Source organism: Crinia signifera, chromosome 9 (genome assembly GCF_055691185.1).
Source record: "Crinia signifera chromosome 9, ASM5569118v1, whole genome shotgun sequence".
NCBI lineage: Eukaryota > Metazoa > Chordata > Amphibia > Anura > Myobatrachidae > Crinia > Crinia signifera.
Genome location: NC_139225.1, coordinates 157,886,359 through 158,174,716, shown reverse-complemented (window position 1 = coordinate 158,174,716; position 288,358 = coordinate 157,886,359). Strand labels below are relative to the sequence as shown.

General features: G+C 46.8%; 2 protein-coding genes across 6 annotated transcripts; one reads left to right on the top strand and one right to left on the bottom strand.

Moving 5' to 3' along the window:
• The first annotated feature begins 15,392 nt into the window (after window positions 1-15,392).
• ZDHHC9 (zDHHC palmitoyltransferase 9) lies at window positions 15,393-54,423 on the top strand. 4 transcript variants are annotated; one of them, XR_014460812.1, is made up of 11 exons: window positions 15,393-15,587; window positions 35,476-35,766; window positions 40,519-40,679; window positions 44,681-44,839; window positions 45,007-45,144; window positions 46,494-46,542; window positions 47,140-47,242; window positions 47,891-47,994; window positions 50,687-50,774; window positions 51,492-51,665; window positions 51,835-51,969. XR_014460812.1 is itself a non-coding variant. In XM_083160333.1 (11 exons), the coding sequence occupies exons 2-10, from the start codon at window positions 35,600-35,602 to the stop codon at window positions 51,561-51,563; spliced, it is 1,041 nt and encodes a 346-aa protein (XP_083016459.1). In that variant the 5' UTR covers window positions 15,393-15,587; window positions 35,476-35,599; the 3' UTR covers window positions 51,564-51,580; window positions 51,835-51,972. The 4 variants fall into 4 exon arrangements, 3 of the variants coding, with proteins under 3 accessions (XP_083016459.1, XP_083016458.1, XP_083016457.1); XM_083160333.1 differs by having other exon boundaries at window positions 51,492-51,580; window positions 51,835-51,972; XM_083160332.1 differs by lacking the exon at window positions 51,492-51,665 and adding an exon at window positions 31,063-31,184 and having other exon boundaries at window positions 15,404-15,587; window positions 51,835-54,423.
• A 12,480-nt stretch (window positions 54,424-66,903) lies between these two features.
• Window positions 66,904-199,037, bottom strand: XPNPEP2 (X-prolyl aminopeptidase 2). Of its 2 annotated transcripts, XM_083160338.1 has the most exons (29): window positions 198,822-198,910; window positions 198,478-198,542; window positions 194,217-194,281; window positions 191,244-191,311; window positions 190,308-190,418; window positions 187,228-187,291; window positions 177,843-177,947; window positions 169,084-169,170; window positions 167,482-167,628; window positions 165,022-165,123; window positions 163,517-163,598; window positions 155,103-155,295; window positions 154,832-154,921; window positions 150,652-150,761; window positions 150,271-150,348; window positions 149,856-149,927; window positions 146,973-147,033; window positions 145,862-145,931; window positions 139,368-139,472; window positions 137,533-137,592; window positions 135,533-135,609; window positions 121,545-121,643; window positions 94,502-94,597; window positions 74,927-75,079; window positions 74,399-74,516; window positions 73,792-73,949; window positions 72,957-73,163; window positions 71,124-71,274; window positions 66,904-69,206 (listed from the first exon to the last, which is right to left on the bottom strand). In XM_083160338.1, exons 2-29 carry the CDS (start codon window positions 198,510-198,512, stop codon window positions 69,013-69,015), a joined length of 2,958 nt encoding a protein of 985 aa, XP_083016464.1. In that variant the 5' UTR covers window positions 198,513-198,542; window positions 198,822-198,910; the 3' UTR covers window positions 66,904-69,012. The 2 variants fall into 2 exon arrangements, with proteins under 2 accessions (XP_083016464.1, XP_083016465.1); XM_083160339.1 differs by lacking the exons at window positions 191,244-191,311; window positions 194,217-194,281; window positions 198,478-198,542 and having other exon boundaries at window positions 198,822-199,037.
• Window positions 199,038-288,358: the final 89,321 nt, after the last annotated feature.

Genomic DNA, 288,358 nt, shown 5'->3' with positions numbered 1-288,358 from the left:
GGCAGCCAGCAACAAAACTCCTTATTTAAAGTTACTCCTGTGGTACTTCTGGTCTAGATAGATAGATGGATGGATGGATGGATGGATGGATAGATAGATAGATGGATAGATGGATAGATAGATAGATGGATAGATAGATGGATAGATAGAGATAGATGGATAGATAGATGGATAGATAGATAGATAGATAGATAGATAGATAGATAGATAGATAGACAGTAATTAATATAATCTCATGATTGTACAAATAGATTATCTTCCAGACTTTTAATAAGCAGTAAGAGGCTTACGTGAGTATCTGTCTCCAAAGGCTAATGTGCTGCCTCGCAGAACAACCCTGTAACGTAGCCTCAAACGGCCGTTCGAAGTGAAGATAAATCAGTCGCACACCTAAGATCTTTCTAAAATAGAATGGGATTTTATTAAATCCTCAATAAAAACTTGTACAAAATAATTGAATTATATATTTATCCGATGAATAATCAAACAGTGATTCTGTATCCTGGCACCAGAACATCTGTGCGCACATCTTGGCTGTCCCGGCTGCAGCAAATCAGATGGAGACAAATGAACAGACATAGGCCACCAACGCGTTTCGTATCCAATACTTCATCAGGGTTGTGACGATGGGGCATGCTCACAATACAGAGGTCATGGGCCCGCCTGGTGCTAATCTCAGGCGCCATCTGCAAATGCTGAAAAATGTGTGGCTTCGATTTCTCCGCCCCCAATGTTCCTGACTACTGTACAGTTCTGTCATTATGGCCAGTGAATACATATGTATTTTACTGCTCACTGTTGGAGAGGCATCAAGCTTGGAAGGAATTCAATTGAGGGTGAAGAGTGCATTGCAAACACTTGTGCAATAGTGGCAGCATATTCAGCCGGGTGCATGGCTTTACCCTTAATTGAAAACCCCCATTGGAGTGGCCAAAGCAAGGTTACGCCGCAGAGCCAAGCATCACCTGGAAATACCCCTGTCCTCCTGAGTCAGCACCTTTTAAATGCTAAGCTCCACCCAAACTACATCCTAATTGGCTGAGTAAACCCATGTTTCCCTGTCCCATAGGTTTTCTGCTTCCCTGTTAAGCTGGCTAGCCCAAGTGTTCCATGCCAACCTGCTGGCAATAACAGCGGAATTCCTTCCAAAGGCACTCGGGAAGTCCTTCACTTTTCCACAGTAGACCCATTTAGAGTTTGGGACCTGAGCCACTGCTTCATATACCCTACAGCTGCAATGTTAAGGTTCCTGAGAAGACGGAGCTGGGAACGCACCCAAGTTCCTTTAAATTGCACCTCTAAGGTGTGTGGTACAGATATACACATACTGTACCCAAATAAAGCTGGCCATATACTGGGGCAATTTGGTCACCTTTTGTACAATTTTGGTGATAAATCGCATAAAAAGTGTTCAAATGGCACGTACAGTATTTGATGCACCGGAGACTCCGAATCACACCAGTTGGAGAAGTGACCTGTTGGATTGCAACTCCACCGGGCAGGCATGTGATATATCATATGAAAAATGACTGCATACATCACATGTGATCCTGCAAGGGGGATCTGCGTGCAATGTCTCCGAGGGGAGAAGTCTCAGTGGGATAACAATGACCCAAGTGGTGCTTAGGGGAGCCGGTGCTGTGGGAGCAAATGACCTCTGCATATTCCAATGGGTCTGGCCATCCATATGGAATCTCCTGAAAATGACCACTGCCTTAGAAAAGACAGATGCTTGAGATCCTACTGGACAGATAGATAGATCCTCCATATTACCAGCATGTGGAAGTAGACTGTCCCTGCCACAATATAAGGGTTTCCAGGGCAGAGTCACCTTGCTCTCGATGGTGCATTAGCCACCCAAGCAATAGGCCGGGGTGTGTGGGCTAATGCTAGGAATCATTGGAGCCTTGAAAGAGTCTGTTATGCTAAGAGAGCCTGTATGCTACTGCCTGGAATACTGACTGCATGTGGATTTAACCTGTTATGCTGTGACCTGCTGTTCAAAATAAACAACAAAGTCTTCCCCTAAAGTCCCGTGTTTGTGATCCTTGTCGAGAGAGAGAGAGAGAGAGAGAGAGAGAGAGAGAGAGAGAGAGAGAGAGAGAGAGAGAATGTAACCCATTGGTAACAAGCAAAAAAACACGGACAATGCATAAGTAACATAAGAAACCCTTGACTAATAGCATGTAACCCCTGGAAATTAGCATAAAACACTGGCAATAATTTTTTTTTTGGCAGGAGGAGGCCAAATACGCCACTGAGAAGTCGCACAAGTGCATGGCCTGCTTTGCATACACCCCACCCTCAGGCTGAGTACAGGATTCTTCACAGAAAATCCATATTGTTTTGTTGCATTAAAAATATGTGCAAAATGTATCTGTATCACCCAAGGGAACGGCAGCTGACAGTTGGAAAGTGCTGCACCCATTTCACAAGGCGCCCATAGAACTGATGTGTGAATGCCACCAAGAAACTCCTTCACAGCCAATGCATAAACGAAATTCAGCCAATGTTTCGTATCCTGGACAGACGGCAAGTGAAGGTTGTTGGCGGTGAGTTTCTGGTACAATTTAGTGTCCTTGAAAGTGCCACCATCCGGAGCACACCCATTCCTGTCAACATTTAGGAAGATGTACTTGTAGTTTGCATTAACCACCGCCATCAGTACAACACTAAAATAGCCCTTATAGTTGCAGTAGTAGGAACCACTGTTGATAGGCTGCGCTATGCAGACATGTTTCCCGTCAATTACTCTTCGACAATTCGGGAAGTTCCAACGCTGGTCAAACTCCTCTGCAATGGCTTTCCTTTCATTTACACTGGTAGGGAACTGAAATAAAAACACCACGCTAAGAAAATGTGCCACAATGGGGAAAAAAAAAGAAGCAGCAGAGGACAACTTTCTGATGCGGGCTGAGCAGGTCCTACGAAGGCCCCATGACAGATACGATGCCTTTGCAACATACTTGGTAGACCATTTATGCCAGCTGTCTCCAAACCAACAACTGGCATTCAAAAGATTAACCAGCGAGCTGTTGTATATTATTTAGGGCGCCTGAAAATTGACAGCCAAATATTTGGACTTGCTCCTTTACCCGAAACTCCAGAGCCTACTCCCCCAGCACCCTTACCAGGAAGCCGCTTCCTCATGTCCATTTTCTCCACCACCCATTCCAGCACCCTCCTCACAATCGCCTCAACAATCCAGCTTCAGCCACCTGTATACTGTACATCATTACTGGACAGGGACGTGCCTCCCCTGTCATTAATGATTAAAACGATACAAAGAAGATTCTTATGACACATATTCTGTGTCATAAGTATCTTCTTTATATTAATCTAAACATTATCAATGCCAAATAATGTTTAAAGTGATTTCGGAGGCATCGGAATCGATGCCTCCAGCTATCTAGTACAAAATGCTTGGAGCAGAGGGCGGGCAGGGGGCGAGCACAAGAAGATGGCTGTAAAAGCCCATTAAAAAACCTATTGGAAGCGGCACCGTTACAGGTGCCGCGGTGACAGGGACGTGCTTTCAGCCACTATAACAGCACGTCCCTGTCACTGAAACCAATGCGATTGGGCACAGGCAGGACTGACAGGGCATCCGGCTGTCCAGTGACAGAACCCCAGCTCCTCTCAGACCCTCCACGATCACTGACAGCAGCACACTTATCCCCGTCCCTATCCCGTTCCTGCTGTCATTTTTTTTTTTTTCTTACCGGATTGACGCTGCCCCGTGCAAGAAGTCCCAGCCATGGCCCGTGCAAGAAAAAAGCTGCCCGCGCCGGGTGCAGCAGGCAAACACAACGGCTCCTGCACGCGAGTCACAGTGCAGGAGAACAGCAGTGGCAGACAGTAGTGAAACCCTGCACATGGAGCCCAGCACTATGGGCTCAGCAGAGCTCGGCAGCAGCAGTGACCCGGTCGGCGCACATGAGACAGCCAGTCTGCGCACACAAGATACCCGTCCAGCGCCGCATCAGAGCCTCCTAACCCCCCAGGAGACCCGGCGCATATGAGACACAGCGCACACAAGATACCCGTCCAGCGCCGCATCAGAGCCTCCTAACCCCCCAGGAGACCCGGCGCATATGAGACACAGCGCACACAAGATACCCGTCCAGCGCCGCATCAGAGCCTCCTAACCCCCCAGGAGACCCGGCGCATATGAGACACAGCGCACACAAGATACCCATCCAGCGCCGCATCAGAGCCTCCTAACCCCCCAGGAGACCCAGCGCACATGAGACACAGCCAGCACCTGGAGCTGCACAGGAGTGGAGTGGAGACACGGCACTGGCTGCTGGTGAGTGGCCACTATCAGATATATACAGCGCAGTTTGTTCTGGGGGATAATAAAAGACAAATTGATGCCTCTCAAACCCCTTGCTCTTTACCCTTTCCCCTCAACCACCCCCATTGCTACCCCTCTCGCGTCCTGGCTTTCTCAATCACCCTCTCTTACTCACCTCACTTCCTTCATTCTCTCAACGTGCGGGGAGGAAGATCACTGCGGAGGCTACTGAGGACTGGGAGTGAAGGAGCCCAGATTAGCAGTGCTTTGGGGGTCAAAGAAAGGAGTGACTGTCATTTGGTAGGGGGAATTGGAGGGGGTGAAATGAGCCTGGATGTGGAGGAGCGGTGCTATTGGGGGCTAGTGGGGTAATCGTTAAGCAGGTTGAAAAACAGTGTTGGGTGGGTGTTGAACATAGGAGTCTTATTGTGGGGTGTAACTTGTAAGGGTCATTTTTGGTGTTTTGGACATAAAATGGTGTCAGCGGCATAACTGGGTGTGGCACAATGTGTAATGGGCATTATGTTGTGTGGCGTCATATGTAATGGGCAAATTACGGTGTGTGGCGTCATGTGTAATGGGCATTACAGTGTGTGGTGTTGGCTGGATGCCTCACCAGCCACTAACCTCACTGCACGTCACTGTTACTGGAGGACGACCAGGAGTCTCCTTTTTTTCTGAAGACCTATAAGCAAGTATTGCACATTTTTTCCTTTCCCAATAGGTATGGAGCTGTGAGATGGTGTCTCTGGCACAGATATAATGTGAAGGCTCATGCACACACATCAATGGCGCCAGGCCCATTGAACTTGTATCACGCGTGCCAGCGCCTTTACATATCTGCGTCCAAAGAACCATCTGTCATACTATACAATGCCTATTGGGGAATTTTGCAAAGTGGGTGATACAAAATGTTGTCAGAGTTTGTTGTTGTATTTAGGTACCTGTTTTATTTGCTGCTACCTGTATATGGCATTACCGGAGGCAGACCGGGAGTCTCCTCAATCTGGAGAGCTATAGCCAAGTATTGCACATTTTTTGCATTCCCAATAGGTATGGTACGGTGTGACAGATGGTGTCTCTGGCGCAGATATGTAAAGGGGCATGCCCACGTGGTGCATTACACACATCAATGAGGCTGGGCCCATTGAGTTTGCACCTTGCACCACGTGTGCCTGAGCCTTGGAATATCTGCGTCCAAACCACCCTCTGTCACACTGTACCATACCTATTGGGAAAGTTAAAACTCGGTGATACAAAATGTTTATATACTGTATTTTGTTTTATTTTTTACCATTTTTATCTTTTGTAAAGCAAAAATAAATTCTAAATGGTTAAAGTGGATTATACAAAATGTTAATATATTTTGCTATACTTTTGCACATTTTTGATATTTTAAAGGCCTAAAAAACCTTTAAGTTTCTGTCCTATGCCTAATTATTAATAAAACAGTTTTTGTATACACAATAAAGTGTACAGTGTATTTTTCCTCCTTACCTTGCAATACTGTTACTGCAGCACCTTCACAATGACTTTGCAGGTCTCAGGGATGATGAGGCCCAAAGCTTGTGGGGAGATGAGGGATCCAAACTTCAGGTCAGCCAGAGATCGTCCTGTCGCCAGAAACCTCAGGGTTATCACTCAGCAGGGATAGCCATGCAATACTTGGTATCCTGCTTCTCAATGTGGGAGTCACCAAACGCAGCAATTCCTGGAAGGTGGCATCATCCATCTGCAGGAAATTCCTGTAATCATCTGGGTTATTCTCCCTAATCTTCCTGAGCAGTGGGATGTGAGACCGAGTCTGACAACTCAGCAGCCACTGCTTGGTCCACAAAGATCTGGCTTTCCTACGCTGGTCCCTGTCACGCCTCATCTTCAGCACAGAAGGTACTCTTGCTGGTAACGACCCATCACTGGAGATTCCATAATTGACACTGTAATGTAGGGTTAAATCACACTTTGTAATGGCAGCCAAAACAAAGTAATGCAAAATACTGTAGCGTACATAGCAGGTATACACCAAGCCTCACTAGCAGGGTTGCCTACCCTCCTGCAAATGACACGGAGGCTCCCGAAAATTGGGTCCCCCTCCCGGCCCCCCAGAAAAAAAGGCAACCCTCTGGGATACCATCAGCACCCCCCAAATCACTCTGGACACCGGTAAATTACCACGATTCACAGCTTTTTGGGGGGAGGGGCGGGGCTAAAGATGCAAATCATGAAGACCCGCAAATTGCGGGATTTGCAGTACTGGGGGCGGGACTGGATGTCTACATCAGGCCTCACCCCCCAAAGTGCCGCTGACAGTCTCCTTTCCAGGTTTCTCGCAGAGAGGAGACTTTAAAAGTAGGCGAATATGCTCACTCGTCACAAAGCAGAAACGCACATGTTTAAAATGGCTGCTGCTATTTATATCACAGCTAGTCCAGCCCCTTATTTAAATTTCAAAGGCTAAACTGCAGAATAAATTGATTGTCTTTGTCTTAGTTTTATTAATGGGCCAGGTGGGAGCCGCAGAGATGACCCTGAGTGCGGGGTCAGGTTGTGGGGATACTAAAGCTGCCAGGAGTGTGGGGACAGGGGGGAGACAGAGGTGCTGGGAGCGGAGAGGAGCCAGGTGGGAGCCGCTGACAGGAGCGGAGTGCGGGCCAGGAGGGTTGTATGGACAGACAGATCTGCCTGCCTATAATTGAGTGGCGGCACAGGGAGCTGCCAGGGGCCATGAAACAGAGCTGCGGCTGCCGAGAGCCTGGTCCCAGAGTGAGCTGCTGGCAGCACAGAGGTGATGTACAGTAGCAGGGAGAGGCAGCGACTGTGGGGGACTAGGCAGAAAACAGAATCAGGTTAGTGCCCCCATGGTCTGCCATTGTCCCCACCATTACTTATCCCCCATCCAAGTGTCCCCCTTATCCTGAACCCCTAGTCCCCACCTGTACAATCAATACTGAATTAACAATGGGTCAGATGGAACAGATTCCCCATGGCAGTGAGCATTTAACTCCCCCTGACATCAAGCATGTAATCCCCTGTTGCCACAAGCATTTAGCCCCCCCCCCCCCCCCCCCCCCCCCCTGATAATGACCATGTAGTCACACATAGCAAAGAGCATTTAACTCCCCCTGGCATTGAGCATGTAGTCCCTCATGGAAACGAGCATGTACCTCCTGGCAATGAGCATGTAGGTAAGTGGCACTTATATAACATAGTATGTAATAGGCATTACGGTGAGTGGTATAATGTGTAATGAGCATTACAGTGTGTGCCGTAATATGTCACGGGCATTATGGTGTGCAGCATAATATGGAATGGGTACTACAATGTGCGGTATAATGTTTAATTTGCATTACAGTGTGTACAATGTGTAGCATAATATGTCAAGGGCCCAACGGTGTGCGGTATAATATGTAATGGGCACTACAGTGTGCGCTATAATATGTAATGGGCACTACAGTGTGTAATGGGCTTTAATTCTGAAGTAAACACTATGATTTTTTGTGTGTGTTTGGGGTCCCAAACCATATTTTTTGCACCTGGGCCCACAACTCGCTTGTTCCACCTCTGGGATGCTGTTGCCCGTCCCGAACCCTGCTGGGAGACTGGAGCCCACGTGGGGTGTACCGGATCTCTTCCTGCTGATGCTGCTGGGCACCCGAGTGGGAAGAGCATGGCTGTTCCTGCCACCGAACGGCACTCTGTTGGGTTGCACCAGGGGATCTAAATGGGGTGTGCTGGAGCCCTGCCAAAGTGTGCCCAGTGAATCTACATGATTCAAGTCTGGTAAGCTTTAATACTAAACCTGCGCCTTCCCGAAAGTACTCCCCACCCTGCGTCCCCCCTCCCACCCTGTGTCTCCGTTTTCCCTCTCCCTGCGTCCCCCTGGTCATTGTCCCTGCACCCCCCCCCCCCCCCGTTCCCTGTCTCCTCGCGGTCCCTGTCCTTGACTCCCCACAGTACCTGCATCCCCGCAGTCCCTGTCCCTGCGTCTCCAAATTTTGGCTCAATCTGTGTGACATTTTGTAAAGTTTGGCTCAATCCGTGTGGCAAGACGTGAATTTTATTTCTCAATCTGGGTGGCATAACATGAATTTTTGCTCAATCTGGGTGGCATGATGTGAATTTTGGCTCAGTCTAAGTAACAGGATGGGAATTTTGGCTCAGTCTGGGTACCAGGATGTGAATTTTGGCATAGTCTGGGTACCAGGATGTGAATTTTGGCACTTTAATTTTGGCATAAAGGTGCCCATACACAGAGTTATCCTTTTTTGCGAGGCGATGAGTGGTATGTGCTGCACATACTTTTTTAACTAGATCACATTGCCTCTATTTTAAAAGACCCGCTGCTTTAGCACATCGCATACATTTTTAGCTAGATGCAATGCGATCTAATTTAACGTAAGTAAGTAAGTAAGTAAGATTTATATAGCGCACTTTCTCCAGCAGGACTCAAGGCGCTTACAGACATTAAAAAAAACAATGCACATAATACAGAGGATGTTGGAGGTACAGTAACAGACATGTCACAGACAAAAGCCCCTGAGCACACAGTAAGCATAATGCAGGAGTGGTGCAGCATTTTGGATAATAACTTCCATGGGTTGTGTACTCCACCCTGACAAGGTACCAAGTGCGGCAGCCATTTTAGGCGCTCTGCGTAGGATTACCCAGGGTGAAATAGATTACCCCTAAAAGAAACTACCCAAAATGGATGATTTCAATGTATACTCAGGTCCATGTATTTTTCATCCCATTCACAAGTGCACCAGATGAGGCAGCCATGGTGGGCGCACTACGAAGGTTACACTGTAAGGGGCGAGCCATACAAGGACCCAATGCATATATTGGAAAGCAAATACTTCTGTAGTAGTATGATAAACCCTGCACAGAAACATCCACGTGATCCACATCCTGTCCGCGGAGATACCATCTGAGGCAACCAGCTTGGTGCACTGCATAGGTCAGCGCTGGCAGGGTGTGCAATCTGCGGAGGTACACAATACAGGAAAAAGCACATGGTGGGGTTGATGTGTGCTGCAGGAGAGGAGGGGGGGGGGGGGGGGGAGAAAAGACATGAACACACATTTGCAGTGGACTGACACTTTTACAAGGGATTGATGGGTGAAGTGTTGGTGCATAGGCTGACCCTGCTGCTTCCCCTCACAGCTCCATGCTCACCATGAGGGGTAGGGCTGGGGTAGTCCAGGTGTTCTCAGCCGTAGGGGTGGTGGGCCTGGTCCACTCATGGCAAAGGTGAGTTGAGGCCACATGATATTCCTGAGTTTTTTGGGTATAATGCAGTCCTTCAGCAGTAATGATGGTTTGTTCTTTGCCTTCTGGTTTCCTTCGGGTTAACGCGGGTATAACGCTGCTATTAATTTTAAGATGACCCTTTATAACTAGACCCTTCAGATACTAGACCCCTAACGTCCTAAAGGAACTGACGTCCCAAACTATACTCAATATATAAGCCTAAAACAAACATATGTCCATCCTGAATTAGCTGCCCCTCCCAATACACCTCCCCCACCAGCAAAAGGTGCTAATCAGACCAAACCAATGTAAGAGCAGTAGCACTATCCCAATATTTCTAAGTTCTTCACATAGCACAGATAAAACCACAATAGCAGCTTTTACCGATTTAAAGCGATGTTCTGCAGTAGAAATCTGAAATAGGTTTACCCCGTTTAAATCAGTGCAAACAGCTGCGATGTTCTGCAGTAGAAATCTGAAATAGGTTTACCCCGTTTAAATCAGTGCAAACAGCTGCGATGTTCTGCAGTAGAAATCTGAAATAGGTTTACCCCGTTTAAATCAGTGCAAACAGCTGCGATGTTCTGCAGTAGAAATCTGAAATAGGTTTACCCCGTTTAAATCAGTGCAAACAGCTGCGATGTTCTGCAGTAGAAATCTGAAATAGGTTTACCCCGTTTAAATCAGTGCAAACAGCTGCGATGTTCTGCAGTAGAAATCTGAAATAGGTTTACCCCGTTTAAATCAGTGCAAACAGCTGCGATGTTCTGCAGTAGAAATCTGAAATAGGTTTACCCCGTTTAAATCAGTGCAAACAGCTGCGATGTTCTGCAGTAGAAATCTGAAATAGGTTTACCCCGTTTAAATCAGTGCAAACAGCTGCGATGTTCTGCAGTAGAAATCTGAAATAGGTTTACCCCGTTTAAATCAGTGCAAACAGCTGCGATGTTCTGCAGTAGAAATCTGAAATAGGTTTACCCCGTTTAAATCAGTGCAAACAGCTGCGATGTTCTGCAGTAGAAATCTGAAATAGGTTTACCTGTTGATGGAATATAGAGAGGAGTCAATTCACAATCGATATCCAAGGAAGTTATAGATAATATAACGCGGGTATAACGCTGCTATTAATTTTAAGATGACCCTTTATAACTAGACCCTTCAGATACTAGACCCCTAACGTCCTAAAGGACTGACGTCCCAAACTATACTCAATATATAAGCCTAAAACAAACATATGTCCATCCTGAATTAGCTGCCCCTCCCAATACACCTCCCCCACCAGCAAAAGGTGCTAATCAGACCAAACCAATGTAAGAGCAGTAGCACTATCCCAATATTTCTAAGTTCTTCACATAGCACAGATAAAACCACAATAGCAGCTTTAACCGATTTAAAGCGATGTTCTGCAGTAGAAATCTGAAATAGGTTTACCCCGTTTAAATCAGTGCAAACAGCTGCGATGTTCTGCAGTAGAAATCTGAAATAGGTTTACCCCGTTTAAATCAGTGCAAACAGCTGCGATGTTCTGCAGTAGAAATCTGAAATAGGTTTACCCCGTTTAAATCAGTGCAAACAGCTGCGATGTTCTGCAGTAGAAATCTGAAATAGGTTTACCCCGTTTAAATCAGTGCAAACAGCTGCGATGTTCTGCAGTAGAAATCTGAAATAGGTTTACCCCGTTTAAATCAGTGCAAACAGCTGCGATGTTCTGCAGTAGAAATCTGAAATAGGTTTACCCCGTTTAAATCAGTGCAAACAGCTGCGATGTTCTGCAGTAGAAATCTGAAATAGGTTTACCCCGTTTAAATCAGTGCAAACAGCTGCGATGTTCTGCAGTAGAAATCTGAAATAGGTTTACCCCGTTTAAATCAGTGCAAACAGCTGCGATGTTCTGCAGTAGAAATCTGAAATAGGTTTACCCCGTTTAAATCAGTGCAAACAGCTGCGATGTTCTGCAGTAGAAATCTGAAATAGGTTTACCCCGTTTTAAATCAGTGCAAACAGCTGCGATGTTCTGCAGTAGAAATCTGAAATAGGTTTACCCCGTTTAAATCAGTGCAAACAGCTGCGATGTTCTGCAGTAGAAATCTGAAATAGGTTTACCTGTTGATGGAATATAGAGAGGAGTCAATTCACAATCGATATCCAAGGAAGTTATAGATAATATAACGCGGGTATAACGCTGCTATTAATTTTAAGATGACCCTTTATAACTAGACCCTTCAGATACTAGACCCCTAACGTCCTAAAGGACTGACGTCCCAAACTATACTCAATATATAAGCCTAAAACAAACATATGTCCATCCTGAATTAGCTGCCCCTCCCAATACACCTCCCCCACCAGCAAAAGGTGCTAATCAGACCAAACCAATGTAAGAGCAGTAGCACTATCCCAATATTTCTAAGTTCTTCACATAGCACAGATAAAACCACAATAGCAGCTTTTACCGATTTAAAGCGATGTTCTGCAGTAGAAATCTGAAATAGGTTTACCCCGTTTAAATCAGTGCAAACAGCTGCGATGTTCTGCAGTAGAAATCTGAAATAGGTTTACCCCGTTTAAATCAGTGCAAACAGCTGCGATGTTCTGCAGTAGAAATCTGAAATAGGTTTACCCCGTTTAAATCAGTGCAAACAGCTGCGATGTTCTGCAGTAGAAATCTGAAATAGGTTTACCCCGTTTAAATCAGTGCAAACAGCTGCGATGTTCTGCAGTAGAAATCTGAAATAGGTTTACCCCGTTTAAATCAGTGCAAACAGCTGCGATGTTCTGCAGTAGAAATCTGAAATAGGTTTACCCCGTTTAAATCAGTGCAAACAGCTGCGATGTTCTGCAGTAGAAATCTGAAATAGGTTTACCCCGTTTAAATCAGTGCAAACAGCTGCGATGTTCTGCAGTAGAAATCTGAAATAGGTTACCCCGTTTAAATCAGTGCAAACAGCTGCGATGTTCTGCAGTAGAAATCTGAAATAGGTTTACCCCGTTTAAATCAGTGCAAACAGCTGCGATGTTCTGCAGTAGAAATCTGAAATAGGTTTACCCCGTTTAAATCAGTGCAAACAGCTGCGATGTTCTGCAGTAGAAATCTGAAATAGGTTTACCCCGTTTAAATCAGTGCAAACAGCTGCGATGTTCTGCAGTAGAAATCTGAAATAGGTTTACCTGTTGATGGAATATAGAGAGGAGTCAATTCACAATCGATATCCAAGGAAGTTATAGATAATATAACGCGGTATAACGCTGCTATTAATTTTAAGATGACCCTTTATAACTAGACCCTTCAGATACTAGACCCCTAACGTCCTAAAGGACTGACGTCCAAACTATACTCAATATATAAGCCTAAAACAAACATATGTCCATCCTGAATTAGCTGCCCCTCCCAATACACCTCCCCCACCAGCAAAAGGTGCTAATCAGACCAAACCAATGTAAGAGCAGTAGCACTATCCCAATATTTCTAAGTTCTTCACATAGCACAGATAAAACCACAATAGCAGCTTTTACCGATTTAAAGCGATGTTCTGCAGTAGAAATCTGAAATAGGTTTACCCCGTTTAAATCAGTGCAAACAGCTGCGATGTTCTGCAGTAGAAATCTGAAATAGGTTTACCCCGTTTAAATCAGTGCAAACAGCTGCGATGTTCTGCAGTAGAAATCTGAAATAGGTTTACCCCGTTTAAATCAGTGCAAACAGCTGCGATGTTCTGCAGTAGAAATCTGAAATAGGTTTACCCCGTTTAAATCAGTGCAAACAGCTGCGATGTTCTGCAGTAGAAATCTGAAATAGGTTTACCCCGTTTAATCAGTGCAAACAGCTGCGATGTTCTGCAGTAGAAATCTGAAATAGGTTTACCCCGTTTAAATCAGTGCAAACAGCTGCGATGTTCTGCAGTAGAAATCTGAAATAGGTTTACCCCGTTTAAATCAGTGCAAACAGCTGCGATGTTCTGCAGTAGAAATCTGAAATAGGTTTACCCCGTTTAAATCAGTGCAAACAGCTGCGATGTTCTGCAGTAGAAATCTGAAATAGGTTTACCCCGTTTAAATCAGTGCAAACAGCTGCGATGTTCTGCAGTAGAAATCTGAAATAGGTTTACCCCGTTTAAATCAGTGCAAACAGCTGCGATGTTCTGCAGTAGAAATCTGAAATAGGTTTACCTGTTGATGGAATATAGAGAGGAGTCAATTCACAATCGATATCCAAGGAAGTTATAGATAATATAACGCGGGTATAACGCTGCTATTAATTTTAAGATGACCCTTTATAACTAGACCCTTCAGATACTAGACCCCTAACGTCCTAAAGGACTGACGTCCCAAACTATACTCAATCTATGCTCCATCCAGGTGGTATAATGTGATTTTTTTTCTCATTCCATTTGAATTTTGGCTCATTGTGTGTCACCATAATGAGAATTTTGTCTCATTCCCTGTGTCAAAATGTTTAAGGGGCAAGTATAAGGGGGTCGTCTATTGTGTTGCATAATGTATATGAGGTATATGGCATGGCACACTACACTAATTACAATAACAATAATAATAGCACAGCAATAATAGTAATAATAATATCTGGGCACTTGTTTCCTAGCACGGCACCACCGATTTTAATTGTATTGATCGGGGCCGCAAAAATTGCGTCGATCGCATCGCATGCCAACCAAATCGCATGCGATGCGATCGACGCGATCGACCCGATTTTTACATTGGAAACAATGTAAAATGTTCCCTGAGACCCCAATTTTACATTTAGGTAGGAAACCCCCCCTGATGGGTGAAATGTCCTCCATTGTTAACGACACACCACTACTGATGCCAACTGAAGCGTAGCAAGCACAGCGAGCCCGCGAGGGGCGGCGGTACGCGTCATCCGACCTTTTCAAACCCCCACTATCCACGTCGGCGAGCCACCGAGCCCGAACCCTGGCGAGCTCAGCGAGCCCCGCGAGGGGAAACGCATAACTTCACAGGTAAACGCGGCCCCTCGCCACGCTTCGGGCTCGGTGGCTCGCTGCGCTTGCCACACTATATAAATTCAACTCCACACCGACGTGGATAGTGGGGGTATGAAAAGGTCGGAGGACACGTACTGCCGCCCCTTGCGGGCTCGCTGCGCTCGCCATGCTTCGGGTTAGCGTCAATAGTGGGGTGGCGTTAACAATGGGGGGGGCATTAACCATACTTTATAACCATATACAATGAGAAATTGGCCATATTGGCCCATTTCCCATTGTTCCCTATGTAAAATTGGGGTTCCCTATGTAAAATCGGGTTGATCGCGTCGATCACATCAAGTAACATCACATCTCAGGGACCATTTAACATTGATTCCAATGTAAAAATCGGGGTTGATCGCGTCACCGCATGCGATGCGATCCGATTTGAAATGAAATCGGATCGGATAGCATCGTATGCCATCGTACATCATCGAGTACCGAATCCGATGCGATGCGATTTCATTACGGTGCCGTACGTAGAAAACCTGGGCGCCCAGATAGGAAACAAGTACCAAATAATAACAATAATAATATCAGTAATAATAATTATAATAATAATAATAATTATTATTATTATTATTATTATAGTTTCAGCAGCAATGTCTGCCTCTGCTTTCCTGGATAATCTTGCTGTAAGCAGATGACCTCTCAGCCAGCGGCAGGGGGCGCTGCATACGCTGGAACACATAAAGGGGAGGGAAGTACAGTGGAGTGTAAGCTCTTCTGCCAATACACTACTAGCTTCGATGGGCAGAGCTCGCTGCCGGCGCTAGGACCCGGGTGAGCAGCAGGGCCGAGCGACTGGCACAAACCTCCGCCAATCAGCGCGCAGGATGAGGGTGGGGGGCGGACCCATGGGTGAGACGTCGTTCCCGGACTCGTGACGTCAAAGGGGAGAAATTAAAGAAGCGGCCGAGATTGCCCGGAGCCCGGAGCCCGGGGAGAGGCGGCGGCGGTGGCCAGGACAGAGCGGGCGGAGAGCGGCGGCGGGATGGTCCTCGGTGCGGCATAGGCTGGAGGGATCCGCCTGGAGGCTGCAGGTAGCGGGACAATGGGATGATGGGATCCATGCGGCTCCGTGGCCCGCTCCCTGCCCATCAGGAGGCTCTGGCCGGGGTCATTGCTGGCCTGGGGTCTCGGGGCCTCATACATGTGCCAGACATGGTCTACATGTGTCACATACATGGTCTGTAGGTCACATACATGTACATGGGATGCCTGTCACATGTAGTATGTGCATTGGCTGCATGGCACATATATGGTTTGCAGAACACATACATGAACCATACATAGGCAAAATATTACATACATGTTGTATAGGTCACATGTCTGGGCAACATTTATCACACACAGGAACATAGACAGTCATACATGGGCTATGTATCACTTGTATGGTCGGCAAGTCACATATATGGGCTACATATCACATACATGAACCAGGAGTCACACATGGACGGCTTATTTCATGGGATAAATGGACTATAGGTCACTATACTGTTCTTGGGCTGCAGATGACATGTCGCATACATGGGCTATGGCTTACATGTACATGGGCTGCATATGACATACATTTACAGTACATCACGTACATGGGCTGCAAATGACATACGTGGACAATATGTCACATACATGGGCTGCCAATGATATGCATGTGCTAGTAGTAAGGCATAGGTGCTGGGCACGCTACATTGTGCTGTGCAGTGTGACAAAGGGATCGGGGTGGGACATCTCCTCCCCACCCCCTAGAGCACGTTATCTGTCTGGCTACTGTGAGGCTGATGCAGGGATGGGCCCTGTCTCCTGTAGCCGGGGACCTCTCCCACCCGGGGTACAGCAGGGAGCTGGGGTCTGGCATCTGATGTACTGTGGAGGATGGGCCCTGTCTCCTGTAGCCGGGAACCTCTCCCACCCAGGGTACAGCAGGGAGCAGGCATCTGATGTGCTGTGGAGGATGGGCCCTGTCTCTTGTAGCCGGGCACCTCTCCCACCCAGGGTACAGCAGGGAGCAGGGGTCTGGCATCTGATGTGCTGTGGAGGATAGGCCCTGTCTCCTGTAGCCGGGGACCTCTCCCACCCAGGGTACAGCAGGGAGCTGGCATCTGATGTACTGTGGAGGATGGGCCCTGTCTCCTGTAGCCGGGGACCTCTCCCACCCAGGGTACAGCAGGGAGCAGGGCAGGTATCTGATGTATGGTGGAGATGGGCCCTGTCTCTTGTAGCCGGGCACCTCTCCCACCCGGGGTACAGCAGGGAGCAGGGGTCTGGCATCTGATGTACTGTGGAGGATGGGCCCTGTAGCCGGGAACCTCTCCCTCCCGGGGTACAGCAGGGAGCAGGGGTCTGGCATCTGATGTACTGTGGAGGATGGGCCCTGTCTCCTGTAGCCGGGAACCTCTCCCACCCGGGGTACAGCAGGAAGCAGGGGTCTGGCATCTGATGTGCTGTGGAGAATGGACCCTGTCTCCTGTAGCCGGGAACCTCTCCCACCCAGGGTACAGCAGGGAGCTGGGGTCTGGTATCTGATGTGCTGTGGAGGATGGGCCCTGTCTCCTGTACCCGGGGACCTCTCCCACCCAGGGTACAGCAGGGAGCAGGGGTCTGGCATCTGATGTGCTGTGGAGGATGGGCCCTGTCTCTTGTAGCCGGGGACCTCTCCCACCCAGGGTACAGCAGGGAGCTGGCATCTGATGTGCTGTGGAGGGTGGGCCCTGTCTCTTGTAGCTGGGGACCTCTCCCACCCAGGGTACAGCAGGGAGCAGGGGTCTGATGTGCTGTGGAGGATGGGCCCTGTCTCTTGTAGCCTGGGACCTCTCCCACCCGGGGTACAGCAGGGAGCAGGGCAGGTATCTGATGTATGGTGGAGATGGGCCCGGTCTCCTGTAGCCGGGGACCTCTCCCACCCAGGGTACAGCAGGGGTCTGGCATCTGATGTGCTGTGGAGGATGGGCCCTGTCTCCTGTAGCCGGGGACCTCTTCCACCTGGGGTACAGCAGGGGTCTGGCATCTGATGTACTGTGGAGGATGGGCCCTGTCTCCTGTAGCCGGGGACCTCTCCCACCCGGGGTACAGCAGGGAGCAGGGCAGGTATCTGATGTATGGTGGAGATGGGCCCGGTCTCCTGTAGCCGGGGACCTCTCCCACCCAGGGTACAGCAGGGGTCTGGCATCTGATGTGCTGTGGAGGATGGGCCCTGTCTCCTGTAGCCGGGGACCTCTTCCACCTGGGGTACAGCAGGGGTCTGGCATCTGATGTACTGTGGAGGATGGGCCCTGTCTCCTGTAGCCGGGGACCTCTCCCACCCGGGGTACAGCAGGGAGCAGGGCAGGTATCTGATGTATGGTGGAGGATGGGCCCTGTCTCCTGTAGCCGGGGACCTCTCCCACCCGGGGTACAACAGGGCAGGTATCTGGCATAGTTATACAGGGAAGGTACCTGGCATTGGTATAGAGGGGCTGCCATCTGATGTGCTGCAGAGCTCTGCCCCCTCATACAGGAGACAGTGGTCTGACACGTTACTGGGGGCTCTGGTGCCTCCCTGCCCCCCTTACAATGCCATAGAGATCATTATCCTGTGCACAGATGCTGGGAGCAGGCTGCCGTGTCTATATGACCGGAGAGAACGGCACAGATTAGTCCCCGTCACAGAGACTGGGCACATATTATGTTACGTATCCGTGTCCCTGGAGATGTCCCTGGCCAGGACTTTGGACTTTTGTGCTTCGCTTTTACATTTTGAAAGCACCGCATTGGCCGCTTCCTGCAATGTTAATGCTCTTCCACTGACTGAGAAAATATATATATATATATATATATATATATATATATATATATATATATATATATATATATATATATATATATATATATATATATTGCGTGCGGTGTGCGCACTTCTTACTATTACAGGCGTCCATGTTTCGGTTAGCCTACAGCCACACAGTGATTTTTGCCCATTTTCTAAGCAATTTGACTAGATTGCTTAGAAAATGATCCTACTTTGCTGTGTGCGTAGGGGCAGTGATAGCAGTGCGCGGCGCTATCGCCGGTATAATGAGGAATGAGCAGGGACCATAGATATCGTCATTGTACGTGATCTCCCACCAGAGAACACTGACAGCACGCTCAGTACACAGCATTACACATCGCTGTGTGCACCCCTAAAAGGCCCATACACACTAGATGATAGGGGGTCACCGATATACGGTAATTCCTTAATGTTCAGCAGATATCAAACATTGTTAACTGTGTTGTGCTTCCAGCACAGGACTCATCTGTATATCAGTGCTGAAATACAGACCACACTGTGCTAGACACACCACAGCATAGTGTGTCAACCCAGGCAGGGAAGAGGAACTGCGTGGATTTTGAAAGATGTCTATCTTAAGGTCCATACACACTGGGCGTGTATGGACAGCGATGACCGCTTGGGGGAAAGCCGCTCAGTGCACACACACTGAGCAGCTTTCCCCCTGCCCGGTGCTGTCAGCAGGGGGGCGATCTAGTTTTTTGAATAGCGAAGTGCTATGGAAAGCAGTCTTCAAAGCCGCTAATCTGCTGGTAATACCAGCAGATGAATAGATTTCCCGGCGATGATGCGGGAGCGCGCAGCAGCGCTTATGGCCGGGTCGTAAACTTGGTATTTTGAGCAGCGTTCAGCTCAAAATCGTCCAGTGTGTATGGGCCTTTAGACTGAACACTAGGAGTGTGTATGAATGGGATACAGGGGCAAGTATTCAATGCCGGTGCGAGTGGCCGGCGAGGGGGTTAAACTGCGAGGATCACAGAAAACCAGTGATCCTCGCAGTTTAACCCCCGCGCCGGCCGCTCGCACTATGCAACGTTCCGGGGGAATCCTCGCAGTCACAGAACTGCGAGGATTCCCCTAAACTGCGAGAGCCGAGGCTAGTGCAGCAAACTCGCTGTAATTAGCCTCGATTCTTGCAGTTTTTGGAGCCACATTCGCAAATTCCCCCTCGCTCAAAAAACGGAGCAAGGGGGAATATGCGAATGAGGGGGGTCAGTTGAATACTGACAGGGTGAGCGGTGACTGCGAGCAAAAAGTCCTGCTCGCAGTCACCGCTCGCCCACGGCATTGAATATATGCCAATGTGTCATAAATTAAAAATGATGTAAGTATATATAATAAGAAAAATTGATGAATAGTGTTATGCTGCCCATACACTTATGCGATGGGATTCGATGTGACGTATGATGTCCATCGAATCCGATCACATTTTTGTGTGCAAAAGTCATCTGGAAGAGGGTGGGCAGGGGGTGGCTGAGTAGTGTAGCGCTAGAAGAAGCACTTGCGGGAGTCAGCAGTGGCAGAAGATTTGTTTAAAACACTGGGCTGCCCTGTGATTGGCTGAGCTCTCTCAACCAATCACAGGGCAGCCCAGTATTTTAAACTATTCTCCTGACTGACTCCCGCCGCCTGCAAGCGCTACTGCTAACGCTACACTATGCCGCCGCCCTGATACGAGACGCAGGTACATCGCCAGCGGTCCCTAGGGCCAAACCCCACAACGCTGAATGCGTCCCCTCCGCCCCCAACCCCCGGATTGTATTTGAGCAATCGCATGTGGTTAAAAAACACATGCGACTGCTCCTACAATTCTATAGATATTGTAGGAGCAACGCGACATTCGATGGCGTGCCTGCGCATCGCGTCGAAAAGTCCCTTAAAAATGCATACAATCATTCGATTTATCAGCCAGAATTGGTCGAAATCGAATGATTGTATACAATATCTGTGTATGGGCAGCATTAGCCTGTGGCCCCTCCCCACTGTTTGCCTGTTACCCAGCCTTGCTAAATTACAGTGTTGCTAATTGTAAATCTGTGTGGAATATCCCGGGACTATAGAAGTAAACATTAATAAATAGAAATAATTCCTATTTTTGGACTCCAGGCGAGCTGTAGTGATTGGTTCAGCGACAGCTGGGATTGCCCAATTCAGAGGTGAAATATTTTTGAGATGACGCTGATGTAATTGGCAGGTTCAAAAGTAACTTGAACGCTCCAAATTCCTGTACTGAGAAACAGAAACCTTAACTGTGTGTTTATGGGAACGAACGCATCATTGACCTGATCCGTCCGATTCATAAACTTGCTAAAGATTTAACTGTGTCCGCCGCAGTGTCTGTTCCTAACCCCTCGCACCCCTCCTGTCCTGTTGGAAAAATCCGTCCAGCGCAACACTTGGCCGGTGAGGGACGAGCCGTGAAGGGTTCGCCCTGTGCTGAGTCAGGACCGTCGCCTGTGATCCTGTTTGTCAGCAGAATGCGTTTCCAAGTTTGCATATTCCAACTGAATGCAGGCGTGAGATTTGCCAAGAGCCTTTGTTTACCTCTGCCAGCTAGATGTTGTAACCCTCGCCGTGTGCTCGTGAGTGTGGTTCGGTGGAATGCCACCTGTGTAACGATGATCCGTGTCATCGTGATGTGTATCTCGCCTGCACGACAGGTTCCTGTGTATACCTGCCAAGTACAAGGTGCTACATAAATAGCATTGTGTGGGACAGATCTCCTGGTACAGGGTACTACCCTGTGTGCATAGGACCCGCTCACAGGTGTATTGGACGGGGTGCGGTCATTTGGTCTACAGCATTATGGTCGACATGGGTCTAGGTCGACAGGTCATTAGTTTTGACAGTCAAAAGGTTGACATGGGGTTTTTCACTGTTTTTTTGAGCGGACATGTGCCGACAGGCGGTATTTCATGCCCTACCATCCGCTAGTGTATGGAGAGAGACTAAAATAGTGTGCCCGAAGCATAGCCAGCGATGCGAGGGGATACAGTGCACTTTAAACTGTGTCCATGTCGACTGTGACATTTGGGTAAAAAAAAAGTGAAAAACACCATGTCGTCCTTTTGAATGTCGAGCTAATGACCTGTCGAACAGATGATCTTTGGAACTAATGACCTTTCGACCTTTTCCCATGTCGATCTAGACCCATGTCGACCTTATGGTGTCGACCATCATGCTGTAGACCAAGTGATCCCAAGCCTATTGGACCTGGTACAGGAGATTACCGTGTGTGTATAGGACCCACTCACCAGCTTTGTAAACTGGTCCTTTCTGTGTCTGCCCGTGAATCCTGTCTGGCAGCAAATGGGCATCTGTCAACCTTTCCATTGTCCACCTAGGGCTTGTGTCGACTTTCCAACCCTTCCGTGGTCGACCTAAACTAGTTACTTTTTCCTAATTACAATTGAATTATTTGGAACTAAGGCTTGGTTTCTCTTGCCTTCATCTTAGGGGAATTCTTACCATGGGCGAGGGAGGGATTGAGGTGCCAGCACTTAATAATTTAACTCTTTGAGAGTATCTAAGCCACACCCCCTCCAACCCTTCCTCCCTTTTCCATTGGAAGAGCCGGTTGAGCACTGAGCATCAAAGTCATTGTATTATGGCATAACTAACAAGTAACGCGTTATTACTGACATTGGGTGGCATCTGTCAATAGGTCCATTTGGTTGACGTGCATGAAGTTGACACAAGCAAATGATTGACGTGTCCATGGTTGACACATGAGTTTTTCACATTTATTTATATACAGTTTTGTTTTTTTTAACTTTTTCATGTGAACTCAGTTTGGGAAGGTTACAGTAATTGGGGGGGGGGGCTCAGGTGTCAACATTGACACCAAAAAACCCTGAAAAAAACTCATGTTGACATTTTCTCTATTAACCTTGTAAATTTTAACCTTTTGATGTCCTCATTGACCATCGACCCCATGACCCTAGAAGTCATTTGTATTGCACGAGACCCTAACCTCCACTTTGCCATGTGCTGATTGGCTGCTGGTGATATCTTGCGTGCATTGTAATTATCTGTATGGCAACTTTTTCTGTTACTTGTTAGAATGTAATGGAATGAGAATAATTGTGGTTGTTCTTAAAATACTCAAAGGAAAAGGCCCTGTTCTGGGGAGGAAATGAGACGCTCCTGGTCTTATTGGTAATTAGCCAGCGTAACCTGGCCGTTCCCAGCGGGTCTTGGGTGACTGTGATTCCCTGTGTATTTGCATATTCCTGCCATCCTGTATACCAGACATGGTGGTCAGTAGCTGCCGGTACAGGTGACAGTGTTAGGGGTGTCCATGGTTGGCCACAGGTGACTTAAATTAGAACTTCAGTAAATTTAGGCCATGGATATTATTAAAACCTAGTCCTCATAAAGATACCACATTTGAGGGTGCTCAATGCATGCCTAGGTTACTGTATCGCTGTGGTAGGGATCTTTAAATCCCTCTCCAGTAGACCAGTCTGTGTGGCTGCACATGTGAAGATACCAGGTCACCTCCCAGAGGAGAAGTCCCTTGCGGTGCCCACTTTGTGTTTTACCCCTTACACAGAACCTAAATATCGGCCTTGGGTACTGTTGGTGATCACAACTTCGCCTGCACCAGACTTGTAACAACAATGAATAAAGTAATGAGATCTTACAATGACTGACTAAACTAACAGAAGAAGGAACCTACATTTATGACCGGTAGTTAAAGGGATATCTTATCCTTTCTATCTGTGATCCGCTGAAAGTATTTCCCATGTGATCTATAATACAGGCCATATGTGAGGGGTTACATGCGGGAAACAGAGTACAAAGCACCCGTAGAATTGTCCAGTCTTTGTGTATTTCATCATATCCTAGAACAAAATGAGCAAGAGTGTGGGATGAAAACAAAACTGAGGGAGTAGTGGAGGCTCTTGACGCCATGTTGCTGTAGGGCACACTGAGGGCGTTGCTAGGCAACACAGCTTTTAGGGATAGGTAGTAGGATCCCATTATTACAGAATTTCATGCTTTATATGACCTGCTCAAAATGCAGCTTTAAGGCCAGAGGCTGCATAGTTTGCAGAGTGGTTAGCATTGCCATCTCACTGCACCACTCACTGCACGTTCCTCCAGTATCTTAGGATCCAGCTGTTGCCACTCCTCTGCGTGACACAGGATACTCCCACAGGCATGGCCTGGCACACCCATTGACCTGGAGCAGGACACACCCCTGAGGAAAAGCAGGCACCTATTGGTCTCTCATCAGCATTGCTGTTGTGAGTCTTTACCCTTATGGATTATTACTGGCTGTGAGAATACGAATGTTGTTGCTTACACGACTTTGCTACATTTTATTTGTGGGTTTATTTTTTTGGATTATAAATATTCCCTAATTGCTTTCTACTGTATGTAATGGATGGCGCTCGCCCTGTGTACTTTTCAATTTTAAAGTCGATTTGCTCGACTTGAAACCTGAATCCAAATACTGCTCATAGTTTCCATGGAGTAGATAAATATTTAGTCAGGGAAAGATAATGCTACCGCATTGTGTGTGTGTGTCAATAAATGAGTTTTGTGCTGAACAGTGATAACTGCAGGTTGCATACTAGGCGCCTTTACAATATGGATTATTTAAAGGTACAGTAACCCTTTTATTCTGTTCCCTTTGTATCTATCGGTTGTAAACGTTCAGGAACCAAATATGTTCCTTTAAGACTTTCCTTAGTTTCTATGGTGGTGCTAGTGTGTAGAGCTCAGATGTACCATTGTTTGCATTCTCTTCCCCATCATTTCTTTAGTTCCATTGACAGTCTTACTGACATGTAATATTAATCTCCCATTATGATGGTGACATTGCATAGTGGCAAAGAATATGATGATTATTAATCTTTAATATCTTATCTTTTTGACGTATTTCTGGGGGGTTTTTTTATTTGACAACTGTAGGTTTGCCGAGGTGACCGTAGTCCTGGTTCTTGTCCTTGTTATATTTGCTTTTTTTTAAATGATGCTTCCTCCGCCTGCCTTCTGTTTTCATCTTTGTTGGATCACATTGTGGGGTGTAATATAGAAGATGTACCAAGATGTAGGCATGGCCAAACTGTGGCCTCCCAGCATGCCTTGCCACAGTTTTGCTCTGTCGACCTGGTTAATAGGTAAAAGGTCGGCAAAAGTTTTTTCCGGTGTCCTTTTGTACCAAAGCGAAGCCCAGTCAGTGGAAATGTGGACTTCGCTCACCGCCGGTTACTGTTCTCAGTCATCCTGAATGTGGATGCAAAATGAAAAATAACGTTAAAAAAATGACTGTTGACTTTTTGACTGTCAAACTTTTTTTTACCAGTCTCCCTTCTGACATTGTTGACCCAATGCATGTCGACTGTATTGGGTCGACCTACACATTTAGTGTTCATTCTAGCACACTGCATTTTCCAAAACCCCTGCAGTTACTCTACCCTGCCTGAGGTCTCTCCCTCTAGCACAATGTGGTCTGTATTTCAGCACTAATAGGGAGACCATACTTGTGTGGAAGATACAGGGTTTAATTTGACCCAGTCGGTGAACGGTAACAATGTATAAAGATGAAGGGGACAATGTTATCTCTGAATGATGGAAAAGTGGGTCGGACCTGATGGCGGAGGTCTTACATGCCATCAGCTGATCAAAATCTATGTACAGGGTCTTCTAAATATAGAAGGCACCCAGGAGTTCGGTGACCTACTTGAGACCCCTCTAAAGACTTGACTTTGTTCTTTGTGTCATTCATTTCGTTAAAGGGCCAGTGACGTGTTGTACTGTGATTATTGCAATAAGCCGCGGTCTCTGTTATTGCTTTGTGTCATTGACATTTACAAAGCTGGAGAACCCACTACTCGGAATGTGAGTGGATTTCTCTTTTGTGATCTCATATTACTCTATATTGTCTGTGTACTGTGATGGTCATTTTTCTATGTGTTTTACAGAATACTTGTATGTATAGAGTATAACCCAGGGGGCTACATAGAGAATATCTCCTGCGTCTTTCAAAACCTGTGCAGTTTCTTTTCCCTATGTGGGCTGGTTCTCTAGCACAGTCTGGTCTATATTTCAGCAGTTTTACTGACCAGACCTGTCTAGAAGCACCACAGCAGGCGGCGACATCCTATATCTATAACTTCTATAAGAAAATGTTTTAATCCCCGAATACTACAGATACATAGTATACGCCAAATGAGGACTACACCGAGGTGACGCCGTACCTCTAAAGAATAAGATTTTATTAACTTCACTAATTACTCCCTATAGGATCACGCAGGAAACTGATGCGTCGTCTGTACATAGAGATCATTAAAGACAGAACACAGGTCCCAGGTGGGGAAATAGTTTCCCAAATTGTCCTGTAGCCAGGAACGCCCGGGAGCCTATAAATACACAGCGTGACTTCTATTCACATTAAATCTAGTACCTGGTGATTACTGTATTCTGATGTTGTCGTCATGTCGTCCTGCGCAGAGCCGACGCTGCAGATCTGCCTGCTGTTATTACTGTGTGCGCACGCAACTATTTTGCAAGCTTCGATGGGTATGGGTCATTGGGTGGACCCATATTGGCTTGGGTCGACACGGGAAAGCGGTCGACTTTGGAAGGTCAACACAAGCATTTTATCAACAATGGGAAGAATGACAGTCAAAATGTCGACATGAGCGCTTCAGGCACGGTGCCTCGCTGCGCTCAGCGGACTCATTTATTCTCCCGCCATGCCGTAGTGGATGGTAGGGACTAAAATATCACATGTCGGCTTATAAAAAATAGTCAAAAACTCATGTCGACCTTTTGACTGTCAACATTCCCATTGACCTAACGCTTGTGTCGACTTTTCAACGTTGTCACCCTTCAGTATTCGACACAACTCAATGACCATATCCCGCTCAGATTTTCGGATTCAGTATTAAATCCCGGCGGTCGGGATCCCAGCGTTCAGAATCCTGACGCTGGAATCCCGATCGCCGAAATCCCGACAAGGGGGTGACGTGGATCGCCCCCTATTGCGGGCTCGCTGTGCTCGCCACGCAGTGGGCCCGGTGCCTCGCTACGCTCGGCACGCTAATTTATTCTTCCTCCGGGGGTGTCATGGACACCCCCGGAGGGAGAAAGTGTCGGTATTCCAGCGTCGGGATTCTGAACGCCGGGATCCCGACCGTCGGGATTTACACTGCATCCCAGATTTTCAAATTAAATTATATAGGGTTCATCCTCTTCCCTGCCTGTACTGTCTCTCTCTGCTGTGGTGCTCCTCCTTGCACAACTCTGGCCTGCATATCGGTGCTGAAATACAGACCACACTGTGCTAGCAGTATAGCAGCAGCACTACACCCCAGGCACGGAATAAGAACTACACAGGGTGCTAGGATGAACACTATTATATCTCTACTTCCATTTCAGACCTATACCAAACAGAAGCAGTTTGGTACAGGATATAAGTCCAGCCACCGTATAGAACATAAATGCGTACATCTTGGTTCTCTAGCATATTCTGCTTTAATACCAAACCTGATCTCTCCTCCTGTACTGCCCCCATCGCCGCTGCTGCTGTTTGATGTGATCTATTCTCAGAGATGTAGGATTCGTATAGAGAAGCGTTTGAGGTTTAGCTGAGCCAGGAGCCGTGGAGAGGGAAAGAGAATGAAGCTAATGTAAGAATGTCCTGCTGGCTCTGTGTGCAGCCCAGAACCGCAGGCCCCGTGTCAAGTGCAAGATGTGAGGGCGTTTTATGTTGTTGGGAAGAATAACGGAAATGGAATTGAAATAAATGTCGTGCATTCAAATTGTTTTCCAAACCAGCTGGATGCGCAAGAGGCGGGGCTAGAGTTTTGGTTGTTAGGGGCAGTTAAGCCTTAAGGCCTACTGCAGCCACCAGATGTAATCCGCGTATGGCGTTAACAATTAGCGGTGGTTCTAACCTGTGACAATGTTACAGCAAGGATTTTTTTTCTTTAATGTTTTTCTATATTTTTTTTTACAAATGAGGTAAAAAGATTCTTCCACAAAGCAATAGCCAGACGTTGATCTAGTCTGACATTTCTAGCGCGCATAGATTTAGCGCGGTGCTTAGTGCGTTATACACAAGGCTGAGTGACGATATTGGATGAAAGTGGAGCTCACCTTTCGGGTTGATCCAATAACGCCGAGCAAATCGCCCAGGGATTAGCTGTGATCAGTTTATCCCTGTTAGGCTGATGAAAGCCAATACCGCTCAGGCTTGTATATCAGTCGCTGCTTCCTGGAGGCTGCCGTAATGGAGTAACCGACCTCAGAGCCTGGTGGGAATGAGCTTTGGTGGTACAGGCCCTTTCACGGTGGCGCGTGACGTCGCCTCTAGTGGACGGCAGACAGTAGGTTGACACCCAGTGGTCGACATGAACAAGGTGGATATAGACAAAAGGCCAAATGTAATAGGGTGTGAGGATCAGAAAGTGATAGGTTCCCAGTTTTCTTAAAGCGGCAATCAATTACATGGTAAAATCAGCCTGGTTTTTCCCGTGTAAATGGTCGCCGCTTTAAGAAAAGGGGGAACTCTCCCCAAATCTATCACTTCTCTGATTCTCACACCTTATTACATTTCACCCTAAAAGTCGGGGAAAAGCGACAAATTAGCACAGAAATGGTTGACGTGTTTTTTTTTTTTGTGGCTTTCTCCGCTTGTCATGTTTTGGACCCAGTACCTGCTACTAATGCCCTCTGGGAACTTTAACGTGTCCAATCAGAGGGCACCTGGATGGTAAAGGTCACCTATCACCCTGCACTATGTAAGATTCCCATTTTGCGCAGGTGGCGATCCGTGCGCGGTTACGAGGCGACGGCAGGACTACTCATTCTGACAATCATTGCATCCTAGAAAATGATGGACCGAATCAGATTGGTTGCCATGGACGACATCACTGATTTTCATTTTGGAAGCTTTAGCAAATTTACCTAAACTTCTATTATAAATGTATGTTCTATTGCTAAATGTTGCTATAGAACAATGGTTCTCAAACTCTGACCTCAGGACCCCACACCGTTCACGCTTTCCAGTTCACCAGACAGGTGCAGTCATTACTGACTGACACATTTTAAAAGATCCACAGGTGGAGCCAATTATTTCACTTGTGATTCTGTGAGGAGACCTGGAAAACATGCACTGTGTTCGGGTCCTGAGTACCGAGTTTGAGAACCTGTGCTATAGAATCGAAACAAACTTCAATATTGTTGCCTTGGTAACGAAGGCCAGCAATACAATTCATACTCCCTACCAATACTGTGCAGCACTGACGCAGTTGTCCATTGGCTGATATGCTGATCACTCCAATTAGAGCTGCAGGTAGACTCCTCCCAGCCACTCCGCCGCATCCAGTAACTGTCTTCTGGTTACCTGGTAACACAGGCCCTTATTCTGATTGAGTCGTATGGCTCTGAATGTGAGCGGACGGCCAATGGTTGGTGTTTGCGCATGTGCAGAGGCGTATTTGCGCATGTGCGAAATACGGCGTGAATTCTGTACAGAAAACGATCGGTTGGAACAATCCGAACAGGAGTTGGAGAGGGGCGTGGCCTTATGTATGGTGGAGAGGGGCTGGGCGTACGTATGGTAATCTGGCCGTGACACACGTGTGGGGGGCGGACATATGACATAGCCGGATGCCAGCTGTCTGCCCATATCTCTGCTTTCTTACGGAAAAATGTCCGAGTGGTCTGGAGCACTCGGTGCTGTCTGACCGCTCGGTCCATCATTCGATGGTCGGTGACCATCGGAGGATGGGGGAGGTTCCCACAGATAGAGGAGGTGTTCACATGAAACATCCACTCGCGGTCCGTTCGGTCGGCGTCTTACCGCATTCGGCCGGTGTGTGAGCGATTCATACGGAAGGCGGGGCTAAGAACACTCGGTGCCTGTCCGAAAATACGCATCTGACTGATTCAACTAGAATAAGGGCCACTGTAAGATAATTTATTTTATTTATTACCAGTTATGTATATAGCGCACACATTCCACAGCGCTTTACAGAGATTATTTGAACATTCGCATCAGTCCCTGCCCCAGTGGAGCTTACAATCTATATTCCCTACCACACGCAGACATTCTAGGGTTAATTTTTGTTGGAAGCCAATTAACCTACCGGTATATTTTTGGATTGTGGGAGGAAACTGGAGTAAGCCCACGCAAGTACGGGGAAAATATGCAAACTCCACACAGTTGGGGCCATGGTGGGAATCAAACCCATGACCTCAGCACTAATACATATTTGTTATACCAGGGCTCAACAAAGACCAGATTCTGCTTCCCGGCGACCAGATTTCCAAGGTGCACCCATGCCGCCCAGCATTGCCCTGGCTGGGCAGAGTGGTGCTCGAAGGGTTAACAAGTCAAGCAAGGGTTCAAATATTGTTTAGTGCTTTTGTTTGTTGTTTGACAAATTGCATATTTTAATTAAAGCTCGACAACACCCCCCAGTCCTTAAAAATAAATATTTGTTTACATATGTTTTCTTAAAATAAACTCACTTTGTGGCTCATCGGAAGTCACCCAGGTCTCCGTTACCGGTTGGAAATGGCCATTTTGAATACGTCTGTCCTCTTGGGAGTTCCGTATAACTTGACTGAAACAGACTTTTCATAAAATAGGAAGTTTTGGGCGTGAACGAGGCAGTCCAATTGCATGTAGCTTTGAACCGTTCTGAGTTCTGTACGGGGAAGAGAAGCCGGGTTGTGACTTGTCTCTTGCACTGGGCATTTTCTAGTGCAGACGTGAATGGCGGATGGCATAAAATGAGAGGTTGGCACGAGTTTCCGTTGAATGGATATTAGTGTAAGGTAGTAAATCAGACTAGAGGTCCATATCTATGTTGATTTTTAGGGTTTTTTGAGAAACTATTAGGACGGGGTAAATAAACACCCCTACATCTGATGTTGAACTACACATCCCAGCATGCCCTAATAGCAAAACTAAAGCAGAACATTCTGGGATTTGTAGTCCCACAGCAGTTTGAGGGCTGCTTATTGTATGCTGTTGGATTTGGGGGTATATAAAGCAACTGTTTTACAAAGCTGCCAATTAGAAGCGTTGTAGAGGACTAGAATTAAAAGGGCAGCTTTAACGCATGCAAAATCGGGCCGGATTTACATCTTCTACTATCGCCCTTTTTAAATTCAGAGCTCAAAGTTAAGAATCATCTGCTTTGGAAAATCTACCCCTTGCCCCTCATATTCTTCACTGATTTGGTCATTTCTATCTGTATATTGCTCCTTGTTATATACCACTATATGGTAGTAATTTTACATATATAGTACATTAATTGACCACAATCCTACTGCAATCCGTTACGTTTTCATCTTCCCTGGGCTTTTACACTGTAGTCTGAGCCAGATATTGTTATACAGATATTAGAGGTTTGTGGGTGTAGTAATTTCCGAAAATTCCTGTAATATTATAATTATTTGCTGTAATCAAGATCTACATATTGGTTTTGGCTTTTAACCAGATTGGAATCTGATGTTTTAGCTTATTATTTTGTGCTTAAAAATCAATACTTGTGTTCTGTACTCAACGGTGTTCTAGCCTCCTTAAAGGAAAGGTACTTTCCTGATTTAACCTTAATTAAGGCGACGCGGACAACTGGTTTTTAGGTGCTTTTACCAGTTCTGTCCTCATTACCTTGTTTTAGGTCATTGGCTGAACAGGAACAATTCTGCCAGATTTAATGTAATCTGATTGGTTGAAGGGACCGCGGCGTAGAAGCTAGATGGGCGAGCAGCGCCTGTTTCTGGAGCAATGGTTTTCCTCCCATTCATGTTTCCTCTCAGCCAATGGCTGCACAAGACTTCAAACCTGCCCATCCTATAGGTAGGTCATAGTCCAGTGGTCAGGACCAACCTCTTCCACTACAAATCTATAATGGTAACCTTTTTTTTTGGCAGACCCCTATTAGTGTAGGGTGCAATGTGTTCTGCTGGCCCTTAGCTGTGTGGGGCTGTGGATGGCTGAACACGTCAAAACACATTCCAAAACACGTACACTTTTGCAGCCACACGTGGCATAGATCAACGCTCCCCAATGAACCCAAACCCAACCACTTTGAAGGCCTAGCTGTATCTAGTGACACCTCCAGAGCTGGCCCTACGCATGGGCCATATAGGCAAATTCATACGGCACCATTGCTTCAGGAGGGGGCAACCGGTGCGGTGGCCTGACGCACCGCCAGCTAAAACATTGCCTGGGGCACCAAATCCACCCCTTGGCGCCATCACACAATGCCAACAATAGGTGTTGGCCAACGATTTGTCGGAAAACGACTTTGGTCGGCAGCGGAGTGTAACAGACATAATAGAGTGCAGCTATTCTGTAAAAGCCGACTTGAGGACTCTACCCCCTTTGTCGCCTACAGAAAGATAGTTCAATCCCATCCCGCTGACTTTCAGCCTTTGCAATCTTCAAAGGTTGAAAGAACCCTGCGAACAAGCTGTGTCTAATGGTTTATTGCGGTCCGTTCAATGTCTGACGACGATGTTTGTTTCCAGTGTCATGTTTCATATTACTTATTAAACTGATTGCTATATGTGCACGGTAATTACTGCGCATCCCGCGTATACTGCACTCTGGTGACCTTCGCGCTGGACCCCGGTTAGCACAATCTTGCAGAATAATAACCTCTGGCGTTCCTGAAAGGAGAAGGGGTGGGTGGCTCTTGGCAAAGGCGGCGAGCTAAAGAAAGATCTCTGTATTCCTCTAGCTCCGTGTGCTGCCGTGTGACCTATTTTCCATGCCCGCTGCGGTTCTGGAAGGAGATTGTAGACTAAGTTATTAAAGTAAAAATAACCGACCGGGTGCATCTTTCATTTAGCCGAATGCTGGAGTTGAGTTGATCAGCTGATAAGAATGTTTTTTATTGAGCTATTTAAGCGAAACGATAATGACTGTTTGTTTTAAGAGGAATTGACGTTGACAATGGCGCTTTTATACTGGTGCCCGGAAGGTACGTTCTCCTCGTACGGTGGCTGCTCTGTAAATAGAATATCTTGTCCTAGAAAAATACAGGCTGCTATAATTTGGTCTCTGACATCTTCCTTAATAGGATATCTATTCTAAAGTTGTTTATTCTAAGCAGGGAAAGGTCTATAGAGGGAAAAATTTGCCGGCAAAAAAGACACCGCCATTGCGCAGTCTGATACTTAGGAACGTGTCGTTTATTGGTGATAGAATATGCAAATGTGCCGGAAGTTTTAAGCCCCATACACCCTGATTTTGTCCTTTCTGAGTGATATTGCTTATAATATCTCTAAGTGTGTAGGCTCGGTATCGTTAATGATGTGCACTTCTGCAGGTGACCTCATCTCTTATATATTTGGCTACATCTGTCACTCAATGTGTGAGTGTGTCTATAACGCTGGGTGAAGCCTCTGCCTCCCCATGCTGCCAGGCAAAGACACTGCCTGCACCCCCCACCCCGGAAACCCGTGATTCTCGCCCCCCTCCCACGATTCACGCCACCCCCCCTCCCATGATTCTACCCCCCCCTCCCGCAATTTTCAGTTGCCTCCCCCCGCAATTTTCAGTTGCCTCCAATTGCGACCCAGCTACCGCATTTCAAGTACCCCCCGTGAGAATGGGGGACCCTGTACTGCCACAAGCAGGTGCCGCACCTAGGTGGGATCTCCGGCCCTAGCTGCCGTGCTGTAGGTTCCCCCACTGCCAGAAGTGACCCCACGGTCCTCTGCACCAGAGCCACAACTTTTATCAAGGTCTTGCCCACATACCACTATTATACAGCCTCCTGCTCTCATGCACCCTCACTCCCTCCCAGTGGGAGGAGACGCTCACCCACTGCCGGGAGCTGCATACTGTCCCCCACCCTCCTCCAGTTCTAGGGATGCCCATCAACCATCAATGATTTTAAATCATCGATGGTTTATGGACGATGTTGAATACTTTTTGCTATCGATGTGGGAGGACCAGATGGTTTCCCTACATCGATGGCAAAGGAGAACCGATCAAGTTTCAATTTTTTTTATGGTGCCGGGACAGGGAGCATAGCTCCGCCCCCCCACACCCTGAAGTCCTGCCACCAAGTTCTGATTGTCCCACGGCCTATTCATCAATAGCTACAACAATCGATGGTTATCCAAGTAATATGTTACTACTATCGATGGCAGGGTGCAAAATCGCCATCATTGCCAACCATGGATGGCGTCTGCAGAATGCCCATCCCTACTCTGCAACAGGCAAAAAACTTTACTACCCCTCATGCCCACACACCTCTATCACTGCCCTGCCTCCTGTTCTCCTGCCCCGTAACTTCCGCCAGTGGGGACCTGCTCACCCTGTGTTACCCACATTCCCCTATCATGCTTGACCACCCAGCCTCCTGCTCTCATGCACCCTAACTCCCACCCAGTAGGAGGAGACACTGACTCAGGGCCACCGCCCTGTACTCCTGTGCTGCCACGCTGGAGCCTCACCCACTGGCAGAAGCTGCACAGTGTCCCGCACCCTCCTCCTTAGTCACCCGTATACCAACACACCCCTATCACTACCCAGCTTCCTGCTCTACTGAACCGTAACTTCCACCACTGGGGAGTTGCTGACGCTGTGTTGCCCACATACCCCTATCATGCTTCATAGCCCAGCCTCCTGCTCTCATGCACCCTAACTCCCACCCAGTAGGAAGAGACACTGACTAAGGGCCACCGTCCTGTACTCCTGTGCTGCCACGCTGGAGCCTCACCCACTGGCAGAAGCTGCACAGTGTCCCTCACCCTCCTCTTTAGTCCCCCTTATGCCCACACACCCCTATCACTACCCAGCCTCCTGTTTTCCTGTGTCGTGACCTCCGCCAGTGGGGAGCCACTGACTCAAAAACACCCTACTATACTATTGCTCACACACACCTTAACAACACGCACGCACACCCCCCCCCCACACACACACAAATGTCACTGTACCCTCCACACTAGCAATGTACATCTTTCTCTGTAACCGCTTTTTAATTAAACAAAACACACCCCCTTCCACATCATATGCTCTCTATTTAACACATTTCGCCTATAACTCAAGTTGCAATATAGGCATCTTTCATACAATTCTAACCATATTTCACACAATACAAACATTTAATTAAGGGGGCGCAGCCCCTTACAACGGTGTGAAGAGCGCCCGTAGGGCACGATGAATCACATAGTTGAACAATATTGTTCAGTGCAGATGCGTTGCGTCAGTAATCCAGGAAGACCTTCAATGATGATATCATCGCTGGGGGAGCGTAGTGTTTAGTGTGTATGGGGCTTAGGTTCTGTAGGGCCTTTGAACTGCTGTGCGTTGTACGTCTTTTTGAAATATGTAAGTTCTCCTATTGAGTTTTATTTTGGTTCAAAAATCTGTGCTGAAACCCACTCATTTTTGTGGTGGAACGGAGCAGGAGGCTCTGTCAACATTCACTGAACAAACAAGTGTCTATGCCGTAAGTCTGGCGAGAGATAAAGTTCTGACCAACCATTTTGTGTCATTTTTCAAACACAGCCTGTAACAGGGCTGTTAGGTTTTGATTGGTTGGTACTTTATCTCTCTCTAAGACTTCAGACCTGATCGCTGGGCTGTTAGCGTTCTTGATAAACGCCGCCCTGCAGTGAAATCCCGCCCATGTGCCCTGATGCAATCGCAGCCGTGCAAATAGGGGGAAATTCATTTGACTATCGATTTAATTCCCCCCTCCCCCCTTGTGAACAGCATTTTCAGGGACACTCCCAGAAAATGCAGATGTTGTGCCTGTCGATCACTAGCCATCACTGGCTTTGTTCGCAAGGATGGCTCGCACTTGTGCACTGTATACTGTGCGCATGTGTAGTCATAGCCTTAGTACATAGACCCTGAAGTCGCTTAAATGTACAATCACCACCTTTTTTTAGAAGATATTTTTGGCACGAATTATTGAATAATAGAATGTAATTGTGTAACCCAAGGCTATTTAAGCTGAGATAAAGTACTACGGATGACTTGCCCCAGCCTAGGTGAAATGGGATGACTCTTTTGAACCACCGGTCTGTCACTCAAGCAGTAGTTTATCGATCTTGGGACCGGTTTCCAGTTTTCTTCTGATTGTTCCCGTAATTGTCTGAACGTTTTTCTTCTGTGTCGTTTGCAGGTCTTCCATTGGTTCTAATATGATGCCCTGCTCGGCTTGGCCAGCGTGGAAGAGCCTCGGGTAGCATCCCCAAGGAGCAAACTGAGAGGTCTACTGGGGAGATCCCAGCACTACTAGTGCCACCATGTCTGCCATGATGGTGAGGAAGAAGGTGACTCGGAAATGGGAGAAGCTTCCAGGGAAGAACACGTTCTGTTGCGACGGCCGTGTGATGATGGCCAGGCAGAAAGGGATCTTCTACCTGACACTCATACTCATCTTGGGCACATGCTCCCTCTTTTTTGCTTTCGAGTGAGTTTTTTTGTAATTTTTTTTTTATTTACGTTTTATCTACAGAAATTCTTTTGTGTATCTGATGCGCTTCCCGTAACTTGTATTATGTGCTAGTGAAAAAGTGTCTGCGCTGTTGCTCCAACACTATTTTATAATCGAACAATTTTGGGTCATATGTTGATGTATTTCCATATTAAGAGCTAACTCACCTGGAGGCACCCATGGGTTATCCAATATGGCCGGTATAAGAATCGGATAATCCTCCAGCTCCTGTGATGGGGCAATGAATTGATTGCTCAACTTCCATCCTGTGTATCAATTATGTACTCGTGATTCTAGTGCCCACTGTGCAGTAGAGTTTCCATTGTTTAATTCTTTCATTGGACTCTCATCCAAGAGCTCTGCTGTGAATTATACATTAAGATTTGGTCTTGTAATCAGGGGGCAATAGATGTGATGTGGGGGTCGGAGGGATATCTGTGCCCTGTCTGTGCAGACCACGAAAGCAAATCATACAAACGCAGCATAATCACACCCGCTTTACCACCACAGCGACTGTACGGCCAGACCTCGAGTACAAGTCTAGCATTCTAAAAAACCCTACACACACTGCCCCCATAGCCGCATATACAGTATGTGCCTATGCACATCCTTGCTGGCGGGTCGCCAGAACGTACGCGCTGGCGACCCGCCAGCGAGGAGACTGAGACGCGCGTGCGTCTCACGCGCGTCTCAGTCTCCGTCGCTAGCGTGGCGGAAACCCTGTCCGTCTCCGCCTCAGGGAGACGGACGGGGTTAGGGGGGATGCGGGCAGGCGGCGGGGACCCCGGGTTACCGCCGGCAAGCCGGCGGGGACCCGGGGAAACGTTTGGAACCGCCGTCAGAAGGGGGCGCGCGCGCCTCTCGTGCGCGCGCGTCCCCTTCTCACGATCGCCATGGCGCTGGCGGGGGATGGCGGCTGGCGACGACAGCGCCATCCCCTGCAAAGATGGGAACAGACCCATCTGTATATACACACACACTGCCCCCATAGCCGCCTATACACACACTGCCCCCATAGCCGCATACACACACTGCCCCGATAGCCACATATACACACACTGCCCCCATAGCCGCATATATACACACACACACACACACACACACTGCCCCCATAGCCGCATATATACACACACACACACACTGCCCCCATAGCCGCATATACACACACTGCCCCCATAGCCGCATATACACACACTGCCCCCATAGCCGCATATACACACACTGCCCCCATAGCCGCATATACACACACACACTGCCCCCATAGCCGCATATACACACACACACTGCCCCCATAGCCGCATATACACACACACACTGCCCCCATAGCTGCATATACATACACACACACTGCCCCCATAGCTGCATATACATACACACACACACACACACTGCCCCCATAGCCGCATATACACACACACTGCCCCCATAGCTGCATATACACACACACACACACACTGCCCCCATAGCTGCATATACACACACACTGCCCCCATAGCTGCATATACACACACACACACACTGCCCCCATAGCCGCATATACAGACACACACACACACACACACTGCCCCCATAGCCGCATATACAGACACACACACACACACACTGCCCCCATAGCCGCATAGACACACACACTGCCCCCATAGCCGCATACACACACACACACACTGCCCCCATAGCCACATATACAGACACACACACACACACACACACACACACTGCCCCCATAGCCGCATATATATACACACACTGCCCCCATAGCCGCATATACAGACACACACACATACACTGCCCCCATAGCCGCATATACAGACACACACACACTCACACACACACTGCCCCCATAGCCGCATATACAGACACACACACACTGCCCCCATAGCCGCATATACAGACACACACACACACACACACTGCCCCCATAGCCACATAGACACACACACACACACACTGCCCCCATAGCCGCATAGACACACACACACACTGCCCCCATAGCCGCATATACAGACACACACACACGCTGCCCCCATAGCCGCATATACAGACACACACACACACAGCCCCCATAGCCACACACACACACACTGCCCCCATAGCCGCATATACACACACACTGCCCCCATAGCCGCACACACACACACACTGCCCCCATAGCTGCATAGACACACACTGCCCCCATAGCTGCATAGACACACACTGCCACCATAGCCGCATATACACACACACACACACACTGCCCCCATAGCCGCATATACACACACTGCCCCCATAGCCGCATATACAGACACACACACGCACACACACACTGCCCCCATAGCCGCATAGACACACACACTGCCCCCATAGCCGCACACACACACACACACACTGCCCCCATAGCCGCACACACACACTGCCCCCATAGCCGCATATACACACACACTGCCCCCATAGCCGCATACACACACTGCCCCCATAGCCGCATATACACACACTGCCCCCATAGCCGCATATACACACACACACACACACACACACACACACACTGCCCCCATAGCCGCATAGACACACACACTGCCCACATAGCCGCATAGACACACACACTGCCCCCATAGCCGCATATACACACACACACACACTGCCCCCCATAGCCGCATATACACACACACACTGCCCCCATAGCCGCATATACAGACACACACACACACACACACACACTGCCCCCATAGCCGCACACACACACACACACACACACTGCCCCCATAGCCACACACACACACACACACACACACACTGCCCCCATAGCCGCATATACACACACACTGCCCCCATAGCTGCATAGACACACACACTGCCCCCATAGCTGCATAGACACACACACTGCCCCCATAGTCGCATACACACACACACTGCCCCCATAGTCGCATACACACACACACTGCCCCCATAGCCGCATACACACACACTGCCCCCATAGCCGCATAGACACACACACTGCCCCCATAGCCGCATAGACACACACACTGCCCCCATAGCCGCATATACACACACTGCCCCCATAGCCGCATATACAGACACACACACACACACACACACACACACACACACTGCCCCATAGCTGCATAGACACACACACTGCCCCCATAGCCGCATATACACACACACTGCCCCCATAGCCGCATATACACACACACACACACACTGCCCCCATAGCCGCATATACAGACACACACACACACACACACACTGCCCCCATAGCCGCATATACATACACACACTGCCCCCATATACATACACACACACACACACACACACACACACACACACACACACTTCCCCATAGCCACATATACACACATACACACACAGCCGCATATATGAACACACACTGCCCCCATAGCCACATACACACACACACACACACACACTCACTGCCCCCATGCACACACACACACACACACACACACACACTGCCCCCATAGCCACATACACACACACACGCACACACACTGCCCCCATACACACACACACACACACTGCCCCCATAGCCACATATACATACACACACACACACTGCCCCCATAGCCACATATACATACATACACACACACACACTGCCCCCATAGCAACATACATACACACACACTCTGCCCCCATAGCCACATACATACACACACACACACACACACACTCTGCCCCCATAGCCACATATACATACACACACACACTGCCCCCTTAGCCACATACACACACACACACACACTGCCCTCATAGCCACATATACATATACATACACACACACTGCCCCCATAGCCACATACATACACACACACACACACTGCCCCCATAGCCGCATACACACACACACACACACACACACACACACACACACACACACACACACACACACACACACACACACACACTGATCACTTGCTTCCTAATACTGTCCAGTATATCCCAGCTATGATAGTTGCCATTGTAACGAGATAATCAGGGTTATTACTAGGGCTGATTGCTGGATGCATCTCAATGACCTTGTTCTGTGTCGGACAGGAAATCTTACCGTAAGCTTATGTAATGATACAAGTGTTCTCATTGTTTAGTGTATAAATAATAATTCACACGTTGTGCGAATCCGCCCCTGAGCAGGAGTCACACCCAGGGTGGATGCAGGTATGCCGTCTGTCTGGTAGGATAAGTGCTGAAAGATCATTTTATAAACACAATAATTCTATTTTTAGGCCGAACTTGCTTGTAAATGTCTAATTTGATTAGTAAATCAGAGCGGCATTTTCTTTTCAATCGGGGAGATTTCATACATATGTGTCCACATACGTCTGTCCTCAATGCATTGTAAGTCGCATTATATATGACTTGTGGCAGTCACACTAAATATAGCATATTTTAATCGCCAGATGCTGCTTGTGTGTCCTGTTCGCTCCGTTTTGCAAAAAAAGATGCTATTTAATGGAAAAAGTTGCAAAACTGACGCCTGGGGCTACATAGTCGCACATTTGGTCTGTTTATTGCGAAAGGAGGCAACATGTACAAGAAAGCATCTGTATTCTGTTTAATGGGAATATTTCTGTTTATATAAAATCCTGCCGGTTACCAATATAATATCGCCGGGGTTGATGCTACCAATACCATCTGGCAGCAGTAAGTCAGTCTGGGACACCCCACCACATGTGTAACCCGGCTTTGCCTCCCTACATGCCGCAATACTAATGTCCTTTATTTCCCGCGCAGATGCCGTTACTTGGCTGTACAGCTCTCCCCCGCCATCCCAGTATTTGCAGTGGTCCTCTTCCTCTTCTCTATAGCCACTCTGCTGCGGACAAGCTTCAGTGACCCTGGCGTTATCCCGCGGGCGTTGCCGGATGAGGCAGCTTTCATTGAAATGGAAATTGGTAAGTGCAACATTGAGGGACTAAGTGGCAAAATGTATTACTGGATCGGGGGGAAAATACGTAAATCTGAAATGAATCTTCTCCCGCGGTGATGGACGTTTTATAGGGAGAATGTTTTAGTCACTTTTTGCAGTGATTAAAGTGAGAGGGCTGTAAGGGAATTTGGTGAGTACCCCCCCCCCCCCCTCCATGAGGGTCAGGGAGAACCTGCTGCCAGGAAGAATGTGATGTTACAGACCCTGGTGTGTCCTAGCGCTGGTCGCGGAATGAAAGGAATCTGCTTTTGTTCCTCCAACCGGAAATTGTGCATTTTAGTTACATAACCTGAATTTCAGCCTATTCCAGAACTGCCCGGAAATGCTGCAGGTCTTCCTTACATGATAATATCAGCGTGATGACAGGTTTATATTATTCAGAGTGATTGGAAGTGGATATGGGGTGGCTGGGTGATGTCAGCTGGGTGATGTCATCAGCACATTGTGTAATGCTCATTACCAGTGTAAGGCTCAGGCTGACGCTGGTCCTATGGTGATAACGTCCTTTATTCTCCTTCATGAGATATGATCCTGAAAGTGGGAGTGGGGTGACATGCAGAGGTACATGGTGCTGCAGAGGAATAGCAAATGGGGTGACATGCAGAGCAGGCAGAGGTACGTGGTGCTGCAGAGGAATAGCAAATGGGGTGACATGCAGAGCGGGCAGAGGTACGTGGTGCTGCAGAGGAATAGCAAATGGGGTGACATGCAGAGCGGGCAGAGGTACATGGTGCTGCAGAGGAATAGCAAATGGGGTGACATGCAGAGCGGGCAGAGGTACATGGCTGGGACTGATGGGTAGAGATCTGGCTGGGGACTGATGGATGTGGTCCTCCTATGGGGGGATAGAGAGCTGACTGGGGACTGATGGATTTGGTCCTCCTATGGGGGGATAGAGAGCTGACTGGGGACTGATGGATGTGGTCCTCCTATGGGGGGATAGAGAGCTGACTGGGGACTGATGGATGTGGTCCTCCTATGGGGGGATAGAGAGCTGGCTCAGGACTGATGGATGTGGTCCTATGGGGGGGATAGTGAGCTGGCTGGGGACTGATGGATGTGGTCCTCCTATGGGGGGGATAGAGAGCTGGCTGGGGACTGATGGATGTGGTCCTCCTATGGGGGGGGGGGGGGGGGGGGATAGAGAGCTGGCTGGGGACTGATGGATGTGGTCCTCCTATGGGGGGGGATAGAGATCTGGCTGGGGACTGATGGATGTGGTCCTCCTATGGGGGGGGATAGAGATCTGGCTGGGGACTGATGGATGTGCTCCTCCTATGGGGGGATAGAGAGCTGACTGGGGACTGATGGATTTGGTCCTCCTATGGGGGGGATAGTGTGCTGGCTGGGGACTGATGGATGTGCTCCTCCTATGGGGGGATAGAGAGCTGGCTGGGGACTGATTGATCTGGTCCTCCTATGGGGGGATAGAGAGCTGGCTGGGGACTGATGGATGTGGTCCTCCTATGGCGGGATAGAGAGCTGACTGGGGACTGATGGATGTGGTCCTCCTATGGGGGGATAGTGAGCTGGCTGGGGACTGATGGATGTGGTCCTCCTATGGGGGGGATAGAGAGCTGGCTGGGGACTGATGGATGTGCTCCTCCTATGGGGGGATAGAGATCTGGCTGTGGACTGATGGATGTGGTCCTCCTATGGGGGGATAGAGAGCTGGCTGGGGACTGATGGATGTGGTTCTCCTATGAGGGGATAGAGAGCTGGCTGGGGACTGATGGATGTGGTCCTATGGGGGGGGGATAGTGAGCTGGCTGGTGACTGATGGATGTGGTCCTATGGGGGGGGATAGTGAGCTGGCTGGGGACTGATGGATGTGGTCCTATGGGGGGGATAGAGATCTGGCTGGGGACTGATGGATGTGGTCCTCCTATGGGGGGATAGAGAGCTGGCTGGGAACTGATGGATGTGCTCCTCCTATGAGGGGATAGTGAGCTGGCTGGGGACTGATGGATGTGCTCCTCCTATGGGGGGATAGAGAGCTGACTGGGGACTGATGGGTGTGGTCCTCCTATGGGGGGATAGAGAGCTGGCTGGGGACTGATGGATGTGGTCCTCCTATGGGGGGATAGAGAGCTGGCTGGGGACTGATGGATGTGGTCCTCCTATGGGGGGATAGAGAGCTGGCTGGGGACTGATGGGTGTGGTCCTCCTATGGGGGGATAGAGAGCTGGCTGGGGACTGATGGACGTGGTCCTCCTATGGAGGGGGGGGGGGGTAGAGAGCTGGCTGGGGACTGTTGGATGTGGTCTTCCTATAGCAGCGGTATCGGGGACCGTATCCTTGTTAGTCTCCATATAACAGAACTATGCTGCATCATTCTTAGTACACGTGTGTGGTAAGTCGCAGTATCAGTAGTGTGTACTACACTGCCGATACTGCGACTATGCGTCATGGCTGTGCTGATTAGGTGATGTGTTCAGTGACTTCAATCAGCCACCATTAACCTACCACAGCTTGGAGTAATAGTCAGATAGAACAGCTTACCATGTAGTATAGCCTGTGCTAATCTCCGCCAGACTCTGGTAATCACAATGTATGAATAACTGCATCTGTATTAAGAAATATATATATATATATATATATATATATATATATATATATATATATATATATATATATATATATATATATATATATATATATATATATATATATATATATATATATATATATATATATATATATATATATATACACATATTATCCCTGCAGGAAAAGGCGGTGTAATACTAGCAACGTGACCATAAAATCACCATTACAATAGACGTGATTGTAGTACGGTTTGTATTTTTCAAAGATTGTAGTTACTGCAATCTTTGAAAAACCGGTACTTGTTTCCTAGCACGGCCACAATCTTGTGGATCGTGTACCTTTAAGTTAAGGTACACGATCCACACGATGGACCCGATTTCCTTTGAAATCAGGTCCATTTTGCCGGCTAAGGCACAATATCGGGGGCATCGCGTCGGTCGGGACCATTAACATTGGTCCCGACGCGACCGACGCGATGCCCCCGATTTTTCCATAGGCTTCAATGTTAAAATATTTTTTAACATTGAAATCGTGAGAAAATGTGAAAAATGTGAAATGGGCCAATATGACCCATTTCACATTATAGATGTCCCCGTCATCACCCCACGATAGACGCCAACCCGAAGCGTGGCGAGCGCAGCGAGCCCGCGAGGGGCGGCGGTGCGCGTCCTCCGACCTTTTCATTCCCCTACTATCCACGTCGGCATGGAGTTGAGAATAGAATAGTGTGGCGAGCGCAGCGAGCCACCGAGCCCGAAGCGTGGCGAGCGCAGCGAGCCCCGCGAGGGGACGCGTATAACTTCACAGGTATACGCGTCCCCTTGCGGGGCTCGCCACGCTTCGGGCTCGCTGCGCTCGCCACACTATTCTATTCTCAACTCCACGCCGACAGGGATAGTAGGGGAATGAAAAGGTCGGAGGACGCGCACCGTCGCCCCTCGCGGGCTCGCTGCGCTCGCCACGCTTCGGGTTGGCGTCTATCGTGGGGTGGGGTTTACGCCGTTAAATTTGGGGGGGTTGGGAATATTTTACGTTGAATCCAATGTAAAATCGGGTCCCAGGGACCCGATTTACATTTCATTCAATCAAAAAATCGGGTCGATCGCATGCGACCAAATCGCATGCGATGCGATCGACGCGATTTTTCCGACACGACCACCCCGATGTAAATCGGTGTGGCCGTGCTAGGAAACAAGTACCGAAAAACCTTGTTGCAGCTTTATGCCCAAATTTTGACCAAATTTTTTATGCTCCTGAAACATTGGATTTAATCGTGTCCTTGCAGCTATGACTTGTGATTTATTTGCCCATTGCTGGCTTTGGTTAGATCTGCAGGATGGAAATGTATATTTGTATGTATGTACCTTTATCCAGATAGTCAGAACGCTCTTTGCACTGTCTAATTTTGTATTTCAGAGGCAGCCAATGGAAACGTGCCACAAGGACAGCGGCCGCCTCCCCGCATTAAAAATGTCCAAATCAACAACCAGATCGTGAAGCTGAAATACTGCTACACCTGCAAAATCTTCCGTCCGCCCCGTGCGTCTCACTGCAGTATCTGTGATAACTGTGTGGGTGAGTGAGCCGCCACTGCGTGTGTCATAACGGTGTCACCCCGTAGGGGGCAGTATAATGCGTGCACTACATGTTCCTTATGTACGTTGCTTGTGTAAAATGGTTCTGTGTCCCTCTTCTGAGAGGTAACCTGTAGTAACAGAAACCTATCGCCCTCCTTTTTACAGAGCGCTTCGACCATCACTGTCCGTGGGTGGGGAACTGTGTTGGGAAGAGGAATTACAGATACTTCTACCTCTTCATCCTCTCCTTATCCCTCCTGACCATCTACATCTTCACCTTCAACATCGTCTATGTAGCCCTCAGTGAGTTACTCTTTTCATTCTGCGGAAGTGTTTTAAAGAGACTGTCATAGGCGCTCGGCAACGTGGCCATCTTGTGGGCTTGGTCGATGTGCTTGTGACTGCAGCAGCCAATAGGCATAAAGGGGCGGGCAAAAATAAAAAGCCCTTTTTTTTACAGCTGTACGTTTTATTGCTGTGAAAGCTCTAGATCTGTGCACATGCAGCTGTGAAAAATGTGCAGACCATAGTCTATATTTTTTAATGGGACACATTTTGCCCCTTCATGTTGCCCATTAGGCAGAGAAGTGCGCTATGAGCAATGCCATAAATGTAGGTCTGCGCTGTCCCCTGATTATTTGAGCCATATGTTCCAATCTGAGCAGATTTCTAGGAGAAAGCCAAATTTAATAATTGATTTCAGACTAAAGCAAAAGTTTGATTTTTTTTTTATGCAGATTTTGCACCGTGCATCAGGTAGAAATGTTCACCACGCTGTGAGCCGATCAGCACTTTTAATTTGCACAGGCGTCTCCAAAACTTTCAGCATAGGAGCACGCGATGAGAAATATCAAAGGTGCTGGGTTCTGCGCAGTTTTCATTGCAGGAGCCAAGCCGACGCTGCTTATCTCAGTCTTCTGCCCTGTGTTCTCTCCTGTCCCAATCTCTTCCACCACTGCCAGAGGAGAATGGCCTACTGCAGCTGTGCAGCCTGCCACCTGGTGGTGGTGGAGGGAGTAGCAACTTATATGGGCCTGTAGGTGGGGCATGGTGTATTACACTGTAATAGTGTGTACACACGGTTCGATGTTCTGTGCGATCCGATGTACGATTCGATGTTTTGTCCGATTTTTACATTTCCCTTTTTTTTTTTTTTTTCTCTCTACTCCTTAAGATATGCCTTAAGATATGCTTAAGATTTTCACTTTTTACCATACAATTTGCTATGCGATTTCCTATTTGATTTACTATGCGATTTCCTATGTGGCTTAAGATTTGCTTGAGATTTTGACTATGCGATTTTGACTTATGTGTATATATGACTGACAGGGCCCTGGAAATCGCATAGCACATCGCATCTTAAGCATATCGCAAGGCACATACGATGCATGCGATATGCTTGCGATTTGTGCTAGCTAGAGTGTGCTGCCCTCTCTATCTCCCCTCCGATCTGTCCTTAAACGGGAGCGCGCATCGGGCTAGGAAGCCCTTACAATGCATACAATCAGTATGTGATATGGCTTCCGATGTTGACGATATCGTCAACATCGGAAGCCATATCGAACCGTGTGTACACACTATAACTCTGTTCCGCTGACAGACCGTAGTGATGCATCATACAAATCTAATGCAAAATTTTGTTTCTTCTACAGACTCCTTAAAAATCGGTTTCCTGAACACATTGAAAGAAAGTCCGGGAACATATCCTTTTATTGTCTACTTATGTATTGTGGATGTTCTTTGGCTGGCCAGAGTTTAGTGTTAGGTGTGTGTGTGTGTGGTCTGATCCAGATTGGTACCATGTTCAGATCCTGGGTCGGACAGGAATTTTGGTGTGGAAGGGGCTGTAACTTTCCCGCACCCTTCCACCCCTCCAGAAGCATGAACACCGGTGAGTGACTGAACCAATCTAAAGCTGTGATCTCTTGTTCACTACTTTGGATTGGTCATTCCAGGTACACCCCATATATTTGTGTGTGTGACTTTGAGGGGCACAGGGGTCCTGGAAAAATTGGTGTAACAGCCCTCCCTCGATATTCCTGCTAGCCTTGACTTTGTTCTGGGTTTGATGTACATTAGGATGAGTTACAATCATAATACACATGTTAGATAATCAGATTGCACAACTCCTACTGACCAATCAGCAGTTACCTTTATTGGACCTATTGCACAATGAGCTCACACTTCTGATTGGTTCCCTGGGCTTTTTATGCTTGTTATTGCTTTGGTTCTTTCATGGCTATGAGTTTTTAGAACAAAGCTGATCCTCTGGATTTGTCTCCTTAACCCCTCGCTCACTGTTCTAGAGGTCTTCATCTGCTTCTTCACCCTCTGGTCCGTAGTGGGTTTAACTGGATTCCACACATTTCTGGTGTCTCTCAACCAGACAACCAATGAAGATGTAAGTACATACAGATTGTTTTCACGTTCCCTTCTGTTTTCTGTCCAGTTGTCGTTTAATGGTTGTGTTGATGGTCACCATGCGCTCCTTCTGGTTTTACAATCTTTCTGGCTTTCCTCCCCTCCCCTCCATATAGAACAGACGTCTGCTCCCGGCACTGGATACAGAGCATTTCCATGTTCTATCCAAGGGCAGCAAAACTAAACCATGCTGATTGTAGAGGCCTCCATGGCTGGCTGAGGCTTCTCCTATTGTTCACTGCAAACGTAGAATCAGCCCCAATGTGTAATGACTTTCTCAGTGTTGGGAGCAAAACAAAATAAGCCAGTAACTCTGCACCTGGGTAAGACAATGCTGCGTTGCAGATGGGGCAGATACAGTATGTGCAAAGATAATGAGGTGTGTCCGAACTCAGATCTAAATTGCAGTGCAAGAATAAAACTGTCCAGCATTTTGTAGGCTACATGGATAAGTTGCCGGTATTTACCCTGCATGCAAACAGCAAACTTTGCAGCATGTTGTTTTAGGTACGAAGTCACAGGTTTATTTTGCCGCTCGTCCATTTCCGAATCAGCCCCCCGAGTGGGAGGATATTTTATTTCTGTTTGTAAGTGGTCCATGCTATTGAAAATGCCTTTTCTTTGACAGATTAAAGGATCCTGGACTGGTAAGAACCGCGTACAGAACCCCTACAGTCACGGCAATCTTGCAAAGAACTGCTGCGAGGTGCTATGTGGACCGGTCCAGCCGAGGTACTGTATACTACCTCCCACCAGAGGCACCCTAGGGTTAAGGTCATGTCTACAGCAGGGGTTCTTATACCTAGCCCTCAGGAGCCCACAGTTCAAGTTTTACAGGTCACCTGGCAGGCGCACAGGTGCACTCATTACTCTGACAAATTTCAAAAGATCCACAGGCGGAACAAATTATTTTACTTGTGATTCTGTGAGGAAACCAGCAAGACATGCACTGTGTTGGGTTCTGAGGACCACGTTTGAGAACTTGTGGTCTGCAGGAATCTGGCAGCGATTTGTTTATTTTAAACTGAGGTCTACGGTATGTTTTCAGTGTCCCGTAAACCCTTCAAAGTGAACGGTATTGACCTCCACTCTATACAACCACTTTAGAATGCCTCTGCTTTCTTTATTTTCTTGAGACATTGTTGCATTATAAATTCGCAAATCATGGTTTAAATATGGTATACGTAATCTGTACGTATGGCGAATACACTAGTGGGGTGTAAAAGTGAGAGAGGCTGTATTTGATTGCTCCTGATACCCAGTCTTCAAGAAAAAAGTCTGGGCAAGGAATGTTTGTTTGGATGATTTAAATGGCGCCTTGTCTCACTGGACAAATCAAGAAATCTGTTAATTCCGCACCTAATTACCTTACAGTCTGTTTTGCATTAAAATATTTAGTCAAATTTAAAATCACCGATCTTAATAACCAGTAGGATCTGTTATCCTATTACTTAGATTTATTTAAATAAGTTTTTCTGCCACTATCAGGTCTTCCCCGGACATACACAGCCTATCTACAGGCAATGTTGGTTATAAACGGCAGTCTTCACGGACTATGTCCTCCTGACTCAAACCCAGACTCTATCTCCCATCGTTTGAGTCTTCATGGTAGCATAATCTCCTAATCTGAGACCCTCCGGTGAGACCCACAGGATTACCTCCCAATATTATTTTAAATGGCCAAAATTTGAATTGTATGTAGTTTTCAGTCCTACAGTTTCCTTTACCGAGATAAATTCCCCAATATTTTTGGTAGGTTTAAAGCTGCTCTCCTTTTCTGGATCCCTCTAATAATCTCCATGCAGGGCTGGATCACAGCTGTTTAAAATGGTCGTCCTGGACAAACTTCTCTACCTATTCCAAACCCTCCCTGTCTGAATCACCACCTTGTCTATTCCTGTTGTGACTTCGGATACCTTGCCATATCATACTGATTTAAAAAACGGGCTGGTATGATGACTTATGACGATGGTCATTATTGCAGCAACTCATTTTTGGATGCTTTTGTCGTTCGGAAAGGGACAATCGAGAACGCAAGTCATCCAGGACAAATTCCAAATCCCATGTGTCCTCCACTCTGACTGTTGCTTATCGAGGACTAATAACCCGAAGCATAATGCCTGTAACAGCCAGTATCTGGGGTAATTGGCTAGCCTCCACTGCTAATAGAATAACCGCCCCCCCCTGCCAAGTTCTAATTCTGAGACAAATAAACACTTAAGTACAAGGGGAAGATCTAATTTTATGGTGATGCCGTCTGTCTGGTAATGCTGACTGCAGCCTGAGTGACAAACATTCCAATAATCCACCCTAATCATTAATGACACTGACAATATTGTTACCGTAACCTTGGTGAAGTTATAGATTTATTTTCTGTATAAACATCGAAGTGCTTACATCAATGCCGCGGCTCTGCTGGACAGCAAAACCCATTTGCTCTGTTTTGTGTAATGGATTGTCCTTGCCGATCAGGCTGATAGCAGTTTGCAGGATTTCAGAAGTGTCTGGCCTATGTCCAGCTAGAACCTGTATTGTGTATACACAGATCAGTCCCCTGTCTTCTGTACATGTCTAAATTACCGTCTTTATACTCCAACAGTGACGAAACCTCATTGATAAGTCTGAACCCAAAGTAATTTTAATTAATTTTAGATTCCGTTGAATAATCAATAAGTACAGGTCTGTATTCCCAGCAGGAAGCTGTTCTGTTGCTTAAACTCAGATCCTTTGTTTCGGTCTCCTTTAATGAACAGGCGATTCTGCATTGAGGTTCAGTTGCACTGAGGCTGACTGAAACATGTTCCAACATTGAGGTGTGTCGTGTGATCAGATCTCTGCTGTAGACAGAGGCACATCAGTAGCGCAAACATCACCATCTTGCCAAGGTTTACGGCGATGACGTCATGTCACCGTCAACCTCAATGTTTGACCATGTTTCCGCCAGCCCTGCTATCTTACAACTGTTGTTGGGACACGATGACTGATACTGGGGGTACAGATGGTGTAATAGGGATCATTACTGCCTCACAGCACTGAGGTCATAGGTTCAATTCCCACCTTGTCCCTAACTGTGTGGAGTTGCTCAGTTACGTGGGTCCAAATCCGCTTGCTACCCTGATTAGATTGATGAATAAGCCAAGTCAGGTTTTTTTAAGGAATCCTTTAGATTGAGTATAATTGAACCACCCTCGTGGATTACGGACCAGTTAATATTGAAGGCTAAAAACTTGCAGAAAATACCCTGTCCCAAATGACAAACCATTCCCATCCAGTTGTGCAGAGCCTTGCTGTGAAACTCTACCAGGGAAACAAGAGAGACCAGCTGCCATTGGTGTCAGCCATACAAATTTCTGTATCCTAAAGCGGTCATGTGGCTAAAACGGGAACGATGCATGGACTTATTCTATTACCTTCCTCATTGCAGTGTGCTTGACAGAAGAGGTATTCTTCAGGAGCCAGTGAATCTTCCAGGCCAACCTGTGCAAGAAAACAGTATCACACAGCAAGATTCTGTGAGTATAATTAGACTTTCTTTCACATTGATAACCTATTAAACATATAGATCAATCTACTTATCACTTATGGATGTGTTTGTATTTTAGGGGAGTAATTGTTTATAATATTTCATATGGGATTCACAATTACTTCCACAAAATTACAGTGTTAATGTATTGTGCATTCTGTTGTAAACTATTGGCTTTGTACTTGTTAATTTGATCTGTTATAAACTATTCTAAACTCTTACAACTTTTAAATATTTGAAGTGAGCAGAGTGGCTCAGATGAATTGCCATATTTAAAATTAGGTTATTGGTGGCAGCGGTGGGATCAACTGCTATACTAATTGAGAGTGGTTGTGTCTTCCTCATGTGGTTTTCCACTTGCTATAAACCTTTTTTATTATTTCTTTTTGTGATTGGAATGTGTGTGACTGTAAAGTGGTCGTTTAATACGCCTTTTCATGATCACTAAGGGCATTAGGGGTCAGCCAGACTAAATCAATGCAAGAAAAAGCAGATTTTCAAAGGACTTGTTGTATGTATATTTGCACTGGTTTAGAATAAAGTACACGACCGTGTTTATCTGCCCCCCCCCCCCCGCACTCCTCTGCTCTTTTGACCGGTTACTTTGTTGCAAGGCCCTCCTCCCATCACTCCATGCCATTATAGAGCCTCACTCCTCTACCTCCCGTACTTACCTTGTTCCTGACGGTAAGCCCTCCTGTTCCAGGTCAGTCCCGTCTCCCCGGTAGAGAGAGCCGTTGGGGTGTGCGTCCAGTCTTCCACTGCATGCGTATTGTGATGGCGGGACATCTGGTGGTAAAATGAAAGCAAAAATTTCTAACATTCTTATCACATGTCTCCTAATATGTGAAAGTCTTATTGTTGACTGGAAATAGAATAGGTATGGATTGCTTACATACTATATACATTTTTGTACGATGTGTAAGGTCTTTATAAAGTTTAAAACCTTCATATATCCTTCCTAATTTTGGTCTGAAAGGGTTCAATGTTTTCTGGAATATTATTTACCTTGTGTCAAATAATGAATACATTTTTGTTTTCATTGAAAGGTGGCCGCTGCCCCACTAATGCCTAACGAATCTTCTGAAAAGCCCACGGCTCCAGCTGACAACAAGGAAACAAATGCCCTAGAAATGTCCGTTCAGGTCCCCAAAGAACCAGAGGGAAGACCGGATACAGAAAAGTAGATGTGATTGTACAGTTTTGCCATACAAAGAGGCTATTGTGACAAATTTATGGAATGACGGACTCTGGACAAAGGGCCCGATATGCCGTATTTCTTTAGTATTTGCTTGTGTTAATTATGAAGGTGGTGTCTTGTGCGATGGAGATTCATCAACATGGATAAGTGCTCGATGAAAGACTTCAGGTGCTAGTCAAGTATGCCAATAACGGAACCTGGGAGAGTAATAAGTCGGCCTTTCTGGTCTTGTTTGTTTCTTTTTGGGAGCTGGTTCTTCAAATTGTGTCTACAATCGTATTCTGCCTCCCTCTGGTGAACCGTGAAAGCAGACAATCTCTCTCTAGATCAAGCAGCTTTAGAAGGACCTGAATGGGGCCTGTGGCTAAGGGCAACTGTGTCCTTTGACTGGCACCTTAATTGAAAATATGCATTGCTTTTTATCTTACTTGCCATGCCTATAAGCAATTGGCTGAAAGGACAAAGCTTCTGGCCTTCAAATCTGTCTGCACTTCTTCCCCAAGGCCAAGAATTAATGAACAAATCAATTACAATGTGGACTACTTATAATTATCGCTCTGCCAACAAATGATTATCTGTATTATCTGGCTCTTTCAAAAATTTAGCTCACATTCCTACTTTTTACTTCATTTATCAAATAATCATGAAGTAGATTATCATTCACGTGGCCTGGGGTCATTAATTATTATTTTTTGTTCATACCCAACGCTGTCATTCTCCAGATGTAGACTGTGGTCTTGTAATTGATAATAGGTAGCAGTAGGCTCTGTAGAGGCCGCTCAAGTGTCTTGTCTGTTTTTTTGTTTTGTTTTTTTTGTACGTTCCTATTTTTAATTTAGAGAGCGTTCGGACTGTCTTCTGAAGTGCAGAAAAGTTGTTGCTGCTGCTGTTCTACATAACTTTTAAGAGTATACAGAGTGTTAAAAAAAAATTGAAGTTTTTATATATAATTTATTACTTGTTCATAAAGTGTTTTTTTGTTGTTCTTTTTTTTTCTCGTCATAATGCCCTGTGGTATAGATATACGGACACTCTAAAAGTGTTTCTAAACTGTATTGCTTGCACATTGATATTTTTATTTAATTTTTTTCCTTGGATTGAAAAATAAAAATTTTTGTGGCTTTATAAATTTGGGAGAAGAAAATTCTCCCTGAAATCTTCATGTAAAATAGAATTTCCGACTTTCCAAACCTGTCTTCAAGGATGGATATATATATATGGCCATGAGCCGTTACATTCCTGACATACTGTAGATGTAATTATATGGAAAATAAATGAATTCAAAATACCCTTTTGTGGGTCATCTTTGTCGCTTCCAGACTAACCAGACAGGGTTACCCACATTATGTTGGATCTTTCCCCTGGTATGTTCGTTCCTTGAAGACTTGTTTAAAACTTCCCCCATAATCTATTTATCACAACAGTGGATATTTTACTCATTCTATTCTAGACAACATGTAAACTAGATTGAAGACCACCTAGATTATCTACCTAATCTTGAGGTCAACTTTTGTATTATCATTATGGGAAACATTTTTTTTGCATTAATGATCGATCATACATCTGTTTTTTTTTTTTTTTCATGAAATCACCAAAACCCATTTCATTTCTGGGTCAAGATTGTTTGTTTTTGAAGTTGTAAACCTATGGAATCCCATTTTACAACCTTCTGTATGGTGAGTCATTCGGGTTATCAGTCATTGCAATAATAAAACCATCTAGTCATTGGAGGTACCGCCATTTGTGTGGCCTCCATGAAGCTGGATCTTTTTGTAATTAGATGTGGCACCTCATTTAAAGCTTGGATCATTCCCATCAAGGCCAGTAGACTCAAGCTAGTTTCAACTCATCGTTATGGACAGTTGGTGGCTGGAGTACCATTATTCTCCAACTGGTGATGGAAAATGAAGGGTTGTTCAATACATCATGGTATGAGTTTGTTGTTTCTGTATTCAATAAATAGGAGATGCTCCTTTTTTATAGTATAAATCTTTGAAATGATTGCAAAATGCATAAACCTTCCTAGATCTATATAAGGTTTAAACAAGAGACTTCATGGTTCTCAAAGTCTTGCAATTCCTGAAACTGGGAAGCATTACTTTTGTTCTTTCTCAGGTATTATGTTCCGTGAGTTATTAAAACGCTTACTGTATGGAACACTTTTGTTGTAATTCAGGTTTATACCCAGACATCCAGGGGTGAGTTGACGGTACGTCATGAGCTGCATTAAATGCTTCCTACATATTATCCCTGTTCATTGGACTCCTCATGACCTGAAAGTAAAGGGCTTTGTACAACTATCAATCTTGTGCGTTCTTATAATCACCCATTGCAAAAACTGCTACTGGCCGTAATTATCCTACGTTTTAAACGAGCATACAATAATGAAAAAAAATGCTATTTTACTGACTGAATAAAGAAAATAGCCATAAATAAATGTGATGTCTAAGTGACTCCTTTATTTTTTTTTATTTTTTTTCAGAATGAATTCTCCCATTCCCAGTAATTGTTAAACAATGGTATTCCTGCCGGATTCGAATTTTTTTTTTTATTGATCCACTTAGATAGCCAATCTCAAACTGCAAATGTCAGGGTTTTGTTTTGTTTTTTTTTTGGGGGGGGGGGGGGGGGGTGTTGGAATAATAGTGGAGAGAAAGGAAAGGTAAAAAAATTTTGTAGTTTTTTTTTTTTTAGAACAAATAAGAAAAAAAAAAATGAAATTTATTCGGACGTGTCCAGGACGTGTCCAGGTTTAATTCAACCTACTTTGAATACGATCAGCACTCTAACATGGTCAAATCTGTTCAACTTTGCTGCTATTTTATGTACACTACCCCGGTTGTGGTTCCAAAATTTATGAAATCTGTTTTTTAGTTTACAAACAACTCATTTTAATGGTTCAAGAATCAATACCTAGTCCATTCAAGCATCTGGACAAAGTATATAAAACTCACGTACAGTTTCAACTGTATGGAACGTCTAGTTCGAAGGCACAAAAAAATATGATGTTGGTAATTTTTGGTACTTGTTTCCTAGCAGGGCTCCCAGATTTATTACGTACGCAAACGTACTGAAATCACATCGCATCACCTATAGTAGTAGCATGCGATTTTCCTGTTCCCCTCCCTGTCATGCTCATTAATCAAATTATTTCAGTAAATTAGTTAATAGTTAACACATGTCGTCATTACTGTGTCAGCTGTATGAATTTGCATGTGTGAATGTGTTCCGAAAACACCAGCACTAGCCACGCCACACCCCCCGAAGCGTGGCACACGGTGGCATAACGCGTCCTCTGACCTTTTCATACCCCCACTATCCACATCGGCGTGGAGTCGATTTTATGTAGTGTGGCGAGCGGACACGGATTACTTTACATGTATTCCGCGTCCCCTCGCAAAACAATGCCATAGGTGCTTACAATTGTAAGCACCCATCAAATGTAACACTATGCACAAATCACATCTCATTGCATTACACGTCATAGTAAGCACCCATCACATCTCATGGCATGGGTGCTTGTACAAATTGTACATCGCATCGCATTTGGTGCCATGCAATATTTCACGGCACTATACACTGTACGTGATGCGCTGCTATTTTCCTATGCAGAATAGCCCACTAAGCTATTTGCTTTGTGGGCGCCGTACTAGGAAACCAGTACCTAATTTTTATAAATGTAATAATGGTAACCCTTTTGTTATAGAAGCAAATGTAATGTACATACTGTATGTTTCTGCACAGATATTTCACAAATGCCATTTACTTTATATATGTCATGAGATATAACCTATTCTGCTGTACATTTGTAACTGATTATGGAAGTGATAGACGTTGCACATACAGATTTAGTGTTTGCAGAATGGCTTAAGGATTGTTCTGATGTGTAAAATGAGGTCTCTAATTTTACATTTTTCTGAAAGTGCAATGTAGCAAGCTTCAAAATTTCACCAGTTTTAATGCTGACCCCTTCTGTTACTCTTAATGTCAGTCAGATGACTTTGCCAGTCTTGCAAACAAGTGTCTTTTTAATTCTGTATTCCAACATTATGACCCAAATTGACTAGCCTGCGGCGATATTTTGGTGGGGATTTGAAAAAAGCAAATTTTTTTTTTTTTTTTTGCATTTTACCAAAAATATTAAATTTTTTCCATCCACGTTGTCGAAGTCTATCCACTGCAATCAACTCACAAGCTATTGCTTTTGGCCATGTTCCTCCCAAACTTGATATTGCTATGCTCTCATTGAAAGACTGGTGTAAAAATGTGAGTGAATTCGATGGAAAATAATAACTTTGGAAAAAGATCATTCTTTTTAATTCTAAGTTAAGTGTTTTGGAACTTTTTTTGAGGTTTTTATTTTTTATTATTTCTCTATTACTATGGCACTTTTTTTTTTTTTTAATACAGAGTTTATAATATATTTGGGATTGGTACACTCAAACCCAGAACAGCAGTGTATGTATATGCTTTTTTAAATATTTTATTTAGAAGTTTGAAAGTAATATATGTAACGGCCTATAGTTCCGTTTAGAAAATGTGCTGAATCCTTCCTTACTGTCATATGTAATGGACCATATTGATCATGTAATCAGACTTGCCCACAATTCTATAGTTTTGTGTATTTTGAAATGATTATTGTGGATTTTTATTTATTTTTTTGCGTAAACTAGGCCTGTACGTAAAATAATGTCATCTCCTCGTTCATTTTCACAAATATGATAACTTCTTATGTGAACAGAAGTCCTTGTCCTTTTTTGGATATATGAAATTTGTGGGGAAAAATGTAGAGGCCATTACACGTGCTCCTGAATCTGTCGGCATCCTCTGACAATGGCCTCTCTCTTCTCTTGCAAATGCTACAATTTCTCAGTGTCCAGGACACTTTCCGTTCTGGTTCTCATCCTACATCTGTGTTTGTGCATCTCTGGATTCACCATTTCCTTAATCATTTGGAGACTCTTTTATATACTACCCCTTGAGCTTGCTTGTATCTGGATGATGGGTTGACACATGAAAAGGTCCACGTGAGTTATTCACAATTGCTCTTTTTTTTTATATTTTTGGCCTTTTTCATGCCTTTACAATTTTTTGGGACTACGATTCGTAACGGTAAAATGTACCATGTAAAAGGCATGGTGATAGTAAGCCGGGCACTAGATAAGGGGCCATGTTAACATTGACACCAAAATGGAACAACCTCATGTTGAGCCTTTTGCCAATGTTGATCTTGCGCCGGTCAACCCTTTAATTCACGCCCAGCTCACTGCATATGTCTTTCTGGGCTCAAATTCATTTTTATTCCAATCTGTATCCAGGTGGCTGATATTTTGTCTAGTTTGACAGTCAATAGCTTGAAGCTTATTTTTAGGGATTTTTTTTTTTTTTTTTTTTTTGAAGGTGTTCATGCTTTTAGCCTGACACATGGTGAGATAGTGATTGGGGGAGCCAATGACTGTCGACCTAGACATTGTCTGTTAAGGGATATGGTCATTGGGTCCCCACCAAGTAAGTTGACATGACTTAAAGGTTGAGCCGACAGCCGGTTTTTCATGACCTACCATCCACTAGGGCAGGGCTGGGCAACACCGGCCCTCCAGATGTTAATGAACTACACATCCCAGGATGCTTTGCATTAGTTTTGCTATGTGGCCATGCTGAAACTGATGCAAGGCATGCTGGGATGTGTAGTTCATCAACATCTGGAGGGCCGGTGTTGCCCAGCCCTGCACTAAGGCATGGTGGGAGAATAAAATAGTGTGCCTGAAGCATGGTGAGCACAGTGAGCCATGGGGGGTGGGGTGGGGGGTGTGTGACGCTTTGGTACATTTCTGTGTGCATGTCGAAACATGTGCCGACAGGCGGTATTTCATGCCCTACCATCCACTGGGAGAATAAAATAGTTATAGTGCCCGAAGCATGGTAGTATGTTTTAGTGTTTATGTTGACTGTGTGGACCTAAGGGTAAAATAATTTATAAAAAACCATGTTGACTTTTTCACTGTCGACCTAATGACCCATGTCGGCCTAAATGCATTTTGACCAACTTGCTGGTGACCAACTGATCCACACCCATCTGTGAACTGTACCACGCTCCTTGTTAATTAAATCTACTTTTTTTTTCCCCCACCGAATCCACAAGTGATTGATTAATAATGCACACCCAAGGGTTAATATGGGAGTTCTATTGAACATGGTATGTTGCCCATCGCAACTAATCAGATTCTAGTTATTTAGCGCCTTCTAGTATCTGATTTGGTTACTATGGGCAAATCTCCTCTTCACTAGAACTCCCATTTTTGTAATTTTACTCCCTAATTTTCTAGCATTCTTTATTGGATTTCCCTCCTTACTCGTCTAACCCAATCAGGTCTGTCTCCCCTCAAAGTTATTTTGAATGTGGCTGCTGGCCAGTCTGTTACTTCTCTCAGCCCCCTCTAATGATTTTACTAACATAGTTGCATAAACCAGATTGTCCCTTCACTTGTTTCAAACAATCTTCCAACAGAACCCCCCCCCCCCCTCTGCTCTCCATAAGACTCATCTCTTGTCCACACTCATCGCTTTTTCCCAATTCCACTTCTTTTTTTTTTTGTTAAGTGTTCATGCAACGAGTTGAATGCACAAAAAGATCTTTCTGCCACACAACTTTCAAACGTTACCTGAAAACGCACCTCTTCAGAAATCTACCTTCTCACATGCCCTAAGCTGCGTTATCCTATTACAAGTCACCTGCTGAGTGTAATTCATGTACCACGGTCATGTGTTCTGTCTATGCTGAAACTATCCACTGACCCCCAGACCAACACTGCCGTGTGACTGGATATATAGCCCTGCCGATCACTTTTTGCCATTACAATTGTGCTTGCTCAATAATGCAATATGTGGTATCTGTATCACACTAATTCCCCTATTGATTGTAAGCCTGCGAGCAGGGCCCTCTTACCCAGTCTTGTTTTATTACAATGTTTGTTCCAAATTGTAAAGCACTACATCATATGCTGGTGCTATATAAATAAATAAGTGTTAAAAAAATTGAGAGTTGAAGACTTTGGGTTGATAAAGTAGGGACTATCCAGTGACAGACTGCAGGTTTTTTCTATTTTTTTTATTTTATTTTAAATGCAGTAATGACCTATACTGTAAATGTGCAGTCCATAGACCAGGTATTCCCAACCACGGTCCTCAAGGCACACCAACAGTACATGTTTTAGTGATATCCAGGCTTCAGCACAGATGGTTTAATCAGAATCCCTCAGATACTAATTAAGTCACCAGTGATGAAGCCTGGATATCTACAAAACCTGCACTGTTGGTGTGCCTTGAGGACCGTGGTTGGGAATGCCTGCCATAGACCATAGCCAAAAACAACTTTCTGTGATAGGAAACAGAAGTAAAAACGGTACTTGTTTCTTAGTACGGCCACAATTGCGGGCATCTTGTACCTTAAAGTTAAGGTACACGATGGCCGCGATGGACCCGATTTCCTTTGAAATCAGGTCCATTTTGCCGGCAAAGGCAAAATCACTGCCATCGCGTCGGTCGCGGCCATTAACATTGCCCCCGACGTGACTGACGCGATGCCCGCGATTTTGGCTTAGGCTTCAATGTTAAAATATTTTTTAACATTGAAATCGGGAGTATCGCGTCGGTCTTGTGCCATTATTATGGCACAAGATGAGATGGACTTGATTAAGTCCATCTCACATAGGTAACAATGTAAAATGGGCCAATATGACCTAATTTACATTGTATATGGCCCCGTCGTCACCCCACGATTGACGCGAACCCGAAGCGTGGCGAGCGGCGGCGGTGCGCGTCTTCCGACATTTTCATTCCCCTACTATCCACGTCGGCGTGGAGTTGAGAATATAAAGTGTGGTGAGCCACCGAGCCCGAAGCGTGGCTAGTGGACGCGTATACCTGTAAAGTAATACGCGGGGCTCGCTGCGCTCGCCATACTTTATTTTCTGAACTCCACGCCGACGTGGATAGTAGGGGAATGAAAAGGTCGGAGGACGTGCACCTCCGCCCCTCGCGGGCTCGCCCCGATTCGGGTTCGCATCAATCGTGGGGTGGCGTTGAGGGTGTCAAATTGGGGGTGTAGGGAATATTTTACATTGAATCTAATGTAAAATCGGGTCCCAGGGACCCTATTCACATTTGATTCAATTAAAAGATCGCATTGGTTGTATCGCATGCGATGCAACCGACGCGATTTTTCCGACACGACCACCCCGATGGAAATCGGTGCGGTCGTGCTAGGAAACAAGTACTGTAAAAGATGCTTCTGCTCAAATGAGTTTGCAACTAAAGTAGAGGTGTAAGGAATAATGTGGTCATCGCGTGGAAGAATAATATTTGTGGATAGGGAAGTTTTTTGCTTAAAGCAAAATTCTACTTTGAAGGAATGAGTCTTCAACTGTTTCATATGTATTTATTTCTAGAACTGGGTCAGACTATTCCATGAAGGACAAGCGCTGTTTGAGTTTTCATACAAGGTGTTGAGGCTATGAGAAGCTAGACCAATGATTCCCAACCTCTGTCTTCAAGGACCCCAGCAGTGCACGTTTTCTAGGTCTCCACAAAAAATCATTAGTGCAATAATTAGCGTCACCCATGGATCTTTTGGTACTTGTTTCCTAGCACGGCGCAAATCACATCGCAGACCATAAGGCATACGATGGTATGCAATGCGATGTCAGCAGATGTTATACAATTTTAAATTGTATGGCATATACAATGGTATACAATTTAAAATTGTATATGCACCCTAATGGGTGTTTTCAATGTTAAATGTGCCCCCTATAAGATAATTAACTGTAATGGGTGCTTAGTATGTTAAAAGCACCCCCAAACGACACCCCCACTATCAACGCCAACCCGAAGCGTGGTGAGCGCAGCGGTATGCGTCCTCCGACCTTTTCATACCCCCACTATCCACATCGGCATGGAGTTGATTTTATATAGTGTGGCGAGAATACATGTAAAGTAATACGCGTCCCCTCGCGGGGCTCACTGCGCTAGCCACGCTTTGGGCTTGCTGCGCTCGCCACACTATATAAAATCAACTTCATGCCGACGTGGATAGTGGGGGTATGAAAAGGTTGGAGGATACGTACCGCCGCCTCTCGCGGGCTTGCCACGCTTTGGGTTGGCGTTGATAGTGGGGGTGCATTTAACATTGTAAGCACCTATTAAGGTGCTTATACAATTAAAAATCATATGGGGCTTATACAACTTTAAATCGCATCGGGTGTATGGCATACGATGTGATGCAATTTTATGTCGTATAACTTAATATCGTGGGTGCTATGCTAGGAAACAAGTACCGATCTTTTAAATGCCTTGTGAATGTTGAGTGTACTTGCCTGGTGACCCCTGGAAAAAGTGAACAGTTGGGGGTCCGTGGTGCGTACTACTGGTCTAGAAGTAGGATGTTTACTGGAGCAGTGGAAGTCTATGGCTTAGGCTGGGAAAGAAGAAGGAACAGGAGCACTCTGCAGGAACGTGCAAACAGGAGGTGGGACAGGAACATTCTGTAGGAAAGTCTTCAATGAAGACCTTGGTAGTGAGCTTCAAAGGAGGAAGGCCTGGGGGGGGGGGGGGGGGGGATGGGGGCATGGAGGAATCTTGAAGCAGCATTTTGGATTTATTGTGCTAGGATAGGCTGAAGGCAAATGTGGTAGTCTGAGATGGGAAAATGGATAGTGGTCATAATCCTGGAGGTACATTTTGGGGATGTTTAACAAATAAGGCTGCAATGGGGAACTTCGCCAATTGTTTGTTTTAGAATCTACCACTTGGAGTATGTCTGGTAATGAAGAAAGTCAAGTTGGAGGAATCATGTAAAGCTGTATGTTACAGTCTGCATTCCGAACGTTACCTGAAAATGATACACATGCATGAAAAAGTAAGTTTACCTTGCATATGTCCAGCTAGATGCATCTTGCAATGCATTCATAAATACAAGGTGGACACAGCATAGCCTCAGGATCAACAAGTTTAAGGGAAGCTGCTGTACCTGCACTTGTGTCTGTATTTACCGGAAAGGGAGTAAGCCTCATTTTATTGAGTCCATGGAAGATAAACACAAAAATAATGTAACTGGGGTTAGGATCGGTAAATCTTGGTGGATCTTCCAGCCTAATTTTGTGTTTTGAAATACAATAAACCACCTATGTCAAACTATATTGAATATTCATATAAAAGTAATGATATAGAAATACATGCAGATGTAGACATGCAGATCATTTCTGCAGTTGCACCATCCTAGTTGCACCATAAGAATTGCATGTTAAGGCAAAGTAATGCATAAGGATTCAAAAGCATGTAATTTCACTGCTGGATGGCTATTGCTCCACTAATGAAAACTACACTACAGTGTTCAGTAGCAATGGATGGCTATGGCACTACAGAATACAATGCACAGGTACTGTAGCAAGGAGTGACAAGAAGCCCAGTGCATTTTCTGCCTGCCTTACAAATATAATCCAGGATAGCTTTATAAATGAATGGCTCAAACTTTAAAGCTGGTGTATGTAACAGAGGGATTCAGTATGAAATCCCAGCGGTCGGTATCTGAGGAAGGGACTTAGGTCCTGAAAACGTTAATACCGTTACTGCAATACAGATTTGTTGTCTTGAATGAAAAGTCTCCAGAGTGCTCGTTTTTTGGATCTACTATATATATATATATATATATATATATATATATATATATATATATATATATATATATATATATATATATATATATATATATATATATATATATAGCATCCGTGAGAATCGGCACTCCTGGTGGCTCTATTAAAGTCTATGGCTCCGGTGCCGTGCCTAGTTGCCTAAAAGGCAATGTAATATCCGTCGGTGAGGGAGGCACTCAGAGGCTTCTTCAAAAAAACGTGAAGTGATTTATTGAGGCGACGTTTCGGGGACGGAGCCCCTTTCTCAAGCCGTGTTGTTTTTCACGGCTTGAGAAAGGGGCTCCGTCCCCGAAACGTCGCCTCAATAAATCACTTCACGTTTTTTTGAAGAAGCCTCTGAGTGCCTCCCTCACCGACGGATATATATATATATATATATATATATATATATTATCGTGTCACATAATATATTATTTATATATATAAATAATGTATTTTTTTGGAAGAGACTCGCAAAGCATTTCACAGTGAGCTCAGTTCAGGTTTAATCATATTCTGCTACCCTGATGAACTCTCTCCATACTATCACAAGCTACTGTAGGTACCTCTGCTCATGCTTTGACTTTTACAATTACAGTACTTTATGCTATTGTATGTTCCCAAACTACATTTGATGCTAATCTGCCTGATTGGAAAGTGGTAAAGAAGACTCTTTTTTTGCGTAAACGACACTCGCAAAGCATTTCACACAATGATCTCAATTCAGCACATGTTCAGCGCGTCTCCCCAGCATCGCTCATTCCTGTTCAGTCCCACTGCGCCTGTGCTTACTGCATACCTTCCACCTTCTCCCTCTGTCAGCCACTTGACTTCATTGCTGCTAGTAAGCCCAATACACAAATTGTAGTGTAATGTACACTGACACTCAGCTGCATCAGGTATACATAACCCAACATACTTCTGTTACAGCAGGCGGTGTGCCCTAGCGGTTAAGACGTGCAGAGCCTGTGGTTCTGTTCCAAATGATTAAGTTTTCTTATTTCCACATTAAAATGTATAAATATTTTTTAATTGTAAATCTGCAACCTAATCGCTCAGTCAGCACCAGAGACACAACATGTAAATCTATGCTGCATTAGTTCCATGAGGGTGAGTTTCCTCATGATTTTTAGTCAAGACCCACCACCATTTTGTAAACCTTGCTAGTTGCTGAGTCAACCCCAAGGGCAGAGTGTTTAATTTTATGCCATCTTTAACTCCACAGGGGTGGGCTCCCTGGAGAGTTTATAATGGTGCCAAGTGTGCTGCCTTCAGCCAGACAGATTGATTTCTCTGGTTAGGAATGTACAGTATGTGCAGTGGTTTATAATATTTTATTGTGTGTTAAATCTTTCCTTATACTATGTCTTTCTGTTTTTAAGTAGGATAATCAAGGTTTGACATTGGTGCTAAATCATGTGCTCCTCAATGGCACAGACTGGCTGCATCAGTTCCTCAAGTTGACCAGGGGTAGCCAACTCCAGTCCTTGAGAGCTACCAACAGTTCACGTTTTCCAACTCACCTCACAGGTGCACTCATTACTGACTGACACATTTTAAAAGAGCCACAGGTGGAGCTAATTACTTCACTTGTGATTCTGTGAGGAGACCTGGAAAACATTAACTGTTGGCAGCTCTCGAGGACTGGAGTTGGCTACCCCTGCCCTAGACAAAGCGGGACCGAATTCTGGCTATAGCGCTTATTGTCTACTTTCAGAATTGTAGAAGAACATTTGTGGTACAAGTACTTTAGGAATCCCACAATTATTTTATTTGGGAAGTGTTGCTGAGACTTGTATTCATTAGCATGTTTCTATTCATTTATGTTAAACTACGGGTGCTCTTCACGCTGTTGTAAGGGGCTCCACCTCCTTAACCTGTGAACACTTTTATTGTGTGAAATATGGTTTGTATTTTATCAAGGATGCACTGTATTGCAACATTAGTTAGTTATTAGGGAGTGACAGGTGCGTATTTGTTGCATGCGGGGGAGCGTGTGCGGTGGTGGTGTGAGATGGGCAGGTGTGGGTGTGGTGTTGGTGGAAGAGTAGGAGGTGTGGATGTTCCGCATATGAGTGGTGGGGTGTTGCAGTTGGGTTTGGTATGTTTGGGTGCAGAGGTGGAAGTGGCGTTGTTGAGTGTAGTGGGTGGTTGGAGCAGGTGAGGTATGGACTGAGATTGTTGTGGATGGGTGTGTGGTTGGTGTGTCATGCGTAGGGGAGAGGTAGGGATGTGTGCGGTGGTGTTGCCGGTGTTTGTGGCGGTGGCATGGGTGGGTGAGGATATTGTGTGTGAGTAGTTTGGGGAGGGTGTGTGCGGTTATATTGTGTGTGGTGGATCTACACGTAAGGATGCAGGGCGTGTGGATGCTATCGGATGGTGGGGTGCACGGGGTGTGTGTTGGAAAGTAGCTGTGGGGATGGTGGTGTTTTGGGTGTTGGAGGGATGGGTGTGTGGGTACCGGGGGTGTGAGATGAGTGGTTGCAGTGCGGAAGTTTGGTCTGAAGATACTGCAATGCAGCAGGGGGGTGACAGTGTGCAATATACACAGCTCCCACCCGCATTCCCAAGATCCCTGGTCATACATCCCATAGGTGACTACACAGGAAGTCAGGTTCACAGAGTGTAGCAACTGTAGTAGGTGCAGGCTGAAAACCTACCTGTGGGTGCTATAGCGGGTCTCCTGGGATGCAGTTCAGCAGGACAGGGGTCAGCACTGGTGTGAGTGCCCAGCGTTGAGTCCCTTCTCTCCTGGAAGGCCAGCGGCGGCTGTAGAAGCAGTGCAGGAGGAAATAAAGTGCTGGATTGTTATGGAATGCAGGATAGGGGGCAGTGCTGCTGTTGGTGTCCTGCGTGGAGTCCCTTCCCTCCTCTAGCAGCAGTGTTGGCTGGACTTGCTGCGCAGGAGGAGAAAAAGGCGGGACGAGAGAAGCATGGCCATCAGTAAATGGCTCCTCCCACTGCCAGCATTGGTGGGGTGGTTGGGGCCACGCCTCTAATTATTGAGTGGGCAGGTCTCTATACAGTGAGGTCCCGGACCTCCGTGTGGCTATCCAGTGGGAGTAAAGTTGTGACGCAGGAGGAGAGGAGGGTGGGCAAGACTCTGCGTCTGCTCCCACTGGCAGATCTTCCAGCGGTGCAGGAGAGGACGGTGGGCGAGAGTCAGCATCTCCTCCCACTGAATGGAGCCATCATCAGGGTGTGTGGGCTTTACTTGGAGGCACGCCCCTGATGGTTGAGAGGACATGCCTCCATCTGGTTACTTCACGGGACATCCGCACGACTTGCCCGGGGGTTATGTATATATGCACTGTCAAATCTTAATTTTGACACCCTTTTTGTGGCACCCTGCTCTTATGACCCGTTCTCTGGCGCCCTGCACCAGGCTCACTCTGTGACTGTGTGTATGACTCCGCCCAGCGTTACACACACACACACACACACACACACACACACACACACACACACACACACACACACACACACACACACACACACACACACACACACAATGACAGTTCTGGGCTATTATATAAGAGACTATTCCTGAGGAAAAGTGTGAACAAACCCTGATTGGGCAGATCTAGTCACATGATTTCCTTGATCTAGCCCTTGTGAATCCTATGGTGAAACCCTTTTTTGGATAAGTGTACACAGACTTTGTTTCATTCAAAAATAAAATATATTTGTGTGTATTTCATGTGTTTTATGTGTTGATACAACAAAAATGCATTTTGTGTTCACAAATGGGTCCCATCCACAAGATACAAATATTCCGAAATACAGAATAATCCGTTTTCCGAAATGCTTCTGGTCCTGAGCAATTTGGATAAGGGATACTCAACCTGGATTCAGTACTGAATCCCGGCGGTCGGGATCCCGGCGTTCAGAAGCCCGACGCCGGAATCCCGACAGCCAAAATCCCGACAAGGGGGGGACGTGGATCGCCCCCCCCCCCCCTTGCGGGCTCGCTGCGCTCGCCACGCAGCGGGCCCGGTGCCTCGCTACGCTCGGCACACTAATTTATTCTCCCTCCAGGGGTGTCGTGGACACCCACGGAGGGAGAATGTGTCGGGATTCCGGCGTCGGGATTCTGAATGCCGGGATCCCGACCGCCGGGATTTTAACTGCATCCCACTCAACCTGTATTGCAGTTTTAGGAGGGTGTCTGATTGGCACTGACCTCTATTCAATTATTATGGACAGAACAAACTATAAAACTATTGAAATAAATAGAATAGAATCAACTTTATTGGCCATGTGTGCTTGCGCACACTAGGATTTTTTTGTGGATTACAGTGCAGCATCAAGCAGGGATGAAAAAGGGGGAGGGGACGGACATTACATACATTCCATAGAGACATTATACACATTACATTGAGAGCATTTAGACATCACTTGCGGGGATCACATGCCCGCCGAGCTGCACAGCGCCTAGGCAGCCATCAATGGCGCCACTGGTAATTGCAGCAGTCGGGTAGGTAATAATACAAGCAGAGACAGTACACATCACACAGGGAACACAAACCCGCCAAGCTGCACAGCGCCTAGGCAGCCATACACGGCGCCACTGGTCATTGCAGTAGCCGGGCAGGTGACAGCAAGACAGCACAGTTGTAGCAGGGACAGTACAGTTATCACACAGGAGACACGGGATACATATTGCTGAGTGCACAGATCCTAGGCAGCCATTTGCGACGCCATCTTGAAGGCCTCACCAGGCCATCCTCCTGTAGGGAGACTCCGCGTGGACAGCACAGGCAGCGGCCGGGGGAGAGAGAGAGAGAGTCCATGAGGCTGGGGGGCTGGGGAAGAGTCAGTGAGAACAGGAATCTGGGGCCTGGGATAGACAGTGACGCCTGTGGCCAAAGCTTGGCCCTCTCTCTGGAGCCATACCTTCTCCCGGGCAGCCAAGTTCATCTAGAGATCCGTGGGGCCGGACGGGCTTCCCACTCCATCCTAGGTGTCCCAGCCAGGGTCTGCCTGGAGTCACCGCCGCAGTGCCAGGCCGCGATCATCCACTGCAGGCAAGGGTCCTCTGTAGGCCCGGATCCTCCACTGGGGCTGGGACTCCATTTCTGCTGCTGCGGCCGGGGGTCCCGCTGGCACGAGGGACCGGCAGCGGGTCCTCATGCTGGCGGCATAGCAGCATCGGTCGTCATCTGGGCGCCATCCGTCTCCCCCTCCTTGCTCTCCAGCAGGGGAACACCGCGACCAGCACTGGGGGAACACATCGCCCAGGGAACTCAGCGCTCTACATTCTCTCCGTCTCCCCTGTTCCCCCGCCGCTCCCCGCCATCACCCGCACCTTCTCCAAGAAACATTACTGATTATGGGTATCATATTAGCTGATGTGTCCTGTTTCAACCAGGCAAAGGGTTGCTGGTTGGAACATTTGACTCCTTTTCTCCTCCTCAGGAGTCGTAAATCCCAGCTGGTTGCTGCAAATAACTGTCACAGTTTTCAGACCACTCAGCAGGTGCACAGGAAGAGTTCACCAACTGCCACATTTTTAAAGCTGATGCATTGTGATTGGCTGGCGGATGTTTTGCCACTTAAAGAAGCAACAAAGTACGCCAACATAATTCTGCAAATTTATGGACCAAGAGCTTTAATTTGGTACATGATGTGCCCTGCTCAGACCACAACATAGAAATGTCACTCGTAAAATACAAAAAATATATACAGTAGATAGCTCCAGCATGTTTCACTGTGTTTTGCAATTGGGAAAGCTGGGCCTCTTGCTTTGCGTTATCATCGCCAATGTGTATTACTGTAACTGCGCTCTCAAAACCACAACTGTCGCAATATGTTCTTTTGGGATAAACCTGACAGTACGTATGTGTCATAGTTGGCAAAGTTCCACCTGGATATTTGTAATACTGGTACATTGTGTTATTTGGCATCAACACATTTATGTCACACAAGAAGCTCTGAAAACAGTTCTTTGTCCCTCATGATGAAGCACAGCAAGTACTCCTAAGTCATCACGCATCCGAAGTCCATTCTCTTTACAGACATTCATCATCTGTTACAAGATGTGTACTATGTATCCTCTATATACTGTAAGTCACATGAGGATTGTGAAGTTGTATTTGCTACACTATAATCCAAAAACCGCAACTAAAAGACTACAACAATGAAAAAAATAAGTTGATAATACTGTGTAATATTATTACAAACGTAACTGGTCTTTAAATCCAGGAATCGTGCTATGTCAGAAACATCATTTTTTTTTTGTTTGTTTGCTTGATGGGTTTTCGATTTCCCATGTTCCCGTATGTCACCTATTCGTTCTTCAGTTTTACAATCCCGAGGGTACGGTTGTCGCCCATCCTTTAGCTGTTATAAGACTGATTCTGTATAGCGGAGTCTTCTAAGGATAAGTTTTGGAACTTCTCTACACTGGTCTTGTCTGTCTCATCCCGACTGTTCTCAAAATTCTCCGATCCTTCATAACAGCCCGAGTCTCGGGGAAGGTGACAGTTCAGGTTGGAAGATGTCTCGGTCGTTTCCTCTGATTCGCTGCCGGCTGCAATAATAACAAAATATTGATTGCTGTCATTGGATTTCTGCAAATGTACCATCTCCCTGTCACATTGAGAACTGCTACCATAAACACTAAATATACAGGTTAATAATATTAAAAGGAAATTCAATTAAAATGTGAGTGAAATAGCTTTGGGTTGCAGTGTTGAATCATTTTGCAACACTGCACTATACGTAATCCAATTCCTCTGCAAGTGTTTCAAGTTTACATAAACCGCAAATAACTCAAAATTAATACAATTTACAATTAGGCCCATAGACACAGAATGCGGGCAGTCAGAATAAAGACGCGGGCAACACTGATGAGGCTGCTTACGCCATAATCCTGACTGCCGGCATCCGATCGTAAGTATGCTGGGCGGGTTAGCATTAGGCTGGGGGGGGCGGAGGGTTATTCTGCCCATACATATGTGAGATATCAAATGCAATCAATCGATTGGCCGATAAATCAAATGATTGCATGCATTTTTAAGCTGACATTCAACGCGATGTGCAGGCACGCATCGAATGTCGCATCGATAGATATTATGAGCTGCACATAATATTTATCGAATTGCATGAGCAATCAGTGGCGGGTTCGGGGAGCGGAGCCTTGATGGGTACCGGAGCGCTGGCGGGGAGCCGGTTCCTTAATGCTGGGGACCGGAGGGACTCGGCAACAGCAGGAGAGGCATGGCGGTTATGTAGCGTGGAGCTTTCTGGCGGCGGGACGCGGCAGCAGATGAGAGAGAGTTCTCTCAGCCAATCAGCGGCCGCCTGAATGTGAGGCCACTGATTGGCTGAGAGAGCGCTCTCTCAGTGGCCTCAGCCAACCAGAGGGCCGTCCCAGTGTTTCAAAGTCAACTGCTGCCGCTGACAAGTCCCGCCGTCTGAAAGCTCCACTGCTATGGTCCCCAGCTCCGGTCCCGCCTACACAGCCGACAGACCACCCCTCCAGCACCCGATGTCAATCGCAGGATGGCATGCGACTTCGGGTGCTGCACTAGGCGCCACTTGATGCGATCAGATGCGATGGGACATCGCATTGCTATGTCCCATTGCATCTGATCGCAGATATGTATGGGCAGCATTAGCTTTAGGCCCTAGTGGGATACTTAGGTAATATGGAGTGGTCCGTTAAATGCAGGAGTGTCATAGCCATTCAGACTGTGGTTTCTGGGTGTGCATAAATTAGCGGTTGCGATTCTCGGAGAGCAGGGCAGCCATAGAGGCACTCCATTTACCAATTTGGGACAATGTTACAGATGATGCCACAGCAGTGGGCGACCCTATGCTCAGGTTAACTTCTGCCTATATTAACATTTCATCGTAACTGCAAGAAGGCAAAGGACAGCAACAGCAACATATTTAAATGGTCGCTTCACATGTCAGGTTATTTTGTAAGATATATATATTCTGTCATCACAGAGGAGCTATGGTGACATACACACACACACAGACATACACACACATGGCCATAACTAGGGTAGAGCTGACGGTGCCTTGCACATAGCACAGTTTGACTGCCTGGCGTAATATGTATAAGGGGCTCCAACTGGCGTTATGTGTATAAAGGGCATTACTGTGTGATGTATGGTGAACAACAGACACTACTGTATGGTTTAATGTGAATTGCTACTTTTCTGTGACCACGCCCCTTCCCCAGGAAGCCACGCCTTTGGCACGCACATTCTCACGCACAGGCCAACAAAATGTATAGTTATGGCTCTACGCACACACACACACACACACACACACAAACTTCTCTGCCAGACTGTGTAGCCGTGATGATTAATTCAGCGCACAAGATGGCCGCTACATTCAGCGCAAGTAGAGTCCGTGCCATTTTTAGCGACAGAAGCAGATAAAGGAAACCTCTACAATGTTCTGCTTGTGTGTATCAGTGACTGAGGTTCCTTACTGCCATAATCCAGCAGGAACTCGGCCGCAGTCAGGAGCTTGACAACGTGTTGCGGGTCAGTGATATTTAGTTCCAGCAGGTGGCTCTCCGTCAGGTCTTTAAAGTCTTCGATCGTCTGGTAACCGTTCAGCATTAGGGTTGCAATATGTTCCTGTGGATAATGAATAGGAAACTATGACATCATGACCCCACTCAGGGCTGGATTAAGGCTTGGGAGAGGGGGGTGTATATTAGTTTGTGCATAGGGGCTTCAATTCAAATAGGGAGCCCGACACCTACTTCCAGTGAGTCAGTTTGGAGTGGCAGTTGGTGTGGCTCCACAATTTGAATTTTGAACTGTCTTGCAGCCCCTCGTGAGCCTCCTGTGCATACCTCTTGGCATGACCCATTCCAGGAGGGACAAAATGCTCTCTACCCAGACCTCTAAATATATGATTGGAATCATTCAATGGGTAATAAAGGAATTTCAACACATGTTATAGCAATCATATAGTAAGAGGGAAGTCCAGGTATAGAGCATCTAGTCCCTCCTGGAATGGGTCATGTAGGGAGGGATGGATTGTGTATATTACATGTAACCACTGGAGAATATTAGGTTTATACTAATAGTGTAATAATACCTGGGCACTGGTTATAGTTCCACCTATCTGAAAGAGAACTAGTTCATAAAGTTTTCTTGTAGTGGAACAAAGACATAAAGAACCTTAAAACAGAATAATAGAGTCTACTGTATCGCATGCAGCAGCCTCCGTTGTACACACTGATACAGGGATCAGGAGAGCTAGTGATGTCACTGTGCGTAGGTCGGGGGGGGGGGGGCTGACAAGGGGGGCCTGGGGTACAGTATCCCCTGTGCCCTCCCCTTTATCTGGCTATGACCCCACCCTTGCCTCATGTGTACCAGTTAGGACAGGCTGACTATGGGATCCCCAATATCGGTACACCTGTGATGTACATTAATAGGATCAGTGAGGAGATATGTAACAGGGTATAATACTATCACAATGTACAATGTATGTATAATGTACTTACTATAAGACATGAGCTGCTGCATTGTATACTCTGCCTTACAGAAGCATTGTTACTCTTCAGAGAGAGATTGTCTTGGGTAATTTTGGATGCGGGGTCCAGGTCCTGTAGGTCACTAAGCACCTCATATCTATCACTAGGGAATAAGTCCATCCCACTTCACACTCCTTTCAGCCAATCCGCTACACTGACGCCCACCAGCCCTCTTCCAGCACCCGGTGGCATGCGACATCGGGTGCTGGAAAAAACACTTAAGATGCGATCGGATGCAATGGGAAATCGCATTGCGATGTCACATTGCATCCAATCGCACAAGTGTATCAGGGGGAGATGTTTGAAACCTTTGAAATAGATAAATGGAGAAGGGGCCATACCAACCAGTCTTTGCAAATGTTAGGGGCGGAGCTATCTCCGTGTCCTGCCACCTTGTAAACAAAATTAAAATATCAGGGATTTTCATGCCAACGAAACCACCTGGTTATCCCACATTGATGGTAAAAGTATTCACCTTCGGGCGTAGGCAGTGCTTGATGGCCACCCGAATCATTTCGTTTTAGCCTTTACTTGCTCCAGTTACTGACATGTGCGGCAGCTGACATGGTTACATAGTCAAAGCCCAGTTTAGCCATTTAATGTTTGCACAATTAGGGGCCAGATTCTCTAAGCTTCAAAAGTGATCAAATGGAGAGTGATAAACAGCCAGCCAATCAGCTCCTACCTGCCATGTCACAGTCTGTGTTTGAAAAATGTCAGACAGGAGCTGATTGGCTGGCTGAGAATCTGGCCCTTAGTCTCCTACTGTACCTGCATATTGATTCGCTCCAGAAGTTCCTGCAGACTCTTGGGCTGGGATTTTTTGCTCCGTCCATGTGTTCTGGCTTTTTTCGGGGCCTCTGTCTCCTCGGGTATAATATTAACATAGATAAACTTGAAAGACCCGACCTTGCTGTTGAGCATTCCCGTCCATGTGCCAACTGGTGGCTTTTCAATGATGTCAATGATATCACCGACCTGAGGGTAATAAAAGGAACAGTTTTATCTTCCGTAAGATACGTAAGGGGGGAAAGAGGGGGCAGCACAGTGAGAGGCATTTTCTACTTTCAGTTGAGGGTTTTAGCAAACATTTCCTCTCTTGGACAATCGTATGAAATATCCAGTATAAATAAATCCTCTACTATTTATGTGTTTAAGTTTAATTGTGAACAAATAGGGATGTTCCTTGTTGGATTTACTATCGATGGTCTCCATCTATTATGCGATCTGTGGGTTGCATCAATGGCAGGAAACTATCCGTGGGGAAACTAGATATTTTACACTTTCCAGGGCCATCTATGCAGCGGCTTCAGCTCTGTGTGGTGGCGGGACCTTGCGGACCAATCATGGAAGGAGGTGGGGAAATGTTGGGCATATTGGCAGTTTCCATTAGTTTTCAGCTATCGATGGCAAAACCATCTACCATCTTGGCCAACCACTAATGGTCCCCAAGATGAGGCGGATGTTACAGAGCCGATGAGGTAAGAGCAATGTCTAATTAGTTCACTATATATATATATATATATATATATATATATATATATATATATATATATATATATATAGAGAGAGAGTGAGAGAGAGAGAGCGAGAGGATAATTCTTACTGTAAGTTTGAGCGAATCCTTTTCATAAGGGCTCGGTGTGAAGTCAGTATGGACCTTGGCTTTCCCACAAAACGGGCCCGTGTACAGAGGTGAAGGACTTTCCACATTCATGCTGTCTCTGTTACTGAACATGTATGAAGGACTGCACAGATCACTGCCTGTATGGGGAGGAGACAGTGTCGGAATACAGCACAAGCTCATTTATACAGAATGTTTGCAGACGGTCGACGTGGGCACATGTGATGTGTCAGCTCCCACAAATGTGTAAATATCTAAATTTCTCCTGTTGACCTATCGTCCATATTGATGGTCAGACGGTCAACATTCTAAATGTCGTCTTTTCATACCACGGACATGCTAATAAAAAAATAAAGAATTTTATAAAAAAAAAAAAACTGTGTTCCTGATTGGATTCTATGGATTATGCCCCATTGTCCCCTGCAGACACTGGAGGTCTTACCGGGCATGCCAGGTGTTCAAGAAGGGCAAAGGGAGCCCTGCCTATTTGTCAGTCCTGGGCCCCACAATTTCTGATAACAGCCCTGCCCCCAAGGCCCTCCGTCCCTGCCTGCCCCATCTTAGCATCCCTGTTGTTACATGAACTCACCACTAGAGGTCTGTCTGCTGACTGTCATGTGTTCACTATCCTCGTAGTCTGACAGTTTGCAGGAGAAGCTCCCATCAGGAGATACTGGGGATGAGGATCCTTGTTCTCCTGGTTCTTCCTACAGAAAACATGGAAACAGGGATTTTTACAATTCAGTGAGAAGTAATAGTTACGGTGCCGTCATTCACAGGCCATTAAAATGCTACCTTGGTTAAGGTCCCATGGGGGAGTGGCCAGCCACCACAATGGGTCTTTGTGACCCATTAAAGAGGACATGCAAAGAACGGGACCACCCACTGTCATTGGCATGAGGGCCAAGCTTGCATAGAAACAAACCAAGCAACCAACTTTATCCATGATCCTGTTCCACCAAGAGTAGGGGGTGGGATTGTCAAGCAGTGAGGCCCACCAGGGATTTTCCCAGTGTACCTATGGGCCAGTCCAACCCTGGCTTCTAATACATGTTATTATTAAACCTATAACTTCACATGTTGGATAAAATAAAGAAATCTGGAAACCTGTTCTCACCATTTCATCGGCCATGGCCTTCAGCATGGTCTTTCCTGATTTTCTGTTCATGGTCCGAGATATTACGGCCCGCCACTTTTTGCTGAACTTGCTTCCGCCGTGCTTAACTTCTTCTGTTCCTTTGCTTCCTGACAAGGCATCGTCTTCGAGGATCTGCGAATACAATGGAATCTACGTCACCCATAGAGTAAGGCATGCCGATTTCATTCAAAGTGTCTCTTGGGATGCCGGATAGACTCCTCACATGACTTCGATTTGACACCTTATCAGTCAATAAACACATACTACACAGATTAAGTCAATTTACCAACAATCAAAACGGTCAAAATACCAACAGCCATTGCCCAACAGTCAAAATACCGACACGTTCGAAATGCCGACATTCATTATGCCAACATGGTCCAAATGCCGACACAGTGCAAATTCTGACACTTAAATTGTCGGAAATTAAATTAGTTTTTCATGATTTTTTCTTTGAAGCTGACTTATTCTTACTTCACGATCCAAGTGGGCATAGAGTTAGATTATAATCGTGCGCCGGGCGCTATACAATGTCCATGTCAACCTATGTCAACACAGACCCAAAAAACATGTCTCTGCATTTGGACCGTGTCACAATTTTGACCATGTCGGCATTATGAATGTCAGCATTTTTCAACATGTCGTTATTTTGCTTGTTGGTAATTTGACCGTTGGTATTTTTAATGACGGGAAATAATACTGAACCCGTACCTCACTGGCAAATCAAAAAGCAAACTGTAACATTTTTCAGATTCCCTTGAGAAAAAGCCTGAATTTGTTGAAACGCGCCAGCTGGAGCAGAGGAGGACTTTCCACAATGCAACCTAGGCACCTGCCTAGGGCCCAATAGGTCCTAAGGGGCCCCATAAAGATATCCAAAATGTTCCCATTGCGTGACTACCACGTGATGTCATGGAGCTGCTCACATACTAAGACAGAAATAGCCTTCAAGGTGTGTTACCTGCTGAGAGGGCCCGTCGAAGTACCAGCCCCTGCAGCATCTGATCAGTTGCATAGCACTCCCAGCCTGGACCCTCTCTGGGATATGAGACATGTACAGTACACATTTAATTCAACTTTTAATGACATTGATACGTATCTTCATGTGTAGTATTAGGTATCAGGAAGGGCTGCCCTTCCTGATACCTAATACTATCTAATGCTGCCGCTCTACGCGGTATATATAATGAACACAAGACACTATTATGGTTTTAAGCCATCAGCCAGTATCAAACATAGCACCGGATGACTTCCGCCCTTCCCTAAAAGATCTATACCAATCGGTATCGCCGCTTGATATAGCGTGCGTCACTTCCGCCAACCAGCACAATCAAACCCCGCCAACCAGATATGATGTCACTTCCGCCGCTGGGCAGAGACACCACAGCGTACGGAAATAAACACCAGCCTTCATATACATTGGTGGCAACTGCGATACAGCGCATAACATTAGCGCTTACAATGGGATCCCCTCCTTATATATCCTATCTCTATGTACCACTCCTAGATCATTCAGAGAACCAGTATAATATAATATGCACATTAGATTAGTCACGTGATTTGTCCCGATCACGTGACCATACAACTTTATTGAACACACCTTCTCTGAACAAACATACATTCTTTTGCTTATCTTATACGGTTTGGTTAATTAGATATGTACAAACACTTTCTCCTGTGTTTCCTTTGATGACCCTGTATTTTAACGTTATTACATGTTGAATTTATCTATATTTCTTTGTTTTAACAATATGGTCACATGACCTCCACAAACACTCCCCCAATTGACCCAGGGGGTATATATACAGCTTCCTGCTACATCCTGTTATCACTGCTCCTGATGAAGATGTCCTGAAGACGTCGAAACGCGTTGAGATGAGCCTTATTCAAGACCCTGATATCCATCCCAGTCCATTCCTCCACTTGGACTTCTATCTGGAGCCTGAACCACTTTGCACCAGGCTCGACCACAGCGAACCCATTCCGGACCAGCTTTTATCACTTTGGGCCATTGGTTCCCACCTCCCTCAGCAGTGATCTACGGTGGTGGCATCTCCATCTTCCACCCACCATTCCTGCTTCAATTTATCTGAGGCTCAGGTCCATACCTCCAAGGCAGAGACTCACAGCGGTGGCCACTCCAACCTCCACCCACTATTCCTGCTTCAAAAAACATCTGAGGTATATTGGACCGACAAGCTGGGAATTAACCGGTACCACCTCCAGGTCCCCAGATGAGATTCTGACGTTCCAATCAACTGGTGGTAAATATAACCAAATTTTGGCACACGAACTGTCCTCATCATTTTTTTCTTGGAGCCGAGTGCATGCAGCAAACTCCCCTCCCTACTTACCCCCCTTTTTTTCATCAATCCCCCCCCCCTTTTTTTATCCATTGCGCAATTTTTTAATTACATGTATTTTTCATATTTATTCTCAGAGAGTACTCTCTTTAATTGTTAATTGTACAATAAATGTATTTGTATTTTCCTATACCAAGTGTGTAGTGGTCATCATTCAGAACTACCCAGCGCTGTATACTCTCTTTTTTGTCCTTGTTTCACACGGGGAGCCTTACACACTCCCATATACAGCAGCTTTAATTGGTTTCGAGGTTCACTCTTTTCTTTCTAATCTTTGGGAAGGACACCTAACCTTCCAGCCTGGGCTTATGTGTGTCCACCTCATAGACTCCTGCACTATTATTTGATGTTCTGCTAAGACGATTTTTGCTTTGTGAGAGAGATCTGAACTCTTCAGCTTCTACATAACAACAAAGGGTTAACCCAGCAACGACTCTATCCGGATCTTTGATCTAACCCATAACACCTACATCTGGGCTCGTTTGCAGCGAGCTAGGAATCTGAGACTAAAAAGCAGCTGAAATAATGATGTTATCACCTTTTTTCAGCAGAATTTAAGCTTTGAAGGATTTTCTGGTAACAGTATCTGTGATGTTTGTGTAATAACGTATGCAGCAGAGCGTTGCGCAATCATCTGAGCGATAACGCACAATGTATGAACAGGTCTATCTGCAGGGCTGCCACCAGGAATATTGGGGCCTGGGACTGATTTCCAGTCCCCCCCCCCCCCCCGCCCCCCTTCACTTACTGCCCGGCTCCCCCATGCTGCGTTGCCAGCGCTGTTCAGTGGCTGAATGAAGCCCTGCTCCCGGACATCAGATTCAGGATGCTGGTGGCCAATTAACATGCGGCACCGGCTGGTGAGCCAATCATAGCTTGCCTATTTATTTGTGTCTTGCAATGGGCAACATATAAACTAAAACAAACTTTTGTTCTTTAAATACGGCACCCATCGCATGCCGTATTTAATGGTGTGCGATGCGATGCTTCCGTGAAATTAACAGGAGTACTTGTACATTGAAATATCGCATAGCATCGCATGCCAGCAAACGGCATGCGATGCGATGCAATTTTTTATTGTACAAGCACCCTGATGGGTGCTTACAATGTTAAATGCACCCCCATTGTCAACGGCACCCTCACTATCAACACCAACCCGAAGTGTGGCGAGCGCAGCGAGCCCGTGTGGGGCGGCGGTACGTGTCCTCCGACCTTTTCATACCCCCACTATCCACCGAGCCCGAAGCGTGGCGAGAGCAGCGAGCCCTGCGAGCTGACAGTGAATACGAGCCCAAAGTGTGTCGAGCGCAGCGAGCCCCACGAGGGGGCGTGGAATACATGTAAATTAATCCTTGTCCGCTCGCCACGCTTCGGGCTCGGTGCCTCGCTATGCTCGCCACGCCATCTACAATCAACTCCACACCGACGTGGATATTGGGGGTATGAAAAGGTCGGAGGACGGCGCTCGCCATGCTTGAGGTTGGCATTGATAGTGGGGGTGCCGTTAAAAATGGGGGTGCATTTAACCCTGATGGGACGTGGAATACATGTAAATTAATCCGTGTCCCCTCGCGGGGCTCGCTGCGCTCGCCAAGCTTCGGGGTCGGTGGCTCGCTACGCTCGCCACGCTATCTGCAATCAACTCCACACCGACGTGGATATTGGGGGTATGAAAAGGTCGGAGGACGGCGCTCGCCATGCTTCGGGTTGGCATTGATAGTGGGGGTGCCGTTGACGAAGAGGGTGCATTTAACATTGTAAGCACCCATTAGGGTGCCTGTACAGTTAAAAATCGAATCGCATCGCATCGCAGGCCGCTATATGGCATGTGATGCAATGTGATTGCATAAGAAGCACTACGATCAAAATCGTGGGCGCTGTGCTAGGAAACAAGTACCAAAAAAAACTTTAAAGAGAAAACAAAAACATCATGCCAGCATTTGCAGTGGAATATTCATTGGGTGGAAATTATCTTTTCTTTATGTCATCGAGATTGGTAAAAATGAAACATTAGAATTAGGAGAGATGTAACATTTGCAGGCATAAATTATAATTCTGTGTTGGCATACATATTTGGCATAAAATGACACTTTTATCGGAACTATTTTTACATAAATATGTTTGTTGTATGTTACATATGAATATATTTGTAAACATAATCTATATTAAACCATTATAAGTCATTTAAACCCTTTGAGTGCCAACACCTCTGTGAGAGGTGCAAATTATCTGCTAAAAATGCCAGCGTCACTCACATTTGTTATATAAATTCAAATTAAAATAATGTGTAAAGAGGGGCGTGACCTGACTGGGGAGGCAGCAGGACGTGTGTTTGCTGAGCTTCTGCTGCTGACCCCCTAAACAGCCATAACATCGGCTCCTGGAGGCACCCCCACTCCAAATTTCCCTGCCTTTACACCACAACAATCCGGGCTGTGTGCTGCGGAGCCGGGAGGTCACCCGGTGACCTCTGCGGGTTGCGGCCTAGCCCACACTCTGAAGCCGCGGCCTAAATTTCAGACCCGATCCGCCGGAGGTGGTGACCGGAGGAGAGAGGAAGAGGGAAGAAAAATAAGCCGGGAGAGAGAGGACGGCAGACAGCACCCGCCAGACGCCGACCCCCCTCGCCTCCCCACACCAACCTTGCAGACGCTGCGCTGCTCCTGATCCCGGGGCTGAGATGTGGCGCACTGCTGACCAGGCGCTATCTTGGAGGCTGCGTCCCCACCGACTCCGCCAGCCCTGCGCCGGGACCTGACGCCGCGGAGTAAGCGGGGACACAGAATACACCCGCCTGTCATCGCCCACCCTCACCTCCTCACATTAGCTCCAGCCGGGGATGAGACGCGGCTGCCGGGGCTGAGACGCCATACTGCTGGCCGGGCGCCATCTTGAGAGCTGCGCCCCCGCACGGTGCTCCCGGCCCAGCGCCGCTGAGAAGGTAAGCGGGAGACCCATACCATACCCGCCCGATGCTACCCACCCCCACCCCCCATGCCACCTGTATAGGCCTGAAGCGGCAGAACACAGAGCACAGCGCTGGATGGGCGCCATCTTCCTTACTGACTGCACACCCGTCTGCTCTGCCAGAGCCTGCAGGGGAGAAAGACCAGCACCTGGGACACACTGCTGTACCCCTAAGACCTGCTGCCACACTACAGACTAGCCTCCCCATATCTCCAATAACCCCACAATAACCTTACCTGGCTGGCAGTGCCTCTGAGGCCACATTCACCACAAATATCAGCCTGAGCCAGACACCCCAGGAAATGGAAATCCTGCATGCTCCCTACTAGACCCAGCCAACACTGCCATAAAACCACTCAGCACCTGGGCACACGTGCCGACCGGCACTCACCCCCCAGACTACTTATCCTACAGCACAGTACATAGTATACCCCTCTGTGCTTAGAGAGAGAGACTTGTGCACCCGATATACACTGCTTCACTGCTGCCCTCAACACACTACATGCTGCAGAAATATCCTGGCAGATAGGAAAAGAAGCGACAGCTCTTGTTTAATGATGTAACTAATGGACTGATTCTCACAGTCGTGGCCCACCTATAATCCATGCTACGCCGTGTCTCATAGCACATACTTGATCCTAAAGCCTATCTCTTCAACCATATGAAAAGATTCCTGGTCTCTTCATCCATGACCCCCACTGGCTCTTCTACACGAGATAGCACCCAGGGAGGCAACTCTTCAGATTCAGGAGAATCCTCCACTCGCTCCGGGTCCAGACGTAGGCGCAAATCTACATCTACCACCCGCCCACCGAAAATGAAACCCTCAGACATCGCCGCGGTGCTGGGCCTGCTGGATGAAAAGCTGGCCGACATCAAAGAGGCCATAGACTCCACACTAACACAGCTAACCCAACACTCTAGCCGCATAGAAGAGCTAGAACAGAGAGTCTCTAATCTAGAAGATGATCTACATACAACTCAAGAAACAATCGAGACTCAACACGCGGACATCACCAACCTCACCGACAAACTTGATGATCTCGAAAACCGTGGCCGAAGAAATAACCTGTGAGTGATCGGCATCCCAGAGTCGATAAAAGGTCACAAACTACTTGACCTCCTTTCCAACTGTATCCCGGAACAACTAGCTATGAATATGAGGGGCGTACCTCTGGCCATTGAACGGGCGCATCGTATTGGCCCGGATCGGAAAAACACCTCTGGACGCCCACGGCCCGTCATCATGAGAATCCTGAACTATGCAGATAAATCAGCGCTCGTAGATCACTATCGCAAGATGGCCAACTTATCTTACAAGGGTGAACGCTTACTTATATTCCAGGACTTCTCCAACCAGGTTGCAGCCAAACGTAAAGAATTCACCCCTATCTGCAAGCAGCTATTTGAAAGCAAGACCAAGTTCTCTTTGTTATATCCTGCCCGCCTGCGAATCTTTGAGAATGGAAAACCGATCTTTTTCGAAGACCCAGCCGCTGCGCAAGCTCATCTTTCCCGCCCTGACACTTGAACTGGCTTGAGGCGCTGCTGTTTGTCATTATCTTACCCTGCACAGTGGGCCACACTGTGAGTATGTCTCGGCATACCGTGTATGTTCACACAATGTACCCTGAGTATATTTTTTCCTTTTTTTTCCTTTCCTCTCCTAATTTTTTCCTTTTTTGTAATTGTATTTGTTAGTGTTATGTTTGCCTGCCTAGCTCTGGAGCTTAGATCTACCCCGGGGTGCTCTCTCTCTGCTCGCTGGGACGGAGAGAGGCCCTGCTTTAATACCTTCTCCACCTTTACTGTGATGCTATCCACTGGCATAGGTTAATATAACAGACCATAACAATCCCCACCAAGACTCTATAGGGAATGCCCCATTACTAGCATATAATTTAATATCCTGGAATGTAGAGGGATTAATACCCCAGTGAAACGAAAGAAAGTGCTATCCCACCTTAATCGCTTTAAACCCATATTTTATTCCTCCAGGAAACAAACTGGACCGTAGACCCTAGAAATTCTCTAAAAGCCCCCTGGATCGGAGAATGCATATCCGCTCCCTACACTAATAAAACCAGAGGTGTAGCCATAATATTCCAGAAAAACTTACAATACATATGCAAGAAGAAATTCATAGACCCAGAGGGAAGATATATCTTATTAGAAGCATCCATCGACAATGTAGATTACCTGTTGGTTAATGTATATGCAGTGGTGCAAGTAGAAAAAATGGCTTAGTGGTACTGTGCTGCGCGCCGAAGGCGCGCGTTGAAAATGGGTGTGGTCAGGGCGTGGTCAGGGGCGTGGTCATGACACAATGGGGAGTGGCTACAAGACAAATATGTGCCAGATATGCCCCCATAATGCCACACATATGCCCCCACAGCGCTAGATATGCCTCCACAATGCCACACATGCCCCCCCCACAGTGCTAGTTATGCCCCCCAGTGCCAGATATGCCCCCACAGTGCTAGTTATGCCCCCCACAGTGCCACACATATGCCCCCACAGTGCTAGTTATGCCCCCAGTGCCAGATATGCCCCCACAGTGCCACACGTATGCCCCCACAGTGCTAGTTATGCCCCCAGTGCCAGATATGCCCCCACAGTGCCACACATATGCCCCCACAGTGCTAGTTATGCCCCCAGTACCAGATATGCCCCCACAGTGCTAGTTATGCCCTCAGTGCCACACATATGCCCCCACAGTGCTAGTTATGCCTCCCACAGTGCCAGAATATATGCTCCCCACAGTGCTAGAATATATGCCCCCTACAGTGCCAGAATATATGCCCCCCACAGTGTCAGAATATATGCTCCCCACAGTGCCAGAATATATGCCCCCCACAGTGCCAGAATATATGCCCCCCACAGTGCCAGAATATATGCCCCCCACAGTGCCAGAATATATGCTCCCCCACAGTGCCAGAATATATGCCCCCCCACAGTGCCAGTATATATGCTCCCCCACAGTGCCAGAATATATGCCCCCCACAGTGCCAGTATATATGCTCCCCCACAGTGCCAGAATATATGCCCCCCACAGTGCCAGAATATATGCCCCCCAGTGTCAGAATATATGCCCCCCAGTGTCAGAATATATGCCCCCCACAGTGCCAGAATATATGCCCCCCAGTGTCAGAATATATACCCCCCAGTGTCAGAATATATGCCCCCCACAGTGCCAGAATATATGCCCCCCACAGTGCCAGAATATATGCCCCCCACAATGCCAGAATATATGCCCCCCCCCCCACAGTGCCAGAATATATGCCCCCCACAGTACCAGAATATATGCCCCCCCCCCCCCACAGGCTGCTCCCCTTGTGTAACAGGACCCCACAGGCTGCTCACTGCTCCCCCTGTATTACTACCCCAATGATCTACGTACCTGGTCTTGCAGTCAGGTGTGTCCATCGAGGCGGCTCCGTCCTTCCACACGATGGCTCCAGCGAGACTCCGGCTCCATCCAGACTCCAGCGCCGTCCATTCCATCCTGGGACACCTGGCGTGTGGTGAGGCGGGACGTCGGTGCCTGGGTCTGCGGGGGATGCTGGGCATCATGCGGCGCCGGAGCCATGGCGTCACAACATCATGGCGCAAACCGGCGCATGCGCATTGGACAGCGCTCGCCGGGTTTTTATGGCTGTATGGGGTACCGGCACTATTTGTTATAGCGGTACGCCGTACCACCCCGTACCGCCATACTTTCACCCCTGTGTATATGCCCGAACACTCCTAACAAAACTTTCTATTCAGTACTTCTACAGAAAATCCTTTCCTAGGGAAACAAGAATCTGATTCTGGGAGGAGATTTCAACTCAGTCGTCGATCCATCCATAGACAGGTCCAAGGTAAGCTCACATGCCACTGGCACTGACAGCAGTACTCTTCTCTCCTTCTGCTCCCAACTAACTCTTGTAGATCCCTGGAGAATACACCACCCACTACATAGAGAATTCTCCTTCTTTTCACACCCGCATTCAACGCACTTACGAATAGATTACATATTTACTTCCCAGTATTTGCTCCCTAAGATCACCCACACTTCTATCAAAGATATCATTATCTCTGATCACGCTCCCATATCTTTAACCCTTCACCTTACGCTGCCTCAATACTTTTCAAAGAGCTGGAGATTCCCCGCCTATCTCACACACTCCGAAGACTTTCTTCTACACTTAAAACAGAACTGGTGTAGTTATACGACAGATAACTCAGTGCATGAAGATGACCCTTCGTTGTTCTGGGGGGCCTCGAAAGCTGTCCTTAGAGTACACATAATGTCATATATTCACTCTAAACGTAAAAAATTCTCAACCCAACTCCATAGTCTAAGCTCCGAGCTCACATCGGCCTATAGAGCCTACAAACTACATGATGATCCCACCCACAGGGAGGCTTACCTCACAGCAAAAAAAAATTATGACACCTATCTTACGGAGCAGGCTCAAACTCAACACAATTATCAAAGAAATAAATATCATCGCTGGGGTAACAAATCCGGTAGGCTGTTGGCGAACCTCGCCAAGGGCTCACAGCCCAGGACTTGGGTTAGCGCCATCAATAGCTCAGACAGGATTATCACCAACCCTACTGCTATATGTGAAGAATTTATGCACTACTACAAAACCTTATATACAGCTGACCCAGACAACGAGGCGGAGGGATCCCCTTTCTTAAAATAAGCCAATTTACCAACACTAACACAGGAAGAGAAAGATCTTCTGGATAGTCCCATCACCGAGGCAGAAACTATGGCAACAATTAAATCATTGCCCAATGGCAAGAGCCCTGGCCCAGACGGTTTTGGCCCGGAATTTTACAAAATGCTCAGTAGCGAAATAGCCCCCACGTTGACTAAATTATACAATCACATCCTATCCTCTGGGGCCGCCCCAATTAGGTTCAATGAAGCAAGAATCATAGTGATAGCTAAGCCAGGAAAAGACCCCTCGCTCACAAGTTCCTATCGCCCAATATCACTCTTAAACCAAGACCTTAAAATTCTGACTAAACTTATGGCCAATAGACTACAAGACCCATTAGCTCGCCTAATCTCACCCGCTCAGTTGGGATTTCTTAAAGGTAGGCAGTCAGTACAGGGAATCCGCGCAGCCATAGCTGCGATCACACACACTTGTTCCCAACAGATGCAAAATAACATCTTAATTAATCTTGATGCCGAAAAGGCCTTTGACAAGATTGCATGGCCCCACCTAACCAGAGTACTCCATTATCAAGGCTTTGGGGAAACTTTTTGCAGGCTGGTCTCTACCCTTTACACCAATCCCACAGCACAAGTATTAGTCAACAACATGCTATCCTCGTCTTTCTGTCTGGAGAGAGGAACACGGCAGGGATGCCCCCTATCCCCACTACTTTTTAACCTAGCATTAGACCCGTTCATTAGGTACATCACACAGTTGCGAGGCTATTCTGGGATAACTATAGGTAACAGAGAATTACGAATTATAGCTTTTGCAGATGACTTATTGATTTTTATGTCTAACCCAAACCGAGACGTTCCCCAGCTAACCTCAGCCATTAGCAGGTTCTCAACTTTTGCTGGCTTCTCGATCAACTTTGCAAAATCGGAAGCACTAGCCATGTTCGGGCGAGCAAGGTTCTCCCAGACCACCCCTTTTCCCTTTAAATGGGCGACGAATAACATCACCTTCCTAGGCATAGCCCTTACACCGCACACCCGGGATCTTTACTCCCATAATATCACCCCTGTCATACGCAAAATACAAACTGAACTTAACCTTTGGCAGGATTTGCCATTGAACTTGTTGGGTCGTTGTAACTTGGTCAAGTTACAACGACCCAACAAGTTCAATGACAAAGATGGCTAGTTTCCCCAAGCTCCTCTATATCCTACAAATGACCCCTCTTCTAGTAACCAAATCAGACCTCACAACATTGAACACTGCCATCTCCCGTTTCATCTGGAACAAAAAACGGCCGAGAATTAGTTACAAGAAAATGACACAAACGGTCAATAGGGGAGGAACTAACCTACCCAATATTAAACAATACAACTTGGCCTGCCTTCTACGCTTCGCGATAGATTGGATCAAGACATCTAACATATACACAGACGTAACACTAGAGTCTCAACTATGTACTCCTCTCTCCCTCACTTACCTGCTACACGCCAAGCCCTCTATCCTGCGCTCCCGAACGCAAGATAATCTATTATTGACTACAACTGTGCGGGCCTGGCAGATATCTAGGAAAACATTAAAACTCCTACACCGCCATTCCTTATCCTTCCCTTGGTAGGCAACTTAGATTTCCAAAAAGGCTTGGCTACGACACCTTTCACAGAGTGGAGACCTGCAGGCATTATGACCCTACGGGACTTGCTGAACACTTCTAACAAACCACTGACATTCGCGGAGGCCTCACAGAAATATAACCTACAACCCCAGCATAACTTTGCATATTTTCAGGCATCCCATTATCTGCGTTCTGTCTTGTCTGTGCTGCAGAACCAAGATTTTACAAATCCTCTAGACTCTCTACACCGCACCACATTCTATTCCACCTCTATTATATACTCACGGATACGTACGGAACTTGACCCAGAGACGGAACTCCTAGAGATAACCAAATGGACAACCCAAATCCCGTCCCTCTCCCCCAAGACCCTCATGAAAACTTTCAATATTAATTTAAAACTTATCCCAGCAAGCTTTTACCAAGAAATGGCATACAAAATGCTCCATAGAGCATACCTATCACCTAAAAAACGACATTTAATGGGTATCGCAGAAGGGACAAAATGCCCCAAATGTTCCATAGACGATGAAGACATTTTACACTGCTTCTGGGACTGCCACCATATACAGAAGTTTTGGAACGACCTCTGTCACTACAGCGCCACAACCCTGAACATATCGTTTAACTGTACTATCTCTTGGGCACTCTTTGGATGCCTAACCGACCAACCCCAAATTCCAAAATATAGCAAAAAACTTGTGATCATCCTGTCCGCAGTAGGCAGGAAAGCTATACTACAACAGTGGATACATGTCCACATGGCAACATGGCAACCAATAGGCTTCTATTTCTGTTCACTATGGACTGGCTAGAAACGACTTTACATAAAGAAAAACTAACACCCTTCCTTTTTCAATGCTGGGAAAAATACATACAGACTCTCCCCCCAAACACCCCCCCCCCCCCACACACACTAAAACAGCAATACAAAACTGTTTCCAACACACTACATGGTACTCTTACCAACTCCTTGCTAATCATAATCCTATCTCCTCTGGACTGACCACCCTGACTTTCCCTATACCTTCACCTGACCTTAACTAGATGGATACTCTGTGGATGGATCAATGGCTCCTGGACGTGGGTAGGCAATAGGTTATAGTAGTAGTAGATGATTGTTGTTATTAGTTTAAAATTAAACTAGAAAAAACCTGTTAGACATAAGCTCTAATTTTGTTGCATTTTGACACATGATTGTTCTGAATGTAGCTAACAGACAGCGTATGCCAGAGGCGGAACTAGCGAGTTGTGGGCCCAGGTGCAAAAATATGCTTCGGGCCCCCCCCACTGCAGAACCCATTACACATTATGCTGCACACTGTAGTGGCCATTACACATTTTCCTGCACACCGTCATGCCCATTACACATTGCAACACACTGTAATGCCCATTAAACATTGCTGCACACTGTATTGCCTATTAACATTATGCCACACACCGTAATGCCCATTACATTATGCCACACACCATAATGTCCATTACACCTTATGCCACACATGTAATTCCCATTAAATATTATGTCCCCAGTAATGTTTACACATAATCCCCCCCAGTAGTGCCCCTTAAACATTGCTCACATTAGTGCCATATAAGATGGGAGTAGAGAGCTCACCTGTGTGGTGTGTGCTCTGCTCCTATGCTGCTGACCGGCTCATACAATCGCTGATGGTCATTTGAAATATGGCACAGGGTAGTGAGCCAATTAGAGCTGACGGTTCGGCAGAGGTCCGCTAACTGCGGCTTCCGGTCCGTGAGCTCTGATAGGCTGGTGGGCAGGAGCCATTTTTCAAATGTCTGTCGGTGCTGGCTTGAGCCCCTCAGCAGCCAAGGAGCTGAAAGTACACCACAAAGAGCCATGGCTATGGGCAGTGAGTGGCCATGTGCTGCTCCCCCCCAGGACCCAGCACTCTAGGCTGCAGCCTGCCTGATCATCCTAATGGTTTATCAGGCCCTGGACCCCTCCCTGTAGTATAATTATTATATATCAGCCCCCTCCCTGTAGTATAATCAACAGCCCCCTCCCCCATAGTATTATTAATAGTAACAGCCCCCATGTCCTCTATTTAAAATGTCTGCCCCCCCTCTCTTACTTTATATATACATACTTACAGATAGCACCAGGTGGCAGACCATGTCAAGGTGTTTTCACTGACAGGTACACACAGCAGCCAGTCGTCATCAGAAGCAGCTCCAGACCAGTACCCAGAGTGATTACAGGCAGCCAGACAGGGGGAGTGAGAGGATATGGAACCTGAACCCCGCAGCTGGAGGAGCAGGGAGGATGCAGCATGGGACCTCAGAGCCAGCTAGGGTTACCACCTTTTTGTTGAGAGATTCCCGGACATTGGCCCGCCCCTTGACACACCCACTGACCCGCCCCAGCCCCGCCCTTTGACCCGCCTTATGTTGATTTTTTTTTTAACCTTTGCTTCAATTTCATTCTTGATTTTTCACACCATAATGCCAGTTACATGTTAGTTAACACATTAATGGGCATTACAAGTTATGCCACACACCGTGATGCCCAATACACATTATGCCAGGGCTCAACAATTTTTTTTGAAACGAGGGACAACATGGACAATGCGCGCCGAAGGCGCGCGTCAAAATTTTCAACATAATGCCGACACACCACACACCCATTACATAGTATACCACATGCCATAATGGCCATTACAAGTTATGCCACACACCGTGATGCCCAATACACATTATGCCAGGGCTCAACAATCTTTTTTGAAACGAGGGACAACATGGACAGTGCGCGCCGAAGGCGCGCGTCAAAATTTTCAACATAATGCCGACACACCACACACCCATTACATAGTATACCACATGCCATAATGGCCATTACAAGTTATGCCACACACCGTGATGCCCAATACACATTATGCCAGGGCTCAACAATCTTTTTTGAAACGAGGGACAACATGGACAATGCGCGCCGTAGGCGCACGTCAAAATTTTCAACATAATGCCGACACACCACACACCCATTACATAGTATACCACATGCCATAATGGCCATTACATGTTATGCCACACACCATGATGCCCATTATATATTATGCCCATTACTCGTTATGGCAGGACTCAAATATTTTGTAAAGTAGGGACAAAACGGACAGTGGGCGCCGAAGGCGGGCACCAAAAAGCTCACTGTAATGCCGATTACGTCACACACCCATTACATAGTATACCACATGCAATAATGCCCATTAGATGTTATGCCATACACTGTGATGCCCATTACACATTATGCCAGGACTGACATGTTTTCTAAAGTAGGGACAACATAGTCAGTGCGCGCCACAAAAAAAATCACTGTAATGCCGATTAAATGTCACACACCCATTACATAGTATACCACATTCCATAATGCCCATTACGTTATGCCACACACCATAATGCCCATTACACATTATAGCAAACACCATAATGCGTAATGGGCATTTAGTACACTATGGCAAGTATTCAATGCCGGTGCGAGCGGCCGGCGAGGGGGTTAAACTGCGAGGATCACAGAAAACCAGTGATCCTCGCAGTTTAACCCCCGCGCCGGCCGCTCGCACTATGCAACGTTCCGGGGGAATCCTCGCAGTCACAGAACGGCGAGGATTCCCCTAAACTGCGAGAGCCGAGGCTAGTGCAGCAAACTCGCAGTAATTAGCCTCGATTCTCGCAGCTTTTGGAGGCACATTCGCAAATTCCCCCTCGCTCAAAAAACGGAGCGAGGGGGAATTTGCGAATGAGAGGTGTCCGTTGAATACTGACAGGGTGAGCGGTGACTGCGAGCAAAAAGTCCTGCTCGCAGTCACCGCTCGCCCACGGCATTGAATATATGCCTAAATGTATTAACAAAACGTATTCACAAATTAGGTAAAACCAAAAAAAGGGGATAATATATCTCCAGTGGGGCTGATGGAGAACTTAGTCCCACTTTGATGTATAAAGTACCGGGCTGTTGTGTGATAAAGCCAGGGGGTGTGTTGCAGGTAGCTGGCGTCCCTACTCCCTGCAGTGACACCCCTGGTTTACCTTTTGACAGGACTGTTCCCTGCATCCCACGTAGGTGATGAATGCTGTGCCCTCCTCAGTCTGGGGTGCGGGGGCTGGCAGTAAGCTTTCTCCGGAGTTACTGTATATAGATTGCCATGCTGTCACCGGAGCATTGCACCGACTGCCAGAAGCAACCCGGCAACAGTGGACCACACACGAGGAACACCCCTTCTTAGCACTGCGGCGGGTGGACTACTGGCTGCCTGGAAAGATAACTATAATTTTGATCCGGCACTGGGACTGGCTCACGCTGGGGTGCGCCCGCTGTCACGCAGCGCCGCAGGAGGAGAAGCCAGAAAGCATGAAGAAGTCAGAAAGCCGGAAAGCACATAATGAGTGACATACAGTCTCTCCCTCCTCCGTGCCGCCGGCAGAGTGTAAAAGTGAGTGAGACGGAGCGTCCTCATGTCAGGTGGCAGCAATTCCCGGACATTGTATAGTCCGGGACAGCCACCCGCCCGGACTCCGGACGCCGGTCTCAATTACCGGACTGTCCGGAGTAATCCCGGACGGGTGGTAACCCTAGAGCCAGCATATGCCCTCCACCAGCAGTGTGAAGACACACAGGGGCCCGGGCTCCCTTCCTCTGACATGTAACAGCGGGGATCGGGCGGCTCTCTGCACAGCAATCCGCAGCAGCTCCAGATCCCCAGGCGCACCCACATCAGCAATCCGCGGCAGCAGCTCCAGATCCCCGGGCGCACCAACATCAGCAATCAGCGGCAGCAGCTCCAGATCCCCGGGCGCACCCACATCAGCAATCCGCGGCAGCAGCTCCAGATCCCTGTGCGCACCCATGTCAGCAATCCGGGGCATCAGCTCCAGATCCCCGTGCGCACCCACATCAGCATCTGCGGCAATCAGCCTTAGATGCTGTTGTGGGTGCATCTGGCATGGAATCTGTTGCCGCGGATTGCTGATGTGGGTGCACCCGGGGATCTGGAGCTGCTGCGGATTGCTGTGCATTAAGCCGCCCGATCCCCGCTGTTACATGTCAGAGGAAGGGAGCCCTCTGTGCGTTCACACTTCTGCTGGCACCTGCTGATGCTAGGAGACGAGCATCCCCCACCCTGTCAATGGGCTTGGTGCTGCGGATTGGATCCACAACAGAGATCCGATCCGTCACACCTCCTCTGCCCGCACAACATTCTATACGTCCGCCGTCGCGTTTCCCCCTGTGGGCCCCCGCACCCACGCTGCTAAACTTTAAGTAAAAAAAATTATGGAAATGACAGCATGCGGTGCAGGGGGCACGGGCCCATGAACTACTTGGGCCCCGGTGCACTGCACCGTCTGCACCGGCAGTAGTTCCGCCCCTGGCGTATGCTACCTTGCGCACATCAGGCCGACAGGCCGACCGCCGGATGGAAACATACTGTATACGTAGCATATGTTGACTGTCCCTCTTTCTTCGTCTAAGCTCTCAATTTCCCTTTCTTTTTAGTTACGTAAAACTTCAAGGTTACTGATATCATTGGACGTGTTGTATTCTTATGGTTGTACTGTAGTTTAAGTTGAAACTTTCACACCAATGACTTGCATCACCGAATTACTACAATCCTTACTGTGATGCCTGAAAATGATTCAGTTTGTATTGAACGCATTGGGCGGTATTCAATGAGCCTGATTCACTAGGTTTTTATGGCGAATTTGTGCTGTTTGGCGAATTTTTGACAAAAACGGTGAATCACCCTATTCAATGACCAGATGGCGAATACATTTCAAGGTTTTTTTCGCCATGATTCACCGAGTAGCAATCGCTATTTTTTTCTGGTGAAGTGGAATGTGAACTTCTAAAATAAAGTGTTTTGTTTTTTACATTTGGTGTCAAAAAATCAGGAATTTTATTCTGAGGAGGGGCATGCTATTTTTATTCATGTGCTGTAAGCACATGAATATATATTTAATTTAAATATATATATTTTTTTACACTGACCAGCCAGCAGGGGGCGCCGGAGCCGAGCCGCTCATTAGATATTCATATATTCACTGCACCCGATCGTTACATATGCATGATCGGGTGTAGTGAATATACCCGGTCCCCTGCTGGCACCCCCGGGGGGCAGCCTGTGCTGCCTGGCACCCGAGGAGCCCACCTCCCCCCCACATACGCTCTGGGGCAGGCAGAGAGACTTCCATTTCCCTGCCTGCCACCGTCCTCAGGCTCTCTGCGGCATTCGCCGCAGGAGCTCATATTCGCCGGTCAGGGGCAGCGAGCCCCTGACTCATTGAATACCGGAGCCGGCGAGGCTCCGGAACGTGGCGAATGAGCAGCGAATCCTAAACAGGATTCGCTGCACCTCGCCGGTATTCACATTGAATACCGCCCATTGTGTTTAATGTGCAAAGTTCTCAATAAAACACATATTGAAAAAAAAAAAATAATGTGTAAAAAAAAGATTATGTGGGGTGATTCAGGTTGGTTTGCTGATGGACAAAACCATGCTGCACTGCAGGTGAGGCTGACATGTGCAGAAAGAGTTAGATTTGGGTGGGGGGTGTACTTCAAACTGATATCTATTATTACAGCGTTTAAATAAAGACCCCAGTATTTACCCTGCACGGAAACAAAATAACTCCACCAAGGGTAAACAAGTTACATCTGCCAAGTTACATCTGCCCCACCTGCAGTGCACATGGTTTTGTCCATCAGCAAACCAAATGTGCTTTGCAAACCAACCCGAATCACCCCTATAATTCCTATGTAAGGTAGACATTATGTTTCATTATTATGAATACAAAATTTCCTTGGCAATTTTTACACTTAATTTGACAAAATCTCTTGGGTTAAAACAAAAACAAAATCAAAATTAAAGCAAAATCAAAGGGTTAAAACAAAAACAAACTATTTACATACATTGATACTTTTTGAAGTTTGAAAAAAAAAAACAATTCTGTGACTTTCTCTCCACGGTTGGATGACATGTCTGACAGACCGTGTTTGGCTTCCTTTCCATATATTTATATCCTTTTGTGCTACTTCTGTTTTTTTTTTTCTTACATTCTTGAGTCATGTTAATGTCAGAAACCAAATGATGGTAAATGAAGTTTAACCCTTTCAGTGCCCAAGGGAATTTGTCAAAATCGGTGTGAAAATTGCCGAGCAAACATTGTTTTTATTAACCCTTTGAGTGACAATGTTGCTTTTCAAGATCCTCAAATTGTCCGCTAAAAATGGCAGCGCCTGTTCTGTTTTTGGGTGTAATATTGAACTAAACTTAAACTGGCCGTATTTGTATTTATTTATACTAAAAGAACAGCTGCTGTGAGCGGCGCCGGCATTTTTAGCACATTCATAGTAATGAGATGTAATGTGATTACTATATGGCGCATTAGACCACAGGTTCTCAAAGTCGGTCCTCGGGACCCCACACAGTGCAGGTCTCCTCACAGAATCACAAGTGAAGTAATTAGCTCCACCTGTGGATCTTTAAAAATGTGTCAATGAGTAATGAGTGCACCTGTGCACCTGCCGGGTAACCTGGAAACCGTAAACTGTGTGGGGTCCTGAGAACCGAGTTTGAGAACCCCAGCATTAGACAATATGCTTTATGAACGATTTTGCTTGAAGTTACCGGAGTTTCAGGACAAATACATTGTAAGTTGCTGCAACCAGCAGTATAACTGTAGTTGACAATATAGTCAGGATTTTACTGTATGTACAGATGACAGAGGGGGTCATTTACGACCAGCAGGAGCATGCTTCGTTATCAATATAGTGTGTAGACGCTAGACGATATGCACGAAAATATCTTTAGTGATATTGTTATAATTGTGCATTTCATTAAAATATCTCATCTCATCTGTACCCAGCTTCACATTGCATCTGCATCAGTGCACTACTATCTTTTATAGCTCCTGGACTCACTTCATTCTCCAAGCTGAACTCCTTCTCGCACCCGACGGGGGATAGTGCCTTCGGTTTTCCAAAATCCTTGAAACTGCTGGATCGTTGCAAAGAGAGCTGGAGAAAAGTAAAACACAGCGTAAGTGACAGTGGAACCGGAACCGTATTCCCGTAATCAGGGATCACAATACAGTGGTGTTCTAACCAGGGATCACAATACAGTGGTGTTCTAACCAGGGATCACAATACAGTGGTGTTCTAACCAGGGATCACAATACAGTGGTGTTCTAACCAGGGATCACAATACAGTGGTGGTCTAACCAGGGATCACAATACAGTGGTGTTCTAACCAGGGATCACAATACAGTGGTGTTCTAACCAGGGATCACAATACAGTGGTGTTCTAACCAGGGATCACAATACAGTGGTGTTCTAACCAGGGATCACAATACAGTGGTGTTCTAACCAGGGATCACAATACAGTGGTGTTCTAACCAGGGACCACAATACAGTGGTGTTCTAACAGGGATCACAATACAGTGGTGTTCTAACCAGGGATCACAATACAGTGGTGTTCTAACCAGGGATCACAATACAGTGGTGTTCTAACCCGGGATCATAATACAGTGGTGTTCTAACCAGTAATAACAATACAGTGGTGTTCTAATTCCAAGCCGCGTGCCATGGAGATGAACCCATTCGCTCCTTACTTTGGGGGGGGGGGGGGTAAGTTGTAACACGTGCGGAGATATTTAGATTTGGATGAGGTATTTTGTTTCTGTGCAGGGCAAATACTGACTGCTTTATTTTTACACTGCAATAGAAATCTCACTGTGAAGTAAAACCCCACCCAAATCTAATCTCTGCACATGTTACATCTGCCCCACCTGCATTGCACATGGTTTTGTACAGTTGAGAGTGAACCAGAATAAGGGCCTTTATTCAAGCACCTTCCACACAGACCCGTTCACACTGCCGAAAAACCTGTGTTTAAAGGCAAATTCCCGGGTAGAACTTCTTCACCCGGGAATTTGCCTTGCAGTGAGAACGGGGGTCCAGCGCGGCAGTCCCCGGCATTTTAATGCCGGGTAAAAGCCGTGTCTTTCTCACTCGCAGTGAGAACCCGGCATTAATTAACACTATAGATTGTCTGTATTGTGGTATTTATTAAACGTATTTAATCTAAATAAGGAACATTAAACATTCCATACTTATTGAATACCCAAACATTATAGAACCAGTACTGCACTTTCTAGTAGATTCTGGGCAACTGGAAACCCCCTGCATTTGCCTATACATAATCAAACAGCAGATACATGAGCCCTCATAGTAATTTGGGTTCCTGTGACCCATTTCCCTCAACCCCCCCCCCCCCTGATAGGGATTTCCCTTGTACCCTTGTGAGGAGTAAATTAACAGGTTGACAGTGGCTAGGTTCACAAGTCAATAGGTTGACCCCAAAAGCTCGATAGGTAGGTACAAGATCGACATGGACAAAAAGTAGACAGGAAACAGCTAGACAAAATTATTATTATTATTGTTTATTTATATGGCGCCACAAAGGTTCTGCAGCGCCTAGCAATACACAAATGAACAAAAACAATTACCGAATTACATCACAAGACAATTTAGGACAAGAACATGGTAAATATGGATAGTTACATCAGGGGACAGGACACTGCAGCAATCATCAGGGTGGCAGAGGTTTATATATTCTAAGAAAGGCACATGAGGAGAGAGGGCCCTGCTCGTGAGAGCTTACATTCTAAAGGGGAGGGTTAGAGAGACAGGGGTGACACAGTAGGGGTAGCAGAGAGCATAAATAGAAGGTTACAACATGAGTTTTTCACAGTTTTTTTGTGTCAATGTCTACACCTGTCGACATGGACCCTTAATAAGTGTAGCGAGTACCCTTGGTTCAGGCACTTTTTTGTACCCAATTGCAGTCGATGTGGATTATAAAGCATATAAATGACAAAAGGAAAAAATGTTGAAAACCCCATGTCAACACTTTTCACTTGTCGACCATTGTCATATTGATCTTTTGCTTGTTTCATCCTTTTGTCAATATCAGCCTAGTGCATATCAACCTTTTGTCAACATCAATCTAGTGCATGACTGTCGACATAGAGATTGTTGACATATCATCCAGATATGATCCCTGAGGGCCAGTGCAACTGCTCCCCTTATGGGCCCACACATTGGTTATGAGCAGCCTACTCTCTGAGCAGGTTGTGTCAGGAGAACTGATCACACTATGATAACACATTGTTACAAAGTTACAGTTGTATATAATACACTAGAGATTGTTTCCACCGGTGTCTGTGCGGTTCACACATCTTGGCAGAATGCTGAAACCTCAAGTTCTCTTTATGTCACTGCGGCTGGGGATATGTGACATTAACCCTTCATGTCCTGCCCCGGCTACGCAGCCCCACAGGAAGCGCGCTCACACCTGAGAGCTGACGGGAAACTGAGCAGAGTTTCCCCTATCAGACAAACAAATGAGGGTCCTGCTGACAGGTTTCTGTTGCTGCTTTATTAAAGTTGGAGCCGGTTTCTCTGTCTGCAGTGTACTGTACAGGGCATTGGTGGAGACCACCATGTACAGGGCATTGGTGAAGACCACCATGTACAGGGCATTGGTGGAGACCACCATGTACAGGGCATTGGTGGAGAGCACCATGTACAGGGCATTGGTGGAGACCACCATGTACAGGGCATTGGTGGAGACCACCATGTACAGGGCATTGGTGGAGACCACCATGTACAGGGCATTGGTGGAGACCACCATGTACAGGGCATTGGTGGAGATCACCATGCACAGGGCATTGGTGGAGATCACCATGCACAGGGCATTGGTGGAGATCACCATGTACAGGGCATTGGTGGAGACCACCATGTACAGGGCATTGGTGGAGACCACCATGAACAGGGCATTGGTGGAGACCACCATGTACAGGGCATTGGTGGAGACCACCATGTACAGGGCATTGGTGGAGACCACCATGTTCAAAACATTGGTGGACATCACCATGTACAGGGCATTGGTGGAGATCACCATGTACAGGGCATTGGTGGAGATCAGTACGTACAGGGCATTGGTGGAGACCACCACGTGCAGGGCATTGGTGGAGACCACCATGTACAGGGCATTAGTGGAGATCACCATGTACAGGGCATTGGTGGAGATCAGCGTTTCCCAACCTGGGTCCCCAAGACACACTCCAGATTGCAGTTCTGTTGAAGAGAGTTTTTTTCATAGCAATCAATCAAATTCTAATTCTTATTTATTTAGCAACTTCTAGAAGATAATAGATCTGATTGGTTGCTATGGGCAACAGCCCATCTTCAGTAGAACTCCCATCTTAGTACCTCTAATAGTCCAGACTTGAGGGCGGATGCTATAATCAAAATAACTTTGACACTAATTAAAGGTTATGTTTCATTAGGTTGACCCCAAAAGGTCAACTTGCACAGGGTAGACATTACAAAAGGGTCGACATAAGAAAGAGGTTGACTTGGCGCATGAAAAATTTGACTTACATTTTTGATGTTTTTGGGGGTGTCAGTACTTAACTTTTAGTATATGGACCTCCAATTAGTGCACTGTGTCCCATCGCATGGCACGCGTCACTCACCATGCCACAGACCAGGATACCGTTTCCAATCATAGTCCATGGTCAGTGGGTAGTTTCCCAGCAGGCATGTGAGGCCACATGCCTAGGGGCAGCACTGGTGGGGGGGGGGGGGCAACTTGAATGCTGGTGTTGGTAAAGTCAGTCTGAAATGTATCAGTTAAGCTGGGTACACATATGTACAATTTCCTTTTTCTTGCGACCGTTCGATCGACCGAATACACGTTCGGCCGTCCAAAACATACGACCGTTCTGCGCGTACACATATGTACAATTTTACTTGCGACGTCCGATGTACTCCCGTCCAAACAATCGCAAGAAGAAGTATATGAGAGACCCTGTAACCCTTTGCCTGCTGTTTTAACTAATGTGTCTTTAATGCCTCACTGCTCAACACTTTAGACGCATCACTTTAAGACATTAATCAATGTTGAAGTTTTAATAGTGTGTTATGGTGCCCAGAAAAGAGCTTCCAGCCCACTCTATTAAAACTTCAACATTGATTAATGTCTTAAAGTGATGCGTCTAAAGTGTTGAGCAGTGAGGCATTAAAACACATTAGTTAAAACAGCAGGCAAAGGGTTACAGGGTCTCTCATAATGCAGCATACCACCGTGCTTTGTCAAACTGTCAAGCATATCGATCGAACGTGCGTACACACTTCACTTTTGTTCCGATATGGAGCCGTCCTGTCGGATGAAATATTAAGCAGCAAAGAACCTTCGACCGACCGACCGTGGACGGCCAAGAGCGTTTTTGGCCGTTTATCGGTCGCACAGCAGCAATTGGGACAGCGTACACACCTATACAATCAAACGGCCGTTTGCCCCCAGATTGGAAGAACGGCCCGACGATTGTATATATGTGTACCCAGCTTTAGTGTAAGGCAGTGGTGTCAAACTCGGGTTGGAATCATTTGGTCTACAGCATTATGGTCGACAGTCATTAGGTCAACACCATTAGGTTGACATGAAAAAAGGGTCGACATATGTCTAGGTCGACATGGGAATTGGTCGACATGGTTCTAGGTCGAAAGGTCATTAGTTCGACAGGTCGTTAGTTCGACACGTCATTAGTTCCACATTGTCTAGGTCGACAGTCAAAAGGTCGACATCCGGTTTTTCACAGTTTTTTTACCTGAATGTCAACATAGTCAACATGGACTCAGTTAAAAGTGCACCGCATCCCCTCGCATCGCTCGCCATGCGTCGGGCACAGTACCTCGCTACGCTCGGCACACTATTTTATTCTCCCACCACGCTCTAGTGGATGGTAGGGCATGAAATCATGCCTGTCGGCACATGTTGGCTAAAAAAACAGTGACAAACTCCATGTCGACCTTTTGACTGTCGACCTAGACAATGTCCAACTAATGACCTGTCGAACTAACGACTCGTCGAACTAATGACCTTTCGACCAAGAAACCATGCCGACCTATTCCCATGTCGACCTAGACCCATGTCGACCTTTTCCCATGTCAACCTAATGACTGTCGACCATAATGCTGTAGACCAAATGACCGCATCCCTCAAACTCATCGCCCTCTAGCTGTTGTGGATCTACATGTCCCAGCATGCTCTGCCACAGTTTTACCAATCCATTATATTAAATCTGCCGCAAGGCATGCTGGGATATGTAGTTCCACAACAGCTGGAGGGCCATGAGTTTGACACCACTGGTGTAAGATATTTCCACTGAACCATGAACTATCTTGAATGCAGTGTAAGAGGGGCTCGGGTCTGCGGGCAGCTCCAGTACAATGTGGGATTGCCCAGCGTTTCATGGTAATGGGCGTTCTCATGGTAATGAGGCTGTGATGCGGGTGCCAATCATCTATTCGCAGCCTGTGCGTGTGAACACACGCTGCGAGGGGGGGGGGGTCATTCCCCGGGGTGGGGTTTGGTGGACTCGCAAGGCTGCAAATTCGCAGCCTTGGGAATCAACCAAAATAATCCCCCTGGTCTCCCGTGGGGTAGGTATATGACTCTGATTCCCAAGTTTGTCTCCCGCATGTGTGGGCAAATTGAATATGAATGCCCAATGCCAAATGCCGTACATATTTCCATGTTGTGTCTATGTTCAGGGCAAGAGAGCGTGATGGGAGAAACTTCCTGCGAATCTGCATGCATCATAAGAGATGAGTAATAATGGAAGTGCCACATACAGTACTAAGCCATCTGCAGAACGTGGGCTAAAAATACCACAAATGCCACAGATCATTTTAGTCTCTTTACTGGTTTTTTTTTTGTTTTTTTTTACTAAAACATAGACAATTAAATCACTTTTAACCCTTCAAGTGCCGACATTTCTGTGAGAGATGTGCAAAATATCCACTGAAAATGCCAATGTCTCTCTCATTTGTTATATTAATTACAATTAAAAAATGTTGTGTAAGAAAAAGATATTTCCTATATAAGGTAACATTACAGGTCATTATGAAGGATACACTTTTGCTTGCCAATTTTCACACCGATTTTGACAAATTCACTTGGTACTCAGAGGGTTATACCCATTTTACACCACTGCTAAATCTGGGTTTTTGACCTGGGTCAGCGGCGGTGGAAATGGGGTACCTGAAAAACAAAACAAAAAAAAAACAGGTCCATTTTCCTGGGAATCCTACCCAGGTCCTGACCAGGGTGGAACCCGGAGAGGACCCTGGCGGTGGGGCATTGTAAATGGGTATGCCTGGTCATTTGACCCGGTTCCTGTTTACATCTGCGGTCAGTATGGAGGTTGGGAGGGGGGGAGGGGTGCACACAGCCTCTGCTGCTGTCTACTGTACTGTGCAGACAGCAGCGGCGCCGAGGAGGAGGTGAATGGATGCCTGTGTCAGGCATCCATGTATCTTGCGGACAGGGGCTGGGGGGGTGCACAGGGGGCAGCTCAACAGCTTACCTTGGTGCTGGGCTCACCCCCAGCGCAACGATCGGCAGTCCCAACGGGGTGATCACCAGTCCCGGCACTTGGTGATGATGTCATCTCCAAGCGCCGCCCCCATTTACACTGCAGGTAGGCACAAACGGTGCAAATCCCGGATCCGGCCTGGCTTGGATCCGTGTTCCTAATGCAGGATCGGATCCGGGATTTGGGTATAAAAGGGGTATTAGTAAATGTACCCCTATCTCACTGTGTACCTGGCTGGAGGCAGCGGTGGATATTGGTAGCACTGGGTGAACAGGAGAGCATATATTACCTGCTACACATCTAGGCCCAATGCGGTGGCGGTGAGAAGTCTCCGCCAACCTGGAAAATTAAACATCCATAGACACAAAGCAGCTGCTTTCACTCTCTGGGTGGCCATTGGACGTTGGCTGAGTGGCGGCATTGCAAAGCCATGTTTGCCAACCTTTGGCTTCCGATAGCCGTCCCATTCACCCATCTCCTGTCCGCAGGCCTTTCCATAATCCTGATGAATGAACTCCCAAGTCCTCCTGCCTCCGGCAATCATCGCCAGCCAGTGGTGACATGGACATACAGTAGGTGTCTCAGAGGGGTGGTTGGAGGAGAACCCTTATAGCAGACCATTCTCTGTGTAACCTATAGATTTGTACTTCCCTAAACATTCTAGACCCATTTCCTGCATTCTTACTCCTCTTCCTCTATAATGACACAAATAAGAAGACTCTGTTGCTATATGTACAATTATTTGCACCAATACAATTACATTATTTGGGGTCCCCAATCCTCCAACACAATGGAGACATGTACTTTGCAGGTCATGTGTGCAGTATACTAGTACACTAGTCTTCTACAAGTCATGCACACCTGAGCTGCTCACGTCCATGCGTGGGGACCCCCCCCCCCCCCCTTTGTGTACCTCACCTTTTTCTTCTGAGCGGGGTCCTTGTCCGAGACGTTGGAGGGTTTCCGCCGCAGCATCCCTGATTGATCTGTGGGACTCTGAGATACAAAGTATCACACTCAGCTGCTCAGAACAAGACTTGTGCTACTTTTTTTTTCTGTGCAAAGGGATTGAGAATATTACAGGAAACAAGGTCACATGATCTGCAAAAAGGGCACTTCTCACTCGGAGTGTTGCAGCAGAATGAGACCAGAAGGGACCTGTGAATCAGGAAGGAAACCGCAGCAGCATCACCCAGCAGCTGGGCTGAACCCAGAGCTTCTGGGGCAGCCCGAGACACTGTCAGGGTCAGGGCCATCTTACTGGGCAGCTGTCCTAGGGCCCCACAATTCTAGGGAGCCTTCGAGCAGGGGTGTGCTGGTGCCTCTGGGGTCACTGTGTGAGGCTAGTAGAGATTGTGCCCGGCTGCTTTGGTTGTGATTTACACAGAATCAGGGCTGCTGGGAAACATTCTCTACCGGCTGCAGCCAAACCGTTACTGGCTGTAAGCATACTAATGGCTGGATGGGTGATAGCAGGTGGAGAGTCACTGCAGGGGCCCCAGTACATCACTTTGTTGAGGGCCCACAATGTCGTTAAGACAGCCCTGGTCAAAGTGATCGCCCACACCACCCCATTGCACCAGTAATATACTAAACACGCCAGTAGCTGCTGAGGACACTGTCAGTGTTTAACAGGATCAAAGGGCAAATAGTACCAGGAATGGGACAGTGTTACACCGGGCCCTGTGGGTGCCTGAGAAAGGCCTCAGACCCGCTCTGGGACGGGGCCCTATAGCAGGACCATCTCTATACCTCCCAACTGTCCCAATTTTCACAGGGCAGTCTCGATGGGGAATGTCCTGTGTCGCACCCAGGGCTGGCAGTGTCACACAGTGTAAGGGGGGGGGGGGGGGGGATTTCTCCCGATTCCAGCAGATCTGTCTGAGAAATCAGATGAAATTGGACCAAATAGCACGTTTCTGACGTCCGATCCAATGTTTAGCCCTGTGCGCATCAAATCGGACCTGGAGATCATATGTTCTGCACATGTGATATCCAGGTCGGACCCCCTCACGGCGGCAGGGTGCAATGATTGCATGTCGTCTGGGAGGGTCCTGAGTGGCTCAAGGGGAATTGGATGCGACTTCTCCCATAGTAGAAGTCGCAGAGTGTATGGGGGCCTTTACCTTTCTATTGCCTTCTTTCTTCTGATTTCTTCTCTTCTGTCTCCTGTCTTGTCCGCCACAGCAATGCCTCCTCTCACGATGCTCCTCACTGGTAATGGCAGGTTTATATGACGCCACGTCAGCTATTTAGTGCCTTCACTGGAGGAGAACTGCCAGCCATTACTGGCCAGCGCTAACGTTATTGCCATAAGCAACTATATATTTTTGATTTGCCCTGCCTTCGGCTGCGCTGGGGCCCCTATGCTTGTGGGGCCCCTAGTGAGTAGCCTACCCAGCGCAGTGGGAAAGATAACCTTTCCCTGTAGCATTGCCATATTTTACCCCATGGACGTTCCACCACTACCTGGGGCTAATTTTTATTATAGCTGAACACAGATGAAGTCATCTCAGTCTCCGGCCTTTGCACCATTTCAGGTTTTAGTATTGTAGGGAAAGTCGGCCATGTTTTGTTTCTTATTTTTTGTTTACTTATGTACATTGTTATATTACATGTAACAAGGGCTCTTGGGAATCAACCGTCTGCAGAGAAGTGAATTTTCATTTGCGTTGTGGACAATTTGCTAAAAAAAATTTATAGACACCAAAGTGACAAATGTGACAATAAGCGTATAAGTTGTTATTGCCACTTTCATACCAAAAATAATAATTTTTTTTGAGTGACATTGTGCCCTTCTGTGAGGAGCAGATCAATGAGCTCAATCAATCCCCCACTAACAGCCAGTGAAGATTCCCTACACCAACAGCATGCAAACAATTAGTTATTGCAGAATGCTGGAACAACATCTGAGACAGGAGGTCTCTCCCAATGGAGCTAAGTGGAAGATTACTGTCTTCCACTATGGAACTCTAACACAATCTCAACGGAAGATGACTCTGCATGTGCTCGGTAGTAGCCTTGACGGCCATCTTGGTGCAGGGAATGAAGCTTCCTTGGAGGACTAGCAACATGGAGTCACAGTCACAGAAGCGCACTCCACTTCCAGCACAATGTGCATGTGCCAGATAGAAAGAGAACCCCAATCTGTTATTTTCAGAGGTCCCGCAGCAGTTGCTGTATGTTTTGCATATACATCCATTCGCAGCCTTGCATGCAAAGGGACAAAATCATCCGATGGTACGTGAAGCGGGCGGGCAGCTGACATCCACTGCCCGCCCCCTGCCCCCTTGCGTCGTTTTCATGGGAACGCACATGAACTGCTGGGCGTTCCCATGGGCGCGTCCCTATGCTGCCACCCCACCCCCAACCCCCACTGCTAGGTCCTATAGGGACAGTGAATAAGCAGTTCACCATGCCCGCTCGCACCAATCGGCTGCACATGCACATAATGGTGTATATACGCAGGCGTAGTCGCTCACCATCGTTCCCCTGAGCAAAGGAGCGATTGGACCAGAATAAGGTCCCATATCTGGAATATGTGTCCCTTGACTATAAAGAATTATTTATGCCACAATAAAAATGAAAAAAATGGAAACAGGTGCAAAATGTTGGGCCCTGAAGTGACATTTGCGCATTTATACTGGGGGAAGGCAGCTCACAAATGTGCATCTGGAAATACGCCTGGCGTTAAGTCACTAAGCGGGTATTCAATCCCGCCACTACCGACAGCATTGAAGGCAGTTTCGGCCGAAACAGATCCGACTTTTAAAAAAGTCTGTTTGTTGAACTCACGGACGGTTTTCGACAGTTTCTGACACTTTACAGCGGGAACATTGAATTCTGGTTGTCAAGTTACAGTCGAACGGAATGAAAACCGCCCGGGACTCCGACTATCGGGGCGTCCCAGATTGAATAACGCGCCAAATCGTCCTTAGATTGATAAATCACTTTCATGGTCTGGACACAGCGGCACAGAATAACTCTGTTTTCTTTCGCTGCCCAGTAGTGGGAAGTGAGCGGTGTTAGCCGCAACCTACGGCTTCCTAATTACCAACTACTTCAACAGTGGTCACCAAAGTTAGTGCCGGACTCTTCTGAACAATTTTAACTTCTGCATAATCGTTTCCAGAAAATAAGTCTTTTAAAATAGATAGATACGTATTTATAGAGCACATGTACTTACTTACAGAACACTCCCAAGAAAATGAATTATGACACTACTACCCCTTTCACACCAGAACTAATTTGGGGGTTACATTTTCAAACCGGGAATTTGCTGAAAATCACAGGTTTTTCTTTGGTGTGATGAGGTCAACACGGGTCTTAAATCCCAGCACTCCGACCCTGCTCTTGAGTTGACCAGGGTCGGTGAGCCAGGATTTGAGACCCGTGTTGACCCTTTCACACAACAGAAAAACCCGGGTTTTTCAGAAAATTCCCGGGTTGAAAAGCTTTAACCTGTTGAATTGGGGCAGGCTGCACCCGGCAAAATAACCCGGCACTAAAAAATGCCAGGTAACTGCCAGGTGGCCGTTGGGAATAGGGTATAATCTTTACCGTAATTTATGTGCTTCATTTGACAGCTCTTTGTCAATTATTTACACTACACTTTATTTTAAATCACATATTTCTTAGCAGTCATACCCAGGACCTCTAGTCGCATCCTCCTTAAAAGCACACATTTTAAAATCCTGTCATACCCAGGATTCAAACCTATGACCTTTCATAATGCAGTCAGACTATTTACTCAAATCGTATGAGTAATGAATTCTTGAAATACATGTGCGACTGAAGGTGCTTAGAGACTTGAGGGGGAAATTGGGGCGGCCAGGTGATGCCGGGGATTATAAAAGGATGAAGTTGTGAGTAATATTGTGTAAAACAGAGAGGGGGCTGCAGAATAAATTACGCACCATCATAGTTACAAAATACCACAAACTGTGACACGGAATACTCCCCTTATCCCACAGAATGCAGAATTTAGTTCTCACACATGGAATTTGGCCTTCGAGTTTTGTGTGTGCTCTTTTTCTTCTATGGTATTTTCTCCACCTAAACACTGTACCATTTTACCCGTGGTGACACCACAAAGCACAATATTGACCAGCATTATAACTAGATATTTCAGGGTGTTTCATGCTTGCTGCCAGGGGGTAGGTGTTCACATCTAGCCAGCACTCCTGGAATCCGTATATTCTGGGTAGTGCTTTAAGTGCTGCGCTCTCCTGACAGACGCTGCAGTAGGACCTCTAGCATATGTCTCATCCAAGGCGGCGGCCATTTTTAGTGGGCCATTTTTAAGCAGATTCCATGCGGGCGGTTAAAATGGAATTTGCAGATAGAGACCCTGCGATCCCACGGTGCCGTTTCCCCCCCACCAGCGCTTTAGCTGCAGTGGCATTATTAAGATACTGGTATTACTATAATTCTAATGAAATGCTGACTTTAAGTTATTTTTATCCTTATTATTTTCTTATATATATATATATAATATATATATTATATTACGCAATGTAGCAGATTATGGGAGGTACAAATGGAGTAGCTCCCGCTGGAGCAGCTCCTGGTGATACAATCGCCATCCGCTAGCCTTTGCCAGCCGACAGAAGGGGCACGCGTGCACAAGACACTCACGTGCCCAGTTTCGTCTGAACCCTCCGCCGCCCTCTGCAGCTCAACCTCAGCCCCACCCCCTCCAGCTTCCCCCAGCTCCCCCCCGAACCCGGCCCATCTGCCTGAAGCGGAGACAGGCAGCCTGCACCAGCTGAGGGATTCTGGTGATTTCCAGCGCTGGCTGAGAGGCGCGCCGTCTGTATGATACTAATAAGTAACACGCACAGTAACATAAATCAAAATGTAAATATTAACCTTGGCTTGGACATTGCGCTTGCAATCTAAGAAGTGTAGGGAAACAGAGATACATAAATAAGGTAGAGAAATATGTTGTAGCCACCAGCGGGGTAAGTCTGTGGCTCAGGGAAGGCAGTGTCAGTGCCCCTCTGTGCTGCATGCCCATCATCTAGCAGTCATCTGCCAGCTATAGCTGTACCCTAGGGTCTGGTCTGTGGTAACAGGCCCATTGCTGGACGCAGAGTCAGAACGTGTTTGCAGAAGTTGTGGTCAGTGGCAGCTGCTGTGACACAGCTGCTCCGGCATTTACACCAGTGATGTGCAGCCCAGGCAGAGCGTCAGCAGCCATACTGCAGTATACACCAGTGACGTGCAGTCAGGGTCGGCAGCCCAGGCAGAGCGTCAGCAGCCATACGGCAGTATACACCAGTGACGTGCAGTCAGGGTCGGCAGCCCAGGCAGAGCGTCAGCAGCCATACTGCAGTATACACCAGTGACGTGTAGTCAGGGTCAGCAGGCCAGGCAGAGCGTCAGCAGCCATACTGCAGTATACACCAGTGATGTGTAGTCAGGGTCAGCAGGCCAGGCAGAGCGTCAGCAGCCATACTGCAGTATACACCAGTGATGTGTAGTCAGGTTCGGCAGCCATACTGCAGTATACACCAGTGACGTGCAGGCCAGGCAGAGCGTCAGCAGCCATACGGCAGTATACACCAGTGATGTGTAGTCAGGGTCGGCAGCCATACTGCAGTATACACCAGTGATGTGTAGTCAGGTTCGGCAGCCATACTGCAGTATACACCAGTGACGTGCATCATGGTCAGCAGCCATACAGCAGTACACACCAGTGACGTGCAGTCAGGGTCGGCAGCCATACTGCAGTATACACCAGTGACGTGCAGTCAGGGTCCGCAGCCATAAGGCTGTATACACCAGTGACGTGCATCATGGTCGGCAGCCATACGGCAGTATACACCAGTGACGTGCAGTCAGGGTCGGCAGCCATACGGCAGTATACACCAGGGACGTGCAGTCAGGGTCGGCAGCCATACAGCAGTATACACCAGTGACGTGCAGTCAGGGTCGGCAGCCATACAGCAGTATACACCAGTGACGTGCAGTCAGGGTCAGCAGCCATACGGCAGTATACACCAGTGACGTGCAGTCAGGGTCGGCAGCCATACAGCAGTATACACCAGTGACGTGCAGTCAGGGTCGGCAGCCATACAGCAGTATACACCAGTGACGTGCAGTCAGGGTCAGCAGCCATACGGCAGTACACACCAGTGACGTGCAGTCAGGGTCGGCAGCCATACGGCAGTATACACCAGGGACGTGCAGTCAGGGTCAGCAGCCATACGGCAGTATACACCAGTGACGTGCAGTCAGGGTCGGCAGCCATACAGCAGTATACACCAGTGACGTGCAGTCAGGGTCGGCAGCCATACTGCAGTATACACCAGTGACGTGCAGTCAGGGTCGGCAGCCATACTGCAGTATACACCAGTGACATGCAGTCAGGGTCGGCAGGCCAGGCAGAGTGTCGGCAGGCATACGGCAGTATACACCAGTGACGTGCAGTCAGGGTCAGCAGCCATATGGCAGTATACACCAGTGACGTGCAGTCAGGGTCAGCAGCCATATGGCAGTATACACCAGTGACGTGCAGTCAGGGTCAGCAGCCATACGGCAGTATACACCAGTGACGTGCAATCAGGGTCAGCAGCCATACGGCAGTATACACCAGTGACGTGCAGTCAGGGTCGGCAGGCCAGGCAGAGTGTCGGCAGGCATACGGCAGTATACACCAGTGACGTGCAGTCAGGGTCGGCAGCCATACTGCAGTATACACCAGTGACGTGCAGTCAGGGTCAGCAGCCATACGGCAGTATACACCAGTGACGTGCAATCAGGGTCAGCAGCCATACGGCAGTATACACCAGTGACGTGCAGTCAGGGTCGGCAGGCCAGGCAGAGTGTCGGCAGGCATACGGCAGTATACACCAGTGACGTGCAGTCAGGGTCGGCAGGCCAGGCAGAGCGTCAGCAGCCATACGGCAGTATACACCAGTGACGTGCAGTCAGGGTCGGCAGCCATACTGCAGTATACACCAGTGACGTGCAGTCAGGGTCAGCAGCCATACGGCAGTATACACCAGTGACGTGCAATCAGGGTCAGCAGCCATACGGCAGTATACACCAGTGACGTGCAGTCAGGGTCGGCAGGCCAGGCAGAGTGTCGGCAGGCATACTGCAGTATACACCAGTGACGTGCAGTCAGGGTCGGCAGGCCAGGCAGAGCGTCAGCAGCCATACGGCAGTATACACCAGTGACGTGCAGTCAGGGTCGGCAGGCCAGGCAGAGCGTCAGCAGCCATACGGCAGTATACACCAGTGACGTGCAGTCAGGGTCGGCAGGCCAGGCAGAGCGTCAGCAGCCATATGGCAGTATACACCAGTGACGTGCAGTCAGGGTCAGCAGCCATACGGCAGTATACACACAGGATCCAGCAGCAAATCTGAGATTGCAGTACTGTTATATCAGCCAGGCACATCAATGGGTACCAAAGCACAGAGTATATTTACTAACCCACTGCCTCCTGCTTACCCCATCTGTGTCACCCCGGTCTGTCTGCCCCTCCCCTTTAGAATATAAGCTCTCATGAGCAGGGCCCTCTCTCCTCCTGCTTATTCTATTATCTACTCCATTAAGTTCCCCTTTGGTTTCGGCTTATTTCAGTGTCATCTAAAATGATGCAGGGATGTTTATATTCCATGTACTTGTCCTACATTGTCTTGTACTCAGTGGTTGAAGGGGGAATTTTGAATTGTGGGTGTGGAAATTTGAAAGGGATTTAGTGCTGTACTGTACATACCAGAAAATAATGGCATGGTCAATCAAAAGGGGTGTGTCATGAAGAAGATGGGGCAGTGTGTCAGACTGGGGCGTTGACGCAGTCATACAGGCATGCAGACAGATGCTGACACTGACACACCGATGCTGACAGACTTCCAGACAGACACTGGCATCAAGACAGACTCTGACACACAGAAACTGACATCCATTTACTGGCACACTTACAAACAAACACTGACACGCACACAGTCTCTGACACACAGACACTGACACTCAGTCAGACACCCAGCTGACACACAGACAGATTGATGCTGACTCACGGACACACACACAGCCACTGACACAAAGTAGCTGACACAGACACTGATGCTAATAACCAGACAGATGCTGACACTAACATGCAGATGCCGACACAGAGATAAATACTGACAAACAACCACTAACATACAGGCGCTGATAGTAGTAGTAGTAGTACGTTTATATATAAGGCGCCGCAAAGTGTCCGCAGCGCCGTACATAGCAAACAAAAAACAAATGACAAGGTAACATACAGGGTGTGTTGAAAAATACAGTATAAATAGGGGTATAGCTGGTAGAAATAAAATCAGCATCAGTTCAGAAGTAGGTGTCAAAATTGTCGAGGAGACTGAAGATGAAGTAGAGGAAGGGAAGAACAGGACAGGAGGACAGGTGAGGTAAAGAGGTAGGGTGAGTACATGAGGCAGGAGGACCCTACTCATAACATACTAAAAATAGGTGGGTGGACGAACGAAAAACAACAGGATAAGTAGGAACGGAGGGGAACGGAGGCAGGATAGGAGGATCAAAAGAGGTTAGGAGGAGGGATAGGCTAGTCGAAAAAAGTGGGTTTTGAGGGAGCGCTTGAAGGAGGTAAGGGAATCAGAAAGCCTGATGGGTGGCGGGAGGTTGTTCCAGTGCAGGGGGGCAGCGCGAGAGAAGTCTTGGACACGGGAGTGGGAGGAGGTGATTAGGTGAGAGGTCAGTCGGCGGTCAGCGATGGAGCGAAGAGGACGGGAGGGAGTGTGGATAGAGATCAGGGAAGAGAGGTAAGGAGCGGTGGAGGAAGAGAGAGCCTTGTAGGTGGTGGTGAGGAGTTTAAAGAGAACTTGGAAAGGAATGGAGAGCCAGTGAAAAGATAGACAGAGGGGGGAGGCGGAGGTAGAGCGGCGGGAGAGGAAGATGAGCCTAGCAGCAGCGTTAAGAATGGTTTGGAGAGGTGCGAGGCGGGTGAGAGGTAGCCCAGAGAGAAGGATATTGCAGTAGTCAAGGCGGGAGATGACAAGAGAGTGAATGAGAATTTTGGTCGCGTCAGTGGAGAGGAATGGTCTGATGCGTGAGATGTTGCGTAGGTGAAAGCTGCAAGACTGTGAGAGAGCTCGAATGTGGGGGGTGAAAGAGAGGGAGGAGTCAATGATGACACCGAGGCAGCGCGTTTGGTCGGTGGAGGTGATCTCGGTTTCACCAATGCTGATGGAGATAGTGGGAGAAGAGGGGATGTTCGGGGGATGGAAGATTAGAAGTTCAGTTTTAGCCATGTTTAGTTTCAGGAAGCGTTGGGTCATCCAGGCTGAGATGGCCGTGAGGCATTCGGAGACCTTGGACAGGAGTGATGGGGATAGGTCGGGGGAGGAGAGATAGATTAGGGTATCCAAGAGAGAAAGAAAAGAAATCAGTTTGGAGTGGGGCGCACTCCTTACCCAGAGTGTCTCTTATTGGACTTTTTCATAAAAACGTACCTAATGTTAGGTGTATACTTTATTAGTGTGTATTCAACACGTTAGCCTATCCGGCCATCACTTTTATTAATATTCTGGGTTTTCAACTGTATTAGTTGTATTAAACCTTTCTATAATCAATTCCCTTTATAAGGGATCAAACGTAGCGAAAATATTAAAAACAAATAAAGATATAGAAAAACAAAGAAATAGAAATTTTAAAACGTGTCTCTGTGACCTTTTTGTAGCTTATTTGGAAATTGCTTATTGCTGTTATATAAAGTCTGTGTTAATTACATTTGTAATAAAAGATATTTATTTCTTGAACAGCAGTGTTTGGTGTTAATTGTTGCAGTTGTTATTATTGTGTGTATCCACCCAATATATTTTGTATCAGTATAATCTTGATACAATTGTTGGGTCGAGTTATTCTTTATTATAATGTATGTCTTATATTCTCTCCAGTATGTCGGGGGTCATTTATTCTGGCTGTTCAGATGTGACTAGTTTCCCGATATATGATTGATCTTAGAATATGACATAAATGGGGGAATGCCTGCCGTACAGCCCAATATTCCTCCTATTAACAATGTCCAAGGATCAATGAACAGGAATTAATTACACATGTGTACATGTATGTTAGGTTCTTAGTAGTGTTGTTATTCACATCACAACACTACTAAGAACCTAACATACATGTACACATGTGTAATTAATTCCTGTTCATTGATCCTTGGACATTGTTAATAGGAGGAATATTGGGCTGTACGGCAGGCATTCCCCCATTTATGTCATATTCTAAGATCAATCATATATCGGGAAACTAGTCACATCTGAACAGCCAGAATAAATGACCCCCGACATACTGGAGAGAATATAAGACATACATTATAATAAAGAATAACTCGACCCAACAATTGTATCAAGATTATACTGATACAAAATATATTGGGTGGATACACACAATAATAACAACTGCAACAATTAACACCAAACACTGCTGTTCAAGAAATAAATATCTTTTATTACAAATGTAATTAACACAGACTTTATATAACAGCAATAAGCAATTTCCAAATAAGCTACAAAAAGGTCACAGAGACACGTTTTAAAATTTCTATTTCTTTGTTTTTCTATATCTTTATTTGTTTTTAATATTTTCGCTACGTTTGATCCCTTATAAAGGGAATTGATTATAGAAAGGTTTAATACAACTAATACAGTTGAAAACCCAGAATATTAATAAAAGTGATGGCCGGATAGGCTAACGTGTTGAATACACACTAATAAAGTATACACCTAACATTAGGTACGTTTTTATGAAAAAGTCCAATAAGAGACACTCTGGGTAAGGAGTGCGCCCCACTCCAAACTGATTTCTTTTCTTTCTCTCTTGTTTACACTGCTTAATTGACAAATCAGAGGGCTGCACCCTAGCAAACCAGGAATTATATTTTGAAAAAATTCTTGGTAAGCGAGTATCTCTCTACCCAGAAAGAAAATAATATGTAGAATATAAAAATATGAATATCTAACTTATGGTGCGGATCACCCAACCTCCTTAGATTAGGGTATCATCAGCATAAAGGTGGTAATGAAAACCATAGGAGCTGATGAGGGTGCCCAGAGAGGTGGTGTAGAGGGAGAAGAGGAGAGGGCCAAGGACTGACCCTTGAGGAACACCGACTGGCTGCGGGGTAGTAGGAGAGGAGGAGCTCGGAGTGGAGACGGAGAAGGAGCGATCGGAGAGGTATGAGGTGAACCAGGAGAAGACCGTGCCAGTGATGCCAAAGGAGCGGAGGGTGTTGAGCAGGAGAGGGTGGTCAACAGTGTCAAAGGCTGCCGACAGATCAAGCTGGATGAGGATATAGAAGAGGCCTTTGGATTTAGCCGATAGTAAATCGTTAGTGACTTTGGTCAGGGCAGTTTCAGTGGAATGTAAATTCCACTGATGCTGACAGATGGATGCCAACACACTGACAGATGCTGACTTATGTGTGTTGACAAACAGACACTGACAGACAGATGCTGACACACAGACACTGACAGACAGGTGCTGACACACAGACATTAACGCAGTGGCACACAGACTCTGTCACACAGATGCTGACACACTGATGCACAGATGTTGACAAACAGATGCTGATGCTAGCACAGTGACAGATGCTGACACACTGACAAATGGACGCTAATACACTGACAGACGCTGACACACAGACAGATGATGACACACAGAAAGTAGCACGCTGGCACATAGACAGACTCTGGCACACAGTCACCATCACACAGACTCTGGCACAGAGTCATTTTATTGTTTACAGTTGTTTTATTTATTATATGCACATTTTCAGCGAGAAAGACTACGCTCGCAGGACTCGCTTCCCTTGCCATACTTCGGGCTTACTGTTCCCAATCGGAGTCTATGTGTATGGTCAAGTATAAAAAATATTCAACAAAAACCATGTTGACCTTTTCATGTGTCGACCATTGCCATGTTGACCATATGGTGTTGACCTTTTGACTGTCGACCAGGACAACAGTCCTCTCCAGCAGGGACAAAGTCCTCTCCGGCAGGGACACAGTCCTCTCCGGCAGGGACACAGTCCTCTCCGGCAGGACCGCAGTCTTCTCCGGCAGGACCGCAGTCTTCTCCGGCAGGACCGCAGTCCTCTCCGGCAGGACCGCAGTCCTCTCCGGCAGGCACACAGTCCTCTCCGGCAGGGGCACAGTCCTCTCCGGCAGAGGCACAGTCCTCTCCGGCAGGGACACAGTCCTCTCTCTGGAAGGACCACAGTCTTCTCCGGCAGGACCACAGTCTTCTCCGGCAGGACCGCAGTCCTCTCCGGCAGGACCGCAGTCCTCTCCGGCAGGCACACAGTCCTCTCCGGCAGGGGCACAGACACAGTCCTCTCCGGCAGGGGCACTTACTTCTTTTCTTGAATCAGGACTATCCTTAATGAAATCAGGATTGTTTTCATGCCTAAGGACCAAGGACTGACAGAGGCAGGAGGTACTCCGCCGATGTGGCCGCCTCCAGTATGTTAATGTAATGATTATCATTGGCCTTGGCATGTCGCAATAGGTGTTTATCTTCCCTGGTGATGGCAGGAAGATAGTGGCACATGTGTGAATAGGGCGTAGGCGTTGGTTTCCTGGGCAGATGTATTCTCTGTGTTAGGGGATTTCATTTATTTGATTCTCTCCTTCTGCTTTTTATTCTGGTCACAAGCATATATTTAATCCGATCACAGCAGGTGACAATGTCGCACCGGGGGGGGGGGTGAAGACACAAAATCTGAGCGATTTCTCGGAGTATTTTTGTGTACAGTACAAATAGAGCAGGGACAACAACTGTGTGAAATCATCTTGCCCTGTGTATAATTAGGGTCAAGACATCTGGATGAGAACAAATCTGCATTAAACATTAAGGGCAGTCTTCAGTATTTACTAAGATGGGAGTTTTTTTTCCACATGGGATGTTATGGGAAACCAATCAGATACTATCTATTATCTTGTAGAATATGCAAAGTGTATAAGAAGTGGATTCTGATTGGTTGTCCAAAGCAACATCCCATGTGATAGAGAATACATTCCATTTTAGTAAATTTCCCCCAGTGACTGTAAAAACCTGGGCGTACTGTATGTTCAGGCGGCGAGGCAGAACTCTGGGAGGCAATGGAGTCATCTGCCGCCGGGCTCCTGCTCCCAAGTGGGCACCTCTCCTCTCCCTCAAGTCAGTTATTTAAAAGCCAACAACATTGCTTCTGTGGCTGAGTTTTGAGAGATATATGTGTTATCTATCTATATTTCTTAACATCTCTTATATATTTAGCCAGATCTGTCACTCATCCCCTGTGTATATAACGTTCCCGCCCAGCGGGAGACACAAACCCGCCCCCCCTAGGGAAAAGACCAGTGTTCTATGTGTATAACGTTCCCGCCCAGCGGGATACACAAACCCGCCCCCCCTAAGGAAAAGACCAGTGTTCTACACACCCCACCCCCTTGACATCACCTCCCCTCGCCCAGCCAGGGCTACAGTACACGCCCACCATCCACCATTACTCCACAGCCACCATACACCATTACTCCCGCAACCCCCCGGACACTCGCGACCCCCCCTCCCGCGATTCGCGGGACCCCAACGACCACTGGCTCACCCACTGGCAAGCTTGTGTCCCCCAAACTCCTCTTTAGTCCCCCGTATGCCCACACACCCCTATCACTACCCAGCTCCTGTTTTCCTGTGTCATGACTTCCGCCAGTGGGGAGCCGCTGACTCAAAAACACCCTACTATACTATTGCACACACACACACACCTAAACAACACGCACACACAGCCCCCCCCCCACACCCACAAATGTCACTGTACCCTCCACACTATCAATGTACATCTTACTCTGTAACCGCTTTTTAAGTAAACAAAACAATACACACCCCCTTCCACATCATATGCTCTCTATTTAACACATTTCACCTATAACTTGGTGACTGCCACCAATGTCTCTTGGACTTATGCCACTGGTAAAAACTGCGCCAGCCGAATGCACAATGAGCTCCCCACACACACAATGGTGAATAAGTGAATGACGCACTTTAAATCCAAATGGAACATAAGCACAATTAAAAATGTCTAAGCTTTTGTGTCTTCTGTGAATGTGTACAGTCAGTACAACTGTGACACCCATAAGTTGTGTTCCTGACCAGCGTGAATGTATTTTAAGGCTGGTAGCAAATGGCTGAGACATTGGGCCTTATTCTAGTTCACTCTTTCTGACAAAATCCTTCTTAGATGGACAAAACCATGTGCACTGCAGGGGGGCAGATGTTAATTGTGCAGAGAGAATTAGATTTGGGTGAGTTATTGTGTTTCTGTGCAGGGAAAATACTGGCTGCTTTATTTCTACACTGCAATATAGATCTCACTTTGAAGTAAAACCCCACCCTAATCTAACTCTCTCTGCACAAGTAACATCTGCCCCACCTGCAGTGCACATGGTTTTGTCCATCTAAGAAGGATTTTGTCAGAAAGAGTGAATTAGAATAAGGCCCTTTGTATGGTTTATTTTCTGATACCATGTATACTACTTAGGAGAGCAGCAGTAACCGCAGCTTATAATTTAGTCAGTTTAAAGGATGGCCTCAAAAGTCATATAACTCGGTTACAGTGATACTGTCGTATAGAAGCGATTACTGATATTACTGACACCATTCAGTTCCCCGTTCTGTAATGTGTGACTGTAGACAGATGTGTGGTCACAGCAGATTTACATAATCCCCAGTGCGCTGTCACACCACACGCTCCTCCGTCATAGATGCCCCTATCAGATACCTTTCTATATGTTGGGTACATTTTGATGATTCAGAAGCAAAAATGTAAGAACTTTCCCTTAATCCCATGATATGTCAGGTACTCAGGACCGGTGTAAGACTTCTCAGTACAAGATTTGACATGACTGTAGTGGTAGGCAATGCTACCACCATTAGTAAAGATACACTTAACTATTTTTAGCCTGGCTCCTCAGGAAGTGGGCAGCTTGGGGAGCACGAGAGTGTGTCACAGCATGGATGGGCCAGGGGGTGATGGTGTTATGAGCAGGGCCGGTGCAAGGCACCGGAGCGCCCCAGGCGAGGGGGGGTGGGGCGCCCCGGTGCCTACGGGGGGGGGGGGGGGGGTACCTGAGGCACTGTGGGGTAGATTTATTAAGTGGAGATAAGGGGCATATGCGCTATCCCCATGCGCTAAAGCAGGGGATAGCGCTTCCCCTTATGTATGACACCCGCTGAGCGGGTGACTAGCGTGCGGCGGTGTGGGGCAGGAGGCATAGCGCAGCTACGATATTTCGTAGTGCTCGCCTGCCTCCTGCCTAATTTATGAACGGTCAGCATCGCTGACCGTTCTGCCGCCTGCAGCTATCGACTTCGACAGCTGCAGACGGCGATGCCATATGCCTACAGCAGGGACAGCGCTGTCCCTGATGCTGGCTCTGAGCTGCGCTGGGATCTCGCGTGAGTAGCGAGATCCCGCGCATGCGCAGTCCAGACGGCCGTGGGTAAGCAGACAGCGCGTCAGTGTTAAATGACGCGCTGTCAGCTTGAGGGGACATCGCCGGAGGGGGGAGTTAGCGCTCCCCCACTCCGGCGGCAAGATCTTAGTAGATCTTGTCGGTGTCCCCTCCTGCTTCGCCTCGCTAATGAGGCGAAGCAGGAACTGTTATAGCGGCGCGATAGGCGCCGCTATAATAAATCTACCCCTGTGTGATCTGGCGGTGGGGTCCCTGCAGTGATGCGCGCAATCCGGCAGCCAGGCGGCAGCATGGGAAGCGCTGATGGGTTTGAAAACTCGCCGCACGCTGATTTTCTGAATCTCAGCCAATCAGCATGCGGAATGTTTTCAAACCCAGCAGCGCTTCCCGCGCCGCGCCTGGCTGCCGGATAGCGCGCATCACTACAGGGACCCCGCCGCCAGATCACACAGTGCCGCAGGTACCCGGCACGGACACCCCTGCAGCCTCCATGCGAGAGGCGAGGGGCGAAGTGCCGCCCTCCAGTGGCTGGCGCCCTAGGCAAATGCCTAGATTTGCCAAGTGGTGGCGCCGGCCCTGGTTATGAGTAGGACACAGAAAATAAGTCACAGATACGAAGGGGAAAAGGAGGGAGAAGGATCACGAGAAAAAAAGAAAGAGAGAGAAGGAGAGAAAGAGGAGAAGAGAGGTAAAAATAAAATTTAAGGCGCCCACACACTAAAGTGATTGCAAATCCTCTAATTATTGATTTTTACCACAAATCGTTATTAATCGCAAACCGTCTTCCACGGATCTGTAGCTGGATCTTTTGATCTTACCTGTTGCAAAAAGATCAGAAGATGCAGCTAAAGATCTGTGAGACTCGGGTATTCGAGTCTTAACCTTATGGTAAAGCCAGGCCTGAGGACACCACACAGTGGCCCTTATTCAGATCTGATCGTAGTACAAATTTGTTCTCAAAATGGGCAAAATCATGTGCAGATGGTGGGGCAGATGTAACATGTGCAGAGAGAGTTAAATTTGGGTGGGGTGTGTTGAAACTGAAATCTAAATTGTAGTGAAAAAATAATGCAGCCAGTATTTACCCTGCACAGAAAAAAAAATAACTCACACAAATCTAACTCTCTCTGCACATGTTACATCTGCCCCAGCTGCAGTACACATGGTTTTGCCCATTTTGAGAACAAATTGTACTGCAATCAGATCTGAGTAAGGGCCAGTGTGTAGTGCATCTGTAGATCACACACCGCTCCCAGTTTTCCTCATCTGGCATTCTTCTTGTCTGTGATGTTATGATGTCACATAGAGTGTCCCAGAGTACATAATGTCCCTAGTACTGTATGACATTGGTCCTGGGCCTTTTTATTATATTTAATGGTAATGAATCTGTAGCAGAAGCACAGTATACAAAGCATATTTATTTAATAAACAAAGAAATGTGCTCTTATATTAATTAAAAGAATTGTATTCATAGTACATTTTATTGTCCTCCTATCCAGTCAGGGGATTTAAATTAAAAAAATGCAGATCCCAAATTATACTCACTATGGATACATGCACTATGGGTGCTAACATTTGTCCTCACCCATTGGGGAGGTGGCAACTAATATTTTTTATCAGTTACGCCAATAGCCCTCATGTGTCTATTGCCCCTCCCACAATGGGCGGGGACACAGCAATATTTTACCCCGATATGGGTATTTGGGGTGCTGAAGCTTTGCAAAATCATCCATTTATTGTTATTTCTTATTTTGCCATAATTTCCTCTGTGACGATGCTTTATCCTGTGATGGTGATCTCAGATTTGGCCTACAAACGTCTTTCATTTACAGCTGCTGCAAAAATTTTCTCAATTTGCACAAAATCAACTCATTTGATCTGGGGGCCATTGAGGAAGACATCTGTGGGAGTTCAAGTATTTACACCGTCCAACGGGAAGAGTTAAATGGAAAAGGAGCAGAATTTGAAGCTCTGTCGATAATCAGGCAAGCGCACATGTCAAACTTTTGTCAATCTCGACCTATTGGTGTAAAACCTTTGAGCCACACCCACTGTAGTAGAAAGGTCGTTTGAAGGGCAGCTTCCCCAATATTGCTTCATTGCAGCAGAATACATATGTTACTGTGGTTATTGTTAATATCACAAAATGAAAGAAGTTATTAACAAGATTTTGATAAAAATAAAAGGGAACTTCCCGGACCTATTATGCCGACAGTGTGTGACTGCCGACCCTAATGTTCCGACGAGCTGAATAATTCCCAGACCGTTTCAGGGAATTCTGATCATTCATTAAACAATAACCACAATAGCGAAAATTATTATTTAGTTGAAATAAAGTTGCTGTTAGTTTGATCGCTGTCTTCTGATTATTTATGAATTTATTTATTTCAGGAAATGTATCATATTGAGAAGGTTATTAATAACTAGCAGGTGTTCCTCAACTCCGACCTCTCCGTCACGCCGACGCCTGCTGTAGAAATACATTGGCTATAGCCGATACTGCCAGGAGCGCGAGAGATGCTGTGATAAATGTCCCCTGTGATAATGGCTCCGTGTTCTTCTCCAGCCATTTATATTCCTCGTTAAGGTTCTGTTTCTTTAGTTCAGGCCCCATAATTCGTCTGATTTTCTCATAGAGCGCGTCAACATATTTAATCTAAGGGTGTGCAGACAAAAAGATCGACATGGATTAAATATTGGTTCCATCTCTGTGAGTGGTGTAACTATAAATACAGCGCCCCCCCACCGGAAATATCTGCACACCCCCCCCCCCTTAAAATAAAGCCCGCCCTCCCCCAACCTTGCCTTAGCCCGCTGGCGCTGCCGCCGTGTGGCCGGGACCTGCGATCTACTTGTCTGCAGTCCCGGCTCTCCTCCTGGCTGGCTCCTGATAAGTATGGTAAGTATGGAATATGGTACAGCTTGGCGCAGGTTCATAAATAAAATGTGAGTTGTTGGACTTTAAAACAACATTTATTGCAGAATTAAAATTCAGCCAATCAGCTCCTACCTGCCATGTCACAGGCTGTGTTTGAAAAATAACAGGTAGGAGCTGATTGGCTGGCTGTTTTTCACTCTCCACTTTATCACTTTTTGAAGCTTGATACATCTGGCCCTTTGTGAGAGCTAGTTTTGCCATTATCAGGAGCCAGCCTGGAGGAGAGCCGAGTCTGCAGACAAGTAAATCTGGGGGTCCCGGCCACACAGCCGGCGGCGGCGACAACAGCAAGCAGCGCCAGCGGGGTAAGGCAGGGCTAGGGAAGCACACCAATAGCCCTGCAGACCCCCGGCGCCCACACTTATTCAGCGCCACCCCGCGACCGCTGGGTTTGCGGAGCTATTGTTATGCCACTGGGATCCGTTGTAAACCGAGATAAATAATATTAATGAATAAAAGTTGTCAACAGTGTAAATCTACAGTGAGAAGTGGATGATAGATGTCAACAGCCATCGACACATCAACACCATAGGATATATTGTCAAAAGGTTGACATTTTAAAGGTCAACAGTACAATAGGTCAACAGGTTTTAAAGGTCATGAAACCCCCCAAAATGCGTCAACCATATGTGTGTTGACCATTGTTACAATGGTTGACACATTTTTTAATGTTTTCTCAACTTTTGGTTATTTTAATATCCATGTATAAGTTGTGGCGAGCGAGGGGTTGCTTTTTTCTTAATTTGTTTCATACAGTATATGGTTAAACATTACAAAATGACACCCAAAATAAAAAAGTCACTCTTTTTTGTGTTGACCAGTTTCATGTCGGCTTTCTTCACCGTCGATATTGTACTGCCGACCTTTTACATGTTAAACTCTTTACCCTAATTTGGGTCATATATGGTTAAATATACAAAATAACTCCCCACATAAAAAACACTCGTCGACTTTTCTTCACAATCGGGCGGGAATTCTTGCTTGCTGGGCAGCGTGGGGTGGCGTTTATTTGGTCGCTTGCTTATGAAGATTTGCAGCCCAGCAATCAGGTATGAATAATAGGTGAAACACGTGAGGGTTAAGATAGGGGAATCCAGCATTTACTCACCTGGACGTCTGTCATAATACTGGTGTCAATCAGACTCCTGTGATATGGAACTAAGGTCACCGTCTCAAATGTCAGATACTTCTCCCCTCCAAATGTGTGCTAAGGAGGGAGAGAGGGAAACAGAACAATAAAAAGGTGGAAGGGGAGGAGGGAGGGAGAGAGAGTGAGAGAGGTAGAGGCAGAGAGAGGGAGAGAGAGAGGGAGGGAGAGGGATACAGAGATAAAGAGGTGGAAGGGGAGGAGGGAGGGAGAGAGGGAGAGTGAGAGAGGGAGAGGTAGAGGGAGGGAGGGAGGGAGGGAGGGAGGGAGGGAGAGGGATAAAGAGATAAAGAGGTGGAAGGGGAGGAGGGAGGGAGAGAGGGAGAGTGAGAGAGGGAGAGGGAGAGAGAGAGAGGGAGGGGGGGGGAGGGATACAGAGATAAAGAGGTGGAAGGGGATGAGGGAGGCAGAGAGGGAGAGAGGGAGGGGGAGAGGTTATTTTATTATTTTATAATTAACCTTTTGCAGTATTGTTTTTGAAATTCAAACAGTCTGGTTTAAAAAATATATATATAAAAAAAATGATCTACATTGAATGTTGAATGATGTTAACCCCTTCCCGACATTTGACGTATATATACGTCATGGCCGGGATGTACTTCCCGACACATGACGTATATATACGTCATGACTTTAAACTGTCACCGCGTCTAGGGACGCGGTGACAGAGGGACGATGTCTGCTGTCCCTGACAGCAGACATGTCCCAGCATGCCCAGGGGGGGCGGCGATGCCTCCCCCCCGTCGGCGATCGCTGCGATTGGCTGTTCAATGTGAACAACCAATCGCAGAGTTTTCCTGTGTTACCGGCGAATCAGACGCGAATCTGACGCTCGGTAACACAGGTGTAGACCCCTGAAATGGGTTACCTTTTGGGATGCGGTGAGGGCCGTACTTCCTCGATCTCACGGGTTCTAGTCTGGAGTCTTCTCGCGAGGCAGGATGGTGACACAGAGTAGACAACAACCGTCTTAGTTTGACCTTTTATTACAATATGGCCACGGCAAAACGTCAACCTTACTTTTGACACACAATGCGATAAATACAATATGCCCTCCGTGGTGCATAAACAACATTAATACACTCGGTAATGCTTAAACAATAACAATGTATCATCAACCGACTATGGGATCACTCAGCACCTGGCCTATCGCTGTGACTCAGGGAGTCGGCACTAACCTCCGCTAAACTGCGAGCGGGTACACTATTTACGTTTAAATACGGCGGTAGTGCCAAATGCGAGTGAACCTTATACTGTACTGTATATTCACAATTTATGTCAACAAATCACCATCAAATGAATACACGAGCTAACCTGAGTACCCGGGTACACTTTACACCACTAAGACCGGTCAGTCCAGATGAGGGGCCTATGCATAGGACTTAACGGAATGGGTTACTGTTCCTGGGTATCCTATAAGGGGATGCAATTTGGTTCATGAACCACTGGGTGGCGGGATTGTCCTAAGCAAAGTCCACTACCGTAGCAATCCCGGGAGCCGCTATGGGGAATAGGTAAGGGCGGTGAAGGGGAGGTCTTGGGAAAGCCTTGGGAGGTCCTGACTCCAGCTGGGATCAAAGAGTCTTCGCCCGGGCTGTGTACCCTCCAGGGACTGCTATTGCGGGCGCCAAGGCGTTGCCGCAATCAGCTACACAGGGTGACTGGTTGGATCAGGTGCTGGGCCGGCAACTTAACTGGGTGTGCTAGTCGGGGGAACAGCGAGCAATAGTGTACCTGTAGCTGTTGCAGGTGCTGGTTCCAACCAGTCTCGGCCTCCGGTCGTCACTGGTACCCAGGCTCTGCTGTCTGCTGTGCCTTCACTGCTGGGCTCTCACTGCTGCAGGGGACCACTGGTCTGAGGCTGCTCGGCAGGGGTGCTGTGATGGTGCTGCTGGACAGGACCTTCCTCTTTTGTGCTGTTATGCGGGACCTTCTGTCTCAGGTGCTGCTGTGCGGGACCTTCTGTCCCAGGTGCTGCTGTGCGGGACCTTCTGTCCCAGGTGCTGCTGGGCGGGACCTTCTCTGCAGGGCTGCCACGATGCCCGCATTCTTCCTCCCCTCCTGCCGCACTCTAAGGGTCGGTGGGGGTCGCGGGCGCACTGTCCCCTTCTCTCTGGCGGGTAGACGCTGCTGACATGCGTCTCCCCTTCCAGAGGTCAGCGGGGGTCACAGGCGCTCTGCTGTTGCTGCCCGGCGGGTGAACGCTGCTGGAGCGCGTCACCCGTCTCTAGAGGTCGGCGGGGGTCGCTGCTCCTTGCAGCGCTGAGTAGCCCGGCTGCCTCCCGCCCTCCATGTTGCCGCGTCAGCTTCCTCTTCCCGGCGGGGGTCACCTTCTTCTGGGCGCACCTGCGCCTCGGCTCGATGCGGGAGTGGCTGCCTCCGCGTACCGTCGGTGCGGGGGGACAGGCGCTGCTCCACCGCGCCTCCCGTCTCACATCCCCGCTGGAGGTCGGCGGGGGTCACGGTGACGTCACCCGCTTCCTCCGCTCTGCTCCGGCGCTGACCGCGGGCACACTCTCCAGGTGGCTGGACACACACCTCACTCCGCCTCTCTGCCTGAGTCCACACTTCCCCCTGTCCTTCTCCAGGAACCCCTCCTCCTTTCCAGCCTGCCTCTTCCTGTCACCCTTGCAGCGCTGGGTCGGGGTGCATTAACCCCTTCTTTCCTGGGGCTTACATCCGCCCGTACTTTTTCGTGGTCGTGTCCTCACGCCACGTTACCAAAGGAACCAATCCAAACTGTTCAAAGTCCTGAATAAGTAAAGTCTCTTTCTCACACAAGGGTATAACATCACAACAACTGTAAATTAAGAGCGGCATCATAAATAACAGTAGAACATATCTATATACAATAATGACAGACCCTTAGGGCATGGGAATTTATTGTTGGTATCGGGCTGGTAGCGTACCCTTAGTACTTCGGGAGAACCGCCTCACGGGTAACGCTGGCGCTTCTTCTGCTGGCGCCGGGGTCACGTAGTCTTCTACAGGTTCTGTGGTCAGTATAGCCGGGATGGACGGTATGCTCCACCCTACGTTCAACAGCAGTTCCTGCGGGCCCCTGGGCATGCTCCTGGGGGCGACGGTAGGGGCCTCCGTCTGTCGAGAGTACGACTTAGGCTGGTTGCGATGTACCCAGTGCAGTCGAATCCCGTCCGGTTCTCCGCTTTGGTGGACTTCGATTTCTGCTGTCGGGCTCTTGGTGGCCATGTAGGGCTCGGCCTCCCATTTATGGTGAAATCTACGCCGTGGGTGACTGTTAACGATAGGGGCGAGGGGTGTCCATTCCTTTTCTGCAGCCGGCTTCTCTTCTCTATTGGCGGAGGCAGTGTTCACTCCTGAGGGTGGATGCCGTGGTACTGGGCTGATGGAAATTGGCGCTCCTATCTGCCAACCGACATCCTCCACCGTTTCCCCTGGGTGTAGAGTCCAGTGGGAGGGGGCATTGGCGTTGGTGCGGTAGCGCCCACCTCGACACCGGTAAGAGCGCCTGCGGGAAGGACGCCTATCGGGGACAAACCGGTTTCCCTTTTCCGGCACCCCACCTGGGGCAGTTACGTTCACCGCTTTGGCACCCTTTTCTTCTTCTACCACATCGAACTCCACCGCCTCGCCCTCTCTGATACTGTGCAGGAACCTCCTTGGGTGGTTCCTCTTCATGGCCGTCCGATGGACAAAGACATCAGCTCTCGTGTCATTCCGGTTAACAAAGCCATATCCCTTTCGGACATTAAACCACTTGACCGTTCCTTGGATACGTGCGGTCAGTGCCCTCTTCTCCACCTGGCTCCCCTGGACGCAGATGATGTGTTGCAGGTTGATCTCCCCAGCCTGATCTTGGTTCACTTGCTCTTGCTTTAATGCCGCGATCAGCTCGTCAGGGCAATTTCTTAGTATGTTCATCCCCAGGATGATGGGGGCAACCCTTCCTTCCCCACAGGTGATCACTAAATACCCCTGTTTGGGTAAGTCTGTTCGTCCGATCTTCAGGTCGGCTTCCCAGTACCCGTTGCAGTTGACCTCTCGGCCGTTGGCAGCGACCACTTTTACTTCCGTGGGGGGCTGTCTAAATGGTACTTCTTTTCCCCAATACTTTTGGAGAATGGGTAACTGTATCATTGATACTTGTGACCCGGTGTCGATCATGGCCACTGTCTCTATCCCGTTGATCGCCACTTTGATCCTCGGGCATCGTCCTACGTATTGGGCCCACCATTCCTCCGGGTCTGAGTCTACTCCCGGTGTTCTCCCCGAGGTTCGCCTCCTATCTTCTCGTGGTGGGTCCCATCGATTCCGGTTCGACTGCTGTCCTTCCGTCTTCCATCTGGCCTCCCCGCGGTTAGACGCGGTTTGCTGTGTCAGCTGGCGTATGTCTCGCTCCATTGCGGCCATCACGAGGGTCAGGTCTTCCACCTGGCGCTGGAGGGATTGGTCTGAATTTCCCGCTGGCGGTTGGCAACTCTGGATGGTCCGGTCTTTTAATCGGCTGACTTGTTCAGAGCTCGTGGCCACAGATCCTCGATCCCCCGCCATCTCCGGATATTCTGCTTCGGGGTCATCGTGATTCCCGATGGTCGGGATGGCGGTGTTCTTAAAGTCGGCAAAGGACTTTCCCGGCATCTGCATCTTTAGGATTCGTAGCTGGGTCTTGATGGTGGGGTTCGACGCTCCCTCCACGAACTGGAGAGTGAGAGCCTCGTCACTGTTACGAACCTCATCTTTGTCGGCCGCTTGGATGAGCTTCAGGGCCTTCTGTAGGCTAAGGGCGAAGTCCCGGAGGGTTTCGCCCGGTCGTTGTTTTCGCCCATAGAGTTGCATCTTCAACTCCGGGAGGGTGGCGGTCTCGAAGATCGTGGCCAGCCGATTCAAGATCTGGTCGGTGTCCTTCTTTTGGTTGTCATCCCACGATTCAACCTCACTGAGGGCGGAGCCCGTGAGTTGGCCGACTAGGATCTGTACCCTCTGTTCTTCGCTCGGGGTGTAGAGCTGGGCCATGGACTTCATCTGGTTCTTGAACGCCGTGAACGTGGCGCCCTTGTTGGGGTCCCCACTGTAGGTCAGCATCCATGGGGCCCCGAAGTAGTAGGGTAGTGTGATGGGAGCATGAGGTGTCGCTGCTGGGGCGGGTACTACCACTGGGGCTACAACCTGTTGGTCAGCGATGGGGGGCACAGCGGGTGCCTGCCCACCCCCGACCTGTACTGCGTCCATCCTGGTATCTGATTATACTCCGCGTTGACTAGATCCTGTTCGTGACGCCAGAAAACTGTAGACCCCTGAAATGGGTTACCTTTTGGGATGCGGTGAGGGCCGTACTTCCTCGATCTCACGGGTTCTAGTCTGGAGTCTTCTCGCGAGGCAGGATGGTGACACAGAGTAGACAACAACCGTCTTAGTTTGACCTTTTATTACAATATGGCCACGGCAAAACGTCAACCTTACTTTTGACACACAATGCGATAAATACAATATGCCCTCCGTGGTGCATAAACAACATTAATACACTCGGTAATGCTTAAACAATAACAATGTATCATCAACCGACTATGGGATCACTCAGCACCTGGCCTATCGCTGTGACTCAGGGAGTCGGCACTAACCTCCGCTAAACTGCGAGCGGGTACACTATTTACGTTTAAATACGGCGGTAGTGCCAAATGCGAGTGAACCTTATACTGTACTGTATATTCACAATTTATGTCAACAAATCACCATCAAATGAATACACGAGCTAACCTGAGTACCCGGGTACACTTTACACCACTAAGACCGGTCAGTCCAGATGAGGGGCCTATGCATAGGACTTAACGGAATGGGTTACTGTTCCTGGGTATCCTATAAGGGGATGCAATTTGGTTCATGAACCACTGGGTGGCGGGATTGTCCTAAGCAAAGTCCACTACCGTAGCAATCCCGGGAGCCGCTATGGGGAATAGGTAAGGGCGGTGAAGGGGAGGTCTTGGGAAAGCCTTGGGAGGTCCTGACTCCGGCTGGGATCAAAGAGTCTTCGCCCGGGCTGTGTACCCTCCAGGGACTGCTATTGCGGGCGCCGAGGCGTTGCCGCAATCAGCTACACAGGGCGACAGGTTGGATCAGGTGCTGGGCCGGCAACTTAACTGGGTGTGCTAGTCGGGGGAACAGCGAGCAATAGTGTACCTGTAGCTGTTGCAGGTGCTGGTTCCAACCAGTCTCGGCCTCCGGTCGTCACTGGTACCCAGGCTCTGCTGTCTGCTGTGCCTTCACTGCTGGGCTCTCACTGCTGCAGGGGACCACTGGTCTGAGGCTGCTCGGCAGGGGTGCTGTGATGGTGCTGCTGGACAGGACCTTCCTCTTTGGTGCTGTTATGCGGGACCTTCTGTCCCAGGTGCTGCTGTGCGGGACCTTCTGTCCCAGGTGCTGCTGTGCGGGACCTTCTGTCCCAGGTGCTGCTGGGCGGGACCTTCTCTGCAGGGCTGCCACGATGCCCGCATTCTTCCTCCCCTCCTGCCGCACTCTAAGGGTCGGTGGGGGTCGCGGGCGCACTGTCCCCTTCTCTCTGGCGGGTAGACGCTGCTGACATGCGTCTCCCCTTCCAGAGGTCAGCGGGGGTCACAGGCGCTCTGCTGTTGCTGCCCGGCGGGTGAACGCTGCTGGAGCGCGTCACCCGTCTCTAGAGGTCGGCGGGGGTCGCTGCTCCTTGCAGCGCTGAGTAGCCCGGCTGCCTCCCGCCCTCCATGTTGCCGCGTCAGCTTCCTCTTCCCGGCGGGGGTCACCTTCTTCTGGGCGCACCTGCGCCTCGGCTCGATGCGGGAGTGGCTGCCTCCGCGTACCGTCGGTGCGGGGGGACAGGCGCTGCTCCACCGCGCCTCCCGTCTCACATCCCCGCTGGAGGTCGGCGGGGGTCACGGTGACGTCACCCGCTTCCTCCGCTCTGCTCCGGCGCTGACCGCGGGCACACTCTCCAGGTGGCTGGACACACACCTCACTCCGCCTCTCTGCCTGAGTCCACGCTTCCCCCTGTCCTTCTCCAGGAACCCCTCCTCCTTTCCAGCCTGCCTCTTCCTGTCACCCTTGCAGCGCTGGGTCGGGGTGCATTAACCCCTTCTTTCCTGGGGCTTACACAGGGATCAATCTCCGCCGGGTGTGAGGGGGCGTGAGGGGGTCACCGGTGATGACCACTCCTCACCCCACCTGCCCCCAAGGCTGTGATTGGTCCGTCGGACCGACGGACCAATCACAGCCATGGCGCGTGATTTAAACTAACGGTGACTGCGCTGCAGACGCAATTCCGGTCTGGAATTGCGTGCAGAGCGGTCACCGACCAATCTGTCATAATATACATACCTGATCCTTGCCTGATACTTACCTGATCACCGCTGGTAGCGTGCTGCCAGCAGCTGGATGCTTCCTGGATCTTGTCACTTCCTGTGTGCTGCTGCTGCAGTGTCATAGAGTGACAGATAGTGAGAGATAGTGAGAGATAGTGAGAGATAGTGAGAGATAGTGACAGAGAGTGCTATATTTTGTGTCTGCTGCCCCCCCCCCCCCTTTTGTGCTGATCCGTATATCTGTGCTGATCAGTAACTTTTTGGGGGTGCAGGTTTTTTTTTTTATATATATATACCTGTCAGTTGCACCAAAAGGTTGTGCTGCCTGTGCAACTGACTGCTGCCCCCCCCTGCTGCCCCCTCTTTTGTGCTGATCAGTATAAATTAACTGATCAGCAACTTTTTGGGGGTGCACCCACCATTCATTCCACCAGAATCTGAGCTGCAAAATCCAAAAATCACTCCTTCCCTTCTGAGTCCTGCCATGCACCCAACTGGTATTTTTTGGTCACATATGAGGCATTGCCATAATCGGGAGAAATTGGGGCACAGATTTTGGGGTGCTTTTTCTCCTTCATACCTTGTGAAAATGAAAAATTTTGAGCCAGAACTGCATTTTTGTGTAAAAAATGTAATTTTTCATTTGCACAGCCCAGTTGTATCAAAATTGGTGAAACCCCTGGGGGTTTGAAATGTACACTATACCCCTAGTTGAATTCCCTGAGGGGTGTAGTTTGCAAAATGGGGTCATTTGTGGGGGGGTTCCACTGTATTGGTGCTTCGGGGGTCTTGCTAATGCGACATAGCACCCACCAACATTCCACCAGAATCTGTGCTGCAAACCCCAAATATCACTCCTTCCCTTCTGAGTCCTGCCATTTTTTGGTCACACATGAGGCATTTCCGTACTCGGGAGAAATTGGGGCACAGATTTTGGGGTGCTTTTTCTCCTTCATACCTTGTGAAAATGAAAAATTTTGAGCCAGAACTGCATTTTTGTGTCAAAAATGTAATTTTTCATTTGCACAGCCCAGTTGTATCAAAATTGGTGAAACCCCTGGGGGTTTGAAATGTACACTATACCCCTAGTTGAATTCCCTGAGGGGTGTAGTTTGCAAAATGGGGTCACTTGTGGGGGGGTTCCACTGTATTGGTGCTTCGGGGGTCTTGCTAATGCGACATAGCACCCACCAACATTCCACCAGAATCTGTGCTGCAAACCCCAAATATCACTCCTTCCCTTCTGAGTCCTGCCATTTTTTGGTCACACATGAGGCATTGCCGTACTCGGGAGAAATTGGGGCACAGATTTTGGGGTGCTTTTTCTCCTTCATACCTTGTGAAAATGAAAAATTTTGAGCCAGAACTGCATTTTTGTGTAAAAAATTTAATTTTTCATTTGCACAGCCCAGTTGTATCAAAATTGGTGAAACCCCTGGGGGTTTGAAATGTACACTATACCCCTAGTTGAATTCCCTGAGGGGTGTAGTTTGCAAAATGGGGTCACTTGTGGGGGGGTTCCACTGTATTGGTGCTTCGGGGGTCTTGCTAATGCGACATAGCACCCACCAACATTCCACCAGAATCTGTGCTGCAAACCCCAAATATCACTCCTTCCCTTCTGAGTCCTGCCATTTTTTGGTCACACATGAGGCATTGCCGTACTCGGGAGAAATTGGGGCACAGATTTTGGGGTGCTTTTTCTCCTTCATACCTTGTGAAAATGAAAAATTTTGAGCCAGAACTGCATTTTTGTGTAAAAAATTTAATTTTTCATTTGCACAGCCCAGTTGTATCAAAATTGGTGAAACCCCTGGGGGTTTGAAATGTACACTATACCCCTAGTTGAATTCCCTGAGGGGTGTAGTTTGCAAAATGGGGTCACTTGTGGAGGGGTTCCACTGTATTGGTGCTTCGGGGGTCTTGCTAATGCGACATAGCACCCACCAACATTCCACCAGAATCTGAGCTGCAAAATCCAAAAATCACTCCTTCCCTTCTGAGTCCTGCCATGCACCCAAATGGTATTTTTTGGTCACATGTGAGGCATTGCCGTACTCGGGAGAAATTGGGGCACAGATTTTGGGGTGCTTTGTCTCCTTCATTCCTTGTGAAAATGAAAAATTTGGAGCCAGAACTGCATTTTTGTGTAAAAAAATTAATTTTTCATTTTCACTGCCCAGTTGTACCACAATTGGTGAAACCCCTGGGGGTTTGAAATGTACACTATACCCCTAGATGAATTCCCTGATGGGTGTAGTTTGCAAAATGGGGTCACTTGTGGGGGGGTTCCTAACTTTTAGCATCTTATGGTGCCTAGAAACCTACATGGTGCCTAAAAAATAATCTCATAAAAAGGAGGCTCCAAAATCAAGTAGGTGCTCCTTCTATTATGAAGCCTATGGTTTGGTCAACGTGCACACTAGGGCCACATATAGGATATTTATGAAAACAAAAGAATTGGGGGAATCAATTTTTAGTCACATTTCTCTAGTAAAATCTACTGTGTTCCTTAGAAAAATGTATTAAAATTGCAAATCTGCAAAAAAAATGAAATTTTGAAATTTCACCTACACTTTGTTTTAATTCCTGTGAAACACCTAAAGGGTTAACAAACTTCCAAAATGCTGTTTTGAATACTGTGAGGGGTGCAGTTTTTGAAATGGCATCATTTATGGGGGTGTCTCACATACAAGTCCCTCAAAGTCACATCAGAACTGAACTGGTCCCTAAAAAAATCAGTGTTTGAAATTTTCTTGAAAATTTTAGAATTTGCTATTCATATTTTAAGCCTCCTAGTGTCCAAAAAAATTAAAAGGAGGCTGAAATAATGATCGAAACATAAAGTAGACATATGGTCTATGTTAGTTATTAACTATTTTGAGTGGTATGATTATTTGTCTCACAAGCAGAAAATTTAACATTTTGAAAATTGCTAAATTTTCCATTTTTTACGACATTTTGGTATTTTTCACAAAAAAACACAGACTGTATCGACCAAAACTTACCACTAACTTGAAGTACAATGTGTCACGAGAAAACAATCTCAAAATCACTGGGATAAGTAAAAGCAAAAAAAAGTTATCCCCACTTAAGTGAAACCTGTCAGATTTGAAAAAAAGGGCTCTGTCAGGAAGGCAAAAACAGGCTGCGGCGGGAAGGGGTTAATGTTCTTATTTTAAACTGGCTCACCATTGGATCTGCTACTAGCGCTGGGACTATTGAGCCTGACTAGATGTTGGACCTGAAGGGCAGTAGCGTAACTATAAAAACAGCGCCACCCCCCCAACCCCACTGCTGCTTGTCGTTGCTGCCGCCGATGTGTGGCCAGGACCGCAGATCTACTTGTCTGCGATCCCGGCTCTCCTCCTGGATGGATCCTGCCGTACTAATGAGAAAATAGCTCACACAAAATGTCCGCCCCCAGCGTCCTCAAAAAGTGTCTGCTGTTAAGGGGGCGGACATTTTGTGTGAGCTGTTTTTTCATTAGCACTGCAGGAGCCAGCCAGGAGAGCCGGGACCACAGACTGTGGGTCCCGACTCCCGGCCATACATCCAGCAGCGGTGACGGCAACGGTAAGCAGCACCAGCAGGCAGTGCAGCGCATCAATAGCAGCGCAGGCCACACGGTCACGGGGAGGCGCTGAGTAGGTGTGGGCGCCGTGGGGGTCTGCAGGACTATCGTTATGCCACTGCTGAAGGGGTTAAACTGTATGACTGAATGCATGTGACCTGGCATTTGTGACATTTTGCCTCTTCTGATTTTAATTTCATTTCTCAGCAACAATTGTGGCATAGGATCTGATTCATGTTTGTAAGTAAAACCATTCTGCGCTGCAGGTGGGGCAGATGTGACATGTGCAGAGAAAGTTCATTTGTGTGGGTTATATTTTCCCTGTGCCATTTTGATTTTAGTTTAAACCCCACCCACCCAAACCTCACTCTTCCCGCTCATGTTACATCTGCCCCACCTGCAGTACAAACACGAATCAGGTCCATAGTACATACAAGTGACACACAATGCATACGGTAAAGGCTACAACTTCATAAAGGATTCTGGGCTAAGCCACTGTCACTTCAGGTCCAATGGAAAGTGTAACTACAGTATACACAGTGGCCGCTCCGTACTCCTGGTGATCTACTGTTATAGATGTCCATTCACAAGCAGCAGGGACAAGTAACGGGTGCACCGCTGTACTGTAAGCACCCGCAGAGCTTAGCCAAAAATTCAAGTAAATACATTTTAGAAAATTTTGTAGTTAAATTAAAATTCGAATATACTTTGTATCTAAAACTCTTATAGTCTCCTGTTTTGGATGACTTTTCACAGTGGATTCACTCTCTCTCACAGAGCTACTCTCCTTCAATGGAATATGTTTCTTTCACAGCATTCTTATATCAACTGTATATAGCGTTATTTTGCAACATTGTAACAAGTTGTGGGGTCTACACGTGTTTCACAGGCTGCTTCATCAGGACCTTCAACAGGCGGTCCTGATGAAGGCGCCTGTGAAACACGCTATATGTATAGTTGATATAAGAATGCTCTGTAAGAAACATATTCCATTGAAGGAGAGTAGCTCTATGAGAGGGAGTGAAGCCACTGTAAAAAGTCATCCAAAACAGGAGACTATAGGTGTTTTAGATACAAAGTATATTCGAATACCAATTGATAAAGTATTAATCCTGCACAGTTAAATGGATATGCAGACACACTGCATGTAATTTTTCTGGGTATCCACCAGATGGTGACAAACCCATTATAAAGAGAATGAAAGCCAAATAAAAAGTGGAAAAGAAGACTACTAATCCCTGTAAAATCCATACTCTTGAGTGTACAAAAAAACTATTGGCTCGTAACTAACCGATTGTGTTAATTATAAACTTGTACAAAATTTATTGCAAGTAAAGACTAAATCCCTTACATATATATTTAAGAAAAAGGGACATTAGACACCTTCTCTCTCCCACAAGGGACTGTTATGTCCGAACAGTATCCAACAATAAGAGCTTACAACCCATGTGGAATGAAAAGCTATAGCAAGAGAAAAAATATATAAAAAAAATGTAACAAGTCTAAGGGAAACTCTTTTAATCCCTATAAACACCATTTTCTCTCTTACATGCATTTGCACGTCACACTATATGTTGTGTGTATTAGGGATGCCAATCCCGGGGCATTTTTTCAATCCCGGGAATCGGGATTGAAAAATGCTCAATCCCAGGATTCCCGGGATCCCGGGATTGACATCTCTCAATTTTACAGGCAGTAACAGAAGGCCCTGTCCCCCCACTCCGGCCGCCCTGCACAATAATTTACTTACATGGCTGGGTGGGTGGCCCGGAGCAGGGCAGACATCCGTGGGCGAAGGGAGCGGGAGCAAGGGCATACATCCGCGGGTAAAGGGAGCGGGAGCAGGGCAGGCATCCTGTGGGCGGGTGGCATCGGCGGTGGCAGCAGCAGAGCCGCGGGTGCTGCAGACAGAGGTGCACAGTCGCAGTCACTCAGAAGCGCATATGGGCGGTGCAGCCTGCGCAGCGTGACGGTCAGAGGTCACGCTGCGCTGCCCATACCCGCTCCGAGTCCAGACTGAAGGCCGGGGATCAGGATCTCCTGGGCAGCGTCTGAATGCTCGCTCAGACGCTGCCCGGCATTAGATATTTATATGTGCTGCTAATCCCGGAATCCCGGGATTGGAAGGTCCAATCCCGGGATTCAAATCCCGGTGTTTTTTAGGCCAAATCCCGGGATCCCGATCCCGGGATTGGCCACCCTAGTGTGTATGTATGTCAGGGTTGCCGACTTTTTAATGCTCCTCTCCGGGAGAAGCCCGGAGAGGAGACTTTCCTTACCCGATCGGGGGGCGGGGCTTGACAGTGATGTCATTAAGCCCCGCCCCCATGACGGGAAATAATAAAAATGACTGATATCCATGGAGGGGGCGGGGCTAAAATGACGCGATTGTGCCATTTTAGCTCCACCCCCTTCTCGGAGACCCGCGGATTGCGGCATTTACATGCCACGATTCGGGCGGCTCAGGGGAGTCCCCCAGATTCCGGGAGGGTTGCCCACCCTTCCGGGGGACCGGGAGGGGGACCCGATTTTCGGGAGACTCCCGGGAATTCCGGGAGGGTCGGCAACCCTGATGTATGTCAAAATATTGTTTTAACCTCTGAAATATTCTCACAAGCCGAAGAAGGAGGTCATCCTATGCAATCCTGTTAAAAGATTGCACAGGACAGTGTCCGCCTTCCTTTTTATTCTAATTGATTAATAAAAGTTTAACTTTAGATCAATTTTTTTCTATGTAAAAAAACTCCTCCTGTCTTTGATGTGCATCCACCTCGCAAATTCTTCTCTTTCTTCTTTAAATCATTTGTATTTGAGCCACATTAAGGGCCTGATTCAGACGTGCTTGCTAGGCTGCGTATATTTGAAACCTAGCGAGCAGGTTAAAGCCGCCCCGGCAATTACAAATCCGGACCTGAATGAGCAGGTCAGAACCGGCCTCCAAAATCCTTACAGTTTCTGAAATCATTAATAGAACAGAAAAGAGCGACGGTGCGAGCGAGGTGACGATTATTCAACGCCGTCGGCATGAAAGAGAAAACAAACAAGAAAATATATAAAGAAATAGAAACCTTAGTGTTGGCCTCCACCACCACCGCGATGTCCTCAATGCGAACCCCAAAATATCCGTCATGATAGTAACCCGGCTCTAAGGAGACATACAGAAGACATGAGAGACCCCAACACGCCATACAGAGAAAGCCCAACACGCCATACAGAAAAAGCCCAACATGCCATACAGAGAAAGCCCAACATGCCATACAGAGAAAGCCCAACATGCCATACAGAGAAAGGCCAACATGCCATACAGAGAAAGGCCAACATGCCATACAGAGAAAGCCCAACATGCCATACAGAGAAAGCCCAACACGCCATACAGAGAAAGCCCAACACGCCATACAGAGAAAGCCCAACATGCCATACAGAGAAAGCCCAACACTCCATACACATGTGTGACAATCGTTATTCATCTTATACAACTGGTGGACACCAAAGGAAGGTCCCTTCTCTACTGGATTAAGCTGGTTTGGATTACTTCATAGACAATGTCTAGGTCAGGCGTAGCCAGCTCCAGTCCTCGAGAGCTACCAACAGTTCACGTTTTCCAGCTCACCTCGCAGGTACACAGGTGCACTCATTACTGACTAACACATTATAAATAATCCACAGGTGGAGCTAAATACTTCACTTGTGATTCTGTGAGGAGACCTGGAAAACGTTAACTGTTGGTAGCTCTCGAGGATTGGAGTTGGCTGCCCCTGGTCTAGGTAGACAGTCAATATTTAATTGATAAAAGTAGGGCCACAAGAGAGAAAGAGGCCCATCTGCAGCCCCCTCCACCCAAGCCCCCTCGTCTCTGCCCCGAGTAGCACAGCGTAGTAGGGTCTGACACAAGAGCGCTCAGATTCCAAAGCGCATTTGCAGATCTCCAGAAAAACAGTTTTTCAGGATTTTTTCTGTGTTTGTGCCACAAACAATGCAGCGTGATTGACACACTACAGGCATTTGTGGGCGAGGACTGAGTTTCATCAGTAAGCCATACAGACAATAGGGGCCTGTCAGAGCAGTTTTCGGAGCCAGTTACTGAATGCAATTTCATTGGTCCAGGCAGTGTTATTGGGCCAACACCCTGAGTAATTAATCATATGACCAATGGTCTAGCAGCAGAGTAGCACAGGTGGCGGCAGAAGGTGTCTTATATTTAGGAAGCCCTACTGTTGCGTTAGTATAATTGTACACAGCTGCTACATCGTTCTGCAAAGCTCCACCTCTCCGCCTGCCCCTTAGTAATTGCATCACAATGTACAGAAGTACAATGTCCCCTGTGTGGAAACGTTTTCTCAGTAATCAGTTGTTATATAGAAGCGTTCTCTTATTTCTCCTACATGGCAGAGACAGAGTGAATATCGCCGGCTGCAGGCACCTGCCCTCCGTGGAAGATTAATCAGCCACCCGCACTGCGATAATAATGGTAAGTCGGAGAGTTTAATGTGTACATAAACAGAACTGAGGGGGTCATTCAGACCTACTCGCTAGGCTGTGTTCATTCGGAGCCTAGCAAGCAGGTTAACACTGCCCCCACTATTGCCCGAATCCCCTCGCTACGCTGCATTGAGGAAAATCATTTGATGGTTACCATCGAATGACTTTTCCTCTGCTCGCAGCCGAACGGTCGCCCAGGACTTACTTTATGGCTGCACGTGTTCGGCGGATTGGGGGCGAGTGCTGAGGTCATGTGATGTCAGGCAGGGGTATACCTGCATTCACTGGGGCCTGCCCAGCACTTCAATGGGCGCGTCCACTGTTTTTGTGGGCACGCCCATGAAACGCCAGGTGCCCACCCCAGAACAAATCCTGCCTGTCAATCAAGCAGCGAGTGCCCCAGCGAGTGAAAATATTGCCGAAGGCGCTCGCTGCGGGGTCTGCACATGCTCATTAGTGAATTTGCGCATGTGCAGTCCCCCACCATTGGGAATGGGGCCGTATTGGAAGCTGTGCAAGCTTCTCTGAATTGGCCCCTTACTGTCAAAGTATGAAACTATTACATTATAGTGGCAGTAAATGAACTTACCGATTGATGTGAACATTCCGACGGTCAGTCCGATGTTACTGGCCTGGAACCCTACCGGCCCTAAAATATTCAAACATGCATTCAAATACATAGATAGACAGACAGACAGATTGATAGGCAGACAGACAGATCGATCGATAGATAGATATCTGTAACTTATCTATAATCAAAGATTATAGATAATCACAATTGTTTTTATAAAAAATAAAAAGGTACTTGTGGATTATCACGGCTCCCACGATGGCCATCGTATGCAAAAAAATCGCATCGCATCGCATATGATTTTGCACTGAAAAGCATCCAAATGCATTGACATTAGTATTAAACATGTTCAATGGCCCCCAAATGGCATTTTTGAGGCTGTACCACCCCCACTATCAACGCGAACCCGAAGCGTGGCGAGCCCGCGAGGGGCGGCGGTACGCGTCCTACGACCTTTTCATACCCCCACTATCCACGTCGGCGTGGAGTTGAGAATAGAAAGTGTGGCGAGCGCAACGAGCCACCGAGCCCGAAGTGTGGCGAGGGGACGCGGATACCTTCACAGGTATCCGCGTCCCCTCACGGGCTTCACAGGTGTCCGCGTCCCCTCGCGGGGCTCGCTGCGCTCGCCACACTTTCTATTCTCAACTCCGCGCCGACGTTGATAGTCAGTGCAAAATCGCATGCGATGCGATTGCATAAGATTTTGTAAAAAAAAAAGTCAAAAATCGGTAAAAATCGCATCGCATGCCATCGCATGCCACTATATATGGCATGCGATGGCATGCGATGGGAGCCGTGATAATCCACAAGTACCAATAAAAATATAAAAAGTAAAAAAGTAGCAAATTGATAGAATGAACAAGTGTAATATGAGAGTGTAACTCACCTCGATATGCACATAAAATATGTTATATGTTGTTTTGTTTATTTTTTATTATATTTTTTATATAACTGCTTGCCATGTACAGATTAATAGTGTGAGGTCTGTTATTGACTGCCCCCCACTGCCGAATATACCATATATTGAGGAGTGTCTCTTTATAGAATGGCTATCAGCCTGTATTCTGCATGAACCGGCGTGACACGCATGGCCATATTGATTGGCCGGGATTTGGAACGCACGGCCATGTTTGTTGCGAGTGACACGCATTCGCAGACATGGGGAACCGCGGCCAGTTTAGTCCTGTGGCACTGCGCTTAATTGATTCAGGCGCCGCTTAGCTATAATGTGTATGAACACCGCTCTAAGTGCATAGCGTACTTGGTATGGATGTTAGAGACGCTGATATATTGAAATTTACTAATGGAACGCACAGCCATGTTTGTTGTGGCATGTATGAGTATTTGGTATCCAATCAGAGTGGGGAGGTGAAGCCATGTGACCCGTGAATGGTCTGTGCTGGACACCGTAGACATGAACACAGATGTATCTGATAGACTAATGAGATATATGGTATATAAGGCACAATGGGGGGCAGTGTCAGTGTACCCTGGTCTCTGGAACTGAACAGTTGTCTAGTGCTGCTGAGTCTTGAGAAAGGCCATACGTGGCCGAAACGTCGACCTCTACAAACTTAACTGCGTGTAAGGAGACAAATCTCTGAAAAGGTGAAGTAATAAACCTTTTTCTTTTTAAAAAATTTTTTGGGGTGAGTGCCCTTATTTGGATCTAAGTGATCCTATGGACTTTTATAATCAGAGATAGATAGATAGATAGATAGATAGATAGATAGATAGATAGATAGATCTGTCGATTTGGATGGCTTGTACTGTAGACAACACAGAGATACAAGAATAGATGCGATACAAGTTATTACATATTAGTTTGAGTTTTTCTGCGATTTACTCACATTCATGGACAGCGAAGAAGTTTCCGATGCCGTGTCCAGTTCCGTGGCCAAAATTTAAGCCCACCTCCCACAGAGCTTGTCTGGCTATGCATTCTACCATTCTGCCTAGTGGACAGAACATTTGGATTTACAGCAGGGCCTGTTTCATCTTTGTTAGTGACACATGCAAGTGGGCAAAACCATGCTGCGCTGCAGGTGGGCAGATGTAACAGATGCAGAGTTAGATTTGGGTGGGATGTGTCCAAACTGAAATCTAAATGGCAGTGTATGGGGAAGTGCATTGTGCTATAGGACAATATTGAGTCTCATGCATTTGACAGAATATGGGTAAATATGAGGTGTTCCCAATCTGTTCATAGAGCACCCACACGGAAAAAAGGAGTTTCTCACTGTGTGGAGCAAAGTCCTGTTTTAACAAAGGAGGGTGGGGCATGGGGAGGATACTTGAAGTGGGTCCCTCCTCCTGGGTGTGGTTTGTTAGATAGCCAGTGTCTAGATAGACAGTCAATAAGTTGACATGCAACAGATCGACAGGGTCAAAGGTCAACATCATCAAAAGGTCTATATGAAAAAATGCACTCATGCAAAGGTTGACATGAGTTTTCTTTAAAAAAAAAATTGTGTCCATGTCAACACCTGTCGAGATGGACCCTTTAATAAGTATAATGGGTACCCTAGCATGGCACGCTTCGCTCGTTTGGAACTTAACCACGTGGATGGAAAAGTATGAAAAAGTAATTGTAGGCCTCACTCAAGCTAAGTGCAAAACTACCGTCACACAAGCTCCTGATGGATCTGCACATGCTCACTGGTGGCCTCGGCGGCCATCTTGGTCTAGGGAATGAAATATCAGTGGAACCGTAGCAACATGGCACACTTCACTTTCAATGTAATAGTTCATGATGGAGAACACTCTCAGACGTAGCACTTGCACCTTGCTCGATGCCAGCTCAAGTCTCAGTGACGTCGTGAATGGTGGTTTTGTCTAAAGAGGCACAAAGTGGGCATCTCAAACCTTGCCCGTGCAGACAGGCAGCTGTACCCCAGGGAAGGGCTTGAAGCCATACCGGCATAAAGATGCAATCACTACACACGGACACAGCAGCACCTCACTCACACTACACTCACTCACCACACATGGGCTCAGCAGCACCTCACTCACACTACACTCACTCACCACACACGGCACAGCAGCACCTCACTCACACTACACTCACTCACCACACACGGACACAGCAGCGCCTCACTCACACTACACTCACTCACTACACACAGACACAGCAGCGCCTCACTCACACTACACTCACTCACCACACATGGGCTCAGCAGCACCTCACTCACACTACACTCACTCACCACACATGGGCTCAGCAGCACCTCACTCACACTACACTCACTCACCACACACGGCACAGCAGCACCTCACTCACACTACACTCACTCACCACACACGGACACAGCAGCGCCTCACTCACACTACACTCACTCACTACACACAGACACAGCAGCGCCTCACTCACACTACACTCACTCACCACACACGGACACAGCAGCGCCTCACTCACACTACACTCACTCACCACACACAGACACAGCAGCGCCTCACTCACACTACACTCACTCACTACACACGGACACAGCAGCACCTCACTCACACTACACTCACTCACTACACACAGACACAGCAGCACCTCACTCACACTACACTCACCACACACGGGCACAGCAGCACCTCACTCACACTACACTCACTCACTTCACACGGGCACAGCAGCACCTCACTCACACTACACTCACTCACTACACACAGACACAGCAGCGCCTCACTCACACTACACTCACTCACTACACACGGGCACAGCAGCACCACACTACACTCACTCACTACACACAGACACAGCAGCGCCTCACTCACACTACACTCACTCACTACACACAGACACAGCAGCGCCTCACTCACACAACACTCACTCACTACACACAGACACAGCAGCGCCTCACTCACACTACACTCACTCACTACACACAGACACAGCAGCACCTCACTCACACTACACTCACTCACCACACACGGGCACAGCAGCACCTCACTCACACTACACTCACTCACTTCACACGGGCACAGCAGCACCTCACTCACACTACACTCACTCACTACACACAGACACAGCAGCGCCTCACTCACACTACACTCACTCACTACACACGGGCACAGCAGCACCACACTACACTCACTCACTACACACAGACACAGCAGCGCCTCACTCACACTACACTCACTCACTACACACAGACACAGCAGCGCCTCACTCACACAACACTCACTCACTACACACAGACACAGCAGCGCCTCACTCACACAACACTCACTCACTACACACAGACACAGCAGCGCCTCACTCACACTACACTCACTCACTACACACAGACACAGCAGCGCCTCACTCACACTACACTCACTCACTACACACGGGCACAGCAGCACCTCACTCTCACTACACCACTCACTCACTACACATGGGCACAACAGCACCTCACTCACACTACACTCACTCACTACACACGGGCACAGCAGCGCCTCACTCACACTACACCACTCACTCACTACACACGGGCACAGCAGCACCTCACTCACACTACACTCACTACACACGGGCACAGCAGCACCTCACTCACACTACACTCACTACACACGGGCACAGCAGCGCCTCACTCACACTACACTCACTACACACAGACACAGCAGCGCCTCACTCACACTACACTCACTCACTACACATGGGCACAGCAGCGCCTCACTCACACTACACTCACTCACTACACACAGACACAGCAGCGCCTCACTCACACTACACTCACTCACTACACACGGGCACAGCAGCACCTCACTCTCACTACACCACTCACTCACTACACATGGGCACAGCAGCACCTCACTCACACTACACCACTCACTCACTACACATGGGCACAGCAGCACCTCACTCACACTACACTCACTCACTACACACGGGCACAGCAGAACCTCACTCACACTACACCACTCATTCACTACACCCGGGCACAGCAGCACCTCACTCACACTACACCACTCACTCACTACACACGGGCACAGCAGCACCTCACTCACACTACACTCACTCACTACACACAGACACAGCAGCGCCTCACTCACACTACACTCACTCACTACACACGGGCACAGCAGCGCCTCACTCACACTACACACGGGCACAGCAGCACCTCACTCACACTACACCACTCACTCACTACACATGGGCACAGCAGCACCTCACTCACACTACACTCACTCACTACACACGGGCACAGAAGCGCCTCACTCACACTACACTCACTACACACGGGCACAGCAGAACCTCACTCACACTACACCACTCATTCACTACACCCGGGCACAGCAGCACCTCACTCACACTACACCACTCACTCACTACACCCGGGCACAGCAGCACTTCACTCACACTACACCACTCACTCACTACACACGGGCACAGCAGCACCTCACTCACACTACACCACTCACTCACTACACACGGGCACAGCAGCGCCTCACTCACACTACACTCACTACACACAGGCACAGCAGAACCTCACTCACACTACACCACTCACTCACTACACACGGGCACAGCAGCGCCTCACTCACACTACACTCACTCACTACACACGGGCACAGCAGCGCCTCACTCACACTACACTCACTCACTACACACGGGCACAGCAGCGCCTCACTCACACTACACTCACTCACTACACACGGGCACAGCAGCACCTCACTCACACTACACCACTAACTCACTACACACGGGCACAGCAGCGCCTCACTCACACTACACTCACTACACACGGACACAGCAGCGCCTCACTCACACTACCCTCACTCACTACACACGGGCACAGCAGCGCCTCCCTCACACTACACTCACTCACTACACACGGGCACAGCAGCGCCTCCCTCACACTACACTCACTCACTACACACGGGCACAGCAGCGCCTCCCTCACACTACACTCAATCACTACACATGGACTCAGCAGCGCCTCACTCACAATCACACTTATTTTGTTTGCACTAAAAACTGAATTAATTTAGCTTTAGTGTAACGGGATGCGGTTCGAAGGTTGACATGAAAAAAAGTCGACATGCATATTTCAATTTTTTTAAGTGTTTTTTTTTTCATACTTTCTATACCATCCAAATGGACATAGAGTTTGAATATAATAGTGTGCTGAGCGCAGCGATACACTTATATGGTGACTATGTCAACCTATGTCGACATAGACACCAAACACGCAAAACTGCACGTCAATCTTTTTCAAGTCGACATTTTTCTTACGTTGACCTTTTGACCATGTTTCCCTAGTCTATGTCGACAGTTTACATTCTTTGAAAAAGCCCCTTTGGAGGGCGAAACGCGTCAGTGGCTACGACCCAGCCATCCGGTTTTATTTCTTCATCAGCCCAAGACTTTTGAAAAATTATTACAAATTGCCACAACAGCCAACTGCCATCCAACCACATGGCTTTCCGTATTTCCAAGTCACCTCAGCCGCAGCTTGCAGTCTATGGGCCAGATTCTCTAGGCTTCAAAAGTGATAAAATGGAGAGTGATAAACAGCCAGCCAATCAGCTCCTACCTGCCATGTCACAGACTATGTTTGAAAAATGTCAGGCAAGAGCTGATTGGCTGGTTGTTTATCACTCTCCATTTTATCACTTTTTGAAGCTTACTGCATCTGGCCCTATCTCTGGAGAAGGCAAGGAGGAGCAGGATTTATGGCACATGTGTGTGAGAGGTACGCTAGCCGCTTCTACCAGCAAGGTCCACCTGTCGGCCTCCTCTCAGCGGGACACTCCACCAATTCACACTGATCATGACTCACTACCACGGAAGCACAGGTGAGAGATGTGCATACCGTGCACCGTTCAATCCATCATCCTTTAATGAACAAACTGTCCTGTGGTGAGATACCGTATTTCTAAAAAGACTCCCCGTTGTGAGAGCCGTGGTCCGGCATCACTACGGGAACAAGCCGGCTATTACATTCTTTCTATGGAAAACTAATCTATATGGCAAAGATTTACATCTGATATCAATTTGTCCAATTCCTTGTGGCTCAGATCGGGATTAGAATTACATTTAGCTGTTTTACAAAAGCATTTTTCATAGGTTTGATAGATTATTTTAATGTGTATGTAATGTATATGTAATTTGCATATCACTAATGTGATGTATTTTTTATAATTAATTCTTATAGGTGGCCGCCTACCTCATATCTTCAATTGTAGAAATAAATTGTATATTAATTTATATTGAAACAGTCTCCATTTTTATTGGGTACGTGCATTCACTCTTGGTGTACTAGAAATGTATTTATAATAGCGCAGTTTCTCTGGGCGGGATGTATCAACGCTTACCGTGGCGTTGACATCCCGTTTTCGCGTTCGTCACTTGTTCGCCTGATGTATTAATAAAGTTTTCGTTTTCTGTTGTTGAAAAAACTCCGCCGGGTTGAAGTATCGCGGAGTTTCCAGCGCGAAACATCCTCCCATTGGACAGCATTGTAGCTGAAGCGCTGTGTGATGTATTAACACTCGCAGCGCTCAGCTTCTCTTCCATATAATTCGCCTTATATTGCTGGCGAACTGTTGTGTCCTGTCAGGGTAAAGTGTAAGGTAATTCTTCTGGAGGTGAATGTAACGGTTGTCCTGGTTTTTTTATGTGGACAAGAGGCACCAGGAGCCATTGAGGTGCGAGGCACAGAGCTGTGTGCCAGATGGGATTAGGGTAAAGGTGGGTGAGGAGGGTGTTTGTGGAGGCACCAGGATCCATTGAGGTGTGAGGCACTGTGCAGTGAGCTGTGTGCCAGATGGGATTAGGGTAAAGGTGGGTGAGGAGTGTGGCATATGAGGGCATATTCAAAGTAGGGCAGGGCGGTCTGACCACATGGGCGAGGTGTGTGTGTGTGAGGCACAGAGCAAGCAGGAGGCTTTTTAGGTGTGAGGCACTACTGTGACAGATAGATGGAATAAGGGTGGGTGAGGAGTGTGGCATACGAGGGCATATTCAAAGTAGGGCAGGGCGTCATCGCGCATGCGCAGTGAAAAAAAAAAAAAAAAAAAAAACGAAAAGATTTCGGGAGAGGTCCGCATTACCGCGGACCAAAGATGTGCATAAAATCATCGTAAATAACGCGAAAATCATCGCAAAACAATCGCGAAAAAAGCGCGAAAAAACGGAGTCCACTTCACTACAGAAAAGTGAATATTGATACATCCCGCCCTCTATCCCTTTGGGATAAATTACAGTTTACATGTGTCAACATATGCAGTGTTTACCAATAGTGGTCGACCTATTGATTATCCAGCTTAATTGTGTCGACCTTATGACGCAAACCCAGTGTAACTCTAACTCTATTGTCAGCACCTTGGGAATAAGACACAAATGTAACTATAATACGATTAGTCTTACCTGATGTGCGCGGTGGGAAGACCAGTCTGCTGAGCTCGATGTTCCCCATCAGGACCCGCGTGTAAGCTTCCTGTGCAATATATAATCACAGCGTACCGGTTATCATGTGGCGTTAACGGCCCTGCAGACAATGAGCAGGAAGGACAATATCATCTAGCCTAACAACATAATTATGTCACCGATAAAATGGGTGGGGCAGGGAAAGCGGGCACGTGGGGTTCTCCAAGTTCTAGCATGTCCTGACAGCCAGGTAGCTCATGGATAAAGTGTTTATAAGGGTGTGCATCATACCATCAATGGTCGACATGGAAAATGGGTTGACATAGACACAATGTCAAAACCAGCAAGTTCACATGGAAAAGATCGACACATGAAAAGGTTGACATGCATTTGTCATGTTTCGGAGTCAATGTCAACATCTGATGGCATGGACCCCCAATTAGTGTAGTGCGTACCCTGATTCCGGCCGGGTGCCTCGCCGCACTACTGTTTCGCTCGCCACACTTTACCGGTCACAACTGTTGTCCACGTGGATGATGAGTCATGTACAAGGCCAAAGAGAAAATAATGAAAACCTGTCTGCCTTTTCATGTGTCAACAATTTACATGTCAACATATCGAAGGATTTATCTTCCATTCGTAATGAAAAGTGAGCCTGGACTGACGTATCTTTTGAAAGCTGTCCCCCAAATCTGGGGCGTGTGTTCCGTCATGTGACATCATCCGCCAGCCCTAAGCGCACATCGACATGCCTGCGGTTTTTGTGGGAACTCAGCAAAACCCCGACCAAACCCCCTTCGTTCCTATTCTCCTGCCTCTCTATGGCAGACAAGTAACAATTCCAATCACAGACAAAGGGGCCGATTCAGACGTGCCCGCAGCAGGTCCGAATTCGCATCATCCAGCGATGGTTGGGGTCACACGGCGGTGGCTGCGAGTGCTGACCAGAGGAGGAGAGATCCTTCGATGCTAAGTAACCGTGCACATCCACCCGTAAAACTGCACATAAGTTTGGACAGCGCTGGGAATTCGGTGGGTTAACCTGTTCGCTAGGCAGCCTTAGCGAGCTAGTCTGAATGGGGCCCAGTATCTCTACAGAAGACAATGTAACCTTTTCTAAGTCCGTTGGTTTCCCCCAGTGAACGGTCCGTGTAATGTCTGTCGTTCCGTCACTGGAAAATAGGAAGAAACATTGTATAATTATAGTTTTACTGTTCTTATATAGATGGGTGACTGTCACAGCAACCGACAGGAACAAATACACAGAAACCTACAATATGGATTTAGGTTTTACAGTAATGGATCAATGGAGACGTTGGGAAATGATCCAGAATCAGGCGTTTGGATCCTTTGTACAAATTCCACTGACATGATTCATTCACCATTTCTGCTGTGTTAGAATTTGAATATCAGTTATTGGGACATCCGACTGGTAAATATCTATATGTCACGTTTAGTCGGGACATTTACACTGGGCTGGAAAAAAAGGCAGAAATGGCTTTTTAGGCAACTGTATTGGAGGGGGTATGGTCAGAATCCCAGCAGTCAGGGTCTTGACAATTGGAATTCTGATGGATTCTGGAGGTAAGTACAAAATATGGGTTGGGTTTAGGCACAAGGGTAGGGCTGGGGTTACAATGCAGGGGTGGAGGATATGATCAGGCTTCAGGGTGGTGGGTGGTTAGAGTTAGGCTGCAGGGTGGTGGAGGTTATGATCAGGCTGCGGGGTGGGGGGTGGTTAGTTAGGCTGCGGGGTGGTGGAGGTTATGATCAGGTTGCGGGTGGTTGGTGGTTAGAGTTAGGCTGCAGGGTGGTAGAGGTTATGATCAGGCTGCGGGGTGGGGGGTGGTTAGAGTTAGGCTGCGGGGTGGTGGAGGTTATGATCAGGTTGCGGGTGGGGGGTGGTTAGAGTTAGGCTGCAGGGTGGTGGAGGTTATGATCAGGCTGCGGGGTGGGGGGTGGTTAGAGTTAGGCTGCAGGGTGGTGGAGGTTATGATCAGGCTGCGGGTGGGGGGTGGTTAGAGTTAGGCTGCAGGGTGGTGGAGGTTATGATCAGGCTGCAGGGTGGTTGGTGGTTAGAGTTAGTCTGTAGGGTGGTGGAGGTTATGATCAGGTTGCGGGTGGGGTGTGGTTAGAGTTAGGCTGCAGGGTGGTGGAGGTTATGATCAGGCTGCGGGTGGGGGGTGGTTAGAGTTAGGCTGCAGGGTGGTGGAGGTTATGATCAGGTTGCGGGTGGGGGGTGGTTAGAGTTAGGCTGCAGGGTGGTGGAGGTTATGATCAGGCTGCGGGTGGGGGGTGGTTAGAGTTAGGCTTCAGGGTGGTTGGTGGTTAGAGTTAGGCTGCAGGGTGGTAGAGGTTATGATCAGGCTGCGTGTTGGGGGGTGGTTAGAGTTAGGCTGCAGGGTGGTGGAGGTTATGATCAGGCTGCAGGGTGGGGGGTGGTTAGAGTTAGGCTGCAGGGTGGTGGAGGTTATGATCAGGCTGCGGTTTGGGGGGTGGTTAGAGTTAGGCTGCAGGGTGGTGGAGTTTATGATCAGGCTTCAGGGTGGTGGGTGGTTAGAGTTAGGCTGCAGGGTGGTGGAGGTTATGATCAGGCTTCAGGGTGGTGGGTGGTTAGAGTTAGGCTGCAGGGTGGTGGAGGTTATGATCAGGCTGCAGGGTGGTGGAGGTTATGATCAGGCTTCAGGGTGGTTGGTGGTTAGAGTTAGGCTTCAGGGTGGTTGGTGGTTAGAGTTAGGCTGCAGGGTGGTAGAGGTTATGATCAGGCTGCGGGTTGGGGGGTGGTTAGAGTTAGGCTGCAGGGTGGTGGAGGTTATGATCAGGTTGCGGGTGGGGGGTGGTTAGAGTTAGTCTGCAGGGTGGTGGAGGTTATGATCAGGCTTCAGGGTGGTTGGTGGTTAGAGTTAGGCTTCAGGGTGGTTGGTGGTTAGAGTTAGGCTTCAGGGTGGTGGAGGTTATGATCAGGCTGCAGGGTGGGGGGTGGTTAGAGTTAGGCTGCAGGGTGGTAGAGGTTATGATCAGGCTGCGGGTTGGGGGGTGGTTAGAGTTAGGCTGCAGGGTGGTGGAGGTTATGATCAGGCTGCGGGTTGGGGGGTGGTTAGAGTTAGGCTGCAGGGTGGTGGAGGTTATGATCAGGCTGCAGGGTGGTTGGTGGTTAGAGTTAGGCTGCAGGGTGGTAGAGGTTATGATCAGGCTGCGGGTTGGGGGGTGGTTAGAGTTAGGCTGCAGGGTGGTGGAGGTTATGATCAGTCTGCAGGGTGGTTAGAGTTAGGCTGCGGGGTGGTGGAGGTTATGATCAGGCTGCGGGGTGGGGGCTGGTTAGAGTTAGGCTGGTGGAAGTGGGAGGGTAGAGTTTTAGAGTTAGGCTGCAGGAGGGTGGTTTACAGTTAGATTTAGGAGTAGGGTGACAATTTTTACTGGTATGTGTTGAGAGTCCGCTGTAGGTGTCCTGACTGCCAGGAATTTGTACCCAACGCCATTTGAGTTTGTCGTAACTGATTATAGCAACACCAATATGGAAATTCAACAGGCGTCTAAGTACAAAGCTTGTAGATTTGCATTGCACCATAAGGGGAAGGGGGTGAGCAAGAGATACAGTAGGACTTATCTTTGTCATAACTGTATCGCCAACTGAGGGTAGTGTGGAATGTTTGCCTTAGTATTTAAAACTGAGAATCTTAAGGCTTCCATATTTCCCCGAGTCACCAGCAACACCAATCCAACATATGGATCCGACAATCATCGGACATAGATGATCGGTGATCCAATATGGGAATTGGGGAAATTAAACTTGTTTGCCACTGTTTTCGGTTGGGATTAGTGAAGTCAGGATTTTTAAACATGTTTAACATTCCTGATTCCTTGACCCTACCATGGAGGAAATGGGAAATTGTCCCAGTATATCTGGGATATACGGGGCCATTACAATAATGAACATGCATACAGATTAGCCACAACAATAATCTGCATAGGAACGTGATCGGGAAATACTCACAAATACTGTCCCCCAGAATCAACCAGGTACATTTCTGTCACACTCAGTTTGCGGTTGGTCTCGTTTGTTGCTCTGTAGAAGTAAGAACAGGATTCGATTTTGGGATCCGGATTTGAGCTGCTAACAGCTCTTAAACCATCATCAGAGAGTCTTGTCACACACACAAAATATACACACATCAAACTGACGGAACAGTACATCAAACTGACGGAACAACAGAACGGAGTGAACAGTATGAATCCCCCCCACAGAGATGAGGAGCAGTGTTAGCCTCATATAGAATGAGTTACATCTGCCATGTAACTATGTAAAAAAGGGTGGGGGGAGAGAGAGAGAGAGAGAAAGAGAGAAAGAGAGAGAAGGAAATGTTGCGTGCAGGTTCCAAAGGACTCGGGAGGCCAACGGCTGACTGTACCTGTAATGCGGTAACGCTGCGTTTAGACCACCTGCAGAAATGGTGGCAAAACTTGGCCCTTTGAAGTACGCCTGTTTCCTAGAATATAATACAGAAAATTTTTGTAAGTTCTTTATGTACTAAATGTTTATTTTTTTAGTTCCACAGAAAAGCAGCACAGCAGGACTGATTAGATCCAGTCCAGGTTTTCCTAAGATCTGATGTGAATCATGGTTTGGCTAATTAACATCACCTGTGGTTTCCTGTTAAATGATGTCTACCTGCTACCAATAAAAGAAACAACTTATTTTCATCCAGTGTATGTGATCTCTATCACAATATATATAAGAATCAGCTATTGGTGGAAATTCCACCTACGGTAATAAACATTTTCAATCTTACGCTCTGCGCTCATCAACATAATTCGCTCCGCTGTCTTCAGTCACAGTGCCTGTAGGTACGGTTTTCTCCAGCCAAACCAAGTACTCGATCACAGCCACAGCGTCCCGGATCTAGGGCACAGTATAACCAATCTTTTACATGCACAGAAAATACTTCTAGTGACACACACACCGTCTGATGTCACCAAGTCTCCAGGTGTCATTTCACACGTACAGGTGCTTCTCTAGGTATTGTGTGTTCCATATTAAGGGGACCAAATGATAGCATTATTTTTACAAAAATAAAATGAAAAAGGATGTTTTAAGTTTTTGTGAACTGCTCAAAAAAACTTTTAGTAACCAGATCACATTTCACATACTTAAAGGGGGGTATTCAATCTATTTTCCGACTATCGGAACATTTCATTGACAGAGCTTTATCACAAGCTCTGTTCCCGCATGAGATAATATTTTTGCAATGTAGTCAATAATCGCATTGTGAGCTGAACCAACGTCATCACAGAACGTCCGCATCCTCAGATGGAGATGGTGATAAATTGGCCACAAAGCAAAAAACCTGGTGCTATTGCATTTTTATGTGTGACACTACAAGTCTCAGCATGGTAGCACCTATGTTTAGAGATCCACTACTCTCCTGCACCCCCCCCCCCACCCACTCCACACATACACCTATATACAGTAGCAAAGCAAAGCAAAATAATAGTTACTTTTTATCTAGAACAAACCATATCGCAGTGCAAGAGATGCTGCAAGGACACTTATTATGTTTGCATGCAGGGTAAATTCCATCTGCTTTTGCATGTAGCCCACAGCTGCTGGTCAGATTTATGTTGCAATATAGATCAAAGTTTGAACACACCCCTCACATCTAACTCTCTCTGCACATTGCATCTGCCCCACCTCCAGTGCAGAATGGAGGCAGATGCAGGGCCGGACTGGCCTAAAGATGTACTGGTGAAATCCCAGCTGGACTCTACTGTCTGAGCAGTGAGCACCCCACCTCCTTCCCTAGCGATCAGTAACTTGATGGAGCAGGATTATGGAAGAACATGGGGGCTGCTTGGTTTTCTTCTAAGGAATACACAGAAAGGGACCCGAAAAAAACCCATATTTCCCTATCATCAACTTTTTGAACAATACAAGTTTTTCTGCGGATTCCTAGTTCCGTGCCCGATTAAGTTTGGCGATGTTCGGGTTGATGTTTCCATCAGCACAAGTCTTCTACTACCAAAAATGATTCCCGTGACCCTGAAACTGACTAGACACTTGTCACCTCTCTAGTCACCGCCCAGCTAACTCGGAGTCAGTTGCCCCCCCCCCCCCCCCCCCCCATACAAGACCAGCTATCTCTACCCCCTCCCAATCACTCACTAGCTGAATAATCACACCCATATAGTCCACCTGTAAAGATGTGATACGTACACAGAAAAATATCAAGGTTTAACCCTGTGGTCAACCAATGAAGGCCAGATGGGGGTTGGAGCCGCACTGACAAATAGTAATCTAGTAATAGTTTATGGAAAGACCAATGTTAAGACTATGACGAGTATATTCTAATAGTCATGTGATTGGTGGTGCACCCACGGTTTCAGTATGGCAACCGAAAAAATGTTTTTTTGTTTGCTCAAGAGAGGGCAAACACAAGAAAGAAAGAAGGCTTTGTGGGCGCACTCTTATTTATGTATATTTGTAATTAATTTAAAACATAACTTTTATTTCGATCAATTAGTATAAGACGACAGAAGGATAATTTAAAGAATTGGTGGAGATTAGTGTGATAGAAAAGTATCAAGTTAAGTACCACTTAATAATGGCAAAAAGGGGGGTTTTGGATCAAAATGTTGTGTGATGGTCATATTAACTTTTCACACTTTATTCTCCATTCGGCGCATCACGTCCTTATCGACATTGATATATGGACAATGCGACTTTTGGGCGAAAATGAATGGTTTGGATCCCTTATTCGGTTTTATAAACCGTAGGGATATATGTTGCCCCAGCAACTGTTGAGATGGTATTCTTACAGCTTGTATTGCTTAAGCAGCAGGTGTCTCCAGTACAATTTTATTAGGGATACCTCTATTGATACCACACCAGGGGTTCTTCTGGGGTCACCCACAGGAATACTAATCTGGCCCGTCACTGCTTAGCTTCCAAGTTCGGGAAGTTTTTGGGCAGTTCCAGTGAGGTATGGTGGTATTCTCGTGAGGATTAATTCCCAATATCACAATTGTCTGGTTTAGCTGTATCAAAGCATTAATAGCTGACTCAATACCTGATTATTATTGGCCACGTTTTTGATTTACCAACTGAATATTAGTAATCAATATTTTTGAACGTCCGCATCAGGTGGAAAGGAAAAAAAAAAAAAGGGGGGGGGGGGGGGGAAAGGGGAAGGGGGGGGGGAGGCAGGATAGGGAGAAAAATAGGAAAAGAGGAACAGTGACAGATTTGATGGACAGCAAAATAAGGGGGGCACAGTGGAAATGACAAGGAGGGAGTAAAAAGCGACAGAGAGATAGAGAGTGCAGAGTTGTAGATAGTTTGATGCTGGTAGGGTTAAATACCTCTATGCTGAATCTGGGTGGCCTGATAAATCAGGTATTACAAGTTTTGAGTGGGTTTAAACCAGTGTGTATAATGTGTGTATAATTGGATACATTATACACACTGGTTTAAACCCACTCAAAACTTGTAATACCTGATTTATCAGGCCACCCAGATTCAGCATAGAGGTATTTAACCCTACCAGCATCAAACTATCTACAACTCTGCACTCTCTATCTCTCTGTCGCTTTTTACTCCCTCCTTGTCATTTCCACTGTGCCCCCCTTATTTTGCTGTCCATCAAATCTGTCACTGTTCCTCTTTTCCTATTTTTCTCCCTATCCTGCCCCCCCCCCCCCCTTCCCCTTTCCCCCCCCCCCCCTTTTTTTTTTTTTCCTTTCCACCTGATGCGGACGTTCAAAAATATTGATTACTAATATTCAGTTGGTAAATCAAAAACGTGGCCAATAATAATCAGGTATTGAGTCAGCTATTAATGCTTTGATACAGCTAAACCAGACAATTGTGATATTGGGAATTAATCCTCACGAGAATACCACCATACCTCACTGGAACTGCCCAAAAACTTCCCGAACTTGGAAGCTAAGCAGTGACGGGCCAGATTAGTATTCCTGTGGGTGACCCCAGAAGAACCCCTGGTGTGGTATCAATAGAGGTATCCCTAATAAAATTGTACTGGAGACACCTGCTGCTTAAGCAATACAAGCTGTAAGAATACCATCTCAACAGTTGCTGGGGCAACATATATCCCTACGGTTTATAAAACCGAATAAGGGATCCAAACCATTCATTTTCGCCCAAAGTCGCATTGTCCATATATCAATGTCGATAAGGACGTGATGCGCCGAATGGAGAATAAAGTGTGAAAAGTTAATATGACCATCACACAACATTTTGATCCAAAACCCCCCTTTTTGCCATTATTAAGTGGTACTTAACTTGATACTTTTCTATCACACTAATCTCCACCAATTCTTTAAATTATCCTTCTGTCGTCTTATACTAATTGATCGAAATAAAAGTTATGTTTTAAATTAATTACAAATATACATAAATAAGAGTGCGCCCACAAAGCCTTCTTTCTTTCTTGTGTTTGCCCTCTCTTGAGCAAACAAAAAAACATTTTTTCGGTTGCCAACCTGAAATAGGTCAACATGGCTGAGGTCGACAGGGATGCAAGATCGACACAAGCATTAGGTCAACAATGGCAAGGTCAAGAGTCAAAAGGTTGACATGAGTTGTTCTTGTTTTTTTTTGGCTTGAATGTCAACATGGGCGCCAACATGCGCCCCATCACATGCGCTCATCGTGCTTTGGGCACGGTGCCTCGCTGGGCACGGCACACTATTGTATTCTCCCACCACACCGTAGTGGATGGTAGGACATGAAATACCGCCTGTCGGCACATGTATCCCACACCTGTCTACAGCATGATCGGGGAAGCATTAGGGTCCATACACAATGGGAGTTTTTGCGGGAGCGTGCATCAGCGCTCACCGCTTATCGCTGACCTCGTACACACTGGGCGGCTTTCAGCTAAAAATCACCCAGTGTGTATGGGCCTTTAGTCTCCTATAACATGTAAGAAAATGTTTTTAGTTCATGTTACTCACGTGGCAGTTCTTCAGTAATTGCTGTTCTTTTCCCGTTTTCACAGATTTGGTTCTCATGACGGGAGAATATTCCTCAGCCACAAGTTTATTCTGCAAATAATTATCTAGCGTTATAAAGCTAATACACTTCCAGCAAAGACACACAGATTGTCTAATTGTGTTACAGTACTCGAGAACATTTAGAAATACAGAAATTGGAACGTGCAATGGGTGTGCAAAATATGGGTAACTGGCAGGATACCGTGTCTGATAATGCCACTAATGCTTTTACCTTTGGTATCAATTCATACACGCCGTAATTGGTGTATTTTGATCCGATCCATATTTTCACATCGCCCCGCACGTAGTCTCTCACGGTTTCACTAACTTTTTCATACTCCAATATTTGGACACACGTTCCAGGGCAATTGCTGGTCAAGTAGCTGCGAACCTGACTCGTGATCCGGCTCACATTTACAAACAAGCTGTGTGGAAGACAGAGGGACATATCAGAATGTATACAGGGATATATACAGCGTGATCTGGAAATGTTCATCACAATAAGGCCAGGAAATGTCCACAGAGGGTTTCTGTGAACAGCAGATTCTCAGTGCAAACCCTTTTACAGTGGAACACAGCAATAAAGATCTCACATTTTTAAAGTAAAACCCCACCCAAATTTAATTCATGGTTTTGTCCATTTGAGAAGGAATTTGCCTTTGAAAGTTAACCAGAATAAGTGCCAATATGTAGTCACAGAGTCAATAGGTCGACACCAAAAGTAAGACAGGCATTAGTTAGACATTTATACAAGTTAGACATGCATTAGTTAGATATTGACAAAAGTTAGACATGCATTAGTTCGACATTGACAAAAGATAGACATGCATTAGTTACACATTGACAAAAGTTAGACATGGACAAAAGTTAGACATGCATTAGTTACACATTGACAAAAGTTAGACAATGACAAAAGATAGACATGTATTTGTTAGACATTGATTAAAGTTAGACATACATTAGTTAGACATTGACAAAAGTCATGCATTAGTTAGACAATGATAACAGTTAGAAATACATTAGTTTAACATTGTCAAAAATTAAACTTTGACAAAAGTTAGAAAAGCATTAGTTAAACATTGACAAAAGTTACACATGCATTAGTTAGACATGTATTAGTTAGAAATTAACCAAAGTTAGACATGCATTAGTTAGACATTGACAAAATTAGACATGCATTAGGTAGACATTGACAAAAGTTAGACAGGCATTAGTCAGACATTGACAAAAGTTAGACATGTATTAGGTGGACATTGACAAAAGTTAGACATGCACTAGTTAGACATTGACAAAAGTTAGACATGTATTAGGTAGACAGTGACAAAACTTAGACATGCATTAGTTAGACCTTGACAAATGTTTGACATGCATTACTTAGACATTGACAAAATATAGACATACATTAGTTAGACATTGAAAAAAGTTAGACGTGCTTTAGTTAGACATTGAAAAAATTTAGGCATGCATTAGTTTATTCATGTATTAGTTAGAAATTAACAAAATTAGACATGCATTAGGTAGACATTGACAAGTTAGACATGCATTAGGTAGACATTGACAAAAGTTAGACATGCATTAGACATTGACAAAATTAGATATGCATCAGGTAGACATTGTCAAGTTAGACATGCATTAGGTAGACATTTACAAAAGTTAGACATGCATTAGTTAAACATTTACAAAAGTTAGACAATGACAAAAGATAGACATGTATTTGTTAGACATTTATTAAAGTTAGACATACATTAGTTAGACATTGACAAAAATCATGTATTAGTTAGACATTGATAACAGTTAGAAATACATTAGTTAAACATTGTCAAAAATTAGACATTGACAAAAGTTAGATATGCATTAGTTAGACATGTATAAATTAGAAATTAACAAAAGTTAGACATGCATTAGTTAGACATTGACAAAAGTTAGACATGCATTAGTTAGATATTGACAAAAGTTAGACATGCATTAGTTCGACATTGACAAAAGATAGACATGCATTAGTTACACATTGACAAAAGTTAGACATGGACAAAAGTTAGACATGCATTAGTTACACATTGACAAAAGTTAGACAATGACAAAAGATAGACATGTATTTGTTAGACATTGATTAAAGTTAGACATACATTAGTTAGACATTGACAAAAGTCATGCATTAGTTAGACAATGATAACAGTTAGAAATACATTAGTTTAACATTGTCAAAAATTAAACTTTGACAAAAGTTAGAAAAGCATTAGTTAAAAATTGACAAAAGTTACACATGCATTAGTTAGACATGTATTAGTTAGAAATTAACCAAAGTTAGACATGCATTAGTTAGACATTGACAAAATTAGACATGCATTAGGTAGACATTGACAAAAGTTAGACAGGCATTAGTCAGACATTGACAAAAGTTAGACATGCATTAGGTGGACATTGACAAAAGTTAGACATGCACTAGTTAGACATTGACAAAAGTTAGACATGTATTAGGTAGACAGTGACAAAACTTAGACATGCATTAGTTAGACCTTGACAAATGTTTGACATGCATTACTTAGACATTGAAAAATTTTGACATACATTAGTTAGACATTGAAAAAAGTTAGACGTGCTTTAGTTAGACATTGAAAAAATTTGGGCATGCATTAGTTTATTCATGTATTAGTTAGAAATTAACAAAATTAGACATGCATTAGGTAGACATTGACAAGTTAGACATGCATTAGGTAGACATTGACAAAAGTTAGACATGCATTAGACATTGACAAAATTAGATATGCATCAGGTAGACATTGTCAAGTTAGACATGCATTAGGTAGACATTTACAAAAGTTAGACATGCATTAGTTAAACATTAACAAAAGTTAGACAATGACAAAAGATAGACATGTATTTGTTAGACATTTATTAAAGTTAGACATACATTAGTTAGACATTGACAAAAGTCATGTATTAGTTAGACATTGATAACAGTTAGAAATACATTAGTTAAACATTGTCAAAAATTAGACATTGACAAAAGTTAGATATGCATTAGTTAGACATGTATAAATTAGAAATTAACAAAAGTTAGACATGCATTAGTTAGACATTGACAAAAGTTAGACATGCATTAGTTAGACATTGACAAAAGTCATGTATTAGTTAGACATTGATAACAGTTAGAAATACATTAGTTAAACATTGTCAAAAATTAGACATTGACAAAAGTTAGATATGCATTAGTTAGACATGTATAAATTAGAAATTAACAAAAGTTAGACATGCATTAGTTAGACATTGACAAAAGTTAGACATGCATTAGTAAGACATTGACAAAAGTTAGACATGCATTAGGTAGACATTTACAAAAGTAAGACAATGACTAAAGATAGACATGCATTAGTTACACATTGACAAAAGTTAGACAATGACAAACGATAGACATTGGTTTGTTAGACATTGTTTAAAGATAGACATACATTAGTTAGACATTGACAAAAGTCATGCATTAGTTAGACATTGATAAGAGTTAGAAATACATTAAACATTGTAAAAAATTAGACATTGACGAAAGTTAGACATGAATTAGTTAGACATGTATTAGTTAGAAATTAACAAAAGTTAGACATGCATAAGTTAGACATTGATAAAATTTGACATGCATTAGGTAGACATTGACAAAAGTTAGACATGCATTAGTTAGAGATTTACAAAAGTTAGACATGCCTTAGGTAGACATTGACAAAACTAAGACATGCATTAGTTAGACATTGACAAATATTTGACATTCATTACTTAGACATTGACAAAAAATAGACATACATTAGTTAGATATTGAAAAAAGTTAGACATGCATTAGTTAGACATTGAAAAGGTTAGATGTGCATTAGACACGTATTAGTTAGAAATTAACAAAAGTTACACATGCATTAGTTAGATATTGACAAAATTAGACATGCATTAGTTAGACATTGAAAAAGTTAGACATGCATTAGTTAGACATGTATTAGTTAGAAATTAACAAAATTAGACATGCATTAGGTAGACATTGACAAAAGTAAGACATGCATTAGTTAGACATTGACAAAATTAGACATGCATTAGGTAGACATTGACAAAAGTTAGACAGGCATTAGTCAGACATTGACAAAAGTTAGACATGCATTAGGTGGACATTGACAAAAGTTAGACATGCACTAGTTAGACATTGACAAAAGTTAGACATGTATTAGGTAGACAGTGACAAAACTTAGACATGCATTAGTTAGACCTTGACAAATGTTTGACATGCATTACTTAGACATTGAAAAATTTTGACATACATTAGTTAGACATTGAAAAAAGTTAGACGTGCTTTAGTTAGACATTGAAAAAATTTGGGCATGCATTAGTTTATTCATGTATTAGTTAGAAATTAACAAAATTAGACATGCATTAGGTAGACATTGACAAGTTAGACATGCATTAGGTAGACATTGACAAAAGTTAGACATGCATTAGACATTGACAAAATTAGATATGCATCAGGTAGACATTGTCAAGTTAGACATGCATTAGGTAGACATTTACAAAAGTTAGACATGCATTAGTTAAACATTAACAAAAGTTAGACAATGACAAAAGATAGACATGTATTTGTTAGACATTTATTAAAGTTAGACATACATTAGTTAGACATTGACAAAAGTCATGTATTAGTTAGACATTGATAACAGTTAGAAATACATTAGTTAAACATTGTCAAAAATTAGACATTGACAAAAGTTAGATATGCATTAGTTAGACATGTATAAATTAGAAATTAACAAAAGTTAGACATGCATTAGTTAGACATTGACAAAAGTTAGACATGCATTAGTTAGACATTGACAAAAGTCATGTATTAGTTAGACATTGATAACAGTTAGAAATACATTAGTTAAACATTGTCAAAAATTAGACATTGACAAAAGTTAGATATGCATTAGTTAGACATGTATAAATTAGAAATTAACAAAAGTTAGACATGCATTAGTTAGACATTGACAAAAGTTAGACATGCATTAGTAAGACATTGACAAAAGTTAGACATGCATTAGGTAGACATTTACAAAAGTAAGACAATGACTAAAGATAGACATGCATTAGTTACACATTGACAAAAGTTAGACAATGACAAACGATAGACATTGGTTTGTTAGACATTGTTTAAAGATAGACATACATTAGTTAGACATTGACAAAAGTCATGCATTAGTTAGACATTGATAAGAGTTAGAAATACATTAAACATTGTAAAAAATTAGACATTGACGAAAGTTAGACATGAATTAGTTAGACATGTATTAGTTAGAAATTAACAAAAGTTAGACATGCATAAGTTAGACATTGATAAAATTTGACATGCATTAGGTAGACATTGACAAAAGTTAGACATGCATTAGTTAGAGATTTACAAAAGTTAGACATGCCTTAGGTAGACATTGACAAAACTAAGACATGCATTAGTTAGACATTGACAAATATTTGACATTCATTACTTAGACATTGACAAAAAATAGACATACATTAGTTAGATATTGAAAAAAGTTAGACATGCATTAGTTAGACATTGAAAAGGTTAGATGTGCATTAGACACGTATTAGTTAGAAATTAACAAAAGTTACACATGCATTAGTTAGATATTGACAAAATTAGACATGCATTAGTTAGACATTGAAAAAGTTAGACATGCATTAGTTAGACATGTATTAGTTAGAAATTAACAAAATTAGACATGCATTAGGTAGACATTGACAAAAGTAAGACATGCATTAGTTAGACATTGACAAAAGTTAGACAATGACAAATGTTAGACATGCATTAGTTACACAAGCATTAATTAAACATTGACAAAAGTTAGACATGCATTAGTTAGACATGTATTATTTAGAAATTAACAAAGTTAGACATGCATCAGTTAGACATTGATAAAATTAGACATGCATTAGGTAGACATTGACAAAACTTAGGCATGAATTAGTTAGACCTTGACAAGTGTTTGACATGCATTACTTAGACATTGACAAAAGATAGACATACATTAGTTAGACATTGAAAAAAGTTAGACATGCATTAGATAGACATTGAAAAAATTTACAAATACATTAGTTTATACATGTATTAGTTAGACATTAACAAAAGTTAGACATACATTAGTTAGACATTAATAAAATTAGACATTTATTAGTCAGACATTGACAAGTTAGACATGCATTAGGTAGACATTGACAAGTTAGACATGCATTAGGTAGACAGCACCTTGAGTCCTGTTGGAGAAAGTGCGCTATATAAATTAAACTTACTTACATTGTCAAAAGTTAGACATGCATTAGTTAGACATTGAGAAAAGTTAGACAATGACAAAAGTTAGACATGCATTAGTTACACATTGACAAAAGTTAAAAATGTATTTGTTAGACATTGATTAAAGTTAGACATACATTAGTTAGACATTGACATAAGTCATGCATTAGTTAGACATTGATAGCAGTTAGAAATACATTAGATAAACATTGTCAAAAATTAGACATTGACAAAAGTCAGACATGCATTAGTTAGACATGTATAAGTTAGAAATTAGCAAAAGTTAGACATGCATTAGTTAGACATTGACAAAAGTTAGACATGCATTAGTTAAGACATTGACAAACATTAGACATGCATTAGTAAGACAATGACAAAAGTTAGACATGCATTAGGTAGGCATTGACAAAAGTTAGTCATTGGCAAAAGTTAGACTATGACAAAAGATTGACATGTATTTGTTAGACATTGATTAAAGTTAGACATACATTATTTAGACATTGACAAAAGTTAGACAATGACAAAATTTAGACATGCATTAGTTACACAAGCATTAGTTAAACATTGACAAAAGTTAGACATGCATTAGTTAGACATGTATTAGTTAGACATTGACAAAGTTAGACATGCATCAGTTAGACATTGATAAAATTAGACATGCATTAGGTAGACATTGACAAAAGTTAGACATGCATTAGTTAGACATTGACAAAAATTAGGGTACTTCTGTACTTTCACGGCGCATCAGAGACCCCTTGCGGGGCTCGCTTCGCTCGCCCACGCTGCGGGCTCGGTGGCTCGCTACGCTCGCCACGCTAAATAAAATCAACTCCATGCCAACATGGATAGTGGAGGTATGAACTATCCATGTTGGCATAGCGTTAACTTCGTTTTTTTTACTTAGTTTGTGGCGAGCGTAACCCGGAAGTACGCGCGGCGCCATGCTGGCGCCGTGAAAGTAAAGAAGTACCGAAATTAGACATGCCTTAGGTAGACAGTGACAAAACTTAGGCAAGAATTAGTTAGACCTTGACAAATGTTTGACATGCATTACTTAGACATTGACAAGAGATAGACATACATTAGTTAGCCATTGAAAAAAGTTAGACATGCATTAGATAGACATTGAAAAAAATTACACATGCATTAGTTTATTCATGTATAAGTTAGTAATTAACAAAAGTTAGACATGCATTAGTTAGACATTGACAAAATTAGACATGCATTAGGTAGACATTGACAAGTTAGACATGCATTAGGTAGACAGCGCCTTGAGTCCTGTTGGAGAAAGTGCGCAATATAAATTAAACTTACTTACTTACATTGTCAAAAGTAGACATGTTAGACATGCATTAGTAAGACATTGAGAAAAGTTAGACAATGACAAAAGTTAGACATGCATTAGTTACACATTTACAAAAGTTAGAAATGTATTTGTTAGACATTGATTAAAGTTAGACATACATTAGTTAGACATTGACAAAAGTCATGCATTAGTTAGACATTGATAGCAGTTAGAAATACATTAGATAAACATTGTCAAATTAGACATTGACAAAAGTCAGACATGCATTAGTTAGACATGTATAAGTTAGAAATTAGCAAAAGTTAGACATGCATTAGTTAGACATTGACAAAAGTTAGACATGCATTAGTTAAGACATTGACAAACGTTAGACATGCATTAGTAAGACAATGGCAAAAGTTAGACATGCATTAGGTAGGCATTGACAAAAGTTAGTCATTGGCAAAAGTTAGACTATGACAAAAGATAGACATGTATTTGTTAGACATTGATTAAAGTTAGACATACATTAGTTAGACATTGACAAAAGTCATGCATTAGTTAGACATTGATAACAGTTATAAATACATTAGTTAAACATTGTCAAAAATAAGACATTGACGAAAGTTAGACATGCATTATTTAGACATGCATTAGTTAGAAATTAACAAAAGTTAGATGTGCATTAGTTAGACATTGTCAAAATTAGACATGCATTAGGTAGACATTGACAAGTTAGACATGCAATAGTTAGACATTGACAAAAGTTAGACATGCATTAGGTAGACAGTGACAAAACTTAGACATGCATTAATTAGACCTTGACAAATATTTGACATGCATTACTTAGACATTGCCAAAAGATAGACATACATTAGTTAGACATTGAAAAAAGTTAAACATACATTAGATAGACTTTGAAAAAAGTTAGACATGCATTAGTCAAGGCACATGAAGATCATATTTTGACAATGCTAAAACATCCTTTTTGATAATGAGACGCATTGCTCCAGATACACATATACGCATTGCCTAAAATGTATCTGGTGTATCAGAACGTCGTTACCTGATGGAGTCATTGGTCAGCAGTGAGTATGAGTAGAAGAAGGGATTGTATGGAATGTCTTGCCCACGGAGATTGAACAGCCCTATGAGAAACAGAACCCATAGGTGTATCGTGAGTTATTAATTCCAACTCTTGTTACATCCTTACTGCGCTGCTCCAGAGGAAAGTGAAACTGTGACCATCCCCAATACACAGTTGTCTCATGTGGGTGTCTCACATGGCAATCAGATGAATTCTCTGGGTCAATCACTCCCATGATGTCCCCACTGTCTGTTAGTGAATTTGCCACTACCCCATCATGAAATAAGAAATCAATAGCCACGCCGCTCTAACAGTAAAGATCCCTTTCTGTGCTCATGGGATAAAGAATTCCTAGCAACACTACACTTATAGGAAGGTACCCTTCAAATGCGGCTGCTGGTAACGCTCCGACAGGGGGATCCCGTCAATCAGTATCCAGACGTCGGAATCCTGACTGCCGGTGCTCCGGCAGGGGGGATCCTGACTCACAGGGGTTATTCTCCCTTGTGGGGGCCCATGAGCCCGCAGCATGGCAAGAGCATTGAGGGGCTTCTTTGCGTTCGCCCCCCCTGTCGGAGCACCGGCAGTCAGAATTCCAACATTGGGATGCTGACCGTATGCAGTATCAGTTGCAGATAAGTTAAATATAGGCTCTCGGACTTTAGCAGGGCTCTCTCAACAAACATCTCTTGGATTGTGCCCACAGATCTTATCCCACCCAGCACATCACCCTTAGTGCAAAAGCACTCATCCCATTTCCCATACCCTGCACAATTGAGACCGCTGTGGTCACCTACCATGAACATAGATCCCAGTTGAAGGACCTATGGCTATAGTGGTCCCTTAAAAGACACCCTAAAGCCCCTTTGAGAGGGGTCCGTTAGAGTAATACCTCACTGGCCTATATCTGTGATAATCCCAGGGCTTGCACCACATGACGATACAAACAAAGAGCAGTTATTTGCATCACATCTGTATTTTCTCCTCTTTCTTTGTTTCCCCACCATCAGGACCACTGACATTACAACACAAGTTGAGCGCTTAGTATTGTTATTATTTACTAGGCTCTCAAACTAAACTGGTCTATGGCTACTTAGGATGGCCAACGGAACTGAGACTGGCATTAATGAAAGTGCTTATATCGCGCACCGACACAGGTATATGAACACACCCATTACCACCCAGAAATGTGTCCAAATCCTCTCTGCGGTCAACATAACAGAAGGATCAGGACTCATGTGATGTGAGAAGCAGGCACACTAATATAAACATCGGCCAACTGCAAGAATAAGCTAAAACTCCCAAACCACAAAGTTACCATGTGAGATAGAGCAATGGTGGTGTAACCGCTCTACGCGTTCCACCACTGGTTACATCCCACATGTGTGTACTGGACGGGCCAACCTCAGTAGTGAAAGCCTGTGTATATAATGCAATGGCAGCATAGGCAGAGTTCTGTTTCCCCTGATGGAGTATTTGCTCACATGCAGATTCTTCCAGAGCGGATAACAGCACCGCGGATGGCTTCTGGGAGTGCTGGGTCATCTGGTTCCGGATATTAGTCACTCTTTCCTGCCAGGTGCTGCCTGTAACATAAGGGGACAGTGAGGGGGTATGGACATAGCTCCTGGAAATTCACCATAAACCTGATTGAAGCAAAGTGCAAAGATTTCTCCCACAGAAAGTGCTACATAGCAATAAATACCCCAATCATCCGACATGTACAGAATAATGGGTACTTGTGTATTATCACGGCGCCCAAGTTTCTTATGTCCCCGTAGGGAAATCGCATCGTATTTCATGGCCCATTTTAAGGGCCATGCGATGCCATGCGATGCCATGCGATTTTCCGATGTAATTTATTGACTGCTCTCTTAGTCCTGGGGGATCGCATCGCATTGCACCTCACGCAAAATCGCGATGCCATCACATTAGCTATACAATAATATCATTGTATGACATACAATGAGGTTTTAGTCCCCCCCCCACTATCCACGCCACCCGAAGCGTGGCGAGCGCAGAGGAACGCGTCCTCTGACCTTTTCATACCCCCACTATCCACGTCGGCATGGAGTTGTTTTTATATAGTGTGGCGAGCGCATCGCGCCCCGCGAGGGGCCGCGGATTACTTTATATGTATTCCACGGGCGCTCGCCGCGCTTCGGGCTCGGTGGCTCGCTGCACTCGCCACACTATATAAAATCAACTCCATGCCGACGTGGATAGTGGGGGTATGAAAAGGTCGGAGGACGCGTTCCGCCACCACACGCGGGGCTCGCTGCGCTCACCACTCTTCAGGGTGGCGTGAATACGGGGGGGGGGAGGCTAAATCCTCATTGTATGTCATACAATGATATTATTGTATAGCTAATGTAATGGCATCGACACCCTATAAAATCGCATGCGATCGCGATTTTGCGGAAGGTGCGATGCGATCCCCCGGGGCTAAGAGAGCAGTTAATAAATAACGGTACTTGTGTACTATCACGGAGCCCATCGCATCACAGACCATAAGGCATGCGATGGTATGCGATGCGATGCGATGCGATATCGCGCAATGTTCCCCAATGTCATACAATTTTTTAATTGTATGACATTGTATATGGCATACAATGCCATACAATGCGATGGGATGCGATTATAACTTGTATAAGCACCCTAATGGGTGCTTACAATGTTAAATGCACCCCCACGCCAACCCCCAGTATAAACGTGAACCCGAAGCGTGGCGAGCGCAGCGAGCCCGCGAGGGGCGGCGGTACACGTCCTCCGACCTTTTCATACCCCCACTATCCACGTCGGTGTGGAGTTGATTTTATAAAGTGCGGCGAGCCTGAAGCGTGGCGAGCGCAGCATGACCCGCGAGGGGACGCGCATAACTTCACAGGTATATGCGTCCCCTCGCGGGGCTCGATTTATAAAATCAACTCCGCGCCGACGTGGATAGTGGGAACGGTGGACAAACGGAAGAGTTGCCCATACCAACCAATCAGCTTTGAGGTAGCACTAATCATGTCAATTATATGAAATAAGTAGAAGCTGATTGGTCATTATGTGCAACCGCTCCACACACCGATTTCTCCACTCTTTGCACTGCTTGATACATCTCCCCCATAGGAGTTGGCCATGTAAGTCATCATGAATATGATTGTTGATAGAAAACAGATACATTTTTGCGACGCCTGTATTTATATGCTAGATTATAACTTGTCCATACTGCACTGATCATCTGTCAATATGTGCAACCAGGGCCGCCGACAGGGGGGGTGCCAGGGCAGCTGCCCACAGTGGCATGGCACCACCCAACCCCGCACCCGTACAGTATCCCCCACCCAGCGGCTAGGTGTGCACAATACACAGTGCAGCCTGCAGAGCGCCAAGCCTAGAATACAGAGGGGTTCGGCGCTCCGCAGGCTGCACTGTGCAGTGAGTGCTCCGAGCCCCAAGTCCCGGAGAGAGAAGATGCTGCGCCGCCACCATCGCTGGTAAGTAATAGTAATGGGGGGCTGGGTGCAGGCACGTGAGGGGGGGATGCTGCCGCGCACGAGGGAGGTGCCGCTGGGGGCCCGGGCTGAAGGTCAGTCCCGGGCCCCATTACTAATGGCGGCCCTGTGTGCAACTAAAAACACTCAGAAACGCATATGCATTGATGGAAAGGTCACAAGGTTGCATTCAGGCCCACCGTGCATAGGAGTGTAGGAGGTTGCAAGGTCGCGCTCTAGGTTGCATAGGCAAGTGCAGGGGGGGGGGGGATTACAGTGATATGCAATCCCGCTGTAGACCAGACTAATTTATTAAACTAGACATAGCCCCGACACACTGGATATGTGCATTTTATCCCTTAATGATATCATTGCATCATAGATGAGTAAATTGCATCTGTTTTACAGTTGTCATGGGAAATGCAATGTTGCAATGTCATTATTGCATATTCAGTACATTACCTACAAACTCGTTGGGAATGGAATAGATCTCAATGTCGGGTAGAGGGGGGCGCTGAACTCCCCAAACCACATCCACCAGATTGTTGGGTATTGAGGTCAGATTTCTTCTGGAACCCTCTAGTAAATTATTAAAAGACTCCCATTCATCTAAAGAGGAAGAAAAGACCCCAAACATTGCAGTGTAAAACAATGATAATAACCATTTTATATAAACATTTGTATAACATTCCGACATCATTTGGCCACACAGCACCCCTCTTCCAGGAATCCCAAAGAATATTTATACAAATTGGAGATGTCATGTGACCTCATCTGCCTGCCCCGAGCAGAATATACTTCTTATCTATTTAGCAAATGGGTCCTCAAACTGCGGCCCCCCAGATGTTGTAAAACTACAAATCCCAGCATGCCTTTTCACAGTTTTAACACTTCCTTATAGCAAAACTGTGGCAAGGCATGCTGGGATTTGTAGTTTCACAACATCTGGAGGGCTGCAGTTTGAGGACCCATGATTTAGCACCTTCTAGAAGATACTAGATAGCATCTGATTGGTTGCCCACATCAACATCCCATGTGGAATACAACTTCCATCTTAGTAAATCCCCCCTATGTGGTATAATCAAGGAGTTCCAACCGATTTAATAAGCACTGTTTTTTTTTTTTACGACAGGTCAGAATTTCTTGGCCTGTCGGAAACCAGGTGGATTGGCGGAATAGCCGCCAATCCGCATGCTTTTATCGGAAACGCAGCCAAATCTGACAGGTTTTGGCCCCTTTTCCGACAATCTCAATCCAACTTTAACAAAGTTAATCTTGATGTAGGCAGGATGGCGCCTGGTGAGTAACTGCAGCTCACCCGGCGCCATCCTCCCATCCACCGTCCTCCTGCTCGCCTCCTCCCACTGGTGGTGCTCACCTGTCCTGGGGCTGACGGGTGGCCCTCCCAGCAGCGCTCCTCAGTCGCAGGATGCCGGTGCGGCTCCCTCCAGCAGCTCCCTGTGATTTTACACACAGAGAGCTGCTGATAGCCGCAGCACAAAAAGCACAAGAACGTCCAAATCCGACAGTCAGATTTTGCTCAAATCCGACAGTCGGATTTGGCTGCTCAAAAGAATATTGTAATGGATCCGACTTACCCCTATGTGTTAATACAAAACTCACACCTTCCTAATTACTGCTCTGACCAAATCTCTGCCTATGATCTATATATACATGACGCGTTTCAGCTCTGGTGTGAATATTGGAAGTCAATTTCAGGGCTACAAGTTTGGTCTTAAGAAGTCTTGTAGCCTCTGATTAATCAAAATATTGACGTGGACAAGATCATTTTAGTACTTTCAAAATAAAATGCAATAAGTAGCTCCCAATATTCTGGTTCATCTTACAAAATATTTTATATGGGATGCTTGGGCATATAGGTAATTATATTCATATTAACAATGTAGATTTGTAGACCTTCTTGGTCTGTCTGCTTACAGAAGCTACCTGTACAGTACTTGCCGGATACTTTCTCAACAGCGATTCAACACAAACGTGTTGTGGTCTCTATACTGATTCTATGTTGTTACGACCAAATAAATACAGACAGCAGTAGCTGCTTACCGATAGACCAGAGGAAAGGATCAAAGCCAATTGTATCTTCATCTTTAAGTTCTTCGAGGATCCAGGACACAATGTCAGATGCTGACACTATATATATATAATGACAGATTCACAGATGATATAATATGATGTGTAGAATGAAATCTTCTTGTATCATTGGCTGGTTATAATTGCAGCATGGTTGTGTGTAATTGTTAGTGCAACAATAAAAAAAAACATGTAACAGAAAAAACGACACACAGTACGTCCCTAAGCTATGAGCACCAAGTGAATTTGTCAAAATAGGTGTGAAAATTGCCAAGCAAACATTTGTATTCATCATAATGACCTTAATTCATCATAATGACCTTAACCATAATGTTACCTTTTGTAGGAAATATAACCTTTTTTTTTTACACAACATTTTTATTTGTATTTATATAACAAATGTGAGCGACGCTGGCATTTTTTGTGGATATTTTGCACATCTCTCACAGAGATGTTGCCACTCAAAGGGTTAAAATATACTCAGAAGTAAATCAAACAGCTGAACACACAATGAACAACATCTGAGGTTAAATCATTTCAACTTAAACAATAACACTTTCTTGTGTACTATCTGATCATGTCATCAAACAGTTAAAACAAAAGGGTGGAGAAGTGATCAAATGGTAACGTAGGGTATTATCTGATCCATTGGGTGCATTATAAGTCATCGGGATACATACTCCCCTACCCATTGCCTTTTGGGACTTCACCACCTTGGAACCATATTCCACCCACCCGTCTACTACTGAGAACTCTAGAACCATCTATTACCCTCCAGCGGTGTGTCCAATTCCACTTCATCCATGGATCCCAATGGTGAGGACAAAAAGTAATTGATAAATTCACCCAGTATGCTATATACGTATATACCAACCTAGGATTGAGCTTTTCTTATTACCAAGAGACCTACACAATCCTCTCCTAATGTGCCTACTTGTTTTTTCTTTATTAACCTTTTATTTTATTATGTGTTGCTATGTAATAAAAATAATTTTATTTATGTATTCAATTGATCCAACCCTATTTTTTCAAGCGATGTCCTTTCTTGTATATTTGTGTATTCTATTTGGGAACTGACCCTTCCCGGTGACAGCTGCTAATTGCTGAACAGAGGAGAAGGCCCACTCAAAACTGAAATGAGAAATTGGTGGGGCCAGATGGACTACATCTAAGGATACTAAAGGGGTTCTGGTAACATTATTGATAGAAATATTCAACCATTTGCTAGCTACAGTACAAGGGTAGTACAAATGTTATCCCAATGCACAAAAGTGGAAGCAGGGAAGAAGTAAGTAATTACCGACCAGTGAGCTTTATATCAGTAGTAGGGGAAATAATAGAAACATTATTAAAAGAAAGAGTTGTGTAATATCTAAAATCCAGCACTTTACAGGATCCCAAACAGTGTGGAATTACTGGGGTGAGACCATGCCAAACAAATCTTTAGGACTTTTTTGATTGGGCAGCATTGAGAACGACCATTGGGCTGCAAAACATCCAACCCCATATCTCCAGATGGATACAAATACATTAGAGATTGCACAAAGAAGGGCAACTAAAATGGTGCATGGCCTACATCACAAAACGTACCTGTAAAAAGATCTCAATATGTATAGTCAGGAGAAGAGAAGGGAAAGAGGGAATGGGATAGAGACTGTCACATAGATCAGTGGTATTGTCAGGTCCAGAAGGGAAACATTCTTCACAGAAAGAGAAGTATGAGAACACGAGGGCATGCACCGACACTGAGGGCAGGGAGAGTCAGGGGAAATTTGATAAAGGGTAGTGGACAAGTGGAATAGCCTTCCATCAGAGGTGGAAGAGGCTAAGACACTGGATAAATTCAAACATATTTGGGTCAGACATGAGGATTTCCTTAAAAAACATATAAGAAACAAATAGGGTTGAAGATTCCAAAAGTATAAATAAAAAGGGTCAGACTGGATGGGCCAAGATGTTCTTATATGCCGTCACATTCTGTGTTACCTTGCTACTAGATAATTGATGGTTAAAAACTGGCTGCTATGGACAACTTTAGAATGTTGATACAACCCCCCCTAAGAGGCTTATCCAGTAATAGGGAGCTGATGTTGCTATATTACCCATAACAGTCTCACACCCAGCAAGTTACAGAAGATAGCGGCACAGAAATCTAGAACAAATCGACTATATATTGGACTTGGAGCAATGCCTATAGCAATAAGTAAAGGAACGCAATGATGTGGGGGATACATCCCCCCCCTCTCTCTCCGTCCGACATTCCCGCTGCTTCTGGATAAACATACAAGGTAATGTTTGGGAGACTCGCAACATAAATCAGATTACTATCTTGCGCTCGTCGTAGACAACTCGCTATTAATGTCAGCAGTTGTGATACAATAAATGTCACACTTGAATATTATGTAATATTATATACTATATGTGTGACCAGCGTACAGTAACGTGTCATATATATCATGTAATAATATGTACTGTATGTTTAACCAGCGTACAGTAACATGTCTTATGTATCATGTAATATTATATACTATATGTGTGACCAGCGTACAGTAACATGTCTTATGTATCATGTAATAATATGTACTGTATGTGTAACCAGCGTACAGTAACATGTCTTATGTATCATGTAATAATATGTACTGTATGTGTAACCAGTGTACAGTAACGTGTCTTATGTATCATGTAATAATATGTACTGTATGTGTGACCAGTGTACAGTAACATATCTTATGTATCATGTAATATGTACTGTATGTGTGACCAGTGTACAGTAACATGTCTTATGTATTATGTAATAATATGTACTGTTTGTGTAACCAGTGTACAGTAACGTGTCGTATGTATCATGTAATAATATGTACTGTATGTGTAACCAGTGTACAGTAACATGTTTTATGTATCATGTAATAATATGTACTGTATGTGTAACCAGCGTACAGTAACATGTCTTATGTATCATGTAATAATATGTACTGTATGTGTAACCAGTGTACAGTAACGTGTCATATGTATCATGTAATAATATGTACTGTATGTTTAACCAGTGTACAGTAACGTGTCTTATGTATCATGTAATAATATGTACTGTATGTTTAACCAGTGTACAGTAACGTGTCGTATGTATCATGTAATAATATGTACTGTATGTTTAACCAGCGTACAGTAACATGTCTTATGTATCATGCAATAATATGTACTGTATGTGTAACCAGCGTACAGTAACATGTCTTATGTATCATGTAATATGTACTGTATGTTTAACCAGCGTACAGTAACATGTCTTATGTATCATGTAATAATATGTACTGTATGTGTGACCAGCGTACAGTAACATGTCTTATGTATCATGTAATATTATATACTATATGTGTGACCAGCGTACAGTAACGTCTCTTATGTATCATGTAATAATATGTACTGTATGTGTAACCAGCGTACAGTAACGTGTCGTATGTATCATGTAAAAATATGTACTGTATGTTTAACCAGTGTACAGTAACGTGTCTTATGTATCATGTAATAATATGTACTGTTGGTGTAACCAGTGTAAAGTAACGTGTCATATGTATCATGTAATAATATGTACTGTATGTTTAACCAGCGTACAGTAACATGTCTTATGTATCATGTAATAATATGTACTGTATGTGTAACCAGCGTACAGTAACATGTCTTATGTATCATGTAATATGTACTGTATGTGTGACCAGTGTACAGTAACATGTCTTATGCATCATGTAGTAATATGTACTGTATGTGTGACCAGTGTACAGTAACATGTCTTATGTATCATGTAATAATATGTACTGTATGTGTAACCAGTGTACAGTAACGTGTCTTATGTATCATGTAATAATATGTACTGTATGTGTAACCAGTGTACAGTAACGTGTCTTACAGTATGTATCATGTAATAATATGTACTGTATGTGTAACCAGTGCACAGTAACATGTCTTATGTATCATGTAATAATTTGTACTGTATGTGTAACCAGTGTACAGTAACGTGTCTTACAGTATGTATCATGTAATAATATGTACTATATGTGTAACCAGTGTACAGTAACATGTCTTACAGTATGTATCATGTAATAATATGTACTATATGTGTAACCAGTGTACAGTAACATGTCTTATGTATCATGTAATAATATGTACTGTATGTGTAACCAGTGTACAGTAACATGTCTTATGTATCATGTAATAATATGTACTGTATGTGTAACCAGTGTACAGTAATGTGTCTTACAGTATGTATCATGTAATAATATGTAATGTATGTGTAACCAGTGTACAGTAACGTGTCTTACAGTATGTATCATGTAATAATATGTACTGTATGTGTAACCAGTGTATAGTAACATGTCTTATGTATCATGTAATAATATGTACTGTATGTGTAACCAGCGTACAGTAACATGTCTTATGTATCATGTAATATGTACTGTATGTGTGACCAGTGTACAGTAACATGTCTTATGCATCATGTAGTAATATGTACTGTATGTGTGACCAGTGTACAGTAACATGTCTTATGTATCATGTAATAATATGTACTGTATGTGTAACCAGTGTACAGTAATGTGTCTTACAGTATGTATCATGTAATAATATGTAATGTATGTGTAACCAGTGTACAGTAACGTGTCTTACAGTATGTATCATGTAATAATATGTACTGTATGTGTAACCAGTGTATAGTAACATGTCTTATGTATCATGTAATATGTACTGTATGTGTGACCAGTGTACAGTAACATGTCTTATGCATCATGTAGTAATATGTACTGTATGTGTGACCAGTGTACAGTAACATGTCTTATGTATCATGTAATAATATGTACTGTATGTGTAACCAGTGTACAGTAACGTGTCTTATGTATCATGTAATAATATGTACTGTATGTGTAACCAGTGTACAGTAACGTGTCTTACAGTATGTATCATGTAATAATATGTACTGTATGTGTAACCAGTGTACAGTAACGTGTCTTATGTATCATGTAATAATATGTACTGTATGTGTAACCAGTGTACAGTAACGTGTCTTACAGTATGTATCATGTAATAATATGTACTGTATGTGTAACCTGTGTACAGTAACATGTCTTATGTATCATGTAATAATTTGTACTGTATGTGTAACCAGTGTACAGTAACGTGTCTTACAGTATGTATCATGTAATAATATGTACTACATGTGTAACCAGTGTACAGTAACTTGTCTTACAGTATGTATCATGTAATAATATGTACTATATGTGTAACCAGTGTACAGTAACATGTCTTATGTATCATGTAATAATATGTACTGTATGTGTAACCAGTGTACAGTAACATGTCTTATGTATCATGTAATAATATGTACTGTATGTGTAACCAGTGTACAGTAATGTGTCTTACAGTATGTATCATGTAATAATATGTACTGTATGTGTAACCAGTGTACAGTAACGTGTCTTACAGTATGTATCATGAATTAATATGTACTGTATGTGTAACCAGTGTACAGTAATGTGTCTTACAGTATGTATCATGTAATAATATGTACTGTATGTGTAACCAGTGTACAGTAACGAGTCTTACAGTATGTATCATGTAATAATATGTACTGTATGTGTAACCAGTGTACAGTAACATGTCTTATGCATCATGTAATAATATGTACTGTATGTGTAACCAATGTACAGTAACGTGTCTTACAGTATGTATCATGTAATAATATGTACTGTATGTGTGACCAGTGTACAGTAACATGTCTTATGTATCATGTAATAATATGTACTGTATGTGTAACCAGTGTACAGTAACATGTCTTATGTATCATGTAATAATATGTACTGTATGTGTAACCAGTGTACAGTAACGTGTCTTATGCATCATGTAATAATATGTACTGTATGTGTAACCAATGTACAGTAACGTGTCTTACAGTATGTATCATGTAATAATATGTACTGTATGTGTGACCAGTGTACAGTAACATGTCTTATGCATCATGTAATAATATGTACTGTATGTGTGACCAGTGTACAGTAACATGTCTTATGTATCATGTAATAATATGTACTGTATGTGTAACCAGTGTACAGTAATGTGTCTTATGTATCATGTATAATATGTACTGTATGTGTAACCAGCGTACAGTAACATGTCTTATGTATCATGTAATATGTACTGTATGTGTGACCAGTGTACAGTAACATGTCTTATGTATCATGTAATAATATGTACTGTATGTGTGACCAGTGTACAGTAACATGTCTTATGTATCATGTAATAATATGTACTGTATGTGTGACCAGTGTACAGTAACATGTCTTATGTATCATGTAATAATATGTACTGTATGTGTAACCAGTGTACAGTAACGTGTCTTATGTATCATGTAATAATATGTACTGTATGTGTAACCAGCGTACAGTAACATGTCTTATGTATCATGTAATATGTACTGTATGTGTGACCAGTGTACAGTAACATGTCTTATGCATCATGTAGTAATATGTACTGTATGTGTGACCAGTGTACAGTAACATGTCTTATGTATCATGTAATAATATGTACTGTATGTGTAACCAGTGTACAGTAACGTGTCTTATGTATCATGTAATAATATGTACTGTATGTGTAACCAGTGTACAGTAACGTGTCTTACAGTATGTATCATGTAATAATATGTACTGTATGTGTAACCAGTGTACAGTAACGTGTCTTATGTATCATGTAATAATATGTACTGTATGTGTAACCAGTGTACAGTAACGTGTCTTACAGTATGTATCATGTAATAATATGTACTGTATGTGTAACCTGTGTACAGTAACATGTCTTATGTATCATGTAATAATTTGTACTGTATGTGTAACCAGTGTACAGTAACGTGTCTTACAGTATGTATCATGTAATAATATGTACTACATGTGTAACCAGTGTACAGTAACTTGTCTTACAGTATGTATCATGTAATAATATGTACTATATGTGTAACCAGTGTACAGTAACATGTCTTATGTATCATGTAATAATATGTACTGTATGTGTAACCAGTGTACAGTAACATGTCTTATGTATCATGTAATAATATGTACTGTATGTGTAACCAGTGTACAGTAATGTGTCTTACAGTATGTATCATGTAATAATATGTACTGTATGTGTAACCAGTGTACAGTAACGTGTCTTACAGTATGTATCATGTAATAATATGTACTGTATGTGTAACCAGTGTACAGTAATGTGTCTTACAGTATGTATCATGTAATAATATGTACTGTATGTGTAACCAGTGTACAGTAACGTGTCTTACAGTATGTATCATGTAATAATATGTACTGTATGTGTAACCAGTGTACAGTAACATGTCTTATGCATCATGTAATATATGTACTGTATGTGTAACCAATGTACAGTAACGTGTCTTACAGTATGTATCATGTAATAATATGTACTGTATGTGTGACCAGTGTACAGTAACATGTCTTATGTATCATGTAATAATATGTACTGTATGTGTAACCAGTGTACAGTAACATGTCTTATGTATCATGTAATAATATGTACTGTATGTGTAACCAGTGTACAGTAACGTGTCTTATGCATCATGTAATAATATGTACTGTATGTGTAACCAATGTACAGTAACGTGTCTTACAGTATGTATCATGTAATAATATGTACTGTATGTGTGACCAGTGTACAGTAACATGTCTTATGCATCATGTAATAATATGTACTGTATGTGTGACCAGTGTACAGTAACATGTCTTATGTATCATGTAATAATATGTACTGTATGTGTAACCAGTGTACAGTAATGTGTCTTATGTATCATGTATAATATGTACTGTATGTGTAACCAGCGTACAGTAACATGTCTTATGTATCATGTAATATGTACTGTATGTGTGACCAGTGTACAGTAACATGTCTTATGTATCATGTAATAATATGTACTGTATGTGTGACCAGTGTACAGTAACATGTCTTATGTATCATGTAATAATATGTACTGTATGTGTGACCAGTGTACAGTAACATGTCTTATGTATCATGTAATAATATGTACTGTATGTGTAACCAGTGTACAGTAACGTGTCTTATGTATCATGTAATAATATGTACTGTATGTGTAACCAGTGTACAGTAACATGTCTTACAGTATGTATCATGTAATAATATGTACTGTATGTGTAACCAGTGTACAGTAACATGTCTTATGTATCATGTAATATGTACTGTATGTGTGACCAGTGTACAGTAACATGTCTTATGTATCATGTAATAATATGTACTGTATGTGTGACCAGTGTACAGTAACATGTCTTATGTATCATGTAATAATATGTACTGTATGTGTGACCAGTGTACAGTAACATGTCTTATGTATCATGTAATAATATGTACTGTATGTGTAACCAGTGTACAGTAACGTGTCTTATGTATCATGTAATAATATGTACTGTATGTGTAACCAGTGTACAGTAACATGTCTTACAGTATGTATCATGTAATAATATGCACTGTATGTGTAACCAGTGTACAGTAACATGTCTTATGTATCATGTAATAATATGTACTGTATGTGTAACCAGTGTACAGTAACGTGTCTTACAGTATGTATCATGTAATAATATGTACTGTATGTGTAACCAGTGTACAGTAACGTGTCTTATGTATCATGTAATACTATCAGCTTTATCATTTGTATCTGTAACAGGGAATATACTGACGTGTCTTCTGAAGCTCCCAGTTACAGTCCATCTGGCGTTCTGCCTGGGTCCAGTATCGACTATCCGTGAAGACAGCGGCTCTGGTAAGCGTCACAACAGCGGGGCCTAAAATGGCAAATATTAACTTTATTTAAGTTTATTTTTATTTTGACAAATTTCACAGGGAATACATGTCAGGGAGATAAAGGTCCCTCAGGGGTAACGAAGTGCGCACCTCTGCACCCAAATACTTCCATCCTTGCTCAGTTTGTAAAGGAAAATGCGGAGATGTATCAAACATTTTACAAACGACAGATGCAGTTGTTGCCTATATCAACCAATCAGGTTCTATCTATCATTTTACAGGATGTACTAGAAAAATGATAGTTGGGAGCTGATTGGTGAACTGTTTAGTGACAGGAGATGATTGGCTTAGTACACCTCCCCTCAAATCACTAACACCTGGTCCATCACCATTTACATAATACATGTTTTATTAGTAAATAGGAACTATTTCAGGGTCCTTTGTATTTGTGGGTTCCCCTGGGAAATAGCTGTGATCTTGGGATATCCTGCATATATTAAATGATTAATAGATCCCAAAATAAGAAATACAAAATGTAACTAATAAATGATGCATTTCACTCTACAGCTGGGTACACATTAGACCACTGGTTTCCAATCTCGGTGCTCAAATACTCCCAAGAGCTCATGTTTCCAGGTCACCCAGCAGGTGCACAGTTGTACTCATTATTCTCAAACTCCTTTTATAAATCCACAGTTTGAGCTAATTAATTCACTTGTGATTCTGTGTGGAGACCTGGAAAAGATGTTCTGTTGGGGGTCCTGGAGGACCGAGGTTGGGAACCAGCGAATGAATCAGGCCCATCGTCTGATAGTGATCACATGATCACATGACTGCAGCCTCTAATGGTCATTTCTCCCTTCTTGTTTATGATGAGTAATCTAATGCCACAAGTCAGGGGAAATGTACAAACATTATAATCACCAGCACGGACATAATACTGTTACAATGTCATAAAATGTAATAAAATAAAACAGAACATTGGAAATCAGATCTGGATCAGTAAAAGGTTTTATGACACCGAAATTCAAATAATTTATTTACTTTCCCGATCTTTTATCGTCCCGTTGAAGATTTACCACCGTTAGTGTCTCATGTAAGCAGCAGAAACAATTTCAATATATATTCTGATTTAATACAGCTGACTTAAACGCAAAAAAACAATTTTTTAAATTAAGTAATTTTTAATGAATGTAATAATAATAATAATAATAATAATAATAATAATAGTAATAATACACCCCAAAATAAAAGAGTTATACCAAGACAGATATAATGAAACAAATACAACATAAAATAGACCAATGGTATAGGGCCATATACATAGGGAAAGGATACGAGGGAAACAGAAACAGTATAGACATTTTACCCTATCACAGGATTACAATAACGCAACAAAGCCGCTATTTCAGTACCCAAAATCAGAGATATAAGAGGAGAATTTTTTTTAAGTAACATTGGCTTTCTGAGGTGCACAAAACCCAACTATTGCAGGCTCTAAGTAATATAATTGCATACTAAAAACAAATAAAATGGCAGATTACAAAACCAACAGGTGTGGTATAGCTCACAGACAGTCATAAGAGCCATATTAAAAAAAAAAAACGAATAATTGGCTATTCTAAATTGCTGGGTGAATAAGAGGTCTAGTAAAGCAAAATAATGGGCTTAAAAATATTAATCCAAGGTCCAGCCTCTTGTGAAATTGTAGAAACCATCCTGTGTGCGTTCATCCAAGGACACGCAGAAAGGTACCAGAAGTGCCTGAGCAATAGATCCTAGAGCTTACCGTCTTCCTAAGGACAAACAACAGATCCTAGAGCTTACCACCTTCCCAAGGACAAACAACAGATCCGAGAGCTTACCACCTTCCCAAGGACAAACAACAGATCCTAGAGCTTACTGTCTTCCCAAGGACACACACAAAAGTACATAGCTTATCTGAATGACAATTCCTGGAGCCTCAACCCCACCATCAAGAAATGTGGAACAGTTCTTTGGAAAAAACAAAAGGGAAGAAAGACACCAAGGAACGGAGATGATTTCTGTCCTTGGACAGTTTAAATCCAGAAGTTGTTCTATGGTAGTAGACCTACAGAAAGCATGTACAGCACTTGAGGACGCAGCCATTATGTCTTCAAACTTAGTGAGAAGCCTCTTAGGGGAGGCATTTACAGCCAGGTCCAGGTCTCTCTGTAGAGGATGCATCAGCCACTCAATGCTTGGGAAGCATGAAGGAGAACCACAAACATGAGGCCCTCCATGAAGCACCATTCCAAAGGAAAAATATACCTTACAATTAATGGCAATTTAGGGGAGAAACAGCCACCCTCTGCCTCTCCCTGCAAACAGCTGCTTCCCCTTGTTATGTTTGCTCTCTCTGTCACCTACTGCCTTCCCCTTCAGCCAGCTGCCTTCTCTTCCTGTCACCCTCTGCTACCCTCTTCTTTCTTTGGACAAATAAAAAAATTAATAATTCAAAAGCAGTATAGTCTACAGCGATAAATCGGGCAGCTTATAGCGATCTGAAGAGGAGATCCATACGCCCTTAGGGGCGTACAGGGGTCCGGAATCCCAGCCTCCACAATCCCAATAGAGGGACGAGGGCAACGCCGCCCCTGGCGAGCTCGCTGCCTTTCTACACTCGGCAGACTAGTTTATTTACCCTCTATGGGTGTCTTGGACACCCAGAGAGGGAGAATATGTCGGGATTGTGGCGGTTAAGATCCTGGCATCGGTATTTCGACCACCAGGATTTTGACCGCATCCCGCATACTGTACTATTCTTGTCTCCTGAGGCACTGGTGGAGGGATTATTCCTACTTGTGTTTCGATACTCACCTTTTATTTAGATGGCTACCACTGCTGCTCCCTGCATCCCTCTGCATTTCCAATCAATCGCTGTCTTCCCATGTAATTCGCTGCCTCCTTGTCAGCCTTCTCCTGCTAGCCTCAACCATCCTCTGCTTCCCCATTACACAGTGCCTCCACCTGTCTCTCAGCCACCCTTTACCTCTACATGTCACACTGTGCCTCTCACTGCTTTCTCCTGCCACACCCTACCTTCTCCTGTCATCCTCTACCTCCTACTGCCTCTTCTGTCACTTTCTACCTTCCCGTCACACTGTCTGCCACTAATTCTCCTTAATTTTTTTCAATTCCCTGACACCCTCTGGCGGTGTCACTCTTGTTCTGTTTGGAGTTATATGTTCTCTCAGGATCAGCACTCCGGGTTTTGCTGATCCACCTTGCCTGGTTTTCCTGCATAGGGTCCTTTCTCATGGGGGACAGCTGTGCTACATTTTGTTTAGTTTCCCATTTTTAATGGTTTTAATTTGTCCTCCTCTTGTCCGCTCTGGAGTTGCTGGGCACCTTGTCTCCATGTAAGTCCTGGTGGCAACGGAGTTGGGGCACACTTAATTTTCCCCTTCTAATGTGGCTATTACAGGTGAAGTCCTAGCTCTGCAGGTGCCTATAATCTCTGGAGGGATTGTGGCCTGTCCTCAACAGTAACCTTTGCTTGGGCATCTCCCAGAATCGTAACACACCCTTTGCCTCTCATTGTCATCCTCTACCTCCCAATGCCTTCAGCTGCCACCCTCTGCCTCATCCTGCCTCCCCTAGTCACCCACTGCGTCTCCTAACACTCCTCTGCATGGACGGTGTCGGGCAGCACGAACAGTGTAATCAGAGGCGTAACTCTGGGAGGCAATGGAGTCATCTGCCGCCGGGCTCCTGCTCCCAAGGGGGCACCTCTCCTCCCCTGCAAGTTTGAATCAGTTAATTGAAAGCCACTGATATCACTTTTGTGGCTGATTCCCCTCCTAGGAGGACCATAGATGTACGCCACTGAGTGTAATGGTTAGCATTACTGCCTCACAGTGCTAAGTAGTAGTAGTAGTACGTTTATTTATAAGGCGCCGCAAAGTGTCCGCAGCGCCGTACATGGCAAACAAAAAAATTACGAGGTAACGTACAGGGTGTGTTGAAAAATACAGTATAAATAGGGGTATAGCTGGTAGAACTAAAATCAGCATCAGTTCAGAAGTAGGTGTCAAAATTGTCGAGGAGACTGAAGATGAAGTAGAGGAAGGGAAGAACAGGACAGGAGCACAGGTGAGGTAAAGAGGTAGGGTGAGTACGTGAGGAAGGAGGGCCCTACTCATAAGAGTTAACATACTAAAAATAGGTGGGTGGACGAACGAAAAACAATAGGATAAGTAGGAACGGAGGGGAACGGAGGCAGGATAGGAGGATCAAAAGAGGTTAGGAGGAGGGATAGGCTAGTCGAAAAAAGTGGGTTTTGAGGGAGCGCTTGAAGGAGGTAAGGGAATCAGAAAGCCTGATGGGTGGCGGGAGGTTGTTCCAGTGCAGGGGGGCAGCGCGAGAAAAGTCTTGGACACGGGAGTGGGAGGAGGTGATTAGGTGAGAGGTCAGTCGGCGGTCAGTGATGGAGCGAAGAGGATGGGAGGGAATGTGGATAGAGATCGGTGAAGAGAGGTAAGGAGCGGTGGAGGAGGAGAGAGCCTTGTAGGTGGTGGTGAGGAGTTTAAAGAGAACTCGGAAAGGAATGGGGAGCCAGTGAAGAGATAGACAGAGGGGGGAGGCGGAGGAAGAGCGGCGGGAGAGGAAGATGAGCCTAGCAGCAGCATTAAGAATGGATTGGAGAGGTGCGAGGCGGGTGAGAGGTAGCCCAGAGAGAAGGATGTTGCAGTAGTCAAGGCGGGAGATGACAAGAGAGTGAATGAGAATTTTGGTCGCGTCAGTGGAGAGGAATGGTCTGATGCGTGAGATGTTGCGTAGGTGAAAGCGGCAAGACTGTGAGAGAGCACGAATGTGGGGGGTGAAAGAGAGGGAGGAGTCAATAATGACACCGAGGCAGTGCGTTTGGTCGGTGGAGGTGATCTCTAAGGTCATGGGTTACATTCCCACCATGGCCATAACTGTGCAGCATTTGTATATTCTCCGCATACTTACGTATAGATTGTAAGCTTCACTGGGGCAGGGACTGATGTGATTGTTCAAATATCCTCTAATATGGGTGCGCTATATATGTAAATGGTAATAATGATAAGGGAAATACATGCATTTTGTTCCCCCACCTAACAAATAATGCCTGGTTGCTGTTATACATTGTATCTTCTCCTTGATTTAGGCTGACGTGTATTAAGTGAGGCTGAAGAGTTGGTTTGGTACATTGCCATCGTCAGAGCGCTACCATATGTCAGACTTAAACATCACCATTTATCATATTGATCAGCACAATTTGTGATAGGAATTGAACTCTGACAAATGATGATGTTCTACAGTGGACCCTGGGGACCCCCCACCCCCTTCCTTTTATTTTCTACACCAGACCTTGGAAAGCAGCCCCACCACTGTGCACCACGCTGCAGCGTATATGTGTATACTATTACTGCACTCTGCAAACCAATTAGGCTTGGACGATAAAGTGAAGCTGATGATTTAAAAGGCTTTTCATCCCTAATGGTTCAGAGACGCAGGTGCCAATAAGACATTGATAAAGTGCTCACAGGGCGAAATGTAATAGGGTGCGATTTTTAGACTAAAAAAAAATCGCACCAAATCGCACCTTTAAAAATCGCGTTTTTTGCCGCGAATTCGCATATGTAATGAGATGCGAATTAGCGGCAAAAAATGCGATTTGCCGCGATTTTTAGTCATGAAAATGTGCGCATTTTCAGTCATGAAAATGTGCGCATTTTCATAAATGCGATTTTGTTCCAAAAAAAAAAAGTTAAAAAAAAAACGGCGTGGGGTCCCCCCTCCTAAGCATAACCAGCCCCGGGCTCATTGAGCCGGACCTGGTTCCAAAAATACGGGGGGACAAAAAGCATAGGGGTCCCCCGTATTTCTGAAACCAGCCCCGGACTCTTGGACCGGTCCTGGTTCCAAAAATACGGGGGACAAAAAATCTGGGGGTCCCCCGTATTTTAAAACCAGCACCGGGCTCCAACAGCCCGCGGTGTCATGCCCCAGCCGGGGGACACTTTTTATACAAGGTCCCCCGGCCAAAACATGAGCACCGTGGCTGGTCAGCCTTGGACGGGGTACCTGGAGGAGTGGGGACCCCCCCAATAAAGGGGTCCCCCCCCCCCAGGCTTCACCCGTCCAGGGCTGAAGCCCGGGGCTGTCACCGGCGTCCGTGGCCAGTGGACGCCGGCCTGATAGGGTTAAATTCATCATACATATCATTACATTGCTTTTTACCGGCGAACTACAAGTGCCAGCAGACCTCCCCCGCATGCTGGGACTTGGAGAACCACAAGTCCCAGCATGCGGGGCATTAATGGGCCCGCTGGGACTTGTAGTCCACCTGTAAAAAGAATGTTTATAAAAAACACACACACAGAGAAGTACAAGTTTATTACACACACACACCTCAATTTTACACCAGCGTTACTTACCATTCCTGGATCCAGCGCTGGTCTGGCTGCTTTACAGCCGGCTCCCCCCGAACTGACAGGCAGCGGGGAGAAGCGGCTGTCTCCGTCGCTTCTAACAGCCTCTGTAGCGCTGTCCGAGTGCTACAGAGGCTGAGAGCGTGATTGGCTGAGCTACAGTATGCGTCTCCATGGAGACGCATAGCTCAGCCAATCACGCTCTCAGCCTCTGTAGCACTCGGACAGCGCTACAGAGGCTGTTAGAAGCGACGGAGACAGCCGCTTCTCCCCGCTGCCTGTCAGTTCGGGGGGAGCCGGCTGTAAAGCAGCCAGACCAGCGCTGGATCCAGGAATGGTAAGTAACGCTGGTGTAAAATTGAGGTGTGTGTGTGTAATAAACTTGTACTTCTCTGTGTGTGTGTTTTTTATAAACATTCTTTTTACAGGTGGACTACAAGTCCCAGCGGGCCCATTAATGCCCCGCATGCTGGGACTTGTGGTTCTCCAAGTCCCAGCATGCGGGGGAGGTCTGCTGGCACTTGTAGTTCGCCGGTAAAAAGCAATGTAATGATATGTATGATGAATTTAACCCTATCAGGCCGGCGTCCACTGGCCACGGACGCCGGTGACAGCCCCGGGCTTCAGCCCTGGACGGGTGAAGCCTGGGGGGGGGGGACCCCTTTATTGGGGGGGTCCCCACTCCTCCAGGTACCCCGTCCAAGGCTGACCAGCCACGGTGCTCATGTTTTGGCCGGGGGACCTTGTATAAAAAGTGTCCCCCGGCTGTGGCATGACACCGCGGGCTGTTGGAGCCCGGTGCTGGTTTCAAAATACGGGGGACCCCCAGATTTTTTGTCCCCCGTATTTTTGGAACCAGGACCGGTCCAAGAGTCCGGGGCTGGTTTCAGAAATACGGGGGACCCCTATGCTTTTTGTCCCCCCGTATTTTTGGAACCAGGTCCGGCTCAATGAGCCCGGGGCTGGTTATGCTTAGGAGGGGGGACCCCACGCCGTTTTTTTTTTAACTTTTTTTTTTTGGAACAAAATCGCATTTATGAAAATGCGCACATTTTCATGACTGAAAATGCGCACATTTTCATGACTAAAAATCGCGGCAAATCGCGGCAAATCGCATTTTTTGCCGCTAATTCGCATCTCATTACATATGCGAATTCGCGGCAAAAAACGCGATTTTTAAAGGTGCGATTTGGTGCGATTTTTTTTAGTCTAAAAATCGCACCCTATTACATTTCGCCCACAGTGTCTATGAAGAGGGGACGTATCAAGCTTTGGCCAGTGGTAAACTGGGAAGGTTGCCCATAGCAACCAATCAGCTTATGATCAAGTTGAATAAAACAACCAAGCTGCTGAATCCTATTTTTTTTCACGGATTCCTTCTTTTTAATTGGTTGAACCATTGAAAGCATGGTGCTATTTACATGGAACCTGCTGATCGCGAGGACAGAACCTCCAAAAATCCACATTCTGGTTGGACTTTCCAGAAACGCCATATGTCCTAAGACAGGGAAAGCCTCGGATTATGGTGCAGTGGACTTTTGGAACTAATTACCCATTACACTTCCGCATATGCTCTTATATCTCCCTACATGCTAATGTTATGCCCATGAGACCCTCGCCCCGTGCCCTTTATAATGCCCGACGACCACTTTCAGTTTTTGTAGCTATAATGGTTACTGCAAACAGGAGCCCGCTTTGGCAGAGCTGGTCCTAGGCAAAGGCAAAGTAGGCAAATGTCTAGGGTCATGTAGCTCACACAACTGAGCTGCTAATGTGGGGAGCAGAGACAATGGAGGCAGCGGCGGGCAGTAACTAGAAAATGCCCATCTTCCCTGGAGGAGGCTAATGTGCATGCTAAGTGCAGCAGCTCCTCCTCCTTTGGGACTTTGCAGAGTCCATCAGAATGTGACTGCACTGACTGACTCCCTGCCTAATGTCTAAAGGGAATTACTGTTTGGCATTTTGTTTATAAAGGCATTACTAAGGTGTGGTATAATGTGTTAGGGGCAGAAATACTGTGTGACAATGGCCCTTATTCTGGTTCACTCGCAAAGGCAAATTCCTTCTCAAAAGGACAAAACCATGTGCATTGCAGGTGGGGCCGATGTAACATGTTCAGAGAGAGATAGATTTGGGTGAGTTATTTTGTTTCTGTGCAGCGTAAATACTGGCTGCTTTATTTTTACACTGCAATATAGATGTCACTTTGACGTTAAACCCCACCCAAATCTAATTCTCTCTGCCAAGTAACATCTGCCCCACCTGCAGTGCACATGGTTTTGTCCTTTTGAGAAGGAATTTGCCTTTGCGAGTGAACCAGAATAAGGGCCATTATGTGTATATGGGTAGCTATTATAGTGCTCCACTATATGTATGGAGATGCACTACTGTATGGTGTATTGTGTATAAAGGACACCACTGTGTATTGCATTAGAATAAGGAGCAATACAGTGTGGTGCAATGTGAATAAGGACCAATATGGTGTGTTGTAATGTGAATAAGGAGCCATATGGTGTGATGTAATGTGAATAAGGACCAATATGGTGTGTTGTAATGTGAATAAGGACCAATATGGTGTGATGTAATGTGAATAAAGAGCAATATTGTGCATATAAATCCAGCCCCCCACCCCCTTCCTCCCCCCATGCAAGCCCATGTGCAGGGCTTTAAACGTCTTGCTCCCGACAGAGGGATTCAATTCTTGCTCCAATCAGCTGCGCATTAGTGTTGTTCCATCATTTTAACAGGCTGGTAACTAGTCTCTAATAATGGCGGCGGCTACTTTCACCAGTGAATACAAAAAGACCGATTGTGACCTCAGTTAGATATATGTATGCGTTTTCTGAGCTGTAGACTCAGCACCTATAGGTACAGTATATGGCGTGACTGTTTTGTTTACCTGAAGATCCGGAGAAGCCGCTCAACCACTGTCTTCGTTTTTCCCGGTCAGCAATGTACTCCCCCTGTACAGACAATGCAAATCTGTTATAACATCAGACTCCAAAATACTGTATATATCTGCTGTAAGATAATATGGATGCACAAATACAGTACAGTTATACAGTTGGGCCAACACCCAGGACCCCTACCAAAGCTTTGCTATGGTTCCCATAGATGTACAGTTCCCCTCTACTCAGAATCTATTTTAGGGTCCCTTGAGATCTGCAATTGATATGATTGTGATCGGTAATACATTTAAATGCATGTTTACAGCTGATTTAAAAATATTTATTATAGTGGTTCTCAAACTGTGGGTTGTGACCCCAAAGACGGTCTCACGACCTTCACAAGTTGGGGTTGCGTATGGGATTAGACCAGGGCTGGGCAATTGCGGCCCTCCAGATGTTGAGGAACTACACATCCCAGGATGCTTTGCATTAGTTTTGCTATGTGGCCATGCTGAAACTGATGCAAGGCATGCTGGGATGTATAGTTCCTCAACATCTGGAGGGCCGGTGTTGCCCAGCCCTGGATTAGACTGATGAGTCCTTTTTTCACTCAGTCACTGATCCAGGAATCAGAAATGTCTGTGACGACAGACTCCTTGGATCATTGGCAAAGATATATTTGAAGAGTCATTAGGCAGCAGTTCCCCCACCTCAGACGCAGCCACCGGGATAAATGGGTGGAGGTGGGTGAGGGTAGATCAATAGGGATAAGGAAGCAGGGGTGCATAAGGGGGTAAAGTACTGAGCACAGAGTAGGATGTGGAGGGGGAACATGGTAGCACACATGGAGTGACATGTGGAGGGGGAACAGGGTAGCACACATGGAGTGGCATGTGGAGGGGGAATGGAGAAACACATTAATTAAATGCCCACTGCCTACCTCTTGTCATTCTCTGCTTCTCCCTGTCACCATCTGCCTCTTCTTATCACCCTCTGTCTCCCCCTGCCACCCCCTTTTTTTAGCTGTTGCCTTCCACCTCCCTCTATCACCCTCTACATCTCTCTGTCACCCTCTCCCTTCCCTTGACACCCATGCCTCTCTCGGCATCCCCCTGTCCTATGACCCACTACTATTTACTGTAACCCATTGCCTCCCAAAGAATGTAACCCATTGATGCCCACTGCAATCTCCTGACATCCTCTACCACCCACATCTACCACCCTCATTCTTTTCCTGTCACCCACTGCCTCCCTATCGCTCTCTTTCTCCCATTGTCTCTTTCTCACACCCTTTGCCCCTCCCTGCCCCTATCACTGTCTACCTTCTTCTGCAACCCTGTACCTCCGCTTCTCAGCCACTGCCTCATTCTGTTATCCACTGCCTTCCTCTGTCACTGTCTACCTTCCCCTGTCACCCTCTGCCTCCCACTGTTGCTACCTGAAAATCTTTCCCTTTTCCTGACACCCTTTGCTTCTCCCTGCCACCCTCTGCCACCTATGCCTTCCATTCCATTCTCTGCATTCCTATGTTACCCTTGACTCATTCTACCATTCCCTTTCACCCACTGCTTCTCCTGTCACCGTCTGCCTACAGTTACTCACTGCCTCCCCCTGTCACCCTCTACCTCTACCTGCCAACCTTTGCCTTTTCCTTACACTCTTTTCCTTTCCCTGTAACCCTCTGCCTCTTATTGTCTTCCACTCAGTGGCGGTTTTTACCTATGGGCTGCAGGGCTGCAGCCATCCCACCCAGGTAAAATCTGCCACTGTCTCTGCCTAAAGTGAAGCCAGATGCAGTCTGTGAGACTGCTCTGGCTCCAATGTGACTGGCAGTGGTTTCCTATTGGAAGTCCAACCTGCCTGCCAGTGACTTCCTATTGGAAGTCCGACCTGCAAGTCATTCAAGGAAGTCCCCTTGGGAGGTGGGAACAAATGCGCGGCAGCCCCCCAAACCAGTTCTGTGCATGCGCAGTACCGCGGACGATACTGTGCATGCGCCAACCCAGGAACCTGATTAAGCCTCCGGGGGCTGCTGCACAGCGGCATGGAGGCTTGGGCCAGCGCATTGTGCTGTATGTATGAAGTAACTGTGCATGCACTGGCTCCGTAAAGGGGACCAGTGGCCAGGACCGGAAGGTGCGGGGAGCGTGGCAGTGGAGGGGGGGGGGTGCATTGAGGCAGCCCCCCTCCTCCAAAAGGGTAAGAGCCGCCACTGCTTCCACTGTCACCTGAAAGAGGTGCCTATTTTGTCAGATGGGACTGACAAAATAGGCTGGGCCCCTCTTCCTCTTCCCAAATGCTCAGTGTACCTAGTGAGACCTCCAGTGACCACAGCCCTGGTCACACTAATCTACATTGCTGCAGGGGAAATGTGATTATTTCTGACAAATTATAGCTGATAGACTCCTGTGCTGATCCCCCTTTCTGTCCACCCCCAAGACAGGAGTCCCGGCAGGGACTATGTAAAAACCGGACCCGGACTACACTCCGGACCGCCGGACAGGACATCAAAATCTGCAGTCCGGACCTTGTAGGGTCCTGTCCGGGGGTGTCTTGTCCGGGGTGGTCCCTGTGATAGCTATCACCAGGGACATGGTGGAGGGGAGATTACAGCCTCCCCGTGTGCTCCGGACCGTCTGTTTTTTCCTACATGCCCGGACCATACAGGGAGACTTTATTCTACCCCTCCTCCTCTACCTGGTGACAGGTGTCACAGGCAGCCCCCCAGGACAGGACACCCCCGGATAGGACACCCCCCGGAACGGAGGCTACAAGCTCCAAAATGCAGAGTTTGATGTCTGGTCCGGCGGTCTGGGGGTTTTGTCCTGGTCCGGTTTTTACCCATACCGTCCCGGCAATCCCTCCCTGATGGTCATCCTGCCCCATAGCCCGCAGATCCATAGATACGGCCTCCCTTGGCTTTGCATGCTCTTTTCTGTAGAATGCGTAGTGCGAATTCACACATGTTCTGCAGCACACACTTAACTGTGTATTAGCCCCTCAGGGTCCGAAATATGCGCAGCATGAAACCTCTGAAATGCCCCCCTGACTGATCATGACCACGTCTCACAGCACAACGCGTTCCACTCACCAGGTGCTGGTCAGTAGCAGGGATGATATAGGCGCTAATGCTGAGACTTCTCATCTCCTGCCGGAGCTTGTTCAGGTTCTTAGTGGAAATCTTTGCGGTGGGTGGGATGTACTGGGAAATAAAGCACAGCACAAACATTATCCATTACACTGTGTCTAATACATATAAAAGTAATATAAAAGTATTTACTAAAGTAAAAAGTGAATGATAACAAACCCTATCCTACTGTCCCAAAGCCTAACCCTAACCCTCCACGTACCCTAGCAATCCCCTCCTGCAGCCTTATCCTAAAGGTGCCCATATACTTATACGATATGACCATTTTTCATGCGATTTCGACCCATCGTATGTCACTAACCTTCAATTCTGATCCGATGCGGATTGGATCTGTACACTGGATTTGCATACGTTACATTGTATGCAAAAGGACCATATACTTCATCTTGATACTGTTTCTGTACTAATATGTGACACCTGTTGACCTCTAATAAAAATACCATTGGATAATATATATAAAATATATATATATATATATATATATATATATATAAAATATATGTTTCAAATGTGGTCCAGCCACCCGGGAACTGCCAGGTGAGTTGGTGGGGTATAGCGGGCAGTGTATGGTAACCTAACATTGGCTCCCAAAAGTCATTTTTCACACACAGCCTGAAACACGGCAGCTAGAAGCTGATTGGCTGGTTATAATCATTATCACTCTCCAAACATTAATTCAATTTTACTTGGCCGCCATTGAGGAGACCAGGCCACAGGTTGTCGATATTGCAGGGGAGGAAGGAAGGAAGGAAGGACAGCATCAGAATGTAGTTCTAACAGATATGACCCTTTGACCTTGAAACACTCAGCCTCCCCCTGCTCCTCCCGGATTTGTATGTCTACAACTTTATCTTAATTAAAGAATAATCCAGTTCTCACCGGAGGGCTGCTAGAACAATTCCTTATGGTGGTGTCTCGCGGCTGTTGGGGGACACCTGCAGACAGTCCTGTAAATGAAGAGACATCGTTCCATAGATATTACCATTCTGCATTTGATAGCACTCTTTTCCAGAAATCTGCAACGCTGGACATTCGGGTGTGGTATGACACACCGACAGTCGGGATTCCGACTGCACAGCGGGGGGAGCACAATGAAGCCCTTTGCGGGCACGGTTATGAGCTGCACTTGCCACCTATTTTATTCTCCCTCTATGGGGGTCGTGAACCCCCACGAGGAAGCAGTCAGGATTCTGACGTCGGAGTAATGACTGTCGGAATCTATTTTGGAATTCTAGAACACGCAAAATTCGATTCTGGATTTCTGCATCAGGCAACATACTATTCCGGTATTCTTCAACAATCAACATTTTATTTTGGAATTTCTGCAACAAGCAATTCTGAGCTAGAATGTACTAACATTTACTGAGCCTCATTGTACTGAATTATTCAACGTCAGGCAGTAAGACACAGCACTAAGTTTGGTCATAGCTCTCAGAGAGCATTGGCGCAGGGACAATAGAGGGATCTGCTCAGCTATTCGGCCTCTGCACAATCCTGGGACAGACTCCGCACTGTTTGGGTTAATAATGTTCTTCCCATGAGACTCTGACTTAGTTTTTATTGTAGTGCAGCAATTGCGCCTCCCCCCGCCCCCCCCCCCCCCCCAGACATTTTTTGCACTTCTATACTCACCAATGCACAAAATAAAAATTTAGGGCCAAATGTATGTAATAGGGTGCAAGAATTAGGAAGTGGGAGATTTTGTGCAGAGTTTTCCCATTTTTTAATTGATTGCCGCTTTAACAAAATGGGAAAACTCTCCCAAAATCTCTCACTTTATGATTCCTCGCACCCTGTTACATATGGTCCTTAATAAAGAGTTACATAGTCGTCCAACCCATATTGTTGAACTACAGAGCCCAGCTTGCTTTGCCGAGCAGTAGCAACACTGCACCGGTAGGGAATGATGGAACCGCTAACCTTCAGGAGCCGATATGTGCTATGTACATTTTGGACTAGTTTGTTTCGCATCTAGGCCCTTATTCTGGTTCACTCGCAGAGGAAAATTCCTTCTCAAATGGACAAAACCATGTGCACTGCAGGTGGGGCAGATGTTACTTGTGCAGAGAGAATTAGATTTGGGTGGGGTTTTACTTCAAAGTCAGATCTATATTGCAGGGTAGAAAAAAGCAGTCAGAATTTACCCTTCACAGAAACAAAATAACTCACCCAAATCTAACTTTCTCTGCACATGTTACATCTGCCCCCCTCAGTGCACATGGTTTTGTCCATTTAACCTCTTCAGTGGCAATCCTGACAATTTTCCAGGCTGTGCCTCAGTGCCCAGTCGTACAAGCCCGGAAAATTTTCGGGATTGCCACTGTTTAGAGCCGGGCAGCTCCCTCCCCTCTGCCGTGCCTCCTCCTCCCCCCACCCCCCGGCTGTTCTATTGAAGTCTCCGTCACCGGCAGGGACGGGGCACTGGGACGCAGGGCCAGGCAGCGGCCGATTGACAGTTCAGCAGCGCTGCCCGGGGATTCGGTATGGAATCCCGGTGGTCGGAATCCCAGTCGTCAAAATCCCGACGCCGGAATCCCGACCACCGAAATCCCGACAAGGGGGGACGTGGATCGGCACACTCATTTATTCTCCCTCTATGGGTGTCGTGGATACCCACAGAGGGACAAAGTGCCGGGATTTCCAGGAAACTGACTGCATCCCCTGACCGGATCCGGGGAGGCAGTGGTGAGATTTTTTTGGGAGCCTTCCCCATAAAAAACTCGCCCAGTGGGGAGAGCTCCCTAAAACAAAAAACACCCCACTGAAGGGGTTAAGAAGGAATTTGCCTTTGCGAGTGAACCAGAATAATGGCCCTAGTTCAAATGGCGTGACATACACTACAACAGCGTGCTATTACTAAGGGACGATTCTGATTAGCGAACTCACCCAATACGTTCGCACGGGGAGTTCGTTGGTGAAGCTCTGCGCATAGACATAATCGCTTATGCGCATATACAGGGCATCAATGCGGGCGCCTTCGAAGACTTGCATAGTCTCGCAAAGGAAGGTCATGTAGGAGGCAGGTAGCAGGGGTTCTTCTTTTCCTGGACTTACCCGTGAAACCGCTGGGAGCGCCCAGGAAAACGCTGGTCATCTCCTTGCGAACGGGAGCGGCCACCTGCTTTGCGGGGGTGGGCAGCTGATGTCACTAGACAATAGCTGCCCGGCCAGTTCTCGGAGCTGGATGCCGCAGATCTAAGTCACCAGAGATTGTTTTAGATTAGCGAGCGCTACAGAAATTATTCCATGGTCGGCGACCATCGAATGACTTCGGACCCACACGCAAGCCTGCGAATGGATGTTTATGCAAAACATCCACTCACAGTGCTGCTGGGACTATCGGCGTGTAGCGGGTGGGGCGGACATTCGCACGCCTGGCGGGTGGTCGTTACATGGCTCGCAAAGTAGCGAGCTGCTTTGAGAGTCAACCAGAATCAGGCCCTTAGCGCGCATCGCTTCGCAAGCCAAAAGAAACACTGTGCGGTTTGAACCGCAAGCGATGCGTTTGGAACGAAAAAGTTCTAAAAAGTTCAAAACGAATCTGAACATCGCACCGCGTGTGCCTCTATGTTAGGACACTTACAGTATATAGGAAACCAGAACACATACAATAGTAACAATCTCACTAAACGTTATAGTCTTCAGCCAGTAAATTGTGCATCCCATAAAGTCACATTTGCAGCATTAACAACGTCCCATAGTTTCTGTACATTAAACTTTCTAATTAGCATTGTGCAAAAATTGCAAATATATCACTGATAATAGTCCTGCAAAGGGAGCCGATAGGTTATTCCTACAAGTATACAATAAACTCCAATATCCATGCAAGCCTAGTATACAGGACAAACCTACCATAGTGGAAGAAGGCGCAGAGCACAAAGGTCCAGAGACCCCCAGACATGTTATCCTCCAGAGACCTGCGGCAGAGAGAGAGAGAGAATCCCTTTCCTATCTCCTAGAGATGCACAGTAATCTCTGAGCTGATCTGATCACCCGTCTCCCTGTCCTACTGGGTTTTCCTGCTCCGCCCTAGTTCATAACAGCAAACAACCTGCCAGCCCACATCCAGATAGATCCCCAGCTCTCCCAACTTCCCTTATCCCAGAGATATTGGGACTATTTCCAACATACACAGGAGGGTCTGGGGGTCACAGAGACGAGCACATGATAGGAAAGTTGGTCTTAACAACAAAGATAATAATACAACAACGTGTTTGGTCTTTAACGACCAGTGAAAGTCGCTTCCTCTAACGCTCAATGGTTTGGTTGGGGAATAAGTTTTTATTTGAAACATAAATAATCCCTATAGTTCTGGAACGTTCCGTCCATATTTCTCCTGCAGAACATTCCTGGGACGAGCTGTATGGTTATAAAGAAGTCTTTTACTTGTAGCAAAGTTCAAAGATTCACCCTTCAGGTAAAGTACAATAAAGTTTTAACAAGTGACTGATTAACTTTTAATTAGCCCTATGGTGTTATTAGTACAAGGGACGATAGTAAAGATCAGATGCTGAAATATCCAGAAATAAAATAAGCGCGTCGTAAAATACAAATATTATACGTCTATAATCATATAATCATTCATGTACATACAGCAGCAGAGCTCATCGGAACTAGTTTATTCAATGACTAGCAGAATACCCGTGCTTCGTTACGGGAGGAGAATGGTAAATTACAACAGTGTCCCTGGGATATTATCTATTTATTTACAGTTTCTTATATAGTGCAGCACATTAGGCATCTCCTGATATACTCTGTGCTGCTGGGGACCCTGCTCCTCCCACTATATAACTCTCAGTCTGTGGCTTCCTGACGCCCCCATTCCCCTCCTCACATCATGTCACTGCCCCTGTCACATGCAGCCCTGTCCTCACTGACACATCTCCTGGTATACTCTGTGCTGCTGGGGACCCTGCTCCTCCCACTACATAACTCTCAGTCTGTGGCTTCCTGCTGCCTCCATTTCCCTCCTCGCATAATGTCACTGCCCCTGTCACATGCAGCCCTGTCCTCACTGACTCATCAGTCATCTCCTGATATACTCTGTGCTGCTGGGGATCCTGCTCCTCCCACTATATAACTCTCAGTCTGTGGCTTCCTGCTGACCCCATTCCCCTCCTCACGTCATGTTACTGCCCCTGTCACATGCAGCCCTGTCCTCGTTGACACATCACCCATCTCCTGATATACTCTGTGCTGCTGGAGACCCTGCTCCTCCCACTATATAACTCTCAGTCCGTGGCTTCCTGCTGCCCCCATTCCCCACCTCACATCATGTCACTGCCCCTGTCACATGCAGCCCTGTCCTCACTGACACATCTCCTGATATACTCTGTGCTGCTGGGGACCCTGCTCCTCCCACTATATAACTCTCAGTCTGTGGCTTCCTGCTGACCCCATTCCCCTCCTCACGTCATGTTACTGCCCCTGTCACATGCAGCCCTGTCCTCGTTGACACATCACCCATCTCCTGATATACTCTGTGCTGCTGGAGACCCTGCTCCTCCCACTATATAACTCTCAGTCCGTGGCTTCCTGCTGCCCCCATTCCCCACCTCACATCATGTCACTGCCCCTGTCACATGCAGCCCTGTCCTCACTGACACATCCCTCATCTCCTGATATACCCTGTGCTGCTGGGAAGCCTGCTCCTCCCACTATATAACTCTCAGTCTGTGGCTTCCTGCTGTCTCCATTCCCCTCCTCACTTTATGTCACTGCCGCTGCCCCTGTCAATTGCTGCCCTGTTGTCACTGACATATTATGCTGTCTGCTGAAATATTCTGTGCTGCTGCCTCACCTCTAGTGGTGTGTTACTCCCAAAGTGTTTGGTTGCAGATTGTAAGTCATATGTGTACCAAGTTTTGTGTAAATTGCTCCAGGCATTCCAGAGTTATGGTGTCTCCTTATATACTCTGTGCTGCTGTTTCACCCCTAGGGGTGCTAGGGGTATATTTCCCCCACAGTGTTTGTTCCCAGATTGTAAGTCATATGTGTACCAGGTTTGGTGTAAATTGCTCCAGGCATTCCGGAGTTATGCTGGACGCTCATTGTGGAGGCCCCACAATGAGCGTCCAACAAAAATTGTGTTTTTTAATTAATTAAAAATCAACAGTAATTAATTTCTATTTTTATTTTTTTTAGTTGCCTCGGCCGTGTTTTAATACGCTCGTACATAAAATATCACAATCTTCGCTTGTAAACTGCAGATTTGTACAGAAAGACAGAAGGACAGACACATTTTTTCGCTTTTATATATTAGATTTACACTGAAAGCAGGGTCCGCTGTTTTCCTATGTCAAAGTATAGATTTAAAATGATACTTGCACTAAGAAGTGTATATAACAATTCTGGAGCATATATAGTAGGAATTCTACCTGAGTATAATTTACAATATCTAATTTAACCATGCACCCACGTTGCAGAAATGACCTTTCTAGTCAGTGCTAGTCCATGTTGTACTAAATGAGTAACATTTTCAAAGCTGTTCCTTCACATTCGGCAATTGGCCACAATATTGCTCAGTCATTTTTCTTCATAGTTGCCTCCCCTCCTGCATTCTGCAGGAGACTCCCTGAAAAAGTAGTGATCTCCCAGACTCCCTGCAGAGTCTAGCAATCTCCCTAATTGCACCTAACCCATATTATGCAGATGTTACATTTTTGGAGATTTTTTTTTTAGATAAATATACTTATATGTAAATGGAATCATCAGCTGCATTTCCCTGCAGTGGCTGTAAGGCACAATTATTCCTATGGCCACATGCGTTTTAAAGTTTCTTGTGGCCACTAATATGGAACCACGTGTAAAACACAATACATGAACCAGCCATGACACGAAGACACGTCTTCTTTAACAAGTACAGCAGATCTTACGGCCTGCCAGGGCCGGATTAAGGGGGGGGTCATCTGCATTCGGATCTACGTCATTGGACGACGCACCTGTCACATGTGTACACGTCCGCGCCTCTAGTTGTCCCCTTCACAGTCTCGCTGACATTTTTATTACAAAGTAGGCAAGTTTGCAGGGTTGCTTACCCTCACAGAATGGCCAGGAGGCAACTGAAAATCGACTCTCACTTCTGGCCCCCGGAAAGGTTGACAGGCAGACCCCCTCGCATCTCCCCTGCAGCAGCATTAAATAACTAAGTTTTGTGGCTTTTCGGGGGAGGGGCAGGGCTAAATATGCGCCATTTTTAGCCCTGTCCCCTCCTCGAAAACCCGCAAATTGTGGGATTTGCAGTATTGTGGGCGGGGCTTGATGACGTCTACATCAGGCCCCGCCCCCAGAAATGCTGCTGAAAGTCTCCTCTCTGGGCTTCTCTGGGAAAGTATGCATTAATCATATATATGATGCTGAGAAGGTAAGATATATCTCTTAGCGATTATAAAGTTACAAACAAGAAACTACATTTTACAGGCAGCAATGTCAGTATCAATACTTGCCAAAATAAATTGTTACTAATTAGACATATTCAGCAAAAAGCATGTAAGCGTACACATGGCCATATATGACATAGACACGCCTTTTTTGGAAGAGTGTGATACGCCCCTTTGATGGTGTCCCCTGAATCTCCCTGATTCTAGTTCCACAAAGCCATTATCACCCCGACTGTGTATATGGACTATGAATTCTGTGCACTTTACAATCAGGTGCTGAAATGGCGCAGCGCATACCTGCAAGCTTTACCTCTCTATGAAATGTACTTGGACGCACATCAAATAGTTCCTTGGTGACCGTTAAAGGTAGCCTATCAGAGTCCACCGTCCGGCACCGATCACCCTGCCCAGAGGCCTGTGCTCCTCCCCTGCTCTATCCTAAGTGGCTGATGTTAAATCAACGTTCTCCTCTCCCTGAGGCTGACACTTCTCTGCCCAGGGGTTCCTTCTAACCTGTCTGAATGCAGGCCGACCCTGAGACCTACTGTAGCAGTAGGAATAAGCGCTGGATCTCTTCCAAAGACACACAGTAACTGCTTCACTTTGCTACTACATAAACTCCCATGAAATATCACTTTGAGCTGTGATAGTTTTTACTTTCACTTTGAGCTGTGACAGTTTTTAGCCCACAAAACTCTCCACCCCACCACACCCCCAGCCCTATCTGCTCCTACCTCCAATCTCTGTATTCACAGCTCCCTCTCTCCATATTCAGCAAGTGTGAAACCGATCAGTGTCCCTGCAAAAAATGTTTCACTTTCTCTTATGACATCTTTTTAGTACACAAAGGAGTCATTTGGACTGCCGAGTGGCCTCTAGTGGTCAGTGGCGGTACTTCACCTCATAGAGGTGAGGATTAGTTAGCCTATATACATGTATATATATATATATATATATATATATATATAAATAGAGAGAGAGAGAGCAAGAACGAGAGAGAGAGAGAGAGAGAGAGGGAGAGATGCCATAAATAATGGGAAGCATTATCGATATCGAGACCATGCAAACAGATACTTACTGTCATTGTAAGAGTTAAGTTCCTTCGTCCAGCCAGCACCCACCCTGACAGCTGAGAAGCTTCACACCAGTGACAGGACATCATCTGGATGCAGCTCGGCCTCTCCGCCACTACTGTACAGGACGCTTGTTTACTCTGGCAGAGCTGACTGTTCCCACCGGGCATAATACCGAGCTGGCCAGAGAGATACTCAGCAACCCAAACACAAGCACCTACTGTTGCGTCAGCCTCTGATTTATAGCCCCAGCCTGAGTTGAGCTAAGGCTGCCTAAAAAGACTCGCCGATTGTCCTTTGTGCCATTAATGGGGGTCTGCGTCGGCCAATCGGATCTTATTTATGATGAAACTAATATAGAAAACACTTTATAGACTGGAGAAGCGTTCTGTGATTATACAGCGGCAATACAGTCATGGGAACCTGGAGTCCTCGCATCCAGCTGCCACCAAGTGGGAAGATTCTCATTATGTCTCCCACTGGTGTGTAAACAATGGACGTCAGAACGCTGAAGACACGTGACGATTTGTGTCGACTCTTCATTAAAGCAAAATAGATTTTAAAATGTCAACACAGGAAATAAATAAGTAAACTAAAAAAGTGCTGCAGTCGTAGGCGGACCCTCAACTAGCGTAGCGCATTCCCTCGCGCGGCTTGCGTCGCTCCACTAATGCTGCGCTCGGCACACAGTATCGTACCCAGTCGCAGTCCACGTAGATGGTGAAGATCGATTCAGTCCCAAAAAATGTAAACAAATCAAGTCGACCTAATTATGCGTTAACTATATCAATGTGGACCTTTTATCTGTGTTGACCTTTTGCCATTGTCGGCCTAGAGCATTTTTGCCTTTTGTCAATGTCGACCGAGCGCATGCCGACACTTTGTCAGTGTTGACCAAGTGCATGACAATATTTTGGTATCGACTTATTGACTGTCTACCTAGATACTGTAGATCTTTCAACCGCTTCCGCTGCAGCATTGCTATTTGTCCTTCAGCTGGAAATACACTTTAAGGGGCCCAACGTGTGCATAAAGAGTTAACGGTAACCATTGTTATCAGTGGCGTCATCTATAATAGGTCAATGGGGGATTCTGCTAATGTGTAAAGGATGTCGCTAATTAAGTACAGGGAATAGTTAATTAGAGAAATTGCAATAGCTTTTGTCAGTAACACCTGGTGCGGCCAGAAAAAACCCTTTGCATACTGAAGGAGCCCCAGCTCGAAAAAAGGTGTTGCCTCTTGAAAAGGTGCATGGCATAGAGAAACCCCAGATGACATCACTAAAAGGGTGTGGCCAGGGCCGGCGCCACCACTAGGCAGCTTTAGGCATTTGCCTAGGGCGCCGGCCACTGGAGGGCGGCAGTTTGGAGCAGCCAGGTCCCCCCGATGGAGTGAGCAGAGGTGAGCAGGGGGGTTCGTGCTATCTGAGGGGTCCCTGCGGCACCCCCATCGCAACTTACAGAGCCCCGTTGGGTGCCGCGGTCCGGCCAGGAGAGAGGGAGTGGCCCGCTGTACCGCCCAGCCGGAGTGAAGTGCATCATCATCATCCGCCGGGCGGCGGCGCAGGAAGCGCTTCTGGGATTGAAAACACTGGCTGCATGCTGATTGGCTGAGAGTCAGCCAATCAGCGTACGGCCAGTGTTTTCAAAATCAGAAGCGATTCCCGCACCGCCGCCCGGCGGATGATGATGGACGGCAGTGGGCAGCACTTCACTCCGGCTGGGCAGTACAGCGGTCAGCTCCCTTTCTCCTGGCCGGACGGCGGCACCCGACGGGGCTCTGTAAGTTGCTGTGGGCGCCGCAGGTACCCCTCAGACGGCGCAGACCCACCCCCCATGTAGCCGGTGGGCACCGGAGCGCCCCATCACATCTCGCCTGGGGCGCTCCGGTGCCTAGCACCGGCCCTGGGTGTGGCTTAGCTTAACCTCACTATGGAGGTTATTCTGGTTCACTCTTTCTGACAAATTCCTTCTTAGATGGACAAAACCATGTGCACTGCAGGTGGGGCAGATGTTACTTGTGCAGAGAGAGTTAGATTTGGGTGGGGTTTTACTTCAAATATCTATATTGCAGTGTAAAAATAAAGCAGCCAGTATTTTACCTGCATAGAAACAAAATAACTCACCCAAATCTAATTCTCTCTGCACAAATAACATCCCCCCCCCCCGCCTGCAGTGCACATGGTTTTGTCCATCTAAGAAGGATTTTGTCAGAAAGAGAGAACCAAAATAACCCCCTTTGGGAGCAGGTTTCTAGTAATACATCTAAATTGCTTTTGCATTTTTTTGTGTACAATTGTCTGTGTCTGGTTGGGGACCCTTGCCTCTCTGTGGGGATGGACTGAGTTTGGATTTACTGTCAGACTTCACCTACCGTACACCAGCTGGATCCTTACCAATGGGGAATTGCACATGTATATAATAGGAAAGTTACTGGGGTACAGGAGGAACCAGTTCTCTGTAGTCATTTTATTTAGCCCTGTAGGGTGTAAGTGCCCTTAATAGGAATATTTTTAAATAGGTTGCAGCTTTAATTATGGGTTACATATTGTACCAACTTAAGAGCAAGTGTGGCCAACCCAATTAGCGCTGTTAGGGTTCCCAGAAGACCAAGTCTGGGAAACACTGACTTATAGTGGAGGCTGTAGGGGAAAGAGTCTATCAAACATATTTAGCTCAAAGAAATTATATAAATTGCCTGTCTATTCTTGCTTGCAGCTGCTCTCTGGTCTAATGCACAGAGTGAGCACTCATATCAAACATCCACAGCTCTGTTCCATTCCTTTTACTCTATATTGCGGCCCTAGCTCTAGTAAAATCATAATATATACTATTTCTATTGTGGTCATTATTGAAGCTGTCGGCTAGGCCAGAGGGTGTTTCCAGGCAACTGGACCCCCCCCCCCCCCTCCCCCCCCATCCTGTGCTGCCTATATATATGGTGATCAGCTTATAACTTACTTGGCTACTCTCCGGGAATGGATGGGATGCTCCCAAAATCAGGAGGTGCTACTTCCCCCCTGGAAGAATAGGCCATTCTTCTGATTTCAACTGCACCCCGCAATCTGGCCACCCACATAGCAGCTGATGACGTGATACTCACTGGATTGCGTCTTTCTAGCCACGTCCTCTGCTCTACAATGCTGGTAATCTTGACATTGTATAGCGGGTGCATGGTAACTATGATGCGTTTGTGGCCACCAAACCCCGTACCACATCCATTGCAGTGCCCTGACCCCACAAATAATGATACTACAGGCTGTAACACCTCAAACATAAAAGGGCATTGTGTACATTTAGTTAGTTACTTATAAATGTGTTAATTGGCATTATGGCAGATTTGTACGGAACATAATGTAAAGAAATGCTAATCCAAGCAGTTTGTGTAGTCTGACCAATGAGGAGGAATCTTCTGTCTGGCGCAGGTGTTTGTTCATTTACCAGCTGTACAATAACCTGTAGGAAGGGGGTCACCGAATACAATGCTGGAAGAATAATGCACAGACCACATGGCTAATGTCCAGCTCTCACTGGGAATCAGCGAGGATAGAGGGGGTCAAAGAGAAACCAGCTGATCTCTGTATCCTAATACAATGGATGCAACCAGCAACGATAATGAACAAGATACACATATAGCACCATGCAGGCAGTCGAGCACCATATAAGTATATGTTAGCAAAGTAACCTTAGCGCAGCTGACACTCCGGTTCGGGTTTTTGCTGTTGCAGTGGTGACAGGCATTCTGTTCACAGCAGGGAATCCGGCACTGGTTTTGTGCTCACAGTCTGTGATGTCTGAGTGGGGCGTGGCTAGGGTTACCACCTCTCCAGGATTTCCTGGATTCTCCCTGAATTTTTGGCAACCCTCCAGGACGTTTTTGCAGTCTCACGGATTCAGGAATTCTCCCGGAATCTGGGTGACTTTAAAAGCCTCTACAACCTCCCAACTGAGTGTGCACACTGTCAGGGGTGTAGGGAGGGTGGTTCCAGTGGATCGCGAGCTCCAGGTGCCAGAAAGGCCACAGGGCATGCACAGTGTGTCTCCAGCACTTGCAAGTTGCTGTCCACCCCACAGCTCCCTCTACTTCCAGAAATATTTCAACTGGGGCGCGGGAGAGGAGAGGACGGAGGAGCACTGTGCAGCAAACAGCTTAGGATGCTGCAGCAGCGCTTCCTCCCAAACTGAGCCTCAGAGGAGAGATATGCCGGCTGCTACTGTGCATCAGTCGCAGGGGACCTCTGCCGTCTGTGCTGTCAGCTGAGGAAACGGTGAGGCCAGTGTGGAGGGGGGGGGGATTTGTGTGTGTGGACGGTCAATGTTTGGGGCAGATATGCATGTTAGAGAAGTGAGGGGGTGGGGAGGTTGCTGTGAAGTTGTTACTGGTGTCAGGGTGAGGGGAGGATGTATGAGGTAACTCTGTGTAGGAGTTGTCAGTAGGGGAAATGTGTTATTAAATGTAGCAATAGGGACTTCAATACATGTCTGTATTAGAGGCCACGCCCACTTTTCTGAAGAGGTCATGCCCATTTTACAAAGTCATGCCCACTTTTTCAGGAGCGTACGCGCACATGAAGGTGTGTGTGTGTGTGTGTGTGTGTGTGTGGGGGGGGGGGGGATCTCCAGGAATTGAAGATGCCTGAGGTGGCAACCCTAGGCGTGGCAGCACCTGCTATATAAACCTTCATCTCAGGCTAGGCAGGTGCTGCAGAATCCTAGTCAGATAGACAGTCAGCCTTGTCCTGTGCCTAGTTAGTTCCTAGCTATTGTATTGTATGTTGATTACAGTAATATAGGTCTTGGAGTTTGCGTCTTTGCACCTTGATCCAGACCTAGCCGTAATCAGGAGTTGTGACTGTAACTGCTGGGTCCCTGTACCACCTTGTGGATCCAGCTAGGTTGCTGTTACACTCCCTCATTTCCTGTGTTACCTCTCTCACTGTGCAGCACTCACTGGTGTCAGCTTGGTGGCAGCTAGCTGAACCTGTGTGCTGCAGGTGAGCTGAGGTCCTGATATGGTACTGCTTTCCTAGCACGGTGCCCATCTCATTGATTGTATGCCTTAAGTTTAAGGTACTTAAGGCATACAATCAACGCGATGGACCCGATTTTTTAATCTCATGGATCTTATGCATCCATAAGATGCATGAGATGCATGAGATCCATGAGATAAAAAAATTGTGAGTCCCCAATAACCATTGTTAACACCACCAGCACTATCAACGCCAACCCGAAGTGTGGGGCGGCGGTACGCGTCCTCCGACCTTTTCATACCCCCACTATCCACGTCGGCGTGGAGTTGATTTTATATAGTGTGGCGAGCGCAGCGAGCCACCGAGCCCGAAGCGTGGCGAGCGCATCGAGACTACTTTACATGTATTTCGCGTCCCCTTGCGGGGCTCGCTACGCTCGCCGCGCTTCGGGCTCGGTGGCTCGCTGTGCTCGCCACAGTATATAAAATCAACTCCACGCCGACGTGGATAGTGGGGGTATGAAAAGGTCGGAGGACGCGTACCGCCGCCCCTCGCGGGCTCGCTGTGCTCGCCACGCTTCGGGTTGACAGAAATATAATACAGAGGGGTTGCTAATTCCTCGCTTAATTCCATTAGGACCCTTTGGGTCCATTAGGGATTGGTTTGTTTTGATTTCTCTGAGCCTCAATTTTATCTCATCTGTCATGAAAACAATATTAAGATCTAACACGCTCATCCCATTTGTGGCGTCTGTATGCTCCACTCTCTGCTCTTCCCTAATAAACTCTGATGAGGAAAATGTATTTAACAGTTCTGCTTTTCCCTTCTCCTCTGTGAAGTTATTATTATTAATTTCTTATTGATATATTTTAAAAACTTCTTGGGATTGGTTCTGCTCTCCGTGGCTATGCGCTCTTCATTTTCCCTTTTAGCTAGTTTGATTACCCGTTACAAATTTTATTTAATTCTTTGTACTTATTGAACGCCTCCTCATTCACATTATCCTTGTAAAATGTAAATGCTCTTGTCTTAATGTTGATTGCTGTCCAACCATGATGGCTTTTCTTATTGTTTTTACCCTTATTACCTTTTGGGATATATTTAATTGTTAATGATTCCAGCACATTTTTAGGGTTTCCCACATTTCCTCTGCATTCTTCCCCTCAAATAACGATTATCAGTCAATTTCTTTTAAACAGTCCCTGATTAATTCAGTTTGGGTTCCTAAAATGTAATATTTTAGCTGGTCCCGTATGTTGTTGTTTACAGAAGTTATTATCCAGTAAGACCATGTTGTGGTCACTGTTTCCTAGATGTTCTATTACTTTGGTACAGTAGTTGAAAACTAAATCTATATTGTTTGTTAATACTAAATCCAATAACGCCCCAATACGAGTCGGTGCTTCAACCGATTGTGTGATAAACTGATCCTTGATCCTTTTTGCTGACTTACTTGTCTCATTTGTCCAGTTAATGTCTGGAAAGTTAAAATCCCCCATGATTAATACCTGCCCCTGATCTGCTGATTTTTTGATTTGGTCTCAACGTAGCACCTAATCCCTTTCATTAGTGTTCGGTGGTCTGTAACATACCCCTATTAAAATATTATTACATTTTTTTAGCTATTTTCAGCTATCTCTGCCCGTATGGCCTCAGTATTATCCTCCGCTGTCCCCTTCTCATATGTTTTTTGAAAGTTTGTTCTTACATAAAGGCACACACCCATTCTATTTTTTTTTTAAAAGGGTACAGTATATCCCATACCTTCCAACTTCTTCCATGTGAAGAATAGGGACACTCGCGCGACAAAGCCGCGTGAGCACCCGGAAGGGGCGTGGCTTATGCAAATTAGGGCTGCGTCCCCGTTTTCGGCCACTGCACCTCTTAATAGACGTGTCTATTCTGTCAGATTGGAGGGACTTCCAACTGCCCCCCCCCCCCCCCACAGCGGGACTCTGCCTACTATGGGAGGGATGTTCCTGCATTCAGCGGGACAGTTAGGAGGTATGATATCCCTCCATTTTTAAAACCCAATTGTGTGACTCGTTGCACCATGTTTCTGTTATCCCAATTATATCAATCATCCCTTGTGGCCAGGGTTTCTAGTTCTCCAATTTTGCCTGCCAAGCTTCTTGCATTATCCAGTAAGCATTTCCTTTTTATTTCTCTTTTTTCCCCTTTACGGTTTGATTGTGTCCTTGATGTGCTACTGATTTCTTACTAAATCTAGTTTTTCTCCTCCTTCTCCAACCTCCAAGCCTATGGGCTTATTTAGGCGACCCCTGCCACCCCGCACAAACCCCGCCACCCCTTACTGGTTGCGCCGCTCCACACTCACCTGATGTCCGGGCAGCTTCCTGCTCCCTAGCCCCGTTCTTCCCCTTCTGGTTGTAGGGAGGAGGAGCCTGAGGAGAGTGAGAGCTGTCCTTTGCGATAATACTTGCATATCACATATGCGATTATTATCGATGCGGTAGCTGGCAATGGGGCAGATGTATTATAGCGGGGCTTATCACGCCGCTATAATACTTCCTGCTTCACCTCATTAGCGAGGCGAAGCAGGAGGGGAGACCGACAAGATGTATTAACATCTTGTCCGCCGAAGCGGGGGGAGCGCGAAATCCCCCCTCCGGCAATGTCCCCTCCTGGAGATAGCACATCAGTTTACACTGATGCGCTGTCTCCTGTCCCCAGGCCGGCTGCACTGGGCATGGGCGGGATCTCGCTGCTCACGCGAGATCCCCAGCGCAGCCCAGACCTAACAGCAGGGACAGCGCTGTCCCTGCTGTTTAGATAGGGCTTCGCCAGCCTGATGCTGGTGATGCCTGAAAACTCCTGGGCACACCTGTGACACTCCCTGAAAACGGCCGAATAACACCCACATATGGCTGCTTCCTGTCAGTCAGATAGCGAGGGGATTGCCATTAGATACATAGACTATTTTATTAGCTATTTGGGGTCGAGCATGCACTCTATGATCCAAATGTATCCAACAGCAGTCATGGCTGAATAACCTCCATAGTGCGTACATAAGAGATGATACACAGGATGATATCATTATCATGCAAATCGTTTAGAAATATTGCATAGTGTGTGCCCAGCTTCTGCTCCATCCACTGCTTTAGACATATCTGTTATAGAATTATTTTATATTCATATTATATGACCCTGTCTTCCTATAGACTATAGGTAATAATACGCCGAAGATCAGTCAGTTGGCGCCTGTAGAACCGCTCTGACCTCTAGAACAGGTAACGATGTCATAAAGTGCTACAGCTGTGCTAAGGGTCAATTAAGGTGTCAGCCAGGTGTAATTGTTGTGACCAGAATACAACGAGGTTCTAATTGGAGGATACGATCCGTCAGGGCTGCAATGATATATAATGGGAAAGGCTGCTTTCTTAATCCCATGAACTGCAGAAAAATATCTTTTCCCATAAACTTTCATTCTCCGGCTGACGTCCTTATTGTGCTGCAAAGTAATTGGGTGAAAACCTGCTGCTGCGGGAGCCGGCACGGGCCTCTTCCTTATTAAGTTAGCATTGAGCTTTTTCAAGCATAGCAATTCCCAATCATGCAGTATAGGGGCCCCCGGTATCAGATAAGCCTTGCCGAGGCCCCAAACCCTTATAAGACAGGGTTGCCTACCCTCCGGGAATGGCCGGGAGGGTCCTGGAAATTGGGTCCCCCTCCCTGCCCCCCCAGGAAGGGGGCAACTGCCAGTCTCCTGTGACCCCCCTCAGCAGGGGGGGTCAGTGGGAGCAAATGACACAAATTGCATCTTTGTAGCCCCGCCCCCCTGCTGTGCAATGCCTGAAATACCGTCATTGCATGCGGGTGTCGTGGCCATGAGGATGCAATCATGCTGACCACACCCCCACTCCGGATCACATGACATCAGCTGCCCGCCCTGTTTTTCTCCCGGCACCCGCAAATAAAAGTTAGTTGAGACTGACTTTTATTTGCGAAGGCGGGAGGAATCATTCGATGATCGGCGACCATCGAACGATTTCTCCTGCAGCGGAGACATGCGAGAGGATGTGTCTTTGTTACATATACCCTTGCATGGTTGCGAGGGGAACCAGAGTCAGGAGGACGCGTATTTGGCGGGGCGTCCTCTCTGGCGCTCGGTAAGCTGCAGTTACTTTGTGCTTTTATTTACTAAGATGTGAGTTCTGTTTCACATGGGATCTTATTTATTTAGCACCTTCTAGAAGATAATAGCATCTGCTTGGTTGCCCATAACAAATAGAACTTTCATCTTTGTAAATAAACCCCTTTGTGTCTTGTTTTTCTTAAGGCCCCCCCCATACATGTGTGATAACTGTTCTCCTTCTGGAGATGATGTCACAATGAATAGGTGATGTTCGGGCTCCCCCTACTGGCCATTCTGTTCAAGATATATCAGGGGTTTCTTTTATTGTGTATGATGTAGATCAGCTGATGGGCCGACCATTTCTTGTGTGCAGTTCTTACGGATCATATCACATCACATGATGGGGGAGATTCTCTAAGCTAAAAATGCGGTAAAAACCCCGTTATCGGGGGTTTTACCGCATTTTGGGATGCTGTAAGCATCCCCCACCGGGTTACCGCGGCGGGGGCATCGCCAGAAAAATCTGGCGATGCCCCATAGAAGCCAATGGGCTTCTACCGCATCCCACCGCCTTCCCGCAACGACCCCCCGCCGCCCTGCACGGTCCCCCGCCGCCCCGCATCGCCCCCTCCCATACCTCCCAACTGTCACGATTCCGTCGGGACAGTCCCGATTTTCGGGTCCTGTCCCGACGTCCCACCCGCGGCAGGCATTGTCCCGCTGCGGGGGGGTGGCAGTTGGGAGACCCCCCAATGTAGTAGAAAAGACGCTGTGCGCATGCGCACAGCGTCTATTCTCGTATGAAAATGAGGTCGCGGCTAATTAGCATAAGCCGCGCCCTCATTTGCATACGCCACGCCCCCTTTTCGGGCGCTCGCGCGGCTTCGCCGCGCGAGTGTCCCTATTTCTTAACATGAAAAGTTGGGAGGTATGCCCTCCCCCCTCACCTGTGTCCCGGCAGCACAGAGCTGTGCTGCCGGGACCTGTGATCTCCTCCCTGCACCGATCCTCTTCTGGGTGCAGGGACGAGGAGAGCCCGGCGCAGCAGCAGCAGCGGCGCCGGGTGTGTGAGTGAGGGGGGAGCCGCCGGGACCTGCTGGGACCCGGCGACTCTCACCGCAAAGGACAGCTCTTAACGCAAGAGCTGTCCTTTGCTATAATTATCGCATATGTTAGAACAAATGCGATAATTATAAATGCGAAGAGAGGCGAAGGGGGGCGGAGGTTCTTAGAGAATCTCCCCCTAGGCCCATGGGCACAGTCAGGCCTTCTTTGCTTGATGGTACATCAATCAGGCCCCCTTGGTCTTTGGATGCATTATTGCCGGACCCTACAGGCCTGAAGCCTTCATACGCTGGGCCCTCCAGACCTGTGGCCCCAATATCCGGGCACTAGGCACGTGGGCATTATTAGGTGGGCTCTAGGCCGTAAGTTTAATAGTCAGGCACTAAACCCGTGGCATTGATCAGGCCTGTGCACAACTAGGGGGGGGTGCTAGGCCAAGTATTGTCTCACCCATAGAATTATCTTGTGCACTAGGCTCAGGGAAGCAAAGTTTTTTCCCGGGTACTGTCGGGTGCCGGGTACTGTCAGCTGTCACCTCTCCGGTCCCCAAGTAGGCTTAGCGGGAACATCCAGGGGTGTGTATGAGCTGCCCACCCCGGTAGTTAGGCAGGCACTTAGGGCGAGATGTATCAAACGGAAAATGCGGTAAAACACCGGTTTTACCACATTTCCCAATGTATCAAAAATGATACCGCATTGAAGGGTATCGCCACCTTTGGGTGGCGATACTCTATAGAAGCCTATGGGCCTCTTTTCGCCGCCCGCTGACGCAAGCCCGCCGCCTCGCCGACCCCCCCTCTGGCTAACCTTCCTGAAGGGTCCTCCTGGACCCCTTAAGGTAAACCCCTCCTCCCCCTAGTGAAGCAGCCGGATGTCCTTCCAGCTGCAGGGGGGAGGAGGAGGCGCCGGGGACAGCCTGCTTAGCGGTCCCCGGCATTTGGGGAGAGCCAGGCAGCAGGGAGGTGATGGAGACCCCCGCACACCAGAGTACAGGTATCGCGGGGGGGCTCCGTCACCGCACCCCGATGTAATAGGGTGAGAGTTTCAGAAAGAGAGAGATTTTGGGAGAGTTTCCCCATGTTTTTTTTTAAAAGCATCAATCAATTACATGGCAAAACCAGGCTGATTTTGCCATGTAAATAATTGCTGCTTTAAAAAAAATGGGAAAACTCTCCCAAAATCTCTCTCTTTCTGAAACTCTCACCCTATTACATTTGGCCCTTAGTGTCTGCAGCGCTAGGGAATGCAGTGATGAAAGGCATATGGGCAACTCTATGTGGCCCTAACATGTGTTATCACTCACTCATTTCTTATTTACAACCATCACCATTACTAGGAACAATGTACCCGTGTGAAGGGCCCTCCCTTCTCATGTGCTTTTCTTAGAATATATACAGAATTTCACCCTCATAATTACTTCATTGTCCTGTCCCCTGATGCAACTGTCTTTATTTACCATGTACTTGTCTTAAATTGCACTGTACTGTTGTTTGTTATATAATAGTTTATGCTAATTTATGTCTTGTTAGGCGCTGCGGAACCCCCGTGGCGCCATATAAATAAACAATAATAATAATAAATAATAATTATGTAATACTGTTACAATCCACTTTTTTACCATCTGGATTTCTGACAACCTGTGCAGCGAGTACTTTTTTGACCTGTGCGATGAGATGTGTGATGGGAGCACATAACAATTGTACCGTGTATGGGCAGCATTAGTATTTTCTTGTCTTGTAAAGCAGTCATGAGTGTAGAGGCATTCACCTGCAGTCACTCTGTAATCAAGAGCTCAGTGGGTGTGTGCAGCTAAGCTGCAATTCAGTCCGCAATCAAGGATGTTGGTTTGTATTGGTTCCTCTTCCTGTTAAATTGCAGTAAGTTCCAGCATTCCCTGCTGGTGGTAGTCTGCTCCTAGTGTCCAGTCTGGTTCCATCCTGTTACCGGCCTCCTGTCTCATCAGATCCATATTGCTTGCTTTTTTCATCTGTGTTCCTGGCAGAATATTCCCGTCAGCTCAGACAAGTTACTGTACCAGCATGTGGCTCAGCTGTACTACCAGCATGTGACTCAGCTGTACTACCAGCATGTGACTCAGCTGCACTACCAGCATGTGACTCAGCTGCACTACCAGCATGTGACTCAGCTGTACTACCAGCATGTGACTCAGCTGTACTACCAGCATGTGACTCAGCTGCACTACCAGCTTGCATTGCCAGCCAGCGGCCTAGCCGTGTAACCATTCTGTGATCCTGCTGTGTTCTGACATAAGCTTTTGCAACATCACCATTGCAACCTCCACATCATCTACTTGGATGCCAATAGCTGGGATATAGACAGTATATATAATCATGCATAATCTTACCTGCATCTAGCTTAATGCATACAGAGGGCCTAATGCAGATGCATAAGGAGATGTATGTAGGAAATAGATGTCTCCTGCATGCATCTGCTCTCCGTGTGCTGCCTTTAGCGACATATAATTGGATCATTATTGCTACAATCAAAGACAACTCAGACTGGCTGTTAGAACTGGTCATCTGGGTCAAGAAGTCTGCAACCAACATCGCAGAACCTAGGCACGGCACGTCTACAAACCTGGGATGATGTGTTTCCAATTTTTATCAAATTCCCCCCACTTTACCACCCTAATGCGTAGCAGCTAAGGAGGGACTATAAATGATCTACATTAGCAAAACCCACGGTGGGGACTCTGCAGTACCAACAATAAGAAAGTGGAGACAGAGCAGAGCAATCTCCCAAACATAATATACAGGAAATGTACTAAAGGAAGCTTATCAATCCATCATCCACCACCTACACCAGCCAGCCAATGTGATTGGCCAGCTAATCTTATAATGTACAGTAGACTCATGGATACTTTGTTCTAAGCCGGGCACTGGTGTCATATACAATTGGTGGCAGAAATGTGTGTGCTTAAAGGGACTGGGGATAATACTTCATTAAGCAGCATTATCACCTTCATGTTCAGGAGCTTCATCGTGAAGTTCCAGTAACAGTCGGCAGCTGTGCAAGACTCCAGCCGAACTCGGACATTTTTTTAAAGGGGCAATAATTTACTAGGCATAACGATGCCTTGTAAGTGATTGCCCCTTCCAAATAAATGTCCGAGTTCGGCTGACATTTTGGATGGCGTCCTTCGAACTTGGATGCTTTTACATCTGTCCCATGATTGGTGGATAAAGCTAATGGGGTTTGCACTGTAAAGACATACACTAACGGTGACGTTTTAGGACACCCCTGGTGTTCCACTTTCTATTGACATTAAAGCAATTCAAGTTAGGGATGGCCATCGACCATCAATGATTCGAAATCATCGATGGTTTATGGCTGATGTTGAATACTTTAGCTGATGAGTTAGAACCAGATGATTTCCCTCCATCGATGGCACAGCAAAACCAATGCTTTTTTTTTTCAAGGTGCCGCCACCTGGAGCATAGCTCCGCCCATGACAAACCTGAAGCCCACCCCTCACGTTCTGATTAGTCCACGGGGCAGTCAATTGAAGTAAATGGATGACCATCGATAGGTAAAACTATCGATGGTCATCCATCACATCGTTTGATACTATCAATGGCTGGTTGGTTGCATTATCGCCATCGATGGCGACTGCACCCATGGCCATCCCTAATTCAAGCCCAGTGACTAACCTGAAATTGGTCAAGTGGTAAATGCTACAAAGTATAGAATAGCAAAAAGGGAAAAATAGTGTAACAGCTGTTCTGCAGAAATGATAGAGAGGCTGCCTGGGCTATGAGGTCATCCATCTGAGGACTGGAAGACAGTCTTATTGGCTGATGAATCTAATTTTGTAATCTAGGAATCATCTCACAGGGTTTCGGATGCTGTTGAATATACAAAAGGATTGTCTGTGAGTTTCAGCTCAAAAAGTAAAAGGCCAAACCTAATGGATTACCAAGTACATCCAACAGGTGGCAGCACAAACTCAGCCATCTCGTTCTCCTACCAACTCTGTACACTCTGACATATGTAATACTGTATGCACAGAACATGGGAAATGCAATGTTGCTGTGTTTGCTCCCCACAGGAATGTGTAAACTTTCAACAAGATTGGAGCCAAGGTTGCAATTAGCACAAGTGTATCATTTTACCGCGTATACTGTATACATTGGCGCAGTCTGTTTTGTATAAGCCTTTGACACACATTGAAGTCTCCATATTCTAATGTTTCCTACAAGTGAAAGATGTGGTCACCACGGCGAGGAGGGCGCTCAGAGATCATACAGTGTACATGGGATTATCGCTAATTATACAGTATGAAATATTGCTGTTATATAGAGTAGGGGTAGGGATGCCAATCCCGGGGCATTTTTTGAATCCCGGAATTCGGGATTGGCTTCCCTAATGCAAAAAATCGCCCTGGCCAACCGCATATTTACTTACAGGTGCGGTGCATTAGTGCAGTCTAATCCCGAAATCCTGGGATTGGAAACGCCAATCCCAGGATTGAAATCCCGGCATATTAGGGGCCAAATCCTGGGATCCCGCCAATCCCGGGATTGACCACCCTAAGTAGGGGGAACTCTACACTATTCATACAGGAATCACAACTGAAACTAACAATGAGTACAGATGGAGCCCCTGCCATCCTTAGCCGGGGCTCGCCAGATCCTCCCCACTGGCGAGCGCCGGCGGCAGGGACTGCACTGAACTGGGACGCAACGGCAGGGGAGGTGGCGGGGACCGGAGGCAGGATCCGTTGCCAAGAGGGCGCGCGAGCGTCTTGTGCGCGCGTGCCCCCTGGCGGGGCTGGCATGATGGCGGGGCTGGCGTTAGAAATGCCAGCCCTGCAAAGATTATTATTTTTAAATATAAGAAGTGAAAAAAGGATCTGGGCCTGATTCCTAGCTGGACGCAGTCTTCCAGTGGGGTTGCAAATGTGAAAGGGGAACCGGGAGTGTGGCACGGTACGGGTATGGGAGTCCCATGCACAAAACCATTAGCTAAAAAATAAATAAAAAAAAAACACAGGGGGCCTCTAGATAGAGGGGGGCCCAGGGGTACTGACCCCCTGTGCCCCCATTATAATCCGGCCCTGGTGGGGTATGGTATTGGAGGCTGTTCTGGGGCACGGTGGTGTGTTTGAGTCATAGTAACTCCACCCCATAACCTCCCCTGAGATTACCAGCATTGGACAGCGGGGTATGTGATTCAGCGCACATTGTATCACCTGCCCTCCGTCAGCTGTGGGAACTCTGGCTACTGGGGTCAGATTGCTGTCGGCTCTGGGAGACCTGCCCACCATGCTGGAAGTGCCACCCGATTTTCCTGAGCTTCCGCCCATTTCAGTACAGTGAGAAGGCAAATATATGGCTATTCCCAAATTAAACAGGTTGGTCTAAGCATAGTGGTATGGCAGCTGATCAGTATAGTATAGTGGTATAGCGGCTGATCAGTATTGCCTAGTGGTATAGCGGCTGATCAGTATAGTATAGTGGTATGGCAGCTGATCAGTATAGTATAGTGATATAGCGGCTGATCAGTATAGTATAGTGGTATAGCGGCTGATCAGTATTGCCTAGTGGTATAGCGGCTGATCAGTATTGCCTAGTCTCGCAGGGGTGTCAAACTCAAATTCATCGGGGGCCGCTTCAGCAGTTTGGTCACCCTCAAAGGGCTGCTGTATAATAATAATAATGCAATAACACCACAGGCTGCTCCCGCTGTATAATAATAATGCAATGACACCACAGGCTGCTCCCGCTGTATCATAATAATGCAATGACAGCACAGGCTGCTCCCGCTGTATAATATAACATTAGTAATGCCATTACACAAATTATTATACAAGGGGAGCAGCCTGTGGTGTCATTGTATTATTACTATACAGAGGGAGCAGCCTGTGGTGTCATGGCATTACTTTTATATTATACAGGGGGAGCAGCCTGTGGTGTCATGGCATTATTATTATACAGGGGGAGCAGCCTGTGGTGTCATGTCATGTGGCTCCAGTAATTTCAATTCCACTCTCTGCGCCGCGGCCTGTCCTGCTGCGGCCCCCCGTTTCGGCCTGCCTTCCTTCCTCTCTGCAGACGCATGGGTGGGAAGCGTCATCGTCATGACGTTCCCACCCAGCGTCTGCCACTGCCTCGATAAGAGGGAACAGGCTGCCGGGCCCTTCTCCACGTAGCCGTGGAGGCCGGCGGCCATGTTCCTGTGGCCGCAGACATCTTAAAAGACCACAGGAACATGGCCGCCGGCAGTGCAACAAAAAACCTCTCAAAAAAGATCTAAAAAAAGAGAATAAAAGGTGAAGGCTGGTGGCGGCTGCGCGGGCCACATGACGAGGTCTGTCGGGCCGAATTTGGCCCGCGGGCCTTGAGTTTGACACCCGTGGCCTAGTGTTATAGCAGCTGATCAGTATTGCCTAGTGGTATAGCAGCTGATCAGTATTGCCTAGTGGTATAGCAGCTGATCAGTATTGCCTAGTGGTATAGCAGCTGATCAGTATTGCCTAATGGTATAGCAGCTGATCAGTATTGCCTAGTGGTATAGCAGCTGATCAGTATTGCATAGTGGTATAGCGGCTGATCAGTATTGCGTAGTGGTATAGCAGCTGATCAGTATAGTATAGTGGTATAGCGGCTGATCAGTATTGCCTAGTGGTATAGCGGCTGATCAGTATTGTATAGTGGTATAGCGGCTGATCAGTATTGCCTAGTGGTATAGCGGCTGATCAGTATTGTATAGTGGTATAGCGGCTGATCAGTATTGTATAGTGGTATAGCAGCTGATCAGTATTGCGTAGTGGTATAGCAGCTGATCAGTATTGCGTAGTGATATAGCAGCTGATCAGTATTGCATAGTGGTATAGCAGCTGATCAGTATTGCCTAGTGGTATAGCAGCTGATCAGTATTGCACAGAGGTATAGCAGCTGATCAGTATTGCACAGTGGTATAGCAGCTGATCAGTATTGCGTAGTGGTATAGCAGCTGATCAGTATTGCGTAGGGGTATAGTAGCTGATAAGTATAAATCAGTATTGCCTCATCCCCTGCCCTCACCTGACGCACCAACTCTCCGCCCCAACCCCTGGATGACGTCAGTGACCTGGCAATAAGCTGGATCACTGTGTGCAGCTAAAGACCACAAATGCCGGGTCCAAATCCCAGGTGTGACCTGGCATTTACGGTGTGAAGTGGGTGAAAAGCTACTGTATACTATAGCTCACTGTGGGCAGATGTACTAAGCCTTGGAGAAGGGGTGAGCGAAAAAGTGCCGTCCAATCAGCTCCTATTCGGCAGGGCGGGCTCTCTGGCGCATGATAATCAGGCCATAAATGTGTTGATTTAATCCTAACCAAGCTGACAGTCCTCATCAGGAACCTGTGTAGCTTCTAGAATCCCCAGGCGCCGTGTGTCACGGAGTAAGAAATCCAGGAGCGCACACTGTTTGTAAGTCTTAGATCTGCGACTTATCCAAGCGGCAGCCGCCATCAGTGATCGGAGCCACTGCTCTCTTCTGGGACTGTTATATGGAGTACGGCATCTCCTTCTAGAACTGGAATATTGGAACAATGGTCAATGCTTGTGTAGATGGATAAATAGATTGTCATATTTATGCAATAAATATGAATCAGACACTTTATACCTATCATCTATGTCCATATTATTGAATCATTATTCTTTAATATATTATTGTTGAGGCATTCCCCTGAATGCAAATAAAATGCATTGATAAGTTCTATGAGAATTGCAGCATTTTGGTCCGAGCCACGAATGCACAGCTGCCTTCACCAGACGTGAATCCTAATCAGCTTTTTTCTGGGGAACAAAAGAATAAGTTCACGTGTTCTCATCAGTTGTGGATGTGGGGCCACCTGTAGTACGCATGCAGGGGGCCACCTGTAGTACGCATGCACTAGGCCACCTGTAGTACGCATGCACTGGGCCACCTGTAGTACGCATGCACTGGGCCACCTGTAGTATGCATGCAGTAGGCCACCTGTAGTACACATGCACTAGGCCACCTGTAGTACACACACACTAGGCCACCTGTAGTACGCATGCAGTAGGCCACCTGTAGTACACATGCACTAGGCCACCTGTAGTACACACGCACTAGGCCACCTGTAGTACGCATGCACTAGGCCACCTGTAGTATGCATGCACTAGGCCACCTGTAGTACGCATGCAGTAGGCCACCTGTAGTACACAAACACTGGGCCACCTGTAGTACACATGCAGGGGGCCACCTGTAGTACACATGCACTGGGCCACCTGTAGTACGTATGCACTAGGCCACCTGTAGTACACATGCACTAGGCCACTTGTAGTATGTATGCAGGGGGCCACCTGTAATACGCATAAACTAGGCCACCTGTAGTACGCATACACGGGGCCATCTGTAGTAGGCATGTACTAGGCCACCTGTAGTACACATGCATGGGGCCATCTGTAGTACGCATGCAGGGGGCCACCTGTAGTATACATGCAGGGGGCCACCTGTAGTACGCATGCAGGGGGCCACCTGTAGTACGCATGCACCAGGCCACCTGTAGTACGCATGCACTAGGCCACCTGTTGTATGTATGCAGGGGGCCACCTGTAGTACGCATTCAGTGCCCGGCTCTTTCTTCATGGCTGACACTTGCAATATAACTGGAGTGCAGATTATTTCTGACTCAGCCTCGCAACAGGACACTGCCTACCCCCCCCCCCCCCCACCCCACCCAGCCCGCTCTACAAATTATGCCTCTAGTTTACTGCTGTAATCTTCTAACAATCTTTGTAACATATTTTCAGTCTGATTTGTTACTTAGAGTCTTTGGGGGGTATTCAATGTTTCCAGATATTTCCTATCCACGGATATATGGGGCCGTCAGTATTCAATCCCACTGCTGATTCGGATCTGTGACAAGCCCAATCTGCATTCTCAGAAACGGGTGCTATATGTGCAAATCAGCGCCCGTTTCAGTGCAAAAAGGCGTGGATTAATGGATCACTGTCTTTTCTGATTTTCGGACTGTTTTCTGAAAAGTGGAATAAAATTAAAATGATTGAATAGATGAAATGCGAAATCCACGTATTCGGCGTGAAAATGTCCGACATTAAATTCCCCCTTTTAACGCAGTATATCACATATATACTGTATACAAAACTGATTCACAAATATGTTCTTTAAAATGTTGTTTTTAAACCCCAGTTCCTATAAACACGTCACTTTTTGTTTGAAGCAGTAATTAAATATTTGTGCTTTGATTAACAGGAAATAGATCTCCTGGCAGCGTATCACATGTCCCGTATACTAAACATTACACGATGAGGTTATCTCTCATTTTCACTCATTCTTTGCTGAAGATTAAATGGATTACACGGACGCGGAGGCGAGCGAATGTAATCCTTCCAGTGAACCCTAGAAGGGAAATATTTGTGATGCGTATTGAGATCCCATTGACAATACTAAGTGCATCTCATTTCATGTGATGAAAAGCCCCTCAGAGACGGCCGTGGCGGGGAGGACGGGGCTGTGGGGTCACGGGTGATTGGCGGTCAGTCAGGGATGGGAACAAGGCAAGGTGCAGAAAGCTGGCCAGTGTCCCTAAACTAACACGTCCTTTAAATAGTGTCACATGACCACCCTGAGAACCCCCGTTCCGGCTACCGGATTCCTCGCCACAAGTGAAGTGTGAGAAGGAAAGACTCCATTCAACATAGTGGTTTCCAAACTCAGGGCCTGATTCACACCTGTATGCTAGTCTGCATATGTTCGAAGCCTAGCGCCCACGCCACCCGCATCCCCTCACTAGCATGCAAGGGGATGTGTACAGTAACACATCCCTCACTGTTCAGATGGCCGCTGTACTCCGTATTTGGGACGGGCACTAATGTCATGTGACATCTGCTGAGTGCCCCAAGCAGCCATTCCCCTGCTCCCGCCACCTGTCCGCCCCCTTCCCTCCCCGTACTGAGTGAATGCTCCTTGGGTTTGTGCAAAAGAAAGACCCCAAACACCAGGGATAGGGCTGAATCGGCCCTATAGTCCGCAAGGCACCCTAGGGTTCCAGTCCAGGTTTTACTGATATCCACGCTCAAGCCTGTCCAGGTTCCTCAGCCAGTTTGATTATACCGTCTGTGCACAAGCATGCGTGATCTGGTCAACATGTCGACAAAATTAAGGTCAATAGGCCGATATATGGAAAAAAGTCGACATACCATAGGTCGACATGGTCAACACAAGCAATAGGTCGATATGGAAATGGTCGACATGAAAAAGGTGGACATGGGTTCAGTAACTAAAGCTGGGTACACATTAGATCAGTGGTGTCAAACTCATGGCCCTCCAGCTGTTGTGGAACTACTCGTCTCAGCATGCCCTGCCACAGATTTTATATAATGGATTGCTAAAATTGTGGCAGGGCCTGCTGGGATGTGTAGTTCCACAAGAACTGGAAGGCCACAAGTATGACACCAGTGCACTAGATGATATGCGTACCCAGCAAGCAATGGGACCCGGTGTGGGAGCTGGCATCGACGGGTGCTTACAAGTGCGACAGAGTGTGGATGGTGGCCATGCTGCATTCACCAGCGCGACCTTGCTAGCAATGTCTCACTGAGCAGCATGGAAATCAACCAAGGATGTCTCTGATGACGTGAGGGAGCACACTGGACGAATGAAGCAAGCGTACACATATGACGAATGAAGCAAGCGTACACACTGGAGGAATGAAGCAAGCGTACACACTGGAGGAATGAAGCAAGCGTACCCCCTATAGAAATGAAGCAAGCGTACACACTGGACGAATGAAGCAAGCGTACACACTGGAGAAATGAAGCAAGCATACTCACTGGAGGAATGAAACAAGCGTACACACTGGACGAATGAAGCAAGCGTACACACTGGACGAATGAAGCAAGCGTACACACTGGACGAATGAAGCAAGCGTACACACTGGAGAAATGAAGCAAGCGCACACACTGGACGAATGAAGCAAGCGTACACACTGGACGAATGAAGCAAGCGTACACACTGGACGAATGAAGCAAGCGTACACACTGGAGAAATGAAGCAAGCATACTCACTGGAGGAATGAAACAAGCGTACACACTGGACGAATGAAGCAAGCGTACACACTGGACGAATGAAGCAAGCGTACACACTGGACGAATGAAGCAAGCGTACACACTGGAGAAATGAAGCAAGCGTACACACTGGAGGAATGAAGCAAGCATACACACTGGAGAAATTAAGCAAGCGTACGCACTGGAGGAATGAAGCAAGCGTACACACTGGAGGAATGAAGCAAGCGTACGCACTGGATGAATGAAGCAAGCGTACACACTGGACTAATGAAGCAAGCGTACACACTGGACGAATGAAGGAAGCCTACACACTGGACGAATGAAGCAAGCGTACACACACTGGACGAATGAAGCAAGTTTAATAAATGGGAGAATTCCCTCTCATCTCTGGGCCCCAAAGCAGCTCCACTCCTTGCACCTATGGTAGCTACACCCTTTCCCCCGCACCCTACGTGGTGCCAGCAGCACTATACCAGGAACCCTTTCATTAGAATTCAGAGCCATCTGTATGTTAAATAGGCACTTGACAGATAAACCACGAGATCACAACATTAAAGATAACAGACGTTTAATAAATGTGCCCATTCATGCGATCATTTCATTATTCTAAATCTATATGACCAGACCCTATTGTCAGCCGCTGCTAATGCGCAGAATACTGAACAGGTCAGAAGTTGTGTCACCTGTGTTGGGTGGTCCTGGAAATTAAAGGGCATCATTGTCAAGCCTGTTTTCATGTGACCATGTATAATCTACAGTTCTGCAGGATTTCCTGTGTCCAAGCTACAGTATGTATCATTTGCCAAATGCGGGAGACTTACCAGGTGTAATATCGCTGCAAACCACCATTCCCGTTATTCTCAGTGTGGACTACACTCTGACCCCTATGCAGTGTAAGCACCAAGCTTGGTCTGAAGGCCACAACCATACTCAGGCACTTTCTGACTAAAGAGGCATTATTGGAGGACAGGGATCTCATGATCCCACTACTGCAGCCTCCATCTTCTGGTGAAGACTCTTGGAAACCAACATTGTGTGTAGTTTTCAATGTACTGGGGTGTAGTTTGCAGCAACAGTGCTAGGACTCTGCCATGGTGTACCCATCAGAGCGCTCCACCCACACTGCACCTACTCTTGTAGAACTCCAACTTGGTGTACCCATCAGAGCGCTCCACCCAAGACTGCACCTACTCTTGTAGAACTCCAACTTGGTGTACCCATCAGAGCGCTCCACCCAAGACTGCACCTACTCTTGTAGAACTCCAACTTGGTGTACCCATCAGAGCGCTCCACCCAAGACTGCACCTACTCTTGTAGAACTCCAACTTGGTGTACCCATCAGAGCGCTCCACCCAAGACCGCACCTACTCTTGTAGAACTCCAACTTGGTGTACCCATCAGAGCGCTCCACCCAAGACTGCACCTACTCTTGTAGAACTCCAACTTGGTGTACCCATCAGAGCGCTCCACCCAAGACTGCACCCACTCTTGTAGAACTCTAACCTGGTGTACCCATCAGAGTGCTCCACCCAGGTCTGCACCTACTCTTCTAGAACTGTATCTTGGTGTACCCATCAGAGCTCTCCACCCAAGACTGCACCTACTCTTGTAGACCTCTAACCTGGTGTAGCCAGCAGAGTGCTCCACTCAAGTCTGCACCTACTCATAGGACTTCACCATAGTGCGGGAGGGAGGGTTAGGCTGGTGGGGTAGGAAGGTTAGGGTAAGGCATCAACATGGAGTGTTGAGTCGCAGTACGGGGGGGGGGGGCAGGTGGAAGTATTTATTCCCTTAAAACTGTGCTCCAATCTTCCATTCATGGTCACAAGTGGTTACTGTGCAGTTGGGTATTAGACTAGACTCCTTTTTCAGATCAATTCAATTTATTGGTTTGTGTAAGGCGCTAAGCCATGTTTTACTAAATATATATACAAGAAATAAACTGTGACCAATGATGTAAAGAAATGGCAGAAGGAACCAGAAGGATACAGCAGTGGATTTAGTGAAAGTTCCAGAATGAAAAAACAAGAGATAAAAGGGTACTTGTTTCCTAGCACGGCCACAACGATCATGATCGTGGGCATCGTGAGGAAAAATTGGGGGCATCGCGGCCATCGCATGCACTAAAAAATCGGGTGCGATGGTACCGACGCGATGCCCGCGATTTCCCCATAGGGAACAATGTTAAATGCCTCAATTTACCCGCGATGCCCCCGATTTCCCATAGGAATCAATGTTAAATGGCTCAATTTACCCAAATCATCATAGGGAACAATGGTAAATGGGCCAGAAAACCCCAAAAACACAGCTGAACAGTGAAATGTCCCCCCAAAAGTAGTTTACGCCACCCCACGATCAACGCAAACCCGAAGCGTGGCGAGCGCAGCGAGCCCGCGAGGGGCGGCGGTACGCGTCCTCCGACCTTTTCATACCCCCACTATCCACGTCGGCGTGGAGTTGAGAATAGAATAGTGTGGCGAGTGCAGCGAGCCACCGAGCATTAAGCGTGGCGAGGGGACGCGGATACCTGTGAAGCCCGCTTCGGGCTCGGTGGCTCGCTGCGCTTGCCACACTATTCTATTCTCAACTCCACACCGACGTGGATAGTGGGGGTATGAAAAGGTCGGAGGACGCGTACCGCCGCCCCTCGCGGGCTCGCTGCGCTCGCCACGCTTCGGGTTCGCGTTGATCGTGGGGTGGCGTCAACTACTTTTGGGGGGACATTTCACGGTTCAGGGGTGTTTTTTGGGTTTTCTGGCCCATTTACCATTGTTCCCTATGATGATTTGGGTAAATTGAGCCATTTAACATTGATTCCTATGGGAAATCGGGGGCATCGAGGGTAAATTGAGGCATTTAACATTGTTCCCTATGGGGAAATCGGGGGCATCGCGTCTGGACCATTTAAGCCTTTTTTAGCCGCATACGACGCGACCGACGCGATATTTACTTTTTTCAATGCATTTCAATGGGAAAATCGGGGGCATCGCGTCGGTCGCGTCACAGACCACTGAAAATGACACCCGATGCCCGCGATTGTGGCCGTGCTAGGAAACAAGTACCGATAAAAGTTCTGATATCTGATGTAGATCAAACCTATTCTGTAGTACCATATATAAGCCAGCAGATGGCAATGTTTTCATTACTTCCATTTGATGATATATGATACTGTATGTTGTATTCTATCTAGAAACATTAGAGAGGGGCCTGGAACTGGGGTGTGAATAATTTATTCAGTCTGCTTACAGAATGTGGAAATGCAGCACCACAGCTTTGCCTTGGCAAGTTCTAGTTATTTGGGGAAGGGAAGACTAGCACTGACCAAATATTTCTACTTTGATAATTCTGGACCAACAATAACAATAATAATAGATTCCAATATCCTACCTATTTATTGAGTTGGTGGTGCTCCCATGAGTCATAGTATGAACTATTGTACAAGAGAAGTTCTAGTTATTGCAATAAAACTAATTATACAGTACATGTGCAATAATAATATAATACCATAGTCAAATGTGTTTGCTGTGTGTCCTTAATCAGTGCACTGGACAAGAGAGCAGCTGCCAGGAAGAAGAGACAGGAGACTTACCATGAGGTGGGAGAATGTGAGTTTAGAAACTGCAGTACTGGTTCTATTATGTTTGTGTACTTATTTATTATGGGATGTATACATACTTGCCTACTTTTAAACTCTCCTCTCTGGGAGAAGCCTCGAGAGGAGACTGACAGCATCACTTCTGGGAGGGGGTGTGGCTACACTGCACGATTTGCATATTTAGCCCCATCCCCATCCCGTGAAAAGCCGCAAATTGCGGTAATTCAAGGAAGCGGCCGGGCAGATGCGGAGGGTGAGGGAGAATCCGGGAGGATTGCCCACCTTTCCGGGGGACTGGGATCTTCCCGGCCAATCCGGGAGGGTAGGCAACCCTGGATGTATAACCTTTTTCTGACCACTTTTTTATATTATTTATATGTATGATACAGCCTGTACTATAGACCAGGGGTAGCCAACTCCAGTCCTCGAGAGCTACCAACAGTTCACGTTTTCCAGCTCACCTCACATGTACACAGGTGCACTCATTACTGACCAACACATTTTAAAAGATCCACAGGAGGAACTAAATACTTCCCTTGTGATTCTGTGAGGAGACCTGGAAAACGTTAAATGTTGGTAGCTCTCAAGAGGACTGGAGTTGGCTGCCCCTGCCCTAGACCATCTATTGTGTTATATAATTTACTGTTCTATATAGTATCCAGTGTATAAAAAGAGGAATCATGAATTGTACAGATGATACTCCGGCTTCTTCATGCAGAATTCCCAGCACATGGTTTGTCTCACTCTGTTGCTGATTATGGCTAATTTTGCTAATGTTTCCTAAAATAGAGCGCAGCAGCCTCTGCGGCCAGATGGTGCATAAAGTGTAGTATCAACAATAATTATTTGGCATCACAACCTGGAATTTTCTCTATATTTTGCTAGCATGGCAGCGGGCCAGCTGTAGATTTACACATCCAGTGAGCGTTGCCAGGCTGCGGCCGCAGCGTCAGTATTCCGTAGCCCTTAATGCGAGTCCCGGCGTAGTAAGTATTTATACAATGCCATTTGGGGATTACTGGGCTGCTCCAAGGTGAGTTGTGAGTTGTGGTTATCGTCAACTGCAGAAATTTCCTCTCCCTTCCGTCATCTGGGCCCGAGGCATGTACAGGACCGGCGCAATATCGTAGCTTCGTACAGGTTATTATAATGGATAGTATTCAATGCGGCCGGTGAGGGGGTTAAACAGCGAGGATTGCAGAAAACCCGCGATCCTCGATGTTTAATCCCCTGGCCAGCCGCTCGTCCTATTCAATGTTCTGGGGAAATCCTCGCCGTCACAGGACGGTGAGAATTCCCCAAAACAGCGAGACCCGCGGCTAATGCAGAAATCTCGCTGTATTTAGCCGCGAGTCTCGCTGCTTCTGGAGCCGTTTAGTCCAATTCCCCCTTGTTTAAAAAATGGAGCGAGGGGGATTTGGCGTATGAGGGGGGGGGGGGGGGGTGAGTTGAGTGGTGACAGCGAGCAGGAAGCCCTGCTCACTGTCGCCGCTCACCCACGGCATTGAATACACCCCAATGTATAATTGCCCCGCGGATTTGGCTGCCTTGATTGCAGGGAAGATAATGGGCGTAACTTATGCTTGTGAGCAAATGCAATTGCGCTTCTCGAGGTGCTAATGTTATCAAGCAGAAATAAAAAAAGACGCCCACTAAAGCTATCGCAAATCATTCAAATCTGTGGTACTCTTTACTTAGTTGGGCGCCCGTTGCGGTCATCGCGGGTACATTTATGTCTGGCCGCGATGCGATCAAAGCGATGCCCGCGATTTCCCATTGAAACCCATGTTAAACATGGAAATCGTGTCGGTCGCGTCGCGGCCGGCCATAAATGTACCCGCGATGCCCGCGACGCGATGCTCCCGATTTCCCATAGGAATTAATGTTAAAAGGCGCGATGGACCCGATTTTACTGTTAAATGGCTCAATGGACCCGATTTGGCCATAGGAATCAATGTTAAATGGGCCACAGAGCCCATTAACCCTTAAATGTCCCCCCCAATTTTTAACGCCACCCCATGATCCACGCCAACCCGAAGCGTGGCGAGCGCAGCGAGCCCGCGAGGGGCGGCGGTACGCGTCCTCCGACCTTTTCATGCCCTACTATCCACTAGGGCGTGGATTGAGAATAGAATAGTGTGGCGAGCGCAGCGAGCCACCGAGCCCGAAGCGCGGCGAGCGCAGCGAGCCCCGCGAGGGGACGCGGATACCTTCACAGGTAGACGCGTCCCCTCGCGGGCTTCACAGGTGTCGGCGTCGCCACGGACACCTGTGAAGCCCGCGAGGGGACGCGTATAACTGTGAAGGTATCCGCGTCCCCTCGCGGGATTTCAATCGCTGGCGCCCATCTAAGTAAAGAGTACCAAATCTGCAGCCTATACGCAAAAACGAGTTACATCGAGGTTAAGGGTTAATCCATGGCAACGTAGACTGGACACAGCAGTATCAACGCAGTATGCCATGTTGTTTGACATATGACCTCATAGCTGATGGCAGATACAGGCCACTCCCCAATAACTCCTCCAAACAGTCACATCCTGTCAATCGCTTCTCCCTGGGAGCAATATCGCAGCGGCACTTTGATGCATGCGCAGTGCAACCGGAGCACACGCGTAGTCTGCTGATAATCACATGGACACTAGGGATTGTGTACAAGCAGGAATTAGGCCCATTGTGCGTTGGAAAAGAATATACTCTTTTCTTTATGGGGGAACGATATTTTGTTTGCACATGGTACATATAGTACTTAATAATCAATAGGATGCAGGTGGTAAGGTAGATAGGAGGAGCAGGTGACACTTCTGTGCAAATTTGACAGTCGGTAATGGGAACGAGTGCATGCCTTGTGTTCTCAGCTCCTGGGGGGAGGGTTACCTAGCAACATCCCTCCACTCTGCTCACACAGGTCTCTGCCCTGAGGTGGCACAGCATAATCTACTGAGGCTAATTCAGACACATTCGCAGCCCTTCTGATGATCGAATGAGTGCTAATGCGCATGGCATGCTGTGCACATGTGTGAGCCGTCCACCCAAAGGCAGCGAGGGTACCCCTGCAGGCATTCGGTGGCGTGTGCGCCTGTGTTTTCTGGGCATTCCCCAGAAAATGTAGGAGTTCCCCGGCCGTTGGTAGAGCGGGCCGCTGAAATCATCAGCGGCCTCCTTCTCCCTGCGGTATTCACAGCGCGGAGTGAGACCTGGCTTACTCAGCGCTGCGAGCAGAGGGAAATTATTTGATGGTATGTGATTTTCAACCTGTGTACACGGCTGCGTACGCTTTCACAGCTGTGCACAGGGGTCAGGGAGAGTGTGGTGGGTGTGCGTTTAGTGGGGCGGCTACCTTCTCACTGGGCTCCGAACACTCGCAGCCCAGCAAAAGGTCTGAATCAGGCCCTTTATAGAGAAAGGGTGTTTCCGCATGTTTGAGGGCAGCATTAAGTGTTGCGCGGGTGTAATTACATAGAAAGCAGGAGATACCAGAGACAGCGATAACTTCTATCTACCATGTGGCAGCCCTGCCGGAGAGGGATCTGATAATCCCTCTTCTTTAGGTAAAACACATGAGAAATACATGAGAATGTAACACTGGGAACAAGCCCATAGGAAGCCATTCATTGTATGTGTGATGTGGTTTCAGGCTTCAGTTAGCAGTTATTATGGATAGATAGGTGGGAACAAGGCGTGTTGAGTAATTATTTTTCGGTGGGAGCCTCATCCCAGCCTCGCTGGCACCTAGGCATACTATACCCACTGACTGCTGCACCCTGATCTGATCTCAGTTACACATTCACAGATCATTACTGGAACTTCTTTGGGTTTTCTAATTTACTTAAATGGTTTGGTAAATGTCTCTACTTCTCTCTGTTATCATCCACCTGAATCTGCCCCACCTGGACCCAATGACTTATCTACATTTCATTCTGAGCATTCAAGCAACTCATCTGCTGCAGTAATTACAGGAGGACATAACCCCCTCTTGTGTGGGGCACTGACAAAATAACCACAAAAACTTCTGTATGTGCTGTCGCTGATTGCATTGTGTTACATTTTATTTCAGACTTCTGTAACTTTCTCCTCCAAATGTCCATGGGGCCCATTTACTATACAATGCGGGTACTTACCACCCAGGGCCACATTGCTCTATGCGTTCCTAACGTCCGAATGAATCTTTCTGAAGAGGCAGGGACAGAAGTGCAGGAAGGGCTCTTTCACACGCTCCTGCCATGCGGCGAAAACCCGTACGGCCAGGAAGCCGTGCAGCACACAGTAGTTTATCATGGAGGGGATGGCCACAGCCCGGCAGCCATCCCTTACAGTGGGGGCTATTTCACACTGTCCGGCTCCTGCCGGACGGCGAAAACCCGCACGGCTTAAAAGCCGTGCCGTCCCTGCAGTGTGTAATGGACAGCTATGTGTCCATTCACACGGGACGGCCACGGCACGGCTGCCGGGTAGCAGCCGGATCTAAGGCCGGTTTCACACACTCTGGCTCCTGCCGGACGGTGAAATCCCGCACGGCCAGGGAGCCGTGCCGCACACATTAGTTGTGAATGGACACTATTGTGTCCATTCACACGGGACGGCCACGGCCTGGCCGTACGGCTGCAGCCGGATCCCGCCACTGGAAGGGACGGCTGCTGGGCTGTGGCCATCCCCTCTATGATAAACTACATACCTCCCAACTTCTGTCCGTATGAAATAGGGACACTCGCGCGGCGAAGCCACGTGCGCGCCCGAAAAGGGGGCGGGGTGTATGCAAATGAGGGCGAGGCTTATGCTAATTAGCCGCAACCTCATTTTCATACGAGAATAGACGCTGTGCGCATGCGCACAGCGTCTATTCTACTAGATTGGGGGTCTCCCAACTGTCACCCCCCGCAGCGGGACAATGCCTGCCGCGGGTGGGACAGCGGGACAGGACCCGAAAATCGGGACTGTCCCTCTAAAATCGTGACAGTTGGGAGGTATGAAACTAGTGTGTGCTGCAAGGCTTCCTGGCCGTACGGGTTTTCGCCGCCCGGCAGGAGCCGGAGTGTGTGAAACCAGCCTTACCACTGCAGTGTCCAGCTGCCGTGCCGTGGCCGTCCCGTCCTCACAGGTCAGTGTGTGCTGAGGGCGATGGGGGCCTTTCACACACACCGGTCATTTGGTGTCCAGTTTTAGCTCTCCACCGCCACCAAACTGACGTCACTTCAGTTTCTACCCTCAAATTTACACAGCACTGGCTCACGGAGCCGGATCATGTGAAAGAGACAACTGTCAGGCAAAAAGCAGGACCAAGTGTGTCCGGCTCTTTGCTGTCCGGTCAAAACCGGAGTGTGTGAAACTAAAATGTGGGAATGTAGATTGCGCTGTATTGATGGCGGAACAAGGTTTATAGATAATAATAGTAACAATTTATTGAATACATATAACACACTAAAATAGGTGCATTTGCAATGAAATATTACAAATAATTATGAAGTTAAAATAAAGATGGGTTTTTGAAAGGCTGCGTCCAGTTTTGAATGATATCACCTTATTCACAAGTGGATGGGAAAAACGGAGATTTGGACGATGGAATCAGGGGCGTAACTAACTATTTAGCGCCACCCCGCCGCATGTTTATTCGGCGCCCCCCCCCCACACCTAACCTGCCCCCCCTTCTTACCCGCGGTCTGCATCTCGCCCAGCTCTCTGTCGGGACCTTCCTGACGTCACGGTCCCGGCCGGCTCCTGCTGCTACAATGAAAACGGACTCTTAGAAAATGGCTGCCCCCATACTGCAGACAGAAAACTGTCTGCAGTATGGGGGCAGCCATTTTCTAATTGTCAGTTTTCATTGCAGCAGGAGCCGGCCGGGACCGTGACGTCAGGAAGGTCCCGACAGAGAGCCGGGCGAGACGCAGACCGCGGGTAACTATAGCCCCGCAGCCCCCCCGGCGGCACCCCCAATTTCTATGCGCCCCCCCGCCACCGCTGGGGCTGCGGAGCTATAGTTACGCCACTGGATGGAATTGTCCTCCAGACACTGGGATATGGTTGCCCCTGTATTGCTACCTCCAATCGAGACTGAGGGGATGATGTTCCTCTTTTTTGGAATATCTGAAGCCGTGAGGGATCCACTGAATGACCATAGATGGGTACCTTAGATAGGTGGCTTTCCTTCAAAAAGTTGGTACCATATTGGAATGGATGGTAAGGCCGGTTTCACACACTCCGGCTCCTGCCGAACGGTGAAATCCCGCACGGCCAGGGAGCCGTGCCGCACACATTAGTTGTGAATGGACACTATTGTGTCCAATCACACGGGACGGCCACGGCCCGGCCGCACGGCTGCAGCCGGATCCCACCACTGGAAGGGACGGCTGCCGGGCTGTGGCCATCCCCTCCATGATAAACTACTGTGTGCGGCACGGCTCCCTGGCCGTGCGGGATTTCACCGTCCGGCAGGAGCCGGAGTGTGTGAAACCGGCCAAAGTGTGTGAAACTAGCCTGGCGGGATCCGGCTGCAACCGTGGCCATGCGGGATTTCACCGTCCGGCAGGAGTGTGTGAAACCGGCCTAAGGAGCCCATCCCGGCCATCTGCTCTACCGGGAGCTGGGGGGTCTGCTCATGCGCTGAACCCTGCTGACCGCGCTGACCGTACTGCCCCGCTAGCATCACATCCCTCATAGAACCTATGGGGGATGCAGCTGTGAATGGGGCACGAGGGATCTCAGATACCTGCTATGGTCCCTCCGTCATACATACAGGGGGTACGCAATATTTCCAGCTAACCCCGAATACACCCGGATAATTTGCTGCAAATATTAAATGATAAATGAGCCCCCGTACTTGTTATATGTTACCTGTAACAATGGGATCTGGATGATAGATATACAGTGTCCAGGACAATACACCAAAATGTCAACACTCACAAAAGGTCGACATGTGACATGCACTAGGTCGCCATTGACAAAATGTCAACGTTAACTAGGTTGAAATTGCCAAATGGTCAACACATGAAAATGGTCGACATGAGTTTTTCACCTTTTTTGCCATTTTCTGCTCTTTTTCATGCATGTGGTCTCCGAATGGGAATGGTAAAACCCCACAGCATCGCGAGGGAAGCGAGCCGTGCGACAGGGGTCGATATTGACACAAAAATCATTTTGACCTTTTCATGCACTGATCTTTTCTATGTCGACCTTTTTGCTTGTGGTGATCTTTTTTCCATGTTGACCTAGCCCATTTTGACCTTTTGTCAATGTCAACCTACTGCAAGTCGACATTGACAACATATTTTATAGATCTAAATACATATAATAAAACTATACTGCTAGTAAGTACATAAGCAATCAGCATCGGCACGATCGGGGGTGGGATCAGAATCAGAATCAGAATCAGAAGTGCTATCATGCTGAGACATGTAGTTCCACATAGAAAATAAATGCAAATGCACACAGTTCTAACAATCACTTCTAATCTGTATAAAGCTGCCATTCCCGGACCGTCCACTCCCGCGCATCTCATAGTACGGTAAAAAAAGTATGTGTTGCACATACTTTTTGTACTAGCCGTTTATCGCATCGCATTGCATGCACACTGCATGCACAAGGCATGCAATGCGATGCATACTATTTAAGTCCCGAACGAATCCGTTAAACGGACCGTGCATGGGCAGCTTAATTATAATAAACTCTCCAAAAATATAGGACCACCAACCGTGACCAGGTGACCTCATCCAATGAATGATGGTTTGCACCATTGATGTAGAACCGTGCGCATCAGGGAGGGGCAGAGATATGCATCATCAATGGTGGAGAACCATCAATTGTTGTTAGCAAACCATCGATGGCTGCCAGCCATCGATGGTCATCCCTAATCCAGATCTAAATGAAATTACTCCCAAACAGACGATGACTGGGTTATTTCAGCAGCTGGGGAACTTGTTTCCCTTAATGTAACCATCCGTGTGCGAACCTGGCACAGCTCGCTCCCATTGAGACATCATCGGCGAGGGCTAATTGCACGTATCAGGCTGTAGTTGGCATTGAGCGGGAAGCTGGCAGCCTCGGCTTGTGGTCGGGAGGGACAGAAATACGCACAAAGGACCTTATTCTGGTTCACTGGCAAAGGCAAATTCCTTTTCAAATGGACAAAACCATGCTGCACTGCAGGTGGGGCAGATGTAAAATGTGCAGAGAGAGTTAGATTTGGGTGAGTAATTTTGTTTCTGTGCAGGGTAAATACTGGCTGTTTTATTTTTACACTGCAATATAGATCTCACTTTGAAGTAAACCCCCACCCAAATCTAACTCTCTCTGCACAAGTTGCATCTGCCCCACCTGCAATGCACATGGTTTTGTCCACTTGAGAAGGAATTTGTCTTTGCGAGTGAACCAGAATAACCCCCAAAGTGTCAGCCTAGGTGCTGAGCGGTGCCACCATATTGCTCTCGTAATTTTTCGATTTACAATGAGGTGACATTATGGACAAGGACAATGTGGAGTGTCACAATTCATGTCATTACAGAGGCAGCAGAGCTGGCAGGTAGTGGCAGCGCCAGTAAATAGAACGCGTATTGATGGCCTGACCTCGTACGTGCACGGATGCTGAATGATCTCCATCCATTGTCCTGCTCTGCGAGACGGGCTCATTCAGGGCGGCGGAAAAGATAATTAAGCTGAACCACCAAACAGAGACCTGAAGAATGGCTGACACCTCGCGGATGAATGTGCGGTGTGATAAATAAGCCCTTCATTCCGGCAGAAATAACACTGCCACAGGACCGTCACCTCCTAGGTAACAACGTCTTCCAATAGCGGTCCTACCGTCAGCATGAGGGGGGGGGGGGCAACAGAGGACCCGCAGCAGATGTTTAATGTGTAACCCTAAAGGTACAGAAGAGAGATTAAGTTATCCTATATCATAAAAGGCTAACGCTGGGCCTCACCTCTATGGGGGGATTCAAGTGTTTTGAGTGTAATGAGACATCAGTCAATAAAAGTTAAATATTTGTCTAACACATCAGAAACAGCTCTTTGTCTCTTCTGAAGTTTCTGAGATGCATTGTGTTAATATGAGAATGTCAACATGGTTGTGTTTTCGACATTGCACCATTTTTCATCTACCTGCGTTATACATGTCAACACTCTGCAGTCAAAATTAGGAAATTCCGCATTACTGCCCTTGGCCTGCGTTATGGCGTTCCTCACCCAGGCTTGTTACACCCATCGATGCAGGCAGGAGTAATGTTACCAGCAAACAATCCTGCATGTGTGGAAAGGTGAGGGCCCTTTGTGGTCTAGTGCACCTCTGGGTTTCCGTAAACGTACACATCCCCTTGCATGCTAGCGATGGAATTTGCACAGCGAGGAAGGGGGGGGGGGGGGGGGGAGGGGTCAGCCTACTCCAGTTCAAAAGCCGATGAATCCCGCTATTATCAGCAGACTGCACATGCAAAGCTGAATACTGAGACGCACCATCGGTTGACCATGAAACTTGCACCACCCCATACCTCCCAACATACCTCCCAACATACCTCCCAACATGACCCATGACACAATGCTTTGTTCCTGGACTTCTCTCTTAATGTATGATTGCCATCACCTGTGTTGAAGCACCTTTCTCACAAAAAGGGTCATCAGGGTTGCCGACTCTCCCGGAATGGCCGGGAGTCTCCCGAAAATCGGGACCCCCTCCCGGCCCCCCGGAAGGGTGGGCAACCCTCCCGGATTCAGGGGGACCCCCCCCCCCCCTGCGCCCCGGGTTGCGGCATTAAAATGTCTCAGAGGAAGGGGCGGAGCTAAAATTACACATTCGCGGGGCTTAGTGACGACACACTTAAGCCCCGCCCCCTGAGCGGCTGCTGGAACTCTCCTCTCCGGGCTTCTCCTGGAGAGTAGAATTACAAAGTCGGCAACCCTGAGGGTCATGTTGGGAGGTATGCCACCCCCATAGTGGGTTCAGCTTCTCCGCCTAACCTTGGCATCCGTGTGAGTGGCTGGGCTGGTTTGGACGCAGCTGATGTATGAAAGATGGCCTGTATTGCAACTTGAGTTATAGGTGAAATGTGTTAAATAGAGAGCATATGATTTGGAAGGGGGTGTGTATTGTTTTGTTTAATTAAAAAGCGGTTACAGAGTAAGATGTACATTGATAGTGTGGAGGGTACAGTGACATTTGTGGGTGTGGGGGGGTGTGTGTGTGTTGTTTAGGTGTGTGTGTGCAATAGTATAGTAGGGTGTTTTTGAGTCAGCGGCTCCCTACTGGCGGAGGTCACGGCACAGGAAAACAGGAGGCTGGGTAGTGATAGGGGTGTGTGGGCATAAGGGGGACTAAAAAGGAGGGTGGGGGACACTGTGCAGCTTCTGCCAGTGGGTGAGGGTCCAGCGTGGCAGCAGCGGCGTAACTATAGCACCGCAGCCCCCACCACCGCAGGGGGGGGGGCGCTGTGCATGTGGGGGCGCCGGGGGCTGCGGTGCTATAGTTAAACCCCCCCCTCAATCCCCCGCAGACTTACCTATCGCGCTGGTCCCGGCGGCTCCGTTCTTCTGCTGAGGACCACCACAAAATGGCCGCCCCCATATAGCGCACAGTTCTCTGAAACTGTCTGCTGTATGGGGGCGGCCATTTTCTGGTGGTCCGCAGCAGAAGAACAGAGCCGCCGGGACCAGCGTGATAGGTAAGGCTGTCACTGTGGGGGATTGAGGGGTGGTTTGCATGGGCGGCGGGGTAGGGGTGCTTAGCGGGGCGGCGGGGGGGCGCCCAAAACTTAGCTGCGCCAATGCGTGGCAGCACAGGAGTACAGGACAGTGGCCCTGAATCAGTGTCTCCTCCTACTGGGTGGGAGTTAGGGTGCATGAGAGCAGGAGGCTGGGCTATGAGGCATGATATTGGAATGTGGGCAACACAGCGTCAACGACTTCCCAGTGGTGGAAGTTACGGTTCAGGAGAGCAGTAAGCTGGGTAGTGATAGGGGTGTGTGGGCATACGGGGGACTAAAGAGGAGGGTGGGGAACACTGTGCAGCTTCTGCTAGTGGGTGAGGGTCCAGCGTGGCAGCACAGGAGTACAGGACGGTGCCCCTGAGTCAGTGTCTCCTTCTACTGGGTGGGAGTTAGGGTGCATGAGAGCAGGAGGCTGGGTGGTAAAGCATGATAGGGGAATGGGGCAACACAGGGTGAGTGGGTCCCCACAGGTGGAAGTTACGGGGCAGGAGAACAGGAGGCAGGGCAGTGACAGAGGTGTGTGGGCATGAGGGGTAGTAAAGGTTTTTGGCTGTTGCTGAGTAGGGATAGGCATTGGTGCAGACGCCATCGATGGGGGCATGGGGGGGGCCTTGAATCGCGGGAAGGGGAGACCGCAAACTGTGGGAGGGGGATTGTCGGGGTCAGTGAATTGCGGGAGGGGGGGTTGTGGAGGTCCGTGAATCGCGGGAGGGGCGCGGGGGGTGCCGTGAATCAAGGGGGGGGGGGTGCAGGGGGTGGTGCGGGGGTCCGTGAATCGCGGGAGGGGGCATGAATCACGGGAGGGGGGGTTGTGGGGGGCATGAATCGTGGGAGGGGGGTTCGTGGGGGGCTGCGAATCGCAGGAGGGTGTGTGCGGGGTGCCGTGAATTGCGCAAGGGGGGCGTGAATTGCGGGAGGGGTGCTGGAGGTGCAGAGGGGTCCGCAAATCGCGGGAGGGGGATACTATGGGGGGTTCCGTGAATTGCGGGAGGGGGTCTGCAAATCGCGGGGGGGTAGAATTGCGGGAGGGGGGCGCGAATTGCGGGAGGGGGGGTCACAAATCGCAGGAAGGGTGGTGCCGTGAATTGCGGGAGGGGGCGGTGGTCTGCTAATCGCGGGAGGGCGGTCGCGGGGGCCCCGCGTATCGCGGGAGTCCCGCGAATCGCGGGAGGGGGGGTCGCGGGGGTCCCGAGAATCGCGGTAGTCCCGCGAATCGCAGAAGGGGGGGGTCGCGGGGGTCCCGCAAATCTCGGGAAGGGGGTCACGGGGGTTCCGCGAATCGTGGGAGGGGGTCGCGGGGGTCCCGCGAATCGGGGGAGGGGGGGTCGCGGGGGTCCCGAGAATCACGGGAGAGGGGTCGCGGGGGTCTAAGGGGGGTGCGGGAGTAATGGTGGCTGTGGAGTAATGGTGGGTGTGTACTGTAGCCCTGGCTGGGCGCGGGGAGGTGATGTCAAGGGGGTGGAACATTATACACATGAAAACGTTCTACACATAGAACACTGGTCTTTTCCCTACGGGGGGGGGGGCGGGTTTGTGCATCCCGCTGGGCGGGAACGTTAGCTACACGGGATGAGTGACAGATCTGGCTAAATATATAAGAGATTGGTGATCCAGCAGTCAGCCCAGATAGATGACAGCCATATTGTGCTGTGATTGCTTGATCCAGCGAGGAGTCAGCTCAGATAGATGACCGCCATAGTGTGCTGTGACTGCTTGATTCCAGCGAGGAGTCAGCCCAGAATCGCGGGAGGGGGGGTCGCGGGGGTCCCGAGAATCGCGGTAGTCCCGCGAATCGCAGAAGGGGGGGGGTCGCGGGGGTCCCGCAAATCTCGGGAAGGGGGTCGCGGGGGTCCCGCAAATCGCGGGAGGGGGGGTCGCGGGGGTCCCGAGAATCGCGGGAGAGGGGTCGCGGGGGGCTAAGGGGGTGCGGGAGTAATGGTGGATGGTGGCTGTGGAGTAATGGTGGGTGTGTACTGTAGCCCTGGCTGGGCGCGGGGAGGTGATGTCAAGGGGGTGGAACGTTATACACATAGAACACTGGTCTTTTCCCTAGGGGGGGGGGCGGGTTTGTGCATCCCGCTGGGCGGGAACGTTAGCTACACGGGATGAGTGACAGATCTGGCTAAATATATAAGAGACTAGGTCAGTGGTTCCCAAACTGTGTGCCGTGGCTCCCTGGGGTGCCTCAGGACACTTGCAGGGGTGCCCTGGGTTGGTGGTTCAGGACCAATTCAAATTATCAATGGGTAATTATTTATGAGCAAAACCAGTGCTGGAGGCTGCCAATCATAAAATGTGTACAAACAGAAGAAAATCCTGCCCTTTACCACATAACTGACCCTAAGAATCAAATATAAACCTAATCTCATTTTTTTTTTTGGCCTAGGGGTGCCGCGAAAAAATTCTGATACTCTAGGGTGCCGTGATTCAGAAAAGATTGGGAACCCCTGGACTAGGTGATTCATCGCGCCCTACGGGCGCTCTTCACACCGGCGTAAGGGGCTACGCCCCTTAATTTGTGAACATTTGTATTGTGAGAAATATGGTTAGAATTGTATGAAAGATGCCCTGTATTGCAGCTTCTGGCAGTGGGTGAGGGTCCAGCGTGGCAGCACAGGAGTACCGGATGGTGGCCCTGAGTCAGTGTCTCCTCCTACTGGGTGGGAGTTAGGGTGCATGAGAGCAGGAGGCTGGGATATGAGGCATGATAGGGGTATGTGGGCAACACAGCGTCAGCGATTACCCAGTGGTGGAAGTTACGGTTCAGGAGAGCAGGAAGCTGGGTAGTGATAGGGGTGTGTGGGCATACGGGGGACTAAAGAGGGTGGTGGTCTCCTCCGACTGGGTGAGAGTGTCTCCTCCGACTGGGTGGGAGTTAGGGTGCATGAGAGCAGGAGGCTGGGCGGTAAAGCATGATAGGGGAATGTGGGCAACACAGGGTGAGCGGGTCTCCACTGGCGGAAGTTACGGGGCAGGAGAACAGGAGGCAGGGCAGTGTCCTCCCACATTGATGGCAAAAGTATTCAACATCGGCCATAAACCATCGATTATTTGAAAATCATTGATGGTCGATGGGCATCCCTAGAACTGGAGGAGGGTGGGGGACAGTATGCAGCTCCCGGCAGTGGGTGAGTGTCTCCTCCCACTGGGAGGGAGTGAGCGTGCATGAGAGCAGGAGGCTGTATAATAGTGGTATGTGGGCAAGACATTGATAAAAGTTGTGGCGCTGGTGCAGAGGGCAGTGGGGAAACCTGCAGTGCGGCAGCCAGGGCCGGATTTCCCACCTAGGGGCGGTACCTGCTTGTGGTGGTACAGGATCCCCCATTGTCACGGGGGTTACGTGAAATGCGGGAGCGGGGGCCACGGTGGTCCGCTGGGGGGTGGAATTGCCGGAAGGGGGTCTGGGGGGTCTGCAAATTGCGGGAGGGGGGGTGGTGTGTGGGGATCCGCGGTTAGCGGGAGGGGGGGTCCGCAAATCGTGGGCGGGGGCGCGGGGGGGCTTGAATCGTGGGAAGGGGGGTCCGCAAATTGCGGGAGGGGGGTTGTCGGGGTTAGTGAATTGCGGGAGGGGGGGTTGCGGAGGTCCGTGAATTGCGGGAGGGGCGCGTGGGGTGCCGTGAGTCAAGGGGGGGTGGTGCGGGGGTCCGTGAATCACGGGAGGGGTCATGAATCGCAGGAGGGGGGGGTCGTGGGGGGGCTGCGAATCGCAGGAGGGGGGGTGTGGGGGGTTGCCGTGAATTGCATGAGGGGGGCGTGAATCAAGGGAGGGTGGGCGCAGGGGGGTGGTGCGGGGGTCCGTGAATCGCGGGAGGGGGCATGAATCGCGGGAGGGGGGGTCGTGGGGGGGTTCCGAATCGCAGGAAGGGGGGTATTGGGGGTGGCGTGAATTGCGTGAGGGGGGCATGAATCGCGGGAGGGGGGGTCCCCGAATTTGTGAATTACGGGGCGGTCGCAAATCGCGAGAGGTGCCGAGGGGGCCCGCAAATCACGGGAGGGGGGCGCTACGGGGGGTTTCGTGAATCGCGGGAGGGGGGGTCGTGGGGGGTTGCGAATCGCAGGAAGGGGGGTGTGGGGGGTGCCGTGAATTGCGTGAGGGGGGCATGAATCGTGGGAGGTGGGGTCCCCGAATGTGTGAATTAGGGGGCGGTCGCAAATCGCGAGAAGTGCCGAGGGGGCCCGCAAATCGCGGGAGGGGGGCGCTACGGGGGGTTCCGTGAATCGCGGGAGGGGGCGGCGCGAATTGCGGGAGAGGGGTCGCAAATCACAGTAGGGGGGGGTGCCGTGAATCGCGGGAGGGGGGGGTCGTGGGGGGCCCTTTTAATTCCGGGAGGGGGGGTCGCAGGGGTCCCGCGAATCGCGGGAGGGGAGGATGCAGGGGTCCTGCGAATCGCGGGAGGGGGCTCGCGGGAGGGAGGGGTCGCTGGGGTCCCGCGATTTTCGGGAGGGTCGCGGGGGTCCCGCGTTTCGCAGGAGGGGGTGGTCGCGGAGGTCCAGCGAATCGCGGGAGGGGGTGGTCGGGTCTGGGACGGATATTAGACAGCACTTACATCGACAGCCATTACATCGACACCATTAGTTCGACAGCTCAATAGGTCGACATGGTTTTAGGTCGACATACCATTAGGTCGACATGTCATTATGTCGACAGCTCATTAGGTCGACAGCTCATTAGGTCGACAGCTCATTAGGTCGACATGTTTTTAGGTCGACACTGCCATTAGGTCTATGTCGACAGTCAAAAGGTCGACATGGGTTTTTTCACTGTTTTTTGGCTGAAATGTCGACACAGTCGACATGGACACAGTTTGAAGTGTACCGCAGCCGCTCGCTATGCTTCGGGCACGGTGCCTCGCTGCGCTCGGCACACTATTTTATTCTCCCACCACGCCCTAGTGGATAGTAAGGCATGAAATACCACCTGTCGGCACATGCCGGCTCAATAAACAGTGAAAAAACCCATGTCGACCTTTTGACTGTCGACATAGACACTGTCGACCTAATGGCAGTGTCGACCTAAAAACATGTCGACCTAATGAGCTGTCGACCTAATGAGCTGTCGACATAATGACATGTCGACCTAATGGTATGTCGACCTAAAACCATGTCGACCTATTGAGCTGTCGAACTAATGGTGTCGATGTAATGGCTGTCGATGTAAGTGCTGTCTAACAATAGTCCGGATACCGGGGTGGTCGCGGGGGTCCCGCGAATCGCGGGAGGGGGTCGCGGGGGTCCCGCGAATCTCGGGAGGGGGGGTTCACGGGGGTCCCGCAAATCACGGGAGGGGGGGTCGCGGGGGTCCCGAGACTCGCGGGAGGGTGGAAAGCGGGGGTCCCGCGAATCGCGGGAGGGGGGGGTGCGGGGTCCCGCGAATGGTGGGAGGGGGGGTCACGGGGGTTCCGCAAATCGCGGGAGGGGGGGTCGCGGGGGTCCCGCGAATCGCGGGAGGTGGGTCGCGGGGGTCCCGCGATTCGCGCGCGGGGGGGGGGGGGGGGGCGGGGATCCCGCGATTCGCGGGAGGGGGGTCACGGGGGGTCCCGCGAATCGCGGGAGGGGCGGTCGCGGGGGGGTCCCGCAAATCGCGGGAGGGGGGGGGTCGCGGGGGGGCCCGCGAATCGCGGGAGGGGGGTCGCGGGGGTCCTGGCAGAGGGTAGGGATGTGCAGGAGTAATGGTGGATGGTGGCTGTGGAGTAATGGTGGATGGTGGGCGTGTACTGTAGCCCTGGCTGGGCGGGGGGAGGTGATGTCAAGGGGGTGGAACGTCAGACACATGAAAGTGAAACTGTTCTACACAGGAACGTTCTCCACAGGGGTTGAGTGACAGATCTGGCTAAATATATAAGAGATTGGTGATCCAGCAGTCAGCCCAGATAGATGACAGCCATATTGTGCTGTGATTGCTTGATCCAGCGAGGAGTCAGCTCAGATAGATGACCGCCATAGTGTGCTGTGACTGCTTGATTCCAGCGAGGGGTCAGCCCAGATAGATGACTGCCATATTGTGCTGTGACTGCTTGATTCCAGCGAGGAGTCAGCTCAGATAGATGACCGCCATATTGCGCTGTGACTGCTTGATTCCAGCGAGGAGTCAGCTCAGATAGATGACCGCCATATTGCGCTGTGACTGCTTGATTCCAGCGAGGAGTCAGCCCAGATAGGTGACCGCCATATTGTGCTGTGACTGCTTGATCCAGCGAGGAGTCAGCCCAGATAGATAACCACCATATTGTGCTGTGACTGCTTCATTCCAGCGAGGAGTCAACCCAGATAGATAACCACCATATTGTGCTGTGACTGCTTGATTCCAGCGAGGGGTCAGCCCAGATAGATGACCGCCATATTGCGCTGTGACTGCTTGATTCCAGCGAGGAGTCAGCCCAGATAGGTGACTGCCATATTGTGCTGTGACTGCTTGATCCAGCGAGGAGTCAGCCCAGATAGATAACCACCATATTGTGCTGTGACTGCTTGATTCCAGCGAGGGGTCAGCCCAGATAGATGACCGCCATATTGTGCTGTGACTGCTTCATTCCAGCGAGGAGTCAACCCAGATAGATGACCGCCATATTGTGCTGTGACTGCTTGATTCCAGCGAGGAGTCAGCCCAGATAGATGACCACCATATTGTGCTGTGACTGCTTGATTCCAGCGAGGGGTCAGCCCAGATAGATGACTGCCATATTGTGCTGTGACTGCTTGATTCCAGCGAGGAGTCAGCCCAGATAGGTGACCGCCATATTGTGCTGTGACTGCTTGATCCAGCGAGGGGTCAGCCCAGATAGATGACCGCCATATTGTGCTGTGACTGCTTGATTCCAGCGAGGGGTCAGCCCAGATAGATGACCGCCATATTGTGCTGTGACTGCTTGATTCCAGCGAGGGGTCAGCCCAGATAGATAACCACCATATTGTGCTGTGACTGCTTCATTCCAGCGAGGAGTCAGCCCAGATAGATAACCACCATATTGTGCTGTGACTGCTTCATTCCAGCGAGGAGTCAACCCAGATAGATAACCACCATATTGTGCTGTGACTGCTTGATTCCAGCGAGGGGTCAGCCCAGATAGATGACCGCCATATTGTGCTGTGACTGCTTGATCCAGCGAGGAGTCAGCCCAGATAGATAACCACCATATTGTGCTGTGACTGCTTCATTCCAGCGAGGAGTCAGCCCAGATAGATAACCACCATATTGTGCTGTGACTGCTTGATTCCAGCGAGGGGTCAGCCCAGATAGATGACCGCCATATTGTGCTGTGACTGCTTCATTCCAGCGAGGAGTCAACCCAGATAGATAACCACCATATTGTGCTGTGACTGCTTGATTCCAGCGAGGGGTCAGCCCAGATAGATGACCGCCATATTGTGCTGTGACTTCTTGATTCCAGCAAGGAGTCAGCCCAGATAGGTGACCGCCATATTGCGCTGTGACTGCTTGATTCCAGCAAGGAGTCAGCCCAGATAGGTGACCGCCATATTGCGCTGTGACTGCTTGATTCCAGCAAGGAGTCAGCCCAGATAGGTGACCGCCATATTGCGCTGTGACTGCTTGATTCCAGCGAGGCTTCAGCCCAGAAAGGTGACCACCATATTGCGCTATGAGTGCCTGATTCCAGCGAGGAGTCAGCTCAGATAGATGACCGCCATATTGTGCTGTGACTGCTTGATTCCAGCGAGGAGTCAGCCCTGATAGGTGACCGCCATATTGCGCTGTGACTGCTTGATTCCAGCAAGGAGTCATCCCCGCTCCATCTATTTACACTCATTCCGTTTTGTTTTCCAGGCCCTAATTAAGAACAAAGGACAACAGCTGCCAGGCAATACCGCAGCATGGGTGAGCGGAGTCCCCGCACATGCTGTATTTATGTACATTCCCAATTGTTAATCAGATCAGTTTCCCTTTCAGCCAATGAAAACGTTTCCACTTTTTTTCACGTGGTTAAAGTTCACCCCAGAGGGTCTGACCTCTCTTTATTTTCACCCACAGTAATATTCAATTAGAGTCCCCCACCCAGGGATACAGCATTCCAGAGACGGTCCATGTGTCACCGGAGAACGCTGAGTAAACAAACACCAACATTCTATGTTACACAACATCACAACCACACGATCATCACAACTCAACGCATCCGGCCCTCCGCACCAAAACTCTATGTATACACACACATGTGTGATGAGCTCTAACTGCACTGATCAAAGCAATATTGCATTCTCATTCCTGCCTGATTTTCTGGGAAGGGTCTATAAAGGGAAATGTCGGAGGGGAAACCACCTGCCGGCCATCCAGGAGGTTCTGGCAAAAGCGTCGGTACTTATGTAGTATCTGGGCTGCCGATTTTGTGATTGTATGCCTTACCTTAAGGCATACAATCAGATGCGATGCGATGCGATGCGATTTTGCATAGGATTCAATGTTAAGAAGGTCCTGTTCATTTCCCCACTATCCAAGTGGGCATAGAGTTGATTTTATATAGCGTGGCGAGCGCAGCAAGCCACCGAGCCCGAAGCGTGGTGAGCGCAGCGAGCCCCGCGAGGGGACGCATATTTCTTAAAAAGTATTCTGTGTCCCCTCGCGGGGCTCGCTACGCTCGCCACGCTTCGGGCTCGGTGGCTCGCTGCTCTCGCCACAGGTTTATATCCAACTCCATGCCCACTTGGATAGTGGGGAAAGGAAAAGGACCCCTTTTTCCCATTGAATTCTATGTTAAAATGGACTCAGACCATTTTAACATTGAATCCTATGGAAAAATCTTGACCATTGCATCGCATACGATTTGGTCGCATGCGATGCGATGCGATGCGATCTGATCCCTAAATCGGACGCCCAGATACTACATAAGTACCAAAGCGTCCTATGTGACCGGAATACATTGTTTTGCACCAGCTGTATTATATGTCTACATGATATATGTAATATGTGCGACATAATAATGATGATAATTGGATTTACACAACTAAACTGTGACTACAAAATGTAACTGTAAAATGCTGAAGATGTTTCAATCTTATTGTGCAACTTTGTCAAGACAGACAGGGCCTCATTATGATGCAGTCACAACTTTGTCAGCATTGCAACTGCATCTGAATGAGTCCCACTATTCATCTCTTTTCCAAATTTTCTTTCAATTTTGACTGTTTAATCAAAGGATCGATCTTGGGGTCTGATTCTGAAGTCGCTACTGCAATCACAGCTGCAGTTACGCCATACTTGCCTACTTTTGAAGACTAGTTTCAGGGAGATTATAGTTGGTAGTAGAATTTTGTACAGCGCCACATTGAGGGGGCGTGTCATGCTCCATCTAATGGGCGTGTCTAGTTCCATATATGAGAGATTGTGAAAAGAGACTGTGAACGTGGGTGTGTACTGCTACATCTGAGAGGAATCTTTCAAAATCACGTATATCCAAATGTAGATGAGCCCCAGAGCAGTTAGTAAGAGATACTATACTCGGTAAAGTGCTGGGAAATGGTGCTGATGATTCAATGTAAATGTATCTGTCCCCCATTCCTTTTTTCCCAAAAAAATGTAACAGTGTAATGTGGGCTAGGTGAAATGAGGGAGATTGCTAGACTAATGAGGGAGAGAGGGAGATTGCTGCTATTTCAGGGAGTCTCCTGCAGAATGCAGGAGGGTAGGCAGCTATGAGTTACGCAGAGATATCCCGAAATATATTGAGGCATGGGATTGCAGTCGATACCACCAGAATGATGGTGATGTCGGGCGTGTATAAGGAAAGGGGGTGCAGTCATAGAGTACAGAATGGGTCAGTTCAGGCTGTGCGGTGCCTGGGCTCCTGTACCCATTGGCCACATGCCCCACATACCCTGGCCCCATGATGGATCCACCACTGGAGCTGCAGTTATCTGAATGCAATAGGTCCCCAGCTTGTGGTAACAGAGGGATTACAGGGGGTGACCTCTGCTGTTTGTGTTATTTATGTTATATCAGGAAGGCGTCCGAAGATTCCTCCTCCAACCTGATCTCTAACACATGTTGGACAACCTTTCACTAATCCCCGTAATCCCCCCTGGGCTTCCAGAAATAGTTTGGATCCCCCCCTAGCAACTAGTGGGTACGTCTTGTGCCATTCTAACTGGCAGTGATGGCTCCAGAGAAAGGGATGCGGCACAGTCCAAAATTCAAAGTTAGGCAACACCAACTGCCAGTGAGTCAGTTTGGAATGGCAGTTAGTAGCAGGGGGTGTGGCTCCTCAGTTTAAATTTTGAACTGTGCTGCAGCCAACATCTGGAGCCTCCTCTACTAACTGGTATATTTGCCATGAGCTGTTTGTGAGTGGGCAGACGAGGGCACGATAGGTGGCATAGGACCAGCATTTAGACGTTTTCTCACTGAAATCTCCAATTTGCATACAAGAAAGGGTGACGGTATAAGGGGTTGACAACCTCTAGGTCAACAGTTATTAGGTTGACAAAAAGTGCTCTACAGTGATGAGGTCAACATAGACAAAAGATCAACACAAGCAAAATGTCGACATGGGAAAAGACGACTCAAAAAAATAGGAAATTTGAGTTTTTGGGGTTTTTTTGTGTCAAATTTAGTTTTAGAATTCAACACATGAACACCAAATTAGTGTACAACACCCCCTTCGGGCAAGACGGCGCTGCGCTCAGCACGCCTTACTGGAGTGGATGGTACATGGATAGTAAAATATGAATTTTACCAAATTTCCCAAAAAATTAGTCGTCCATTGCAATGTCGACGTTTGCATGTATGTCTGTGTCGACCTTGTCGATGTTGTACCAGATACCCAGAAAAGCCCCTCGTACTACTGTACTGTATGGAGAGAGGATATTAATACAATTGGAAAACTTCTAATTTAAATTCACTTTTGCTTTAATTCACCATAAAAATGTCTGACACATACAGAACAGTCTCCATTGTTCCCTGGTCACGGAAGGGTAGAGCGACCAATATCCGAGCACACGGCACAGGCAGATAAGACCGAACACTAAAGGGGGTGACAAAGATTCAGTGTCCGCTCTCTGCTCTGCCGGCGGTGACATTGCACAGGGATTAATCCTCCTCCATTATTAATGTTACGCCACGGTGCACTGTGCACTATTGGCTTCCTCAGCGAGGACACGGAATAAAAGCAGATTCTCTTTTCATCTTTCTTTTTTCAAATACTCATTGCATTTATTTCTGTTTATATAAAACTTCTGATAAAAAGCAGCGCAGCCTCATAAAGTGGATCAGAGATGGAAACTGTCTGTAGGAAGAAGTAGGCAGCTGTCATGGCGGGCTGGATGAATCAAACTGTAACATGTGGTAAAGCCTCAACAAAAACTGCTAAGGCAAACTGCGATATACAGTACAGTATAGGGCTTGTCATATGTATTAATAAGGCCTGCAGTAAATATCAGCGATTGTTTCCGGGGGAGGATCAACAACAAAATGACCAGGGTACCATGATGTGGGGAATAAGGATGGTGGTCCTGGAATATTAGGTGTGTTCTTGCAATAAGGTTATGACCTCACAGCAAGGGGTGTGGCCTCAAACGGGATATAATATCGTATGATGTGGAGAAGAAGATGCCTTGGGGAGGCAGAGGGTTATAGGTGGGAGAGAGGGTAATGAGGAGATAGTGATGCAGGGGAGAGGCACGGGGTGAGGCAGTGGGTGACTGAAAGAGATAGCTGGATAAAGGAAGCAGTGGCAAAACTTGTGGCTGGTGAGCCCAGGTGCAAAAATATAATTTGGACCCCACTCCTCCACCCCAACCCAAGTTCACAATATGCAACACGGCAGTGGGTGACAGGGAAAGGCAGGGGAAAACTGGTCAGTGACAGGAGGGTGACAGGGGGGAGAGTGTGATGCAGGGGAGACGTATAGGGTGAGGCAGTATGTGACAGGGAGAGACAGTGGGAGATGGAGAGATATAGGGCGAGGCAGTGGATGACAGGAAGGGACAGTGGGAGATGGAGAGGTAAAGGGTGATACAGTAGGTGACAGGATAAGACAGTAGTGGAAGATGGAGAGGTATAGGGTGAGGCAGTCGGGGACAGGAAAAGACAGTGGGAGATGGAGAGGTATAAGGTGAGGCAGTGGGTCAGAGGAAGAGAAAGTGGGAGATGGAGAGGTAGAGGGTGAGGCAGTGGGTGACAGGAAGAGACAATGGGAGATGGAGATGTATAGGATGAGGCAGTGGGTGACAGGAAGAGACAGTGGGTGATGGAGAGGTAGAGGGTGAGGCAGTGGGTGACAGGAAGAGATAGTGAGAGATGGGGAGGTAGAGGGCAAGATAGTGGGTGACAGGAAGAGACTGTGGGAGACGGAGAAGTATAGAGCAAGGCAGTGTGTGACAGGAAGAGACAGTGGGCAATGGAAAGGTATAGAGCAATGCAGTGGGTGACAGGAAGAGACAGTAGTAGAGGTAGAGGTGAGGCATTGGGTGACGTAAGAGACAGAGGGAGAGGTAGAGGGTGAGGCAGTGGGTGACAGGAAGAGACAGTGGGAGATGAAGAGGTAGAAGGCGAGGTAGTGGGTGACAGGAAGAGACAGTGGGAGATGAAGAGGTAGAGGGTGAGGCATTGGGTGACAGGAAGATACAGTGGGAGAGGTAGAGGCCGAGGTAGTGAGTGACAGGAAGAGACAGTGGGAGACAGAGAGGTATAGAGCGAGACAGTGGGTAACAGGAAGAGACAGTGGGAGACAGAGAGGTATAGAGCGAGACAGTGGGTAACAGGAAGAGACAGTGGGAGATGGAGAGGTAAAGGGTGAGGCAGTGAGGGACAGGAAGAGACAGTGGGTGATGGAGATATATAGAGTGAGGCAGTGGGTGACCGGAAGAGACAGTGGGTGATGGAGAAGTATAGGGTGAGGCAGGAAGAGACAGTGGGTAATGGAGAGGTAGAGGGTGAGACATTGAATTACAGGATGAGACAGTGGGCGATGGAGAGGTAGAGGGTGAGGCATTAGATGACAGGAAGAGACCGTGGGTGATGGAGAGGTAGAGGGTGACAGGAAGAGACAGTGAGAGAGGTAGAGGGTGAGGCAGTGGGTGACAGGAAGAGACAGTGGGAGATGGAGATGTAAAGGGTGAGGCAGTGGGTGACAGGATGAGACAGTGGGAGATGGAGAGGTATAGGGTGAGGCAGTGGGTGAAAGGATTAGACAGTGGGAAATGGAGAAGTAAAGGGTGAGGCAGAGGGTAACAGGAAGAGCCAGTGGGAGATGGAGAGGTAAAGGGTGAGGCAGTGGGTGATAAGAAGAGACAGTTGGAGATGGAGAGGTACTGTATAGGTTTGAAGCAGTGGGTGACAGGAAGAAACAGTGGGATACAGAGAGGCAGAGGGTGATGGAAATAGGCAGGGGAGACAGGAAGATAGTGGATGACAAGTATATAGTGGGTGACAAGGAGATAGTGTGGGACAAGCAGATAATTGGTAACTTGGAGATTATGGGTGATAATAAGATAGTGGGTGACAAGGAGATAGTGGGAGACAAGCAGATAGTGGGTGACGTGGAGATAATGGGTGACAAGGAGATAGTGGGTGACTAGCGAAGGCAGTATATGACAGGAGTCTTCCCCTCAGCCAGTCGCAGTTTGGGAGAGCCTATGGGCTGCTTTACACCAAAACTCCGAGCCCCCCATCATTTTGCAAATGAAACAGCATCCAGTCCCATCAGGAGAATGGTGCTAAAAACATCTAGTTATTATTACTATGTCACCGAAGTTTGCCATCGCCCGCCGTTATATGAATGGCCTTGGTTCATTGAAAGTAATTTGTGTGGCTTAAAATGAATAATTTTGTATATAAACAGAATATTAAGTCATCTTTCCCACTTATTATATGTTTATTTAAGGCAGCATCAGTTTGTCATGAAAATATATTCTCTTCAAATTTCCTTTCTCATCATAAGTAATGTTTATCTTTCCCCTTTGTTCAGGATACTTGGACCGGCGAATATTAAACATCCTGAATTTTATACAGCGCCTCTCGCCAGAGCCCAAAGCACGGGGTTAGCTTTATAACCTCAGATACTGGAGATTAAAGAGCTCTGAATCTTAAATATTAAACAATTGCCATTCCGGGATCACACAAGTACGACTAATAGTCTTCTGAAGACCTTGTGCGCGCCTTCCAAGTTCATCCCGTCTGACTGTATTAACTCCATGATAGCTGTATTCGGCAGCAAGGGGTAACGCTTATTTCTCAGGGAAAGGAGTTCTAACTGGTTACTTCAATGGCCAGTAGTCAATGCCTCAGATTCACCTTAGTTTACAGTGAATCTGGCATTATCTGGGCTAACAGCTAATTTTTCCTCTGATTCTCCCTATTCAATGGAGACAATTCGCTGCAAGTGAAAAGCGAATGTCTGCCGATTCGCCGTGTGCGATTCGCCGGAGGTTTTTAATGGGGTTTTTAGTCAAATTCACAGAGATTGTATTCAATGCTAGGATGGATAACTGCTTTCTCTAGTGATTTTTGCCATGATTCACCGTTTTGCATTAGTCATCTTTTTAAGGTGAACTGGAATGTGATCTTTTACAATAAAAGTTTTTTTTGGTCTCAAAAAATCAGATTTTTTTTTTCTGTGAAGGGGCATGCTATTTTTATTCATGTGCTTGCAGCACATGAATATATATTTAATTTAACTTTTTTTTTTTTTTTTTACACACATTCGCCAGCAGGGGGCCGGGAGCCGCTCATTAATATACTCACTGCACACTGGTCCCGATCATTAAATATGCAGGAGCAGGACCAGTGCTGTGGCTCCCTATCCCAGTCCCCTGCCAGCTCTCCCGGGGCTCTCCCTGTGTCCCTGCCAGCCCTCCTTCACCCCCACAGTGTCCGGCGCAGGCAGGGAGGCTTCCATCTCCCTGCCTGCTGCCGTCCCCAGCTCCCTGCGGCATTCGCCTGGGGGTGTGTGTGAAAATTTGCCGCCAGGGGCAGCGAGCCCCTGAGGCGTTGAATAGGGGGTGAGGGGGAGGGCTGGCAGCGAATGCACCAGCCCTCCAGAACCCGGCGACTGTGCAGCAAATCCAAAACAGAATTAGCTGCTCAGGGTGAATTATGTCATTGAATACCTGCCAATGTGTCAAGCGAGTTTCTTACATATGCGGCAGAGTGGCGTGGGCTGCCATGGGACATGCTGGGAGTCAGCAGCGTAACTATAATTTTGGCGCCCCCCCGCCGATAATAAAACACGCGCCCCCCCCCCCCCACCCTACCCCACCCCCACCCCCACTCCGGACGCCGATGCCCCCCCAACCCCCGCATACTTACCTGTATTCGCTGCGCTGGTCCCGGCTCCCATCCTGGCTTCATTCTGATATGAAACACGGACCATCACAAAATGGCCGCCCCCATACAGCAGACAGTTTCAAAGAACTGGCTGCTATATGGGGGCGGACATTTTATGGTAGCCCGTCGCAATAGCAGAATGAAGCCAGGGGAGCCGGGACCGCCGCAGCGAATATAGGTAACGCTGCAGGGGATGGGGCATTACGATAGCACCGCAGCCCCCCGGCGCCCGCACTTACCCAGCACCTCCCCGCGACCGCGGGGGCTGCAGTGCTGTAGTTACGCCACTGCTGGGAGTGATCAGATTGGCTTCTATAGGGTAACGCAAGCTAGAAAAGCAGTTTTTCAACATTTTATTAAACCGTGGAGTAAAAAAAAAGTGCGGAGAGCAGGGGTAGCAATCAATGAACTGATTGGCTGGTACTTTATCTTTCTCCGCCTTATCTCTCACAACGCTTTGATAAATTTCCCCCTAAGTGGCAGGACCTGGAAGAAGAAGCGACATCCCGCATAGTGCTCTATGAGTGGCGTAGCAATAAGCCCCTGCAGACCCCGCTCTGGCTTGGATGTGTTGGGTAGCTGTGAGCTCTGGTGGTCTGTGGGGGTCTATTGCCACAGCCCTGCCAGGATCTGCAAATACTTGTCTGGGGTCCTGGCCCTTTGGTAATGTCCCTCCCAAAATGGCCACCGCTTCAGGGAAGACAATTATTATGGACGCTAGAGGTGATGGCAGCCATTTTGCGGGGGATATTTTACTAAATGCATGAGGGATAGACCCATCGGGGCTGCAAAATGAGTGTAATTTATCCCCAAGCAGCCTGTTTCCGCTCACATGCAGCGATCAAAAAGCTTTCTGAGCGAGAACAGCAGGATATACATCTGGTTTACTAGGACTACGTGTCAGACACTTATGTGCCACTAGGGGGCAAGTTGTAAATCATTTATTTAATGTTCAGCAAATGTATCACTATCTTGCTAACATGAAACTATAATAATCTCTCTAAACAGGAAAAATAGCTCCAATTTCACGTAGGCAAAAATAAATGGTCTTAAATACTCTCACCAAAGCACAATCTATACCCAAAAACTAAAGCTCCAATCGGTGTCAGCGTAGCATTCACAAACAGCCAATCACAAGAGGATTACGAGTGGTTCTCTAGTGCTAATCAGCATCAACATTGTCATCCACTATTTGTACGGATGGGGAGGTGGGAAGAGACACTAATGGTAAGGAGTCAAGAGGTGGAGTCACACTAAGGGAACCTCCTTACACCTCTGTGCACTGCAGCTACTCACGTTTATGTCTCCTGTATAGGCAGGCCCACCAGCCAATGATGGTTAGCTATTACAGTTGGTTAAATGCTGATCGGTTTTTCCCTCCATGGCAGATATCCAATGGTTGTTTGCCAACAATGGCACAGACCACCACATTTTTTTGTATTCCTCTCTGGCTCAAAGAGCCCAGTTCCACCCCCAATGTGCCACCCGAAGTCTCTGAATGGCCCATTGCTTGATGAATAATAGATCAAGGATGAACACTGTTGGCCATTATTGGTTTCCTGTCTATTTATTTTTTTGAGCCATCAAAGTTAACCACCATACCATCAAGGGTGACCATTGATTGCTGAATCACTGATGGCGATCCCTACTTCTGTATTGATGGCCAACCAATAGGCAATCTCTATGGCCATCAGTGGATAACCTCCCACAGGTCCAGTATCTCAGACATCCAAACGAACAGCTTTTCTTCCCCCAAATTTGACCACTCCTAGCTCTCAGCCACCCCTCTGCTGAGGAATGGAGGAGTGCTGGGGGTTGGTCACCTGGAGAGGTAGAAAAATTGTCCAATAGGTGGCATGACACATGGGGTCCCGCCAGGAAGATTTGGGCCCTGGATACCTAAGTCCACATCAGTCAGCACTTGCAGGCACCATTAATCCCGGCCTCTAACCATGTCTGATTCAAAGAATATGGGTGCTGCCCAACCACCCGACAGCCCGGTAACTTTACAGGTGTGCCACCTGATGGAGACCCTAGACCTTGTCATCCCAGAGAGATAACCAATGGCACATGGGGTCTTGGCTACAAAATGTTTGAGCATCCTTTTTGCAGGGGATGACTGCGTCATGCATGCCGCAAGCCACGTTTTGACTATTCTCCGCGTGTAAACAGACACAGGAAATTAACGTTGCACATGACAGACCAGTTATTGACCAAATTCGATAACTAGAAATGAGGGGGAAAAAATCCTCAAATCTTTCATAGTTTGTGTTTCGGGAACCAACTTCCACGCATATTATTTTTAATAGTAGATTTGCCCATTAAAACTTTGTTTTAAAAAAAAAAAAAAAATATTAAGAAAAAGTTGTAATATATCTAAATGTGTTTAACAACCAATATGGATTAAGGGCATTTTTTCTGTTTTGAAATAAATAAAAAATATAAAAAAAATTGATCGAATCGATTTGCCCAGAAATAAACTGGTGTCCTCTTTAGGGCAAACAGTCGTCAGGGAGCCAAATGGAAGTAAAACTGCTCTTCTCTGCTAGACGCTGGTGATGTGGGGTGGCTCTTTACAAAATATAGAAATGTGTGGTGAGCAACATCAGCAGTTGTGGGCGAAGCGTGGAACCAAATGCCCACAATCTAATGATATTTGCGGGATTAGTGTTACTAGGGTCATGGCTAAACACATCCACAAAACTTCAGTTACTTCAGTATTTTTAAGCTACTGGTTGTGTTCAGGGGGTTAATTTCCCTTTCAGAGGTATGTTTAATGGCAAACTCAAGAAGCGTGACTTCAGCTCCTCGCATCATTTTATGAGCATTCAAAAACAGTGTGGAATTCAGTGGCGTTCTTGGCTCCACATCCATCAGATACTGTGGAACCTATCGCATACCCATCTGCGCATTTCTCACTGAGGTAAACAACCGACGATACAAAACAGACAAACAGCACCGACAAGCAAGGCCAAACACATCGGGAAACTTCTCCGAAGGGTGGAAGCCCTCGTGCAAATGGTCTTATTTTTCCTTCTTGCATTTGGTATTTCCTTATTGTGCAGCTGGCTTCCTCAAGGAGCTCAGGATTAGCCGGTGGAATCAGGGAGGAAGAGACGTTCCCCTTTTGTATATCCTCTGATGGACTTCCGCCACCTGCGGGAGATATCTAATTATACGGACTGGAGAAATATGTCATAAACAAAACAGGAAGCCACGTCCGCGTAAGAAGCGATGACGGGGAAATATTTCGTTTTCCTGAATTCCTTAAGCGTGATATTACAGCGTCGCATAACTCTGATAACGCCAAACAATGTAATAATAATAATTGCACCTGCCCTCCTCAGTTCCAGAGCCAAATACACTCATTTACTTGGAAAACTTCAAGTATAATAAATCATTAGAGCAGCAGGTGCTGGAACAAAACAACTAATAACGGAACTTCATAAAGACCTTTGTCTTAACGATAGATATTGGGTGACTAATATAAGTTTTTATTTGAGAATATTGCGGCAGTTTTTTTCTATTTCTTAGTTCTCTCAATGGGGCTAATTCTGGGATCGGAGCAAAGAACAAAATTGACCCGACTTTACATGATGCAATGCGGGGGCAAATACATGTATTCTTCATGGTTGCTTACCTTCCTGCAACATGCAGGAGGCTCCCATTTCAGCCTTAAATCTCCTGCTGTCCAGCATTGTAATTCTAATCTCCCGGATTATTTAGATTCTGCCAGGCTCCCAACCAGGTGCCATAGTTCTATATGTGATTCCTGCCCATCAGCCATAAGGTATGGCTGTAATACCAGAGAGATGAGACTGTAGCAGACAATTGCTTTGGAAATCCTCCCCCCGTCCCCAGTGTCCTATACATTTCCCAATAATAGGGCACAGATGTGAGTAGGGTTACTGATACTTTACCCACTTGTTTGCTTAAGGAACAAAAATAAAAGACAAAGACAATTTTTGTCTGTGATGTCGCCTGCATTCAGCATAAGCATAAAAGCATCGCTGCGTCCCGTCACCTCTGTAGATGCGTTTCCTATCCGCGCAGGCAATGGGTCTTCTAACAACTTATTTATGTATCACTAATTGTGCAACATCTAAGCAGCTGTGTGGAAATGTATCAGCTGTGTTTAGTTGCAGGAGTTTTACTTTGTGAAAAGGGGCCTAATTCAGGTTAGTTTGCAAAAGCAAACTCCTTCTTTAATTGACAAAACCATGACCCTTATTCTAGTTCACACACAAAGGCAGATTCCTTCTCAAATGGACAAAACCATGTGCACTGGGGTGCAGGGGGGGGGGGGGGGCAGATGTAACTTGTGCAGAGAGAATTCGATTTTGTGATTTACTTTGTTTCTGTGCAGGGAAAATACTGACTGCTTTATTTTTACACTGCAATATAGATCTCAGCTGAATAATAACCAATGAATCTCACAAACTACAGAAGAGACAGAAGAGGGGGTTATTCTAGTTCACTCGCAAACTCACAATCTCTCTCTAATGGACAAAACCATGTGCACTGCAGGTGGGGCAGATGTAACATGTGCAGAGAGAGTTAGATTTGGGTGTTTTATTGTTTCTGTGCAGGGTAAATACTGGCTGCTTTATTTTTACACTGCAAAATACAGTAGATATTAGTTTGAAGTAAAACCCCACCCAAATCTAATTCTCTCTGCACATGTTACATCAGCCCCACCTGCAGTGCATATGGTTTTGTTCATTTGAGAAGGCATTTGCCTTTACGAGTGAACCAGAATAAGGGCCCATGTGCACTGCAGGTGGGGCAGATGTAACATGTGCAGAGAGAGTTACATTTAGGTGGGATGTGTTCAAATTGAAATCTAAATTGCAGTGTAAAAATAAAGCAGCCAGTATTTACTCTCCACATAAACCAAATGTAACACTCTGCACATGTTACATCTGCCCCACCTGCAGTGCAGCATGTTTTTGACCAATAAAGAAGGACTTTGCTTTTGCAAACCAACCAGAATCACCCCCAAAGTTTCTTTGTTCTTTAGACAATATTATCCTACTATGACATCATAAATGATAAATAATGTCACTGCATTCAAATAGTCGCATCTAACCCTATGATTGCTACAAAATGTTGTCATTTGTATTATGAAATACTGATGGAATTCCTTACAGATCAGCGCCAATATTCTCCAGTGGATTATTTTAATCATGAACTATCAGGAACTAAGAAAAGAAATAACTACCAACGTTCTCCATAGATTGCCCCGGGGTCAGGTAATTATTCTCATTATGCTATAATGAGTTACAGTAGAACGGTGACACGTGAGTGATCCGTAACTGGTCATTTCCTTCATCTGTACAAGTTGTCAGTGACCCGAAGCTGGCGGGGTTAGCAATGGCGTATCAATGTCCCTCGCCCAGTATGACCATTGTCGATAGTGCGCAGGCCTCGGAATTCACGACCGCACTGTAAGCAGAGAGGAGGCGGGAAAATCAGAAATAACACAGGCATTAGGATTCCCCGTGATTACTCTAGCTAGAGTTTCTGCCACCTCCAGATAAAAAGCAGCCCCGGCCTATGGCCCGGGGGGACACGTAAAGTAGAAGCACATCTGGCTGATTGGAACCACGTGGCGGGTATAGTGGCTGTCTGTAATTCGCTCATATGAGCAGCATTATCTCAGTGGGTCAGCATACTGTATCGCTACATATTCCGCTCATCTATTCTACTGGATCATAAAAAGCCACATGCTTGCCGGCATGTCCCAGGGATTAGCCAGATCAGTCGCTGGGCTAATCAGGGACAAATGCCTGGCTTATGTAATGGGAGGCTGGAGCCTATCATGTAATATTACATTATTCATGTTATGCTGCAGGAACAGAAAGCCGAGGTTATGCTGGAAAACTGCTCATTACAGGATATAGGACAGAACGGCGCAGTGACACAGCCGCCAGGGAAACACTAATGTCTCATTATCTGCACAAGATATAGAGGATTAATAGTAACATTCTCTTCTTCTCTGTATTCGCAGTACCAGTATACATACATACATATATACAGTTCCTGTACATACATATATAATACATACAGAACCTATACATACATACTGTATCTATACATACATACATACATACATACATACATATATACAGTTCCTGTACATACATATATAATACATAATGAACCTATACATACATACATACATACTGTATCTATACATACATACACATACATACATACATACATACATACATATATACAGTTCCTGTACATACATATATAATGCATACAGAAACTATACATACATACATACATACTATATCTATACATACATACACACATACATACAGTAGCAGTACATACACACATACAGTACCAGTGCATACATACATACAGTTCCTGTACATACATATATAATACATACAGAACCTATACATACTTTATCTATACATACATACACACATACATACATACATCAATACATACATACATACATACATACATACAGTAGCAGTACATACACACATATAGTACCAGTGCATACATACATACATACATACATACATACATACAGTTCCTGTACATACATATATAATACATACAGAACCTATACATACATACATACTGTATCTATACATACATACACATACCTCCCAACTGTCACGATTACAGCGGGACAGTCCCGATTTCCGGGTTCTGCCCGCTGTCCCACCTGCGGCAGGCATTGTCCCGCTGCGGGGGGGTGGCAGTTGGGAGACCCCCCAATCTTTTCGCGCGAGTGTCCCGATTTCACCAGACCAGAAGTTGGGGGGTATGGGTGAAAACCGGACCAACACAAAACCTCCGGACCGCCGGACCGGACATCAAACTCTGCATTTTGTAGCTTGTAGCCTCCGGTCCGGGGGGTGTCCTGTCCGGGGGTGTCCTGTCCGGGGGGGCTGCCTGTCACACCTGTCACCAGGTAGGGGGGGGGGGTAGAAAAAAGCCTCCCTGTATGGTCCGGGCATGTAGCAAAAAACGGACGGTCCGGACCAGCCGGGGAGGCTGTAATCTCCCCTCCCCCATGTCCCTGGTGATAGCTATCACAGGGACCCCCCCGGACAAGACACCCCTGGACAGGACACCCCCCCCGGACCGGACCCTACAAGCTCCGGACTGCAGATTTTGATGTCCTGTCCGGCAGTCCGGGGTTTAGTCCGGTCCGGTTTTTACATAGTCCCGAAGTTGGGAGGTATGCATACATACATACATACATACAGTAGCAGTACATACACACATACAGTACCAGTGCATACATACATACATACATACATACAGTTCCTGTACATACATATATAATAAATACAGAACCTATACATACATACATACATACTGTACCTATACATACACACATACATACATACAGTTCCTGTACATACATATATAATAAATACAGAACCTATACATACATACATACATACTGTACCTATACATACATACATACATACATACATACATACAGTACCAGTACATCTATTCATACATACATATATGCATTCATACAGTACATGTACATTCATGCATAAATACATCACCTGTACAAACATACATGCATACATACATACATGCAGCATCTGTACATACATGCATGTTTGCAGCACCTGTATATACATACATATATCACCTATACAAACATACATACAGCATCTATACAAATATACATAAATGCAGCATCTGTAAATGCATGCATACAGTACATGTGTACACATACATACAGATCCTGTGCAAACATACATACAGCATCTGTACATACATACATACATACATGCATAGATTATCTGTACATACATACACACATACAGCACCTGTACAAACACACATGCATACTGTACATACAGCATCTGTACCTTTATATGTATATAAATACATACTGTACATACATACAGCAGGGTTGGAAAAAAAAACATTTGTAAACTTTTTTTTTTGTTTAAACCAATATTTTTTGAATTAATGGTTTAATGGAAAAAAAATTGTAATCCTGTCAGTTATTATAATACTGTGAAACATTGCTATGTATTATTGCTCAACCATGTTTTAATGCTTTCTAACATTAACAATACAAAGTTATTAGGCTTTGATATAATTTATTCAAATCTTTCTAGAAAACCAATTATAAGGTAAACATGGTGAAAACATGCAAAAATAATTTTCAGAGAACGCACAAACACAAATATATGGATATGTCAATAGGTTTTAAACTGAAGTAAACATGAAGATTAAACCATGAGGTGTTTCCTTGTGTATTGTCTGTGTTCGTGTTGTTTACCCTCTATGATTGTGTTCACTGTGTTTCTTTTCCTGTCCTAAGGGAATGTTGGTGGAGAAGCTTGATGCTAGGCAGATTTAGCACCTCTTATCTGATTTACCTCTTTATTGTGCCAATGTCCTATTAAATATATGTGGCTAATTCCCCGAACACCCATTTTCTGAGGTTAACCACCAATTCTAAGAACCCCAGCATGAATTATGGAGAGACCGTAGCAGCAATCCATCACCCTGCTGTGATCCATCCTGCCCTGCACACAGCCGCATCCCCTATATGGATGTGATGCTGCACGGTGTATCATCGAGCAGCATCGCATCAGATCCCTGGGCTACAGCCAATCTCAGATTGCAGTAGCCTATTGTAGCTACAGACTGCACTGCCAGCTGGGTGTTACGGTCAACTGGGTGAACAGGTGGAGGAGGGGACCTCAATCTTTGCCTAGGGATGCAAGCACCGGTCTTCTGCTGTGATATCTCTTGTAGTTCCCCAAAGCCACAGTATGATTTATAAGATGCCTACATTTAAGTGTTAGTATGGTGGTTATCGCCTCTCTGGAGAAGTTCAGAGAGTAGCGGCAGGTGTGTGGTAAAGAGGGTGGGGCCAGTCTATTTGCACCATTAAGCCCCGCCCCTTGTGAAAAAATGCTGCAAAACCCTTGTAAATGAAGTGTATGTGTTGGCCGTACAAAGCGATTATCACAATGGGCAGTATTCAATGTGGATTTTGGTGATGTGCAGCGAATCCTGTTTAGGATTCGCTGCACATCCGCCACTGGTCGCCGCGTTCCGGAGCCTCGCCGGCTCCGGTATTCAACGAGTCAGGGGCTCGCTGCCCCTGACCGACTAATTTGAGCTCCTGCGGCGAACGCCGCAGGGAGCCTGAGGACGGTGGCAGGCAGGGAGATGGAAGTCTCCCTGCCTGCCCCAGAATGTTTGTGGGGGGGAGGTGGGCTCCCCGGGTGCCAGGCAGCACAGGCTGCCCCCCCGGGGGTGCCAGCAGGGGACCGCGTATATTCACTACACCCGATCATGAATATGTAATGGTCGGGTGAAGTGAATATATGAATATCTAATGAGCGGCTCGGCTCCGGCCCCCTGCTGGCTGCTCTGTGTAAAAAAAAAAAAAAAAATTAAATTCAATATATATTCATGTGCTTACAGCACATGAATAAAAATAGCATGCCCCTCCTCAGAATAAAATTCCAGATTTTTTTACACCAATTGTAAAAAACAAAACACTTTATTTTAAAAGTTCACATTCCACTTCACCATAAAAAGATAGCGATTGCTACTCGGTGAATCATGGCGAAAAAACCTTGAAATGCATTCGCCATCTGGACATTTAATAGGGTGATTCACCGTTTTAGTCAGAAATTCGCCAAACAGCACAAAATCGCCATAAAAACCTGGCAAATCAGCCTCATTGAATACCGCCCATTGATGGATACATGAATGTACTGTATATGGGAATTTATATAGTAGCAGCTATCTAATATGACCTCTGTCTTTAACATGACAAATTGAGGCCCTCAATTGGTGATTATTTCCTGGTTTTGTTTGGATGCGACAGGTGGAACTAAATAGTGGGCTAAATACAGTCTAGTGATTCTAATGAAGTGTGAGCTCCTGTGACTAATATGATTCCCAGCCTCCCTTGAACTCTTCCCTTGGGAAGTCTCCAGCTGCTGGCAGACCAGCATATCCCCTTGTCATGCATCGAGCGTACAGTAAGCTGGATGCTGTGATATTGCGCAGTGGTCACATCATTACTGTACGCACATCTGAGATGATTACTTACAGTACGGTACTGAATTACACAGAGATGATATAAACCATTCAACCTCAGCCAGAGACACGGGAAATATAACCCACCCATGCAGCCAGAATCGGGAAACTAATGTAATTCCTATGCTCAGTCATCCGCTGAATGTCTGGCTTTATTCTCAGTTACAGTCAGAACCAGTCAGCGATATATGTCAGACATTATTCTGGAATACAATGTAAAGCTTATGGCTACAGGGAATTCCACGTACACTGAGGGGACTAGATCTGTGACCTTTTATGTGGAACTATTAGGGTTATGTTGGGTACACAGCTACAGATTTATCTGTCCAATTTATCTGGTGGGAACAATAATTTGGTAATGTATGGGAGCATATGACAACCAAACATTGACTCCCAAACACTGGCAAACAGACAATGGTCATTCAGACAAATTAGTTAAAGCCGTTTGATCAGGGCCGGTGTTAGGGTGTCCAGCGCCCTCCTGCAAACCATACATTTTGTGCCCTTTCAAATTGCCATTGCAACAAGCTGCAGCCCAATTGTGGGAGTGTATGCAACATGCGATCCTATGGAGGATCTTGGGTGCATGTATATGTATGCATACACCATCTCAGTGCTGTATCCGCAAAATGTTGCAGGCCTTAAAGGTGCCCATACACGCTGTGAGAATCGCATACGTTATGGGCTAGATTGCAACGCTCGCACGGCATGCATGCAATGTGTATGTGATGCGATCCGAAAGCAGTACAAAAAGTATGTGCAGCACTCGTGACTGAGGGGGAAAGGAGGGGAGAGAAGGAGGAGATGGAAGTAGAGGGGAGGAGATAGAGGGGGCAGAGTGTTGAGGACTGGCAGCGCCACTGGCACAGCACACTGAGAAGAAGGAAGGAAGGGGAGGCGGCGCTGCTGCCTGTTCGTCATTTGATTGACAGCTGACAGGCGCAGGGAGCAATGGGTAGGGGCGGATCCGGACATGACATGTCATCCAGGCATTCACAGACAGCGCTACATGCCTCAGCGCAGGTGTCCATGAGGAAGAGGGGGCAGGTTGCAGGAGGAGGACAGTGTGTGTGCGGTGCAGGGAGCTGCTCAGCTTCTCCATACTGCCGCCCGCTGTCAGACAGGCGCTGCGGGCGGCGTGCAGGAGGCAGTGACAGTGAGGGCTGAGGCAGCTTTAGCAGAGCAGGGAGGGAGACAGCGCCTTTTCAGCATGGCGCCTCCCTGCTTTGCAGGAGCTGCTGAGTGGGTAGTGGGCCCTGCGTTTGATTTAACAAACTAACCCAAACAATTGTTTCTGTAAATTTCCCAGCATTAGGGAACGGCTGGTTGATTGTCATTTGCTCCCATACTGTATATTGCCAGATTTTTCTTCCCACCAGATAGATTTGACAGATAAATCTGTAGGTGTGTATCCAGCTTAAGGTTTAAGACAATCGTTATTACCTACAGTATTTTCCTATTTACATTAATACCGGTACTACTTTCAATTACTGTAGTGTAGCAAAGGCATATTCCTTCTCAAATGGAGAAAACCATGTACACTGCAGAGGGGGAGGGCAGATATAATTTGTGCAGAGAGAGTTAGATTTGGGTGGGGTTTTACTTCAAAGCGATATCTACTGTATATTGCAGTGTAGAAATAAAGCAGTCAGTCTTTTCCCTGCACAGAAACAAAATAACTCATCCAAATGTAACTCTCTCTCTGCACATGTTACATCTCCCCCACCTGCAGTGCGCATAGTTTTGTCCATTTGAGAAGGAATTTGCCTTTGCCAGTGAACCAGAATAAGGGCCTAGGAGTATTGGCTTGCAGCAGATAGGTGGTTTGTAGTATGTTACATGTGCCAGTGTACTTTTGCATGTATGTAAGTATACAACACACGTGTTGAGTAGGATGGGTTCCCAGCCGTATTTCAGTGTCCAGGTATCGGGACTGGTTCCGGGTCCTAGTATCAGATGTACAGAAACCTCCCGAGTATTGGATTTTAGTTGGTTAATCAACGAGTCTTATATTATACGCAATGAGTTTTAAAACTAATTGCCTATAATGCTCCATGCAATCAACTCCTAACTGTCATTTTCACACGAGAGTTGGGCGCTGATTGGCTGAAGAACCATTTATCATAAACAACAGTCAATATGTCTACCCCAAAAAGTCAAAACCCAATAGGTCAATGGGGTCAAAAGGTCGAAATGGGTAAGGTAGACATGCAAAAAAAGGTAGAGAGGGTCAAAATGTCGACATGAAAAGGTTGTTGTGAGTTTTTCACTTGTGTCGACAACTGTATACATGTACCCCCAATTAGTGTAACGCGTACCCTCACAAGGGTCCCTTCCCTCAGTGCCTCACTACACTTGGCACACTATTATATTCTCCCTCTCTGCCGAGATGGATGGTGAAGTTAGAGAAAAGCCAGTAAAATACTCATGTTGACCTTGTCATCTACCTTTTTTCATGTCGACCTTTGACCCTGTCGACATATTTTGTGTTGACCTTTTGACCCTGTTGCTTATTAGCATGTCGACCTTTTGGGGTAGACTTTTCAACTGGAACCACAAACAATGTATCTCGGTGCATAATTTGTTTATATAGTGCCAACGCATTCTGTATCGCTGACGTTGTGGCATGTGACACAGTAACACTTTGTCACAACCGCTTGTGAAGACAATAACAGAAGGTGTCTTCCAGCAACTGGACAAAGTCCAACCACATCGCCCCATCTTCTGGGCCCCTGGTATTTCCCCTCCTCAGTCCATGTGTGAGGAAGAGTTGAGGAGATCTGAGGTGACGCATTGTGTAGGATCTGTGCAGGACGCAGATAACGCCACCTTGGCAGAAGCTTTGCTTTATAACAATGCACATTCCACCAGGATAGGTGTGATCAGCACTGCGAAAGGGGCCTTCTACACGGATGCCACGGGGAAGCCTCAGCAGCAGGTGCCAAACTTGGACGGCCCTGAGCGCTTTTCCTCATCGCTCTTGAAGACGTCTAGTAATACAGGAAAGACGAAGGAAGGGTCTGAGCGAGCGACATCTGCAGACTCTCTCATGCTCATCCTGTGTACTGTACATTCCTTCTCCCCAGCAGCTCGGAATGCGGAAATCTCCATCACATAACTCTTCTGAGGGGAAACAGCAAACAGGGCAACCAGGCCAAAGTGTGTGATGGCTGGGACAGGCAACCTGCGGCTCACCAGCTGCACCGTGGGACTACAAGTCTCAGCAAGCAGTGACAAGAAAACAGGCAACACCGGAGATCAAATAAATTGAGTGAAATTTACTAAGATGAGAGTTTCACATGGGATGTTGTTATGGCCAACCAATCAGATCTACTTCTTATTTATTTAGCACCCTCTAGAGCAGGCATGTCCAAACTGTGGCCCTCCAGCTGTTGTGAAACTACACATCCCAGCATGCCTTGCCTTAGTTTTAGCAATCCCTAATCGCAAAACTGTGGCAAAGAATGATGGGACTTGTAGTTTCACAATAGCTGGAGGGCCATAGTTTGGACATGCCTGCTCTAGAAGATAATAGATATTTTCTGATTGGTTGCCAATAGCAACATCGCATCTGAAATAGAGCTCACATCTTCTTAAATTCTCCCCATTGTCCATGTGTAATAGTAATCTAAGAAATTAAAATAGTAAGAAAATAAATGTAGCTTGGTAGAAGCTGTCACACCGATTAGTTGTTGTGAAGCCGGGTCTAGACTTTAGGCTGGTGCAATGGGGATTACAGGAGTGTAGGATCTTCTCATAGGCTGAAGATGACTCTATACTAGGGAGACCCAGAGTAGGTCTTCCGCAAGGTGCTATGGTTCCGGCTGTGCCCAATGTGCAGGTCACAGACCCCTTCCTAGGTCATCTGATATCTCGTTGAGGAAACTGAAACAGACTAGACTGGTCTGAATTAGGGATGAACATTGGTGCAGTCACCATCGATGGTTGCCATCAATTGCGATACTGCAACAAGCCATCGATAGTAACAAACTATGTGATGTATGGCCATCGATAGTTTTACCTATCGATGGTCATCTATTTTCTTTGACTGCGTTATACGTTTTCAGGCTACAATCCAGAGAATGGACAGAATCATGTGATGTCACTACCAGAACATACCTGTAAAACGGAACAAGAACTAGAAACCAGCAGCGATGATTGCAGGCAATCAAACTGGTCCGAGGAGGCGGGGCCCCTAGCATCCAATTATAATGCAGTGCAGTCATGTGACCTTTTAGGCTGCACACCCATTGTCCACAATAGCAGAATGGACAGGTCAGTGGTGGGCACCTCCTGATAAAGGGTTTCCATCCCCTTATTCCCCATATATTGGCAATGATTAACCCCACTGATGACATATACAAGGTGTAATCATCTCTAGCACTGCATGCTGAGCAATCAGTGAGTCTTTAGTATAATAGTACATAATCACTGGCGTAAGATGGATTTCCTTAGGGTATGTAAATCATATGGCCAAGATGTCCAGGGGGATTATTATGTGAAATATTTCTGCAATATTATTGCACGGGTTTATGATCTGTCAGCGGATTACAGGGATACAGTAAGCCGGATTTTACAGTATAAGTATATTTCATCCCAAGCATGGAATTTTAATAGCATTTTTTCTTGCTTGCGGAATGTTGCATTGAGTATTGGGGAAATATAATAAGGAATATTAGTTTTTGCACTTTAAGTCTATTTTATTACCATTTAATCCATATATATAAATGATCCTTCCTGAATGGCTATTCTGTAGGGTTTAAGGTTTTATGGGATAGAGGTAATGCGGTGCTGATTCCGAGTCATATTCTGGGAAAAGCAGGGTGTTTTCCACTACGTAACTGACCCTTATTGCGCCCAGGTGCCCTCAACCATGACCGCAAATCAGACACTGGCTTTCATTTCATGTCGTATGCACTGGAAAAAATACTCGCACAAGGCGTGTTTGGGCAGCGCTTATATCAATGAATAAACCAAATTGTTTATAAAGGTATAAATTTTTACTGTTTAAAAATGCATATAAATACAATTGTACAATCATAAAATAAAACAATAAATACAACTTATTAAAATTAAGAAGGTGGGGAATAAAAGTAAACTGGAATTAATGAAATCAAGTGAAAAAGGGATATCCCGCCTCAAAGGACATTATAAAGTGAACATATTTGTGTGATCACTTAATTGTGGAAAGCAGGTAAGTGCACTTTACCAACAAGGAGTTCTGGATCCTTTTGAAGAAATGATATTGTAGCTGGAAAATCCTCACGATGTATACGGCTGCTTTTTGTGCCGCTGGAGGGGTCAGGGATCGCTAGATGGAATCAGTCCTCTGTAGTGAGGTGTGAGACAGATGGTGAGTGTCTCAAACACCGGAGGGATGTTACTGTGGCGATGTGACCAATAGAGTTCCAGCAATGGATCAGATGTGGCTTCCGTGCCCAAGAGTATAGCCTCACTGGTATAGATGTAGTTACCAGCGTTAACTGGGAGCACGGTGTCCGCCTTTAGTATATTGTCCAGATAGGTAACAATAAATGAATGTCCACAATAGAGTCGATTTCACAGCTTTGTCCTGAGGCAGGGATGGGGGTCGTAGTTCACCTAACGCGTTTCACTGCGTCCTGCAGCTTTATCAAAGGTGTGGGGGACTGTGTACCTGGTTCAGGTATATATACCTTCCTTAATGGATAAGTTAGTGCACCTGGCAGCAGCAGTTACTTCTCAACCCAACACAGGTTGCTTTAGTGTGGTTTGCTTTAATGTCGTATGCACTACACAGGTAAAAGCTCATTGGTTGCCATGCTGGAATACTTCTGTACTCAAGTGCAATGTTAATAAGAGACCTATTACTGTATACATTTTAGTATGAACGTGAATTAAACCTTATTACGTTAAGTACATCCTAATGTAATGTAGTTTCCGATGGCAGCTCCAGATAATTGATACTCACTGTACCGTACAATTTCTCCTATTTCCTATAGTGAATACAGTTCTCATTACCAACTTGTACCTAATTAAAATATGTATGTGAAAATCGCCAAGAAAACATTTGTATTCATCATGTTCACCTGTAATGTTTATCTTATATTGAAAATATTTTTTTTTTTTACACAACATTTTTTATTTGAATTTATATAACAAATGTGAGCGACGCTGGCATTTTTAGCAGATATTTTGCACATCGCTCACAGAGATGTTGGCGCACAAATGGTTAAAGAATAACTCCATCCTCACCTTAAATCTTGAAAAACAATAAGGTTACATTTCTGGCAACTGGAGAGTATTATACTTGCTGGCGGCATTATTTTTTTTAATTTATATTTTATTTATTTCTTGCGACAAACAGCATCAGGAGCATGCCAGACAATTGTGGTTGCTGCATACAGCAACAGTTGCAGGCTGAGTGCTGCTTGAGAGGCTTTGCTGGAGGAACAGCAGGTGGCGCTGTGTCTTAAATTGCCATCCAGTTTATTTTGTTACAAGATACCATATTCTTACCTTGTTTGTTAATCATCCATTATATGAAGATCACCTGCTCCTTTTGGTCATCCCACATGTATCCCACATAGTCACTACTTGTTGATAACTGAACAGAGTGGCAACAGGAGTCCCTGTGGATGGAAAAGCATAGAAAAATGATTTTTTTTTTTTTTAACTCATGTCAGCATAATGCCATGTCGACCTAGTGCAGGGCTGGGCAACACCGGCCCTCCAGATGTTGGTGAACTACACATCCCAGCATGCCTTGCATCAGTTTCAGCATGGCCACATAGCAAAACTAATGCAAAGCATCCTGGGATGTGTAGTTCATTAACATCTGGAGGGCCGGTGTTGCCCAGCCCTGACCTAGTGCATGTCGATGTCATTGTCAACATCAGGATACCATTATTTCGCTTCGTTTAACGCTAAGGAAGTGACATGTTACATCTACATGTTACATCTGCCCCACCTGCAGCGCAGCATGGTTTTGATCATTTTGAGAACAAATTTGGGTACTTGTTTCCTAGCACGGCCACACCGATTGACATCGGGGTGGTCGTGTCGGAAAAATCGCGTCGATCACATCGCATGCGATTTGGTCGCATGCGATGCGATCGACGCGACCGACCCGATTTTTTGATTGAATGAAATGTAAATCAGGTCCCTGGGACCCGATTTTACATTGGATTCAATGTGAAATATTCCCTAGACCCCCAAATTTTACGACGTAAACCCCACCCCACGATAGACGCCAACCCGAAGCGTGGCGAGCGCAGCGAGCCCGCGAGGGGCGGCGGTGCGCGTCCTCTGACCTTTTCATTCCCCTACTATCCACGTCGGTGTGGAGTTGAGAATAGAATAGTGTGGCGAGCGCAGCGAGCCCGAAGCGTGGCGAGCGCAGCGAGCCCCGCGAGGGGACGCGTATACCTGTGAAGTTATACGCGTCCCCTCGCGGGGCTCGCTGCGCTCGCCACGCTTCGGGCTCGGTGGCTCGCTGCGCTCGCCACACTATTCTATTCTCAACTCCACGCCGACGTGGATAGTAGGGGAATGAAAAGGTCGGAGGACGCGCACCGCCGCCCCTCGCGGGCTCGCTGCGCTCGCCGCGCTTCGGGTTGGCGTCTATCGTGGGGTGACGACGGGGACATCTATAATGTGAAATGGGTCATATTGGCCCATTTCACATTTTTCACATTTTTTTAAAGGTGAGATGGACTTAATCAAGTCCATCTCATCTTGTGCCATTATAATGGCACAAGACCGACGCGATCCTCACGATTTCAATGTTAAAAAATATTTTAACATTGAAGCCTATGGGGAAATCGGGGGCATCGCGTCGGTCGCGTCGGGACCAATGTTAATGGTCCCGACCGACGCGATGCCCCCGATTTTGTACCTTTGCCGGCAAAATGGACCTGATTTCAAAGGAAATCGGGTCCATCGTGTGGATCGTGTACCTTAACTTAAAGGTACACGATTCACAAGATTGTGGCCGTGCTAGGAAACAAGTACCCAAATTTGTGCTGCGATCAGATCTGAATAAGGGCCTTAATCTGTTCACACCACCAATTTAGACTCTGCGCCTGTCGTAGGAGTCTAAAGGTGCCCACAGACGCTACAATTGTACTGTGCTATGCGTTTTTGTCTGTACAATGGTTCTATACAATTTTTCTTCCAGCTTGCTATGAGATGTGCACTTGGATGCATAAGATGTGATTGTATGAACCCATGTTTGTAATGTTAAATTTCAGATGTAGTCTAAAAAGTACGTGCAGCACATACTTTTTTAGACATACAATATCGGGCTCCCGGGAACGCGCATCGCATCGCATCGCATCGCACAAGCACATAAACACCATCCAATAATTGTACATAAGATACAATTTGTGCTTAAAAAGTACAAAACGCATTCGATAATTGATGCGTCTGTGGGCACCTTAAGAATTCGTCACAGCTTTCTTACGTTGTTACTTTGAATTCACGGTTCTCTTTCATCTTTGCACCCCTAAGTGCACTGCAAGAATTTGGGAGGGTCTTTAGAGAGGATTAGACTATTACAATTAGATTATTTTAACCAGCGTTATATGGAATTACTTTTGCTTCAAGCTATTCAAAAGATTATACACAAGTCTAATTTATCTATCTATCTATCTATCTATCTATCTATCTATCTATCTATCATCTATCTATCTATCTATCTATCTATCTATCTATCTATCTATCTATCTATCTATCTATCTATCTATCTATCTATCTATCTATCTATCTAACCAGCTGCTTACAATATATACCATCCAATAACTACAGATGTGAGTTAGAGAATGTTGTGATTAAGATAAATTGTAGCTGTCAACCCAGAAGCATTTTGAATGTATTATTGATTTCTGTGCGTTTTGCAGCAGAAAGTCGATACGGCGTGTTTGGGGAAAGTGATATATATATGTCATACCCGTTTACGCTATAGCCCGGCCTCGCTATATCACTGTAGACAAGCGGTGTGACCTGCAATATGCCTATACATTTGATATTAAGAAATGTAAGATGTCACAGTTTCCCTGCTGTTGCCTAGCAGCACATTTACTATGACGGAACCAGTGACATGGTATCAGTAATGTTATACGACTATTGCCTTCTCCGCACAGTATTGGGCCCAGTGGTCGAAGTGGAAATTGGTACTCTTTACTTAGTGCGGCGCCCGTCGCGGGCATCGCGGGTACATTAATGTATGGCCGCGACGCGACCGACGCGATGCCCGCGATTTCCCATTGAAACCAATGTTAAACAGGGAAATCGTGTCGGTCGCGTCGCGGCCGGCCATAAATGCACCCGCGATGCCCGCGACGCGATGCTCACGATTTCCCATAGGGAACAATGTTAAAAGTCGCGATGGACCCGATTTTAGTGTTAAATGGCTCAATCAACCCGATTTGGCCATAGGAATCAATGTTAAATGGGCCACAGAGCCCATTAACCCTTAATTGTCCCCCCAAATTTTTAACGCCACCCCACGATCCACGCCAACCCGAAGCGTGGCGAGCGCAGCGAGCCCGCGAGGGGCGGCGGTACGCGTCCTCCGACCTTTTCATGCCCTACTATCCACGTCGGCGTGTTGTGAGAATATAATAGTGTGGCGAGCGCAGCGAGCCACCGAGCCCGAAGCGTGGCGAGCGCAGCGAGCCCCGCGAGGGGACGCGGATACCTTCACAGGTAGACGCGTCCCCTCGCGGGCTTCACAGGTGTCCGTGGCGACCCGGACACCTGTGAAGCCCGCGAGGGGACGCGTCTACCTGTGAAGGTATCCGCGTCCCCTCGCGGGGCTCGCTGCGCTCGCCACGCTTCGGGCTCGGTGGCTCGCTGCGCTCGCCACACTATTATATTCTCACACCACGCCGACGTGGATAGTAGGGCATGAAAAGGTCGGAGGACGCGTACCGCCGCCCCTCGCGGGCTCGCTGCGCTCGCCACGCTTCGGGTTGGCGTGGATCGTGGGGTGGCGTTAAAAATTTTTGGGGACATTTAAGGGTTAATTGGGCCTAATTCAGGGTTAATAGGGCCAAATCGGGTCAATTGAGCCATTTAACAGTGAAATCGCGATCAATCAGCCTTTTTTAACATTGTTCCCTATGGGAAAATCGCGGTGATCGCGGTCATCGCGGGCATCGCGACCATCCAATTTTACCCGCGATGCCCGCGATTACCGCGATCACCGCGATTTTTACCAGCGATGACCACGATTTTGATCGGTGGCGCCGTGCTAAGTAAAGAGTACCTGGAAATTTTGAAGTGGGGATATGCAAAAGTTAAGGTTGTATGTATGCGCGCGCCGGGGGCGTGGTTGTAAAAAAGGGGCATGGACACTAAAAAAGGGGTGTGTCCTTAAGCGTAGTATACCTCACCATATAACCTTTATACACATTAGTAGAAACCCTTATACTATCTGGTACTGGTGACCCTTACAGATTATGCCATATGGAATGAGACAATACACATTATGCCACAAGTAATGGCCCAAAGTTCCCACAGAATGAGACAAAATTCAAATTATGCCAATGGCCGCGTCTATACATTATGCCAGATACAGTCGTTTATACAAATTACGCCAGGTAGAGCCCCCATACACACTGTACACCAGGTAACATAGAAACATAGAATTTGACGGCAGATAAGAACCACTTGGCCCATCTAGTCTGCCCCTTCATGTTACAGCCCCTTGCACATGTTACGCCAGGTACAGCCCCTTGCACACATTAGCCAGATATGTGCCCACAGTGCCATATAAAAGTGCCCCCACAGTGCCAGATAAACGTGCCCCCACAGTGCCAGATAAACGTGCCCCCACAGTGCCATATAAACGTGCCCCCACAGTGCCAGATAAACGTGCCCCCACAGTGCCAGATAAATGTGCCCCCACAGTGCCAGATAAACGTGCCCCCACAGTGCCAGATGAATGTGCCCTCACAGTGCCAGATACACGTGCCCCCAAAGTGCCAGATACACGTGCCCCCACAGTGCCAGATACACGTGCCCCCACAGTGCCAGATATGCCCCCACAGTGCCAGATACACGTGCCCACACAGTGCCAGATACACGTGCCCCCACAGTGCCAGATATGCCCCCCACAGTGCCAGATACACATGCCCCCACAGATTACCTGCCCACTTACGGATGTCAGGACTCAGAAGCATTTAAAACCAAGAATGGCTCCTATATCATGTATCCCCCCATATGTGCTGCCACTCACCAGCCTTCATCAGCAGCCTTCAAGATCAGGTTTGTCCCACACCTCCAGGGAGCCCCGGAAGACAGTCCAGTCAGCCCATGCACACCGTGCAGTGGCTGCACAATTGATTGACACCCCCCAGAGAGCCAATCTTGAGGGAGTGAGCACAGGTAGCCCCCCTCACTCCTGCAACCGCCCGGTGCAGTGTCACTCACTGACGGCAGCTGCTCTCACTCCCAGTGCGGCTCTCACTCCCTGTGCTGCCTGTAGGGACTCTGGCACCACGGCTCCCCTGTTACAGCGTCGCGGCACCCCAGGGAGCTTCGGCGCACAGTTCGGGAACCACTGCCCTAACTGCTTCTCCTTAAAAAAAAAAAAATGCAGTCTGTGGCGAAGTGCCGGTATACCATACCGTTGTATACCGGTCCACTTCGACCACTGATTGGGCCTGATGCTATTGACAGTTGTGTCAGGGATGTACTAGTGTCCTGGCATTATAGTTGAACACCCAGTTTGCGCACCTCCAAACATGGAGGAATTTCTCCCACAGTGAATGATTTGGGGAAAATATGGGAGTAGTTTACACTAGTAAAAAAGTTCAAACCCTGCCCTGTTGTTTGGCCTCTTAGATTTTATATGCCTCGTGCCTGATATCCAGTCATCCCAGATGCCGGTACCCATGTGCCTCATGCCTAGTGTACAGTCATCCTAGGCTCCGGTACCCCTGTGCCTCATGCCTAGTGTACAATCATCCCAGGCTCCGGTACCCCTGTGCCTCATGCCTGGTATCCAGTCATCTCAGTCTCCGGTACCCCTCTGCCTCATACCTGGTATCCAGTCATCCCAATATCCGGTACCTCAGTGCCTCATGCCTAGTGTACAGTCATCCCCAGGGCTGGTGCAAGGCACCGGAGCGCCCCAGGCGAGTCGGGGTGGGGGCACCCCGGTGCCGGGGGGAGGGAGGGGGGGGTGGTACCTGTGTAAAAAAATTGCTGCCCCAGCGTCCCTGCAGTGCTGGGGTGGTCAGGGGTGTCCGTGCCTTAGGGGTACCTGCGGCGCCGTCATGTGTATAAAGCTGGCTGTGGCCGGCGGGGTCCCTGTAGTGAATAGCAAATAACTAGCGCTTCCGGCGCCGCCGCGTGCATAGCGCTAGTTATTTGCTATTCACTACAGGGACCCCGCCGGCCGCAGCCAGCTTTATACACATGACGGCGCCGCAGGTACCCCTACGGCACGGACACCCCTGACCGCCCCAGCACTGCAGGGACGCCGGGGCAGCAATTTTTTTACACAGTTCGCTGGGGGTGAGGGGCGAACTGCCGCCCTCCAGGTGCCGGCGCCCTAGGCAAATGCCTAGAGCTGCCTAGTGGTGGCGCCGGCCCTGGTCATCCCAGGCTCCGGTACCCCTGTGCCTCATGCCGGTATCCAGTCATCCCAATATCCGGTACCTCGGTGCCTCATGCCTAGTGTACAGTCATCCTAGGCTCCGGTACCCCTGTGCCTCATGCCTAGTGTACAGTGATCCCAGTCTCCGGTACCCCTGTGCCTCATACCTAGTATCCAGTCATCCCAGTCTCTGGTACCCCTGTGCCTTATACCTAGTGTACAGTCATTCTAGACTCCGGTACCCCTGTGCCTCATGCCTGGTATCCAGTCATCCCAATCTACGGTACCCCTGTGCCTCATGCCTAGTGTACAGTCAACCCAGTCTCTGGTATCCCTGTGCCTTATGCCTAGTATGCAGTTATCCCAATCTGCGGTACCCCTGTGCCTCATGCCTGATATCCAGTCATCCCAGTCTCCAGTACCCCTGTGCCCTTATGCCTGGTATGCAGTCATCCCAGTCTCCGGTACCCCTGTGCCTCATGCCTAGTATACAGTCATTCCTATCCCTGGAACCCCTGTGCCTCATGCCCGGTATCTAGTCATGCCAGTCTCTGGTTGCCCTGTGTCTGAAGGTGCCCGTACACGGTACAATTGCCAGGTGCTATGAGATGCGCACTTCCGTGCTGCACATACTTTTTGAACTAGATCGCATTGCATCACAGGCACATCGCACATTAATCGCAAGTGATTCTATCTAGTCCATAACGCATACAATTATTGTAATGTGTATGGGCACCTTAATGCCTTATATCCGGTCACCCCAGTCTTCAGTACTGCCTCATTCTGTAAATCCAGAGAGATAACAAACAAGCACACTGACATTATCTCTGTTATTGTAGTACACCTATGCCTTATGCCTCACTGCCACCTCCCTCCATTACTCTCTGGATCTCCCTGTTACCTTCTGCCTCTCCCTGTCACCCATTGTCTCTTAATGTCACCATCTGCCTTCCCCGGACAACTATCCCCAACACCCTCTGCCTCTCGCTGTCATCCTTTGCTTCTCCCTATCACCATTGGCCTGCCGCTGTCACCTCCATGAATAACCCCTGCCTGTCTCTGTCTCCCCTCTGCCACCTGTGGCTCTCTGTCACTTACTGCCATGGGACACAATATGCACTAGGGATGGAGCAGAGGAAAGGGGCCCAAAGTATATTTTTGCATCTGAGGCACAAACCACTCACAAATCCCACACCGCATCAGTCACTGAGAGTATTGGGGAGGACACTGTGCCGGCAATATCTGTGTCCTCTCCTGCATCAGGCTGTTGTTACAGTGCCCTTATACTTAATGTAGTTCCTAGTTCATTGTACAGTATGGAGTCCTGGACTGTTAGTGTGCCTTGTGGACTGGGGTTGGGAACCCCACTATAGAAGGTCCTTAGAACAGATGTGTCTGATGTCCAATGCACGCTGTGTATATGAGTGCGGGGGGAATCAGCATTCAGCGACACCGCACATCCTCCCACCATAACACAGCCATGTCTAATCGGGTAGTTACGGCTTCTATTCACTTTTACAGCTAGTAGACGCTGCCTGAATACGACAAGAAAAACACAATCCCCGTCCTCAAAGGAAAAAATAAAACTTGTGAGCGGTAACCAGACCAGGGTTATAAACATCTACAACTGCTCTCAATAAAGTGAGAACGTAAAAAAAACGCAAGGAGGCCGAAACCAGCAAAACTCTATAAATAAACCAGTGTTTGTTCTGGGGGCTTTGTAAGTATGGCCTACATCTTCCGCGCCCACAGACGCAGCGCTGGGTTCCTTTGTGTCTCCTACGGATAGAGGTTCCAAAAGGGGGAAGGTGCCACCATAGAATAAAATACAGCTTCAGGATTTTATGCCCCCTGGTAACGGCCGAGCTAGTGGATGAAATCACGGCAGGGACACCCTGCTCTAGGTAAGGCCGAGTTCTCTAAGAGTGTCTGGAGATTTCCGAGCCGCTTGGACTGCATTCAAGTAGACAAGAGCAACGTTCTGACAAATTCCCCCGAAGCCTTTGTGTGAATTAGTTCAGATGCAGAACACCCCCCCACAAGGGGTACATGCTGGAGGGCCCTGCAGGTTAGGGGTCCTATCTTGCATGCCCATCCGACACTACTGCCTCTGACATTGGATACCACCAGTGGTGAGACTACAGAGGAGGGGCTGAAGCTCAGTCCAAAATTCAAATAGGGGAGCCACACCCACTGCGAGTGAGTCAGTTTGGAATGAAACCCTATTTGAATTTTGAACTGGGCCCCCCCCCCCCTAAGAGTACAGTTATTCATCAAGAGTACAGTGACCCACAATATAGATTTGTCAAAGAGTGCATGGTCAGAATGTAATGGGAGACAATTCACATCCAGGAAAAAGTGAGAGGTGGTGGAACTCCTTTCCCCTAACACCGCCCCCCCACTGCCAAGTGCCAAGGAATTTGCACCCTACCTCCCATAAAGGGAAAATGGTCCTACAAGTAAGGGGTGTGGTCACACAATAGTAACTCCAATTAAAATGACAATACACAGTAGTACTATCATAGACACATTACACCACATGTAGTGCCCCTGATTCATATTACACCACACAGTAGTGCCCCTTATACACATGATGTTCACAGTTGTGCTGCTTATTCACATCTGTCTCTGTCAGTCCAGAAGATTTCTGTCCATGTCCCTCAGCAGCTACATGCCCTGCAGAGGCGGAACAACCATTGGTGCAGCAAGTGCATTGCATTGGGGCCTCTGAGGACTAAGGGGCCCACTGGAGGGGGGGCATATTGTGGGTGGTTGCACCTGGGGCAACCACTCGCAAGTTCCGCCACTGATGCCCTGTGTCCCTCCAGCAGCTTCCCCACCTCTGAGCTTCCTCTCATCCTGTCTTCAGCATGCACAGAGCCTATTTCTCTTAGTGGCTCTTCATCACTTCAGCGGCGGCGATGGCATGACATCACATACGCTGTGTCAGAAGAAGAAGCCTCTGGGACAGACTTTCCTGTTGGAATAACAGTTCAGGGCTCAGTTCCCCCTACCATTAGAGGTGGTGGAAGTCAGTTCCACCCGGTTCCCCCTCACTTTAACCCCTGCTTAACTGTGATTTCAGAATACATCTAGTAAATGATTTAATGAGTTATACAATTTTCCCACTTTCATGTTGAGCGTCACTGACCGAGCTTCTGTTCTATGTCACTGAATGAGGCGGGTGCTGGGTCCCAGATTTCGGTTTGATCTATAACACACAATCCATGCGATCAGTGGATGTGACCGCGTCCCATGCTGATGGCTGGTGAGGTCTCTGCGAGGGTTCTAATGAGTGATTTTATAAACGCCCATTCAGCCGGGGTCTTCTCAGTCACCACAACATTAAATAAAGAGGATTCCCCTAAACCCACCATTAGTGGAATCCCTCTGAATCTGCCTAAATATGTCACAATAGTGATAATGTTTGCATAAACAACACCGGACGGGGGAGGGGGGGCGGGCGCCCTGGCGCTCACCCGCTGTGTTGCTCCACGTGGGGGGGGTAGTGCCGTGCGATGCGGGGGGGGGGGCTTGCCGGGTGATGCGATGCGGCACGGGTCGCTGTGACCTTCCAGGGGGGGTGTGAGGGTGATGCAATGGCCCCGAGTCGCTCCAGGGGGTGGGGGGGAGCTGTGGCCCCAACCAGCGCCGCTCACCTCCATCCATGGGGGGGGGGAACCAGCTCCAAACTGCCGCCCTCCAGTGGCCGACGCCCTAGGAAAATGCCTAAAGCTGCCTAGTGGTGGCGCCGGCCGTGAAACTACAAATACTGCATATATGGCCTGATTTTTAAGTCTGCAAATGATGTATATTTACAGTAGACATTTCTGTGTATAGAAAGAGCCACAAAATGTTAATGTGTTGTGTCCAGCGTCTCATGTGGCGGTGGCGCCACGGACAGAACCATCTACACTTACCAATCGGCCACAAGATGTCGCCCAGAACTCCACCTCTATAACCTGCACTTTACTAAATATACCCGAACCTGTCTGGCCAAACATCTCACAACTGGGCAAGGATTTATATACCCACCCAGTTATGATGTCAACGTCGCTGGTGCTCAACATGTGGATCGTTGTTTGCTCGTGTGTACACCAAGGGCCTGGTCACGTTGGATCAGTCCCCTGCAAATTTGCTGCAGGGGACCATTTAGCAGGGTGGTGTTACAGTGCTCGCTAATATATGATGCTTAGCGAGCGAACCTGAATCATGCCCCAAGTGTCATTGTGTCATTATTCTGGGAAACCAAACAAATATTTCCCAGCAGAATGCTCATCTCTCAATGGTGACCCTCAAAACAGGCTCGGACCCTACTTGGAGAGCAGACCCCCCACTACTACTCAGGACCACTGGTAGCCAACCTGCAGCTTCCCCAGATGTTGTGGACTGTCAGCTGCATCTCAATCACAGCTGGACAGGGTGTCTGTGCTTGCCCTAGACCTCTACGTTGGACCCCAGGATGGACAGCCAGGGGCACAGCTGCAGCGTTCCTGTAATATGGAAAGTGAGGAATTAGCAGGCGTGAAACTATTGTGCGTATCGTGTTACTGAGGACCCTGCTAATTGCACCGATAACAATATAAGTGAAGTGTAATGAATTACATGTGTCACATATGGCTATCAAAGGGGGTTAGCACATGTGGTCTGGGCTACCACGGCCGGGCGTGTTGTGGCATCCCTGGCATCTGACAGCGCAGGGGAGAGATACAACTGCTGGGATATTATCTTGGGCGAGGGAAATATGTTTTGCTAATCCCATGCCGCCAGTCACACAGGACTCATTCATGGCTGAAGGAGCTAATCCGTCCTCAGACAGGGGCACCTGGGTAGTGACAGTAGGGGGTCAGATGTTTACTAGTGTCCGTTTCATTTCCATGGTGTAGGACGCACAGAACACTGGTCTGTAATCTGCTGGGCTTCAGGGTTACACAATATATGTGAAATAGAGAGAATTGTAATTATCTGTCATTATCCAACAGAAACAAGAAGGCGTTCGTTAGTACTCGGCACAGATAGGTGAATTGATCCTCATTTTATTTATTTATAGGAAAATGGGAGTTGGATACTTGAGACTTATTAAATGTATAAAACAATGTAGGTACTTGTTTCCTATCTGGGCGCCCGCTACGTTAATTGCGCACCATGCTATTCTCCGTATAAAAATCGGATCGCATCGCATCGGATACCACAAATGCAAATACACGATATTGAACGATGCAATGCGATCCGATTTCGTTCCCGCTTTTATGGTTGGCCCATAGGATATATAGGAAACCCCCCTGATGGTTTAAAATGCGCCTCCATTGTTAACGCCACCCCAGTATTGACGTCAACCCGAAGTGTGGCGAGCGCAGCGAGCCCCGCGAGGGGCGTCCGTACGCGTCCTCAGACTTTTTCATACACCCACTATCCACGTCGGCGTGGAGTTAAGAATAGAATAGTGTGGCGAGCGCAGCGAGCCACCGAGCCCGAAGCGTGGCAAGCGCAGCGAGCCCCGCGAGGGTGCGCTCGCCACGCTTCGGGTTGACGTCAATACTGGGGTGGCGTTTACAATGGAGGCGCATTTTAAACCATCAGGGGGGGGGGTTTCCTATACAAATCGTGGGTTTGCGGGGTTATTACATTGAAATCAATGTAAAATCGTGTCTCAGGGACCATTTAACATTGATTCCAATGTAAAAATCGGGGTTGATCGCGTCACCGCATGCGATGCGATCCGATTTAAAATGAAATCGGATCGGATCGGATAGCATCGTATGCCATCGTACATCATCGAGTACCGAATCCGATGCGATGCGATACGATTTCATTACGGTGCCGTACGTTGAAAACCTGGGCGCCCAGATAGGAAACAAGTACCACAATGTATTTTCTGTTTTGGAGCCGAGTTAAGTGGGTATGTATCATAGGATCAGGGCCGCTGAGAGGTATGCCATGCCCCGGTGAAATTTTTTGGGGGGTGACCTAATCCTGGGAAGCGCGGTCACCTACTGCATTACCACGCCCCCAAAATATTTAGGGGGTTAAAAAAATAAAACTAAAGTCGAGGGGGGATTGTCGGTATTTTCTCCCCCCCCCCTTCAGCAGCAGCAGCAGCACCCACCTACAGCACATGCTGTAGGTGGGTGCTGCTGCTGCTGCCCGGGAGGGACAGAGGGGGAAGGAAGGGGGGTCGGACCAGGGCCCCGCCGGGCCCCTCCAGCAAGCTCAGGCCCAGGTAATCAGTACCCCCTCCCAAGGGCGTAACTACCATAGGTGCAGCTGCTATGGGGCCCAGAGCTGAGAGGGGCCCACTTTGCCAGTCAAAGTATCATGTGCTGTATACTGTACATTTTTTCAGCATTAGTTGATGAATAAGGGCCCTTACAAACTTTTGCTATGGGGCCCACATGTATCTAGTTACGCCACTGCCCCCTCCCTCCCGGTGGCCCAGCATAGGATACACATTGTATAGGTCAACACCAAAATGTCAACATAGAAAAGGTTGACACATAACAAGTGATAGAAAAAAGTTCACCAAAGGATCCACAGGGGCCAGATGTTCAGTCGGATTGTATCTAACCGTGTACAGAGGGTTAAGCAGATTCCCACAGTTCCTCTCAATTGGGGCACCCAAAAAGGAAGAGAAAGATAAACAATAGTGTAATACTGTAAAACCATATCATACAATAACCTCCGATGGAATCAGATGTCATTAGACTCGTACCTCATCTTATGGTCTAGGCATTTAACTAGGCAGTGAACACTTTTTGGGGGAAGGCCACGGCCTTGATCTATTACAAAATCTGGATCCCTCCAAGTTCCACCGTTCAATATGCAGAAAGAGAAACTCCAAATGGTGTCACACTGGACCTTATTCTGGTTCAGGCGGCCAAACGTACGTACGTTCCGTATCACTGTACGTTTCCCGTACGCGGGCGGTGAGCGAAAGTCCACCCACAAAACATCCGCATACGGACGGCCACAAACACCGACAAAGGGGAGTGGCGTACAATTGAGAGTTCGCCACCGTACACGGGCGGATCGACTCCTAGACACCGACAGCTGGTGTACAACAGAGCGTACGCCACCGTATACGGACGGCTCCCGTCCGTTTTCACACCGACATCTTACGGCTATCTGAGCGTTCGCCTCCTTGTACGGACGGGTTTCTCCTTTTTTCAATGGAAAACTCATCCTTGTTGGTCTTAGATGTGGTTTATGTGTCTTTTTCCATATAAAAAACTGGTATGTTGGTGCTACAGTGAAAAAGTTGACACATGTCGACTTCTGTGAATTGAGTGTCCTGCTTTTTAAAGTATACCAAAACACTTTCTGAATGGGTGTAGATGGTTATAAAATAACTACCTAGACATATATAAGCAGGTCTTTGAATGAATGTTACCTAAAATGAAACCAACCTTTACATGTAGAGAAGTGTAGAAAGATAAGCTTCCAATGTGTTTGAGTGCTGTGTGTGGCTTGCAGGTAGTGAAATAATGGTTTTCACTTAATAGCCTGCAGCATTGCTTATTACATTCAGGTGTATGTGTTTGAGTAGTAATCAGCGTTAATTAGCAGACCCAGGCGCACGCTGGCATGCGATATCTGTAGAGGTGGTCTGGAGGTGGCGGTGGCGGCCGCCTGTTTTGTGTCCGAAATGCACGGTGCTTTCGCCGATCGAGCGGTAGTAGCACTGTACATTTTTTGTGCACACCCCCGTGTATGCCCATGTTTACGCCCAGTTTCCCTCATTATTTCAGCCGCTCCCCTCAACACGCCCCTATGCTGCCCACAATGACCGTACTCTTGCGGACAGGTTTTTCCGCACGGAAAGAACCGTCCGTGAGCGTTGTGGAGTCGTTGCGCCTGCGCATTGCGGAAGGTACGTATGCGCAGATCAAAAAAAAATCCTGGAACGTACGCTTACGGCCCAGCCGCCCGAACCAGATTAAACCCCACTGTCTTAATGTTAAATAAAATGCATACAATGAAGGTAGATCAGACGCCCTTTGGATGGGTCAACAAATAGATGCAGGCAAATACAGCAAGATGTTATCAGTCCCCAGGCATCAGTGCAGCGGGCTGTACCATATTTGGGGTTCAAGTAGGACCGTACCTCTCAGTCCCTTCAACCACTGTGTTTTGATACTCAATGAGGTATTTTTTTCAGGGTGTGGTGAGGGGCGGCTGACACAATCCTGATATTTATACCAGTCCAATAATGCAATAGCCTATGGCCCTATCAGTACAAATATCTTCCACCGTACTGTGGCACATTCAGTGAAGCACAGAACAAACCTAAGGCCTGTTGATCTTCTGTGGTCGACCCAATCTATGTCGACCTTAATAGTGTTGACCTAACGACCGTATACCATCTAACGCACAGTGCATCTCTACAACTGAACAAGCGGCAGCCATTTTTCTGGAGACTACAGAAAGACACTGAGACCTATGAAAATAACTCAGCCACAATGGCGTCAGGATTGGAGACAAAGTGATGACACAACCAAGTAGTGAGTGAGAGAGAAAATTCTCAATTAAGTCTGGGATGTTATCATCAGTGCCTGGCCCCCTTACAAGTGTACCCCCCTTACCCAACTAGGGGCAGCCCTGGAGCAGCATCTTCTTATTGTCGTGGCAACCATCTGCAGCGGTGCAACAGAGCGTATGATGTCATGTAAAGTAATGTATTTGCTCTTCAGTTATGTCCTGTGTATTATTCAACTCGGTTATCCATAGCTTTTCATTTATATAAATGTCAAATATCGGCTTCTCTTACGCTTTGGTGTTGGAAATGTTACATTTAAGACGCTACTCTGTCTATCACAGTTTAGCATTACAAAGGTCGTAGCAATATTGTGAATGAGCCTCACAGCGGGGGAGGTCAGAGGTCGCAGTCAGCCGACTCGTGAACCGGCGCGCTGGAAGTAACTATTTACCTTACGACTGGGGAAATCTCAAAAAGTGCAAAATGATGAAATTTAGAGACGGAATAGTGCCCCTTATTATGGCGTCATGAACGGAACTGGGTCTTATAATGTCCCTCATCCCTATTGTGCGCAATAATAAACATCAAATAAAACCGTGTACGCCATCATTTTTCCTGAAGACGTTCATGTCTGCGGCAGATCTGGCGTGCAGCCAGTTATGGAATATAGAGGTGTTTTGCTTTTATCTAGAAACACAGAAAACATAAGAAGAGGAACAGGGGGGGGGGGGGGGGGGTGCAGCCTTCACAAAAAATAATTCACTTATAGCTCAGATCAGATAAAGCTAGTGCATTCAAGAAAGAAGGAACATAAATAATAATTAGCTTTATTCAAATAAGTGCTAACTTGAAGGTGCTTCAATAGAACATTATATGGGATGTTTGTTAAATGGATACAAAAGATATGATTTTGTTTAGAATCTTAACACGATCACAGCCGTAAGAATTGTCTCCCAGCGCGGTGTGCGGGTGTAACGGGCAATGCGGTCACAATGGAGTCCCCAGCTGTCCCATGTGATTAGATGCACTGTGCTTGCCTGTAGGGATGGCCATCGACCATCGATGATTCGAAATCATCGATGGTTCATGGCCGATGTCGAATACTTTTTCCATCGATGGGTGAGAACCAGATGGTTTCCCTCCATCGATGGAATAGCAAAACGATGTTTTGCTTTTTTTTTTATCTTTTTTCCAAAGTGCCGGGACACGGAGCATAGCTCCGCCCCCGACACCCACGAAGCCCCGACCCCTGCATTTTGATTGGCCCACAGGCCAATCAATCAAACACAATGGATGACCATCGATATGTAAAAATATCGATGGTCATCCATTGCATAGTTAAGCACTATCGATGGCCAGTTGCAGAATTGCCATCGATGGCCAGTTGCAGAATTGCCATCGATGGCCAGTTGCAGAATTGCCATCGATGGCAACCATCGATGGCAATGGCAACGATGGCCATCCCTACTTGCCTGACGGGCTGGGGACATAGCCCCCACAGCGGAGCGGCAAAAATGGGGTGTGGACTTGTGGTAATAGGACACAACCCCTTGATGCAATGCCACGCCTCCAAAATTTGGAAGCATCCCTCCTCCCAAAGACTCAATGTTGGGAGGTATGTAGACCGGTTTGAAGAGTAGGTGCCTTAATATCCACATAACTGCTGACTGACAAAGGGCAAAATGTACTAAAGATTCTAAGGGCCAGATGTATCAAGCTTATAAAAGTGATATAGTGGAGAGTGATAAACAACCAACCAATCAGCTCCTCCCTGCCATGCCACAGGCTGTGTTTGAAAAATGTCACACAGGAGCTGATTGGTTTGTTGTTTATCTCTCCCTATTTTATCACTTTTGAAGCTTAGTGCATCTGGCCCCTAGTCTGTAACATGACAGTAAGGGGCTGCTTGGCTGGTTGTTTATCACTCTCTATTCTATCACTTTTTGAAGCTTGATACATCCGGCCCTAAAAATGAAAAGAGGCGTCTATGTGTCTATCATTTTCTAGGATGCAATAGAGAATTGACAGAAAGAATCTGATTGGTTGCTATGGGAACATCACCTATTTTCATTTGCAGAAACTTCAGGAAGTTTATTCGCATTGGAGTCGTGTTAACAAGTGTCTTGTAAGAGTGATATTGTTCAGTGACATAATACAAGGCTATGGGCTAACTGTAAACCAATCGGTAAAAATGTTGCGCTTTATTTATGAGTTGCATTGATGAGAACAGACAGCAGGACACAGGGTTTTATGGTGATTACACCCAGATTTACAACCTTCGCCCTGCAGCCCCATCAGAAATGCGACACTCATTGTCTATCCCTGAGATTCACTCCAGCCACAGTGTATGTACATCACCATAAAGGTATATACAGTATAATGCCAGCAGTTCTGTACTATAAATTGTGGTTCAAGTGGCGCCAAATAGCATCTATCATTGCACCTGGTGCGCTACTCGTCACACAGCATCTCAGTCCTGCCGGGAGTCTAGAGCCATTGGGATGTGGGAGGGCACTGGAGTACCCAGAGGAAACCCATGCAAGCACAGGGAGAACATACAAACTCCAGTACACCTCTCTCTCAAGGGAGTAGTTGCCGTTTTTCTGGCAATTCCAGCAGCGCTGCTGCTTTTATCATGGAGGATAAGTATTAAAGAAGTCGAATGCTGCTGCTCCACTCTATGGGGGGAATTGAAGTGTTTTCTGTGTCGGCGGCCACTAGCTGCCACCCAATTGAGCAAGTCAAGTGCTACCCCAGTCTTTAGTTAGTTGCCTCTCCGTAAGAGTGAAATCCCGCCCATGTGCACGGCAGCAAATGGCATCGCAGTCATGCGAAAAGAGGGAAATCCATTTGCAACCACCTAATGGATTCCCCCCATGCTGATGTGCCGCCCACAAGCGCCGGCCACCTGTCAATCTTGTTGCAAATGGCCAGCTTTGATTGCAGGGAGGGCTCACACATGCGCACTCCCAATAATCGGGCCTGCGAAAGGGTCGGATTAGGGCTCATTGCCTTTACGTTTATATTGTTCTGTCATTCTGACAAGCTGGTAACTAGTACACAATAATCCACCAAATACTGTCATGCTTATGAATTACCGCGCAATTCGCAGTGTGAAATCAGGGCGGTGCATGCAGACGTGTATTATCAGGAGACGGAGCAGTATACCATGTATAGAAACAGAGGAGTATAATATACATTTTGCACTCAAATAAAATACGATTCATTTGTAGCGAGGTTGGTGGCTTGTAGGATGAAAGAAGAACCTTCACCTCGTAAAATGTGACACAGTGTCGTGTAGAGAAATGTTTTCCAGGAGCCTCCTGGTCAGTCAATGAAGTTACACTCGGGTAGTGTATTCCGTACTAAATGTAAGACCCCATCCGCTATTGTCTTCTGTTCTTGGTTAGTCTATTGTACGCAGTGGTGGTTTTTAGTTATGGGCTGCAGTCGTCCCCCCCCCCCCCCCCCCCCCGGTAAAATCCACCACTGTAGTGAAACTGGCTTCACTGTGACTGGCAGTGACTTCCTATTGGAAGTCCGACCTGCCAGTCACCAAAGCAGTCCAATCGGGAGGTGTTTGTCATCTCTATTATACAGGTGCTGGGACCGTGATTTCCCTTCCATGGGCTGTTGCTGAAGCAGCCCATACATGCTGGCCGCATGCGCAGTACAGAGGTTTGTACTGCGAATGCGCCAGTCCTGGCGACTGTCATCATAGTAGAGGCGCCAGGAACGCTGCGCCTGTGTGTGGTGGGGACCAGGAGGAGCGTCGGCTGCATCAGGGGGGGTGCCTACATAGTGGACAGTGGCAGCCCCACTCCAGCCAAAATGTACGAGCCGCCACTGATTGTAAGCATAGTGTCCGTGTTGATGTTCCTCATCCACGTTGTAAGATTTCTTTGTCTGTTCTCCCACAACAGGTTCTGGTAAATAAAAGTGGTCACACGTTCTACCATGTTGTTTAAAAATGTCTTGCATTACTTGCAATGCGAGACTGTAAGATTCCTGGGGTTGGCGTTGTCTTCGAAAATCTTCGAATAACACGCCCCGAAATGTTTTCCACAACTCAAGTATATTGGCAGGTGAGCAGAATATGCAGATGACAGTGAAGACATCTCAACTGCACTTTTTGAACTTCGATTTTTAAACAAATAATACAATGTGCAATTTTAAATGAACAATCCGTCCGAAGCGGAGAACTTAATCTTTAAAATGGTTCCTCATTTATCAAGTGTGAAGGGAGAAAAAGGGATCATCACCAAAAATCACCTTCTAGAAACAAAATACATGATATAGAGTAGTATATTATGTATATACTGTAGATAGATGAGTATATTATGTGTACAGACAGATGATTACAGTATATTATTATATTACTTGTATTATGCCGCAAAACTGACATAAATGATCATTTATATCATCTTTACAGAATTTCTAAGGTCCACCCAAATTCTAATCACAGTAATTACAGGATCTCTTTACCGTTAAGCGCTGTCTGCATTTCTGATTAAGTACTGCTGTCTGCGCCAATGTGGCTGGTATCACAAACATGTAACTGCTCAGATATTACATTATTATTATAATTACTTTAATACTTTCAGTAGGTTTGGAGAGGAGGGAACACCCATAGTTTGGATTTGTATAATTTCATCTAATTGATCTCTCAGTGTTTTATGAAATACATTTCGAGAACATGTTTTATTTAAATGAAATTTTTTTCCGTTTGCTGTGTGATTCAGTTACACGCACATACTGTACGTCTGATTAAGATCCCTTTAAGCCAACTTCATACAATGTGGTCTTGCGCACTGGTCAATGTTGCTGAACTTGGTGAAATTAAATGGTGTTGCTCCTATGGAATTAACATTTACTTTATATACATGTTCATAAACACCAAGATAGATAGCCCCACTTCTATCATATACAGACAGTGGAAAGTATTTCCAAATGTAGGTAACTATAATTGTGTATAGCACTGTACATCAATATTCTGTGCTACATGTACAAGCTATAGCTGGACAAATTGGGCCCAAACCACCTAACCACTAAATGTCACCTCGCCAGGACTCTGGAAGCTGGGATGAATAGATTTAACTTTCCAGGCTCCTTCTCTGTCCTCATCCATGTGGCTACACGTTTAATAGCACTGGCAAGTTAAGTCTACTTCTGAGTTTGGGGACAATTGTTGGATCCTTTGGAGGAAGCGTTGCCAGGTTGACCATCAAAATCAGAATACTCCTCTATGGTTAACATATAATTTATTTATTTTTTAATTGCAGGTGTCATATGGACGACTGGCAATCCTACATGAGCCACTAGATAGGACAGGGGCATTCCGCCTTGGTGTGCCACCCAAGACTGCACTTGTACTTTGTCCATCTCGATCCCTGTTTAATAGGTAACCAGTGTCTTGTTACAGGTGACTCACTTGGGGGTGGATAGGGGATGTAGTTGGGGAAGGGGATGAAGAAGACACTTCTCTCCTGTCTGTACTCAGCGCAAGCTGTCAAGCAGCTGTCTGGTGGACAGGGCAGTGGGAGGCATCAGTGCAAGACGTAGTGGGAACAGAAGGTGGGGCGAGAGCCTTGCCTCATCTATATTTTGGATGGTGCCTCATCATACAAGGCTCTCCCCTCATGGGAGGAACACACCTGAGTGGGAGAAGCCTTGACTCTTTCATAATTTGGATGGAGCCTCCTGATACAAGGCTCTACCTTCATGGGAGGAACATACCGGAGTGAGAAGAGCCTTGGTCTTATCATTTGGCTGAAGCCTCCTGAGACAAGGTTCTTCAGTCATGGGATGAACACTCCTGAGTGGGAGGAGCCTTGACTCATCCATTATTTCAGTGGTACCTCCTGACATAAGGCTCTTCCCTCATGGGAGGAACACATATGAGTGGGATGAGCCTTGACTCTATGATCATTTTGGTTGTGCCTCCTGACATGAGACTCTCCCCTCATGGGTGGAACACACCTATATGTGAGGAGCCTTGACTCTCATCATTTGGATGGAGCCTCTTGACACATGGCTCTCCCCTCATGGGCAGAACACACCTGAGTGGAAGGAGCCTTGACTCATTCATCATTTGGGTGGTGCCTCCTGACACAAGGCTCATGGGAGGAACACACCTGAATGTAAGGAGCATAAACAGAATTGCAGGTTGTGCAGCTGATTTCAGACGGATCTTTTGCACCAAAGACCAAAATGATGCAATTGTACAATGACAATAATAATATCTATGAAAACATGCATATACTGTAGTTTGACGTAGCACTCTCACTTAGATGCATACAAATCCGCCGACGGACATATAAACACATTTTTGTTGGTGCACGCATTACTATAGTTTATTTGTGTATCACCATGTATTTACCCAGCAGTGGAGATTAAGTTATGGGAAACTTGCCTACTTTTCCAGATAGCCGAGAGTGCCACCCAATTTTCTGAAGCCTCCCGGCCCTTTCTGGAGAGTAGGAAAGTATGATTTAATGGCGGATAAGAACCACTTGGTCCATCTATTCTACCCATGTACACACACATACACACACCTGCACACTAGGGTTAATTTTACCCAACAGTATGTTTTTGTGCAAGGGAACCAGAGTGGAATCTCCACGCAAGCAGAAGGGGAATATACTCCACTTCACATATGGCTAAGATTCAAATCCAGTGCAGCAATACTAACCATTACACCAGCTGTGCTACCCATCTACAATATCAAAACTTTATCCACCTAGAAACACACACACACACATATATATATATATATATATATATATATATATATATATATAGAAGATACTTTGATCGGCACTCCAGTAGCATGGGAGACAAGACCGTGATGCAGCACTAAGGGGTTCAATGTAGCAGGGGAGTCAAGTGGCACTCAGGCGGATTTACACAAGGAGAGTCAGACAGCAAAGTAAACCGACGTTTCGGAGTTTAATCCGTTTTCAAGGTGAGAACAAGCAAATGAATACAGATACTTACATTTATCACCGCTGACCGGATCAGACCTCGCGCTGGGCTTACCGTCAGACACCATTCAGAGCTACAACTTCCTGGTTGTTCACGTGACTCAGACTTGCTCGACTGACGTCATCCGGGATTCCCTTGGAAGCGTCCGTTGCTAAGGAACGGTGCTGCTGGATAGCCGCAAGCCACTTGGTGGTAGCGGATCAGTCACACCTACAAGTAGATAAGCCAAAAAACAGTTATCAATATCACCTGGGGAATGAAACAGGACAAACATGACACATTCAAGGGCCAGGGTACGTGGACAAAGGGGGAATAACAATAATAAAACAGAAAAAGTGGAAAAGAACACAGTTGACACATGTCGACCAGAGCAGCAGGCAAGGATCACAGGAACATATTAAATGTTAACTGTTCATTGAGTCCTCTAGGGTTTACAGTATCCAGTTTGTAAATCCATGGCGTTTCGATTTGTAGAAGGCGTCTGCCTCGATCACCGCCCCTCATGTCATCAGGGACATGGTCGATAATGGTGTAACGCAAGTTGGCCAAGCTGTGTTTCGCAGCCACGAAGTGTTTAGCAACTGGTTGCTCAACTGGTTTGTTAAGGAGAGCCGCCCGTATAGCGGTGCGATGAAGGGCAATGCGTTCCTTAAATGTGCGTATAGTTTTACCTACGTACC

What these genes read in the sequence shown, in the direction of transcription:
- ZDHHC9 (XM_083160332.1), top strand. Translation starts at nt 35,600, where the DNA reads ATGTCTGCCATGATGGTGAGGAAGAAGGTGACTCGGAAATGGGAGAAG. An exon ending in TTTCATTGAAATGGAAATTG is followed by an intron (nt 40,680 to 44,680) that starts GTAAGTGCAACA and finishes TTTGTATTTCAG; the next exon opens with AGGCAGCCAATGGAAACGTG. An exon ending in GTATCACACAGCAAGATTCT is followed by an intron (nt 50,775 to 51,834) that starts GTGAGTATAATT and finishes TTTCATTGAAAG; the next exon opens with GTGGCCGCTGCCCCACTAAT.
- XPNPEP2 (XM_083160338.1), bottom strand. Translation starts at nt 198,512, where the DNA reads ATGGAGAGAGGGAGCTGTGAATACAGAGATTGGAG. An exon ending in ATTGTTCTAGCAGCCCTCCG is followed by an intron (nt 190,419 to 191,243) that starts GTGAGAACTGGA and finishes TTTATTTCCCAG; the next exon opens with TACATCCCACCCACCGCAAA. An exon ending in TGTATGAATTGATACCAAAG is followed by an intron (nt 154,922 to 155,102) that starts GTAAAAGCATTA and finishes AATTATTTGCAG; the next exon opens with AATAAACTTGTGGCTGAGGA.